Source organism: Falco rusticolus, chromosome 14 (assembly GCF_015220075.1).
Source record: "Falco rusticolus isolate bFalRus1 chromosome 14, bFalRus1.pri, whole genome shotgun sequence".
Taxonomy (NCBI): domain Eukaryota; kingdom Metazoa; phylum Chordata; class Aves; order Falconiformes; family Falconidae; genus Falco; species Falco rusticolus.
Window position 1 is genome coordinate 3,708,533 of NC_051200.1, and position 242,737 is coordinate 3,951,269.

General features: G+C 45.0%; 3 protein-coding genes and 3 long non-coding RNA genes across 9 annotated transcripts in view; 2 read left to right on the forward strand and 4 right to left on the reverse strand.

Moving 5' to 3' along the window:
• Nucleotides 1-26,319: 26,319 nt before the first annotated feature.
• LOC119157546 lies at nt 26,320-30,722 on the reverse strand. Its single transcript, XR_005107562.1, has 3 exons — nt 28,346-30,722; nt 26,906-27,841; nt 26,320-26,649 (listed from the first exon to the last, which is right to left on the reverse strand). It is a non-coding gene; the product is annotated as an uncharacterized LOC119157546 (long non-coding RNA).
• A 77,090-nt stretch (nt 30,723-107,812) lies between these two features.
• Nucleotides 107,813-174,550, forward strand: TRPC5 (transient receptor potential cation channel subfamily C member 5). The gene is made up of 10 exons (XM_037408323.1): nt 107,813-108,201; nt 124,731-125,252; nt 141,361-141,697; nt 144,940-145,079; nt 149,095-149,417; nt 153,878-154,073; nt 170,086-170,292; nt 170,473-170,514; nt 172,212-172,301; nt 172,963-174,550. The coding sequence occupies exons 1-10, from the start codon at nt 107,824-107,826 to the stop codon at nt 173,695-173,697; spliced, it is 2,970 nt and encodes a 989-aa protein (XP_037264220.1). The 5' UTR covers nt 107,813-107,823; the 3' UTR covers nt 173,698-174,550.
• Nucleotides 173,831-181,008, reverse strand: LOC119157409. Of its 4 annotated transcripts, none has more exons than XR_005107529.1 (3): nt 178,447-180,998; nt 175,029-178,298; nt 173,831-174,124 (listed from the first exon to the last, which is right to left on the reverse strand). It is a non-coding gene; the product is annotated as an uncharacterized LOC119157409 (long non-coding RNA). The 4 variants fall into 4 exon arrangements; XR_005107530.1 differs by having other exon boundaries at nt 173,831-174,695; XR_005107528.1 differs by lacking the exon at nt 173,831-174,124 and having other exon boundaries at nt 174,947-177,729; nt 178,188-178,298; nt 178,447-181,008.
• Nucleotides 181,009-188,283: 7,275 nt separating this feature from the next.
• On the reverse strand, nt 188,284-218,993 carry ALG13 (ALG13 UDP-N-acetylglucosaminyltransferase subunit). The gene is made up of 28 exons (XM_037408389.1): nt 218,770-218,993; nt 218,252-218,411; nt 217,879-218,017; nt 215,987-216,096; nt 214,219-214,460; nt 213,781-213,864; nt 212,854-212,904; nt 212,046-212,092; nt 211,046-211,118; nt 209,178-209,259; nt 208,644-208,824; nt 207,655-207,730; nt 206,835-206,943; nt 205,555-205,619; nt 204,551-204,651; nt 203,670-203,797; nt 202,725-202,962; nt 202,456-202,560; nt 202,087-202,243; nt 199,942-200,074; nt 199,433-199,468; nt 199,235-199,290; nt 198,547-198,609; nt 198,026-198,197; nt 196,658-196,780; nt 191,421-191,461; nt 190,384-190,567; nt 188,284-189,234 (listed from the first exon to the last, which is right to left on the reverse strand). Exons 1-28 carry the CDS (start codon nt 218,848-218,850, stop codon nt 188,969-188,971), a joined length of 3,303 nt encoding a protein of 1,100 aa, XP_037264286.1. The 5' UTR covers nt 218,851-218,993; the 3' UTR covers nt 188,284-188,968.
• Nucleotides 218,994-219,070: 77 nt separating this feature from the next.
• On the forward strand, nt 219,071-229,152 carry LOC119157380. Its single transcript, XR_005107509.1, has 2 exons — nt 219,071-221,141; nt 225,104-229,152. It is a non-coding gene; the product is annotated as an uncharacterized LOC119157380 (long non-coding RNA).
• Nucleotides 229,153-238,100: 8,948 nt separating this feature from the next.
• SERTM2 (serine rich and transmembrane domain containing 2) overlaps nt 238,101-242,737 on the reverse strand; it is a 4,852-nt gene continuing 215 nt past the window's right edge. The window contains exons 1-2 of the mRNA XM_037408371.1: nt 242,585-242,737; nt 238,101-239,268 (exon numbers count right to left, since the gene is read on the reverse strand). The exon at nt 242,585-242,737 is cut by the window's right edge and continues 215 nt beyond it. Coding sequence (XP_037264268.1) covers nt 238,411-238,689 — 279 coding nt within the window. The 5' untranslated portion in view covers nt 238,690-239,268; nt 242,585-242,737 and the 3' untranslated portion in view covers nt 238,101-238,410. The remainder of the gene's footprint in view (nt 239,269-242,584) is intronic.

The window sequence follows — 242,737 nt, forward strand, 5'->3', positions numbered from 1 at the left end:
CCAAAATATCAAAGCAGAAATTAAAATACTGAAAGTTTGCCGTTTCACAACCTTAGAAAATGTGTCAAGAGAATGATCTTTCCTATATAAATCTATATTGAAGTCAATTGTGGGTTATTTTTTCCCTCCTTATTTAAACCATCAAGTTTATTTTGTAATTTGTGACTGAGCTGTTTTGTAATTCAGCTGTTGAAACAGCCCTAAAGTCTTTGAAGATTCTGGCAGCTTTAATTCTAGGAAAGAAAACAAAAAAGTAAGTGTAAATATGCACCAAGATCTTGTAAATGTTCTATGGTTATGTTTGTAGTTAGCTATAAAAATATTTTGTGTGTTTTTAAAGAACAGATCCTGTGTTTTCAGGTTTTTTCCACCAATTTGCTTGTTTTGCAGTAAATTTTCTTAGTATGAAAGCCTTATTAATTACGAAGCGAAACGAATCTTTACCTTATCTAGTCCTTGCTGCTGCTTGACCTTCGTCTTTTAAGATTTCAACCCTGAAGCGGAGATTTTGCAGGATAAAACAATTGTCATTCAGTCTTTTCCTTTCAGCTTCACTTTTTATTTTCCCCTCTGCTGAGTCTGGCAGCTGCACCGAGCGCTGCACGCTTTCAACCTTGGGAATAATCAGACGAACAACACTCGCTTACCGTGACTGAGCTGCAGTGACGGTGCCCATCGTCTCGCCTGTGATGCCTGCACCGTTTTTCAGATGTCTAAGGGTGCCGGCACCTGGGTAACCTGCAGTCACGGGAGTGTTTTCTACAGCACAGTCTTCAACAGACCAACGTGCTTTTTGTTCATGTATTTTTGGAGCGGTTTGTTGCCTCCGGTTTATCTTTCCTCCCTCGTCGTGCTGCTGGAGGGAAGGAGCAGGGATTATTTGGAAGCTGGTGGAAAGTGGTCAGCCTTAATACGTTCCCACTGTTGGCTTTTGAATTTGACCTTAACGTAGTTGTCGCCTCCCCTGATCGCCAACGCTGTAATAAATACCAGTTTGACAAACCCAGGGGCCAGTGGGCAGTTGAGCACCTACATCCCCTGTGCTTTTGGGCCTTCTGATGTTGTTTCTGTAAATCTCTCTGGCATGCCAGAGTAGAAACAAGGAAAAAAACCAAACAAAACAAAACGCCCAGCCAGACAACAACAACAAAACAAAACAAAACCAAAAAAAAACCCCAAAAAAACAAAAAAACCCCAGAAGGTTGCTAATAGGAGCGGTGCAGCAATGCCTTGGGTTTTCATGGCCCCTTCCCTTTCCTGGAAGCATGTTGAGCAGCCCCGGTGGATGTAACCCCCTGGCCGAGGCTGTCCCGGGGGGCTGGACCCAGCCCTGCTGTGTTGGATGCATCTGTTGGATGCCTGCACGGTAAAGACGCCTTCAGTCCCATCTTCTGCTGCTCAGCGTGGCAAGGTTTGGGGCTTAAAACGGGAGAAAAAAAATGAAAAGGTTTTTTGGGGTGGGTGGCTTGGTTGGTTGGTTGGGTTTTTCTTTTTTCCCTCCTCTCAACTGGCTCAGCTTTTAAATGAAAAAGCCCCTTTGTGCCAAATCCTTCCCAAGTGCAAGTTAGGTAGCGGTGGGTTGTTCCCCCACCAGTCCCGTTGCTCCCGGAGGTGCTGGAAGGGAACTGGAAGGTAACAGGGTGCGCTGGGAATGCAGCACAGTCCCAAGCATTGCACCACCAGTTGCATTATTTTATTTATTATAAAGCATTACCTAACATTGCTTTTAAATAGCTATGAAAAGCAAAATTCCGTAACAACACGGGACCTTTCCAGAGATGGTTCTCTGCTTCCCCTTCCTGCTTCCCCAGACCAACAAAAGTTGAGCATTTTCTATATTCTGGAACATTTCTTTGAATTTTCGAAGAAAGCGTAATACAAAATGGCAGCAAAAGACTGGCCTCGTAAAGGTGCCTTTAAAATGATATTTACATATAGCGACACGTTTGAATGAGATAATCTTCACTTTGTGTTTTGGAGGTAAACTTCAGAGAAAAATGACGTTGATCCCTTGCCAAGAGGGGTACTAACCTTTTAAATATAAGACCTTATGTATATATACACACACACAAATCGATATAATATATGAAAGCTGGTAATTTTGAGAACCTCATTGCACAAGAGGAAGTTTACTTTTCATCCCTAGTCCTTTTTTAAATGATCGGTTTGGGAATGTCAGTATTTCTCTGCCTTCTGGTTTCCGTTGCTGCGTTTGAGAACTAAAAAAAAATAATTAAAAAAAAAAATATATATATGTAAGGCAGAAACCCTCCTGCCTGCAGCATTTCTGTGCTTTGTCTCAGCGTTCTGGGGGGGTCCTGGCTGCTTCTCCCTCGCTGATGGGCCGAAGCACAGGGGGACGGGACGGGGGTTTGCCTCCTGCTGAAGGGGCACGCGGAGACCGGGCTGTTGTGGCTCTTCACCCGCTGAGCTTCATCCTCGCTGGGCTGCGGTGCGCGGAGCAGGGCGCTTAGCACGCGCAGCCTTTCTCCTCAGTAGGTTTCGGTGTTAACAGCGCTCACCTAGGCTGCTTTTTTGCTCTGCTTCAGGCCTCCCGCAGCATCCTTGCAAGCGCCCAGCGCAGACTGGGCCTGGCCTCCTTCCATTTGGTTCTCGTTTTGAAAGGCATATAGCATTCAGATCACGAGAGCTAGCATCAATTTTTATTAAATTCCCGTTTTCGGAGGTTGGCAGGAAGATGCCACATGCTGGGGCTGCCCGGGGCCGAGCCAGAGCCCTGCCAGCCAGCAGTGATGCTACACAGCAGCCACCCCAAAGGCACCCGGCCCTTGCCTCACCTCCAAACACCCTGGGCTCTTCTGTTCCCTTTGCTTGGAAGGGTTTGGGTTTTCTGTGAGCATCCCTCAGGGAGAGGCTGTTCCCTCTTTGGGAAGAGGAACATCTTTGCCTGTTTCCCTGCTTGCACAAGCTCCCAGCATGAGTCCCGGCAGCTCCTGAGCTGCGTTTCTGCTCGCTGCCTGTCCAGCCGTCCCAGCCCTGCCGCTGTCTGCAGCAGAAGCAAGAAGAAACCACAAGTGTTTTCTTCCTGGAGCCAGCCAGCATCAAAGGGGCAACCTCTGGCGAGAGCTGCACCAGCACTGCGGCTGGCACCCTGCGTGCTCGGGGAATGCATCCCTCCAGCCCCTCCTGCTCTGGGAAAGCCCGTGGAAATGTGGTAGGTCAATCAACTGTTTTTTTTCCAGATAAACTTTCATCTTCATTCAACTCATTCCCATCCTTTGCCTTCCCCACACAAAGCTGAGAGCAGTCCAGACCCTTTTACAATCCTTGAGAGCTCTCCTAGAGGGAAATACCCTTTTGATTCAGCTCCGTGATTAAATCCTGAGTTGGTGGAAAGACCCCAGTGCCGAGCAAGCGCGAGGGAGCTGCTGCTTTCCCACCTGCAGCCACGCATCCCGGGGCAGCTGCTGGGGCTCTGGGGGGTTTCACCAAGCAGTGAAACAGGCTTCCACCAGCAGTCCCCTGTAGCGCAGCGTTAGGGTTCGCACGGGCTTTGGTGTTTTTTAAAAGCTGAATGTCATTTCTGGAGCAGGGGCTGGGGGGAAGAAGTTTCTGCCCCGCTGCCCATCCCGCCTCCCCAGCCAGGCAAGTCCCACGCCGGGACAGCCCAGAGGGCACCAGAGGCTTGGGAAAAGGGAAACCAGAAGGATTGGGAATTGCCTAATTAGAAACAGTTTTCTCCTTTAACGTTCTGCAATTACTTTGAGGTCAGTGGAATTATTAGTAGTATTAATCACTGAATTTCCAGAGAACTAAAGTGAATAGTACCATAATTGGGGCATACCCTGCAGCAGTAATTGCTAAGTGCCAGCAGGCAACTAATTAAGTCTTCCAGCCTTGCTCTTTAGGCAGATCTTGTTTCTTCTAAGTCTGCATCATGGATAACTCGGCTGCAGAGGGTTAAAAGTTGGGGTGAGTGCACGGGCAGCCACTTGCAGGGGCTCTGCCCACCTTGCCAGCCCTGCCGCTGGCATCGCAGCCCTTGGGTGGGCATCCCAAGGTGGGCAAGGAAAGGCACTTTCTGCAGGAGGTCCTCCAGCTGGAGCCCGGCCAAGGTGACGATGTTTTGCTCCCGAACAGGCTGGGAGAAAGCCTTCCCGTCCAGGTTTGTTGCTTAATGATGTTATTGCTCTACCTGCAGTGAGTGAAAAGGGATTGAGACAATGCAGGATTGCCGTGCTCTAGCGAGGAGGGTAAAAGGCACCTTTCAGTGATAAGGAGTGAAGCGTGGGGGGGTGCAGGGAGCTGAGTGAGAGATCTCCTAGTCCTTCGTTTGAAGGAGGAGTTCCTTGGGGATCTGATAACCCTCAGCAAGTCTCTTAGCGGTGGAGGGGAACTTTAGCTGCAGCCCCGTATCGTCACCCCCCCAGATGCTGCAGCCCTGCCTGCCATGGCACTGGGATTGGAGATCTCTTGAGGGGCTTCAGAGCCAAGAACCAGAAGAAAAGACAAAGGAGAACAGAAGCAAACAGGTGTATTTGCTAGTCCCACTCTGACACCGGTGACGCGGTGGGCTCAAGGTAAGGGCGAAGGGTGTGCAGGACAGGTGAAAGGCTGGCAGCAGCAGGAGCTCAGGAAGGCACACCACCATTTCAAGACCCTCCAGGGTAGCTTGTCTGATTCTAATCTACTCAATCACACCTGAGACACCCCCTTCTCCTATAGCCTGCTTCACAGACCCCCAAACACCGCCCCCTCGCACCGTGCCTGCCCCCAAGCACCCACCCCTCCTGCCGCATGCCCAAACCCCCGGCTCCGGGGCCAGTTTATAAACCCACGGTGCCACCCTCTCACCAGCAGCAGGGAATCAGCCCTTCCCGGCAGGTCCAGCCCTTGCTGCCCTTGGAGGAGGGATCCTGTCGCCGCTGACCCTGCAGCCCTGCTCCAGCAGCATCGCCCAGCCCTGGGCTCTCCCCAGACCCCGCGGGCTCTCGCTGGCCGACGCAAACAGCATCTGCCTTCGCTCCGTGGTAGAAACTTCCACACGTTGATGCCAAAGTGTTTCCAGAAATTTGAGAACACAGGAAAATCTTTGCATTCTAACTCTAGAAGGAAATAATAATTGCAACATAATTGTGTTAGTGCCAACTGCAAATTACCCGCGAGTGGAAAATGAGGAGGTTAAAAGCTGACTAAGTAAACAATGCAAATTAAAGACACAACAGCCGGCAGAGCTGTGCCTTACAAACAAAACTCAGGTTTAACCTGGAGAGGGAAAACAGTTTTAGGTCACTTGTGGATGCTGTGGGTGGCGTCGGCTCTCCCCCACGTACAGCCCCTAACGACCGCTGCTGGGTGACACCCTGCGGTTGCAAACCTGAAATCCAAATTTAGCCCACCCCACAGCCTACCAAGATCACAAACCCCAAATTTCTGGTTTATTGGAAATGCCCTGTGTGGTGAGGATGAGCAGCTGTGCCATGCCACCTCTGCGCCTGCGCGCCCTTGGGTCATTTAACCCTCTGCTGCGGCTGCTGCTGCTGCCGCGCCTGCAGGGAAGGCACCGCAGGGCTGGGGGAGGGCGGCACTTCACGGAGGGGCCAAGCAAATTGGGCTTGAACCGGCTGCGCTTCACGTGTAGGGGAAGGCTTCGACGCTGACATATGTATTCTTTATGATTATAACCCAGGGTTCCGCTGCTGCCTGAGCAAGGTGCTGCCGTGCTCCTCGCGGCACCGGCACCCAGTGCTGCTCACCCCCCGCCCTCCTTCGCGGGACAGGGGTGCCACGGGCATTAGCCAGCTTTCAGGCATCACACCAGTCAAAAGGCACGTTTCCCAGTGTGCAGCCTGTCGGGGAGACCAGCCTGAGCTGGGACAGATCACCCTGAAGCCCCCCGGCCACAGTGCTGTGGCAGCTGTGCTGGAGGCATCGGTGGAGATGCCCAGCTGTGCCTGCGGTGCCCTTTTCTCTTTTTTTTTTTTTTTTTTTTTTTGATGTGAAGGAAGGGAGGAATGAAGCCATATGTTTGGGGAGGTTGGGGATGGATTCCAGGAAAGTTTTGTTCCGGGTTAATGTTAAACATTTCACTGGCACTTTGTCTCCATGTGTGTGTATGTTGTGCGCGCATTGTGGGTCTTTGTTTCAAGTGGGCCGCTATAGTTACCTCACAACGCTGAAAGTAAATAAACCTCCAACAAAGCATTTGAGCAGCTTTCATGGCTAAATTCACCCTCCCATCTATTCCTCCCCCCCCCCCCCCTTTGCATAAGGGCCATTGGGGAAAGAAAGCAATGTTTATCTTTGAAGTGCAGAGCTGTGCTGAAATTCTCTGTATTGTTTTAATTACGGTGGGTTTTAAGCCGAATCCCAGACTTTCCTGGAGAGCTGAAGTTCCTCTTGTAAAATTCCCTGAGGCCTCTAAGGTAGGGCCCATCCAGGAGCGATGTCCCTGGAAGGACACGTTGTGTGTCGGCCGGGCTGCAGCCCCGGTTGGTGTGTTTGAACCGTCCGGGGGGGAGGGGAGGGCGGCGCAGCCGGGGGGCACCTGCCCAGCGCCTTTTGCAGGGAAAATTCCCTCCTCGGTTCCCCTCCTCATTTTCATAGAAAAACGTCGTTTAGAAGGAAGTCTCCAGCCTGGTGAGAGATGACATAACAAGTGGCCATGCTTCCCAAGCACGGGGCTTCTGGCTAATTCTGAGCATCGTCACCAGGGGCCATCTGACCCGTTACTATTTATCTCCTACTTGGGTATTCTCTGGCTTCACACCATTTCTGCTCCTCCTCTGAACCTCTACCTACCCTTTCCTCCAGCCTTGCTCACTTCTTAAAAATGCCAAAGTTTCCAATTTTTCAGGTTTCTGTTTTGGGTTTCCTCTGCAAGCCATGGGCTCCTCTCCTGCCCCTGCTTTCTCCCGGCACCTCTGCTTCTCCCACCCAGTGATGGGCCCCCACATCCCTCCGGACAGAGGCGGCAGCGACATGAACCTTATCTCAACTTGTAAGCATTCCTGCTTGGCTGGGTGAGCACCTCCAAAGCGAGTGCTTCGCTGCTCTGATGCGGAGCATCTGCTGGAGCTGGCATTCGGGATTTAGGAAAGCAGCATTTATTCCAAAGAGGTTCGGGCAAACCAAAGTTTAGCAGCAGCATTTGGCCTTGCAAGGGCATTTCCACCTGCAGTTCAGCACACCTGCTAATGACCTACCGCAAGAAACATAAAGGACCGACTGCTGGCTTTCCTAGACACTAGTGCTGTAAAAAATGAGTATTTCATCCCTCATAAACATGCTGAGTGAGAGGCGTGTCTCATGTATCACCTAAATAGTGCTGTGAGTGTCCGCTCCGCGCTGGGCTGGATTCTGGCACCAGTGATGGATGGTGCTCTGATAAACAGATCAATAAGAAAATGCAGCCTGGGGGGCTGGAGGTGCGACAAAGCAACTGTGGTTTCTGAAATTTGCTGAGACCCTTATTAAATTCATTTGTGCTTCTGAAAACAATTGATGCCTTGTTGGCTTACACATAGCTGCGAAATATGGTCTGAAGAGGGCACGAAACGCAGCGCTGCCCCAGGAGAACAGCCTGTGGCTCTGTTGGGAAACCAAGAAGCAGGGAAATATAAAATGTAATTAGCTTTAAAAAAATAATAATCAAAGCAACCCACACCCTTCTGCCACCGAGCACATCAAAACCTGAGGCCGGGAGGCAAGCCAGGCTCCAGGAGGGCAGGCGTGGGTTTGTCCCAGTATCACAAAAGTAACTTTCCAAGCGATGTGATACTGAAACGGTGCGTGTTTGGGGCTGGCGTCTTTGCAGCCTGATCTTATTTGGAACATCTTTGCGCTTGGCCATCTCAGGAAGTGGAGCCCACAAACCATCCCCGGGCAGAGACGTTAAGCTACACCGGCTGTGCGCGGCTTGGGAACAAGCCCCAAAGCATCCCTGCTACAGGGACACAGGCTGTGGCCATGGCACCCAGGGCTGAGACTGGTTTGTCCCGTCTCTCTGCAGCCTCTCGGGCCAAATCCAGCCCTGATCTGTCTTCCCTTTCCCCGGCTGCCAGCGCAGCCCCCTCGCCCTGGTGCAGCCGGCGTGGTGCTGGGCTGGAGCACACAGCTGGGGTGGGCGTCGTGGGGCACCATGGCCACCCCAGCCCTGGTGGGAGCCGTTCCCTGTCACCCTGCCCGGGTGCTGCCAGCTCGGGCTGTGCTTGCGGGGCTGAGGCCACTGGTTTCTCAGAAGCCTCTAGATGGCAATGGCTTCCAGCACTGCTGAGGCATCTTTTCCCCAGCTGCCAGCAACGCAGCTCACTGGGAAAACCGTGGTTTGTAGAGCCACCGGCTTTATTACCAGCATCACTTGCTTTTGCATCCTGCCTGGGAAGAAATGATGCTTTGAGCCTGATGTTATTTTTCAGCATCCTTTTAGTGTTGCTGCCTGCCAGTTCGCTATGCAGGAGGGACCTGGCTCCCGGCGTGCTGCTTTGGGAGCAAGGGGCAGGAGAGCATGTCCCAGGCCTGCCAGCAGCCCCGGAACCAGCAGGGGCCCAGCGTACCTAGAGAAAAAAATATTTAAATCACCTAATTTATTCCTAGCTGGCTAAAAAAGCCTTTTCCCTTTGCATCTGAATTTAAAAGCCTGTTTAAGTGCAGAAAGCGGCCACATAAGGAAGGTCTCACAGGTGGGTGCTGAGGTGGGCTGAGTTTGGGGAACTCCCAGTTTGGCCACCCTGGCCAGGAGCCGCTCACCGGGCGCTCGGTGCTGGGCAGGGGCCAGCTGGGTCCTGTGCAATGAGTGAGACCAGAGCAGCTCCAAGCCAGCAAACAGCAAATACCGGCCTCCCTCGGGGCTGGGCAGAGCATTTATCACGGCACAGCTTTGTCAGAGCAGCGACACAACCAGAGTGCTTCCACGCACGCACGGCACCGCAGCACCCCTGGCAGTGCCCGGCGATGGGCGCAGTAAATTGTATTTGTTGTGTTAAGAAAGGAGAGTGCTTCCAGCCCAGGGGACTGCTCACAGCAGCTGCCATGCAGATAATATGGCAAATATTGCCAGTTTTCTCTGATAAAATATAATAATCACAGCTTATTTCAGCCTCAGTGATGGGAGATAGAGCAAAGCAAGAGTCACCTTCCAGCTTTGTTTCCACATGCTCACACCTGTACACAGGCACTCTTTTTACTCTCTAATTTCCATCTCTACTTTCTGCAGGTCACTGAGCTGCTGCAGGAGCTGGCAGCAATACAGTGGGTTTTCACATGAGGACCCTCGATTTGCTGTAACTACTGCATCCTACCTCCAGCTAAGGACAAGGTTTGGCTCATCCCACAGCCCCGGCTCATCCCGCAGCCCCAGCTCATCCCGCAGCCCCGGCTCATCCCGCAGCCCCGGCTCATCCCGCAGCCCCCGTTTGTCCCGCTACGCTGCCTTGTCCCGCTGCCCTGGCTCATCTCACTGTCCCCACTTGTTCCTCTGCCCTGGCTTGTCCTGCTGCCCTGGCTCATCCCGCAGCCCCTGCTTGTCCCACTGCCCTGGCTCGTCCCACTGCCCACCCTCTGCCTTCAGTTTCCCAGGTAATGACTTTTCTGCAAATATGGGTTCAGATTTTTCCAGGAGGGTGCCTGGGCTCTCTCTGCCCCCAGGTACACCCACTCTTTTCACCCCCATGAGAAGCTGGCGGGTGAAGGCGCAGCCCGTGAGTCAGGGTGGGAAGCAGGGGAGCCCCACAGAGCAGCCCCGTGCCCGTCACCCAGCCCGGCTGGGGCAGTCACCAGTTCCCCCCATAAATGGGGCTGCTTCTTCGCCCCAGGTCAGAAGCAGGGTGACCTGCTGGCATGCTGGGCACCAAAGAGCTTTCCCAGCATCTTGGGAGGACTGGTTTTCCCTGGTGAGATGTTTGCCAGGGCTCGAAGTTCACATGGCATCAAGGACAAAGAGCTGCAGAAGGGAGCAAGTAGAAAATTAGGAACTGTTACAGAAAATGACAAATCACTAATAATAAATAATGCAGTAAGAGGTAATTAATTATCTCTATTTATGCTGTGCTGCCTGGTTATTGATTTAGATGTGTTTTCAGCCTAGGCAGCCCTGACTCCTCATCTGTGGTTTTCCACCCTCCCGCTGTTAAATCCCACTGCGCTGCAGGTCTGTGCAGGACTCGCAGCCTCCTGGGCCGGGGACTAGTCCTGCATTTCGCCAGCACAGACCATCCTGCACCAGTGCCGGGCACTTCTGTGTCTTTCAGCACAGATGTGGCCACGTGTGTTCAGGTCAGCTTGCAGGGACAGGAAGATAACCCACAGCTGATCCCGATCCCGGAGGGTAGCAGCACGGACGTGGTCGATCCCCCCTTGCCGGTGCAGTGATGTCAGAGACGCCAGATGCCTCTGTTGCTGCCTGATTGAACGGCGCCTAATGAGGTCACTTCCATAAAAGAGGCAATTATGTCCTGGGAGCCATTTGCTAACGTAATTACTCTGCTCTTCTGCCTGATTTTAGGGACTGGCTGAGAGCAAGGCTTGTGTGGAAAGCAGAGCAAGGAAGGCCCGTTCCAGCACTCACACTGCAGCGCCTCAGTCCATCCGGAAGCTTTTCGGTTTCTCCTTCCCAGAAATGGGTCAGCTCAACTCCGGCTGTTCCGACCGGCAGCCTCTGCACCAAGAGCTGAGTTTCCCCAGCAGCTGCTGGTTTGGGCTGGGGTGGTGGGGGTGGGGGTCCCCGCCAGGGACGGGCTCAGCTGTCCCCAGGTGCATGGGATGCAGGGATGCGGAGCATCCTCACCTGCAGTACCCACGCAGCTCGGCCGCCGCTGCACTGCCAGGGGCAGGACTTAGGGCAGCCAAACGATTCACCACTCAGATGTGCTAACACATGTTCATCTCCGACTGCAGCTGCTGCTGTGTCCTGGGCAGGTTTTTCATCCTACTTCCCCACAGAAGTGATAGAAAGGCCGTTCCAGGGACACACCATGTGCAATGTCATTTGTAAGTGTAAAAGATGGGTTTTAATGACTTGTATCTCGTATCTTGGAGGCAATGGAGCCTGGAGGAGTTTCTTCACTTCTTTTTTCTTAGAAAATCAGCTTAGTACAGATGGCACTCTGAGCATTTTTACTAAAATGAATAGGAAAGGGCTGTGCCCCTGGAGGCTGTCCTGCTCCTTTGCCCAAACCCGACGGGTGAAACACAACCACGAGCATCTGCCAGGGCAGACCAGCCATCGAAACAACAGCTCCAGCCATTCCTGCTCGAGCACAGCTTTAATTAAAAAATAAACTGTCAGACACCACAAAAAATTAAAACTTAAATGCCTTTAACATCCATCTGCAAGTCTTGTGTGCAAGCCTGATGAGTCAGAGTGGCTGCCGCTCCCCGCCTGTCCTCAAAAGGCTCCATGTCCCCACGCGGGAGCCTGGGTCCCACTGCTGGCACCCATGCTGTCTCCCTGCGGGGTGCAGTGCAGGGAGCATGCCCACCTCCTGATGCTGCTGGCAGCAAGAAGCAAGGGAGCCTGAGCCCCTCCTGCAAGCTCCCAGCGGTGCTTTAAGTGCTTTCATTTCATTTTACAAGGATTTTTCCACTCCCCTGTGGACGAGGCAGATGTCACCCAGGTGACAATGCAGAAAAGCCAGTGCAAGGGGAGCTGCCACCATGCTGGCGAGCAAATGGGACAACAGGTAAAGGGTGCCAGGACTGGCCCTCTTCTGTTTTGGGGGTCACAGTGATGGGCACAGCCAGTGATCCCACAGGGGAACTTCTCATCTACCTTATCTTGCTCTTAGTGCTTTAATCCTTTCCCCACGTGAGTCACTGGGGCAGTTTATCACTGCTCTGCAAGGGGGAGGATTTAGGAAATTATAGTGCTGCTTCCCTGCCAGGCCACCACTAAATTATTTCATCTCTTCTGAAAAATCATCCTGGTGTCTGTTGTGGAGGGAAACTACCCAGGCTCTGCCTGGAGCCTCGGTCTCTCCTTTTACAGAGATTTTTTGCATTCATGTGCTTTTTGCTATTTTTGCTCCTGACGAGGGCAGGTGTGCCTGTCCAGCACACTGGGGTTGGTAAAGCTTGCTCGACTCCCAAGTGCCTGCTGCTCTTCTGTGATTATTCCTGTTAATTACTTCCTTTGTAGCAGAAACCAGATGCAAATCCACCAGCTCTGAGTGCTGCTTGGCTTTTGCCCTTGCATCTGCAGCCGCTGGCATTTGAGACTCCTCTTGGAGCAGCAGCTCGGTGCCGTTGGTAGGCAGGATGAACAGCAGCACTGCAAGGCACTTTGCCGCCGGTGCTCTGAGCCATGGCCACATTCCCACTGCCCTCACCCACCGATGCCCTGAAGCCTCTCACACAGCCGCTTCCAAAACGTTGTTCCGATATATTTCCCTTCCCAGTGATTTTCTGGATATTTGGATGCGTGGGGATGTGTTGGTCAGAGCAGAGGATGCAGGAGCGGAGGCCATGGCTGGGTACCAAACTCCATTGCATCTGCCCCAAGGATCTGCCCAAGGTGGGGTGCTCTGTCCCCAGGGTGCCCTGGGACACATGCCCAACGCCTGCGGTTCCTGGCCACTCATTGCACGCGCTGCACACACCTGGGTGAGGAGGGGGTTTGCAGCGGGAGGGGGGGTGTGCAGCAGGTACGTGGTTGAGGCGGAGGGGCTGCGGGGGGAGCAATCACTCCGGGGTCAGAGCAGTCTCCGTGTGGCTGAGAAAATAGGGCCATGAAAGCCCAAACTTTACAAGTTTCCTCTCCCTCTGGACCGATTCACCGAGTGTTTATCGACCAGCAGGTGTGACAGGCTGTCCCGGGCTCATTGGCTGTTTCTGCTTCTCCTTCCTTCATCCCAGGCTCACTGGGCTCATGCTGATTGTTTTGCCCCAGTTTCCACATAGGAAACACCCATCTCATGATGATGGACAGGGAAAAGAATGCTCAGCAGGAGCATCACCAAGTCATTTACTCCCTCCTCGCCCATAGGAGCACGTGTGCCGCGGCCCACAGGCTGTACCACAGATCTATTCCAGGAGAAAGCAGAGTAATCAGCTTCCTGGCAGGGCTGTGAATTGAAAGAGGATTTTACGCCACAGGCTGCAGCTTGCCCTGCGCTGAGCTCCCGCTGTAAAGCAGCAGAACCCACCAGGGATTTGCTCTCAAGAGGCAGGATGGTCCTTAGAGGGGCCGAAGGCAGCGGTGCCCTCGGTGCCCCACAGGGGACAGCGCATGTGCCAGCCCGTGCGTGCAAAGAGCTCGTGTGAGCTGGCCCTGAAGGAGCATGGGTTATTCGCAGGCGCTTTTGAGCAACGATTTGGGGAAATTTGCAGTCCTCTGTGAGCCGAGGAGCCCTGCCAGGTGGTGGGACAGCTCTGTCACCTGCCTGCCATTCCCCACCTCCGTGGCCGGTGGACAGGAGGCATCGCTTGTCTCAGAGGGCAGGAGGTGTTTAGAGCAGCTTTGCGTCAGAGCCAGTGGGAGGGCTGCCACCCACTCAACGTCTTGGATGGGCTGGAAAATCATGGGCTTGTCCTTGTCCCCAGCTGGTTGTGTTGATGTTCTGCCCAAAGCATGGTACCTCGGCAGCCGAGGTGGAAGGAGAAGGAGATGGCAGGGCTTGCCCAAAGCCCCACCGCATGACTCCCTGCGCTGCGACGGTGTGAACACCCCAACCTGAACCGCAAACAGAACAGCAGGGCAGGGTCTGGGAACCTGAACCAGAGGTGATTTTTTTTCTTCCTGGCTGACACCTTGCCATGGGGAGCTGATGAGTGCCAGCTTCGCTGCCGCGGTGGCTATCCCAGGCAGGACCTGCCCAGAGCCTGCCACCTTCTGCTGGTGTCTGGGGATATGGGGGCTTTTGAACATTCAGCTGAACCTCCTCTGAGGTCTTGATGCCCACCGTGATCCTCTTGGACACTGAACATGCCTTAAGTCAGAGATCTTCCTTTAAAACATCAACTTTTCTTCTGAGCTTTACTTCTTCCTGCCATGGGCCTCTTGTCAATAATTTCCTCGGGGAAAGGAGAAAGCTGGGTGCTTGCTGGGAGGTTTATGAGTTTGCACAAACTCCCTGCAATTAAGCATCTCTGCCTTCAGCGCCGCAGCTCAGCCCTGGGAGCCCCCTGATGCCGTCACACCCGGCTTTGGGTGCAAGGACTAGCAGTGGTACCATGGGCTTGGGGCAGGCAGCCGGGTCCGTGCGGAGCCCACGCCACCGCCGCTGGCTCGATGCCTCCTCTGACAAAAAAGCTGAGGAAAGAAAACCTGTCTCGGTAGGATGAAAACAGGGGCAGAGCAAGGGATACCCGCTGCCGTCACCACTGCAGCCCAGTGGGAGCCCTGGCCCTGCTTCATTAGCATGAGGTTAATTACACAGCGAGCAATGGTCTGATCAGCAGTGACATGGTGGGCTGGCAGGAGGGAGCGCTGCCTGCATCCCGTTATCCCACCAGCCCACCACCAGCGAACACAGCTGCTGCAAAACCCCCTTGGCCCCGGTCACTGGTGAGCTTTAGTTTTTGGTGGAAAAAAAACCCCACCCAGTGAAAATGACCTCCCCAAAACTAAACATTTCAGCCCTTGCAGGGTGGGGTGGATGGAGATGGGGCGGATGCACCCCGGTGCAGGACTGGGGACTTGCTAGTGGGATGTCCCCAGTCCTTTGGGGGAGGCTTATGCTGGCTGATGCTTAGCCCAAGGATGCTACAGAAAGAGCTCTCAGCTGACCTTTTTGGCTGTTTTAACAGAATTTTTTTGTTTCAGTTCTTTTCTGGAGAAAAAACATTTTTTTGGGGGAAAAAAGCCACAGTCTCACGTGGCAAGGGCAAGCATGGGGCACTGCAGGGCATCAGCCTCTGGGCACCTGGGGCTCTTCCATGTACTGCAAGACCTGCTCCCGAAACACACAGCCTTCGACAAAGCCATCAAGTTTTTGGTTTGGTCTTTTCCAAGACAAAAAAGGAAAACGTGGCTGTTCCTCAGCAGGGCTGGCTGGAGGAGAGGAGGGGAGACCCCGCGGGGTGTCTGGGTGGGACCCATCGAACCTTGGCATGGCTGGGAGGCATCCCTGGGGCCGGCTGGAAGCTGGGGCGCATCCCGAGAGGAGACCTGTGGAACACTCCAGCACCGGGGAAGAAACCCCTTCTGGGATGTGAGCTCTCACTGCCGGAGCCTGGCTGAGTGCAGGAACTGGGGGCTTGGGGAAAAAATAGCGATGGTGAGTAAATAGGTGAAGGCAGAGGAAAAGGGGGGGCAGCAGCACAGCTTCCCCGGTGCAAGCTGGTATAAAAACCATCGACTGAAATGTCAGACCCAGTGCTGAGCGATGATTTAATAACTTTTATGGGCAAACCCATCGCAGCCAGTCTCGCCGCACCAGCAGTGACTCACCAAGAGCCTGCCAGCTCTGATCCGCCACCGAGACAGGAGCGTATTTCACCCCTTCCCAACGGCTCGGGAAAGGCAGCTCCTGGGGGAAATTCTCTTTTTCCCCCCTGCCAGGGACACAAGACCCAAGCACGGCAGCAAGGCTCCCCGGGCAAGTGGCCAGCATTTTGGGGCAGAAAGGGAAATCCCACTTCCAAAGGGCTGATTCTCAGGGCAGGGGGGGAAGAGATGCTTTTCCTTTTTTTTCCCCCCATGGTTGGAGGATGCACCTAAACGGCCACGATGAGGCCTTCTTGCTTTCCATCCATAGTCAGCTCCACACAACCCTTTCCCGATGGTTTACAGGGGGGATATTTGTGATTATGGAGTGAAAAATGTGAATACTCCGCAGTATTTTCTGAAAAGTTGCCATCTCTGCGTACAGCCCTGCCAAAACGCTCACAGAACTGCTCGTGGGAAGTGAGGATGCCGGGGGAGCAGATCCACCTCCCAGCATGGGGAGAAGGGGCTTTGTCACCAGCGGGGAGGGTGGCACTGGGGCTGCTCACCCCAGCGGGCAGAGGAGCGAGGGACACCCCGGTTTGCGCAGGGGACTTGGGTGCCCTTGGTGCCTGGGTCCTCCCCTCAGGTGCTCAGTCAGGGCAGGGCGCCCAGCGCTGGGCACCAGGGATGCTCCACCGGCCGGATCAGCACGTCAAAGCCCCCATCTCCACCCAGCTCCAGCGATGGTGAAACACACCGGGTGTTTCTGGGCTGGCTTCTGCCCATCACAGGGTTGGGCATCACACAGCAATGGCTCCTCAGGGGTCCCCAGTCTCCAGCACAGACACCAGCACTGGGTCCAGCAGCACGAGTCACCCAGTCACCCCCGTGTCCCAGGGAGGTGGCCTAGGTGGGCTCCAGGGACGGCGTCTGCTGGCAGGCAGTGTCTGGAGGGCTCTCTGCCCTTTTTTCATTACAGAGCTTTGCACTCCATTTTATAATGTGATTTCTGGAAGCAGTAATGAAGAGCATCTGCCAACAAACACCTCGCACGGCCACCAGCACTGTTGAGCTGCGTGAGCCCAGGGCAGCAGCTGAGCAGAGACGCTCCATGGGGCCGGGCACCTTTGGGTGCCTCATCCTTCCTGACTCAGCCCTCGCTGAGCAGGGGAAGGGCAGGGGGAGAGGGGGCGGCTGTGTCTGCAAATCCTGCTCCATCACAGAGTGACATAAATCACCACCAGCCAGGGTCCCCGAGAGCCTGCCGCTGAATTCCCTGTCTTTGCAGTGCCAGAAAGAATTTAAAATATGAATTTCGCTGCTGGTGTTTGGCACAGCCTTCTAGTGCTGCTTAATGCTCATCTCTCACCGCAGAATGAGCGTTAAGCATTTCAGGAGGCCTCCCCAAGCTGTCACGTTGCCCGAAGGGAGTAGTAATCCCCCTAACTCGTTACAGTGACCTTTAGGAGGAGCACAAGTACCCCAGATGAGATGTCAAGGACACAGAGTCCATGCAGCCACCGGGTACAGCAGAAACTGGGTGCCAGCATGGTACTGATGAGCTCCAGGAGCCACGATGGACCACGAGAGCCATGATGGACCAGGCTGAGGAGCGAGCGCTGTTCAGGCAGGTGAAGATGCTCACGCTTCTGCTCCTCAGTCCAACGCCGCATCCCAGGGCCTGTTACGCCAAGGCAGACTCCCAGCCAGATGGACTCGACTGATCTGCACTGATATCAGCAGCGACACCTGAGTGTTTACAGCACTGCCAAAGGGTAATAATCCTTTACATGCATAAAAAATCCAATTTTTCTTGGAGGGTGAATGACTGTCAAAGGGTTCTTGGCAATTGCTCTGGATACAGGTGGTGCCAGAAGGGGAAAAAAAAAAAGCAAACCCTGGCTATTCCCCAGCCGTCTGCCCTGAGCAATGGAGACTGTCCGTGTCGCCCGAGCTCCCTATGCAGAAGGTTGTCCCATGGGCTCCTTCCACGCCCATGTCCTACCGTATGGCTGCTGGCCACCTTAGTGCCCCGTGCAGACCTCTAGCAGGATCCAGAGCAGCTCCTGTACTATAGTGGAGAGTGTAAGTACGGGAAGATTTATCAAAGGGACCTGGCACCAGGGTACCTCCAGCACATGACTAATTTTTTGCTTTCTCATATGTGCTTTTGCCCCAGGGCTGAAATGCTCAGCTCTGGTCCAGCAGCAGGAACCAGGGCTCAGGCTCCCAGTGCACCCGACCGCATCCATCCTGTCCCAGGGTAACTGGCAGCAGCAGCCCACGGCTGGGGCGGCAGGGGAGGCTCCTGCACAGTCGGGGCACAGGGGGACCTACCACCATCACAGGGGCCATGCCCTCCCCTGGTCACCCTGCCAGCCCGCACAGTGCCAGCTGTCTCAGCACAGACACCTTTTTTGTCCTTTTTTTCTCTCCCCTGCAGGATCCTGCTGCCAAGGCTGGCAAAGCCCCCGTGCCAGAGAGGCTCAGGATGGTTGTAAGCAGCTGGTGCTGCTGGAGGGCAGGGATGGGCACACACTGAGCCACTCACAGACCCCTACTCTTTCCCAAACTGGGCCAGATCCCACCACCTCTCGGAACAGCTATTTGTGTAAATGCATTTTGGGTGGAGGCTTCAGCTCTGCTCTCCTCATGGCAGCAGTGCTGCTGGGTACAGTGGTGTAAGATGTGGCTTTTGCTATTGAGCAAATTTTTTTGGGGTTTTTTTGTTTGTTTTTTTTTTGTTTGTTTGTTTCCTAGTACAACTTTATTTTGCATGGAAAACCCTGGAGTATCTCCCTGGCTTCCCATTTTCTGGGAGGGTGTTGCGAACACCTTGCCCTTTTACACTTGCCCCAGCACAGCTCAGGTGAAGGTCTCTTGTGCCAGCTCTGGCCACCAAACTGCCTGCAGAGGCTTTTTTCTTAGCTCATGTAGACTCAAAGCTGTTTGCAGGACCTCCAGTCATCCTGCTCACAGGTCTCCTGCCTGAGCTGCTCTGAGGGGTTCTGCATGAGGCTACAGCCCCAGGGAGACCTGGTGCTCATCCTCAGCCACCTTATGGCAGTTCCAGACAGACCTGGCTCTCCGCATCCTGATTTCACCTTGGACAGATGTGGGTAGTGATGGTGGTGAACCCCCTCAGCTGTTTTGATGCCTGAGCCACCATCTTCATGCTCCTGCCCAGCTGGTCCGTCCATGCCAGAGGCTGGCAGCAGCGTTTGGTCCTTTTGCTTGGGACCTGCTGGTTCCAACAGCTCCGCAATGCCCAGGCGAGATGTAGAGAGGAGAAATGGCCTGGCAGGAGCTGGGGGTGAACATGGAGCTGTAAATCCCATCAACATGAGAGAAAAGCAGTGGTTTGGAAGTTGAATTCTAAAATCCTTGCTATTTCCCCATAAAGTACATGGGCAAACACACCAGCAGCCCACCAGAGTGCCAGCCCGTGCGGGCAGGCTTGGTGGGATGCAGCATCATCATCTCACCCCACATCCATCTCTGCAGTCCATACTGTTCCCAGGTGCATCCCTTGTGGATGCTCCCTCTGCAGTGTTGCTCCCAAGCGAATTGCCATGGAAACAGAGAGCCAAGGCAAACAAAATCTGCCTTTGAGCAGCCACTGAGTGCATCTCGGCAGGGGACTGGCTGTGTTCATCCCTGCTGCCTTCAGCCTCAGGCCCAGGGGCTTACAGCTCCAGCAACAGGAGGGACAGGGCAAGGAAACCCTGTCCCAGAGCTCCCTGGACATATTGTAACCTTCCCCGGGACATGGAGGGTTAATAATTCCCTATTTCTGTGACACGGTAGGAGTTTGCAGGGATTTTGGAGTGCACCAGGGATTTGGGCACGCAGGTCAGACTGATGCTGTGCCTCGCTGCTGTGCTGCTGGGGCCAGCTGCGGGATGGAGCTGGGTGGTGAAAGCTCATTGAACCGTGGGGTCTTCACTGCTTGTGCATCCTCCAAAAAAAAAATCAGTCCCTGCTAATTTGCTCAAACTGTTGCACAGGCATAGGCGTGACTGTATTTAGAGCTGAGATCTGGTATCATTTTCCTTTCCAAGTGGCACAGGGGGCTGCTGAAGCCCCCTGCCCCACGTGCTGCTCTACCCCACCTTGCTGGGGGCTGCTGGAAGCCGGTGGATGGACCAGCCTTTGCCTCGCTTGCTCCAGACTTGCCACCTGGCGACTGGGCTACCTGTCAGGAAAAGTGGCTACCGGATGGGAAGCAAGGTCCCTAAATTGTTCTTTATAAAATCTCAGTGTCCTATTGCCCAAAACCTCAGCAGGGTCAAGGGACCCACCCGCAGGGCATAGGCAGCCCCTGCCCCGCAGGGGTGATGGGGTGGGAGCAGAGCAAAGCTCTGCAGGGGCCGAGTGGGGACCAGCCAGGCACCTCCCCAGTTCTCTCCAGCAACACTTTCCCTCCACTTTGAGATGCCCAGAAGAGGAGACTTCCCAAAACATCAGTCTGTTCAATCAGGAATTTCCTCTGAAATCCACCTCCCCCCTCATCGCCACTGCGGAGTTAACTTTGCCTTCTAGGCACTTAGGTATAAATAATCTTTTACTATATTAATTACTTTGCACAGAAGGATAAGACATAATTTCTAACCCAATGGGTTATAATTGCATGTTCTTAACATGTGTGCCTCCTTACTAATTATCCCCATTCTCCCAAACAGCTTAACAAGCAGAAGCATTGAGTCGTGGCTTCCAGGGAATAAAGCTGCTGAGGCAGGAGAGCAAGCCCCTTCTTGCCACCAAAGAGGGGGTGCGATACTACTGCAAAAATAGCCGCCTCCTCCCAAATTAAATTTGTTGGAGGTTGGTGCCCGTAGCTCTCCTGTGGTATAGTGATGCCCACAGCAGCCCCGAGACCTTCCTCCCACCCCCTGGGGCTTTGCTCCTTCCTCTTTCCACTGGCAAAGCAGCCGCTTTTGGATTTATACCACAAAAAACCATATATTATTATTATATTTTTTATACTGAAAGCTTTTGGACTTACATCTTCTAGGACTGTGGCTTTCCAGCAAGTACCCTTTGGGATGGGGTGGGTGATCTCTGGTTCTGCAGAGCCTGCAGTGAAGGAAGAGGCAAAACCCGTCCTTGTCGTGGTTATGAAGTGACCCATGAGACCACCTGCCACCTACACTTGGTTGATGCCGGGAATTAGCTAATAAAATACTGTGCTTCCCCTCCACAGGCTGGGCAATAGCACCGGGCATCGCCGCAGGCTTCGTGCTCGCCGTAGCCCAGGTAGCACCGGCAGGCCGGGTACCAGCAGGGATGGCCCCGGGATTCCAAAGGTAAAGTCAACTCCAGACGTCAAAGCTGAAGAGCTTTCAAGTCCAGACTGTTGTTTCTGCTTATAGAAAGTGTCTTCTCTCTCAGACTACGCAGAGGTGGGCATGTCACAAGAGGACCAGTTCGTACCTGCTGTGAGCAGCATGTCCTGGGCTACTGGGACCCAGGGTGCTGCTGTAGAGCTTGGGGAAGCCACGTTGCGTTTACTCAGCTGCAAAATAAATCAGGATCTTGTCCTTAGGACAGCTTCTCCTAGCCTTCCTCAGCTATCTTCCACACAGGCTCCTCCTGCTCCTGAAAGCATTTATTCTCTACCAGGAAAGCCCGTAGCCAGCACACCAAACCCCCCCCACCCCAGCCCCCCAGCTTGCTGCAGAGCCCCATGGCTCCAGCCCCCTGTTTTGAAGCTGGCTCTCTTGCAGGACAAATAACATCTAGAAGGACTTTTTGGCTGTATTTCCAACCTCAGGACACTGGAAGTCACAGATGGCTCTATTCTAGTGATGCCATTGTGAGGGCGCAGCTGGGTGCGAGGACCATGTCGAGCCCTGGATTTACAACGCCGAGTAAGGCAGTGCCTAAGGGTTAGGCTGTGACCAAAGGTTTGCAGAGAAGGGGAGTAGCAGAGCCCAGACTCCCTGTCACCCATGTACCCATCCACGTTGCTCTGCAGCTCTCCAGGGCTCCGGGTGGATCAGGGGGACGAAAAGTGGGAGAAACCTGCGGGGTCAGGGCGATGGGCATCTGACGCCGCAGTAACGTCTGAGCCTCTATCCGCGGGCTTCCAAACACCCAGCCCAGATCCCACTATAAAAATAGTTGCAAGTGTTAATTGTAGGCAGCAACAGTTCAGCAAGCTCCTAACAAAACCTCAGCTGAACCTGGGAATGAGCAGATAAAACACGATCCTTGCACAGCTTGTGGGAAACCGTGGATTTGTTGGAAGGGGACGGATAGGCGAGGGAGCAGGGAGCGCGTTGTTCCTGGCAGCAGGAATACAGCATATCTGCCAGGTTACCTCTCTCTGAATGGCAGATATCCCCTCCCCTCACAGCTTCTTTATTACTAACAGCTTCGTTGTACAGCTCTCCTTTACAGTGTTTATTTTTAAGTACGTATTTCATCAGTTACCCAACGCATCACAGAGATATTTCAACTTCCCCTATGCGGTGCGAGGAGCCTCACCAGCCTCGCCAAGAAACTGCCGCTGCCCAGGGTGGGTGCGTATCCCTCCTCGCTACAGTCCCTGCTCGTTAGCAGCACAGCTCTAACGAGCCTGCAGGAATTAGCTTTTGTTGTTAGGCGATCGGAGAAAACCTTGGAAGAAATCAGAAGACACCTCCCTGTGTTAATGGCGCATCCCCGCTTTTGCTGAGCCTGGTTATAGGAAGCTGGGGATTTCTTTTTTCCCCCTTTTATATGAATTTCTGCAGGGACGAGGAGCAGGGTGAGCTGCCCCAGCCCCAGCGCTCTGCCCTACGTGTGCAGCAATGTTGTTCCAAGCGACCTTAAAAAGGATGATATTTTATGTTGCAGGTTTTAAGACGTGAGTAAAACATGCCCAAGTTCATAAGGATTTTTTTATGGTACCACAGTGATTTCACAGGCAAAATGTTGCAGATGGAGCTGGGGAGCAGATGGGGCGTTCCTCCATCCCTGGTGCAGCTTCCCAGAAGTGGCTGCATCCCTTGGGACAAAGGTAAGCAAGGCCAAGCTCAAACCCGACAGGGGTGTTTGTCCTCCTCCAGCTGCAAAGGGACTAACCCCCCGTGGCCGTTGGGGTGGCCGTGGGATGCCCGGGCCTATGACCCCCCCGAGCTCAGCAGCCTCCCCCTTCCAACGGGACTTTGGAGACATCTCCGGCTGAGCCTCGCACAGCACATCACTGCCGTTTCAAATAATTACACCTTGAATTAAAATAGCTCCTGAGCAGCCTGCGAAGCATTTCCCCTCCAGTGCTTCAATGCCGCAGCAGGGATGAGCCGCGCCGGTGGGAGCTGACATGGGGCCGGGAGGCGAATGTCCCCTCAGAGCTGGTGGGGGTGGGCTGCGCGCCTCCCCGCCCGCCCGCTGCTGGGGCCGGTGCTATCGCAGATATAAATGGGGGGTTGTTGCCAGCTTGGGGAACTTCTGAGTTTTCTGGGGGTTTCTGAGTTCCCCAACACAGTTTGGTTCTGCGAGCCCGTTCACGCCCAGCGAGCGCCCGCTGTGGCAGCCGCGACCCTCCCTCCCCACCACGCTGCTGCTCAGTCCCTGCGCGCTGCGGGGGGCCGTATCCAGCATCCTGTCCCCTTTGCATGGTACTTGGAAGAGCATCACCCCATGCGTGATTTGCTGCTTTGAATGTGCATCAAAAAATGGCATCGTTTGCCATGGCTGATAACATTTTTTTCCATTCTGTGGTTTTACTTTTTTATTGGTTTACTGATATTTGAGGAGAAAAAAAGGGTAAATGGTGAGTGATGTCCTGTACCGATGGCAAACAGCTTCCAGGCAGTAAAGCCACTGTGCTGCTTTGGTCCCTTAAAAAAAAAAAAAAAAAAAAGACATTAGCATACCTGGGTTCATTACAACCTCAGTAAAAACCTTCAGGATGAGGGGAAGCTTTGTCATCTAACTTGCAGAATTGCCTGGGAAGAGAGCTTAACTAACCAACCTACGAGTCATTTACACTCGCCGAAGGTGTCTTCTCAAAATGAGCCCAAATTTTATGTGACTGTCTCCTCTCAAGAGGAATATGATACACATTTTTCACAGACTGGTGATTTAATAAAGCAACTTTTTCTTCCGGAAAGCGCAGACACGGTGATTTTTGCTGGCCTCCAGGCTGGCAGAATTGCCGCCGCCACCAGCCGTGGCTCGAGGCTGTGATCTCCTGCTGCACCGCACAACCCAGGCCTGTTAAATGTCCCTCAGCTGGCCTTGGGCTGTCCGTGCTGGAAACTGGCACCGGGAGGGACACTGGTGTCCTTGCCCGGGACAGCTCAGGGCTCCATATGCACCGGTGCGGAATATTTCACCTCTGCCAGCCCCGTGCCTCCGGCCCCGTCCTTCCCTCCCTTCTGCACGTGGCACCGGCTCTCATGCTTGCCCAGCTCCGGTGGCTGCTTGCCCTTGGAGGCTGCCAGTATGGGGTCCTGCACCAGTGCCGTGGGTGGGGGCACGTCCTGTGCCTGGGGGGACTGACCCCCACGGGGGCCGGCAGGGAGCTGGGCTGGCATCCCTGCTCCTACCTGCAGCAAGCTTCCCTGCCACCTCTGTTTGCTTTGGGGCTTTGAGGATACCAAGTAATTATTCCCCATTACTCCCGCTTAACACATATCTTCATTTGCTCTACTTGCATGACCATTCTGATTTATTTTTTATTTTTTTTTAACTGCAACAGCAGCAAGCAAGGAGCGACAGGCTCCTCGTTGGTCCCCCCTGCTCCCATTGGAGCCCTAGGCACGCGAGGTGGTGTTCCACATCATTTTCCTCATCACGCCACGTGACTGAGATGCTTTGCTACAACTACAAGGGCTGGGTGCCAGGTGGCTCCTCCAACAGCTTCTCCCCCGGCCCCTCATGGCAATTATCGCCACTGGCAAGGTTGGATGCTGTCAGCATGGACATCCCAGCTGGGTGCCGGGGTGAGCATCAGCAGGGAGGTCTGGGCATTTGGTAGTCCCTTCAGTAATAAAGATCAGATAAATAAATGCCTTTTAAGCCCAAGGCATGTAGCTGCTGTGGCAGGGTACCCTGAGCATCACTCGATGGGGTGCCGTGCCTGGGGGGGCTCGATGCCCAGCACCCACTGTGCCCCAGGGATGCACCAGCCACTCCTCTGGGTGCGAGCCCTTCTCCTGCTGGTGCAGCCTGCCACTGTACCGGGCCAGCCCCGGGCCTGCCCTGCCCATGGAAATGCCACTGAACAGGCAGCCCCTCCACGTTAGGGATGGTGATTTGGAGTGAACTCATTATTGAAATGAAAAGACGCTTCCCATCTTGCAGCGTCACTTTGACACCAGGAAAGCACCTGAGAGCAGCAGGTGTCCCCGCACCCCAGCGCTGGGCTACGAGCACTCTTGGCTTGGGGGTGCCCAGCTCCACACATCCCCAGGGGCTTCCTGGCCTGAGATGTGACTGATTTTCCTTGATCACTTTTCATAGACCTGGGAAGCAGCGAAGAGCACCGCAGAGCACCGTCAGGCAGGTCGCTTGCTAAAGGTGAGTATTTAAAAATCACTGTTTATGCACAAGCACACGGGAATAGCTCGGAAAACATTTGAGGAAGCCGTGTGTGCATGGTTGGCTCCCAAGCAGGGAAAAAGGTGGTCAAAGCCACCAAAGAAAACATTCCCTGGGGATCTTTCATTGTTTAAAGCTTTGCAGGGGCTTTGCAAATCCCTCCCCCAGCTCCTCTGCAGCAGAAGATCCATGTCTCCTATTTCATACATTTACTTGGGGCAAGCTGCACAATTAGCCTCAACTTAAGCCCCTGCCCTTCCAATGCCCCTGTTTCCAGCAAACACTTTCATAATTTTATTCGACTTCAGTTCCCAGAATTGCTCCACTGAGTTGATTTGATTAAGTTCAATATTTTTCTAGCGCCCAGCAGGATTCAAGGCAGCCCACCTCCCCCCTGCCCAGCATCCCTGCTGGATGCAGTGCTGGTGGGGGCTCCACCACAGCCCTCTCCCAGGTCTGCGGCCATCCCCTGGGAAGCAAAGTCCCACAGCCAGATGGTGATGGTGGCACTTTTAGGTCCCAGGCCATGGGATCCGCTCCGCCAGGACTTATCAGCCTCGGCAATGCTGCCATCGCCCTGCATCCCTGGGAACAGACATATGAAACCATGCAGCCGAGCAGCCCAGGCGGGAAAAAAGGCACATTTTGCTGCAGGGAAAAAGGCTTCTTTTTAGTGACCATGACCATTTCCCCAGGCCTGTCTCACTGCTCATCCCCAAATTTTCCACCTCCCACCCATCCGGCTCATGCTGACCGGCAGCTCCATCCCTTCTCCCACCCAAGCAGGTATTTATTTATCTTTTATTCTTTCCCGCACATGAAGTGCCTGCCAGGCTGCCAAGGCTGTCACTGGTTTCTGCACAGCCTTGGCTTTGTTCAGTGTCTGGCTGTTTGAAGGATACAGCAGGAGCGTCGCCTGAGCTGACACTGCCTTTGGGGACATTGTCCAGGAGAAATCCAGGCTCCAAAAATCATTGCTATGAAAGAAATGGCTGGAGAGTAGACTGGTGTGAGCCCCGTGCCATAGCATTTGATTCGGTGGCTCTGCAAACTACAACATTTTTTTTATTGTGGTTTCTTCATTCCAAATCACTTTTTTTTTTAAGAATTCTTTGGAGTTGTGGAAGCAGGGAAGTGACACCAGGGCTTTGGTGGCTTGCAGCAAAGCAGAAGCTCCTGCAAAGCCCCGGGCATGCAGGGAGCCCCTGGTAAAGCTGAGCGGGGTCTGTCCCTCTTGCTGTTGCCCATGGACACACCAGCATGGGGCGAGAGGTCCCAGTCACCTCCTCTCCCAGTTGCCCCCCAGCCCCGGGTGCTGCCCCAGCAGGTCCCAGCCTGCTCCCAGAGTGCAGGGCCAGGAGGGGACCCATGGGGTGCTGGTGGCCCTGGCTGGAACTGGAGCTTTCCTTGCTTGGGGTGCTCGGGATGGTCCTTGCATCAAGAAAACTTCTGTTCTTTGTCTCTTCCGAGGAAAAAATGATTTATTAGGCTATGCTAAGGTGTGCTCTGGTGAGATTATAGCTATTGATTCCTAGAAATATACATGTAGGACAAAGCAAGTAATCACATCCGCGCTCAGCCGATGCGGGGCTGTGTTGGTGCGGACACCAGTGGTTTCAGCAGCGCTGCTGATGTCTCGGCCAGAGTCAGCTCATCCCCGGCACTGCGCGCCGGGTGCCGGCACCGCAAGGTGGCACGGAGCTGGCAGCAGCCTTTGCCTGGGGTTTTCCATCGCTCCACCTGGCTTCCGAAAGCCCTGATCGGCTCACGTTCCCGGAGGTACCCGGGCATGCCTGGAAGCGGGCAGATTTGCTGTGTTAGTGGGAGATCAGAGGACTCGGTTTAGGAGCAGATGACCCCAGGTGTGGTGTGCCAATGGGGGGGGAGCGGGCGCCCGGTGAGGCTCGGCAGCACCGGCTGGTAGGGCTCTGCCGCCTCCCCCATTTGTTTATTTTGCTGGTGAGACGTAAAATATTCACATTGGGGTTTAATGACTGAAGGGCTGATCATCACTTCCTTGGGTGAGATGTGATGGGAAATCTTGCTGACCTGCCTCTCCATCGAAGGGAGCTTTAGCGAAGGGTCCTGGTGATGCGAGGTGGTCCTCGCAGCTGTGCTCCAAATTACAAACTGCCGTGAAGACTTCCAGCGGGTAGAAACATCTCCCTTGAAAGCAGACAGGAAAAAAAAGCCCAGCCGCCCACAGGCAGTGGTGCCCAGGGTGATGGCCGGGCTTGCTGGAGGCATGGGGAGAGGCGTGGGGAGGACAAGCCCGGCCACCACTGGCACTGGGACAGGTCCCCGCGCTTCCCGGCAGCTGCGGGGGGAAACCAGCTCCACCATCCCCCCACTGCTGCTTCTTATTTACCCCAGGGAATTGCTCTTGATCAAAAAAATCTGTGGGTTAACAAGTTTCTATCCTTTTTTTAAAAATCATTATTAATTTCTCCTTTTTTCTGAGCAATGAAGAGCTGGGGAGAATGTGCCGAAGTGGGGAGTTCAGCTTCCTGCAAACACCAGCAGTGAGTTTTACGGAAAATAGGAACTTTTGCCCTGTGAAGCTGCTGGTGGGGAATGCCAGGGGCAGGCAGCTGCCAGGGCTTTCTTCATCAACATCACAACCAAGCAATAGGAGACCCCTGAGAACCACAGCTTCCCCCCACCAGGCTTCCACCCCCCAAGTGTTGGATGGGCTGGCCTCAGATCATAGAATCACAGAACAGTTGGGGTGGGAAGGGGCCCCTGGAGACCACCCAGACCAGTAAAGGGTCACCTAGAGCAGGTCGCACAGGGTCACATCTCTGGAGAAGGAGACCCCACAGCCTGTCTGGGCAGCCTGTCCCAGGGCTCCAGCACCATCAACGTGAAGAAGCTTTTCCTCCTATTCAGACGGAAGTTCCCGTGCTGCAGTTTGTGCCCGTTGTTCCTTGTCGTGTCGCTGGGCACCACTGAAAAGAGCCTGGCCCCGTCCTTCTGACACTCACCCTGAAGATATTTGTAGGCCTTGGTAAGACCCCTCTCAGTCTTCTCCAGGCTGCACGAGCCCCACGCGCTCAGCCCTTCCCCACCTGGGAGGTGCCCCATCCCCTCAGCACCTTCGCAGCCTGCTCAGCTTTCCTGTGACTTTCTGGCACGACCCGTGCGCTAGCTGCAGGTGCGGGCAGCATCGTGCCGTGTGCTTCAGCAGCGATGGGGCGAGGGTGCAGCCGGGGAGAAGCCCCCTGCCCACAGCCTCCTCACCAGCCCCCAGCCCCCGTGCCCCCTGCCTCCTGGCGCCGGCAGGCTCTCGCCCTGACCCCTGCCCAGGTTAACTCCCCCTGCCCAGGATAACTCCCCACAGCACCATCAGGATGCCGGTCCCTTTCCAGCGCCTTTAGCAGCTCTCTGGTTAGACTGGGGCACTGAGAGGCACGGTCATTATTCCAGCGGTTGCTGCAGCAGCAGCTCAGGGTATAAAGCCAGAGGCTTTCCAAGGGCGCTATTACTCACCGCTCTCGCAGAGACCCTTATAATTCATCTATTGTGCGGGCAGGATTTCTCAGGAGTGAGTTCCATTAAGCTGCGTGTGAGGGTTAATTAATTTTTAATGTTAACAACCTTTTCTTTGTATCACATGGCGGTTCATCAAGTTCTGGATGGGAGAAAAAGCCCACCTTCCCACAGCAGCGGCTCAGCTCTTTGCTGAACGTCTTTCAGCAATTATATATGTGAACATAATTTTCTCTGCTTTATAGCTCTACCCTGTAATCTAGGGAAAGTGACATTTTCCACTGCACAATATGGGTTAGGCTTTCACTCTGATGATGTTGCCTTTGCCAATAGATTTTCTCCCAGTGGCATATGGCACGCAATGTTACATCTGCTCCCATTTCCAAGAGATCCTCTACCCTTTGTTGAATTTTTACAAATGCTATCAGTCTAAATAATCCAGAAGGCTGCTATGGCAACAAAACGAGAACTCAGTTTCTCTCCCTTCCCTTTTTTTTTTTTTCTTCTTTTAACCCTGGAGTACAAGGAAGAAGGACGCTGGCTGTGCCTTCCAGCAGCTGGCAGTGATGATGATGATGCCTTGGGATGGGGTTTGGGGCCTGATCAACCCCCACCGCCCTCCCACATCTGTCAGCATTGTCCTGCATGTGGGAAACAGCAGAGGAAAGCACTCAGACCATCTCTTTATGCGGGCTGTGTCACTCAGGTTTTGGAGCCGGGTGCAACATTTTTAGTACTGAACATGCCCGAGTGAGTAAATGAAAAGCTGCTCGTCGCTGGCTGCAGGAAAACCCCTTCATCCCACCTGAGCACCCCACCCTGTCCCACTGCAGGGGGGGGCAGGGAGCACCTGTGCCAGCAGAGGAGCAGCTTCCACCTCTTTGGGAAAAATTCAAATTTCTTCGGATATAACAACTTCTCTGAAAGAGTCCACCAGGAATCTCTGAGACTGAAACCCCTTTGGACAGCTTTCTCTCTCCTGCTCCCCTAGATGCTCTAATTGCTGTGTTAATCAAAGCATGCTCTGTTCACAGCATCCCCTCGCAGCCCTGCTATCTGTTTCAATCGCTTTTATCCCTGTTTCCATGCTGCTTCCATAGGAAGCCAACTGGGTGCCTTTTTCTATCAACAGTAATGGGAGCGTGGTCCCTCCTCGAACACTCCAGGACCAAAGGTGTGGATGTCGGGTGAAAATTGTTCTGGCAGTTTGGATGGGGAGCAGTTCCGTGTCACCTGGAGATAAGAACTGGAAAACAAAACAAAGCCACAATTCTGGCTTGAATTAGCCAGCAGCTCGTGTGGGAAATTAAAATCAGTGAGGCGCAGAGCAGGTAAGGTCTGACCTTGCAGCTAAGGTCTGCAAGGGACTTTTCAAGACTGTCTCCATTCGTTAAAAGCTACTTCCAGGTCATGGCCTCCTAAGATCTCAGAGACACAAATTCTCTTTAATTTCTGCTAGGACAGGCAGCCAGAGCTGCGGTGCCCCGTTAGCCAGCCCTGGGTTTGGTGACTCCTAACGCTGTGTCCCCAACACAGCCCTCCCCTGCAGGGGGCTGAACCTTCGCCAGAAAACCCCGCCGTAACCCCCCCACACACAGTGCCCACCAGTGGGCCAGGGCCAGCTCAGGCAGTGAACAGCTGAAGCAGGGGGGAAATAACTCGGGTAGGAAGATGCTTTGATAAAAGGACCAAAGTGATCTATCAAGACCTGCATAATCTGCACTTTCTCCTGCCAGCTCACCTCCACTGTGCACATCCCCCGGGAGACAGAGGGAGGAGAAAGTACAAGGTTGCTGGGTTAAATATTTACCACTGAAGCTGTTAATGACTATTTTAAAATCCATATTTGCATTTCTTGTGAAGACAGAAAAATGAGCCTGGGAGAATGAGTTAGGAATAAGACTCACCTTTGCTGGGAGCTGTTTGTAGCGGTGGCACTACACACCTGAAGCAGCCTTACTGTTTTGTTAAAGAAGCTCCAGAAGATGCTACAATCCCTCGGTTAAACCCGGTGGACCTCATACTGACCCTGTGCCCTATCCTCCCCAGCATCGGGATGAAGGCTCTCTGAGTAAAACAACGCAAACCCCGTGGCCATTGCTTGTGGGAGGTCCCCGAGGCCATCTCCCCCCATCCCATGGCCACAGCCACAGCAGAGGGTGCAGGGTCTTAGAGGAGATTGTCCTGCAGCTTCTGAATCAGCACCGCAAAATTCACCCGCTAAAGCAACTCATTTAACGAGCGAGGCAAAAATAGGCAGCGGTTCGCTCACAAAGGGGAGTTGGGCCGAGTCCGAGAGAAGATGCAAATCATTTGGATAATAATTAGTAGCAGATAAACACATCTGCGCACAAAGTGTGACTAGGATGGCCACCACGTTGCCATCTCTCGCTCTCCCCTGGACTTTGTTCCTTGGTAGGAGGAACTGGGATGGCAGCGCAGGCACAGCCGCTGCCAGGGGTGTCCCCGAGGGGTTCGCACCCACAGCATGGCCGGGGGGCTGCCATGGTCTCAGCCCACAGCCACGCACCCCCACGCATTCTCCAGCGAGGAAATCCCTCTCTGCCACAGCTACAATGCACAGCCCAGGATGTATTTCCTTCTTTTTCAATCATATTCTTTGACGTGAGGTGCTCAGCCCCAGGCAGAGGGATGCTCGGGATGGATACTCGCCTACTGCTGATTATGGCTTGGAATGAAATTTGTTAGCAAACCATTTCTAATTACCGGCACTCTCAGGCGCCAGCTGTCCCCACGCACGGTGCCAGGCTGCGCCGGCAGCCGGCTGGCGGCCAGGGATGGCGAGCAGCGCTGCCCTGCCACGGCCCCTCTCCCTGCAGCCCCAGCCTCTGGGAAAAGGTGGGTTTGCCAAGGGTTTGTGATCTCCACGGCCGGGCACTATGTGGTTCTGATCCTCTTCGGAACACACACGCTTGCTCAGGAGAGCCCTCAGCCATAAGAAACCTGTCAGACCTTTCTGGTACAAAGGTACTAAGTTAATAAAAATTATCTGTAAAATCAGATGCAAGGCACTGCAGTTTGACTGAGATCTAAACTGCGCAGGCTGTTTTATTACTGCCCTTTATAAATTATCCACCCAAACCTCTTGGTTAGGTCTACAACTAAGGACAGCCTGCAACCAAATTTATTGCATTTCAAAGGCAGGGAATTACCTGATCTGCTGAAGGGAATGGCTCAAAGTTAAAACCTTGATCAAGCCGAGCACCTCCCAGGGGAGCAGCGACATTGCCCAGCAGCTGCAAAATTTTGCCCAGCAGCTGCCCCGGACATGGGGCAAAATAGAGTCAGGGGGTGTCTGGCACCTGCACATCTCCAATTGCTGCTTATTTTGCAGGAAGAAAAATGTGTCGGCTTACGGAGAGGAGCATGGGGACAGTGCTCTTGGGGTCATACCAGGTGGACTGCAAGAGATGCTCAAGGCCACCACCATGATGGTGACACGGGGGCGATGGAGCTGCCGGTGTACCTGTGATGGGGGTGCAGTGCAGGCAAATCCCCCCGCCAGGGTGGCCCTGGTGTCAGTGTCACCCACAGCGAAGCTGGGCCAACCACCCCAGTCACTTGGAGTTCCAGACACTCAGTATAGACTGAATACGTAGGATTCCCTTACTACAGTGCCAGTGGGTTCTAGTGAGGGAAACGAGCCCTTGGCCACGTCTGGGAGAAAGGCTGGTGGAAATGGGGCAGGGGCTGGTGGTTCAGGCCAGCACCCACCCTTGTGCTGGCTGTGGGGCACGTCCTATGACGGTAGGACTGCCTCCTGATGGGCCAGAGGCGGTCAAAGCCAGCAAGGGTGCTTTTGAAATACCATCAGAAGAGTGGCAATTTCTAGTATATTCTCTATGCACGTACACCCACCTGCCCTATATACATGCATAGATGTCTGTAGGTCCTGGGTGAGCGCAAGGCTACCGTGAGCACCCCTATGAAAGCAAACCCGGGCATGATGAGAGAGAACAGAAAACCCTTTGCAGGGTGAGAGATGCTTTCAGGTATGAAAGCAAAGGCCATGCAAGCTGCCTCCTGCCCCGTGGTGCCAGGCACGGTGGGCCCCAGGCAGCTCCCTGTACAACACAGGGCCAGCGCGGGATGCGGGGCTGAGCCATCCTCGCAAGCGCTAAAGAAATCACCGGGAATATCTCACACTTGAAAACTGTTGCACAGTGCGTTTCTGAATACGTTGGCGAATGAATTATTCACAGCTAAATCATCAGCGTGAGAACTAGTGTTTATTAGTCATATATAAATAATAATTGCATTAGCTAGGAGAAAATGATTAATATTAATGGTTTCGTGGCTGTGGCCAACATTTGCATATTGTGTGCGAGAGGGATTGATGTATCGTGGAAAACCAGAGTCTGTGTTGATGCTGGAAGTGGCAGCTTCACTTTGTGGGGCTCAGCCCTGCTGCTCCCCATCACCGTGCACCACCTTCACCCATCCAGGTGGGCCCTGCAGCTTCCCGGGGGGCTCTTTCTAAACGTTTCAAAGGGATTATTCAGTGAAGGATGCACCTTGCTGAGTGCGGGCTGCAGCGTGCCCTTAGCCCACTGCTCGGGCTGCGGTGCCGCCGGGAGATGCTCCTGGCCACTTCTGTCAGAGGGATCAATGTCACGGCTTAGAAACAAACCACCACCTCCAGACAATATTTAAGGCTCTTATAAAGATACGGAGAAACCTGAGGCTCAGCAACGCTTGCCTGAAAGCACCTCGCCCCGACAGCAGACCTCAGCAGGCTCTGAAGTTTTTAAACGCTGATTTCTTCCTCAATTTGGGAAAAAGAAATGTCCGTGTCATGACAGATCCCAGTCTTGCATGGCTTGCTGGTGCTAGAAGTATTTTACAACCTCTTATAGTGCTGCGGGAGGAGATTTTTGCATATCCCGACCCCTTCCCACACGGCAACCTGCCTGGGCAACATATAGACTAAGTGGCCAGAGCATCTCCTGTAGCAACCAGCCAAATGCCACCATAAACGAGGAGCAGCACTAAAACCTGCTGAGGCTTCAGCAGCTGTTAGTGCAGCACCTTCTGTTCCCAGGCCAAACCACTCCGCAGGGGAGCAGCTACATGTTGCCGAGGCAGAGGAGGAGCGAACTCTCCTGCAGCCCACCCAACATGCCTTCAAAAGAGTTTTCAGCTCGTGGCTCGAGAAAAAGGGTCACCTTGGGAACTGCAGTGGAACACGCGGCTGCTAACGGGTTGGCACTTGCTGCTCTGTGAAGCCTTTGACCACAGCGCTGGCCAGGGAAAGGGCTGCATGTTTGAAACCTGCTTTCACCCGGCCGCAGATGGGAGAAAATCTGTCACTGAACTGCCACAGACAGTTTGTTAATGAAACCTCATTATCTGGGGCATCATTAGCTTCCCACATCATCCACACAGTGTCCGGTCCTGCACGCACCAAATGCAAACGAAGGCACGAGCAGGGGTGTGTGACATCCCAGGGTATTCTGCAGAGCCTCATCGCATGGCAAACTGGTGATCTTGGGGCAGCAGAGAACAGGTTTCAGGCTTGAGATACCTATGTATCTCTCTATATATGTAAGTGTGTACATACATATATATATATATAAAAGAGGTTTTTCCTCCCTCAGATGACTAGCAGGCTCCACTCTACTGATTCATCCCCCTCAGCCGCAGAATACCGAATGGCTCTGACTGCCGGCCCTGCCATGGATGGATATGATCTGCCTAGAAGGGATGGCAATTAATCATTTTTGTCATCGAAAAACAGTTTTTCGTGAAGGTTACAGTGCAATCTAATCACAGGCCTTTTCCCCTCCAACCAGGTACATGTGATGGCTACGGACGTGGCAGCAGAGCTCCTGTTGGACCCAGGTTTTGCAGTCATCTCCCCACAGAGGTATTTTTTTGGTGGGATGGGGGAGGGACAGGGTAGGGATTCTCCCTCCCCAGTGACACCCAGAGGGGTGTTAAGGGGATTTCAGGAAGAAACGTGGCTCTCCCAAAGGCTTCCTAAGTGTTTTTTTTTATCAGTGCCATCCATGGGACATCAGTCACCGACCTCCACTCTGTGCAGAGGAAAAAGGTATCAATGCTCAAATCCCAAAGTCCCATAAATAGGGAGACATGGGGTGCAGCCCCGCCTGATTTCCTCCATCCAAATTCTGCCTCCCCCTACCAAATCTTCACTGATTGTGAGATCCAAAAATATAACTGTCCTACTGTGAACTTTTGCATGAAATGTTTGAAAAACTGCTTGTCATGTGCAAAAGCCAGGCTGATAACTCCTATTCCCTACAAGGACAAAATCAATTGGGTTCTCACAGCCCGGTGCAAACACTGAGTCACCCTCCAGCCTCTGGAGCTGCTCGGGATTCCAGTTAACCACTTGCTTGTTCCCACAGCAGCAGCAAGGGGAGAAATTCCTGAGTAGCACCTCCGGCACTCATGTAAACAGGGATCTGAGATGCCACACCATCTCAGTGACACCATCTCAGTGACACCATCTCAGTGACACCATCTCAGTGACGTGGGATGTCCTCTTGTGTCTTTGCCAATAACCAATGTGGGAGCAGGAGATCATGGGATCACAGAATCACAGACCGGTTTGGGTTGGAAGGGACCTTAAACCCATCTAGATCTAACCCCCCTGCCACGGTCAGGGACACCTTCCCCTGGACCAGGTCACTCAGAGCCCCGTCCAGCCTGGCCTTGGGCACTGCCAGGGATGGGGCACCCACAGCTGCTCTGGGCAGCCTGGGCCGGTGTCTCACCACCCTCACGGTGAGGAATTTCTTCCTTCTATCTCATCTAAATCTCCCCTCTTTCAGTTTAAAGCCATCGCCCCTTGTCCTATCACTACATGCCCTTGTGAAAGCTCCCTCCAGCTTTCCTGCAGCCCCCGTCAGGCACTGGCAGGCTGTGCAGGGTCTCCCTGGAGCCTTCTCCTCTCCAGGCTGAACCACCCCAACTCTCCCAGCCTGTCTGCACAGCAGAGCTGCTCCAGCCTCTGAGCATCTTTGTGGTCCTCCTCTGACCTCCCTCGGTGTCCTTTCTGTGCTGGGGCCCCAGAGCTGCATGCAGCACTGCAGGGGGGTCTTGGCAGAGCAGAGCAAAGGGGGAGAATCGCCTGCCTTGCCCTGCTGGTCACACTGCTTGTGATGCAGCCCAGGGTTTGGGTGGCTTTCTGGGCAGATGGAGCATGAGAAAGGTCTGTGCTGAGCAGGTGGGAACCCTCCTCATGTTAAACAACAGCCTCATCTTGCACTGCAACACTCAAACCGTCCTGTTGCCACAAACTGATCTCCCTCCCGCCTGCCTCTGCCCAGCTCTCCATGCTGCTTGTCCTTCCCTGGAGAAATCCAGTTTTGGTTTGCAAGGACTAGTTGCCTCTGCTGGCCTGAAGAGCTCATCCTCAACCCTCCTGTATGGAGCAAAAGTTGGATTTGCTGCAACTTCATTGTGGCATTGTGGGGTGCTGCCTTTGGGGCTCTGGCTGATGTGTGGGTTAACTGCAGTCTTTTATCTTGACAGAGACACCATTTTTAAGGACTGATACCAAAAAAAAGAAAAAAAAAAAAAGAAAAAAAAAGGAAAGAAGAGCCATCATGAGCTTGGGGATGGATGCCAGTGTGAAGGGAGTTTATTCTGTGCCTGCGACGCTGAAGCATGAGGGGGAAAGCAGCAACTGCTGCCTTGGCTCAGCTACACACCAGCTGTGCGCGGGTACCAGGGCTGCAAAGATTGTTCTGCAGCTGCGGAGACAGCCGGGCAGATGCTCTCTGCAAGAGAACATGGTAAAAAGAAAAGGTTTAAAATTGAGAAGTGATCGTACAGTGCCTATCTGGTCTCTGAATGCGAGAGCAAGCCTCCCACTTGCTCTTGGGCTGATCGTGTCGGTGCAGCTGGGGGGTGCTGGGTTCGCCCCAGCACCAGGGCTGACCCCCTGCGTCATGGTCCCAACTGCAGTGCCCAGCATCTCGCTGACATCTTCCTTGTATGAAAACGGCCCACCATGTCACGTTTGGGGAGTGTATAGAAGATAAGGATGCATCGGGTCTGTACCTGCTGAGCGTGCTCAGGTTATCACTTAGTTTATCACTTCACTTTGCTTGAGTCGTGGCTGAATACCCAGTGTTTCGCCTGCAGGCTTGCTTTTTGACATAGCTTCTGAAATGCCAGAGACACTTTCCATTCCGCACTCCCTGAAAAGGCCGGATTTCTGCCCAAGACTGATCTTTAAAGCTCCCTCATGATAAAAATAGATAGAAAAGAAAAATAACCCGCACTGGCTCTTGCACCTCCTACCCCGTGGGCTCCCACTGTGTCCTTCAGGGGCGGCTGGCAGAGCTGGTTCATGACTGTTGCATGAGAAAAGGCAGCTGCTCTAATATTAGATGACCATCAGCAATTCTGAGAAAAAAAAACCCCAGAATCCTTAATTGTGCAACGTTTGCTCAGAACGACTCCTTTGATGCTTGGTTGCCACTTGCCGAGGTGCTCTCGGGTCCCTGCCCGAGCTGTGGTCCCCTCCCCTTGGTGGAGCCCTGCCTGTGCCCGCAGCAGCACGGCTCCTGCCGCCTCCTCTCTGGGCCATTGCGCTGCCCTTCACTCTTGAACCCCATTGGCTTCGACTCCTATTTCTCCCTTTGTTTTTCCTGGAACAAACTTTAGATGGTCTCCTTGGCTTGGTCTGGAAAACGGTTGCCATGTGATAACACATCTGGTTACACTTTTGCCCATTTTAGCTTTTTTCCCCCTTACATACTCCTAGATTTTCCTTTTGGCATGTTTTCCAGTGCTGCGGTCATGCAGGTATCATCACGGATAACACCCTCGGGGCTCAGCCTGTACATGAGCTGGGGGAGGGAGCTGGACTCTGTCAAGGTGGGGACACTCGGCCAGGGGACTGCCCGGTCCATCGTGTTTGTTCTGCTGAAATTAGAGGCAACTTCAAATACAAAAGCACCGGCAAGGGAGCTCATGAGCATCCAGCCCCCCCAGCACCACCACAGTCAGAAACCGCCCTTCACATAGCTACTCCAACAGCTCCAAGCTCTAAATCCATCCCCCATCTTCCCCCCTGGATATAGGGTTGGGAAGTACCGATGTCGTTCCCAGGTATGGCAGTGCCTATATGAGTAGAAGCCATAAACTCCATCCCAGAGATTCATCACCAGCTCAGGAGACATGGCTGAAAAATGGAAACAAATCAGGAAAATAATGATAACTATAAATATTCTTTTCCTGAACCATCATATTTCCATCAATGTGACTCACATGTTATTCATTGTCTCCGATTTTCCTGTTTCTTAAAAAGCAGAAAGGTCAGAGAAGTGATTTCTGTCACAGCAGTTCAGAGGAGGAAATTTGTTGAAGGAATTTTTCAAAGACGAAAATACAAAAGGATTGCTTTTCTTTGAAAAAAAAAAAAAAGATGCCTGGCAATAAAAAAATTGCTGTAAAGCAAGCAACTTTCTAAAAAGATTATTTTAACAATATTTGACAACAGTAACGGTGAGTTATTCTGAAAAAGCACGTGTGCGTTCTTGCAGCAGCATGAGGATGAGGGGATGGGACAGAGGGGAGCCTGGCTTGGGAATTTTGAGAAACAGGAAAACTTCGCATCACTCAGACAGCGGGGATGAAAGGTGATAGATACATTTCTTGGTGAAACGCTAATAAGAGCAAAGAGGTTTATCAATGTTACGTTCTCTGTGTCTTGAGGACCTTCCCATTTTTCAGCCCAAATTTCTGAGCCTGTGCAGAACCCACCCGAGGAGGAGAGCAAAAGTAAGGGCTCCGTGGGTTGACGTTGTCAAACTGGGAAGATGGTGGGAGTGGGCTCCAGGCCAGGTGGCACGGGCTGGAGGAAGCTTTGCCGGCTTTTGCACTGGGTGATTTCTGACCTGAGAAACATGAGCCACGGATATCTGAAAAGCAAATTTCTGGCTTGTCTAATCACCGAGCGATGTTGAAAGGCTGTCTGAAGGGCCCGCAGGGGAAGGTCAGCCTTTGCCCTGCCCCTGGGGATAAAGCCAGCCGGGGTTGGATGGAGCCCCCCTGTCATGGGCTGGCTGGCTGGAGCAGAGGAGCTTCCCCATGGGGGAGAGATGCTCACGCTGTGGCCAAGCCGGTGATCTCTCCCTGCAGGCATCCCATCTTTGGGAGGTGGCTGACTGCAGGGCATTTTTAAAGTGTCATTTGTTTAAATTTTGCTCTTTGATCTAACACCCCTGCTGCAGGGCTGACATGGCTGTAGCAGTGAAAATGCGATTCTGGCCTAAAAATAACATCCCCTTGGAAGCCTTCATTTTAGGTCCATTTTTCACAAAACTTATGGAAAAGGTCTTGTTTAATCCATTTCTAGATGGAAATGGGGTTGGATCTTTGTAAACGGCGATGTGGTACAATTAATAATAGCTTGTAACTTGCTGTGCCTACATGCATAGGCTTCTTGACAGAGTAAAAGATCTGCTTGCAGATAAGATGGAGAGTTTATAAAGCAGCATAATTAATAACCCACTACATTACTGCCTACCCATCCTTCCAGCCAGCCCGCAACAGGTCCAAATAAATGACAATTACCAGAGAAAATGACACAGAAATATGGCTCTAGCATTGCTCCAGGAAGCGCTAACGTCTTTTTAGGAGTTCTTCAGCCATTTGGGGCGATGGGGAAGGGTTCTGCTCCCGACGGAACAGTGCTGCTGGTCCTCCGAGCCTGCCTTGCCGTGATGCCGCTGTTAAAGCCGGAGCAGGGCTGACGTGTGCCTGCTGTGCTTCCCGTGTCAGGAAGGGACAACAGAGATGGATTATCCCTAATTTTGAGTCTGGTTCAGCAGATGATTTCAGTCAATTCCCCTCGAGTTTCTAGCAGGCAACCAAAATGGTTTTGCTTTGAGTTTTCCTTAAGTAATACTTTAATTTTGGGCTACTGTTAATCAATAGAAGTGAGTCAGATTTTGAGGTAATTAAGCCCCTTAATTAGCACCTGTGCACCTCTGCAGTCCATCCCAGGATGTGCAGAGGGGCTGGTTGCAAAGCCCATGCGTGCAGCAGGCAGAGCTTGGACGGGGGGTGGGTGGGGTGGAAACTGTGACACCAAAGAACAGCGGTCTTCTGGGAAGGAAAACAAACCCCTACAACTTTTTCTGGCTGTATTAATGATTCAAGAATGAAGAGAGAATCTGGGAATATATAAACCTGGTCGGCAAGAGGAAAGATTGATGGTTTAAGAGGAAGGTGGCAAAGGGCTGCATCGTACCCTGGACTCCCTGAGCTGCATTCCTGGGACGGGAGCAGGCTGAGCCAGCGGCGAGCGCAGCAAAGTCAGCATCTCCCACCTCTTAGGGGAGATGAAATCCATCTTTAAAACAAATGATGGGGGATGGATTTTGTTTTGCCACATCAATCACTTGGCATCACCTTCCCCTGTAGGGTGGATCCCTGGGGGGAGACCCCACGCTACCCCCAGTGCCTTACCTGGGCTGGATCTGTCCCTGCTGGTCAGTGCTTGGGACTGTCATTGGTTTTTCTTTTGAGAGAGGGCTGCAAAGAACCATTCACCTAAATAAACCCACGGGCCATGGGGCTGCTGACTTTGCAGTGAGGTTTGCACTGCTGGGGGGGATGCTTTCTCCTAAGGCATGGTGGCTTCCTCTGCTCAACAAGCAGACATGGTCATTTCACACATCTGTGGAGAATATTTAAGCTTTTAAACACCCTAAAACTTGTTTTCAGAGAAAAGAGTCCATGAAGCCCAAAAATGTGCTTCTTCCCTGAGAGCTTTCCCATCCTCCAAATTCAATGGGCACAGTAACTCGCCCGACCCCGACGCAAGCAGCAAGTTTAGCCTCATCGTTAGCACTTTCCCCATTGCATATTTACAGCTGCATGAGGCTGGGCTTACAATCTCCTCCTCATTTTCCCCCGCGCCTGCTGGGGATGGCAAAATCTTTTCCAGGGCTATAATTTGGAAATAATGTTTCTCAAGAGACTAAAGAACAGCGGGATCAAATTGGTTCCGTTCTCCCAACAGGCTGCGAGAGAGCAGAGAGTGGCAGTCGGCGGGGGCTGCTTGAAAGGCTGGATGAGGGGTGAGACATGCCAGCCGCTCCTGTGACAGCTAAAACTGAAATATTGCAAATTGCAACTGTTTGCTATGGGGTGGTTTGTAATATCTCTGTCGCAGTGCACCCCGCAGCCCACCTGGTGGGAGGGAGAGGCTGGAGGCTTTGGCTGCGGTGCTTGTGTGCTCCATCACACCTTTTCCTGACCCAAAATCATGCCTAGGAATATTTTCACAACCTGAAGGACAGTTGAGCCTCCTCTGTCATGTTGATTTCCAGGCAGCTTAGCCCCAGCTCATATTTAACAGCCTGATATCTCAGCTAGAAAATTCCCGCTGGAATAAGTGTTTGTGCTGCATTTCTCTTGCAACTGCCAGAAAAACCAGTCAAAGAGCTTTTCTCCCCCGTAGATCGAGCCCTGAGACCAAGAAAGGCGTTTTCCAGTCGTGCTAGCTGAGGGCACGCTCCCCAGCCAAAGCCAAAGCGCCCAGCAAGGGCTGAGAGCATCGGGGAGCTGCTGCTACCCGCAGCGCTGCCAGGGAGTACGTCCCTATCGACGGTTTCTATCGTAGGTGCAATTGCCAGCTCTATACAAAGCGTTTTCTTTACAAAGGAGCATCATATTTTAGCTGCAGGTATGAGTAAGAGCATTGATGTGATTGCCCGCAAGGCAGGACACCAGAGAAGGAAGATGCAGTGAGCGTCATGAGACCTTGTGCGAGGAACAAAATTTGATTTTGAAGGATGAGGCTCCAGGGTAGGCTGGGTTTTCTGATATAAAACACTCGCCTATGCCTGGAAGTAAAGCCTGAATCTACACAGCCCAGCCTGCTGGGGAAGAGAGGAGGAAATGAAGGCAAAAACTTCCTCTGATTTCATTAGGGGGGAAAGGAGAGGGGAGCACGGCTCCGCACGCCGCCCCACCACCCTAGGCAGGGAGCGCTGGGCAGAGGCGCTGGGCGTTCAGCCCAAGAACCAGCAAAGACACATTTTGCTGATACCCACAGGTATCCAACCCACTCCTAGGGTGCAGGCGAGACTGTTGACAGGTTTTTTCCCTGAAGACCTCATTTTCATGGTTTGAATTTTGGTAGAAGCACTGAACTTGATATACGTCACCCTAGGGACTGCAACAGTCCCCGACTGGCAGCACCACACCGCGCCGAGCGCGTTGGAGGCACTGGCAGACACAAACCCTACAGTCCGACGCTGGTGCTGTGCAGTGTGGGAGGAGCGGGGTGCCCGGGAAGGTGGGCACCATGCCACAGCCCACCCGCTCCAAGGGCCACCAGGGACCAGCCCGCCGCTGCTGAGCCAGGATCACGGGGGATCAGCTGCCTCGCGGTGGAAAAGGAACCTCCCGGGCTGGCAAACCGCAGCGGTGTGCAAAGCAAAAGGCTACCCTGACCGCCGCAGGGATAGTGGAGTTGTGCTAATGAATTCTGCCCCAGCTGGGATGATTTTTTTCCATTCCTGTGAGCAGAAACAAGTTGAATTCCATGTACCACATGGCATTTTGGCACTCGGCAGCAAATGATGGATTTCTTTCAGGCACCTCCCCCCTCTCCTCCCTAATGAGCTTGAAGCAGTCGGTGAACAGCGCTGGATCTTTAATTTGATAAGCAGCGTGTGAGAAGAACAGATATTTGTTCTTGGCAAGCTGCTTCAATCAGTTCAGCATCTAAAGCAGTCAGCTTCAGCGCAGTTACCAGTTTGCCAGAGCACTCTTTGCAGCCCCTGCGATGTTGCACTGAGCCCATCCAAATGCCTCACCTGGGTTTCTGCGTTTTCCCCCTATTAGAGCCTTGTCTCGGTATCCCACATTGCTGCTCTCTCCCCTTGGCCAGGTTTTCTCCAGCCCCGTGTTTGTACCTCTTGAGTCCAGCTGGGACCCGAGCCCATGCTCAGGTCTTCTTAGAGACACTGCATCTATCTATCTGTCTACCTACCTGCCTACCTATCTACACCATCTCTCTCTCTCTCTCTCTCTCTCTCTCTCTCTCTGTCTATATCTATCTATCTACCTATCTATATCTATCTTCTATATATAAAGGCCTTGCAGGTGTCTATATGCAAGGGCTGAGGGCAGCAGAACAGCAGTCCTCTGTCCTCACTCAGCTCATTTGCCTTGGAGAGGGGATGCCCCATCACGCCAGGGGAGCAGAGCCACTAAAATAGTTCCCTTTCGGGGGAAGTTGACCAACCTTTCTTTGTTTTAGAGGAGATTCCTTATTTCTTTAGTTTGTCACATGAATCAAACATTTGCAGAGCGATGCTGAAACATGTACCATTGATTAAACCTTATTTTCAGTGTGGAACTAACTCATCCTGAAGACATATTGGCACTATCCAGAGCCATTCATATGTGAAAAAAGATTTAAAATGTGCTCGCTTCCAAGGTTTATCTGCAACTTAAGTAATACATCTTGGTAGAACTAGAATTTTATGTACTGCTAACGATAATTCCTCTTTCGGTTGAGAAAACAGTTAAACGATTAGGTTGGCAAGGGCATATATATTTCCTTTCTGGCCACCATCTCAAATTGTGAACATATCCCTGTTCCTGATATGGTTTTGAACTGCCTTGAAATCTGAGCAGAAAATGCTGTGCTTGCCTTTGTGCAACCTTTAATGCATGCTTTAATGTACATTTTTTGGCATGCTTTAGTGCATATTTTTGTGCACACTTCTGTGCATGCTTCAGTGCGTGTTTTTGTTCACACTTCTGTGCATGTTTTTGTGTGCACTTTAGTGCACACTCTCGTCAAAGGGGATGCTGGGCTGGTGGGGTGGCACTGGGGCTCATCTCAGAGCAACCAAATCCCAGTGCTAAGCCACAGCATCCTTTAACCTGGTAGAAACCTGGCTGGGAAGAGAGGGTCGGGTGTCCACTTCCTTTGACAGGACTAGACAAGAGTCACAGCTCTGCTCCTCAGTGCAGAGAAACGGAGAGTGAAAAGTGCTAGTCTTATACTTAAGTACAGGGGAGGGGGAGAAGGAGACAGCCAGGAGGAGATGACACTTAACACACTTGTCACTCAGCAGTTATTGACAAGACTAATTTGTTCCTAAATGTTGCGATAAAAGGATTCCCAGAATAGTGCAGCTGTATGATTACAGGGAAAGTAATAATTAAATCTTATTTATTGGCTTTCATATACCTGTGCGTGGATGTGTGTGTAATGTTAAACATAGTTAAAGGAGGAAGGTGAAGCACCTAGAAATCTTGAAAGCTATCTGCAGGCTGCAGCTTTCCTGCTGCCCTCACCAGGAACAGCTCTAAAGAACGCAGCGAGACGTCCAAGTGCTCTGTGAACACCAGCACAGCTGGCCCTAGGAACAGCTCATGGGGCAAGGTGGGTATTTTCTGTTGCCACACCATGGGCAGGGGAGGCATTACCTTATACAAGCCCCTGGTCGAATTTTCTATGACTTGTCAAGTAACTGTGGGATTCAAGTCTCCATAGAAACATCTGTCGTTTGATAAATGTTTACCCATAAAAAAATAAATTGATGATAGATGCCTTGTGGTCCTCATTTCTCCTGCCAAACTGATTAGAACAGTACTGGGGGGAGAAAAAAAGACAAGGAAAAGCTTTTGTTGTTCTTCTCCGAACAATTTAATCTTACCAGCTGTCACACAGTGAGAACCATGCCCCAGGCTGCTTTTGGCTACCCGAGTTCTTCTGCTTCCCTTCTGACCTCTTCTTTTTGATAGCATCTCCTTAGAGATCCCTCTTGCTTGGGTAGTGCTGCTTTAGAGGGAAGTGATGTGCCAGCTATTCATACCAAATCACTGTTCATTCCAGAAAAAATACATCTCCTCCATCAAGACAACAGATCCATGGGCTATTGAGGAACTAGAAGCCTGAACTGGAGCCTGATCTGGTTGAGTGTGCTGACAGCTTAGTTTTAGCTTTGATCCCTTCAAAGCAGAGGGCAGCTGGGTGGCTGGACACCAAAGCCAGCTAAGCAACTTTGCCGTGGAAGGCAGTAATGCCATCAAAGGCTACAGGGATCCTGGTCCGTGCTTAGAGCTCAGGGTTCATTTCAGTGTTATGCCTCATAAACTATTTTAATTCAGTGATATTTGCATTTTATCCCGTCGTCTTCTGTCTCCCAAGAAATTCCCATCATTAACCAGGCACAGAGCCCTGGCCTTGGGAGAGCATGGCTCTCCTTTCCGCCTCTGCTGAGCCAGAGGGACGGTGCCTTGGGGCAGCCTGTCTGCTCCTACCTCTCTCCTGACCAGCATCTCCAGATCTCCACTGATCAGCAAGGGGTACCTTCCTGCTGGTTTTGTAGATACAAAACCAAATGAAAAGCCATGGGGAGAAATTTCCTTCCCGGTGAGGTTTCCTGGCAGCATAGCTCCTGCCTCGCCTGGCCCCAGCACAGACCCGATTCCTCAGCCGGCAGCTTTGGTCTCCAACATGGCCAGATCTTATGCTTCAGAGAATATAATTGTATATAAGGAAACAGATAATTCACTAAGAAAAAAAAACTTTTAATTATGGCAGTCTCATGGTGAGAGACTAAGTCATTTGACCAGCATTTTCAGACTAAATTTCATTTCAGGACTGAACCATTAAAACAAAAGAAAGAAACCCAAATGTAATAAAGAGCTGGGTTTCTTCCTCTTAACCCACAATAAACGATACCTCAAAATAATTGATATAACACTTCATGACTTATTGTTCTTTAAAAAATCATTAAGTCAACAACAGTTAGTGCTGCCTCCTGGGAGCAAACTTGGGAATGCCATTAATACTGAACTCTGGGACATCTGTCTGTGTAAATGCTGTCTCTTTCCAGCTCTTTATTTGCAGGTTGATAATAATTTCTGCCATCAATATATATTTGAGTCACACTTGTAGAAGAGTGAAAAACATCTTCTGGTTTATGGGTGTCACATTCTCTGCTGAAGAAATAAAGAATATTTAACGCCGGAGAAAAATTAAATTCTATTCACTGTGCCCCTCAGGCACTCACTTTTAAAGAATTTAGGGTACCAGTAGTTGTAATTTGGAGTCTCTTACATGCCTAACACAAAGCAATGAAAAATAAGACATGCTGAAGTCTGCCTAATGCCTTGAAGATGTATTTTCAATTATTCAGAGGCAGCTGGTCTCACAGGCGGCTCGCACCAAGCCCCTGCATTACTCCCCAGCTCTCAGGTGGAGGAGGGCAGCTGCAGGAGGAGGAGAGCTGTGAGCATCCCTTGGCCACTGCTGGCAGGGTGCTTTGGCTCTGCCTTGTCATGGCATGGGGCAAACTCCCCTGCCCTCCCAGGGATGCTGCACTGGGATTCCCCCTGGAATGGAATTCCGTCTCCTGGAGCCTGCTTTTGGAAGAGCAGCTTCTTTGGTAACAGCCAAGCGTGAGTAGCTTAGAGCTTAGAGCATATGTAGTGGTAAAAATCCTTCTCTTTTTCCTTTTTTTCCTGGAAAATTGCAGCCTGTAGCCTGGAGGGCAATACTGCATGCCAGCCTGTGGGGGTCTGACGTGAGACCATCATCCTCCTCACCAGCATGTCCCAGCTGGAGCTGTGTTTACTTTCCTTTCCTGATGAGGAAGCATTTGCTCCACAGATAGTGCTGGCCACAGAGAAAGTTCTGGAAGTGTTGGCAAAAGGCCCTGGGGTATGAAGCCTGGGAGCTTCGATGGAGGAGTGCAAGCAAAGGAGGAAAAAATGCAGCTCCAGAGCAAGCTGTGGGCACAGCGTGGCTCAGCACAGCGCTCAGCACCTACAAATGCCAACAAGGCTTTTACCTTTATTTTTAATATGTTCAAGCCCAGGCCCATTACGAAGCGTTTTCATTACAAGGTTTGGTTCCGAATTTGCCCTGGCAGCTCTTTAACAGGATGCTTCCAGCCCATGGCATGCTAAAAGAAACAACAAGAAGAAACAATCACAACGATTGATGGAAATACAGAAATATTTGGAAACATTAAGAGCAGTGGCAGACCAGAATGGAAACTCAGCAGAGCGGAGGTCTAGCTCGGTAATTTCAGGGGAACCAGCTTATCAGGAGGTCCTAAAATAGAGCTGGGTTGGTAACACTGCCCTGAGCCTCCACTTTTCAGCATAAGAATAAGGTTTTTCACTAGGATTTCTGGCAGAGTGTCTGTTCTGTGAGTCAGGCAAAGCCTTGCAGAGGTCTCTCTGGGGCTGGCAGTGCCTGGGCTCCTGCCGCAGCGTGACATCAGGACCAGGGCTTGGCCAAAGGACTCCAGTGTGGCCCTGGCCTCCTCCTCATTGTGACCCTAAAGAGGTCTTTGAGGAATGGAAGCATTCCAGTGCCCTTCTGCTTCTCTCCTGTCCCACCTGAGCAAAAAAACTCATCTTTCAGGCGGGCAGTAGGAGCTTGACATAACCTAGTACATACAGGCAGGTAAACCTGCCTTTTCCACAGGGTAGAGGATAACGTTGCAGCCTGCGACGGCTTACGGACAGGGCAAAATCTCTCATGTGGCTGAGGAAGATAGACCCTCACTAATTCCCTCCAGGAGCCAGTTTATCGTACACCAATTGGCATGAAATAAAACCCAGCAAAAAGAAAAGTAGGGGCTATGAAGACTGAACAAAGCACAAGAGCTGAGCTCTGCTGTCCTGCTGCTGTGTTCAGCCCTGCTTGCATCTGGGAGGAAGGGAACAAGAAGTCTAAAAATTGGACCTATTATTAATATTAGGCGTAATATTTTCAAAGGTGAAAGGAAAATGGTTCAGCTTAAACCTGGGGGGAGCGGGGGCGTCAGTTCTCATTCAGTGCATTGTTTCGCCCAAGCAGAGCTCATGGGAGCAGCAGAGCTGCCCTTCACAGCGGGGACAAACTATCCATCACCTCTCGGATCCGAGCTGGATGCCTGGATGAAGGCATAAGTGATGGCCGCAAGCAGCATCCCATCATGGCTTTTCAAGGACGCAGCCTCCGGCAGCCCCTGAGGCTGTCCCCATGCAGGGACACAGGCCACGCTGTCCTAGAAGGAGGGCACGTGTGTGGCATCCCAAGCAAAGTGGTTGCCTAAAGCTGATGATTAGTATGTGCCTTTTAGTTGTAGAAATGACCAAAAACATCCAGAAAAAATGATTTAAATTAAAAAAAAAATAACCATATGTCTGATTTTATTTTAAAAAGGTTGAAGTTCTTTGATATTTTCCAGGTAGCTTAATAGCAGCTGGGTTTGGGCTGGCTTTCAGTATTTATTTTTCCCATTTTTACTTTATGAAGATGCCTCTGAGATGAGAGCTGGGGCCGTCTGCACTAGTGACCCAGCCTTTTCCACTAAGTTTGAAGATGCAGATGCAACAAAAGTTCATTTTATAAAGAAGGTGGTCTCTAAAAAAGAGGTTGAGTGTAAAGATGGGGCAGGGAATATTTTGACATTTTATGCAAAAAGTGCTACAAATTAAAATCTCACTCTTGCAGGGGAATACAGCAACTACTCAGCATCACCAGGGATGGCAGGATGCCTCACTGCTGGACCCCTGTATCACAGACACGGACCCTAAATAACTGGTTATTTAGAGGCTGAGAAGACATTAAAAATATTCTCCTCCTGATGAAAACAACCTAATTGGCTTGACTTGGATAGGAGTAACAATATACTCCATCTCCTCTCTGGGCATTTTTCAGACTATGTACTGTAGCTGTAAAATCAGGTTTTATGATCTTCCTTCAGTGAAATAATGAAATTAAATCCCCGACGTCCGATGTACCAGGCACTATAATTCATGGGTGAAACAAGAATATGTGTTTGGGGGACAGCTCAGGAGAGAAGGCAGGTTTTATTTATTGGGCTTGGGGTTTTTTTGCTACTGCACTTTATTTCATTATGTAACCTCTCATACTATATTCAGCATTAATTCATGGGACATTATTTGAAGCTTATAATGTAAAACCAGTGAAGTGTGTACTGGACGAGTGGTTTATGTGTGCACACAATTACGATCTGTTTTATTCGCTTTCAAGTGTCTCTTTTTCATATAACCAAATGTTTTAAATAGAATTTTTATTAGAGCGTTTAGGGTTTAAGTAGGTAAACTTGCCTGAATTATGCTTTCTGGGGATCTCTGGCATTTAAAAAATTAAAGCGGTATAGCTGAGGCTGGCTTCACTCTCTGAGCTCTTTAGTGTGTGTTACGTGACTCGGGTGCCAAGTTTGGGGCTCTCTATGTCCTCTTCGGTCCTACGACCAAAGTGGCCAGAAGAATTTGGATGAATTGTAGGAGCTATAGATCAGAGATCCTGGGATCTCTCAAACTGGCTAAGGCCAGCATCGCCCCATGGCAGAGCTGTGCGGCTGAGGGGAGATGGTGCAACAGAGACAGTACAAAAGCAATTGGCGCCAAGCTAATATTTCAAGCAATGGAAATTAAGTTGCTGTGGTTCTAAAGGCAGCAAATTACCTGTCTAGGTTGCTGCATGTGAGAGTCAGCACCTGTAACACTATCACACAGTGGGATTTGTGGCTACTGCCTCTTTTTCCATGTCACTTGTTCTTTGTATATATATTAAATATATGTGTATATATATATCACTTGTTATTTGTATATATATTATATATATATATAATTCAGCCAATTGTACATTCTTCTTTTTTAAGATTTTTTTCCTGGTGTGGTCATCACTGAGTATTCGTGTTTACACAGACACTTATAAACCTGCCCTGGTCAGAGCAGAGGTGGGACCTGCAAAAGCCATAAACCCGCTAACCCCTCCTGTGCAGGCAGAGATGGAGACCCACATGCGTGAGCTCTGAGCTCGTTGGTGCCTTTGGGGAGCAAAAAGGGGCCGAAGATGGGCGAAAGAGAGCAGTGAGGGGGGAAGGATGGGTTTAGGTTTTAGGTTTTAGGAGCCTGGTTTGGGCATTGACTCACCAGCCTAACCCTCGGTACCATTCCAACCCCTTTTTGCTATCCAGTGCTTGTCCCTGCTCCCCTCGCCTGCCTGAGGAACTGGGCGCAACCCCAGATCTCTGGGATGCACCGAGCACTAAGACTGACTCCAACACAGGCATGCACACATGCAGTCCAACATGCACGTCGGCTTTCCCTGCTGTGACCTGCCCGCCTGGCCCGCAGCAGCGAGCACAGAGCCTCCTTGCACGCTTGCCTTCGGTTTTGCACGTCCAAAGCAAGTAGCTTCTCTGCAGAGAGCTCGCTGCAACACACACTGCAGCAAAACCGGCACCGGCACAATTCACAGCAGTGCTGGGGGAGAAAGGTTTGTTCCCATCACTCGTGGATGCAATGTCTGGCTCCTGTTCCTTTTTCTATTTTTTTGCCATATTTTGCTTCCTCTGTGCTGCAGGGCCTCGTAGCAGGCTGCCTCTGCGCATTCCACCTGGGGCTGCCATGGCTAGGGCTCTGTGCGACCCAGAGCAAAACACCCTCCTGATGAATGAAGGTAAATGGTGGTCTGATGGTGATGGGGTTATTACAATAACCCTTAAAACCACTTCAGCCCCTATCGATCAGTAGGGCGCGGACAGCCTCTCCCTTCTCCCAGCCAGCCAGCCACAGCTGGGGGACAAGCGCGACCGAAGAGCCCTGCTCGCTCCATTAAACACTAAACTGCCGTAATGAAGTGTGATGGCAGGATAAATCCCACTGTTAGCTCCTGCCTTTGGGACATGAGCGTTGGCTGGACCGTAGAGAAGGGCTGGGACCCCCTCACAGCCCCATTGCCAGAGAGAGGGACATGCAGAGCAAACCTCCCCAGAGCCCCCATCCCCAGTTTCTGCCATAGCATGTGTCCGCTCTTAATGCTTTGGAAATTACTGTGTATTAATAATATGTTCTGGATTCCCTGCATCTTCATCTGTATGAATTAGAGATGCTGCTGTTCAGTGGTGACAGAGTAATTTTAAAGACACACACACACACACACAAAAACCGATATGGGAAATATTACAAATGCATAAGCTTAAAACTCAGATATTTTTTTATGGTGTGTATTATTTTATTTCCATGAGATAGATAAACACAGAAAACCACACTTTCTAATGGGAGTAGTCAAACAGATTGTGTGCTTGGACAGAGACACAGCCAGAGCCTGGGAAAGGTGGCTGTGTTTTAGGCGTCTGCCTAATGATCACAGGGGTGGGATTTGGGTGGCAATCATGGTATGAGGCAGGTATCAGCCGGTTCAGTCAGATGGGGATAAATGTGACTTTTGGAAACAGTGAGGTGACAGTGGGGTTGGGTATTCAGCCTCCCCTACACCTTGCAGGGTGGGGGCTTTGCCTCTCCTGGGGGGAACACAAACACAAATGTCTTGAAAGCTACAAAATCTGTTTAAAGACCCACTTTGGCAAAGACTGGAAGCTTATGAGATGCTTCTTTGAGTACTTAAGCCACTTTGGAGATGTATTTATCTATAAGCACAGTTGCAAATCCTGCAGAGTGTAGGAGATGGGATTCCTGCTCACACAGCTAAGCACATGTTTGGGTGCTGTGCTGGAGGAGGTACTCAGAAGCTTGACTAGATTGTGTGTCTCTGATGCTGAGAGCAGGATCAGGCCCTCCGTTTGTATTGATTAATCTAACTTTAAATCGTGGTAAAACTACTGCTTGTATTATACCTAGAAGCCCTCCTACTTCCATCAGATTTTTCAGCTGTGACAACAAATCCAAAGGGATAACTGGAATTTGTAGACTGAATGTTTGCCTATTAAAAATACATGTGTACAAGAAAAGCACATTTGTGAGTTTTGTGGCTCAAGGCAGGAGGAACGAGCACCCGTTCCCAGGATTTTGAGTGATGGAGCCCAGCCCTCTGCCCCGGGCACGGCCGGGAGCCCCTGCCTTGGGGACACAGCCGAGGGGACTTGAGCTCAGACCCCACCGGAGATATACCTCAATGGGTGCTACACAGGGTACATGAAAATGCAAGGCAGAATCTGGTCTGCTATGTAAACAGGGGATTTTCTTTCTTTCCATATAAATCATTTGAATTTCCATGGTTTCTCCCCATCCACGATACAACGCTTTGAAGACAGGAGAAGAAAAAGTGATGGATGCAGGTGGCTGCAGAGGACAGATGTTGGACTGGAAGTTTTGATAGATACTGAAAGCCCACTGAGGTTTTCAGCCAACTATAAATTCATTTTGTGGCAGACAGATCATTAGAGGATGAGAAAAGAATAAAAAAGCCCAAACCTCTTTTCTGGCACGGATGGGGACATTTTTCACATCACTTGGAAACTCCTGGGTATGGTACAGGATGTTTCACATGGTGACTGAGATTTCCAATGTATGTGCTGTGGGGAGTATGGGTTTCCCATAGCAAACACATACAGCATGGCAGCTAAGCCCTGTTAATTATTATTTAACCTGCTAACCACATTGTCAGATCTTACTCCAATACTAATAACTGTTAATGCTCTGCGTTACATTGAGCCCTTCCTGCACGTTGGGGTTGGTGGGGCCACATTTCTCACTGTACCTGCTCAGCTGAGGGGAAAGCTGTGTTCTGGCAGTGCCAAGGAGCTGCTGAAGGATGCTCTATGTTTGGGGGTTCACCACTTCACACGTTCTGAACACGGGCTGGATGCCAGAGGAAGGCAGAGGTGATAGTCAAGGCCATGAACTTTGGTTCAGCTCCTTATTCTCTCACAGACTTTGTGGCCATTGGCAGGTCACACACCCCTCTGAAGCAGGAATAACCGTTCAGATCCACAGATCCCATTGCCCTCTTCCCCTAGCCAGGGGCCGTCGCTGCGCCCCGGTGCACTGACCAAAGAGCTCAGCCATGTTCTTCCAGCAGCACACCTTGATCTTCCTGCATTCGGGCACCAGTGACACCATTAAATAACTCACTGTCAGTCCATTAACAAATGTACTACCCCAAGCCAGACATAGCGCTAAGTCTACTTCGAATCCATAGTGTCTCAATCGAAAGGCAATGATACAGCATTTACCCCCTCCTTACTCATTGTTTCTGAGTTGTCTTCAACCATATATCTCATTTAGGGCAAACCAAGTCACAGCTAGATTAGATTACAGCAAAGAAATAGGATTATTTTAAGTAGATAATATAAAACATGTCTATGGAAACTCCATGCTAATTGCATTATCTTTGGTACATTGTGAGAGAATTATCTGTATTGTATTAGGTGGTGGAAACACGCCAAAATGCTATTTAAAATGTGAGTGGGTTATAATGACAAGTCAGTCATTGGTCACAAATAAATTAAAATTAAAAGGCAGGAGCCTTTCCTGTTCATCATTTCTGGTTTCCATTTTGTCTCCCCCCTCCCAAGGCCGTGGCTGTGGAGAGCAACCACACGCCGATGGCTTAAACACAGAGGTAAAGCTCTTGTGATCATATCTGCCATCAGACAGCCCTTTTACCTCCAGTCCTTGCTGCTCGGAAAACGTCAGCGACAGCTCTAAAGAGCACACAGAGCAAGTGCCAGCAAAGGCCACTTGTAGTCAAAGGTTCTGTTTTCATGAAACATTAAAGTTTCCATCATAATTTGTCCAATCTGGACCAAATGACTGTGACAAAATTTGTAGTGATTTTGTTTCTCCTGCTGACAACTGGCTAGGAATAACACAGACGGCTGTCAGCAGCATCGCGGTGTCCTTGAAGCTGGAGCCCAACCAAATGTCATCAGCGGGATTGGAGATAATTTATTTGACAGGGTACTAATGAACCTAAATATGACAACAAAAATGACTTCCTAATCTAAAAGAGAATTTAGAAACTGAAAAAAAACGATTAGACTCTTGGTCTGGGGGTCACACTGCCCTTAGTCTTGCAGCTCGCAATCGCTGAAGATTCAGAAGAAAATGAAAAAAAAATGACTGAATCACCCGCAATTTGGCTGGGACAGGGGGAGTCAGGCTGGGGACCTGGCAGCCCAGGTCCCTCATCCGTTGCCGTCTCTGCCAAGTCTCACCGTGCAGCCCTGGACACTGACCTCCATTTTCTCCTGGAGGTGGATAGTGACTATTTCCTCCTTTAAAAAGCTCTGTCTGAACACTGAATCATATTGTTGTTACAGCAGGAGACTGTACGTTGCAGGGGCGGTGGGGGAGTGAAGGTCCCACCTGGTCTTGCAGGTAACGATGTCTCGCTCAAAGAACACGTTTTTTTCCTCTCTCCTGTCATTTCCCTCACTATCATAATTGCCCAGTTCTTCAGAAACGGAGCCTCAATTATTCAGCCTTTCTCTGGGTTTTGATGACTCTCTGAAGCAGGACACCCACCAAATGGCTAGAGGATGTTGGGAAAAACTGGTGCCGTCTGTTGGGAAAAATTGGTGCCATCAAGGAATTTTTGTACCGGTCATTTATTGGCTTCAGGCAGCACAGATGCTCCCAAGGGACTTGCAGTGGTGTCCCCAGACTAACCACTCCACCATTGAATAGTCTTTCCTCTCTGGATGATCTGCCTTCAGGTTGCCACCACAGCTGGTGCCCCCATGCCTTGGTCTTCCCCCCCCAGGTTGAGTTTTTCTCTGGCCCTGCTTGGCTTGGAGCCTGCAGCCAAGTGTCAGCACCATGCCAACCTGGCCGATGGGAATGCCTTGACTGGCACGTCCACCGTGCCAATTCTTCTAACGTTTCCAAAAGAGGCAGCAAGCGGTGGTGGGACTCGTGCAGCTGGGAGGACCCAACACTGGAAGCCGAATGTTAACACTGCCCTGTGCTGCTGGAGGGTTTCCACAATGAAACTACTCATTACCCAGGCATTAATTAAAGACCTGGGGGGAGCTCCCTGCTGATGCCAGCAATGCTATGGCATTGCACCGACCAAGAAGCCCAAGGGAGCAGAGGGACAGACCGCTCCCGCAGTGCGTGCCGCCAGCAGCTCACACAGCCGCAGAGCCGCGGCTGTACTTCACACACTCTGCTCGTGCCCAGCCGCTGCTCCAGCCCCCAGCAAAAGCTAAAACCCAGCACTATGCACTTAAAAGCTGTTTTGTTATCGGTAAATTTTGCTGCCTGCCAGAAACATGTTTGGGACCATTTACTCTTAAAATATCTTTTGGGAGGTGATTTCTGTTCCGGTGTGGCTGCAGAGAGTTTATGAAACACAAGGATTGAAGGCTGAGCAAAGAGCCTTCTGCTGCATCCAAAGAAACACATGCAAAGAAACACAATATTCTCTGTACAGCACAACACGCTCCCAGCCTCCTTCTCCCCTTTCAGGATTTAAGTGCTCCAGAGACTTAGGGCATTTGCAGGGCAAACACAGCATGGGCAGGGCAGCGGGACATCCCTTCCCAGCGGCTCCAACAATGTGGCTGGGGGGACTGCTGTGTCAGGTGAAGGGCAGTCTTTAGTTTTCACTAAAGTAGTTTCAATAAAGTAGTTATTTTAATATGTCGTGTCAGTGATGGTGGAACTATCAGAAGACATTGATTTCTGCCCCTTTGGTTTCTTCCTGTGGCCTCACCTAGAGCCAGGAGAGTTTTGAAGGTGCATTTATTCATCAAAAAACACGGACCAGAGGACTGATGTTGGTGAATCTCATTTGAGCATGTCTAATAACTTTGGCTTGGAGGAAGGGAGATGGGGAATTCTATTTTTTTGAAGGAGTTCAAAACCTTCAAGATTTTTATTAACAAAATCACATTGTTCTACAGAAAAACAACCCTGTTTAGTTTTCAAAAGAGACCAAAGAAAGCAACATCAGTTTTTTCTTTCAGCCTGTGGAAATACTTTGGGTCATTATTTTCTTCATGCTTTAAAGCTTTGTGCCCTTCTGGGTTCATGCCACATAGATGCCTCTGCCTCACCCCAGTTCTCAGCTCAGCCCTCTGGGGCTCCCCAGAAGAGAGAAATCCACCGAATGGTCTTCAGGGCAGCCTGAAAAAGCCCAGAACATCAAAGCGATTCAGGAAGCTGTCCCCTTTTTCCTCCAAAGTGCTCGGTGCGGCAGCAATTTCCTGGAAGACAGCTAGCAGGCACAATTAAACCTACCTTTCAATGAAATTTTTGCAGTTTCTACCCATATTGCTCTCAGGCCTCATGTATTAATGATTCCTCTTTCCAGGCTCTTCAGCGGGCTTGTTACAAAAAGAAAAAAGGGAAAATTAAAAGCACATTCCCCTGATTAAATCCCCTCTCTGGTCCTTCTGGCTGCAATCACCTCCCTGTGGCTGCAACCCCCCCATTTTACCGAATTCTGCTGCTGAGCCACTAACACCTGCCTCAGGTGGGAAGGAAAGGATGGGCATTGGGTGCTGGGGCTTGCCTGGACCCACATCAGCCCTGTGAAGCAGCCACTTGAGCAGTGGTCCCAGCACCCAGCAAGCCAGGACAGTCAAGCAAGAGAAAATCTGAGAGAGACACTTTAACAGAGCAGTATTTCCTGGTGGGGTTTGGCCTGGGAATGTATTTTTAGCAAAGAAATAGAACGTCTTTGCAATTTTCTACTACTTTCCCATTTTGCTCACATGGCAGTTCACCTGTCTCTGCTTTCACCGAAAGGAACACAAGCTGTTGTGGTTGGATTGAGAGCTCAGACGGTTTTTCTTGCCTTGGTTTCCAGGCGCACTTCTGCAGGGCACAGAAGCCAGCGGGGACGTGCGGGAGTCGCATGTAGGTTGCTCCAGTGTGTGCCAATAAAATGTTCGCAGCACATGAGGCGCTTGCCGGGAGGATACGGGAAATCTGTTGCGGAGAAAAGATCTGAGAAATGTTTGTGCCAGTTTACAAACTTTCTTGGCAAGCGAGGGTTTTGTGCTCTGCCACCTATAAAACAGGCATCTCGGGGAACAGTGAGCCGCCAGTGATGGGCTCTGTGGGAGAGATAAATCACAGCTAAGCTACTTGTATTCTCAGATCCTATATTGTTATTTATGTAGTCAATTATAGAGCCATGTGCTAAATTGTACATCTAATGCTCCTCCGACAACCAGGCCAGCACATAGCTCAGGAGCCCAACGCTCCCAGCATCTTCTCCAGCTTCCTCACCTCTGGCAATTTTGGAAGACACTTTTCACAGAAACATGCCTTTCTGCCCACTTAGAAGTAAAATTTTGTATCAAAATTACATGTTCATATCCAGCTTGGGCAATACTCTGCCCATAGCCATTGGCAGGTTTCAGGTCTCATTTTGTAGCTCACTGGATTTGGGAGTAGGAACCTCCACCACTTGATACAGAAATATTGTCATTGAAGCCTATAAAGATTTCTTCTAGTTTTGGATGACAATGAAATATGAGATTTGATAGTAATGACATTCCATGACAGCTGCTTGTAGAAGTTTTCTGGTTTTTCATGTTAATCTGCGTCTCTTGTCAAAGCTTTATTCAGCAGAATTTGCTGCGATGCCCTTGCCTTCTAGAAGTGATGAAAGAAATAGCCCTTAACTCAGCAAAACATTTCTAGGTAAGAGGTTTTTGATAGGATAACTGGCTGCAAATTAACTAATTTTTTATTATTATTATTAAAAGAGTGTTTTGAAGATAGACTTTCAAAGAAAATTATTCATTAGAAAAGCTGCATGAAAGAATGTCTCTATCTTTTATGTCATTATTAATAACACTGCTCTATGAACAGTGGAATTAAGATATTAATCAAATACCTTAGTATCTATATATCAAATACCCAGTTCCACATCTGATGTAGAAATTATTTTTCTAAAACTTTGTTTTTCAATAAGATGTCATTCTTGGCAAATGAGGATAAAGTTCATTATTTTCCTTTAGCTGTACATGTGGCGTAAAACATTAAAAGCATTTTGAAAATGTTATTGATTTTCCCATAAAGGTGACAATTCCAACAAATGATACCTTCAGAATATATGATGTATCATTACAGGCATTCCAGGTAGTGACCCTGTTAAAAATATCTGCTGTCAGCATGCATAGAAAGCATTATCCAGCCCATATTCCCCCCACCATTTTATGGGCCAGTGATATGCATTCGCTGAGCCAGAAAGCCTCTGGCCTTCTTCCACTGAACTCAGCGGAGCTGGATGATGACGATTTTGGCTCGACAAACTGCAGTATCAGCCACCTGGATAAACAGCATGTTTTGCAGGCGCAGAGCGGTGGCCTGGGCACTGCCCACAGCTCCATCCCTGCCAAAGCATCCACCCCCTGACCTTGCCAGGCTTTCCCTGTCCCTCCTCCACATCCCAAATCATATCTCTGTTTCCAGTCCCCTGTCCCTGGCTGTCAGTAGCATCGCAGGGGGCTGTGCCCATGCACAGGGAGCCATCCCTGCATCCCTGGCTGCTGTGTGTGCAGAACCGGCTTCTTTCTCTCCGAGCTTACCCGCAGGGTCTACGAGGGCTCACCGGGTGTTCTGCAAATTTCCAAAAATATCAGGATTGAGGGCAAAGAGGAGGCAAGTTTGACTATCTTGAGTGAGAGAAAGGAATCTCTGTATTTAGCAAGATCTCTCAGCTTTTTAGCGAGGAGGTGTGCTCCTGACCCGCGGGACCCCAGTCTCTTCTGGAGCCCGTTGTCTGCTGCTCCGAAAATGGGCTCTGAAATACAAAGCCGAAGATAAAGTGGCTGCACTAGATGAAGGGAGGAGGGCAGGGATGGCAGGACGGGCGGGCCTGGGGGAGGTTTCCCATGGGGAGTTTGCTCCCCGTCACCCCTGCTTCACCCAGACACCCACTCACGGCACCCACCAGCAGCTTGGAAGGGATGGACAAACCCAAGGGACCATTACCAGAGCATCACCTGCTTTGGGTGCAGTTGGCCTCCAACTAAATCCTTCCCGTGATGCCAGGCATGGTGATTAGATGCGACCTTGCCTCTTTTAACACATGACCTATGTGCAAAGTTGTAGTAATACCCAAGACGTCATATGCTGCTTCAAATGCTGGTCTGCAGCACCCAGAAGCCCTGGGCACCTACTAACACCCTCATCCCAGCACCGCCCACTGCTCCCTGAGGCAAACTGGTGCCTATTAAACCACAAGCAAATTAAAAATTGCAGCATGGCTGCAGCAAGCCATTTGCAGACATCTTCCAGTTGTCTGCACCAGCTCTTTGCCTTCGTCTGCCTCAAAAGCAGGCAAATCTTCCAGTCACCCGCAGGATTTCTGCTGATGATTAATGCACAGCAGGAGTATCTGGAAAGCCTCACATGAAACAAACTGTGGTAAATGGATCGCTTTTGTAAGTGATAATGAAAATGCTGTTTTGTCCATCATGCACACCCCAGCTGGCTCTGAACCCACCCTGGCATGGGCAGAAGTGGGGCCGCTTTTGTCTGAGGACCACTTTTGCTAGAGATATTTGGGGCTTTCAGAGGACACAGCTGCACCCAACAGCCGGGGTATCCCATGACTGATTCCTTATATTGTGCTGGGAGATCCTTGGACGTAGGACAGTGGAGTCATCCTCTTTTCTCCCCCTTATTCCACTTGCAATGCTTTATTGCAATTCCTTGGACTGCAGCTGGAATCATCTACGGAGAGCAGGTGGGCTGGGAGAGTAAAGATAAAAGAATGTGCTTTTTACTCAGCTTTTAAGTGAGAGCGATAACTCTATGCATTTCAAAGGATGTGTATCAAGAAGTGGGGCTGTGGTATGTGTTTAATTAACTGAAAAGTGGGCTTTTGCTTTTCTGTGTTATTATTCTTTTAATACCATTCTGCCTTTTCCCTGTTAAATATATGTCAAGAGCTGCAGCTATTTTGCTTGGGGCAAAAAACTCTCTTTCTTTCCCCATTTCTGTTGTTGTTCTTTATATAATACTGAGAACATAAGACAGCACAAAGGTACGGTTCTGTAACAGCATTTACTCTCTACATAGTAATAGGCCCAAGTAAATATAAATGTGTGTATACACATACATATGTGTGTAAATATATACATACGTGTGTATATATATATGTACACACACACACTTATACCGCTATGACATTAGAATTGGGTGGGTTTTGCCACAGACACCCCGGAGACCCTCTGGGGTCCCAGGCTCTTTAGAGGGATGCTTCCCAATTCCTGTCCATGGAAAATAGTGGTCTCCAGGCAGACGGAGGTAATAAGCCAGGAAGAACTAATAATACCATTTACCTCCTCTAGAACCTACTTTTTCAAACTGTGTGCAGGGGATAGGATTCACACTAGGCAGAAAAGTGTACAACTACCAGTCCTGGGCCGGGTTCTAGCTGTTATAAGCCTCACTCCCCTTCTGCTAAGAACCTCTGGGCTCAGGAGCGCACGTCCTCTCCTGATCTCTCACAATACCGCGCGCCTCGGTTACACTGAGAGCCCTGGCTGCCGTCTGTGCCTTCTCATTCTTGTAACAAGATCATGGTGATTTCTTGCTGCAGTTAGGGAGCTGCTCTCACCTGGAAGGGTGAGAAAGTCTGATCTGGGGGAACTTTGCTGGTCTTCCTGGTACCTTTTACATTTTGCCTTCATTGACATTGCCCACAATGTAATACAAATGAAATTGGAAATAAATCCTCCTTTCTTTTTACCAGTAAATCAACTTTTTCCTTCCTTCACTTTACACCTCTACAGCCTTGATGCTTGTCATTCCATCGAGTACTCTCACTTGTAGTTTGCATTACATGTGCTGTGCAAACGAGGGCCCAGCTGTAGCAGAAGATTTCTAAAGGCACAAACTCTGCTTCGGTGACTATGCCAGGGATGACAACGACTGCCAGGATAAAAACCAGGGTGTTTTGCTCTATAAATCTGGACTAGAGGCACATTGTGCTCTCATCTCATAGTAGGGGTGAGCAACAATTACCAAATGAATGAATATACATATATATATATATATATGTATATATACACATACATGTGTACAGAACCACTGAGAATTTTTTTATCATGCAGTATGTCTGAAAAGCAATTGCAGATAAGAGATCCTATACTTTGGAGATGCATGTAACATCAACACCCTCTGCTCTGCCAAGCCCTAAGCCTTGGAGGTATATCAGATCTGGTGACATTCAGAGATGGGATCTAAATTTGGATTTTTTCCTGCTTCTTTCTGTTATGAGTTTACTACAAAGGAGAAAGTTTTCCAGATCTCAGCAAAAATCACCAGTTTGACTTTGTCAAAATGTCTATCACCATCTTATCGCTGGAGCCTAGGAACGGCACTAATATGATAATGATTCCTTTACCTCCCCGGCTGATTAGGAGTGAACAATGACTGATGACTCCTGTATCATTAGGGATTTCCTTTCCCTCCCCTCTCTTCTCCCCATTTGGGAACATCAGAAGAAATGTTTGCTAAACAAAAAGTAGCACCCTGCCTTTTCCTTGATAAAAATTCCCCCCCCCCCCCCCCCAAAACAAAGAGGATCTAAATTTGGAATTGATATATAAAGAGCTGGTGCCACATGAGTCGTACCATAACTCTCCACCCCACAACACAAGGAGCTTGCCAGTGGGGAACGTGCCAGTGCCGAACACCCACCACTTGTCACTCTCCTGCTGCACACAAAGCTCTGCAACCAAGGCGCTTCTCTCCCATTACCGCCGGGGGTTACATTGACATATTTTATGTCCTTTAATAGCACCTGCTGTTAAATACAAAATGACAGCAATATATTGTAGAGTTTATAAAAAATTATTGAGGGCTCTCATACCAGGAGGCAGCTTTAAAGCTGGCTGTGGGTTTTACACATGCATGGGAAATGCATATGAAGACAACCCGCTTTATTTTTTTTAACTGAACTTTGTTATGAAGAGACACTCAAAAGAGAGAAGCTGGGAACGTCTTGAATTCCAACAGCTAAGGCAGAATCAAAGATGTGATGAACAATCACATCATTATATGTCAAAAGTGAAGTTAATTTCAAAGGGATGAAACTCCTCATTAAAAGCTAAAAAAATATACAGATGGCATTCATTTAAAGTGCACTCATGAAAAAAATTGAGGTCTATGTATCTGCTTGTCTTCTGACTTGACACCACCACATCCCAAGCTGAAATATTTGCTCAGACTGATCTCTGAGACTTTTTTAAATAATGTATGCTCATTACGGATGATTTTCCAGTGTGTTGTAAAGTCAATGGGCATACTCTTTTGAGGGTTTGGGGACTTTTATGTGCCACTTTGGAAGAAGGGGTACACCTCAGAAATTCAAATAGAACTTGATTTGTGGGTAAGAGACAACACTTCTTTGCAGGGATCATTCAGGTTACGGATGTCTCGTCTGCTGCTGCACCATACCTCCCAAGCAGCGCAGAAACCTCTGGACCGGTCCGAGACAGCCTATGCTGAATGAAGGAGTTGATAAGCTGAGAACATGCACATCAGAAACATTTCCAAAATTAAGAGTAGGCAGGTTTAGAAAGGAATAATACCGACACGTGCATTTTGGGACTATTCTTATTTTCATATCCAATTTTACAAAGTGCTCCTCAGCATATTTGATGACAAGGGACACTGCAGGCTCACTGTGCACCAGACACTTTCCCACTGGCTTCTTGGCTACGAACCAGGTCCAGAGAATACTGCGCGTAGAAGCCAAATGATACTCCAAGAGGAGAAGCAGTCTGCCACAGCTGCCCAGTGCATCAGCTCAATGCTTCAAATTAAGGTGTCTAACAAGGACTTTTGACCAGCGAGGAGCTGACAAGGCAAATAAGTTCATCATTTGCATAGCTCAGAAGCAAAGAGGTGACTGAACAGCATAGCGATTTTTATCAGTTATTCAGGGTAATTTCCCCGGTTAGGTGGCAAAACTTACACTTGTGAAGGATAATATTTATGGGGGGAGTGGAGATGTCATAAGCACTATTTGAGTCTTAAATTAAGGCCACAAACTTTCACTGCCATGGTATGCCAGGGTGGGAGGGGGTCACACTGGACGCTGAAGCTCCCCTTCTTCCCCAGCATCCTACCAGGGTTACCACCAGCCTGGAAAGGGACTTGGAGAGCTTCCAGATCAGTATGACTTACAGGAATGAAAGCAGACATAAAAAATGCTGAAAAACTAGATTTTATGTGGTTCTCCTTCACCAGTGCATTCCTAGCTACGTTCGAAGTGGCTCTGCAGCAGGGGAGAGAGACATCAGGAGAGTAAATGCTCCTGGCAAAGCTCGGCAGGACCCTGCAGTTTGCCCAGGATTATCCCAGGACAGAGACCACTTTGGCATCAGCAAATATTTCACTGAGATGCCAGGGTCCAAAAGAAGCATTAAAAACAAACATTCAACTCGTCCCTGGCTGCAGGGAGCAGAACCTTGCTGTGGCAGAGCAGCAGCTGCTCCTCACACTGTTCCCAAGGACCAGGTAACATGAGCATTACAATTAGTGAACAGAATTAATTCATTCTTGATTCGGTCTTTAATTTCAATGTTCTCCAAAGGGAATCTTTCTGAGACTTAGGACTTAAAAGCAGAGCACAATGCAAGAAAACGAGAACATGTTCAATATAACTAACGATGCAGACAACTTCCTCCCACAGAAATTATATTATATGCGGGAGCTTATTTCATCTTTCCCTCTGGGGGAACATATTATAAATTCTGTTTACTAGAGCAGCCTGAGACAAAATGCTTGTATTTCCTAACATGGAGGAGCCTGGCAGATTCCTTCGCATTGTTCACAGCTCTTGGTTGTACCAACTCACCTTTCTCCTTTCCTATGTGTTTCTAGTAGTACCACAGTGACAGCAGTGCCTTCAAAGGACTAAAATGTGCTGGACTTTAAGATGACCCAATATAAACTTGCCTTAGTGGGAAGAAAATTATTATATCTCTTTTTTTTTGTTTCATGTACAGAACTAAATGAATCAGATAATAGAAATTACAGGCTGAAGAAGGCAATGATTTGCAGAAAGATTTGATTCCACTGCTTTTGAGCAGCATAAGCATGGAAGACACAGATCAGATCAGAGACACTAGCCCAGAAAGGATCAAGATGCATTTGCTTTTTTTAGGATTAATTTTATTTTAAGCTGCCTATTGTAAGAAATGTGGTTGTGTAAAGGACAACATAGTTACATATAAGGAATGATGGGCTGATGAAAAAGCAAAGCTGATAGCTCAAACAGATTGTTAATTATCTTTGAAAACCACTTTTCTGGAGCACATCGTGTCTTTCCAAAATGATGCTAACCTTTGGTCACAGCTCCCTGCTTGTACTGGAAAGTACCATCTAATGCATGCTAAGGAAATCAGGCTGTGTAGAAGTGGGGGAAAAAAAAAAAAAAAAAAGTAGCGTAGGGGTATGTGTGTGTGCGTATGTCTCTGCTCCCCTCCCCAAATTCTGCTCCCATCAATGCACCAGCTTAGCTGCTTTTGTGTAGAGAGGATGAGTGAGAGAAATTGTCCCTGGATGTTAACCTTGATTTGAGCTGACGGAAGTCTTGAAAAGATAGAAGGTTTTTGCTTTCGCTTGCTGTTCCAGGCACAGCAGATTGACAGCACTGGAGCTTTGTGTTAAAAGTCTGAGCTACAAGTTCAGTGTTGCTCAAGGATTAAGGCAAGAGCACCTCCCTTAAAGCTCTCCCCTACATCTCACACCATTACTGAAAATGCTTCTCAAGAAGCAGTTATAGTCCAGGTTAGCTGTGGGAGGTCTAAAGGTCATCAAGCCCTTTTGGTATTCTGGGAGAGAGAAGGTTTGATCTGCCCCAGGTACAGATGGTTAAAATTTGTCTTTTCCTTCTTCACCAGTAATTGGCTCCAGAAAACAACAAAAATAGCAAAAACATCCCAGTCAGACTAATTACTTTGTTTGCTGCAGGCAAACTGGCTGAAGCTGCAGGTGTCTGGGATGTGGTGGGAGCCCCATGCACAATACCCACCTTGGGCAGGAATAACTACCCAGAATTTCCCAAAGGGGGATCTGGGGAGCCTATTCCCACTTAACCTTTGGGAACCATCCACTTGGATGCTACATTGAGTATCTCCCTGGTTACAGAGGTGTCTGGAAGGTATTTAAAGCACTGGCATTGCACACTTGCTGCTTATCATTGTATTTTCAACTTAAATTGGCTTTATACCACATGAGGTATGAGAGTCTGTGCTGGCAGGGAAAGCTTCCTGCTAATCTGCAGGAAGACTCTCATCTCTATATATTCCTCATGCTCATCTTTCAGTCAAGTGACTACAGAGTAAGACCCCACGGAGAATACATCTGCAGAGAAAATGGTTACAGCAGCATCTTTATGAAAGCTGCCTGCGTGGATTGAGGCAAATGGAGAGAAATAAGTCACAGGGAGAAGGGAGATGGGGAGGTGCGGTCTCCCCAGGGCTCATGAGCAGCAGAATTCTGACCCCTCCCTGCACAACCCATTTTTATAACACTATTTTCAGTTGGGTGGATGGAACTGGTTGTGCTGCACATGAGTTGTATTTGCTGTGGTGAGTGTCTCTGCTGGTCCTACAGCAGAGTGTGTTCTGTGCTTACCAGTACTGCGGGACACTCTCCATCCTGAGCTCAGGACCACAGCCTGCCTGGGGCTGCAGAAAACAGACCTTAGCTACTACGTGCATATAAACATAATATAATTTCTAAATACACACCACTGGAGAAATATACATCTGATCCCCTAGAAATGGGCAGGGGGACAAGCGAAACGTGGTGCCTTCACCCTGCAAAGGTCTGGCTTACTCAGTCTCATCCTGTCTCTGCTATCCCAAAGTCCTTTAGATATCAGAAGGCACTGTGAGAATAGGGAAAAGCTGATAATGTCTGTTAGGCCCAATCTATCTAGATATATATAATTTATTTATTATTTTATTTTTTTTAGAGGCTTTAAGGATTTAGATTTCAGAGCACAGATACCCAAGGCATTTGAAAGAGGCACTGTGTTGTTTGCTCGTCAGCCTCACTGCTGCATGGTCTGCCTTGCTGGGTTTGCTCCTTGGGGAGCTCTCCTGCAGACATGCAGGGTCACACCATCTTCTGGGTTATTAGAGTGGCTGTGTCAATACTGGCCAAACTATACTAAACTGTATCCTTGTTTCCATAGTGACATTTCTGCCCATATGAGAAATTTTGGGCTTTTTGTTGTCGCACTCAAAACCATGAAGCAATAAGGAGATATAACCCGCAATGTAACTACTATGCATCAAGCGGGTGTCCCAGCTGGGACCAACGGAGCCACATCCATAGGGGACAGCACCATACAGACATTCCTTCCCAGGGCAGTGCGACTGCACAGATTTCTGTCTCTGTTTGCTGGTGTACAAATACCCCAGGGAGCAAACTGCCTTCAGCTTTGTTTCCCAGCTTGCTAATGGTATCTGCCCAAAGGACAGGCAGTGTCCTATTTTGAAAGCATCGAATATTCAGAATAACCTCAGAGGACAGTGCCTGACAGCTTGGATGTGGACCAGCATGAGAGCAGTGGTGGTGCTGTGGAGCCCATCCAGATGTGACTCTGAACCCTGGTGATTCCCAACGCTTCAAATGGGAAAAATCTTTTCAAAGAAAAACACTGTGACTCTTCTGACCTCTAATCTCTCTGCTCTTAGAGTCCGGTCCTTGCTACTTAGCTCAAGTTTGGGTTTACCAGGAGAGGTGGTTTGGTCTCCAGCACTAGTGTGCGTGGTGTCTTGTATCTACAGTGTGGTCAATGCTGTGCTCCTCTGCTCTCCCCAGTTCAATGACAGCTGTAGCTACATCATTACTCTAACCTTGTGCAAGTTAGTGAAAAAAACAGCAACTTGTGGTTACATGTGTTGTACCAAACTCACGTTGTCTAATTGCAAAAGACTCCACAGTCCAAAGAACAAAAGACCAGGGTCTGGTGATCAACATGATAAATTTGGCTATGTGTGCTGTTTGTTCAGTGGAGTACAGTTGTCAAATAATATGCTTCCAGGCTCAGTGAAGCAAATTAATTTTGTATCCTTTAATCAAAAAACCCTTATATTTTTCAAAACAATACCCTCTTTTCCTTCCCTGAGGGCCCTGCAGAGCATAAAGCAATGCACAGAAAGGAGAGAAATAGATGGAGAAAATAAACATAGTGACAACATGACGAATCTTTATAATCTGGGAGAAAATTCTTTCTTTTTTTATTGCTGCATGAATCTGAGCCTGGAGTTCTGTTATCTGCCGTGGTAAATAAGGATGAATTAATGTGGAAAAAAAGTGTATTTATAGCATGAGTATACTGCTGAGTAATATAGTGCTGTTTGCTGCTTAGGAACACAGAGACCAAGTCTTATTCCAGTGAAGCACTTTTGTAACCTGGCCAAGTGCGTCCACCTGAATCCATGAACAACCAGGGCTATAGGATTGCCTGCGCAGGACTCAACCAGGAGTCCACGAACGGAACATAGCAAGTAGATAATCTGCTAAAAAAATCTTTTTTTTTAAAGAGAACATGTGAATTAGCAGTGGAACTCTGTGCCACATGATGCTGTGGGTACTATAAGATTACAAAGTAAGCAGGAAAAATTAAAGAAAGAAATACATCATTGTGGTTTTTCAATACAAAGACAACACCTCTGGACTGGGAAGCCCCAGGGCTGCAAGCTGTGGGAGTTTGGGAGCATTTGCTAGGAAAATGCTGCTACTTGCTTGCCCCTTTTGTATTCTCTCCTGTCTGCTAGTCAGGTCTCCAGCATGATCCAGCATGGCCATTGCTATCCTCTGACTGAAGGGTGTATCAACAGGCTGTCACTTGTGCTGCACGTAGCTGATATGTACCTAAAATGGCATGAAATTATGGGATTTCCAGACCCTAAGTGTTTAGGCCCTTCTGATTCAGGGGCAAAGAGAAAAAGGAGGACTTTGGGTTAAATTGTTAAGAGCCCTAATGTAGACAAGGCACTAATATCTTTAGCATCATGCCATGGGCATCAGATGTGAGCAGGATTAGACTACATGGTGTCTAAAGCACTGACGTCTTGGAGGTGCCCTCTCTTAAGTAATGACTTAAAAAGTGACCTTAGAGAAAGCATGGACCCAGTATTTCAGTGTTTCTTAACACAGGATGAGCCCAATTTTTAACAAGCTCATCTTCCCTCAGAACAGTTTTTCACACAAACCATACTGTAAGTGTTTTTGTATTTATTCTCTGTGATGAAGCTTTCCTAGGGCTCAGCCAGGTACAATTTCTGTACTCAATAGCCTTGCTCTCTCAGAAATCTCATCTGGATGACTAAGAAAACCAAACACATCTCTCCTTTTAGCTTATCCTGGAGTGTCAGAAAAGAATGAAAATGGGTTGAATTGCCTCTCTACCTGTACCAAAGAGATTTCTGTTTTCTCATGTGAGTGTGGTTGAAAGGAATATCTTGTTCAGGCTAGTGTCTACCCCAAAGAACTAGCTGACAGGTGGGACAAGAGGAGCCAAAATGGTTACAAGCTATCATTTTCAGATTATTAGTTTTGTGTATCACAAATTCATAAATAAGGCTGGGAAATCTCCCTATTACCCCAGCGGAAGCAGACTCACTGCTGGGTTACATTGCATTCTGTGTCATCGGTCTTCCCAAGCACTCTTATCTCATGGCTAAACAAATAGAGTTCATGTCTTCAAGGGAGAATCACAGCAACATTTTGGCTTCCCTTTTCCCTCAGACCTTAATTCTGATCCAAATTAGGGGATGCACTTCAGTAAATATCTGATCTTCAGCAAGCACAATAGTTACAGTGGGACTTTTCATGTGCTGAGAATCAGGCACGCACCTAAGCCAGTGATTCAAGATCTGCAGTCTTCTCTTTGTGAAGTGAACATGCACACAGAGATGAAACACGTTCAGTTAACAGCGGTACGGCATTACACATACAACAGAATCGGTGATCAGCATTTTATCAGGAATGACAGCTATCTCTGCATATGACCTGAAAGGAATACATTTAGCAGCAGAATTCATAAGCCTAGATTTCAAGCACTGTGTGAATATGCAAGGTACTTCAGGGCTGTTGAACACCTCATCTGTTGTCACCAAGGAGCACTTAATAAAAAGCAGCTGTAATAATCCTTGCAGAAACACCGGCATTGATTGCGAATGTTTGAAGACACACCTCTAGACCTTTGCCAAAGGCCTCTCAACCAGGCACCTGCAAGGTCAGATGGCTGCTGGCTGAGATCCCTCTGCCCCATAGGCATCGGATCAGGTCTGCCATCAACAAATGGTATGGGGAGAAGGACTGGGAGCGCCAGCTGATGCAAAATCACCTTAGCATGGAGAAAGTTTCATTTTGAGAGCAGGGAGGAAGGCCTTGCTACTAGGGAGCAAGGAAGATGACAGAGCATCAAGTTATTACTCATTGCAATTACATTTATGCATAAAATTATGGATTAAAACCTACCCACGAGGTCTACAAAGAATAACAGATAAATTCAGTCTATGCTCTGCTTTAATTTTTTCAGATGAATGTTTCTTTTTATACCAAGCATATGGTGCACTAGATTTCAAGTCCCATTGATAAAGACTCTAATCTCCGTAGTCTCTTTATTATATTTTTCCATTTTCTGCTGAGTTGGAAAAAGGCATTGCATACCATCTGTCAGCGTGATCATAGTGCAATTTGCAGAAGTTTCAGACCGGTACAGTGTTAGTAGCAGCTCACTGTTCTCCTCCAGACTTGGGTTCTTTTAGAAGCAATATAGCTCCATTAAAGAGTTACTTCACAAACATAAACTCATTTGTGCAGTATGCTAATGACAATAATGCAAATGAATCTGTCATGTTCATACCTACTATCCCTAACCACCCTATTCATGAATATATGGTAATTAAGCTATTACTGCAAATGTAACTGTGTCAGCACTACTAAATTAAGAGCTGTACTGTAAATAAAAATGGGGTCATAAAAAGGAAAGAAGGCAGTAAAAGATAATGGATAGAAATAATAAGGGTGAGGTAGAAAAGGCTTTGCACAAGCAAATGAATTTATTTTAAAAGCTCCTACTAAAGGATCTATTTTGATGCCATGGTTTGAAATAGCAGATAGATGCCGATACATAAAAAAATAGTTCTTTTTGTCCTCAAATGCAATACAAAATCCCATGACACTGGCAGGTTTGCGATAAAAATGATAAGTGACCATCAACATATTAGCCCTCCACTGTGGCTCCATCTCTGAGCTTATTAATAACTGCAAGGTATAGAAATATGGCTTAACAGACCCCTTCTGTAAAAGTTTGCAACAGAAAAGTCAGAGGTTCCTATTCCCAAAGAATAATTTGTAGTCTGAACTATGCAAAGTCAAGGTTTTTCTTATTTGGTAAACTCAATGGCACTATACACTTCTAGCTCTCTTGCGTTGTCCCCAGTGCAGCCAGTTTTAAAAATGTAAAACAAAATTATTCCCACATGAAGAATCCTATTCCCATTAAACAGCAGTTGGATATTTGCAGCAGAAATAATTCTGTTGCACAAATGTAAATTTTGAGAAACATCACTGAGATCAATATTTTCCTTAGCCTCAACCTACATATAAATGAAATCAGAGTCTGGCTGTAGGTGACCAATCTTGCTGGTGAGATCTGCACAACTACCATCCTGTTCCAGTTTGAAAGACTTGAGGTTTGAAAAGGTGGAAAGAAAAAGTCCTGAATTAAAATACATGTCCTTGCTGAAGGAGAGAGAGAAAAGATGGGAAAAATTCAGTTTGAGGAGGTGATACACAGATGCACAGAAAGAATCATGAGCCATATATTCCATATTCTGCATTTGCAGATTTTCCTGATCTCACTATTTTCATGGAAGGTAAAACTGAGGAGCATAGTGGTCAAAACTGTAAGACACTGCACACAAAGAAAGCCACTGTCTGCAATTAGTCTGAGATGTGTAGTGGATAAATAGCACTGAAGATGGCACATGGTGAGATTTATCTGTAAAGTGAGAGTTTTCTCCACTGTATCAGATAGAGGAGGTTTGTCTTTTTCGAAGGCACATAATCCCTCCCGCTTCAGCACAGAAGCCGATTGCCATCAGAGATTGGAAGATGCCTTTTCTCCAAACTGCTTATTCCACTTGCGTTCACAATGTGGTTTCCTGCCTTTTCCTTCTAACTCAGCTAGAACAGAGCCCTGATGAGGACAGGGCATTGGATTTGATGTCCCCAATATGTAAATCCTAATTAAACACAGACAAGGATATGCTGCATCGATTTGCTGATAAGCTCCCTAGAGACTGATTTATATAGGGATAGGCAAAGTATATAGCTCAGTGGTTCAACAGCATGTTGAGATATTGTCTGGGAAGAAGGAAGCTGGCTGAACTCTCAAATCTGGGTGAGCTGGCAGCCACCACCTGTAGTCAACCCCCTTCAAAACATCTTTGCTTTGACAGGGCTGAGGGTCTCAACTAGAGCCAACTGTGGATTTTGCAAAGGGCCCCTCCATTTCTAAAGCTCAGGGCACAAACCATCCCGCTCAGAAGTGATCACCTTTCAACCTGGCATCTCAGGCAGTCTGCCCCCCACACCTTCTCTCCTTTTGTGCCTCTGAGGTCTCTCCTGGGGCTCACCCTGAGGCTGCGGGTGGGAATATGATGCTGGCGAAACCGCTGCATCTGCCACAGGTAGGGCTGACAGTAAGCCCTTCCCACTGCCCCCTCAAGCAAGAATTTGACAATGCTTGCTTTTGCACAGCTGGCGTGGGATGCAAGAAATTACTTTGCCAGTAAGTTTCCAGTTCTAGCTAGAGATTCAGTGGCTTTCTTGAAATGCAGGGTGGCTCGGGGTCTGTGGGGAAAGGACACTTGTGGACCAAGGGCAAAATGTAACAATAATGTGAGGCAGTGATGGAATGTAAAATAGTTCAGTCACTTAATACAAAGTAAGCCATGACTAGCTCAGGAATAATTATTTATTTCTGAAACTCCCTTTTTTAAAGAATTAAACAATATTAAGGAAAAGACCATGTTTGAAGTCAGATATCCAAATCAGAGCAGGAGAGCATAAAGGCAAAGTTTCAAAGGTGTTCATCCCAGGAGCTATAATTAGAGGTGAATTGCAGGAAGATGGAAATAAAACTCCTTTGGTCTCGTACAAGTGCCTGCAAATAGTAGTACACGCTCGAGTGCTCCTGGCTGCCGAGCCCTCTGCTGTTCCCCAGGGCTGTGTGCGGTTACACCACACTCTTCCCATGATATTTATTGCCAAGTCAAGGCTTTTGCTTCCATTCTGACAATTCAAGTATGTACTAAAACCCACATCTGTGTCTTCAGGGGGAATTGCCAGGGCATTTCTGAGAGCAGACTACCAGGTGCGTGAGCTCTGCCAGTGGGTGCAGGGAAGCAGTGCTGGGGCCAGCATGCCCTGCAGAACTGCACGCACAAGCCACGTGCACGGGGAGTGCAAGAAGGGCTCAGCAAATACATTACAACCTGTGTTTGCAGGGAGCAAGAGGCACATGCACAGAAGGATCAAACAGCATTACATTAATGAGCAGCGATATATTAAACAGCGGTGTGACTGCTGCTCGTGGTCATCTATCTCCTCCCAGCTCCTGCAGGTAGCAGCACTCATGAAATGATGTGCTCATGTAACAAGACTAAAAGCTGACTTGCCTCATGCTGGAGTAAAGTTGAAGAAGGGAATAACTTGTTTTAAGGCTGTCTTTGTAAGGCATAATTTTGGTGACTTTGTCTGCCATGCAGCTCAGTGTCAGCCTCGCCAGAAAATATCCATCCTGATGTGAGCAGCCAAACAGACTGGTCGTGTGTCTGTCTGCAAGCAGGAAACAAAAATGTAAATTCTGCATAGCAAAAGGGAAAAAGGACCGTGAGCTTCACAACAAAACTGAGACAAACTGCCCTTGGGCTAACACATCCATTGTAGGATGGAAGGGATATTGTGACAACAGGAATTAAACTCATTTTTCTGTACAGTTTAGTGGGAGCAGCAGGTATAAGTCCTGGGGCCTGATCTTCCCATGCCGTGAACCCGGTGCTTTGCCACTAACATGAACCAAGCTGTCCTGACTGCGCAGCAGCAAAGCAGCTGGCCTGGAGTGTTTGCTCAGTATGTGCTCACTGGAGCAAAAAAGATGGAATCCAAAATAATGATAATAAAGGTAAACCAGAGAAAAATTAAAACTGCTGAAGAGGAGGCATAGAAATCTCTGCTCGTGGCTGCATCACCAGCTGTAGCCCCGTACATCTTGTCAAGCTATATTTCATCAAGCTGCACCAATTCTTGCAAATCCAAGTCAAATGGCAGCCTCACGGGGATTACCTGCTGCCCAGTTAACAGTGAAAAGATTTTGAAGTGCAGGAAGTTTAATTTCCATGTTCTGATGACCTGAAGTCATCTAAGGCAGCAATAAAAAAGAAAACCAAAACCCCAAAACACCCCCCCCCCGGCATTTTCTTAAGGGATGAATTATTTTTAGCTGTGGAGGTTTAAAGCTCTCTCCAAGTTCCTGAACTTTCAGAACATTTCTTCACTAAAGAGCTTGACAGCAAAGCAGGTTCTCTTTTTCCCAACTTTTCAACTGATCTAATTAAATTATGAAAAATCTCCCTTTCTGCATGGTGAAGGAATATACATTTTTCCAGTGAGATAAAAGGCATTTTCTAGCGGCTTTATTTTTAAGAATAATTGCTCCCCTTTCTGTTTTTAGGGCTCAGCTACCTTCCTACTTCACTTTATGGTGGAGAGGTGGGAAATAAACAATCTTGCCCATTCTACTGGGTTTTGTTCTCAAGATTACTGACACCAGACAGCTTTTGTGAGACAAAATTGGTTGTCAATGCGTCATTGGTCCTGATTCTGATTGACACTGGTACCACTGCACACTGCCAGCTGGAAATCTGCTCCTTTATGCTTTAATTTAGTTCAGATGGCTCAAGAAGAATGACTTCCCAAATGGGAGATATATATATATATATACTTTTTTAATGGAGTTTGGGTTAGTATCACTTTTCTGAAATGACACTGCTTTTTAATCACCTACATTTATGGGATTTTGGGGGGGCATTTTGCATTGCTTTTTGAGCAAGGCTCCCCTCTGCCCAGCACCCTGACAGCTGGGGGCCAGAGGCAGAGCCAACTGCCAGCTTGCCCTGTTTCCCTGCTTGCAGGGCAGCCATGCCACTGACATCGGCTGCCCACATCTCCAACGTGCAGAGCTTCAACAGCTTTTCCTGTCATCCCCTGGGACAATATTGAACCTTTTTTATAGGTGCAAAAATTAACCCTTTGCTCCTCCAGACTGTAGCCACCTTGTAAGAGGCCCTGGCTGAGAGGAACTCAGGGCCAGGATCTGCAGTAAAATGCTGGACAATAAAATTCCTATAGAGAACATACAGAAACAAATTAATTAAACCAGTTAGAAGGAATTGCTACAGAAGCCCTGACCTCTGTTGTCACTACAGGCTTTTGCTTCATGGTTGCAAAAATTATTTTTTTTCTTTCTCACTGAAACTATTTTCTGTCCGTAATCTGAACCTAATCTTGGCCGCTAAAGGGACTCTCTCCTTGGACTCAGGGCCATTCTTTGGCAGTAAATTCAGATCATCCCACTGGAACAGGGACAAAAGGATGTCATTTACAAAGCCAACTGCACCCACTCAGCACATAAACTTATATACGGTACAGCAAAAACCCTGCAGCAAAGTGTCACGTGTCCCAGTACTTGGATTTAAAACCCAGACAAACTCTAAAGCATGGGTTGACTGAATCTGAGCAGGAAGAAAATCATTTTGTGTTCTTGGACTGACACAAAATGCAGGCAGAAGTTTTGAATAAATGATTTGCTCTGAATCATTTACTCAGCGCTACTCAGTACCTCGGAGGACAAGGAGGGCTCCTAAACATTTGCAGTAATAAAATATTGAGTCGACTCTAGTACTGCTTTGCAGGGGAAGAAGTGTGTCCTGGCTGCTGGCAGGCGCCGGCACTTTGAGCTGTGGAGCCTGTTGTTGTCTGCATAATGGTTTTGTGCCCCGTTAAAGCTGTTGTTGCATTTTACCTTATAGGTGGGTGCATCTCTGTGACAGATAAAGTGGTTCCTGTGCACAGACTGTAGCTAGTAAAGTGTTTTCTTATGAAAGTTCTAGCGAAGTGAAGCAAGTTCAGACTATGTTATGTATTATTCATCTTTTAGTAATATCACAGCAGAATTTAGGGGAGTACGGCAAAAATTTTGATCGTCAAAGAGGGCAGGACACAGGTTTGACGTTTATAAGGCCAATAACAAACTCCTCTTGAGTGTCAAGCCTCTGTTTCAAGCATAAAGCGGTGAGAAAAGCTCATTGTAGCAATTTCGGTGCTTACAGAGGAAAAACAATGTCATGCCAAGATTTTGTGCCCAGTGCAGAACCACAGAGGATCAGCATGGGGGAGCAGAGTGAGGAACCCAGGTGCTCCCGCTCGGGAACTGCCAGGGTGCTGTGACCCTCCCCGTAACGCCTGGCGTGGGCAGCATCCCAGTGTGACGGTGAAGGCAGGGTCGGTGCAGATGCCTCTCTCGGAGCTACACTCAGCTTAAAAGTGCAAAAAGAGCGTGGAGTGAACCCCAGTATAATCTGTGATGCCTGGGGGTGGTTGGTGGGAAAGCGAAGGAGGGAAACACAGAAAAAGGCCCTCCTGGATGACCAGAGGGAAGCTTTCCTGCCCAGGGAAAAGGTAAAAACGGGCTTTCACTGAATTCAGTCTGTCAGTAAGCGAGTTATGAGGTTTTCTTGGTTATCTGATAGATTTAGACACTCGTGTGCCAAAGTGTCTGGGAAATGAAGAGATTTGAACTCAGAGGCCCAAAATGGCTGGAATGTGGAGTGCAGGCCACTGGGCTGGGTGCCGCTCGACGGCGTGCTGGTGGGCACCGACAGGCTGGGTGCCGTGGAGGCAGGCCCTCAGGGCTGTCCCGGCAGGTGGAGCGTGGGTCATGCCTGCCTGCCCCTCTGGCAGCTGCCCCCAGCCCAGGAGCAGTTGGGATGGAAGGCCGGCGCCCCTCAGCCTCCCCGCTACGGGCCCAGCCCAGGCCAGGCCCTGCGGGTGTGAGGGAGTGTGTGTGGGGGGTGTGTGTGGGGTGTGTGTGCTGTGCCTGTGTGTGAGGGGAAGCTCTGTGTGTGTGTGTGTGCTGTACCTGTGTGAGTGTGAGGGGAGGTTGTGTGTGTGAGTGCGTGTGTGAGGGGAGGCTGTGAGTGTGAGTGTGAGTGAGTGTGTGTGAATCCGTGTGTGCGAGGACAGGCTCTATGTGCGGGGCGGCTATGCATGTGTGTGTGAGGGGAGGCTGTGTGTATAAAGCATGTGTGTGAGGGGAGGCTGCATGTGTGAGGGGAGGCTCTGTGTGTCAGGGGACGCTGTGAGTGTGAGTGTGTGAAGGGAGGCTGTGTGTGTGAGTATGAGGGGAGGCTCTGTGACTGTGAGTGTGTGTGTGAGGGGAGGCTCTGTGACTGTGAGTGTGTGTGTGTGTGTGAGGGGAGGCTCTGTGTGAGGGGAGGTTGTGTGTGTGAGTGTGTGTGAGTGTGTGTGAGGGGAGGGTGCATGTGTGTGAGGGGAGGCTGTATCTGTATGAGAGAGGGAGGGAGGGAGGGAGAGAGGAAGGGAAGGAGGGAGGGAGAGGGGCGGCTGTATCCGTGCGGGTGTGTGTGTGAGGGGCGGCTGTATCCGTGTGTGAGGGGAGGGTGTATCCGTGCGTGTGAGGGGCGGCGTGTGCCTGTGAGGGAGTGCGAGGGGCGCTGCGCGTGCCTGGGCGCGACGCTCCGCTTCGGCTCGGGCCCGGCTGCCGCCGCGGGGCGGTCGGAGGCGGCGGGGGAAGCAGCGCGGCCACCCGGCTCGCTCGGACGCGGGTCGCAGCCCTGCCCGGCGCCTGCCCGCTGCCGGGGCGAGGAGCGCGATGCCGCGCCCGCCCTGCCCTGTCCGCCGGCGGCGCGGAGCCGCGGGGCCGCCGGCAGCGGCGTAGCGCGCCCGCCTCGGGCGCACCGGCTGGGCAGCGCGGGCGGGGCGGCATGGGGGCTCCCGCCCCCGCGGCGCTGGGCGCGCAGCGGATTACAAATGAGCGGCGCGGCCCGGCGGCCCGGGCCCGCGGGCACCCCGGCATGTAGAGCCTGACGGAGCGGCGCGGAGGTGAGCGGGGACGGGGCGGGCGGGAGCGGGGACGGGGCGGCGGGCAGGCGCGCACCTGGCGCGGGGCGCGGCCCCTGGGCGGCGGGGCCAGGCGGGGGTCGGGGCTGGGAGCCCCCTCGCTCCCCCTTTGGCGCTGCCCGAACTTGGAGGCGCCGCGGCTCGGCGCTCCCCTCGCCCCGTGTGCTCGGGCACCCGCCGTCCGGCCCCCCCCCGCCGGCACCGGCGGCCGCTTGCCCCGGGTCGGGGGGTTTCTCCCGCCGAAGTTGCCGGGACGCGCAGCCGAGGGGACGGCGCTGGATTTTGGCTGCCCTTGCGCTAAATGACAGCGCGCACGGCGCGTAGCCTGTCAGCCACCCGCATCCTCCCACGTACGGAATAAATACCGGGGTAAATTGGCATTAATTAGGGTACCTTTGGACCTGGTTGTCAGTCGTCTGGCTGACCCGCGAGCCCTCAGAATGGAAAAGGTAACAGTGGTACGGGTGGGGGTGTTCTCTGCTGTGATGCTCGCAGAAGAAATCCCTCATTTATGGTCCCCTCGGTCCACAGGCTACCGGGCATCTTGCAGTTTATAGTTTATCAATTCCGCAGCCCGAAAAAAAAAAAATAAATCAGGGCTTATTTTCAAGACTCTTGATAAGTTCATTTGTTTACTATGGAGCCGTGACTTCAGTGGTCTCTTTGGCATAAAAACATTCTGCTTGTGTGATATTTTTGGTGGCATTGACAACAGATTTGTTAGTCATGGTTATGAATATGGTAATGTGCAAGTCTTCCATTAAATCCTACATGCTCTAGGTAACATGGTTGAATGGTCATGTATGAAGTCTTGCATTCTCGCTGCTCCTGCAAGGCAGCAACATCGCTTTGAACTTCCAGTGGGTTTGATCACTTCCTCTTAACTTTTCCTCTATATTATAAAAAATATTTCATCTTCCTGCTGGTCAAATGCAAACCCAAAGTTTTGTGTCAGGTGCACCTCCTTGCAAGCAAGCTTATGTAATGCGGCACCCTGTGCGGAATGCCAGAGGAGCTGGAAGGAAAGATTTTTGGAAAGAGGGTGGTCATGTGGTTACAGTGCATCTGTGTGTGTGTGTATGTCCTCGTGGGAGAGCTGAGGAGGGTTATTTATTGGGGACATCCTGCCTGATTCTGGGCAAGTCTCTCAGCCTTCTTCGGTGCTGCTTGCCTCCTCTGTAAAATATGGCTTAGTCTGTGTTACAGCTTCCCAGGGCTTTGTGAAGCTACTCAGAAGCCCTTGAAAATACTTTTCAGCCAGGGAGGTACTGTGTAAATGCAAATTACTATATTGCTGTTTTAAAAATGGTCTTCAGAAGTTAACGCAGTATCTTTAGGCAGTTTACTGAAACTGTAGACAAATGCCTTTTCGGACAGCTCCAAGGGAGACTAAAGGAAATTTTTCTTGAGTAATTCTCCCCTGTAAAGAAATCTATTGTCATTTCTCAAGAAAAGAAAAACAAAAATCACATTTGGGTGTTACCAGATGCGTTACTCTGTTCTGTGCGTGAATATTTACCCGTATTTACCCCCAGTTTCTCTGCATGTAACTTGGCAGTAATTATCAGCTGAAGAAACACTTCAGTCCTAGACCGTTTAAGCTGTAAGCGGTAGATGAAGACATGAAAGAGCTTAGCCTGACCTAGACATCAAACCGGCCTACTGTGAGTCTGCTGCTCTCTGTGGCGTGGCTTTGCTGTTCCATCTGGTTGTACTTTTATGCTGAGATAAATCAATGATCAATATGTTATCAGCCAGGAGCAAGTCTTCCTAGGCAAGAGCTATGTCTGAGATAGTGCTACAGGGCCCATTTCTAGCAATAAAAGCAAAGAAAAAGGTCCAAGTGCTGGCTTGCTTCCCCCCGCCACACCGTTGAAAAGAAAAAAAAACTAGATGGAAAAGTACTTGAGTTTGAGACTAATCGTAACCTCTGATCAGCTTTAATTTATCTTGCAAGTACAGAGAACATTAACAGAATTCTTTATTTTTATTAGTGGGATTCTGTGAAAATTCCTTTTATTTTGATGTACATTGCTTTCATTCTAGTATATTGAAATCTCAATGTTTTGTAATATATTTTTTAAAAGGCATTGTTATTTTTCTTAACCACCTGCTTTGGTAGACTCTGAATAGCTTCTACTCAGAATTGCATTTAAGGTAATGCAAGACAACAAAATTCTTTGATTAGCCTGCTTTTTTTCAAAGATTTCTTTTCAGACAACCTAAAAAGAATTCTTAGAATGTAAATTCTGAGGCCTTTTCTTGTTGTGGATTTAACAGGCAAGGTACTGTCAGCTGAGTTGTGAGTCTTGCTAATAATATGATTACGTTGTTTTTTGAGAGCTATAGTTCTTGAAAACATACCTCAGAGGAGAAAATTCACAAAAGCTGTGTGCGAATAATTTTTTTTCCTCAACAGATGGAAGAGCTCGATAATCACCACTCAAGGGTGGCTAAAATTAGTTTGAAACAGAAAAGATTATTTCTACAAGTACAGTAGTATAAGCTATACAAAATGAGCCAAATCCTACTAATTGTTACACTGGTGTAAATATAGAGTAATTCCTTTGCCTAGAGTTTCTCCGTCTCTATGAAGTAATGTAGAGCACGGGGGATTGTGATGCTGTTGAATTTTGACACGTTTGTAGCAAAGGTCAACTTGTCTTGCAACCCAGTGACAGAATATGGCCCAGAATTTAGCCCGCTGTTAACATGTTCACAACAGCATAATAGTCGCTCACTGAGACTCCAATTCAAAATTTGCTGTAATATGATTGTGGGTAGAGGGTTGCTGAATGACTCAGATGAATGTAGCTCAGAGTAAACAAACATGTAAATCATTTCTGGCTAGAGAGAGAGAAAGGAAAACATGAGAGAGCAGAGAAAAGGCAACCTATCAAGGATGAGACATTTATAATGACATGATCAGCAAGGATCACCGAGTTCAGCAGGATTCAACCATCAAAAACTCAGGGCTGGATTTGCCACAGTCTTTTACCTTTGTTAATGAGAGGAACCTGTATGAAATGAGTGCCTAAGTGCAAGTATGACAAGCAAGCAGTTTTCTAGTTGCTTGGGCTGATAGCCTGCTTATGTCAGAAGCTGCATTTGGGCACATTTAAATGGCCCACTGTGAGAGCTGGGACCCAGGTGTGCTGCCTCTCAGAGAGGCAGGATGCTGCCAGTGACTGATGGGTAGTCTCTACGATGTCCAGTTTGGGGAAAAATACAAACTAGTAAGTGATTCCTGGAAGTTTCTGAACCCCAAATCCTGGATAGCTGTTGGTATGAGTAACTGCAGAAGGATCCAGACCCGGCTCGTGGTTCGGATTAAGAAGTACCAGAGCAAGTCAGTGGCTTTGAAACAACTGTAGGTTTCTTGTTAGCTAGGTCTGTAGCACAAAATCAGAGCAAGGCAAAGGCTATTCTGATTTGTTTTTCCTGCCAAGGGAGATGACCAGTAAGCACAAATCACTGCAACAGAGCACCTTGCCAGTCAGGTCTTGTTTTGAATGCCCAGGCCCAGTGCAGTTAAAAGGCATGGGAAGATGGAGCTGTCTCTGTGTGTGGGAGACTGCAGTCGCTGGAAAGCTGGGGCAGGATTTTTATCCCCTTCAGCTGTCTGAGCTATTACGCTTCACTGTGTTTTCAGGGTAAGTTAGATTAAGTTCCCTCTTGGGGAAGCAAGAAATGTGCTGGCATCCAGAGTTGAAATGAGGAGAGCTGTGGCTGGTCCCCTTCTGCTGCACATGGATCAGTTCCTCAGAGCTCTGCCTCACTGCTGGCTAACCTGCCTCCTGTTTTGGCCACTTCGACCATCATGGTAAAGAGAGGATGCTGCGTTGTGGTGTAGAGAGTAGTTCAATGTAAAATCTCTTCTTGAGATTTCCTGTCCTGGAAAGCAATGAGGAGTACTTAAGAGTGAAGTGTGGCTGTAGGTATGGCATCCCTGTGGTGTTTTCTATGACATGATGGCTGTGAAGAGGAGAAACTGGCGAGATAAGGTATATTTCTCTGTGTATATGAGTAGCAGGTAGACCTCATTTCTCCATTTCTTATTTTCTTTAGAGTACATCAGGTTTTATGTAGTGTTGGTTGCACTGGGCATATGCCATGGTCACTAGTTGCTGGCTGGGATAGGAGACTTAATTTAGGCAGCAGGATAATTTTTGCTAATAGGAATTATGTGTGTTTCTGTTAGATTGTTAGACATGTATGTTTATTCTTAGTTCAATCTCTGAATTCAAGCCAGGAAGCTACTTTGTCCTTATTCCCTTCTCCCTTCTCTCAGTCTCTTTCCCTCTTCATGAACATGTTCCAGTGAGAGATGAAGCGATTTCCTGGCCTTTCTCCCATATCCTGCATTCCTTTTGCATCCTTAGAGAGGAATCTGATTCACTGTTTGGGAAAGACTGACTTAAGCACCTGAATAGAGTCAGATATGTTTCCTATCATGTCTACTAATTAAATTGTAATGTTCATTACCACAGGATGCTGTGGAGGGCAAAAGCATAACAGGTTGAAAAAGATGAGAGGAGTTCACAATCAACAGAGAGTGGGTAAGAAACACGATGGTCTGGATGTAACCTCTGGCTCTCGGCACTATGAATTGCCAGATGCAGGGGGAGTGCAGAAGAGAACAGTCGCTGCAAATGCAGTGGACACAGACTGCTGCCCATCACCAGAGATAACATCCTGGGGTAGAAGGACCATGGGTCTAATCTATTCTTGTGTTCTTCCAGCACTGACACACATAGCTGCTAAGACAGCAATTCACTTTCTTCTCAGTAAAATAAAGAAGAAAGAACAGAGCTTATGGAATAGTGTTTATTGGGCATTGTGGTTCCAGCATAATAATCAAAGTAGAGATTTCATCCTGCTTACACAGGTATTAATAGGGTAACATAGGAAGCTGCAAGAATTCCCTTATGTGAAGCCTTACTGGCAAAGCAGTGTGAGAGGATGAAGCCATTTGGGGCTCAGGGTTCTGACTGGAACAAGAAGATGAAGTAATTCCACTCTCTCATTCAGTCTTTGTGTCCTGTTCATTCTGGTTTGTGCTGCCTTATGAAATGGAGGTGCTGATCTCTTACTTAGCCCGGAGCTGCAGTTAATGGAAATATCTGTGTTATGTGTATTGGGGTATTTGAAAGTTTCCAGGTGGAAAGACCTCCAGGTTTATAAAATTGCCCTAATGCCCTAAAATTGTTCCTAATGGGAACAAGAGGAATAAAGATTCCTAGGATGTCAGTGCCTTGTCACTGTCTCTTCACCCATTTCTCTTGGGATGTCAAGTTAGATGGAGGGCCACTGTCACTGAATGGACAGGGGGCTGTGAGGTGGGTCCCCAAGGTACAGCTAGAAAGGCTGTTTCAAAGAGGAGCGTCTGCTGCAAGAGAGGGATTTTTTTAACAGTAGAGGAGAGGTTACACTGGCGAAGGAAGTAAAGACTGATGTAGGGAAGACGAAGCGGGCAGGAGAGTACAGAAAACGTTTGAACAAAAGATGTGAAGTCCCTGCAGTGTATTTAAGGCTATAGTGAAAATCCTTTACCCAGATCTTTCTTTCCCACCATCAGGGGATCCTTGTTTGGGAAGAGCAGACTGAGTCTCTGAAGAATACTAGAAGTTTTCCTAAATTTGCTTCTCCTGTAATATCTTCAGCAAGAAAACAAAGACTAACCCTCTTGGGAAAGTCCCTGAGGGCCCTGTCTGGCGCTGACTGTGCCCAGTGGCTCCACAGGGGCTGCTGGAGAGAACAGGGCTGCCCAGGCAGTAGCCGTGTTCTCCACCAGCCTCCTGGTTCCTTGGCAGGGAAAGCAGCTCCCAGGAGGTCCTGGCTGACACCCTGTTGCCAGCTCCCGCTGTCAGGGGGGGTGCACAACAAGAGATGGGTACAACATGGCCACATCACTGTTCCTGGCAGACGAGTCCCTTCTCTGTGTCATAGATATAACGGGCAAAAGCTGAACCCAGACCAGGGGTTGGATTGCTGTATAGCTGGGAAAAGGGCTTCAGGCTTCTCAGACTCAAGGTCTGAAACAAGTGTATGCCTTAAAATGCACATCTTTGTTTAAGCCTGAAGCTCTGTGTTTATGGAGTGCTAGGGCAAATGTTCTGACATTCATCTGTGGGTTTCTATTGATCTTGAAATCATGCCAAATTTTAAATGATACCTTTCCAGCTTTCCTCACTCCTTCACCATATGCAGGGATTGATGCTGGTGTGCACACATGTACACTACAAAGGTTATATGAAGAGTTGGTGCCGAGGAGTGATACGTTATGGTCCTGCAAACACACGCGCCTGCGCACACACACGCAAAATGGCTTCACTTCCACATTATCTCCTGCAGTTTTCCCTGCACCCTGTCTGTAACCTAATCAAACAGGCTGAGCAGCTGGTGAGTGGGCGCCTTGCCTGTCAAAGACATGTGAATGAGTATCAGCAGTCAACAAGCCATCACATTAGCTATTGGCACAAAATGTAATTGGTGAGGGTAGACACCCCTCCCAAAAATAAACTCATTGCTGTCCACAGAAGCCACATGAACCCCTGGTTGACTGAAATATTTGGGAAAAGAAAGAAGTTGAAGAGTGCCTTGACTAAAAGTGATATATGCAGGATGCTGCAATCGATGAAAGGAAGGAGTGTTTTAGAAGTATTCTAGCTCTTCATGCGAGGGTTTCCAACCAATCTCCAGTCAAAAATAGTTCATCTGCACTGGCCATACAGCTATTGAGTGGATCAGGTAGCATGAATAGTAGCAGATCTTTCTGGGTTATCTTCTGATTTTCCCAAAGATTTGAAGGTACTCATGAATGGAAGAAGGCAGAAAACAGGGGTTTCTTCCTACAAAAAATCTTAGAGATTCCCAAAATGTCTCTCCTGCCTACAAAGACAACAGTTACCAAACCCTGAAAGTTTGTAATTATTTATGCAAAATGACGTATCTAGAGAAGCCAAGAGCCTGGTACTTAATTACTCAGCAGATGTCTGGGGAAAGAAAAGGAAAGGCTGGGATTCAGGCCATCAACACAAGGGTGGGCCTGGCCCAAAGTCTGGTCTTTCTTGTACGGAAGAAAGATCAGATTTGTCAGAGCTATTAGCTCTGTTTGGTCCCTGTTCAGATACGTTTCCAGTCCAAGGCTAAGCTCAATTCTCAGAATTCCTTGTTCTTGCCTGGCTGAAGGGGAATGTGGCTTTAATCATCATGTTGTCTTTCACCAGTCTGTGGACTGGCCACAGGTTGAATTGCTGGTGAAATCTGAAGGATCCCTCTGGACCTATGAGGTGAGCACAGGAACAACAGTGGGAAGTGGAAAAATGCCCATCAGCTTTGCTGAGCTTTGGATCTGGGCTTGAAGAACAATGCTGTATTTCAGGTGCTCTCACTGTCCTCTGAATGGCTTGTTTTCATTCTTTTTTAAGGCCCAGTAGCTGATGGCACCAAAATTCAGGGTGAAGTATTCAGAGTGTAATGAAGGAGCAGGGTTGCTGCCGTGACCTTCCCATATACGTTTGAATTTATCTGTCTTACAAAAATCAGTTGGAAACAAAGCTCCCTCCTCTGTGGCACAGACCTGTGCAGAGCAGGCCAGTTTGAGGCTGGTTTTTGTGTTCACTTTTTTTAGGATCAGAGCCTTTCTTTTTTTTCCTGCTTCTGCATGCAGAGCTTCCCCTCAGTGACTGGAGGAGCGTATGTGGAGCAGGGGCGCCTGCCTTCACCGACATGGCAGGAGACCTGTGAAGGTGACCTCTTCAGAAGCATCTTTCTGTCCTTCCCAGAATAGAGGCTGACTCAGCCCAGGAGTTTGGACTTGTGTTCAGGCTCAGCCCTCAGTGGTCATGGAGTTAAAAATGGCTGGGTAAAAGCAGAGCGTGCTGTTGTGGACTGTGACAGGCTGAGGTGAAGGGATCTGAGGAGCTGCTCCAGACAGAGTCGCAGAGGTGTGATTCCTGCAGTCCTGCTACATAGCCCCTTTCATGGCAGTGCTAGTTTAGAGTCCTTTGGTCTGGTTATTCTGCTTGGCTGAAGTCCTTTAGCAGCCAAACTTACGGCGCTGAAGCTGTGGTGCTGCGAGTGGATCCTGTGCCTGATTGTTCCTACATTTGAACTGGGGTAAGACCACAAACATCTGTCAAATCTCCACTACTGTCGGATTATTCACAGCAACTACATTGTTAGATTGATTTTGTTGTTGGTTATGGATATTTCAGAACCTGATCCAGGTTCTACCAATGGTTTTGGTATTCCTGGATGTTTGGCCAAACATGTTTTCACCGGCAATGGCTTGTAGACTGGTCTCTCACTTTTTGTGATGCCTGTAGGAAAATTGGGGCAGCCACAGGTTGTGGCTCTGCCTGATCCAGACACTGATGCCTGCGCCTGAGAGCCTGCTCTGTTCAGATGGCTTCTGGTAGTACTGGCAATCTGAGTGCTGTTGCACACATGACAGCATGGGGTTTCTTTCCTTTTCAAATGATAACCATGCATGAGTGGGTACATGCTGGGGCATACAGCAGCGTGCAGTCTCAGAGCAGTGAGGCCTGGTCTGCAGCGTGTTCCTGTGCTTAAATGTCAAAGCATTATGAAGAGGATGCAGAGTTCAAAAGAAATCGAATTAGGCTTTTAGCTCTTGTTCATTTCTGGAAAATCTGAAACATGTTAAATGGTATTAATACTGTGCCCATATTGCAGTTGCTGTTTAATTCGGCTTTATGGATTGAGCCTCTTAACGTGGAGTTAGGATAGATTAGCAGCATTGTCACCCATTTTACAGACAAGGAAAGAGAAACGCAGCAGCATACCTATGATTATGCAAGACTGAGAAGTCAGAGCCAGGTCTTTTGCTTCCTTGATGCCATGCCACACAAAACTGTCACTGAGTTTAGTTTATTAATTCAGAAGCAAAGGAACAGTGTGCTACTGAAAACGTGGTTACGCAAGGGATGCCAACATGCTGTGTAGATGTTGTGATGGATGGATTCCTGTTTTAATCATCTTTTATCGCCCTAACATATACAATACACTTCTGTGAGTACTAAATGGGGAATCAGATGATAAAGAACTGAGACTTCAGACAGGGGGGCACAAAGCCCAGCCCACTGTCCACAAAGAGATCATTTGCAGTGGTGCAATTGCACATGCACACCTTGTGTTGTTATGACCAGCTTAAACTCAATATTGAACATGTCCAGTGCTAAACTGGAACCAGCAGTTGGGAAGAAAGGAGCATAAAGTAGGATATTTATGAAATAATTATGAAGCACTCTTAGGTGGAGGATCCAATCAAGAGAGTTTGTAGAAGAAGCTCCTGTGGAAGTTTGTAGAAGAAGCATGCAGGTTAATTCTTTGCCTCTGTCTTGCTGGATGATGGGGATTGGATCGAGCTGTGGGGCAGTCTTTTTTTCTCCATTACATAGGTATCAACCTTACTGCTGCTAAGGTCAGCTGAAAGCAGGGGTAAATGACTGAATTCTAATCTGCAAATATGAAAAGTGAAGAATATGGGCAGGTCCTCTCTTCAGTGGAAGTAAAGTATTTTATAGGAAAGATCATTTATAAATATCATGGATAACTCATGCTATTCAAAAGTACTGGTTTGTTTCCAAATTAACCTACTCTCTTCTCATTTAAATTATTTTTTTTTTATCTTGGTTTGGATCCAGAAGCCTGACCTACTGTTTTTTATCCAACACTCCTGTTGAATCCATATGGATCAATTATCATTATCAAGAGCATCAGGCTGGTCCTAAAGAGAACCTCTTGCACCTGAAAAATGAACCCTGGAAACAGCCTCCTCAGACTGCAGAATTTTTCTAGCCTAGATGGGCCACCTCTGTGCAGTAGAGATGCTGGAGGCAGGGGTGTTTGAACACCAAAAGGTTTTTTAGTTTAACCATCTCTGTTTTCATAGATGTTTGGAGAATAACTGCACTTTGTACGGGTGCCTGAGTCCATGGGAGCTGGTGAATACTACAAGGTAATGGACTGTTCCTGGTGGAAACCCATTCATCTGTTTGCGTTAGACCAGCCTAGTGTGTGTGTTTGTAGCACTGCTGATGGTGCCTTTCAAGTCTGGGCAGCTGCGGAGACCTTATGAAGCAGAACATAGGTTTAGCCCATAGAAAGTACTGGAACCCACCTGCATGTGATTGTTTCAGTGAAGAATCCTATTTGTATTTGTTACAGTCCAGAAACATACCATGACCTGAACATCATCTTTACCCTCCTGGGTAACATCACACAGTCTTTGCAGAGCACCTTCCAATGTTTCCTGCTATCAAGACACCCTATTTCTGCATACAGGTATATAAGGTGCCAGGAGATGATCCTGCAAATCTGTGCTTTATTTGGCCCTACATCTCCCCTGCTGCATACGTCCAAGCCCATATATCCTCAGCATACATCCACTGGTGACATGTGGATAGAGCCATACTCCTAAATTGGCACTTGTTCTTTCCTCTTGCCTTTTTTGGGGGTGCTGAGTAGGGAAGATGGAGCGGAAAAGTGAGAGTGACAGTAAACTAACTCAAAATGTAGCAGGCTTTGGGGCTGAGAACTGAAGAAGTTCAATAACAGCATGTGATAGACTACACCAGTACATGAAACGAGAAGCAAAGCATGGAGCTACTTTGATGTGCTACCAAAGCTTTGCAATACTTGCCCTGCTGAGTTAGAGGAGAGTTTTAATTTGGTGAGTCTAGTCAATGGCAGCAGCCCAGTAACGGAGCAGGAAGGAGTCCAGAATAGTGGCTTCTCTTTTCAGTTTTACCCATGCAATTAGGAATTTTGTCACTGAAGTCAGCAAGACAGGTGAATCTGCGTAAGCAGAATGAAATTCAGAGTGCGTAAGATGCATTTGAAACGATTTGACTCTGCTTTGGCTGAAGTAATGTGAAGGAAGAGCATAATAAATTCATAACTATCACTAGAAAGGAAAATAGAAAAGGAAGTTAAAAGAAAGGAGAGCTCTAAGTATTTTCTTACGTTAAGATGACATATAAATATATATAGACTCAATTAGGAGAAGGTTACTTGAAATCTCAAAACCAGCTATCAGCTTCTCATTTTCTCACAATATTTTGTTACAGCCTACTATAAAAAAGCCATGTAATTAAAACAGATTTATTCATCCAATCATGCAGGCGTTACAATGAAACGTTGTTTCCAGAACTTGGGTCTTTTTGTTCAGCTTAATGGAAAGTAATAATATCATGGAAAAGGTCTGTCCCATGTTAATAGGCAATATTCATCCCTCATACCTCAGCACTGGTTTGTTCTGTGTCTTTGTCCTGAGCCGAGCAGACTGCAAACACACTATGAGATTTTGTCCCACATTTTATGTGTATAAAGGGAGGATTTTCCCTGAGACGTTTTCAGTTGCAGTGCTGTAGTTGCTTATATTGCTTACTTAGACTTCCCTGTGTGCCCTAAGGATTTCAGTCCTATGCTAATGTAATACATAAAGTAGAGTCACCTTGACTTCACATTTATCAGCTTATGCAAGTGCTAACCTTTTACTGCACTGCAACAGAAATGTCACTCCTGTTCAAGCCTTGAGATGACAAACAAACAGCTTCATTGTCAATAACAGATTTAGGAGGCTGGCTGGCTCAGTGGCTGGTGTCATGGCTTTGGGACCATTGTTCTTGTCAAATGCTGCACAAACTGGAGTGGGCAATCTTGTTTTTCTCCCCAGGGAGGGATGGTGTATGTTTGTTTGTTTGTTTGAGTGGTTTCACCTTTTTCAGGCCTTAAGGAGGGCATACTTGAGGTGTGCTGAACATTTCATGCCAGCTTTCCACTCATTATGTGTTGCATTATCTGATGCAGAGTTTGCGCTTGTTTGGGGGCAGCTTGAACTGTAGGATCCTTGGCAGGGATGCAGAATCCCTGGAGCTATCACTGCCCCTCATTTTCTTTTATAGAAGGTTGAAGTCCAGAATGAAATTTGGGAAACATATGGATAGCATTTGCCTTTTTCAACCTGAAATGTCAGCCAAATAACTTTTGTGGAACCAGGATAGCCAGACACCAGGCGGCAGTCACTGTGTAACAGCCTGGACCACCCTGCTGAGGATTTACAAGGAAAGTCAGTAGCTTGCGTGAAATAAGGGGAATTCTGGGAAGAGTCCAACTTCATTTCCCCAGACCCCTCATTCCTGTAGCTCCCCTTGAAGGCGATGCATGATAATTTGGCTAAGCAGAGGTTTGAGAGTGGTATTAGTATTAGCATGATACGTTGAACAGGTTTGTTGGCTTCAGAGGGCGTCTCACTAGCTGAGCAGGACACTGTTTGCTTTACCTGACCTAGCACATTCAGAGCGAGCTTCAGTGCTGCTGTCATTAAAAGCACCACAGAAAACTCAAAGCACAAGTAAAGGGAAACTGGGCAATAATCCTCACAGGAAAAAAACCTATTTCAAGGCTCAGAATATATGCTTAGCAAAACATTTTGATTTTGCCAAGGAAAATAAGTCATCCATGACTGAGCTAGGGTGGACTGTTCTGTGACACCACAGGGATGAAAGAAAATCCAGAGTACTAGGAAGAAGGAAGACTTCAGGTAGAAAAGCATCTGCAACTTGGAATTCCTCCAAATTGCATACTCTGAATACATGCCACTTGGAGTCTCAATGCCTGGCCTTGGGAAAATGTGCAAGGACTGTAGTGCCTTGCATTGCAAGAGCATGTGGGCAGGAGGCAAGCAGGCATCCTGGGGTCAAAGAGAACAACGGTGACATGGCCAGCACAGGGTGTGATGCACAATGGTGTGCCAGGGTCAGTCAGGTCAGCAGCAAGCAGTACCTTTAATTATTTTAAAGTAGAGCTTGGAGCAAAAGCAGGGCAATAAGCAAAAGCAGTTGTAGTCACTATTATAATATGGGTAGAGCCCAGGGCTTACAGCCTTCTTCCACTTTGTCGTTCATCCTCCCCATGGAAATATAGAGGCAACCAGTGGGGGAAAAACTAATCTGTGTGGTCAAGTAACTAATTTCTAACAAACACAAATGTGCTTGGATTCATCCAGAGGGGACATGTACTAAGCTGACATGGAATGAATTAATTGCAGAAGACTTTGTGTCTTTTAGGAGATGGCAAAAATTCCTGGGTCCATAGAATTGAACTGAGACATTTAACAGATGCAGCAATTCTCATTCAGCTGAAACACCCCTCTTGCAAGGAGAAAGGCTAACAAAGGAGCAGCTGAGTTCCTTGCCCTGGGAGCTGTAGGATGAACAGCAGCATCCCTTGCTCATTGCGGGGAGAAAGGTAGTACTTGTGCTCACATAGATAGAGCCAAACAGGTGAACAGCTAACTTTGCTGCTACCTAAAACCAGGGAACCCTTCGTGGGTATGACTGATGCCCTGTAGTTTTCCATGCTTGCATATGCCTGTATGAAAACTGGAGAATATGTATGTATGTGGCCGTTGGGCTCAGCTTCTGCAGGCTGCTGTTCTGGCTGGAGGTGCTGCACAGGAGAACAGTGTTTGTGGTTGTCAGAGGTGCTTGCTGGTAGTATAGTCTACGCTATTGTGTTTAGATCAGAAATCAATAAAGGTGGACCCAAACTGCAGCTCTGAAGATAGCTCTGGAAGGAAGGAGCCAGAGCTGCTGGGCCAAAGGTATGCAAGCAAGAAAGCAAGTAGTGAGCAGCTGGCCTAATGCATTTTAGACAAAATTGAAAAGAGGTCTTCACTGACAGCAAAATCCAGCTAAAAAAGGGAATGCAAGGGCTCCTCAGAGTGCCAGAGGGCACAGGAAAGTTGGTGCTGAATCTAGCTTCCCACTTGAGAGCTGTGCTGTGGAAAGGTAAATTTGATGGGCAGGGGATGAAAATGTCTGAAAAACAGGAACTGAGGAAGCTGAGAAATGGTAGCTAGGCTGCAAGTGCTGTAACATTAAACAAAAAGATACTTCTGGTCCATCATGGCACTTCAGAACCCAAGGCCTAGGAAATCTAACCTCAGTATGTTCAGAAGAATTTGACCCTAGTTTACCAGTGTAAAACATTTATTATTTATTTCTTCATGCATGTGTTAGTTGAAACTAGCTAATAAATACAAACCCATTCTTTTGTTAATAGTTACAGAAAGGGACCTGAAAAATGAGAAGTTGTCCTGGTTTCAGCTGGGATAGTTAACTTTCTTCTTAGTAGTTGGTGCCGTGCTGTGTTTTGGATTCGGTGTGAGAATAATGTCGATAGCACACGGATGTTTTTAGTTGTTGTTAGGTAATTTTATACCAAGTCAAGGGCTTTTCAGTTTCTCAGACCCTGCCAGCCAGAAGGCTGGAGGGGCACAGGAAATTGGGAAGGGGACACAGCCAGGGACAGCTGGCCCGACGTAGCCAAATTCCATACCATGGGATGTCACGTTGAGTGTGTAAACTGGGGTGGGTGGGTGGGTGGGTGTTGGCTGGGGCTGGCTGATCGCTGCTCAGGGACTGGCTGGGCATCAGTCAGTGAGTGGTGAGCAATTGTATTGTGTATCACTTGGGTTTTTTCCTTCCTTCCCTTTGGATTTTATTCCTCTCCCATTCTCCATCCTTTTCATTACAATTATTATAATTTTTTATTATTATTATTGGTTTTATTTTATTTCAGTTATTAAATTGTTCTTATCTCAGCCCTCGAGTTTTCCCAATTCTGCTCCCCAACCCTGGGGTAGGGGAGTAAGTGACTGGCTGGGTGTTACGTAGTTGTCAGCTGGGGTTAAACCACGACAGAAGGTCTTCAGAAAATTGTGGACCTGAATAATTTCAGTGAAACCAAATTAAGTCCTGTATGTAATTAAGCCAGTAGGGATGCAGGGTTATTCTAAAGAGTCAAAGAATTAATTTTAGATTTGTGACAATGTACCCCCAAGTAAAATGAGGCTCAGAATTCTAATCAATCATGCAGTCCATCTAGGAACAGCTCAGAATTTGAGGAAAGTCCCAATTTTCCCTTGCAATGATGCATGTAACATATGTCTTCCATGGATATTCTTTTTGAAGTAATTTTTGCTATTCTGTTATGAAAACTTGACTGTGGGTAATGAAATTTAATGGACAGTGTTCAAGAATGCTAACAGCTAATTAGATGAACAAAAAATATATAAATTAACTGTAGAGCTTGAAATTGTAGAACTGTACATGGTCATTATGCGCATACGCATTGAACGTGCAAGTGAAAAAAATCCCCAAGTCTTTTAATATCTTTGCCATTTGTTTGTTGTAAAAGCTGGATTCAGCCTTTTGGATCTGTTTTTTAATCAGACACTTTATCTGCTTTATGTGTCTGGAAAGAACAGTGCTGACAGTATCTTGAAAATGAGAGCTGTGCAGTGAGAGAAAGTTATAAAAGCTGGGAGGAAGGCAAAAAATGTGTTCTAGAAACAGAATACATTCCTGTTACAGCAGCCAAGACCAGGGCTTCTTAGTGTCCTTACTTGTAGCCACCGGTGATGCCATATACTCTAAAACCAAATGAGAGAAGCAAAGAGAAGGGCAGATCTGAAAAATGACTTGCCCAAAGGTGCACCAGAAAGGCAGTGGAAAAATCCCCAGTTTGCTGCGTCGCTGGGATGTGGCTGTCAGGTAGATCAAATACTGCTGCTAAAACCCATAGCTAGAATCCTGATTTCTTTTCAACACCAGAGAAGCTCTCAGGCACCTTGGGGGTTTTGCCACACATAATGGAGTATGTAACAGACAGACCTGATTCTGGTGGGAACCACCAGGCCCATCACACAACTGACATGAGAAGCCAAAGCCAGAGCAGAGCTGGGGACTAATCTCATTTCCCACACATTCATTCTGCTTGTTTTGCCGTAGACCTGATGACCTGTGAGAAGTGTGGCTGATGTGGTTATGCTGTTTTTGCAGTCATCCCAGTGGCTGTCCCTAGCCATCCTGACAGCTTTGAAGGTTTGTGGAAAGTTATTCCTCAGGTAGCTAGACTGTGAGTATCTTAGCTTGATACTTATTTCTCCAGTTAACGTCAAAAGCCCTGCTCCACTGGAAATAACTTTCAGAAGGGAGGATTACATTTTGAACACTGTGTTCACAGTAGGAGGTAGTTCAGAGTCCAGGACTGGGGTCAGACTGAGCAAGCAAGAGGTGGAAGTGCCTTTCCAGTCTCTACTTGTTAAAGTAACATATTCTAGGTGAAATGGCATCTGAATGACATCTGACATCTGCAGTGGTCCCTCCAGCAGTTTGCATAGTTATTTAAATTCTCTGTGTGTTTCCTGTGTTTCAATGAACACTTTGAGCATAGTTCCTGTTCTGTTCACTTCTTGTACAAATTTTGTTCATGCAGCCCCTTTTAGGTGGGGCAAAATAGGTGAGTGTGTCTTCAAGCGTCACCCAAGGCAGTAGGAAGGGTAAGTAATGCAAACCAGTAACTTTCCATCTCCTCTCCTGTGAAAGGACTGGAATTACAATCAGCACTGATACTTTGATGATCTAGCCCCAGAATTAACCCCTCACTGAGACGGATGGGACTGTCCGAACCTCTCTGAGCCTTTTGTTCCTTTCCCAGGCTCTCTGCTAACTGCTGTAGCTGTCTAAGCATGATACCTACATTTTCAGAGTTTCCTCACAGCCATCGTAGATGGAAGCTTTCAGATAAGAAAGCAAGAGGGGAAAAAAGCAAGAGGAAGTCAAATGAAAATAAGAATTTGAGAGAACAGTGCCTGTCAGAAGAAACTAGGAGTGCATCATCATCTGCTGCTCCAGTGCCTTGTAGTGAGAATGTCAGCAGGGAAAACAGCTGTGCTACCCTGAAGCCCTACTCTCCTCTACAGTCTCCCACATGTAGTTCTGCCGTCAGTCAGTGGTTAAGGTGGGAGCCTGGAGTGGAATAAGATTCTTTGCTGGCCCTAGACTTCCTGTCGAAAGTTGGTAGTGTCTCCTGCTTTTCTTTCCTTAGAAAATGGAGGTGATGATACTTTTATTGTGCAGGGAGCCCTAACCAGATGTGCTTGTAAGCAAGGATTTGTGGAAGGAGAGCCCATAGGCACAGAGCTTTAAAGAAAAAGGGAAGAAATTTGAAAATAGTGCCTGTCTGGTATTATACACGCTGTTTGCATTTCTGTCTATAGCCACAGTTATGCCTGTGCTTACATAAAGTTGTCTACTGTGTGACATATTTTCTCAGCTGATATTACTGCATGGCAGTAATAGAGGTGTCTTGCAGTGGAGAAGCTTCGGCAGGCCTTGGCTGTAAGTAGGCATGTATAGAAACGCGCTTCTTCCCTGCCAAGAGTGGTGTTAAATTGGTGGCTGTTTTATCTGATCGAGTCAAAGGGATCCTCTCACGCTACATGTGAACAAGGGTTTATGATATCTCGCTGGCATGATTTAATGGACTTGCAAAACTGTCCTCATGGAGAATTACCCAGTGATGTTTCTGCACTGTGTTCCTGCTAACACCCTTTTAGTTTTATAAATAGCAGAGCAGGCAATCCTTGAAGTGTGTCGGTGTGAGTCACTGTACAAAATGCCACCACTGCCCTGACCTGCCTGGTACCAGAGCAGAGCACAAAGACATCCCTTGCTGCATGGGCCGCGCTGGTTTTTTTTCCAGCCAGGAAAGGGCTTACAGAGAAGGTGGTGCTGGGGCCTGCCAAGAAGGTCTGGCATGCCCCAATCAAGCAGCTGTAGTATTGCCGAGTCCATGGGCTCCAAAGCCCCATTTCTCCCCTCTCTGCCCCATACCTCAGATCTGCAAACTTTGTCTTAAAGTTAATGAGGTTTTTAAATCTAGGGAATTTGGGACACTTTCTGTCTGGTTTCTGCATCAATGAAGTTCACTCAGTGACTCACACTCTTTACTTCACACCCTAGAGGCTAGAAACTTTTTTTTTTTTTCCAGAAGAACACATTCTCATGTAATTATTGAACTCCCAAAACTTGGGGCTGAAAATAAACCCCAGCAAATGTGGCTAGACTCCCAAGGAAGTGACAAGCATGGCATGACTGTAATCTAGTCTAGTCGTGCAGACTGCGAACAGTTATGGAGAGCACATAACCCTGGGGAAAACTCTCCTGGGGTGAAACGACTCCTTGATGGCTGCTAAGAGTGATACTGCTTACATGGCCTTCTCCAGGCCTGCTCAGCCCTGACTGCTTGGTGTGGTTTATCCTGAATCTCCACCTTAATGCCAAAACAGTTCCTTTCAGAGTCACTTTACAGATAGTGCATTGCTGCTCCATTGGCAGAGAGCAGTATCTTGTGAGCCATCTGTACTGTAAGAAACAATGGTGTCTTGTCAGGGAGATGGTGAGAACGATATCCTAAGTGTTGTATAGCTGTGATTTAGCAGCTCAGTGTAGACATCCAGGAAAGACAGGCACATACATAAAAAGCACAGTTAAAGGTGCATCAGGAATGCATATACAGGAAGAAACCCCAAGAAGCCAAGAACAAAGACATTCTGCTGGTAAATATTGCTTGGGTAAACTAAGCAATTAGTCACCTTTCTTCTTTGCAGGTTCATTGCTCCGCTGTTCCTTTCATATGCAGTAAATCATAATTTTGATGTATGTCTACCATGATCTGACCTACATTTTATGCAGAAGCCAGGAAAACCTAAAGCAATTCTGCAAAGCAATGCTCAGGTAAAGCAGAAGAGCAGTGAGTTAAAATTGTAGGTGCATGGGAAGGGAGGGGCCACAGCTACTGCCTTCCAGGGACCATACGTTGTCTCATGCCTCATTCCTTTGCCAGAAGTATAACTCTCCTGCCTGGCACAGATAACTGAGAGATGCCCAAAGGATGGGAGGGGGACAGAGGTCTGTGGCATGCCAGTAACTCCCAGCAGGTTCTAGACACCAGGTATGAGGGCTAGCTGGAAGGAGCAGAAGCGGAGTCTTTGAAGAGTCTTGGAGGGGAGAGGAGATCAGTATCAAGAGAGGAAAAGAAAACTAGTAGAGACAGCTGTGGTAATTACCACTTCAAGGGTGATTTTCATTAACCTGCAAGATCTTCCTCCCAGCAGAGATCAGACAGAAAAGGCAAAGTGAATCTGTGTCAGAAGAGACCTGAGAGGGAGGAGGAGGGAGAAAGGGAGGACAGGGCAATCCGCTCAGGAGAACCTGGGAGAGAAAAAGTAATGTCCTGGTCCAGTCTGTGAGTCCAACAGTGAAGACAGACCTGGGGCAAGGTATTTGTTAACTGTTTTCTTTTTAAGGTTTGCAAAACATTAATATTTTAAATAGTTTATTCTTCATTAGCATAATTAAGAATACACATGTCTGAACTCACTGAAAACAGAATTAAAAAAATTAGCAGGTGCAGGAATTTGGAAGCAAGAGGTCTGCGAAAACAGAGCTTGCAAATGTCGGCATTAAGTAGAGCAGTGAAATTGTGCCAAGCCTTATTTATGGTTTTGTGCATTTCCTTTGCATAGGCCCACTGCTGCAACTGGACGAATACAGCTCAATTTAAACATGAACCCCCTGCAGTTATAATGTAGCTGAGCCTAAAACTAAGAGCATACAAAATAAATATTTTCTGAAGAAAAACTGATGAACCTCACCTCAGATTTCTCTTGAAAGCCAAGATTGCTTGAATGAACACAATTGAACATCAAAACGAACTGCAAAATTACATCCAAAAGAAAATGGGAGAAAATTTTAGAGTAGTATCTTGAAGAAGGAAAATACTAAAAAAAAAAAGCAGCGACGTTAAGTTATATTGAAGACATAAACTTGGGGAGGAAGAAAAAAACATCCCGTACCTGTGTGAGAAGCTCCCCTTAGAAAGACCAGGGACTGATTTTGAAGATAATGTCCTGCAGGATTTTTCAGCATGTGACAGTGTAGCCCTGTGGAATATTTAAAATAAGTTTCCCTAATGAGGTGGAACATTTCTGGTTTTTATCATCACTTCATGTGCAGCCTTACATGGGACAGAACCACCGCTCCCCATCAGGGCATGGAGCCTAGGAGAGGGTAGTCACTGCCGTGAGATTGGAAAGGGTTGCCAAAAGGCTTCCACTGCAACATCATAGGGCAGAACGTCTGCAAACTTCAGATGTGAGCCCAAGGAAGAGGGACTGCAGTGTTCCTGTTAACCACAGTGGCTGCCGGTAAGGTGAGGAGCAGGTGTGGGCAGAAGCAAAGCTCCTGCGTGGTTCTCTCTATACAGAAAGTGACAATAGGGCAAGGGAAGAGCATTTCATATCCCTCTAAAGGGGCTCAGTGATCAGCTCTGCTGGAGGCATTCTGACTCCAATTGTTCTGGCATTGTGATTGTCTCAGTAGACAAAAAGGATCTGTTACACATGTTAAGCTATACATACAGATGTATATGTCGGGACATTTCTGGACAGTTATCACTTGTGGTCACGAAAGGATGAAGCAAATCATTTCCCTTCTCTTTACTGCGGATTCCCTGTCCATGCAATGAGAGGATGAATGCTGTCTGTCTTTTAAAAGTACTTTTAGATCTATGGCTGAAAAGCCATGCCAGAGATGGGTGTTACTATTGTTGCTAGCCAAAGGGCATGAAGATTAAGAACTAACACGGTTACTCCCACAAATCTCTGACCCAAATCTCTGACTTTGTAAGAATGATTTGGTAGTTGAATAGGCAAGTTTTATATTGGAGATATTGTTCAGGAACCTTATTAGGGCATTAACAGAAGCAAAGATCTGTGTCCTATGCGTTTCTTTACTTAAAAGCCGTGTTAACAGTGTTACTCCTCTTCCATGCTGCTTTATGTCTGTGCAGAATTTTTTAGTGCCTTTTAGATTCACATGCTTAATTCTCTAGAGAACCGTGTTTTTCCATTTTAAATGAATGTTTTTATCTCCTCCAGCCTTTCTCTGGGTCTTGAAAAACTGTCCAGTTTGCAGTTCTAGGCTCTTTCTAAGCTATCTTAATGAAATAGGATTTGGCTTTGTGCTTTATTTTATCTGCAGGCTGCTCTGTTTATTATCATTGTCAGGGGAAGCTCCCTCCCACTTTCTCTCTATGAAAATTTTGCTTTTCTTTTTTCTGTATGACATTTCCACCTCCCCATAAAATGCCCTGCTTTACTGCACAGCCGAGGCAGTTGCTCTGTCAAGGGACTGTCTCAACAGAAGTGGCAGTGAGGGATGCTAGGACCAGGCCTGACTTGTGCAAAAACATGACTGAGATCAACTGATTGCACTGCCATCGCGATCTGTAATGCTTAGTCTCCATCATTTTAAAATGGTACATTCAGCAAGAAATCTTTCTTGTTCTCAGCTCTACAACTGTTCAGGTGGCTCAGGCTACAGGACTTGCTGGCGAGGTGTGCCCGAACCAGCCAGGGTCCAGTGTGGCAGGGAAGCTGGGCAGCCACCACTGGCTGCAGCCAGAGGAGAGAGCACTGTGCCCTGGATCGGCTGGTGCTAGTGAAGGAGAGATCCCCCCACCGCCCCACTCCCTGCCAAGCTTGTGCTGCATTCACATCAGTCACCTGCTCTAAGTACTTCAAATACTTCGATTTTTCAGAATTTTATTCCTCTGTCTCGAAGCCCTTAAGAAATCTTTCTTTTCTGAAGGTTTTAGAAAGGAGAAAAGTAGGAAAGCTTGTTCCCTTTCTGCAGAGTGTAGGCACACAAGCATCACTACCAGGCACTAGCACCCTCATGGGGGCAGGGCAGCTGCTCCTTGCCCATCATGAACTCTCTTTTTGGTCCCATTTGTGCAAATGACAGAAATGCAAGTGGCGTGCTTGCTGTCCTTGGGGTACAGATTCCTTGTATTTCTGTCCCCAGTGTTCTGTAGCTGCAGGAATTTGGCTTTTAATCCCTCCATATTTACATAGTTTGGAAATTAACTCAGGGTAACAGTATTCGTGGGTCTTGCACTTTTTCATCTCCAGAAGGTGCTGCAGGTGAACATAGTATTGTCTAAAACAGCCTTTCTTTGCAACTGGGAAATAGTTAGGTGAGAATTGAGCACATGGTTTTTGCTTTTCCTTCTGAGAACCTCTAGTCTGGTTTGAATGACAAAATTAGGAACAAAACTAAAATGGAGCCAAGAGCTAGAGTTACTACGGCATAGTAACACTGGAGACTGTCAGTCCAGGGGGCTGCAGGTGATGGCTGCTGCATACACTGGGTCTTGACTATTTTTTTACATGGGTGCCAATGAAAATAGTTCCAGCAGAGCTCGTTCAGAAACGGTAGCTGATCACCACTAATAAATCCACCCATTACTGAGACAAGAAGCAGAGCCTAATCAATGGTCACTGTTCGTTTGTAGCTTGCTGCAGCTGCCCTTTCCTCATCCTGGAAACTGCCATAATCTTGTATTTTCCTTTTCCAGCTAGGTGGTTTACTTGTACTTTCAGCCAGGCTGAGGCAGGTCTAACAGCCCATACTGCCGTCAGCTTTCCTACAGATGATGTTCACAGATTATCTTGTTGGTGGAAGAAATGATTACAACACTCGTTGAGCGAGAGTGGGAACAGGCAAAAAAAATCTCTTCTTCAATAGCTACAGCAGCTAAGAGACTACAAGCAGCAGGCGCAGAAACAGTGGACATAGAGCACAGAGATGATAATGATGCCATGCCACATTAGTGCTGCATTAGCAGATAAGGCAATGGGGCAGCTTGCTTAACGGTATTTCTCAGTTCACTTGACATCTCTTTTTTGTTATTAGATGGTGGAAAATGAATAGATAGCCTATCTCAAAAGACATAGGGACAAGAGCAGTGACATCAGGCAGCCAAAATAAGCTTTCTGTTCTGTCTGCATTTGCAAAGATACATACTATGAATATATTCCAGGACTTTTTTTTTTACTTTTTTTTTTTTTAGGCGACACACAGTGGTGCATTTTTATTTATTCACACCTGTGTGATAGCTGTGTGGAAAGAAGTGGGAGAATTATAGACTGTAAATCCTTCATTGTAATAGTAGCTAAAAGCATGTGCTGCCGCCATTCCGTCACCAGGAAGTAAATTTAGTAGCCCAGACTGATTTTTGTTGAGGCAAAACTGAAATATTCCAGGATGGGTCAGTACTCCCCTCTCCCTCTGCCTCCCAAATTATTTTGCAAAAAGAGTTTTGCAATTGGCTCTACACCAGAGGTTTTTTCTGTCATGTTTTCCATTAAGACATGCTGGAGGCTGTGTGTTGCTTTCAGGACAGATGAAACCAAATCTGGGCTAACTCTAGTTGCCCTCTCTGCAAAGACCGCACTGACAGAGCTGGAGATAGACAAGGTTGTTGCTTGTCCTGAACCCAGGGATGAGTATTGGCCCATGTTCTGCTTGGCTGCTTAGGCTGCGTGTGAATCACAATGGCAAGGAGTAGATGTCCCGTTTATTATTGTCCAGAGACCAGAGAAAGCACTTTGAAATCAAACATATTCACTGAAAGGGTTGTCAAGCACGGGAACAGGCTGCTCAGGGAAGTGATGGAGTCATTGTCCCTGGAGGTTTTTAAAAGACCTGTAGATATGGCTCTTAGGGACGTGGTTTAGCAGTGGACTTGGCAGTGCTGGGTTAAGGGTTGGACTCAGTGATCCTAAAGGTCTTTTGCAACCAAAACAACTCTATGATTCTATATTAGCAATTTTTCTGGAATGCAAACACTCTATATGTGTGCATAGAATGAATCTACTGTTTGACAAATTTAGGCAAGCTTGATATTAGCTTTTGCTGTCATTTCCCCACAAAGGGTACTGTTTGTTGTGTGAGTTCACTTGCACAGTACAAGGCTGAGCAGCCTCATACCAGCTTGCTTACAGGCTGTAATAAATGGATTCTGCTTTAAGCCCGTGTATCTAGGGCTTGTCCGGGTTAATATGAAATGCTGCAACTTCTGTGCAACTAAACTGAAACTAATGAAGCTAATGAACGTTATAACATAAACTAGGGGTTTCCCAATGCTGTTTTCTTGGTGACTTTCACCCTTAAATAATGCCAGTACAACCTGTTCAGGCAAGAGGCCTTAAAAGTCATGTATGATGGAGGAGTAGGTCACACAAATATGCTGAGCTGAGCCAGGTGAGTACAAATCTTTTTCCTCCACAGCAAAGTAGAGTCTCCCCGAGAAGTGTTTTTCCATACACTGTTAAAACTCAGGGCATCACTCATTTGGATGAATTAAGCAGCCTGCCCACAAAATGCAGTGGCTGTGTATCTCCTGAAATGTTGTTACACTGTGTATTTCTAAATTACAGCTAAAATACACATTTAAGAAGTTTCACATTGAGGAAAAACTATCTTATTTAAGCCACAGATGTACAAAACTTAAATGTCCGGACAGCATCTTTTTGAAATAAAGCTCTGCTGAAGAGAACATCAAGCTCAGCAGGTGATGATGGAGGACAGAGAACTATTGGGGGCAAAGGATAGAAGAAGAACTTTTCTGGGTTGCTGCAGCTGATTATTGTTAGCAGTGGTAGCCCACCTCTGCAGCTCCATGGAAAAAAGCATTTTGAGAACATCCTGGTCATGTGAAGGTCTGCTCATGTCCTCCAGTGTTATGAAGGACTCAAATGCTGAAGCAGTCAGTTCAATAGAGAAACCTAGTAAGAACAGAACAAAAGTCATAGTTGGCTTGAGGAGAAAAGCAAGAAGTATCAAATGCCTCATCTTTTTAAATGGTTAGGCTTGTGGTGTGAGTTCTTCTCTATGGTCAGGTCAATCCAGATGTGAAGAAGGGCTTGTGTGCTGGCAAAGTCTTCAGTTTTGTTTCCCGCTACAGCAGTTAGGTATGACAAATGCAAAAAATTTCCTGCAGATTTTCCTTAATTAGATCTGCAGATGAGTATAATAGAACTTTCTACCTCTCCAAAATTAAATCTTCCTTTTCTGTCCTGAATACCAGCCTTGCTTACCCGCTAGCTGACTTTTTGATTCTGCAGAGATACAGCGAGGTGAAGCCTTGCATCTACAAAACCCCATGCAAAACCCATGGGATGTTTCAGGCCTGTAGAGCTCAGTCTGACACTGAGGCCAGTTTCATGTGGTGTTCTCTCTAGGTAGGTTCTTCTGCTGCAGTCATCACTAGAGCATGGGAGAGCCCCTCAGCTCTTCCCCAAGACAACACGATTCACATCTGTTACATGCTGGCTTTTAGACTCTTCCCCGTGGTTTTGAGCATATGTGGTGGAGTGTCAAGATTTGTTTTCCTTTGAAATACATATGTAGCTGTGCCCCTCTGCTTGAGAAGGCAAGGGCAAACCAAGCGCTTTGCGTGTCTAATGAAAAGCAGTAAATTTTGCAGTGCTCCTTACTTCCTGGGCAAGTTTGTTCTACAGAGTCATTCTGGCTCTCAGTAAGGCTCTGTCCAGCAGAGAGAGCTTATTCATCTAGCAGAGAGTTCAGTCGTGCCAAGATTTCCATCTTCCAGCATTAGGCAGCCTTGTAGATGTCCTAGATGGACATGATGGAGCACCCTAAAGCCAGAAGACTGCGAACTGAGTTTGATTCCTAGGTTTTAGTTAGGACCACTGATAGCTCAGAGAGGAAGAGGTACTTTCTTAAGCCCAACAGAATCTCGAAGTGTACTCCATATGTGATATCTTTTGTAATGGTATATATATGTTTATATATACGTACATATATACACCCATATGGGGTTGGTCATGACTCATCAATTGAACATGCAGCGGAAGAGAATTACACCAAAGAGCTGGCCTTTTGAAATCAAACATATATATCTTTGATAATTGTCACCCTCTCCAGGAAGTTAAGAATTGCAGCTGGGACTTGAGTCAAATTATGACATTTTGAGTTACTGGCAAAGAATTTTCTTTTGGCTTCTGTAAATTTTGTAATCTGAAGTTTGAGGTTGTGTTCTTCTACAAACACTTCTCAGATTAGAAGGTTACATGCAGTACCCCAGTGACTATATGTATTCTTAACTGTGCCTGGAGTGACGAGTGAAAAACATTCTAAGAAGAATTTTTCTCTGCATCTTTTAAGTACATATTCTCCAGTGTGAATCATGAACAACTGCAGCCTTGCATTTTTATCGCATATTGTATTAGTGCTCTCCCTTTCACTCATCTTGGGCAGTGAAACTAGATTACTCATCTCCTATTTTATTAGCTGTCAGTTTCTCATTTTTGTGTTGTGCTGCAACTCTGCAAGTTTTGGAAAGCACTTATTCCAGGGGAGTGATATATCTTATATAACTTATGAGCTGAATATAAACTTCCTGAGATCATGGGGCTGTTGCTAAAGGGAATTTATGCAGCCATATACAGCAGAAGGTCATTACAGTTTTATACTTTTAAAATACTTCTGAGGTGGTATGTTTATTCAGTAGTGGCTTTTTTTGCATTTAAAAGCATCAGGAAAAATTTCTCCTTTTAACCAAAAAGGTGGTGAGTGTGATGCAGAGACATCGTGAGAAGCAGTGAGACTTAGGGTTACAATCTGGTTCCCACTGAACTCCATGGAAGAGGAATTTTCTGGAACAAGAGAGTATCTTTGCAGAAGAAAAGGATTTGCAGGATGTTACAAAATCGGTTTTATTTTCTCAAACTATGGGAGGTATAAGCTCAGTCAGGCATTGTTAGTAAATAAGATCTAGAGCACTTAGAAGAAGGATCCAATCACAAATTCAATTGGTCCATTAACTACATGTAATATTATTTACCTAAGTGGCCCTTCTGGACTATTTCGTAACTCAAGTTTATAATCTTTTTAAAAAAGATCAATATAACTGAGCACACAGCCTTTGAGCATGATGGAAGAGACAGGCCATTTTAGTAGTATGGTCCATGATTGCCAGACCTGAAGTCCAGATTAGAAATGCAAAATGAGGAAAATACTCTCCCTAAAATACTAAAAAGAAAAAATAGCATTGGAGAGAAGGATGGAGGGAAGCAGTGAAGTAAGATGTGTTGCAAGATATCAGTTCTTTTATTGGGCTGATACAACTAGAAAATACAGGCAGGCTTTCCAGTACATAAACCCTTCTGCAGATCTGAGAGAGAAGATGTAGTGACATTTAAAGCCACACACACGGTTTTGCCAACATGTGTCAGAGTGAATCTCCAGGAGGAGGGAACAACCAACCACTCTATTTGCAGCTTGGCAGATGGGGTGTTTTGTTGTCTGCTCTAATGTGTGATATGAGTTGGCTGCTCGTACTGAGTCCCATCAAGTGGGAAAGGTAGCTCTTGTCTGTTGATCTTGTGTTCAAGATCCAGTATTTGATTTGTTCCCCAGGTAGTCAGATGCTGTCTGTCATCAGCTGGGAGCGATGAGCTCTGGTATCTAAATTCAGTACCCCTACAAGTCTCCACTGCTTCCATTAAACAGGGAACTCAGCAATCAGGAGCAATGGTGCCTTTCCACCTCTTAATCAGCATCATGAAAAGTCAAATGATGATAAAAGCAAATAAAAGCCAGGAAGGTCCTATTTTATAATGGGCCTGGTGACTACATGGATGTAAACTGGCACTGGCTCCCACTCTTTCAGTTATACTCATCATACAGGTCATTCTGATACCCATGAGACAGTGGCATGTGGGAGTGTGTTGTGTGTGTGAAGTGGGAAATGAGGGATTGTTCAACTGCTAACAGATCCTAAAGAAATTTGTAGTGAAAACTCATGAAATTTTTAGTGGTAAAAGGCAGTGCTGTGCTGCTGAGTGACCTTTGCCTGCCTGTCTTAATTAACCACATCTCTAACTAATAGCTACAGATCAGTGCTGCTCCCCTGCCATTCTTTCTCCTTGCTCTCTCCTCACTGCTTCTTACATATCCCTTGGGCTGACCCCTTGCTTTTTCCCGTACTACCACACATTGCTCTAAACTTTGTGCAATTTTCGTGACATTTTCTCTCTACATTTTCTCTCTGACAAGAAACATTAGAAAGGAAAGCTGATTTTCATTCTTCCTGTTGTCTCTTCCCCCTTAGTGCGGAAGCAATCTCTGGTTCACATGGGCATCAGTGATGAACTGATCATTCCAGGGTGGGAACACACAAGGGCATTGTGGACAGCACAGTGTCTGTAGAGAGTGCCGACTGTAGATTTCATACAGATGGTGACATGTATAAAGCCACTTCTTAGTTTTCAGCAAAAGCCATTGTTTTCAGCCCTTGACTGAAGTAGTACCATTGTGACTGGACATGTCCATCCCAAGAGTCCAGTCCAAAAGCAGGCAGCAGGAGATCCCCACAAGCCCACCTGTGGCAGCTGTGATGCCATTTCACTCTTTAGATTGAAAAAAATAGCCTTGTTGATGTAGGAAATAGATACATCTGAACTGAGTGTTGGAAGATGCAGAGAAATTTTGGCAGGGATAGAAAAACCATTTTGTGTTATTGGACAAAGTAATGTGGCTGGAAACCTTCCTTTCCCAAGCCAGACAAGCTGTTTCTGCCAGGTACGGCTGCTTTTCAGGGGCCAAAGCTCTCATTTCTGTGCCAGGCAACATAGAAGTGGTGTCAGGCTGAAATGGCTTGAAGATTCGGACTAATAGTTCAGGGAGAAAACTGGCACCACTGGAGAGAGGTGACAGAGTCCAAGTGGAGTGGCAAGTTTCTTTGCCTTATATGGTGTAGTTTTTTATGTGATTCTCTTAATTTTTCTACACCTGTTTGTGCTGGAGGTATCACCGTGGCATTAATCACTCATTGGATATTGTCTGGAGCATCTGCAACCAGGCATAGACTGGAAAAAAATTTCCTTGCCCCAAATATTAACTCAAGTAGCAGAAAAATGCCTCTCTCTGAAAAGAATTCATATGGAAAATGCGCATTTTCAGGCTCTGCAAAGATTCCAAAATTTTAGTGGGACTGTGTTTCTATTTTCGCTACTTTCAAGTATGTCATCGTTTCTAGGCACCTATGAACTGCCTACCCCTTTTCTTACCTGGATTTCGTGAATATTTTTGTCATTTTTTAACTGTTAAGCAAGAGACATACTACTCTGGGACAAACACGTGGTCTAGGGTCTACCAACATTGTTTCTTTAACCAAAAGGTGCTGCCTCCAGGAGACTGGTGGTATTGGGAGACAACAGCTAGAGAGCAGTGATCCTTGGGCTCATTTGTTCCATCCACGTTTGACTGATGCTCTGTTAGGCAGTTTTGGAAGAGTAGGACATCAGGTTTGGAAGGTCCATCTGTAATTGTGCTGGATCTTTGGCTGAGGGGAGGCTCAACAGCTAAAGGTTTTGCTGAAATCCTCCGTGTAATCTGGGCAGACATATTTTTTTTATTTTTATAATGCAGGCTATCATTTCCAAATCCAGTTAGCAGTGTGCGTTTGTTAGGCTATGCAGATGATGGTGTGAGAAGAATTCAGGGCAAATTATTCTTTTTGTGAGTTTTTCCTGTTTAGTTTTATCACAGCTTCTTATGTTCCTGAAGTATTAACAAAATACTTTCTTGGACTGGGCTTGTACTGGGAGATGAGATCTCACTAAGAAGTTAAGATAGCTGAAGCTTTCTTTTCTTTCTACAAAATTGTTGGAAAGGGATCCAATTCTGGCATGATGTTTCATAACGTGGCATTTGTTATAACTCATTGCAAATGTTACTCACCATCTACAAAACATTCAATTAAACTGAAGAGCAGTGAAAAATATCCAGTTCCACTTCAGCAGCTGCCCTTGTCACCGTAATCCCTTGGGTTTTTTGGAGCCAACAGATTCCCCCTCAGAGACCTCCCCACAGTGGCTACTGTTCTCTGCCACCAGTCCCACCACTGGTGTTCCCTGCTCCTGTGAGCTGGACTGTCACATGATGACAAAATTTCCCTTCCTATTTGGGCTTATCCTTACTTCCCCAAAGATCTCTTTGGTCCTTACTTGCTGTCAGACCTGTTCTGCATCCTTTTCTGTCTTGTCAGTATTTCAGTGGGAATTGGCTGGACCCTGCAGGGATAACATTTTCAAAAACAAGATTCGAAAAATGACCTGTGATATTTAGTCCTAGTAGTTGGTTATACGTGTAGTCTACTAAAACTTCAAGCTCCTAAGAGATTGTTCCCTAGTTCTAAAAGCTTTAGTGTCCTAACATTTCAGTAGAAAATAAGCCAATGTATTTACAATGGCTTCTTTTTGGATCGTTTTGCCTCTTAACACCTTTGTGTGTGTCTTCAGGTTGAAGGATATGTGCAGAGAGCTGTAACTCTGGGAATGTAACAAACAAAAACTTCTCGTACTTGTAGGAAATCGGGATACTAAGAGAGCACATTTTTTGAGATGCCAAACTCGTTACAGATCTCTGGCTCCCCAGGAAACACGCAGATGTAACTTTGCTATATGCTACAACCACCCACCGTTTTGCAGTGTCAGCTGGGCTGGAGCTCAGATCCACCCACTCCTACCGCACCAGGCCCGTTACACTGGAGCTGAAGGCAAAATGCAAATCGGCTCTGCTGAACACAGTTGCCTTATGGTGTGCAGTGGGATGGTAAGAACAGAACCCATGGTGTCTCCCGGTTCGGCACCTGAACGATAAGATCCTCCTTCTCATTATCTCTTTCATCAAAACCTCATCTTTCCCCTGGATAGGGCACTAAAAGGGAACAAAACTCTGGCTAATTTGCTGCAGGAAACCATTAAGCTTTAGGCAAGGAGATGAAATGTCATCTAATTAGTTACAGCTGCTGGTGTCCCCTGGTTCTGATTTGGTGTGGTTTAGCGATGCTAAACGGAGGTAGATAAGCATAGCTCCTTTTTCCTTACGTGTGAATACCTGTCCAGCCCATGTTTCCTACGACTTCAGTCACCTGCTAGGTCCTCTGAGCCGTGGGAAGGAACAGTAATTCATTCAGTTTTCTACATTTGGTCCAGGGCAGGATTTACTTTGCATTTTTCTAGGCCATAAGCAACATCACTGTCTCTGGAGAGCAAGGGTGGTGGCTTTCTACATCAGCCGGTCTTTAGGTCCTATTTGTAAATGAGGTGAGTGAGAAAATATGATTAAAAACACGCAAGCTTTAAAAATAAAATTGTGACTTAGTCAAAGAGTAAACATCAGGGAAAAATAAAAACCTGCTTTAAGAGATGGAAGCAGAGAACAAGCAACAAAAACAATCAAAATAAATCTTATTATTGTAAATAGGAGGGTGTAAATCAGCAGCTCACATCGCTGACAGTTCAGAGATGCTGAGGACCTGGCTCAGCAGTGAAAAAGGAGGGAAGTTAAAAAAAAACATTGTGCGGGAAATAAAGCAAAGATGATAAATCCGCCTATTTGCACATATGATAGATTATCCATAAACAAGAAAATCATGCTTCTGACCAGATAAAAGAAATCAACGGCATAGTGTTTAAACCAGATTTTAAAATATAGTGAGTGTATGTCCTTCTGCATACCTCTCTGAGCAGTGGTGTAACCTTTATTTTTTCAGGTAGCCTTTTAATTTGGGGCTGCTCAGGATGTGTTACAGTCACGGTGCTGAGAGCAAAACAGTTTAAAAAGGGATCAGAAGCTTTTACCGTGATGGACCTTTGGAAATTTGTCCCCTGTGAGGAACAGATAGGGGTTGCTCATCTGTTTTGTCACTTACACGTGCTTCTTGTTCCCCCGTAGGTTGCCCGGTCACTATGAACAATGGCCCAGCTATACTACAAAAAGGTAAACTATTCACCGTACAGAGATCGGATCCCATTACAGATCGTGCGAGCGGAGGCAGAGCTCTCGGCAGAGGAGAAGGCCTACCTCAGCGCTGTGGAGAAGGGGGACTATGCCAGTGTGAAACATGCCTTGCAAGAGGCAGAGATCTACTACAACATCAACATTAACTGTATGGATCCTCTTGGTCGCAGTGCCCTTTTAATAGCCATAGAGAATGAAAATCTGGAGATCATGGAGTTGCTTTTGAACCACAGCGTGTATGTGGGAGATGCTCTGCTGTATGCAATACGGAAAGAAGTGGTGGGAGCTGTGGAGCTGCTGCTGAATTACAGGAAGCCAAGTGGTGAAAAACAGGTTAGTTGAGTGTTCCAGTTCAATTTTAAGCTATTATATTGCATTAGGAAAGTGGTACTGCACAGAGAGGTGCTGTGCAGGTGTCATAAAGTCCTTAATGTAGGTCCATTGCTATAAATGCCCAGAGTAGGTGTGGGCAGTTCTGTTTGGATGATAACTTTCCAGTCTGAGCAAACTTGTTCTGCCTGACTTAAATACTCAGCATTTTCAATTTCACTCTGTGTTCTTTTCAGTCTTGCAGTGTTTGTGAATATAGTGATTTATAGGTTGATTTATAGACACGCACTTTGCAATGGAATTTGGGGCTGTCTGAAATTATCCTACAGTCTGTAAATATGAACTATTGCTATGGTGTTGTACTGATATTAAGTGGAATAGCTTTTCATAAGTAAATCCTGAAAGCACACAAGCTTGTAAATAACTGTAAGCAAGCAAACAGTTTGCTAGGTTTCAGTACTTAGCCATAGTACAGACATATCACCTTGGTCTCTATCTCTAGAGAGCTCTAGTTCAGAAATGCTGAGACAGTACATAACGTTACAGCATGAGCTGAGCTGGTATATAGCTGAGCAGAGAAGAACTATGACTTGTAGGAAGGATCCTTAGCTACAAAGCCATCAGTAAGTTAAATTAAGAATCTTTGTGAAAAATCATGAAGTCTGAATTCTGTCACTTGGAAGTGTCAGATATCACACCACCTCTAATTTTTCCTTTTTTTGTTTTTTGTTTGTTTGGTTTTGCTTCTTTTCATCTGGAAGTACTACTGCCAATAACTAGAATAGTTTATATACATAACTGACCACTGACAATTTTTGCATGCTCACTGCTTAGAGGGGAACATTCAAGACTTGGGTAACCCTTATATATCAAGCCTTGTTTTGAAGTCTATTTGAACCCATCCTTCTGTGTGTGAAAGTAGAAAATTATTAATTCCAGTCAATCATAGAAGAAAATGTTTTCAATGGATAGGCTCCTTAGTACATAGTTTTTCCATAGTAATTGTATGTAGCCAGAGTAAACAATAAGGATCAACTCTGACAACATTCGAGAGTGCTCAGTTTAATACTTCGAAATGGCAGCATTCTGCATGCTGTAGCAATGTGATTCTAATGTGTGGTTTAAGCATTAGAAAGCTGAAGAATCTTTTGTCAGACCTAAACATTGAATTCTTATTATATAGGTTTTAGTCTGACAAAATGTAAGTAGCCAAATACATACCGTACATGGAGAATGAGTAATTTTTTTCTTGGTCTTCTAGAAAATTTGACCATCCTATAGACCAACAGGACAGAAAGTAGAATAGAAGAAAAGTTATTTTCAGTAGCATGGGGAACTGCCAGTAATTGTTGCAGGTTAATGACAAGTTTCTCCTTAAATGTCAGGGAAAACAAGAGATGGATTCATGTGGATTTCTCTAAGATCTCTTGAATACCAAGACTTCTGTCCACTTAAATTCACAGCCTAGCTGGCTTAACTGGACAGAGAGAGAGGTCCATGAAATAAGGTTGATTATTGCAGCTGAAATTCAGCTATAACATCTCCAGTTCAGTGATACATTTTATAGTAGGTCTGTTTCATTTTTCTTTAACTCTATGCCAGTGTGCAGCTATCCTTCTGTAGCTGGGTTTGTATCTGCTGCAAGGTTTACAACTTGAAGGAGAACATGTGTATGGGAGAAGACATGCAGTGCCAGTTTCAGCATTGTTTACAAGGTTTGTTACAAGACCAGATTTCATCAGTACGTTTTAGACTAGTACAGGCTTGATGCAAGAGACTGTACAAATCAGGATTAACTTCCCTGGCTGTGGTTCAGGCTCTTCTGTAGACTGCAGGAAGGGCAGTCGGTACAGGACTGCAGGACTGGACTTCCGTTTCAGCAGTTTCACTGATTGTTCGTGCAGTGATGGTAATTAACATTTATTTCATGTATAGTATCGTGATATAACAAATGGAAAGAAGTGCTCAGTTAAGCAAAACTGGGACAAAGTTGGTTAGCTTGTCAAATTACAAAGCTAATACAGGAAAGGTTTCTGAACACAAGTTCCTGATGCTAATTCCACAGCAGTATCACTATACATTCAGTAATGATCTTTGCTGGACCCTTGCTCAGAAAGTCCTTTGGGAATCCCATGCCTAATTACTTTCACAAAAGCAACTGATAAATCAGTTTAGCATAGCTTTGTCCTAATCAGCTACTTACGTGTTCTAAAACATGTAGAAAACTTGCTTTTTTGGTTGAGTAGTAAGAAAAATTCACACTTCATGGAACAGTTTCTGTCTGGCTGAGAAGCTGGTAAGATAGTGTCACAGCACATCTTATATAAAAGGTTTAGTATAATCTATTCATTAAATGTACACAAGGTTCAGTTTGCCCGAACAAACCTGTGTGAAGGCAGCTCCTTGACTTGTGTAGCAGCCTGTTTCCAATGAGGGGCTGTCTGTCTTTGCTGCAAAGGTGCAGAAGCATCATCTTCTGATTGTGCTCTCTTAAACGTTCAGTACATTGCCTTCTTTCATCTGGGTCTGGGGTCTGTGAAAACCTGTTGGTTGCCGTTTTCCTGCTGCCTGCCTCTGAGAGATTATTATTTGAGTCTATACCAAAGTCTTGTTTCTCTAACTGCCAGGCATGAAGAGCTGTTCCTATTTGCGTCTGTTCACGTCAGCTCAGTTAATTGTTGTGTTTGCATCTCAAAAGCAGCTGAGTAGCATCATTCAGCATAATCCATTTTATGGGCATGTATCTTCACTCATTCCCACAACCTTATCATCACACTACAATCCTGACCAAAAAAATTACAGTTAGGGGTTACTGTTAGCAAAAGATACAGCCAAAATAAAGTAGAAACCAATGGCCCCTTACAGACTTGACCTGCAAAGCAGTTTCACTCACCAGCCCACAGGGTCTCTAAAAGGTGATGTGGCCTGGGTCCTCCTTACCTGTCTCTGGAGAGCTGCCTAAGCGGGGGAGCTCTGCTTTTCCTCTGTATGATGACCTTTCCAGGGAATAGAAATAAAAAAAACTTTCAAATATAGGAAGTGACCTTTGTTGTATTCCTCATGTAAGAGAATCAAGGTCTCATTCATGATGTAAGAGACTCAGAGAAATGGATGAAGAGATGGGGCAGCAGAGACACTTGTGTCCTGTTATTAAGTGAACGTCGGCAGTCATTATTCTAAAAACTTTTGCTAGACTGCTGTTTAAGTGCCATTTATGGAAAATACCATGGCAATGGCAGGGGTAAGTTGTAGCCAGTAACTATTAACTATTAAGAACATGCTTCTCCTGCACTGCAGCCATGCGTGTAAGGGGTGTCTCGGGAGAGAAAGAAATTACTCTGTTTACGTGTGGAGTGTGTGAGATCCAGGAGTATGAACCACCTCTTTCTAAAGGCTGCTGCAAAGCACGTGATAGATGAGTGTGCTGAACAGTGATGTCTTCGAGTAGATGTATTTCCTTTTAGGTTTACCTCCAAGTGAGGTTCACAGGCTATTTTAAGAACTTAACATTTCTCCTGAAATCTGTTCTGCCTGGTCCTGACAACTTACAGCCACGGTTTTGTGTACTGCTCTGTGAGCCTCTTGATAAAGCTGGGGAGAAGACTTCACCAGTTACACCCAGAAAAAGTCGGTGGCTAGTAAAGTTACAGCTTTACTTGAAAGATGCTGTCACTTATGGGAGGTTTTGGGTTCAGTGAGAGAGTTGTCATGATGTGAGTGTCTTGTCTTTTCCACCATGGGAAGACCATAGAGATGTGCTGGTGTGCTTCACTCCCAGCAAAGAGTAAAGCCCAGGCTTTAAAGGAACCATTCTCTTCTTCAGATCAGAGTTAACCTCTCCTCAAATATGTCACACCGTGCTCTGAGGTATGTTCTCACGTTTCTTTTTACTGTCAGTGTGCAAGGGTGGTCCAGAGTGCAATGGAAGATGCCTGTGTGCAGAGCATGTGGTGCTGCAGGCGGTGACAGCCCTGCCTACCCACTGCAGCATAGTTAGGGGCTTTGCTGATCTCAGCAGGACATGGTTTGGACCTGGCACAGCATTAAGAGCGGAATTCTCAGGGAAATAAAGGAAAATTCAATTAAGTATCAAAAGAGCTTTTCTAGTTCTTCGATTTTTACAAGTTCACTTGTTATTTCCAAATGTTACATAAATTACATCAATTAATTCTACGAGCTTTTTTTTTTTAAAACCATAGTTTGCTTTGGCCAGTCACTTTCTATTGCTGATTGGTCACTTAAATCGTAGGATAGTTTCCCCAAATAGATGACAGATACTTGGAAAGCAAGCAGTCTGTCTATTCATGAATATTGGGAGGAACAACAAAAGAAACTAATATTTATGGAACCTGGAGGTTATGAAATGTTGGTTGCATAAGTAGTCAGTGATTGTGTATTCTCCAGGAAATAAAAGGGAGCCTAATCTGGTACTTCGATAGTTATTGTTTGGTTTTCAGGACAGTGGAGAGGCTGATCTTGTACTGCATAGTGGCCGAAGAGTAGTGTATGTGTACTGCAGACTGCTTGGCCTGGCAATCCATGCTCAGGTCTTCCACAAAATGAGTGTCATGTTCTTTAAATAAGATGACAAACCACTGAATAATCTTCAGAAAGGGTGGAGCTAGGTTAGAAATAGTAAAAATCAGCACACACAGATGCAGCGTTGACTTTGGCCCAGGTTTATTGAATTGGGTGGCTCTTTTTGGGGGTAGGAATGTTAAACTGCAAAGTTGTCTGTGCACAGGACATATGCAATACATACAATGGGACAACAAGACTTTTTGTACTATTCTATAGGTACATGTCAAAAATAGAGATCTGGGTGGTGTCCTGTGGGGCTGGAATTAACAGGGAACTTGTTACTTCTTTGATTTTTTTGATTCAGTACTAATGTAGGAGAAAGGGAATGTATATATGAAGCCTGTTAAACAAATTCTCTTTTCCAGAAAATCTTCTGTCTCCCAACCTATTTGAACTTTGAGTTTTGGTGCCTTTTTCCTGAAAGTTGTATCAGAAATTTTTTTACTACACAAATATCAATACAGTGGGTTATGTTTTCAGCCAGACTAGAGTCTGCACTTAAACTGCATCAGCAAAGAGCAGGAAACATATGTCTGAAAGTTCACATTTTCCTACATATTTGATTCGCTTTCAATTTATCATTAGTAGTAGTTGTATTTGCAGACATTCTGAAGCCCACTGAAATCAGTACTAATTTTCTCTTTGACTCCAGATGAGGTCTGCAGGGGTATTTTCTTAATAGACGCTTGTATGAATTCCGTGAAGTGGTCCCGGTTCTCCACTAAACATGCATCACAGCTCCCAGGGTAGTGCTCTCAGTTTGCACAGATCTTGCATCCTTTTTTGCCTTGCTGCAGTGGATGTGTTCGCAGTGCACCAGACACGGCCTGTGCTGACTGCTGAGCCCTCCTTCCATTCTTGAAGAAGGTATAATCAATCATCTGAATTACCACACGTTCGTGGTGTGGCCATAAGCACCTTTACGGGTAGCCGTTCTCCTCACAACAATCAGACCTGACATCAAATGTTTACATAAGGATGATACTAGCATGTCTCTGGTATCTGCCAAAATTAGCAATTTGCTCATGGCAGATGGCTCCAAATTAATCTGGTTCACAGATGGGACTACAAATGCAATTCTTCAATAATGAGAATATAAAGAAAAGGGATCTTAGTATTTATGACTGTGGTTCAGTTTGTTTCAATGGTCCAGAGGCCTTCTGAATCAATGAGATCTCAACAGATATCTATCCATATGCCTTCCAAAAGAAGGAACTTTACAGAAATAAACTCTAGAAAAATATGGTAGAAGAGGAAACTATAGAGAATAAAAGGCAAGTTTTCAGTCTTAGTTGCTAATTCTCAGATACCTGCTGGTGGAAAGTTGCTGTACTTGATAGTATTAGTGAACTTTAAATTTGACCTAAAAAATCCTCTTTCAGGTGAGCTGATGAGTGAAAATCTGCCTTAACTTGTGTAAGTGTCATAGATCAACAACCTAGAGACAATCTTTTGTGAACCAGAAATTTTATGTTGCATTAAACCATTTTATCCTTGCCCCAAACCAGTAATTTTCTTGATACAATGTGGTTTAGCTTAGCTTCTCTACTCACATAGGGTTCTTTGTCCTGTTGGCAGAGTCCAGTGCAAAGTTCAGTTCTCCCCACCAATAGCCCTTCCTTTCTGCAGACAGGCTGATACTTGCTGTACAAGCTCACTGCTAGCATCGTCAGCCCTGTGCTATCACTGACAGGACTTTTTAAGTCAAATGAAGCAGATCAGTTGTCAGATATCCCATGACATAAAAGCTAGATTCTTCAGGCAATTAGAGAAGAATTTTAGAAGCAGCTGATGTTCCTCATACCCTGGCTGAAGTGGTTACTGTGGATCTGTCTCACCTGCAGGCAAAGTGCACAGAGGTACCCTGCAGCAGGACCAGAGGATCTGGCATTTGTAGCTGTGAGGAATGTTATCCTATCTCCTTCAGTAAAAGGTTTATGTTTCCTTCAGAGGCGAAGGAGAGACTTGTGAACTTCCTGGCTAAAATTGCTAAGCGTTGCAGCACTAACCCCTAACCTATAAGCTGAGGATGGATGTGGGGAGATTGCTTACATACAGGCTGAACAAAGGAATCTTGCTTATGTCATGGTAATAGATAATTTGGGTGCATACATTGGTTTTTTCGGGAGCATCACAGACAAGGCCAGTACCAGCAAGCATGAAGCATTACAAAGGTATGAAGTACAACAAAGTGATCAAAGCCCAAAGTGCAAGCTGATTTGTGTAGCCCTTCAGCAGCGTTAACCATTGCATATCAGGAGTATTTGCATTCTTCCTTCAGTTTACAAAGTTCAGCTAATTCAGGAAGGTGTTGCTGAAACCTGGGCATCTGTATCAAGGAAGTCTGTAGGCATGGCCTGTTCTCACTGAGTTCTTACAGTGCTTTTAAGCACAGTAATGGAGAGAGTAGCAGGCTGATTGGTATGATTCAGTACAGATACTGTGCCCTTTGGTATGACTCAAACCAGCCATTTCCATGTTAATATGAGAAGTACACAGTGAAAAGGGAAGGCTGAACCTGGTTAGATACGCTGTGAGCAAGAGCAGATTCTGAAGAATAGAAGCAGTTGAGAAAAACTGGCCACAAGTTCTCAGCATGAAAATATTTGAAAGGCACAATAAGGAAGAAAGATTGTGTCTGAAAACAGAAAACTAGCTGTTACTGCTCCAAAGCCTAATGGCTCTGCTAGCATCCAAGCTTTTCATTATTTTTATTGATGCAGTAATAATTCACAGCTATAGTTAACATGCCTTTGACATTGGCGGCTGCCTTCGAAATGAATTCTATCTAATTAAACTAAACAACAGAGAAATCAAAGACCACTTCACTTAATGATTACATTTAACTCAGAATTTCTTGCTTTCCTCCCCACTGCCTTCCTCCCCAAATAATCTTATATCTATGAGAAGGAGGTATGAGGCAAAACAAAGAACCTGGGTGAGATATCGCGTAGACCTATTGAGTAGCACTGGGGCTGGGGCTTGCAGGCTGCGGTGCCAGCTACCCCACAGCTGACAGTGGCAAATAAGTCACTGGCTCCTTCTCCTGGGTCAACGTAAAATCTGTTACTAGTGCCTAGCAGAGCTAGTGGGGTCAGGCCAAGCACTGCATCACAGCGTTTAGAAACATTGTGCTTGTAATTTAACGTATAGACAGGTGGAGAAGTTGGCAATGCACTGTTATATGAAATGCTTCCCAGGGAATTATCTTTATTAATTTGTAGGAGTGATCTTAGCACTTGCCTGTGTTTGGCACAGTGTACAGTCTGTTTTCAGTCAGGAGTGATGGGTGCATGGGATTCAGCTGAGTGGACTGCCTGTAACAAACCTATTTGTAGGGGAAGAAAATCCTGTTTGTGTTCCTATGCAATTAAATTTTGGTCTCTTTGTAGATCTGTTGATTAAGGTGTTAAGAGTTGCAAAAACCCCGTATTTCATTACCTACCTGGCTTCCATGCATATGCCTGGTTTACTCGCCACCCTTTGCTCATAAGCCCCAATTACAGCACTAGCTGCTGCCTTACATCAGCCCCCTGACATCACACAACATGTTCTTGCCTCTGGTCTCTATGACCTCTGAAACTCATAAGGGGCTTTTTGACACAGCTGTCGAGATGCACTGATACAATTATGCAGGAAAGTCAGCCTAGTGCAACGGTTGCAACATTATTTTCCAAGGGAAGCTTCTTTGTGTGGGGACATGCACCATCCGTGCAGCATTCAAGGCCAGGCTGGATGGGGCTTTGGGCAGCCTGGTCCAGGGGAAGGTGTCCTGGCCCGTGGCAGGGGGGATGGAACTAGATGATCTTTAAGGTTCCTTCAAACCCAAACCATTCTTATGATTCTGTGATACCAAATGCAACAAATTACAGGCTCCTCTGAAACAAAGCTCTGGGATCTATAAAGAACTACAGGGTGGTTTAGCAGGAGTCCCCTAGTCCTTTTCTGACTGTTGAATGAGAGCTGTGCTTGGGTTTGCAAAGTAGAATGGCACCTTTATGCCTTGTTTATCCCTGCGATGGGCAGTCTTGTGGTGACAAGGGGGGTGGATCAAAAAGGCATTGACTGAGAACAACATTCTCCCCACCTGTCTCCACATTGTTACAGCAAGGGAACACTGTAATCCAAGGTCTGTGCTCTATCATTGCCTTGGGAGAACAGGTTGGAAAACCTCTTCAAGCCCGCAAGAAGCTCAGGGTCACATGCAGCATTGGTACTTAATTCATGACAGTGAGAGAGGGCTCGTGTGCTCCACTTAAATACTCTTCAGGCAGACAGATGATGAGTTAGAACTGGTCTCTGAAGCATGAGGGGCATATCATTAGCTAGATGTTCTGAACTACCAAGCATTAGAAATAACAAAGGAAGTCAGTGCCTAAGTGGTAATAAAAATAACAACCACACAGATTCTACACTGATGTGAGACCATGCCACCTGTCTAGATTGTCATTTCTCTGCTTTCACAAACTGGGGTCTTTTTGGAAGCCACAGTGTCTTCTTGGTTAGTATAATAGCAATGTGAAAAGCACAGCTTAACAGTCAAAATGGGGAAAAAATGCAGCCTCCTGGTTTGTGAGCCTCAAGATTTGTTTTGTGCAACATCAGACAGTGCTGAACTAGCACCAGATGCAGTTACTTACTCCTCTCTTTGATCTTGTCTTATGTCCTAATCTCATTTTTTTTAAAAAAAAAAGGAATGTGATTGAATAGGAACACAACCCCACCTCTCTCAAGCAAAAAGCCCTCCCTTTTCAAGCACTGTTAGCAACATATTACCTCATCGAAACTTAATGAAACATCTCTCATCCACGCACAGCAATATATTAGAGAAAAGAAAATAGGGACATTTTATGTACAAAGATGACATAAAAGGCTATAGATAGCATGATTATTAGCCTATATTAGCACATCTTGTCCTTGTTACCACTAAGAACAGAAAATACAGAGCTGAGAGAAAATGAATTAAAAAGCTGACCAACTCTTCCCTCCCTGAATAAATCCTGGACAATATTAGAAAAAGAGTAGCTATAATAAAACGAAGATTACCTTGAAGACAGAGCTTGTAAATTTCCACCATGGGCTGTCTTTGTTTCAGTATACTTGGGGTCAGGGGAAAGCTTATCCATAAAATGAAAAAATATTTAAGGTGCAGCAACATTCCAATGCCTTTATTGTAGTTAAGAAATGTACAGGGCTGGATTAAGTAAGCTTTTTAACAAAATTCATTGTGAAACTTAAAAACAACATTAGAAATTGGTAGGGTTTAGTCTTTATTCAAAACAGCTGCTCGTATCACAGAGTAACTCTTAAAATAGTAATGAAAGGTGAAAAAAATGAACAAAGAGCATTTTATGTTTCCAAATGGGGGAAAAATCCAGGTTCAGGCATACCAGAACTAGTCTAGTCTGCCTGTCCAGACTTTAGGAGACAATTTAATTTACTCTCATGTCAGCAATAGTAGGCTTACACCTGAGTTGGTATAAGATGATCTCAGGAAACAGATCTAGCAAGCAGCCAGGGGACCTCTGCATTTTAACAAGTCTTTGGGAGATCCATAACATGCCAAGCGCCAGGTTCGTATGTTATTTATACCACTTTTTTCTCTAGCAGCTTCGTTAACGTCTGGCTTTGGAAAGTCCCAAACTTTTGTCCCTTGTTTGTTTTAACTGGACAGGTGTCATTATTCAGCTAGCCCCAGGCAAACCTGAGTGTATGATAAAACCAAGATTCATTTGATCATTGGTCATATCATAGAGATAACGTGACATAACGTGTAAGTTGTGAGTACAATGAACTTCTCAACCATTCTTACACAGACGAGAAGTCATAACCAGGAGAGGGTGCAATTGCTTATGGCACAACACTGCTCTTACTGCTCTACACAACGGTAGGCACTCGCTAGCCGCTTGCTCCTCCTGCTGCGTTCAGTAGTTCTTAGCTCGAGCAAGACACAGGAATTCAGGACAAAGCAGACCTCAAGACTGCACTTCATTTAAATACAAGAGGTTCAAACACAAGCTAACTCTTTAATAGCGTTCCTCTGTGACTTGGAGAATGAAGTCCACACTGACTGCACTCACATCATCAAGTGCCTCATCTTATTTCTTTCACCCGCATCAGAAAGGGAGAGTGGCTTAGAGGAGAGAGTGCTGTATCTGGAATAAGTTGCCATAGGCCATTTAAATGCATATTTGCAAAATCCTTTCCTTCTGAAGGCTTCTCTCTGGATTCGTCTTTTTTAATCCCCAACAAAAGCGAAGTTATTATGTGGTATCAACCACAAATGGTGACATCTTTTGACAATCTTTCTGGCTGTGCCGCATTTCCTAAACACATGGCTGAACAGAACAAGCTCTGATGCAGTTCTGCCACTGTCAAATGCACTGGGTTTCAGTTCAGCTCTGAAAACTAATCCCTTGTGTCTACCTTCATTTTTTTAAACACGTGGATAAAAAGTCAAATTGAAACTTGAAGAATCTTGAGCAGATACCTGTATTTTGCTTTTGTTTATTGGTTATAGAGAAAGAAGTTTGGTTATACGGGTATCACAAATTTTCCCCACACACACATTATTTCAGTAGTAATGCATTCTAGCAGCATTTGGCTTGCTACAAGGCACTAAAAAATACTAATTTTCTCTGTTTTGCAGTATCAGTCTGAGGGGCAGAGATTTTATTTGGCTTTACTGGCATGTAGGACACAGAGCAGATTTTAGACTAGAAGGAGCCTTTTCTTCTGGATATTCTGGGACAGCTGTATTGATTGAAATCACTGGCAGAGCTTACCCAAAAGTACATCTACAGCCACGTGTGCTTTATACCAGTTATGAACTTGTTCCTAACCAGTACAGAAGCCCTTAAAGTACGTTATTTTTTGTTACCAGTTTGTGTTGTTCATTATATTTCATTAACCAAATTATATCATTTCAGCCAGTGAATTGGTCTTTACAGAAGAACCCTCCTCCCTATTAATACAGATACTGTCATCACACTGATACGAGATGTCTCTTAAGGCATCTCTGATTAAGATATTCAGTTATTGAAGCCTGTACCACTGCATCACCTAAAATGAATGCTTGAATTTATAGAAGCTCGTAATGTTTTTCCAGAGTCTTAACGTAAGGAAACAAATGCTTATGGGGTTCTGTCAGTGAGGGAATTTGTTTGTGGGTTTAGGCAAGGGGCGGGATTCAATTGGTCATGCCAGTCACAATATGTGGGCTTTTTTCAAGACCCTTTTGCTGGTAACATGGCTGACCTGCAGTCTTAGCAACACTAACTCCGTCTCTCACGCTCTATTTATAGAGCTGCAGCTAGAAGTATCACAGGACTGTGATTCTGAACAAGATCACAGTCACTGCTAAAGCTCCTTCTGACCACTGAGCCTTGTGCTAAATTGATGTAGTACAAAATCTTCTCTTTAGAATGATAGAAATTGGCTGTGCCTGTTACCACACTTGTGGATGGCATGTGCACTTCCCCCATAGAGCTGCGCGCATATAAAGAAACTAGAAATAAGAAATACTTGCTCAGTAAGCTATCCAAGCTTCCATTTCTATGTGTTAGATTTTAAGTTTTTCAGGGAGGTTGCGCAAGGTTGTTTTGTTTAGTAAATCATTGTTTTGGCAATCAGAAAATCATTTATAACATACAATTGTATCAAAAAGTTATGCAAGCTGAAAATAATGCAGATTAATATATTTATGCCTGTCATGGTTATAGTTACAGTTTATTACCCTAGTACAGGTGAGATGCTAGTTTATGGAACGGAGATGCCTTGAAAATAGGGCAATTCCAGCTGTAACAGGTGAAAGTATTATTGGTTATTTTCAAGCAAAAGGAGTGGCATTCTCAATGCCAGACAGGATGTATATTTAGACTGCCTCCGACTCAAGCATCTTACAGTTAAGAGATTAACAAAACTAAGAAAGTAAAGAATTTTGTGGTTAGGCTTTTCTTTACTTTCTAGATATTCTCTTTTCAGTTCAGGTTTGAAGCACTATAGGGTTATCTGGGGAGACTGCAGCTCTGAGCACCAGGAAGAAGGAGACACCTGAACATGAAGGCAGACTAGTGTCTGGTAGGGTTGGCAGACCATAATCAGGAGGACTCTCAGTATAGAGGGGCAGAAAAGCATAAGACACAGAAACAGAAAACCACCCCCAAACAGAGCCAGACTTTTTCCTCAGAGTTCAAGATTTTGCACTTGATTGGCAAGTTCCTTTGCTGCAAAACAGCTTTTTTTTTTTGTTTCAACCTAGTTGTCCTTTTTTTATATGCATAGATAGATGACAGATGCTATGGAAACACTATAGCTTGCTTAGAAATCTTCCAGTGTTTCAACCTGGATATTATTTTAACATGGTTTGTAAAAGGCAAAAGACGCATTCATATTGGTCTTTTTGTTTGGCTGAGGAATGTTCTTTTGAGCTGTATCTCCCATTTTTACTGCACTTTGATTCACATTGCTGAGCAGTCCCAGAGCGCTTGAGCTGGATGGCTTTCACCTGACACTAAACCACAGGACGTTCTCCAGGGGCACTCGGGTACCAGACTAGATTAAGGCAAATGTAAAACTCCTAAAAGAACTACAAGACTATCCGGTCTTTGGTGCCAGTTTTGGGGGTTTTTTTGCTCTGTTGTTCTGCTCCTCTTAGACTGTACTGCTCTTCCTATCCAGAGCTTCTTTCCAGCAGTGCACTATTTACTGGAAAATTTGTTTCTCCATTCAGAGGAGAGCTTAGCTTTACTGAACAGTGCTTTTATGTGAGCTAATCCTCCATTTTCTTCTCTAATGAATTAAGCTTGTTTCTCCCTCGACCCCCCCCTTTTTAAATAAAGGAGATTTTTCGCTCACTGCAGTATCGTTCAGAGAAGCAGCGGTACAGCAGTAAGCAGCCTAGCTTTATGAAGATTAAGTCTAGAAAGATGGTAATAAGCATTCAGTCACTTTTGTTAATGGTAGCGTTAATTTCTTAAGCGAGCATTACCAAGATGAAATACAGACAAGGCACATGCTTCTGTGCAAGTAGTGACAATAAGGTTCTGAAGGACTCAGCTTAACAGTTTGTGTCAGGTGATGAGGTTAATGGAAAAGAATTTGTTATTCAGGTCACTTAATGAAAATAACCTTGGAAGAGCTTAGCAGAGCCCTTGGGGTAGAATAATTTATTCCTCTTCTGCTTCCATCACTGTAAGTTAACCCAAGACATACAAGAAGCTGATCTAAACATGAGCTCAACCTGTCAGAGTAGTGCAGGAGGAACATCAGCAATTACAATGCATTGGTGTAATCTCTGCTGCCCCTCTAGTGATGACAGGTAGAACACAGCCTTCAGAGCAAAGGCTTGCTTTGCATAGCCCCATCTTTGAAACAAGACAGTTTATTAAGATGCAGGTTATCAAAACACTGTGCAAGACAAAAATATTTACCACAAGGCATAATTGTTAGCCAGTGCACGGTCTTTGGGTCAAGCAGGCATAGAAAACAGAGGGGCTGCATCAGCCATCATTCACACTATTCCTGCGCTGTGTTTTGGTGGTTTGGTTTGCTGCTCAGCTATAATCAGAAATAAGCTTCAGCTCCTGTGATTTGAGGCGTTACAGTGATCTGCTCCCAGACCCCAGGGAGCCTCTCTGTCTCTGCATCACCGTTGCCCTTCTTATCCCTTAATTAGAAGTGCTGCAAGCTGCCCAGGAAAAACATGCCTTCCACACAGCAGCTGCTCGAGTCCTAACAAAGTAGTGCTCCATTTTTGGAGTGAGGGCTTGTGATATGAGCTGGAAAAAAGGTTGAAAGATCACTTGACAGATAACCCCTGATTTGATCCCAAACCTTGGGACAACTGTTTTAAGAGCCCTAGATCCAGATTTAGAAAGCCTCAGGAGCAGAGAGGAGCATACATGAGTAGCGCTATCCCCACCTGTAACATAACTACCTTCTCGGCAAGTGCCCATTTCATATTCTGAGCAACATGAATACCTCATCCGTGTAAAACTGAAAATCCTTTTCACAGCCCTGGGTACAGTAACTTCCATGTAGAACAACAAGATTAAACTTGACAGTAATAGGAGTGATAGAGGAGGAAAGTGTTCTTCCTTTGAGGCAGAGGCTTTGAATACAGCAGCCAGTTACTGACTGAAAAAGAAGGGGAAGAAACATAAATGCAGTTATTCAAGCATCAGGGCTTAAAAAACAATGTTTCTGAGAGAGGGGAAAAAAAAAAAAAAGGAAAACTCGCACCTTTCTCTTGACATTTAACAAACTACTTGAACAAGCTAAGCAAAGGAAAAGAAAAAAGTCAAAGACCTTAAAAAGGGAGCTGCTTTCAGCTGTTTGTTACTAGAGGTCTGAAAATACATTTATCCAACCTCACTAAGAGACACCAAGCTCTCCACAACCCACAAGGAATCCTCATGGCCATTCCCTCTTCTTCCCCATGAGCATATTTATAGGCTCCCTCCTGGCTGCCTCTGTAGGGACCAGCCTTGTTAGCAAAGCCTCCTTGCACCTGTGTGTCTGTAGGCTGCCAGAGATTTAATTCCTCACGTGCTGCATCCAGGGTAACAGACTTGGATTATTCCTAAAAGTACCTCTAGCCACTCAGTGAGCTCAGCTCCAGTGAGTGACCCTGCATCTCAGTGAGGTGCTGACCTTTGGGGGAGTGTTGTGCATTGTGAGCAGGCTCTGTCCTGCTGCTGTGTTGTATAGAGGTTCATCAATCAACTACAGCCCAGGAGTCTTTAACTCTTCAGTGCTGTAGAGGCATTTAACTCCCCGGGGAACTCAGATTCAGTGGTTACAGGTTCACCTGTAACCAACCTTAGGTATATCCTGCAGAAGGATTTCTAACCAGTTACTTAGTGCTACTTTATCGCTGCTTTACTTTTGGATTTTTACAGACTGAGTAATGTTCCTGTCATTAGACTCTTTGACAATGGTTTCTCTGAAACGCCTTTGACATTTGCAAGGGGAAACAGGCCTACTGTTCACCAAAACCAGCAATCACCCCTTGAGCAGCAGGATGCCAACTGCCAGGGCAAGAGTGGTGGGCACATGAAGTACAGTATGCTTGAGTAATGATTAACACGCAACAAAGAGAGCTGCCTGTGCTGCAAATGGAAACACACTGCGTGCTTGGGAAGTAAGAGCATTTTGGTCTAATTTTGCACTCTGCATATAGTAATAAGACACAACAGGGTGTGCATTAAGCTCATCTTTTGAGAAGTGCAACAGTAGCTGAATAATGCACACCCCGTAGTGTCTTATTTGTAGTGGACTATGGCTCATTAATTTTACATTTAAATTTTTTCAAATCCATTTGAAAAAAAGCCACCACAAATCTATTCTGAGGGCAGTTATGTAATGTATCCTTCCACAAAAAAGTATTTTCAAATAAAAACAGTAGGGAAAAGGTGAGGAAGAGCTTTGCTCAGCTGCAGACCAGTGTTTGGTTTGGTTTGTGTAGGGCCCGCTACAAGCAGGTTCTTGGCCTGCTAATGCACGTATATAATACAAATAATGCTAGTTATGGAAATCTATTCAGTGCTTACTCTTTTCTAGACTTTCCTTTTTTTTTGTGTAATTACCTGGGCTTTTTGTCTTCCTTTTTTCCTACAAAAGTCCACATTTTGGTATATGAACCAATACCCATACCAGAACAGGTTCACATATAAAGCAATCAGATGGGAATGTGACTGACTTTTACACCAAACCAGGAACTGAATGGTCACAGGTTCCTGCTTGGGAGGCAGACAGGCATGATTTGGGGGAAGGTGGTTTTGCCAGAATAGCAGTGTGTGTGCCTGTGCGTGTATGCAATAGAATTTAAAAAACAGATGGTGTTAAAATACTTCTGTTTTGTTATGACATCACTTCAAAAGTATGGAGGAGGGACATCCGATTTCTGCTGTTCCACATGAAATATGACGGTGGTTTATCCTTTTATATAGGTTCCAACCTTGATGATGGACACTCAGTTTTCAGAATTCACTCCAGATATCACCCCAATAATGCTGGCGGCTCACACCAACAACTATGAAATCATCAAACTGCTTGTCCAAAGACGGGTAACAATTCCACGCCCACACCAGATCAGATGCAACTGTGTGGAATGTGTCTCCAGTTCAGAGGTGGACAGCCTGAGGCATTCCAGGTCAAGGCTGAACATCTATAAAGCCTTAGCCAGCCCTTCATTGATTGCCTTATCAAGTGAGGACCCCATCTTGACGGCCTTCCGACTGGGCTGGGAGCTGAAGGAGCTCAGCAAAGTGGAAAATGAGTTCAAGGCTGAATATGAAGAGCTTTCACAGCAGTGCAAACGTTTTGCTAAGGACCTTTTGGATCAAGCACGGAGTTCCCGAGAATTGGAGATCATTCTCAATCACAGAGATGATCAAAGTGAAGAGCTGGATCCCCAAAAATGTCATGATCTGGCAAAGCTAAAGGTAGCAATAAAGTATCACCAGAAAGAGGTAAGAATTATCTACATGTGAAAGTGTGTGAAGGCTTCATGTACTGGGTAAAATGATTCATTTCTCTAGTCTCCATGGGTTTATTCAGGGTTGCAAGCTGAGAGCCATTAGGGGTGAGTTTGGGTTGAGTGAAGAACCATGTACAAATATGTTAGTCACAAACCAGGAGATTCAGTGCATCTTGGTGACAGTGTGAATCCGATGACAATTGAGGGCAACAGGGCCAGGACTTGCAGCAGTGGGTTATGGCTTCTACAGCACTGACACTTCCTGTTTCAAAGATACTTAAATTCCATTTCATTGTAACCCATCCCCCTGCAAAGAACAACCTTCAGAGATTTCCAGGTTTGTTATCTCCAAAAGCTTTTGGCAGTAGCTGCTTTTATACAGCAACGAAAAGCTAGAAGGGGTTGCCTGGCTCATGAAGGTCTTGACTGCAGGAAATAATATAGACAATTCACTTCCTCCAGCCACCAAACACTTCCTAGCACCCATTCAACACTAGCTTATAAGGGCCAGAGAAACGACAGCAGCAAAAAAGAGCAGGAGAGATCAAGGGCACTCTCACTGTCCCAGGCCTCCATGTTACCAGCAATTTTGTTAGGTGAAAATGCTCTTGTGATGCAAGGAAGTGGATCATGTCATGCAAATACTTCTTCACACCTGAGACACCTCAGATTGATTCTTGTTCCTTGATTCAGCCATGTTTTAGGAACTCAGCAATTCCCAGAAGTTCAGACTCCTGCCCACAGCACCAGAAAGGAATGACATACTCCAGCTAAAGGGCACAGAGCCTTTCAGAAGCCCTGCAAATCCAGAGATTTATAAGTTGATTCAATAAAGGCCATGAACCCAAAGAGAATGCTGACAACAGTTTCATTAGTTGGCTCTGGATTTTCTTTCTCTTTCCAAATCTGGACAGAATTTATTAGATGATACATTACTGTTAGCCAGTGATGTTCCAGGTTATTTGAAGGAGGAATTTAGCTTGCGTGGTTGGGGAACTGAATTGTAATGTCTATTACATTCTTTTGTGTCCAGAGGGGACAGGAGTGGTGGAAAAGCCTGCCACATGACTCTTCACTGTCTTCCCCACATTTGATGCTTTGTTTTTTGCATTGACCCAGATGAGAACAGCCTGATATGATACATTCTGCCTCCCTTAGTGGCTGCTCATGTCATCCGAAGTACAATAGTCAAGAAGTGAAAGAGGCAGATTTTCCTTTCTTCCCGTTGATCTGTTACACCTCCTGAGTAGCAGCCCATTGATGCAACAAGCTGGAGCCGAAGACTCAAGCTTTCTGGGTTCTAGCACGTGGTCACTTACTGCTATTGCTGGCCTGATAGCCACAGATGCTGCACCCACATACATCCTTCAGCAGCCAGGATACCACTGGCCCTGCTGTGTGTAGGTCACTGCTGACTTTGATGTCACAGTTCAGGCTCACTCTTCACATCCAAGCATAAATCTGTGGCTACCCTTATCTTGTGTTCACATTCAGAAACTGCAAGTCTGAAGGAGTTCACTATAGTTGAAATGCAGTGCTGAACAGTCCTGAAGCTGTTTTTATTTTAAAGTAACAAATTTTTAATCTTCGCTTGCTTGCCTGGCAGTTTTTTTCTCTTTTTTTTTTTTTTTTAGGCATATTTGACTTAATTCCAAGCATATGGATGAATTCCATGTTTTGTGACATACTCATGACAGTTCCAGCATAGAAGTGATAGCAAATATGGTCTGTGTTGCCAGCTGAAGTCAGAGCTGTTTCCAGGTAGAATACTGGTGGGCAGGGACAGAATGAATGAGTTTGGGAAACGCGCACTAGTGAACCTGCTCATCCTACCTGGTTATTCACAAATACCTGATGCATCCTGCAGGATGGTGTTTGTATGCCACAAATATTGCAGGGGTTTTCTTACCATGATAATTAGTCCAATACAAAACACCAAGCAAGATACAAATGTCATTGCTGGCGTCTGAAAAAAACGAGTAGGAACATTTGTCAGGGAAGCATAGAGAAATGCCTTTTAATCGTGATTGAAGAGTATCAGACTGAGAGAATTTTTGTGGGGACAGGAAGGGAATAGGAACAAGTTTGATTTCATGAAAGACAGTTCTGCAGAGAGAAACAGCAGACTTCTTAAAAGTAGATCATCTCACTCTGCTGAAGCTTTTTATGTCTTAACATTAAATAGGATTGGATTGGATGGAGAAGCTTTTTTTTAATCTTAATCTTAGACAAAGTTACAAGTCAAAACGCTGGTAGTCTAAGACAAAAATGCAAAGTGGACCTCAGTTATTTTCTGGGGCTGTAAATTATTGCCACAGTTGTTAGTTTTTTATATTCAGCATAAAGAATGCATAGTCTCACATTGATTTTTGACAAATTGCTAGAAAAATTGCTTGCAGCTTTTTTCTTTTTGAGTGAAATACACCTCAGAATTTCCCCCCAAATATGAAGTGATTCCATTTCAGCTTAATCTGGCAGATAGGTTCAACTTCAAGATTCTTTCCAGCAAAGTTATGAAGAGGGAATTGGTAGAGATCATTGCCTTTGGATGGAGGGGCAGTACTGTGTGTTTTGCGTAGGGAGTAGATCTTAAAGTTACTTTTTCTTTGCACCAGTGTAAGTGATCTGGGAATCCAAGAATACTCTTCACCAGACACGTTATTCAGTGTTCTTCTCTTGAAAGCATTTCAGATTAACCCACTGTGCCTTTTTTCTTTCCCCCATTGCACTCCTATACTGAAGAGTAGGTGCTGGTTTGTTCCAGGTACAGAAAGTAACAGCATTATTCAAATTCTTAGTGCGGGTTGGTGATCTCTGGCAGTGAACATACAGGACTGAAAAAAATCCTGATGGTAAAAGCTAGACATCTATGGGCAGTTTTCACTCCCAACTGGGCCCTTGGAGGAAAGCTTTTTAAAGCTAGTTAGGCTACTAAATATGCAGGTAAATAGGCAGTAAGTCTTTAAACAGAGTATAATCTGGTTAAGTGCCTAAATCCTGTCGGAGATTAGACACTTATCTTCCTGAGGCATTTTGAAATTCCACTGCTGAATTAGCAGCATCTTTTGGCACTTAGCTACTGGAGAAAAATCTGGTCTTGTACTTTAAGTTTTAACAAACAGTTATCAATCAGCCCTGCCACGGACACAAATCCTGTCCTCTGCACTGAATCCGGTAAACATAATCGTGATATACACAACTTCATCTTCTGATCTGGCCTGAGTGCCTCAGTCTTCACAGTGAGTAACTTGGACGAGGGCTGGATTTGCAAGGGGAGCCACTTCGGTTCAGTCCTACCTCCATAGGAATACCCGCCTCATCACACAGGCTCCACCTCGGTCTCTATCCCCAGGTCAATCCCACTGCCAGTGCATTTCTGCCTCATGATGCAGGTATGGGTTTTGTCTTTACAATGGTAGAAAAAAACTCACAATCTTTTTTTTTTTCCCCCAACAAAAAAGCCTGGGAGGTACAAGTTTTGATTACTCCAAATATTACATGTGTTAAGTATTTTATAAACTGACAAATGTATTGCTCATGAGGAAGAAGACCTTTGTCCTTTGGAGTAGGGCCAAAACAGTGGAGAAGAAATGTCATGCTTTTTGTGTTTGTTTTTAATAAACCCATATATCCTAGAAGGTAAATTACTGTTTACACAGAAGAAAAAATATCAGTTATACAGGAAAGATGAAAATGTGCTCTAAGGTAGCTTAGTAGTGTATTTTATGGTAGTAAATGTTAAAACCATGCTGTACAAATTGACAAGCTCCCTCTCCATCTCATCTTAAGTCTAGAATGGTTGTGTCTTCAGTTTCAAATTACAGAAGGGCACTGATCATTTCTTCAGAAGATAGGAAGGACTTAATAGTTGTGATCGCTGTTTGCATGGCAGTCACAAAATATTAGAAAAAAATGAGGACAGCTCTAATGCACTGTGAAACATGACAAATTTGATCCAGCAGACACGTCAGTTTTCTCAGTCCACATTTGAAAGAAATTATTTTTGTAGGATCACAGCAATTGGTGGTCTAAGAGACAAGTAGCCTTTTCATAAATGTTCTGTAGTATATGGCATTTGCCTTCGTATTATTACTTTTCAAAGTATGTTATTCATGATGAATTCTGGAAGGAGAAAGGTGCTGAAGACTTAATATTTTCATATTAATGAAATTTTTTCAGGCATGGCTCAGCTGTTGAAGATCAATCTTCACTATGCTGTTCTGGCACCAAATTAGCTCTGCATTTGTTAATTTGTTTGCATTTCTAAGAAAAGACGGGAAAAAGTCATCTCTTAGGATCTTGCCAGTCACATAAAGTACAGTTGTATGTACAGTGTACCATTGGTGTATTAGAGGATCAGAGCATAGGCAGAATGCAAATATAATCTTTATGTCCTTTAAGTTTTTTTTACGTTGTCAAAATAATGTAAAGCAACCATCGTGTGGCAGTGAGCCAGGTCTAAAAGGGCAGATTTCTGCTTGTATATACCATTCTGCTGAGCCACAAGAATAGCAGTATACAATCAGCCTGTCACTGCTTCCCTGCTCTCCATCACAGGTCATTCACAACTTCAAAACGAAGTGAAACATCACAGTAGTGGGTTTTTAGTGCTTTGCATTTTTCTGGTACTGGTAGCAAATGGCTGTGCAGGTTTAGTTTATATGTCTGTAAGAAACACACACAATGCAGGGCGCTCAGAAAAAAATGTATTTTACCTCTGACCATATTGCTTAGCGCTTTCACTGAATTAGATCAAAGGAGCGCATAAAATTGCCTCTCAGAAACCTTAACCTTTGACTCTCTTACTCACTGTACTCATAATCAATGACAGGAAAGGAGAGAAGTAGAATTGCTTGCTTTTCTAATTTAAAAACTGTGCTCTATGCTGTTTTCTCTTCAGGACGAAGCTTCAAAAGTTTTAGTTCTTTTTTTCCAAGACATTTACATTGACAAGTACCTCCTGAGGTACAGTACTGGAGTGAATGAATAATCATTCCTGCCATGCCACATATTTTTCAGCTGTGTCTTGACTCTTGTCAACTGTGTGGCTGCAGTTAGAAGTACAGCATCATTCTCCAGGGAGTATGCATAAACTTGGCAAATTTCTAAGGGCACCTCAGTAAGTGTATAAAAAGAGCTTTAAAAAATATCAGAGATGCATGAAAAATGAAGTGTAAGGTCTTCAAAAATCAAAGCTCATCTACTGAACCTTGTTTACCTGTTTTGAAAGCCATTCAGGTATCTTGATGGATAGCCACAGAGCTTTCTTTGCTTGCAGGCAGTGCTCAGTTATTCTCCCATGGTTTTGTCTGGTTTCTTGCCATACTGCCTGGAGGTATAATGATACAGGGCTGAATATTTGTGTTGTGCTCTTTAAAGGCACAATAAAAAGCTAGCTTCTGGGTGAGCCTGCACACCTCAGAAGATTAATAAACAGGCTTTTACTTTCAGGTTTCTAGAATGAAATCATACCATGTCATGAAAAGATCTTTGTTAGGACTAGATGGGGGAAGCAGAGCTGCTCTTTGTAGAAGCTTTTTTCCTTTCTAGTGATGTGGAACATCCATATTAGATGGTGAGGATGGTGTGGTTACACTATGTCCAGATCTGTTCTACACCACACACATGAATGTAAGTTTAGGGATTTCAAAAGCGCTGAATGCCCAGATACCATCTTTCATTTTCCAACAGCATTCATTCATTCATTGTATACAGCAAAGTTACCATATGATGTGTTGAACAGTGACCTATGCTAAATGAGGCTGTTTTTTTCTCAGACTCAATCCCAGCAGGCAGGTGACCATGTTACAAAATCGTCCATGCATGTAGTACTGAGTTGTTATCAACAGTCTCAGCAGCAGGACTCTGGGGTGGCAGCTGGGGAGACTTATCTGCATTTGCACCCTTAAAACAGTCTTTCCAGCTGATCACTGGTGGGGCAGCAGGGTGAGTGGTGCGTATCTTGGAGCCCCTACTCTTATGACTTTGTGCAGTTGCCAGATCTAGTTGTTCAGTTCTGGAAATTAGCATGGAAATTTAACCGCTACAGCTGCATTGTGTTACAAAAGTTAGGACAAGCAGCATTGAAGTGTAACCTCTCCAAACTTGGAAGAAGAAGAAATATTCAGAGAACTGATGGTTCATTGGCTTGACAAAGTGGACTTGAATGTTTATTTGAGGAGACAGTATTATTTGGCATGTTATTCACGTAACACCAAAATGTTCTAACTTGATGTAGGTTAGCCACATATTGCAGCTGTCACAGAACAGAACTGCAGAAGACTAGCTTTTGACAGCAAAATCATCTCTGACTAATCTTGCCATGCACAAATTTGAAGAAACAACATAAGATCGGTATGTCAGTCAAGGACAAGGAATCTGTTTGTGTTAGTGTAATGTATAGCAGGCAGTAAATGCCTGGATCATTTGTTAGGTCATTTTTGGTGCCTCATGCCTCTGACTTGAATGATCTCTTGGACAAAGACTGGAAATATGTTGAAAGTTAAAGGGATTGTCACTGTTTTAAGAACATTCAAGAATGATTTAGTGAGTTTGTCAGTTCCCTTAACTTTATGTATCCCATCAGTCTTCTTGCCAGTAAGAAAAGAGGCTTGGGAAGCCAAAGTTGAAGTGCAGGACATGACTGATTGACTTTCTACAGACAACAGAAACCGGAAAGGTGAAGTGACACCTTTTATATTGTATAAGCCCAGTGTTCAGTCTTACCGCATCTGAAGGACTTGAATGCCTTTCGGAGTCAGCATTACGTCAATAGTGAAGAGTGTATCATGTTATTTCATACTTCACTTGGAATGATACCCTAAAGTAATAAACTCTGTGGAACAAACAGTGACTGCTATGGATTCTCCCTTTTGGATACAGAAGTGGTCATTGTTATTTACCTGATTTCTGTGAATTTCAGCTTTACTTCTGTGGCTTAGTGAAGTGTTAGGATATTCTACAGAGAAAAGAACTGAGGCTGCACTCCCCTTATACCTCTCATGTATACATCAGATCCATCATCATCCAGATGAGCCATTTAGATGTCTCATGACTGAGAACACAGTTACCTCATAGTTCTTCCACTCCAAGAAAAGTGAGGTGGATGGATGGATTAATCATAACCCCCATACTGAGATCTTGTGCAGAATGGCATTTAAAAGCTGTGACTGCAGTTTTTCTGTTCTTATTCTTTCTCTACAAACCCCAGCTGGCTGAGTAAACATCCTTCAGCAAAGCATATATCCTCCTCACCCTACACAGGTGATGTTACTCAGAAGCAGAGGTAGCCTTTAGGGAGAAGTGTTTATAGTATGTGTGTCTGTTCTTTCCTGGATATTGGAGTAAATTTACTCATTCAAGAAAAGGTAAGGTAGAAAGAAAAAAGAAACCAAAATTAAATAGATTCAGCATAGATATTTCTCAGGTCAGAAAGGAAGCAAATGAAAAATATTTTTAGAACTTTTTATTAACACTAACAGGGTAAAGTAGGTATGTATTCAAAAATATCTGTGAATTACTTTTAAAATGCTCATATTTGCTTTACTTATCACTTATTTAATGTAAATGTTAGAAATCCACTAGGGAGAATAAACCCAGCCTTTCACTTAAAAGTCAATACCTTCTCCACTTAAGCTAAAGTCTGTGAGAGCTCCTCTTATTCATTTGCAAGATCTGTAACTCTTGAAGTGCTGCCTGCAAGAGGACTTGGGAAACTCTGCAAGATTTGTCTCTAAACAGTTTTTAGCCTGAGTGTTTTTTCAGTGCTTCTGTAGGGTGTGTCCAATAACCCCTGGTCAGCTCTTGGAAACAGTTAGTGTGTTGTTAATCAGCTGACTTTCTCAGGTATGTTGGTCATACTCAGCACTTGCTTGTACTGCAGCACTCTGCCTTTGGAAACCCAGTCTTATACCTACTTAATCTTTGTAACTGAACTGTATCCTGGAGTGTCTGCTGAAATACATCCCACAGGAATTTTTGTATCAACTGTAGTCTGCTGTCTGCTAAAATAAATGCTGAAAAGTTTTGCTTATGTCTGGACTCTTGCTCAGGGCCTGACCCAGGCGAACTGTGCTCTGGTGGGGTGTTTGCTCGCAGAGGATGGCCTCCAGAAGCACCGTTCAGCAGCTTGCCTTTATTCAGTGCAGAATTTATGCCAGCACTTAAATCCTGCTGACACAGGCCATAAATACAAACCTATAGCCAAACACATGTTTAAGCCCTCTGAGTAGGATTTAATTTCAAGCTTAAATACTTTCTTAATTGCTTCCTTCATGGGTAGGTACCCAGGATTTGCAAGCCCTCTACCTTTGCCCTAGAATATGTGGGACCTCTTTTATTTAAATATTTAAGCCAATCCAGCATGAATTTGTGAAAACTATGAATTTTGATGGAATTGTAGCATGCTTTTAGGCATTACTCAGGCTTTCCTTTTGCTAGCGTTCATATCACTGGTGAATTTCCAATTGCTACTGCTGACGCTGAGTTCATGTCTGCTACTATCAAGGGATGTCTTACGGATAGGAGACCTTTAGTTAAGACTCATATGCCATCATCACTTAAAATATTTTAAGAACAGATAAGACAAAATTCTGTGTGATTTGAAGCCATATATTCATCTGTAGAGGATCAGGAGTTTGTTTTATTCACCAGCAGAGGGACTGAGCGATTTGGATAGCACCTGGTTTCCTCGAAGGACTTTTCCAGCTCAGCTAGTGATCTTTTTGAATCAGGAATGACCGCAGTTGGGTTTTGCATCAGTGCTTCGCTGTTCGTAGTAATCGGCACGTGAGTAGCAGCTGTGGTTTTGATAGGATATTCATCCTGTATTTTCCTGAGAAAAAACTATTATCTTTTGGGAGTGCCTGATGAGGGATGTTGAGTTGTAAGTCCTTTCTCACTGAGTTATGCGGCCTTCCAGAAGGCCTTATTTCTTCCTTTTTTTCCTGTTGCAGAAAGTACTTAATTAACAGGATGAACAACCATTAGGTGTTTACCCTCTGCAGCTCACACTTCAGCAGCAGAATGTAAATAACTTCGCAGTCATTAACAAGGTTGAACTTTAAAAAGAAGTATGCTACAAAAGAGGATTTTCTTATTCATCTCACTGTTTGCAACACTGCAAACTTGAGGAGGCTGGTATTCTTATGTAGCATATCTGGTCTCGTAGGGCTTACTGGCTCTCCGCAGCAGACATCAAATTAGGCCACAGATAGTTTCTCTCTTCAGTCATAGGCTCATTTAGAAATGTAGCTCTTTGAGTATTGCCCACTGGAATTTCCTTTAAGAGCAATCAAACCGATACAACAACCGCATTTCCGTTCCTCCTCAGAAGATCCTGTCCTTGGTACCAAATGGAGGGAGAGTGGTTTGTCTGTGTCACTGGGAGTGTGTTGGGCTACTTGGTTCTTAGCAGGAGCATCTGCAGGAAGAAAATGGATTTTAAAAGTTCATTTCTTTGCGTGCCATTTCATGTTCCTGAAGCCAAAGTTAAGAGAAAAGAGGATCACTTCATTGCAGAGTGTGACCCATGTGCCTGTTGACGTTGTGCCAAGTGTTAAAGTATGTTTGGACCATTGGACGGTGTATATTAAGCTTTGTGAGTTAAGACATTAAGATTTGGCATTGATTGATAAACGCTAGCCTGTGGTAGGACTGACACTGTAGGAGTTTCCTGCATCTTCATAGAAGGAAAGAAATTCTAGCCAATTCATTCTGAAAATTCAAGTGTGAGAGACTGCTCTCCCCAGTCCATCTGCAGTTGTGTTGATGTGGGGGGGTGGGTACTTCTGTGCCTGGGTAGGTCACCCCTGCTATCGCTCCTGGATGAAGAGGGGAGTAGACCTGCTGCTCCCAGTCCTGCCTGGCCACACTGTACTTGCCAGAACTGGGGGGAGACGTGTGTCTTCAGAGATATCTCCCTTCAGCCTGCCAGAGAGAGGGTGCAAAGCAGTACCTCCACAGGATGGGACCGGGCTTTCTTCTGAGTGGAGAATGGCATTTATCCTTTTTGTGATAGAATTGGATTCATGGGAAATCTACATTCTTTACAGATGTAGCTGAAATATATACTTACGCTACTATATCAGACACTGCAGTTGTCCGATTGTCACACAGACTGCAAAATCTAGCTCGGGTCACGTGAAAATCTTCCTTCCCAAAGCCAAAATATCTTTAATTGTAGAGGGCAGCAGTATATAATAATACCCCCAAACACAGTAGCCTTGCAGGTATTCAGCTGCGATGTTTTAGATGCAGTGGGGTACAGTGCTGCTGGTGAGATCTAACCTATTGAAATGAGTGTCAGGCTGGGGAACTAAAGTTAATTTCATGGCTCCCGTGCCACGTTTGGCTCTCAGTGGTAACCTCCTTGGGAGCTGATGTAGCTGACTGATAGAAGAACTCAGTCCTGCTTATTAACACAGGGCTCTGCAGTTACAAATTAGTGTTTATTCATCTATGAAGAGCGTTCACTATCACTATCCACAGCAAGAGTACAGAAAAGAACTCCAACAAACTCCAAACAGAAGAGCCTGTTGGCAGCCATCACAATAATCAGAATAAATGCCGAGAGATACTGTGCTCAGCCCCTGTGATGTCTATCAGGGAGCTATTTCAGTTGCTCCCTGAGGCATTCACATCTCAGCCCATCTGTGTCTGATCCTAAATTACTTATGACTGTGAGAGATAAGGGATTTCCCCATAGATAAGGGGAGGTGGGGTGGAACATAATTTCTGTGTTTGATATTTATATTAATGGCACAGCATGCAGAAAGCATTTAATTCCTGAGAAGTAGAATTTAAGTGACATAAAAGTATCAGTAAAGATTAGATATTAAGAAAAAGACACTCCATCCAGCAGCTGCTTTTTTCCCTTAAAAATTTTCCCCTTGGTAGAGGAGCAGGTGACAATGAGTATGATGAACACTGAAAATGAAATTCTCTAATAGCACAATCCAGCTGCAAGCCAAATGTTACACAAAGACCCTGGCAAGACTGAAAGAAGAAAGAAAGAACATAAAAGACTTTGTATTGCAGTAGTCTCTACCCTCAGAGTGCTTCCCAACCATGACTGAAGTTGCTAATCTCACTTCTTGGAAAGGCAAAGATGCAAAGATACTTATCCCCATTTTCAGAAGCCAAGAGACTGAGCATCTTGTCTACTGGTAGGTAACACAGTGGCATTATCCTCACCAGAAGGTACTCTGAGTTGCATCTTATCTCCTAGTCATTATGTGAACTGTATCTTCAGCTAGGGACAGGTTCTGCTCAACAGGTGATGGAGAAGGAGCTTGCTCTTTGGATTACCTCCCCCAGAAATGCATCTACAAGCTTTGCATACAGGAAGGGGCAATCCTGGACAATGTTATGCTAGCACTACCACAGGCTTCATAGCACTGAATGTTTAGTTCAAGCATTAGCTGAATTGAGTATAAATGACACTTTTTGGAAGCATTTCTTCTCATTAATGCAGCTGTCAGAACATTCTCCATTATGTCTGTGGGATGATGTCTTGTGCTGTCAATTGTAATAGAGATTGGAGGCTCCTATAGTGTCGCAGTCCTCAAAAAAAAAGCTCAATACTATGCTTGTTATGTATTGGAGAAATACATTGTTTGCAAGTCATATGCTCATCTTAACCACATAGAGAGCTTCTGGTACCGTATGTCTGCCTCTGATTCTAGATCATCTACAAAAGTGGGACAATACGCAGTTTTTTAAATTATCGCAATCTGTCCTTTTTATTGTGCAGAAACTTTTAACTGATCCAAATCCTGTCACATACAGTGTGTTCATATGACATGGTAAAAGATTATGATATATACATGCGCTATTTCTGTCCATGGCAAATGAAAGGCTTTGCAAAAGGTGAAAAAAACATAGTTGAGACTCTACTGTCCTTTGGGACCCTACTGTCATGGTTTCAGCTGGGATAGAGTTAATTTTCTTCTCAGTAGTTGGTGCCGTGCTGTGTTTTGGATTCGGTGTGAGAATAATGTTGATAGCACACGGATGTTTTTAGTTGTTGTTAGGTAATTTTATACCAAGTCAAGGGCTTTTCAGTTTCTCAGACCCTGCCAGCCAGAAGGCTGGAGGGGCACAAGAAATTGGGAAGGGGACACGGCCAGGGACAGCTGGCCCGACGTAGCCAAAGGGATAGTCCATACTATGGGATGTCATGTTGAGTGTGTAAACTGGGGGAGCTGGCCAGGGCCGGGCGATCGCTGCTTGGGGACTGGCTAGGCATCGGTCAGCAGGTGGTGAGCAATTGTATCGTGCATCACTTGTTTGTTTTTTTCCTTTTGGATTTTATTCCTCTCTCTCCCTCTCATTCCTTTTTATTACAGTTGTTATCGTATTTTACTTCAATTATTAAATTGTTCTTCTTAACTCACGAGTTTTACCTTTTCTCAGTTCTCCTCCCCATCCCGCTGGGGGGAAGGGGAGTGAGCGTGCAGCTGCCTGGTACGTGATTGCCAGGTGGGGTTAAATCGCAACATCTACCTGGGTGGAAATTGAGCTTGTGCTCAGGAAGGGCCTTGGCATAAGCAGTGTTGGAGAAGCCAGCTTGCTTTTCCAGATCTCAGTTCTGTCTATTTGCAAAGTAGAAATAAGATCATTTCCTTAACCTTCTGAAGAAATTTGAAATTATGGATGATAACAAAAGTGCCACGGTATTATTACAGTTTCAGGCTACTTTGCACCTAAAAGGGCTGAGCTTTTTCATGTTTTTTGTGTTTTATGTGCATTGATTTAGCAGTATGTATCCTAGACAATCTTCAATGAGTTGAGCATTCAATGGCTTAGTCTCATCAATTAATTTGATGGTTTAGTTTAGGTAACAACACCTAGAAGCAAAGCTGAGGCCAGCATTCACAGGACTACTTAGGGAAATAGCTGATTTCTGATTCTTTCAAGTTAACACAAAGTTACTGAAAAGCAATTGGTTCTTTAGGCAGCACATCAAGGGCTTATTAGTTGACTTCTTCAGTATAATTCAAAATTGCAGTGTTTCGGCACACTGGAAATCTTGTTTTTCAGCCAGCTGTAGTCCTTGCACTACTTGAGATCTAAACTGCAGTATTTACTGATTTTAAATCTGTGATTAGTAAGTTGGACTACTACAAGTCAGTAAAAGCCTACATTCTAAAGCGCTTAGCCTTACCTTTAACAAAGACAGCATTTGATGTTTGTGACATTAGGGAGTTTCTTTCTGTGGTATGCTTAAATTTCCCTTAGGCCATTTTCAGTGAGGTTGGGATGGGCTTGATTGGAAAATTTAATGGCTTTTTCCCATTTCCATTCCCTTTTGCCAAGCTTGTCTTTAAAGTTGCTCTTTCATGATGTGTGAATTTCTCTCCATTTGAAGAACTAACATCAGATACAACACAGAAAGCAGATTTTAGAAATGAGCTATTAGGCAGAGAAGAGGCACTTTTAAGATGCTTGCAAGTTGCACAGCAACCAGCGGAACATACAGTCATTTGATTTCTCAAATGACTCTGACTTTGACTCAAGGGGAAAATGGTTTTATTCTCCCCGTAGAGGTTTCTATCATGTATGATAAAGAGAAAATGTGTTTATATATTTTCCCCCTTAAAAAAAAAAAAGTTGCACCTCATCTCAGAGAAAAAGCAGCATCTATTACCATGTAAATTACCACAGAACACATCTAGTCACAGCTCCCGTTTGTGATCTTAAGTGAGAAAATATAGAGGGTAACCTTCTGTTTCTTCTAGCTTTCAGACATAACATGCTGACCCTTCTGAAATCATAGATTAAAACCCAACCAACCAAAGGACAATCGAGGCTTGATGTTTCTTCAGTTTCTGTAGAATTTTTTCTTTCATCACTGTCCCCAGACATAATTTTACAATAACGTTTTCTGATCATTACAGGCAACAGGTCTTTCGTTTTTCTGGAGATAATCACTGTATCAACTACTGTCCAGTTTCTGCTGCATGCATGTGTAGGTTGATTCCAAATCACATGTGTTTCTGATCTTCTTTTCAGATGCCCTCTGGAGCACAGCGTCACTTGTATGCTAGATGCAGTAGTTGTGTTTATTATAGTAATAACACATAAACATCCAGGTTTGTAAATGCCAGATATCTCCTCTTCGACATCCTATTTTCTATACCAGTTTTGTTCAGTCCATATATTTGAACTACCCAATTCAAAAAATGGTCTGATTCTGATATTAACAGCTTGTTATAGCATATAAAATATCACAATATCTAAAAATACCTACAGAAATTGCTTCATCAGTCTGAGCAACTAATTTCTCTTTTTGCTTGACCTTGATTTAGTAATTTTGAACAGGGCAGCGATAGAGCTCTGCTTGCATAGAGCGCTCTGAGAACTGCACATAAAAAGTCCTCCCAATACTGGGCAGTTTTGGCAGGGAACAAATATTTAAAGTTATGGGGGTGTGCTAAAGCTGTTATTAATAAATTGTCTCTTTCACACCTAATCTGATCTCCTGGTGACTAAGACCTGCAGGAAGGCCTAGGTATCTTTAGATGTGATGAGGAGAGCCTTGTAACAGTCTCATAAATGCACATGTGATGGCTGATTTAGTATTAGCTTAGGCCACGTCTACACTGAGTGCAGTTGTCTGCATAGGGGCTTCTGCCAGGGTTGAAAAATCATACCAATTTGGGGTGGCAAAACAGAAGCTGGTCCCTTTGCTATCATGGTGTAGTCTTTCCAAGAGCTGGTTTAAATTACAGTGGTGAAAGAGTGCTTTGCCTGATCACATCTTCCCTAAGGGGGAGGAAGACTGTGGTCGCACTACATCCCTCCCAGAGATCCCTTTTAAATATAGATGAGCCCGGTGTAATAAACAGTAGTCATCTTCAAGTTACTCACCACTTTGAGTCACCTTTATAAGAGGTCTCTTCTTGATAAATGCTGCTAGTACTACTGTGTCCATTGGAAGTGTGATTCTTTCTGATATGCTCTGTCCTATCATAGACCTAGTTATATTGCTACGGGAGTATGTTTATCAGCAACGGTATCCATGCTAAGACAGTTTTTCTGGTTTAATTACAGAGAACTAAGTGTAATAAGCATCCTCAGAACAGTGGTTGAGATTTTCTTTTGAACTTACAGAGCCCAGTGAGAAATCTGAATTTAGTAGAAGTACAACTTCATTAAGATGGATAACAAATCAAATACATAAAGAAAAACACAGTTGTCTTGGTCTTGCAGATATCTCTAATTAGCTATGGGTCTGAAAAGTTTTGAAAACCATGGGGCTGAAATAGCATGGCCTGAGTTTGGAATTCCAAAGGCTGTTAGGTATTAGAACAGTCTGAAGTATTTGCAACCTGAGCATGTCTGGTGTGGAGTCACTGAGGTGCAATAGATCACCAACATAATGCTTTTTTTTACAGAGTGTAAATAAACTTTCAAGTGTCACTTTTGGTACTATGATCAAAGATTTCGCCTCTGCTTAATCTCTTATATTTTCCAACTGCTTTCTTCCTTAATAGTGAGGCATGTTTACAAATGTGCTGTCCTGCTTCCCAACAGATGTCACCTGGCTGAACTTTACATTACTGCGTGCTGTCTCATGCCCAGCCCAGCCCACACGCACATATGCTGGCCTCCTTGCACAAAACCACGTGCAACACCCCACACACTTCTAGAGACATTCTCTCTCCCTTTCCCTCTCTCTCACACACTCTCTCTCAGAGCTTTACACCTTTTCCCTCCTGTCTCATCTTCCAGTCACTTCTTAAAGATGCTGACAGTGATTTGTTTGAGGTGGTTGAAACCTGAAACGTTCTGAAAAGAAACATGCCGAAAGAGAAACACATGGGAAGAGAAAAAGCTTGTAGTAATTTTCGTTGTATCACTTTTGCACAAGGCTTCATGTGTGGTGAGTGACTGATCTACATAAGGGTGCTTCAGATAAATAAATCCTCACTGAAGATATCTTAAATCCTATGTAGAAAAATAAGAGTGAAATATTCCTCCTTTCTTCCCTCCGTCTTCAAAATGTGAGGGTCCATGTGGACTCTTAACACATATGTGAGGGGGAGTGCACATGAAGTACCAGTCAGTAATAATCTTTTTTTTTTTTCCCTCCTCAGTTTGTTGCTCAGCCAAACTGCCAGCAGCTACTAGCAACACTTTGGTATGACGGTTTTCCAGGATGGAGGCGGAAACACTGGGCAGTAAAACTCTTGACCTGTGTCACCATCGGACTGCTATTTCCTGTGCTATCCGTGGCATATCTGATTGCACCGAAGAGCAGGCTGGGACTGTTCATTAAAAAGCCATTTATAAAGTTTATCTGCCACACCGGCTCTTACCTAACCTTCCTCTTCATGCTCCTGCTGGCGTCACAGCACATCGTCAGGACTGACCTTCACATGCAGGGACCACCTCCCACCATCGTGGAGTGGATGATCCTGCCCTGGGTTCTAGGTAAATCGAAAACACAAAAATGCCTGAGCCACAGTCACCTGACTCGCACCCATGGCAACTGTGTGGAGACTCAGTCCTGATCTCAGCATCAGCAGCATGTAAAGAGATTTGGCAGCCAGCTTCAGTAACTGCACGAAACAGCTGGGCTCCTTCTGGAACAACAGATCTGTTGGCCTAGGGTTCTTCTGCTGTTCACATTGCCATCTGACATGCCTTTAGACATGACCCTGAGTAAACCGCAGCAGGCACAGCTCTCTCCCTGCTTCCCCCATGCAAGGAACGGGTTAGGAATTAGCTTCTGGGTCACGCTAGTAACAAATAGTGTCACTTCTCCTGCTGGCTTAGTTCTGCTGGCTGGTACGTGGCAGAAGGCAGCACTGAGAGCCTGTCTCTGCTTTTGCCTTCACACTGATCTGCTCCCAGAGCCAGCAGGCAGGTACCAAACCTGTATATTCCTGGCTCCCAGACTCCCAAATAGCCTACAGGAAGGCAAGAAAGAGAAGATAAGTCTTACCCTGCCATATGCCCCTGTTCTGATAAACACTGACCAAACCAGTATCGAGCAATCTTATATAAGCAGCAGGAGAAGAGAGTATTTATCATCAGAAGCTTAAACATGAGGCTCTTGTTCCTGTCTGGCTTGGGCAACCACAACTGTGAAGAAAAGGAGGTGTCCGTGTTCCTGAGGGCAGGGTGTATCGGTGAGCTGGTAAGATGGGATGGGAGAAAGCGGGTAGAGCCGCTGAGGGAGAAGAGCAGAGAAGCATAGCTGGATTTAGTTTTGTTGGCAGAGGAGTATTTACCCTTTCAAACGGCTCCAACACAACAGCAAGTGAAAACGTGGGGACTCCATTAGAAACACGATCTCTCCTCTAATTAAGCTGCCACCTCCCTTGCTGTGCCATTAACATGTAGCACTGCTGTGAGCGGTGGTTTCCACACCTTTATAGCTCCTGTCCAGCCTCTCTCCGCACAGCCCAGGGCAGTTCAGTGCAAAACCCAGGAGGTCAGGTAACAGTGAATGCGACTGTCCAGTACACATCAGTGGCCTGGAAAGCCACGCTGATGCTTTCTGAGGACACCTCTCACAAACTTCCATCTCTGGAGCTCTCCATACAGCTCCCCAACCCTCCTCATGGGTCCACCTCCACTTTCCTGTGTCTGCTGGCTCTTCTCTCCTCGTAACACTGGGCGCCAGCTCCTCGTTTCTGTGGTGGCTCTGGGATCAGGCTGGTTCTGTGCTAAGCAAAACTAGCTGTTCCCTGTGCCAAACCTAAAACTGCTGATGGAAAACAAGGAAAGAAAGTAAGAGTTGCATACATGTTCACAAACCACTTTTGATCATGACCCAGGGCACTTTGCTCCTTGTGTAGCTCTACCACAACTTACAAATGGTAACTGAACCCTCATTTTCTTATTGAACTGATTTATGGCATTGAATTGCATATGTTGGTAGAAGCTTCAGAATAAGCTGAGAAGGTTAAATGTCTTTTCTGAGCTTAGGTGATCTCTTCACTTTATCCTTAACTTCATGGTTAAAATTGAGGGAAATGGTAGGCAAATCAGCAAAATTGATTTGCAGATGAAAGAAGAATAATCCATTAAAAAAACCCTTTCAAAATCACCTCTTACAGCTGTCTGCTCTTCTTTTTGAGTTCCTTTGTTTCAGATAAATAGGAATATTGTGGGACTGTTTATTAAATGGAGAAATTAGAACAGTTTCATGAGATTAAAGGTTATTATTTAAGAAATATTTTCCACTATAAAAGGAGAGAGAGAACAGGCACACACAGCATTGCTGTAACTATAGTAACCAGCAATGATAACTCACTATAAATACAGCGTACGAGTTCTTCAGCAGGCTCCTCTCCATTGATTTATTTTATTTTATTTTTTTGTGTGCATGCAAAGATTTGGAGACAGCTGTAATAAAATTACCTTTTTGGCCTTGACATAGTGCTTGCCTGACCATTGACCTGCTGCTGGCAGCTGAAGGGCTAAGATTGATATTTGGATGTTTGCAGCAGTTCATTTCAAACATTATCTGCTCTTCAGATTGAACTTTCACATCCTACGACTTGAGTTGCAAGTGGCATTTCAGTGACCACTGCAGTGTCCTGTGGTTAGGGATGGCTAGCCATTTGGGTAACTGTGTTGGTAGTGCACCTGGAGGGGTATTTTGTTGGGGTTTTCTCTTTTCACACATTTCAGGTCTTCATTAAAGGATAATGTTGTAAACTGGGTAATTCAAACTATGTGGGGGCTCAGAAGCATGTAGGTGACGAAGGAGCCCAGCTGCCACTTTTTAATGGGACTTAGCCTCTCAAAAATGCTTCAGCAATTGTACAGTAAAGGACATATAAGTTACTTAAAATTAGAGTTGTATGCCAGGTGAGTTTTGCAGTCTGGTAATGAACTTCAGAAGCTGCCCCTCACCTCTCTGGCTGCAAGGAGGTATAGTGAAGTTTAGCAAGTGCCAAAAATTATTACCAGAAGGCATTTCAGAGTTGAGATGATGGGCTCTGGCCGTAGCCTCAGGAACAAATATTCACCTCACAAAACCCATAGCCGTATTTGATGGTAGGTGAGTCATTGCAGAGATGCGATGCCAGGCCGCAGTGCCCTTTTTCGTGCTGAGTCTTACCTTTTTTTCACAGATAGTCCCTATGGGCTTTTTGTGCAGTAAGATGCATAAATACAGTGACTGAGCATGGAGAATGAATTAACTTCTTCCTTCTTTGGCGTGATATTTCCAGGTCAGGGAGGAAATGTGCTGGCATGCAGAAGCTGGTACTGGTGTTGCATGTTCTGCAGAGAAAGTCAGGAAAAATCAGTATTTTCCAACTGAGCAATTAATTACTTCTAGTTTCTATGAGAGCAGAAAATCTATTCGAAACTATACCAAATACAGTTGCTTAAATAATTAATTCATGTATAACAAATTTCATCTGAGCCAGTCCACTCATACTAGTAATAATTAACATATGTTTCAAGCAGTCTCCTTGTGTGTGTATCTGAAGCCCTGGATAGGAAACCAAGGTCTTTTTCATCTCTCTCTAGACTATATTCCCCACAGAATTGTAAAATTTCTCATAATCAGCAGTATTATACTTGTAGAAGACAGGAGGGATGAGACTTTTTTCTAAACTGTTAATTTAAAAATGTCTTTTATTACATCAGATATACACAGTGCTTTAATGGCAAGTTATACTTCATCATGACAACAAACTCTCTTTCCACAGGTTTTATCTGGGGAGAAATCAAGGAAATGTGGGATGGTGGATTCAATGAGTATGTACATGACTGGTGGAATCTGATGGATTTTGCAATGAACTCCCTCTATCTTGCAACCATCTCCCTTAAAATTGTTGCCTACGTCAAGGTACAGTAACTTGGGAGTGAGAATTTGTAACTTGCTTGTGAGAACTGTAGTACGCAGGGTAGAAATTGTCAAAATCAAAATAACAGATGGAAAAGAGTAGCTGCTTTTTAAGCAGTCCAGGTTTTAATATCACCTGGAAAGCTTATTAATTTGTTTGGAGGATGATCATCCTTCTGATCCTGACTCTTTAATGAAGTAGATTGTTTGGGCACTGGGTAGAAGTTTCCTCACTTGTCCATTTTGTAGCTACTCAGTGGCTAAAGATACATTTTGTTTTCCACACTGACACTGGACCTCTTTCAACAATGCTAGACATAGTGAAAACACAATTTTAAAATGAAATTGTAAAGAAAAAACAAGAATAGGTTATCTGAAAACATCTACAGCCAAGATCTATGGTCTGTAGTCCTACAGATATGCAGATTACTAATCAGAAGTTTGTGAAAAACCTAAGAAAAGCAAGCCTGCTGGAGGAGGCTTCCATCTGATACAAAGGAGTCAATGTATTCTTTTTAATACATAGTTTTAAACCACAGGGAAGGAAATGACAAAGGAGTATAAAGGAGCATGCTGGAGCTTTAACACCGTGTAGGTTCTTCACTGTCATGTTCCATTTGTGGCGAGAATGAACATCAGAGCTCATCCTCAAAAGCACCTTCCACATTTATAGACTTCCGATGCTCCAAGTCAGCTTATGCATATGTTTTGAAGCCAGAGGATAGCCTGAAGCACTTTCCTTCTGTCTCTTTTTCAAAGACTCAGACAAGACACAAGTGGCCTCCTGCAAACCTCCTTATGCAATGGCTCTCTGACTTCACTTGGAGCCGTGTGCTTGGCCTGATTCTTTTCTTGGTATGAATCAGCAGTAGCTTCACTGCAGTTAGTGTAATTACACAAGTGTAAATCAAGTAACTGGAGTCTGCTCCTCGGCCGCTTACGCGCTTTCTAGTTTTGCTGTGCTACTGTCTTGGTCTTGCCCTGCTAAAAGAGTACTAGTTCTTTTAACCCAGCCTCTAATAACCAGGACAAGTGCTTCCCCAAAGCAACCTGGTTTTGTCCTGCCCAAGCATGTATGCAGGCAGAGAGGAAAAGAGGAGAAAATTTCACAAAGCTCATTGACTCCAAAATGGCAAGGCTTTTATAAATAACTCCTTAGCAAGCAGTCCTGCTATGGGGCCTTTTTAAAATCCAGAAGGCTGCATAGTGGTGACTTAGTTTTTCAAACGGAAAAGCTTTGAGATAGTTGCTGCTCCCTGAAGAGGTAGCTCTGTAACAGCATCAAAGCAGGAAAAGATTACATCTTTTTTCTCCCAGCATTCAGAACCAGTGAATTCAGAAACCAGAAGCAATTCATTACAGACTTGAAAGGTTGGTCTTTAAATGAGAGCAATACAGAAAAAGGCTGGAACTTGTAAGATTCATGAACAACTCTTAAAATGTTAACAATCTCGCTCTTTCTCTTTCTCACACACAAATGACTAGAAGAGCTGTGCATCCACAGAAATTTACTGTCACATACTGGGCTTTAAACTCAGCCAAACCACGCATATGAAGGAAGTACAGCTTTGTTTATATACTCTGTAAGAACTACAGAAATGTACAGGCTAACTACAAAGACCTATATGCCAGCACACGAAAGAATGCTTACAGGAATATGTCTCTTTGAGTACAGATCAGACAGACTTGGATTAAACGTGGCTGATCTAAGGTCTGCTCCTGACGGGGACCAATGTCAGACAATTCTGAAAGGTGCATAAAATCTTATATAGGAGTAGTTCTGAATCAGCATGCTCACAGAAGTTCCCTTCTGACCTGTGTCACTCAGAGGTTGCAGTGTGCTCTGAAACTTGAGGATTTGTAATGTTGATAATGGCTTCAAAACCTTTTGCAACATGACTTGTAAAGGTTTTTTTTTTTATTTATAGAACAGCCTCGAGCTGGAATAGGCTGGGATATATGCCAATATACCATATTCTAACACTTCTTAGAACTTCAAAGGATTACATGGACATTTAGCTTTCTGCCAAATATCAAAAAAATAAATTGCATACTGACACTAATGTTTTCCATCCTTGTTTTTACGTGGAGGCTTTTTTTTTTCTTGATTTGACTGGTTCTAAGACCTGGCCCTAATATTGTCCAATACCAGTGAAATCTTCAGGGTAATTGTAGGGTAAAAATACTTTCTTAATCAGTTTTAATTTGCTGCATTGAATTACCACATAATGAGGAAGGCTAAATGTGACTGCCTGCGATAACTTAGTTGTACTGTTCTGTATACATCTCTGCTGTGTTTCATCTTCTGATGCCTAACCCAAACAACTCCAACCTTCCCCGATACCCAGCTTCATCAGATACCTCTGAACTCTTCTGTTTCTCTATTGCCTATGATGCTAGGCTGCTCCACAGACACTAGTTTTCCAAGCAAGGACATACCATCCATTTATAAAGGGCCAAAATATGCCCCTAACAAGTTGTTTTACAAGTAGATGTGAGATGAAGACTTTTTCATGTACGTTCACATGCGGTCTGTGCTAAACCCTAGCAGAACACCCCTGGGCTGCTGTGTCCAGTCAGCGTGCAGATGTGAATTGCGAGCAACCGTGAGGCTTTCTGATCGCAACCGTCCGCCCCCACTGCTGGATACTGGCAAAAAGTTAACGTCTGCTTGTTTGTAAACATTTTAAGACCTATCTTCAAATCAAGTTAACAGGCTCTGGCCATGATGTTCATGTAATAAAGAACAGTTTGGAAATGTCAGAAGCAATCAGAGGTCATGCTGAAATGCCTTTGTATCATGTCTCAACTCCTTCATACAGAGGAACAGTTTGAAATATCAACTTGCTTTTAGCTGTGTCCTTGAAAAAATTGTGAGCTCGTGTATTGGGCCTTCAGATTTAAATAGAAAGTCCCTGCAAACTCATCCGTCAGTATGATACTGATACTGTTTCCTTTTAAAAGGTATAAAAATTATTTTAGGAGTTCTAAACACGCTGGCTACGCTATTAGCTGTATTATTCTAAGTACATTTTTGCCTTTTTATACACGTTAAATGAGCAGAGACAAATGTTAAAAGGACAATTATTCCTTGATGTTAAAATGTCTTTGGCTCCGTTGTACTGTGCCTGTGTAGTTAAGCCAGAGTAGTTACATTTATGCGACCAGCTCTTTTGTGCTACCTATTTGCATCTGGCTGCATGTTGCTCAGAAAATGTTTCTGCTTTTACAGTTACATTGTGAACCAAGTTAAGGTTATAATTGATGCACTCAAATGTATCCAGTGTTTCAGCTGTGATTATGACCTCTGCTTTAGCAACTCTCCTAAAATTGCCGTGACAAATTAGCTAATAAGAAAATTAATATGAAGAAAGCATTTTGGTTCTGGGCTGTTGACACTTTGAGATTACTAGGGAAAGAAAGCATCCACTTCTTATGCTTAATAGTTCATTGCTTTCCTTCTTCCCTCCCTCACATTCTTCCTGGAATGTGCAGTGTTTTGAATGCGCAGTTGATATTTAGGAGGAATAAGAAAAAAAGAAGTAATCGGAAATTTCCAACCTGAACCTGCTTAAAAGGGTTCGTTCAGGCAGTCTGAGCCCCTTTAAATATTGAAAGAGAAGGAGATTGTGAAGCCACGGACCTGAAGAACCCACCGACAGTGAACTCAAAAATCAAAAGGCCTGTTTTCTAAATATAGGCTAAGAAGAGCCAAAATATCAGAAGCCTCTAAAGAAAAGCTAGTCCCACAGCTATCCATATCGGGGGTCATGATTTAGTAGGGAGAGTTCATGAGAAGGCATTATTAAACCTGAGTCTCTACCCTGATCAAGTCAGCTTAAATCCTGAATCCCGAATGTTAGTCTGACAGTAGCTGAGATTTAGAAGTACTTCTTGTGTCGCCAGCACCTGGTTAGTATTTACATGTGAAGCATTAGTATTAGTAGGTGTGACTTTTTGAGTAATCTCAGAGTAATTACAACATAATTTACTTTTATACCCTTGTCATTTCTTTCAGTACAACGGTTCTCGTCCGAGGGAGGAATGGGAAATGTGGCACCCGACTCTCATTGCAGAAGCCCTCTTTGCAATATCCAACATTTTAAGTTCCCTGCGTCTCATATCCCTGTTTACAGCAAATTCACACCTGGGACCCTTGCAGATTTCTCTGGGACGCATGCTGCTAGACATCCTTAAATTCCTTTTTATCTACTGTCTGGTGCTTCTGGCTTTTGCCAATGGACTGAACCAGCTTTATTTTTATTATGAGACCAGTGCCTCGGAGGAACCCAACAACTGCAAGGGGATCCGATGTGAGAAACAGAACAATGCCTTCTCCACGTAAGACATCCTTTCCTTTCTGTTTTTAAGGTTGACTTCCACTGTCCCCTGTCTTACCTGCCTTTGCAAGTTTTCTGTCACTGCACTGAAAGCGCCTTTATTTATTCATTTGCAAATATCAGGTGAGCTCGTTGACTATGCAGGAAATGTGTGAGTTAACTGGGGCAGACATTCTGCTGAGCTTTGCTGTCAGAAAGACTTTTAGTTAGGTCTGGCAGCGGGAGACAATTGTTTTAGTTCTGGACCAAGGAGGCTCCCTACATGATCCTGCAACTTAAATTTTATTATGGCTACATGCAATTACAGTACATTTGAGAAAGCAAATATCCTTTTGCCGTAATTGTTTTGTCTGATTCTGGAGAGAGGAGGGGAAGCCAAACAAAATGTAGGAAACTGGATAAACCTATGAAAAAAAGGTATTAATAAATAATGTGATACAGCAACAACAACAATCTCATGTAGGACATTTTTATGCATACATGATGTTGCAGACTTCTCTGATTTTTTTTCATCCGGGTGAAGCTAAAATCCCAGCAAAACACTTTTTGGTGGAAATGCTGTTACTTTACTGAGATGTTGGCATGGCAATTGCTGTGATGACAGCTGGCAGGGCTGAAAGAGATAGCACATGCTGAAAAATAACATGAATTGTCTTTCTGATGTATTTGTTTTAATTACTAATAGTGGAAATAATTATAATAATCAGCCCCCCCCGATTGTTCTTGCTGCTTGCACAGTACTTAAAACACAATGGGAAGAGAAATAAATAAAGCACGGTCTAGAAAAAGGCCTACGCCCTGCAAACAAGCAAAACAAAACTGTTGTCCACCACTTTATGCTAAATTAAATAAAACTTGTCATAATGCCCAATAATTCCCCACCCTTCCTCAGCTGAAGGCTTGAGGTTAAGAAGGGATCTGTGACGTATTTGCAGCGTTATCAAAAGCAGATGATGGCTGAGGCCACATGACTGGGTTGGAAGAGTCTCTAGCATTGTCCTTTGGGCTTCCTCCCTAAAAGAAGTGGCCAGCCTTAGCAGAGCAGCATGACCTGTTAGACCAGACGAGCTGCTGTTTTCCAGGACGGGGCAGGAACACCATAGGCTTGATTAATTTTCTCATGAAACCTGTCTGTATCTGGAGGAAGTGAATGGAACTGCACTGTGCTAATAAAAAACAGAATTATAGACTTCAGTCTTTTTTCTATTTTTAATTGTTTCGCCTGCCCCAGAAACGTGTTGTGCTGCCCTTGCAAAGGAATTAAATAACAAACACTATTTCTTGATCTATGTCCATATTGATGCAGCAGCCAGAGGGAGAAATGTCTGGCAAGCACAATGTTTCTTAAGTGGCAGCTTCTAGCTCACAAAACGGCCAAACCCACGAAGTTCGGGACTAGAGCCTGCCTTTCCCTGGAGCTAGGTGAACAGATGTGTTCAGTTCTGCATGCTGGTTTGGACCTGTCTCCATTGTAAACCAGTTGTTTTATGGATTTCACTGTCGGCAGGTTAGTGGAAAAAACAACAGCAGGATTTGACTAAAGAAAAAGAGTGTTGGGTCAGGAGGAAGAAAAAAAAAGATCCTCAGGTCTGTAAGAACATGTAATATCTTGGGAACTAGAAATGATACCACTTAAGAAACGCCACTTAACAGAAAGTGTGCAGAACCGCTTAAATACAGACCACAATTTCTCCCACCCTAACATTCAGTTTAAACCCCCTGCCAAGGAGAATGTAGCACAGAAAGGAAATTGAGGGGGCTCAGCCTTTATGGCAGAGGTTTGTTTAAAACAAAATCGCAGTGGGAGGGTATCCATTAGGACTGAGGTCTCCTGGCAGGGGATGGAATGCTCTGCAGTTACTTTTTGTTTGAGACTTGCTTAAGAAATTTATTTAACATGTTCTTAAAAGTTTAAATAGTCGTTATTAACACCCCCAGTACAAGCTGACATTTGGCCCTCGAGCAGATGCACAGCATGGGTGACTGGCTAAGTGCGAGCAACCTGCAAAACAGAAAATTATGTTGTTGGGCTAAGGAGAGCAAACATGGCTGGAGTGAATTCAAGTCAGAGCTGGTGTAACCTCCAAGTTTGCTCATAGTTCATCCCTAATGAAAGAATAAATGTAAAAAGCTTTCAGTCAATACCCTCTGATTTCTACCAGCATTTCTAGGCAGTCACACAATAGGATCTAATTTTATAAGGGAAGGAAAAGCAGGATGCCACTTGTGTTTGTACAGCTTGTTTAAAATGTGACACCTATTTACTGGTGCATTGTTTCCTATTACTCCCAAAGGATGGGTTTAATATTTTCTTGGTGAGGAAATTTTCTGCTTCGCAAACACAGATCATGGAAAAGTAATATTCTGTTGTGACAGCAAGGAGGTGAAGTCATGAATAATTTAAGGTTTTATGCTTTGGCCTCACCATCCCTTAGAAAGCAAAGTGTCTACTGCTCAGGCAGACAATTTGGAAATATGTTTATTGCTGTGATTCTGACAACCGAAGAAGAGGGAGAGGAAGAGGAGGAAGGGGTTGAGGAAGTCACACCTGACTGCCTGCTGTGTCATCCTCGCTGGAGGGTCATGCTGGTTGCTGGGGCCATTTCTCCAGGGACTGCAGGAGGTCGGGAGGGTTCCTGTGGCAGAAGGCAGCACCTGCTGTCTCTAAGTCCCTGGAGAGTGGTGGAGCTTTGAGATGATTCTCCTATTTGCTTAAGATCCAAAATATACTCGGCAGGAGGGGATAGTCGATAGTCTCTCACTCACAATTTCCAAATTTTTTTTTTTCTAAAGCTGCTTCTCTGAAGCAGTGTGAGACTCACCTGAAACACATTGAGAAGAGACTGTGGTTCTGATCTGTCATTAAACACCAAGAAAAGAGTAACCAAGCCTTAGGTCTGTGCAAAGTTGCAGAACCCAGTTGCTGTCTTTTTCAAGAGGAGCTACGTGTCCATGTGTGGATATGTTTGCCTTAGTATGGGCCCAAATTACATTCCTGGTGAATACTGTGAATTCAGAGCATGCACTGATTGCTGCTAAGACTGATTTCAGTTTTGTGACAGGAACCTCTGTCTCCCTGAGCCTACAGCCTAATCAGTACTTCTGCTGCTAATAGTTAAAGTAAGTTAAAAGATAGCTAGCACCCCATCATTTTTGATAGATAAATTTTTAGCATTCTTTGGTTAATCCTTACTTTACCACCTCACTTATTTAATAAATCTAACAAAGAGCTTGAGTTCTGGGAGAAAGGATTTTTGCTTTGAAAAGTCTTTATAATTTTGGCCAATGAAAAACTTAAGATATGTCCAGAAAATATAAAGAAACTAAATCCCCATATAAAGCACGAGGGTGCAAGTGGAACACATGCCCAGAGAAGCTGGGAGAACAGATTCCTGGTATGTCAAATAAAGTATCTGAATTATTTGTGTTGATTTTTCTAGTAGTAGTATTTGAAAATACCTACTAACCTCAGGCCAAAATGGAAACTCTTAAACAGGCATATAAATGTCATTTTTTGATGATATAAATGCCATATTTTGGAAAGCCAAACTAAAGATGCCCAAATAGAGCAATTATTTAGATTGCTGATTATGTATTTGACGTGATTGCGAAAGGTCAGTTGTCTGTGGCTGAAGCAAATAGAGACCTGGGATGATCTCATCAGCTGTAAAGCACAGTGAGGTCAGGTCTAGTTCATCTATGGAAGGAAGATTTCAAAAGAAGAAAACCTCTTGAGCTGGATTAATGTGATGACTCTCTTCCATCTGAGTCATTACTGATCAATTGTTGCAGCATGCTACCGAGGGCACTGCGCTGTGGTGCGTGGGAGCTGCTGCACAAGCAAGCCGGAGCGACCAGCATTTTGGGCCACGTGCAGGGCCTGGTGCGCTTGCAGCTGAAGTAATTGCAAGCTCTCAGCCTGCTTTAGAGCAAAAAGGTGCAAGTGGGCATGCTTACTCACATTTCCTACCTTGTGGTGCCTTGTTGTGCACTGTGCGCTGGTTAACTGCCATGGTCATGCTGTACTTGTTCACTCAACATTTACTCTGCAGACATGTTAACGATGCAGTCACTGATTAGACAGGTGAGTTTGTATCTATAGGTAAGAACAATATCCCAGCACGGCAATTTAATTAGAGAGAATATATTGTGGCTGTTCTTTGCATGTGTGTAGAGCCAACTTTGGGTTCCTTCAGGGCAGTTGGGCTCATTGCATCTCACAAGGATGTAGACAGGGCTCTCAGGTGGGTAGCAAATGTTGATGTGACACAGCTGTCACATGCATTGGCCCATGGGTCACTGTGGTTGGAGTGCAGACTGCCTCCCAGGGAGGATAAATGGCTGCACTGAGCAGCCGCTCTGTGGTGTCCCAGGCTCCCTTGTGTCTAGCTGTTCCCCACCTGCATTGTTTTCCATTCCCCAGAGTCAAGTAGCCAAGTAAATATCTGGTTTTATTTGCAGACTTTTCGAGACCCTCCAGTCACTCTTCTGGTCTGTGTTCGGTCTGCTGAATCTCTACGTCACCAACGTGAAAGCCAGACATGAATTCACGGAATTTGTTGGGGCCACTATGTTTGGGACCTACAATGTCATCTCCCTTGTTGTGCTGCTGAACATGCTCATAGCCATGATGAACAACTCCTACCAGCTCATTGCTGTAAGTTACCTCATTCTCTCTCTTTTTGCTTTTGTTGTTCTCCGTGTGCCTCATCTGTTTGGCTTCTAGCAAGTGTGTATCTTCTGGGATGCTTGGAGACGGCTGCCCCCAGTTTTTGACAGCATATAGTTGGGATTTCTGCTCGGTAGCCTGAATCATGCTAGCGGAGGAGGTTTTGCTCTGTTTGTAATGCTTCTTAGCTGGAAAAGGCTTCTCTGCTGTGATCTGCCCTTGTCTTCTCCTGTAGAGTAACCTCACTGATCACCTTATCCTTAGCAGCTGATACACTTTGTAGCAGAGAGGGTATATAAAGGGAAACCCTCCCACTGCTTCCTGATGTTTGGTTTTAACTTGGGGTGGTGGGTGGTGTATTTTTTTTCTTTCTCTCTTCTGTTACTGTTTTTCTGTTGTTGTTTGAAAACTTGGTGTCAGGAGCCCGGTCCTGTAATTTCTTATTCCAGTCTTCCCACTGAAAATTAATCATTTCCATCTATAGCACCAGCCAGTCCCATGGCAGCTGACTCTGTAGACCCATAGTCTCATATTCCTGGGTAACCTCAGTGAGTGCAGCACGGATCTGAGCTGAGGCAGCGCAGGGCTGCCACTTGGCTCTAGAGACAGTTTCAAGCTTAACTTTATCTTCCTCTGAATGTTCAGAACTGGTGTCTCCGCTGTAATCTCATTCTGTGTACCTAAAAGCCAATGTGTACACTGAGGATTAAATTTGTCAATAGATTGAAAACTAAAGCAGCATTTTAAGGCTCTTCAGGTAAGCTACACAGAAACGGTATGGAAGGAAGATAAATAGTGTGTGCACAGTGCTTAAGGTAAACCAGTGGGCACTTACTTTCCACACCTGACACCTACACATGATAGGTTCAGAGATAGTGAGGTGATGGAGTGTTACCTCATCCGTGAACAGTTACAGGAGTTAGGAAAGTCATTAGTGTCCTCAGCTGGTCACTCAGAAGTACAGGCAGAGTAGAGACATCTCTGCTTTGGGTGACTCTTGCATTTACTTTAGAAGACAGAAGACAAAACAAGAGGGAGAAGAAGAATGAGCACCAGCTCTCCTACTATTTCCATTCACAACTTCCTGGACAAATCTCTGGGGAAGTACATGGGTGAGATCCTTTCCTGGCTAAAGCACACAGAGGAGGATAGCATCGGGTTTTCTGCTTGAACAGGTTCCACAACTGCTGTTGATCATCTGCTGATTCAAGTGGCTCCTGAATTTAGTTATCTAGTCAAACTGAGCACAGACCCAGTCAAATCGGTGATGCTTTTGGACACCTGATCTTTATCATGTTAAAAAGTATGAGAAAAACTGGACCATTGACCTTCCAAATGAGCTGAAAAGCAGCTTGTCACAAAGGCATCACTGCTTTATCAGTCTGTTTCAATGCTTTAAGTGCTTTCTCTTTGTTCGGTGCTACTCCTCACATTCCAGGGAGACTGGAATGAGGGACAGAAAACAAAGATACTCTCCTTGGCCATTTTCTCCCATTCCCCTTCCTTTATTGTCATCACACAGGCTTGTCACTGACACAAAGCCCAAACCTAAGATTGGCGTAAGAATAGCAGTATTTGCTATTCACTGGGATGCAAACCACTCATCATTCTTTTCCCTGAATAATTTGAGTGATGCAATGACACATTACAAACAATCTCACATGACTTAGAGAGACCCATCATAACAATTAACTGAAGTGAATGGTCCAGAGCGGACTGTTACATCAATGTTTTTGTGTATGGAGCCGTTGGGAACAGTGAATTGCTCCATCAGGAAGTGGGCTTGGGAGAGACCCGAGGGTGAAGGACTGAACTCACCAGATAACCGAGGCATAACATGCAGTTCAGCGTGAGCCCCCTACTCAGAATGACAGTGAAAATGCTACAGGACACTTCTTTGTCACTTAAGCTGTCATATTGCAATTGCTGCTGAGAGCAGTGACATTTCTTGGGAAGGCAAGAGGCAGTCACTTCCAGCCTCTTCTTGAGCAGTGCATGCAGCTTGGTTTTGGAAGCCAGTATTTCTGCATGCTCACAGCATTCTCCCGGGGACAAGTTTTCTTCATGTGTCTTCTAAGGGCAAACATAAATTAATCTCTTCCCTGAAGAAAACAATTAATTAATAAGTGTTGAGCTTTACATCTGTGGGTCATTTGTTAACCTCCTGTAATCAGGTCTACCCCTTTCTGAATCACAGTAGACTGATTGCTAGACTGGGCATTTCTTCCTCCTGGTATTTATATCACATCGAATACCCATGGAATGACAGCATTCCAGGGAGGGAGGAGGGGAAAGCAGCCCTTGGAGCTGGGTGGAGGTCTTCCTTCTTAAATACATCAGTAGAAAATCTTGTGCCGTGTGCAGGACTCTGCAGAGAAATAAAATGAGCTAGATAGCAGGGATGAGAGTGCATCTCTGCTAGTTGATTTCCCTGCAGTAGAATGGTTAGGACATCTTAATTAATTCCACTTGTTAATGAGCCAGTGGCACTGCAGCATTGTAAACAGTCTCTCTCCCCTACTTTCTTCCAGGGACAAATATGTTAATACTTTTGTAGCAGTTACTCTTCAGGTTAGCTTTTCCCCCGTTGTCTCATACATACATGAATTTCTGCTGAGAGGTTAGAGAAAGGAGAATCTTAGCTGCTCCTTCGTTGCTCTTCGTTGTGCCTCCCCAGTATGGGGGTTAGGGCTGGGAAAGTTAATTAAGCGCTGTCTGCACACAGCATGAAACCGCAGGGTGTCTGTGGAAGACAGAGCAAGGCAAGCAAAGAGTAAAACCTCCACAAGGCTTTGAGTGATTTCTGATTCAGAAGGAAGAATTTTTCTGCCATAATGTTGTTGGGGTTTTTACTAAGCTATTTCAGACTTGAATGAATATATTTTTCTAGGGGTACCCTGAAGCAGTTTCAATATTGGGCTTTTTCATACAGCCCATTTTTCTCTTTTGCCAAACCATTGTCAAGAGCTGGTTGGTTTCACTGACAAAGCAAACAAAATCCAAATGCACACCAGAATTTCCATACACTTTGCGCTGTTTCAATATGTGAAGATCAGAATGTTCTATACAAGCAGCACAGAATGCAACTGGATGTTACGCGCTGCCAGGTCTCTCATTTCAATACCTTCCCAGACGTGACAGAAATACCATCACCTGATGAATAGAAGAGGAATACGTCATGATGACAAGAGGAAGGACAATGCAACTTATCTGAGAGTAGCCAGGTGGCTCCATCATTCGTAAAATGACAGAAAGTAACGGAGTGGGTAATGAGGACACTTTATGTGATAGGCTATTTCTCATAGGATTGCCACTTGGCTGCATCTGAAGTTACACAATCCTTCTGCTAGTTTGTAATTTTTTTCAAAACAATGTAATAGTGGATGTTACAGGGGGTCCTGGGGTGCAGGTGCGTTTTGGCCTTTCTGGTGCCCTAGGTGCAGGTTTATTTTGCAGGGAATTAGCCATCTATGCATATTTTCTGAAAGCATGTTCCTTATGGACACATCCATGATATTCTGGGAAGCCATGCAGGAATTAGTCACTGGAACTGTACCAACAGTTCTGACTCCGCAGCCGAAGGAACAATGGGAATCAAGATCGATGGAAGAACGGCAACTAAGACCCATCTTCAGGAGCAAAACCATAGGGCTGTGAACTCGTAATCGGAGTTCCAGGTGAGTTAGAGCAATAAGTGGTGCACAACAGCACTGCAGCACTAGGCATCCCACTGACAGGTTAAGGAGAGAGCTTTCAGATGTTTTAGGAAAGTACAATGATGCTTAATATACCTTAGGGACAGCGTCACACCAAAGTAGGTCTGAGAAAAATCACCTCTTAACTGCTGTGCATGAAAGGGATGGTGTTACAGCTTCAAGTGTGTAATATGTGGTGTAGGTGTGATGCTGGAATAATGACTTCATCCTAGCGGTATGTATTAAGTTATGAAGTTGTTTTGTATATTGTATTTTGTATCCTGCTGTTGGTTTGTGTGTGTCTGTTATTTCAAGCTGATTCATCTGGACAGCTGTTACTGCAGAGGACAGCTGCATGCTTAATTTTGTTAAGCCTATGTCTGGAGCAGAGCATATGACCGAATCGAAACGTAGTTGTCAGTGTTCAGATTGGGAAATATGGGCACTGGACACCAAACTAGGGGTGCAGTTTGAAATGATGGAATGAAATAGCGTGGATTAGCATGTGTTCTGGAGGACAGGAGTGAAAATGATAAATATTTTGCATAGCAAAACAAAAGCTGTACAGTAAATAGAAACGGTGTGTGCAGCTAAGAAGAAGTGATCACTTTCAGGAAATCTTGATTCGAAGTGTAGGGATGTTGTACATGGAACTTGCTCAATTTTTGCAGAGTAAAGAGCTTAAAAATTAAAGCACAGGGGAATGTAAAGATTTTTCAGCTCCCTATTACATTGTTTCCAAGATAACTTTGGATTTCCCCAGGAAGTCATGTCAAAATTTTCTTGGTCTACAAAACACAAGAATTCTTCTAGTTTTCTGCGCCAATTGAACTCCCGCAGCACCGTGACAGTAATTGTTACCCAGTTTAATTCACAACAGCAGTAGAAATTCTCTTCCCCACTCTGATCTATGATCCTCAGGACTGTCAAAAAAATGTGCCTCCTCTGCTTTCATGACCTGCATAGTTCTTGGTGGTTTTGCTAAGGAAGAATTTTATGAATCAATAAACTTAGTTCAAGATACAGAGCTGGACAGTCCCCACCTGTGGCAGGTTTTGGGGTAGGAGATTGTCCCCCATATAACCCAGATAGAGTTAAGGCCAGCTCCAAAGCCTGGACTGAAATCGAAGCTGTTGTAAAGCATCAGGAAACATTTATGTCACAAACCCCATTTCAGAACCATTAATTCGAATTTCTTAGGAGTAATTAAGATATGTTTGTTTTTTAACTCCGTCATACTGCAGGAAATGAAATTATGCTCTTGCTGTACTCTTGTTGCCAATATGAGCTGGAATTAATGTCTCTTGAAGCTTTTTATGGTGTAACAAAACAACTAGGCTCTAGAAAGGGGCTTAAATGCCTCTTTTTTTTTTGTTTGCTGGCTGTTTGGCCCGTGGTTTTATGGCCCTCAGGGGCTCCAGCTGACCAACACACACATCCTGCTGGTCACTGTCCATGTGCAGACCCTGTGTTCTAGGTGCAAGTAATACCCTCAAGTCTTTTTTTTTTTTGTTCTACAGTGCAACTGTAATTCCCCAGATTTCAATTACTGCACTCCCAAAACTCATCTGTGTCATCAGTAACATTTAATTGAAATGGCAAATTCTCCTGAACTTACTTGGTGCCTTTTGTGACATTTGGGCAGGCAGATTGCTGTTCCATTTCCCCACAGAGTGCAATACGTGTGAAGAAATGCTGGACCCCTGCTCTCTAGTTCCCTCCTGAGTAGTGTAGCACATCTCTGGAGGAGTGGGATTGATTCCCAAGGCTGGGCGCTCTCCCTGAAGCTTGTGGCTGGATGTGGGGGCCTCCCAGCAGATTTTTATTTGAAAGTGAAGGGAAATACGTTGCAGCAGTTGCGTGCTGTGATGCTAGCATACAGCGAGAGGCCTGCGAAATTAGCCCTGGAGCCTCACTCTAGACTGGCAGGCAGCTTAATTGCTTTTTGTTAGCAAGCTGAAGTATTCATTTGAAGGTGTAGAACTGTTTGTCTTTTTGCTGGCTTTGGCCTAATTACATATAACCCATGGACTTGAATCAAGTTGTTAATATTCATCTGGTGTTCGCAGAGCCTCTAAATGGAAGCACTGGATGTGCTCTGACTTCACATGCTGCATCTTTCTTCTGTTGTTAGACAAAGCTAATTCTCCATCCTAGGGCCCAATCCTGCAAATCCTCTTCATATGAGCATTATCAGCAGGATCAGAAGGTTAATCCCTTCTGTTGTTTTTGATCTTTGAAAACCCAGATATTTATCTGACCCTGTGTACCACCATGGCAAAAGCACTCCGGGGCTTATTTAGAGGAGCAGAAACATTACATTTAAGTAAAAAAGAAGATGAGCTTGCAATCTGTAGATGACCCCTGGCTGATTTGAGATGTTACAGGGAATTTGCTGGCACTGATACGGGTGGGTTGTGTTTTCTTTGGTGTAGTTAACACACCAGTGCCCCACATGACAGGTCAATAATTCTCTGCCCATTACGTGCGAAGCAGCACAGCAAGTTTTGCTCTTGCTACATGATAGAAGTTGAAGTATCCAGATGGAACCACATAGGTTGCAGCCCCCTGCATTATCCCATCTTTTATTTAGGCCTGACAAACTCAGTCAGCATTATCTTGTGCTTTTGGATCAAGGGGACTTTTGTTAAAAAGACAGAAGAGGAAAAGTGAAAGATAAAGGGAAAATGTCACTGGGGAAAAAGCAGTGGAAAACTGAAAGGGATGTATCTGGGAAGAGCTTTCACCTGGTACTGAGCAATGGAAACAGCTATATTAAGCATCCTCTGAAATGTGACTTTTTAGATGCCAGTTCTTCACAGACTTCCTTTTCAACACGCTGCAATCTAGCAAATAAGTGGATGCTGATTATATAGGTGAAATAGGATACGTACATCTCCATCCAATTAAACAGGAAGATCTCTAATAAGCTGGATGCTGTGGCTCCTTGTCTGCATTTCTGTGCTCTGGTCCAGTCCCCCGCAGCTCCCCAGCTGCAGACCCTGCTTTCAGAATCTGGGGAGGAAAGAGGGGCTTCACCTCCTGAACCAGTGCTGTCTGCACGCTCGGGATTCACTTAGAGGCTGGAGTGATCTCATCCATTTATAAGGGTTCCCTTTCTTTTGGCTCAAGGATATATTTAAATGATTGGGATGTTTAGCTAGGATTTTTCATTTTTGAGCAATTTTTGGCAGCTAAGCTCATGCACTGCACTTAAGTGACTGCGCAACTTCCAGGGGTGTCGGGCACCTGCTTCTCCCACTGGTGCCGTGACCTTTACAGGCTCAATAAAAGACATAGTCCATCTCCACTCCTTTGCTGAGAAAAGGCAGTTTATGACTGGTCATAAAAGAGCAAAATACTAAAGCATTTGGTACCTGAATATACATACATGGTTTCATTACTTAACTATGGAAGTTTGGGAATAATAATTTTATTCTTTTGTTTACTTCAGGAAGGGATATAAAGGCTGTGTATATATGAGCATTAAAAGGTTGTAAAGCATAAGGAGGTACAGTGAGGCTTAGAGCTCTGATTCAGGGAAAATCCAGCAACACATGAAGCCAGCTCCCAGCATCAGACCAGTCATGAATCCACTGTGTTACTATCTTTCTGGTCAGCTCCATGTGAGCAGATATTCTGGTAAACATTTTTGTAGCAGAAGAGTCAGTGGCAAAGACCGTCAAATGTGCCTTGTGACATTCCTAATCAGGGCTCAGATCTAAAAGTTACAAATGGCCCTAAATAACACGCTAACTAAACTGTTAGAACTTTAAATACCTTTGTTGCAGCTGACATCAGATTTCCTAGCTGAAATCACATCCTTATAATGTACAGACTGGACCCTGGGATCTGAAATTCACATGTGGATCCAAACTGGGATTGTTTTCTTCTTGGGGCTAATTTCTTTTGGCGGGGGGGGGGGGGGGGGAACCAAAACAAAACCAAGAAATAAAGAAAGAGGGGTATAGAGAAGTACTGGATTCTCCCTCATGTCTGATTCCCACCAGTCCAGCAATAAATTTCAAGACATTTCTTCTTCCTTGGAAGAGTCAAATCCCAGGCTGACTGGCTATGCAGAAAAAGATCAGAGATAATATTCTGGAAATCGTGCAAGCAGAAATGAGGCAAAGTTCTTTTTTTTTTTTTTTGCCGCGGTACTAATAGAGTCATCAACATTCAAGCACTTTGAGCTAGACATACCTTTTCAGCCCACCATTCTGCTACAGGCATGTGTGAATTACTTGATTTTGACCTGGCTGGAGGTAGTTAACATTATCAGCATAGATGCACCTTATCTCTCTGACTTTCAGCATGAAAAGAGGCTCTTATCAGGCAGTGATAAAGGGGAGAGAATGGATGGCAGGAAGAACAAAGCCTTAGTGATATCTTTCTTATTGTTTCTTCCTGCTGAGACTTTTTTAGAGAACTATTTTTCTGCCTGACCTTCCTACTGCTCTGATTTATTTGACTATTAAAATAAAAACTGAACTTTGCTGGGAATATGACTGTAGGAAAAAAAAAGGTGTCAGTTCAAATAATTTAACTGCACTAAAACCAGCACAATCCACAGTTTGCTGTGTTTTCTCAAATATAATATTCCCTGGCCTTCTCATTAGCTATCGTTGTTTCCATCCAGTATGCTGGTGGGAGATGGAAGGTAATTGATACATACATACAACCTAAATACGTTGTGGAACGTAGTGCATTGCAAGCTGTAATAAAAATTTTAATTATGAATATATTCTGCACATGCGAGATATAAATAGCAGCGATGGCAGAGATGCTAAAGCATGCATTTTCCAAGTACAAACTGATTCCCCAGAGCTGGGAAAATCAGCCAGCTCACGGTGTGCAGGTCCACTCTGGGGAAGCAATGGCCAGTGGAACAGCTCATGCAATGGGCCTGTTGCGGTGTCACTCGGGCGGGAGAGCTCTGCTCTTCACCTGACCTTCTGTATTCACAAGCCAGTGGTTTTCTTTGCCATTACAACCAGTGACCTACCCCATTTCCATAATTCCCAAGCCTCTTTGCCTATGCTTACAGGAGGGAGTCCTTTATTCATCTTATAAATGCAGTCGCTGTGCTGTGTGTTGTTGACACTGAACTGGCCATTCCCTTGATGTGTTTGAAGTGATGGACCTCGGGCACGGCAAAATTAAGGAAGCTTTTCCTGACTTCCTCTGTTACAGTGAGTCCTTTTATGGGCTCTACCATGACTGGGATCTTCATCCAGCTTTCAAGTTTTTAAGGCTCACAATCCCATTGATGGCTTATCTGAAGTGTCTGCTATGTAAAAATTCATATTTTGAGTTTTTTCTCCCTTGTGCTGTTCAATTTCCTCACTTCAGGGCCTCGCTGCCTTCTGCCTTTTACCAGATAAGGATAGCTCTTTTCCAAAATCAAGTCTTTACCTGTATCCTGGCCCAAGAATTTAATTTTCTTGTATCCCAGTGCTGGTATTAATTTATGGGTATTTCTTCAGGACCTGCCTACGCTTCACGAATGCCCTTCTCCTTTTGGGTGCCAGAGCCAGAACGCCCTGCGCCCCCGGCTGAGCTGCTGCCCGGGGAGCCGCGCTCCCTTCCCGTGCCGCGTGCCCTGCCCTTGCCCGTTCTCCTGCAACATGCTCGTGCACGGGGTTTGCTTTGCGGCTCTCCAGGCATGTTTTCCCTCACTCTGGGTGCTCCTGCACTTCGTATGTGGTGGTTTGCATCTGCCGTGGGCTTGGTGTCCCCAGAGCGTTGCCACATGCTCCTCTTCAAAGCTGTGTGTTGCCGTGGGGCCACCCCAGCTTCCCTGGCGTGAACGTCTGGTCAGGACTCGGTCTGCTCTGCCCACTGCAGCGTGGGATTCTGCTCCAGCCAGTACTTTCATCTCTTCTCTGGCTGTCTCATTCCCTAACTGTTCTAATTGCTTTTTCTAATGCTAGATTGTCCTCCTTTAGTAATTTTTCTTGTATTATTTTTGAAATTGATCCTATTAAGTTCTTATCCTTCAGTATGTCATCCCCAGCTTTGAAAGCAAAGTCATTTGTTGTCAGCTGCAGCTGAATTACCTATGCATTAATTGCCTTTGTAGGTCCCTGATTTTTCTCATAGACTTTTTTTTTTTCTTTCTATGACATATTTTTCTTTGAAAAATATCAATCATCATTTACCTCAAATAGCCTGCTTGGATTTTTGCTGCTTGCTTCTCTGAGCTTGTCATTAAACCCCCAAGCTCTGCTGATGTTATTACCAGTTTGCCCAACACCTATTACAAAATCAACAGCTTTGAAAGTGCACAAGAGTTGTCTGTGTCAGGTTCTGTAAAGATTAACTTTCTCCCAGCCCTCCTTCTACAATGCTTTCTGTTCAGGACACACAAGGGTATATATTTTGTTATGCTAGCCTGCTTGAAAGCCATCACCGATATATTTTCTGTGCTGTTTCCTGCTCTGGGTTTAGCAAAGAGCAAGAAAGAGGCACGTGAGAGAGAAATATACTAAATAGAGTTTAATGATTTCTCCTACAGTTTGCAGCGCAGCTAATTACACAGCAAAAAAGCACTTTTGAAGTTCCTGTGCCTCTAAGGCAACGAGCCTCCCTTACTCGATATGCTGCAAACAAGGGATGTCAGCAAGCACCTTTTAAAGGTGAATACTGCATCTCCTGCTTCCGTCCTAGAGGAAGGTACTACAGCTTGGGCACTTCCTAATCTTGGGGGGCTGCTGCTGGCACCTCCTGGGACAGCAGCAGAAAGCAGTCCCACTACTGATGCAGAAATCACGCTGGCTTCTGCCAGCCTTCTTGGCACAACTGGAAAGCTTCTGGTGACTCCTTCGGAGGCACTCAGCCACAGCCAGCCAGCCTGGTCCTGAGGGCATTGTCACAGCCATCTGTATCTGCGGCTGACAGGCAGCAGCCTGATTTCCAGCTTAGCCCACTGACTGTTGTATAATAAAGCACAAGAAAGGCACACGCAGCCCTTCCTGTGCCGGCTGGAAAGATGCGAGGTGTCGTGACACACCATCCTTCCCAAGGGGGCGCGGGGAGGATTTGCATCCCAGGAACGGACTGAGGGGAAGGGGCAGAAGCCCTTGTGCACCTACCTCTGTGTAGCGGAGAGGAGCTTAAGTAACTGATTATCTTGTGATTGTTTACCAGTGGAAAGATGGAGATGCCAGAGTGCCTGGCTGCCCAGTTACGTCATCTCAGCGTTAGGTTTCAGCTGCGTGTTAGTGCCACGGCTGTACACCTGCCTAATCCAGAGCCAACCGAAGAGTGCGGGGAGCTGCCATGCTCCATTCCAGCTGAGCTAAAGGAAACTCAGGACTATCCCAGTGCTTTCAGGGATGCTAATTCAAGAGTCCACGAGATGGTGGCCAATTTGCCACAGGCTTCCCACAGGGCAGCCCTGTACTTCACCTCCTGGGTGCCAAGTTAAAAGGAACAGTGTTTTCCTCCCTCAGCTTTTCAGCCGCAAGGGAGCTGAAATACTAAACCCATGAAGAGGCTGAGGAATCCAGTGGCTGCGGCAGTGGTGGCCACCTCGCGCAGAGAACTGGAACAGTCCTCCCTTGCTGGGTCTGTGCTGGCTGGGTCAGCACCAGCTGAGAAGCTGGCGGTTACTTGGCAAAGTAGGATCGAAACCATATGGCTCAGCAAGGAGATGGTGATGGAAATCTTTATAGAAAACATTTCACAAAATATAAACAACAGATTTTCTACACAGAGATGAAGATGGAGATTAATGCTTGAATTATCCTGGATAATTAGTGTAGCAGGTAATTATTTAAAATCTGGCACATCTGTGAATACATCACTTTGACTGAATTAGAAAATCCTCACACTGCTACAGTAAGATGGCTTCAGCAATCCCACGGGGAAATCTTTATGGGAGATTAATTCTCACTTCAAATGGCAGAGATTTGCAAGAGGATTATGTGGCCGGTATGACACATTCGCATTGTGATAGTGATACAGGTTTTTTTTCTCACAGAGAAGCCGAGCGCTTGTTTCTTTGAGTTCATGTGTTCTTTGAGCTTGAGGACTCAGCCCTCTTAAGAAGTAGTGTTTTATAGCTGAAATGAGGAGCAGCGCTTGAAAGAAAATGGTGACAGGAACAAGGGCAAGAGCAAAAGAAGCTCAGAGAGAGGACAGTGAAATCCAAGCTTGGATTTAAATTCCTAAAACAACGATGTCACACTTGCCAAGCTAGTGGGTATGTTTCTTTAGCTTATTATAAATGTTACCAAAAACACGTCATTTAAGAACATTGCATGAGACAGCACGGGTCTGTGAGCATCCTGTCCTCGCTGCGCAGTGCGTCTGCCCAAAGCCCCTCGCCACGGCGGAGCGCCGCACGGCACATCTTGCACCGCTGAGCTCCCCTTGGTGCATGCGTGCCCTCTGCCAGCGCTCCCCGTGCAGGGGCAGAGCACCTGCGCTTCCTTCTGGCCTCTCCCTTCCGAAACCCACCTCCCCTGAAGCCTGCCAGGGTTACGTCCTTGCTGGCCGTCCCTGGGAGCGGGCTCCCACACACCGTCTGCGTGCGGACTCTGGCTGTACTGCTGCTCAGGAGCTTGCTCTGAGGGTTCACCTAGGTGCAGTCTTTGCAACAGCTTTGATGCAAAGCAGGCTCAGACTCGGGCAGTTCTCAAAAATGTGGATCTTGCCCGGTTGCCTGCAGTTACTGGGGAGAGGCACAAAAAGCCTGGAGCACGTCTGGTGGTCCACTGGGCTGCGCTCACAGCCCACGCACTGACTGATGCGCTGGCTGTAGCTCCGGAGGGCCTCAGGTTTGAATTGGGTATCGAACGATGGCCGAAGCATGGTCCTCTTGGTACTCGACAGAGGGTGGAGAGCTACGGAAGCTGTTGTTTTGTGTGGAGATTTCACTGCTTACAGCACTAAAGAGAGCTCTAACCAAGAAAACGGTGGTTTCCTGGCACGCAAAGACATCCTCAGTAAAATTGAAATGTCTCTCTGCTATATATTTCCAACACAAAACTGCTGCCAGGAGCTCTCATCTGATTTACTCAGGTTCTCAAAACATCAAGGTGAGTAACTGAGACAGCCTGAGTTTGTAAACCCTGGGGGATTCACAGCAGCAGCAAAGGGGGAGAAGGAGCAAGAGGGGATACTTTGAGCTTTGTGCAGAGGGTCTGTCTTTTAAGAGAGGTTATATTGCACTTGTTGACTGAGACTGCACAGGAAGAAATACAGGTGGGGGCTGAGGCCAGCATCCACCAGCCTCAGCCACAGGCACATTCAGATCAACAGGGATTTGTTCAGACCAGCCACAACACTTCCCAATGGGAAGCTCCCACTAAGTTTCACAGCGCTGCCCAGCATCTGCATTCAAGTCCTGGCCAAGCCCATGCGGTCCCCTCAGGCTACGTTAAATGAAAGAACAGAAAGAAAACACTCTGTGAAGAAAAACTCTTTTAGCCCTTTTCTTCCTTCCTTCCTTTCCCAGAAACTAATTTGCAATCCCCAAACTACAGTTTTGCCTTATCCTCTACAAACAGCATCCACCATCACTGCTCAACGGCCTCTGCCCAGGACATGCCCTTTCTATAACGTGCTGAAGGGAACGGCTGCCGAGTCGCTGCACCTGATCCCACCCCGCCACCAGCCCTGGACCTTTCTAGAAGGGAAGGGTGGATTTATAACTTTCTCCTTTCTGACTTCTCAATAGGACATTTACACCTACTTCTGTGTTAACAAAGAACATAAAATATGTCTATGTCTATCCAAAGGGACAGTCTTTGCACTCTCCTTCAGCTACTTACCTACCTACCTACCTACTTGCCCTAAACTCTCCAGCTGCCCCAGATAGTGCTATCAGTGTTGCCAGGTGTCCGTAGTTCCTGCACACCCTGAGAAAGGCTTACTCACAGCAGGGCTGAGTAGCTCGGTGCTGGTGTCAGGCAGCTATTCCCCTGCAGAATGCTTTAGGTGCTTGAACCAGCGCTGCCCCTCCTGTCCGCAGCCTTTCAAGATGCTGCCACCGCTGGGTTTTCCCTGGTAGCGGGTGCATCCAGGTGGAGCGCAGAAAGCTGCCGCTCGGGCCCCTTCTCTGCAAGCCAGGTTTGATCTCCTGCCTCCCCTGCAGGCAGGGTGCCCTCCCCAGAGACACTGTGGCTGTTAAAAATTCAACCCCTTGGCTCGCCTGGCGTGTGGTGCTGGGCATCCTTCTGCTGACGACTGTTCCAGCTGAAGTTGCCCGGACCAGGAAACTTCCAGGTAGAATGATGGGCATGAGCAAGCCATTGGGACTGAGCAGGGAGCAGCCAGCCCTGCTTCTGGAAGAGGCTGGGACAGCTCTGCCTTTAACTCTGGGCAGTCATTAGGCAGGAGTCGTCCTGTGGGCTGGTTGTGGAGCTCGGAGCACTAACCCCGGGTCTGGGAAGGAGGAACAGCTTGCCCTGCTCCCCTCGAGCTCTGCTGAGCGTGCTGCAGCCTGCAGGTAGACAAATGAAGAAAAACTGAGCAGGACTTTTTTTTTTTCCTCTTTTTTTTTTCCTCTTTATTTTTATTATTTTTTTTTTGGTGGCAATTATTCCTACTGCTGCAAACTACGTTTTTACTACCTAGAACTTCATTTCCACCAGCATCGGATTCTAATACTTCACAGTGGTGCTGCAATTTTCCGGCTTACAGGGTCTGATAATGTATGAGGTAAAAAGAAGGCATGGCAGGCTGCTTCTCTGGTCTACCCATGGCGTGAAACCAGCCCTTTCGGTAAGATGGCAGGGGATAATAGTATTCTGGGCTGATTCAGACCATCTGCAGAGACTAATGTGCTCCTGGGCCGCTGAGGGAGTCATTTTAAATTGAGAGCTGTGCATAATTTGAATACGCTACTAAAATGGAGTTCAGCTGCCCCTCACGGTCAAAATGCAAGCATATTTTACCCATGTCAGAGTACTGGAGCGTAGCCAGAAGCCAGTGTAGTAATTTTTTGGGCATGATGTTCAGCCATATTTTATTAAATTCCCTGTCCTACACTTTACTGCTTGTTTCTGAGAGCTGCTGCCCTGCAGCCCAGCATCCCTCACTCAAGAGGGCTGCTAGTTCCAACCTGGCTGAGATCTCCTCAGAAACTTAAAGGCCCGCGTTGTCCTTTTCTCCTGCCTGGTGCTGTTACTTAGCCTAGATCATCACGGCTTTGGCTTAATCTCATGTCAGATACTGTTAACGTAAATGCTGAACAGCCAAAATGTCATGCACCATACTCTGCAGTGATAACAATACACAGATTTACCACTTAAATTCAGTGTACTGTTGTAAGCTGTGTTCAGCACTGCTTGGCTTGAAGGCTTCAAACTATTTCTTCTCTGTCTAATGTCAGAATTTCTGCAGAACATGCAAAACAGCGGCATCTTTTAACTTAAAACTAGTGCAAACCAGCATGACATCCATTTTGAAAGCTGCAGTCTGTCGCTGAACGGAGGCTGTAGGTAGATCTCTCTGCCCTGATGCTGAAGGGAATATGCAGTCTGTTACTGGGCAGATCAGCCTGTTGGCTCCACAGATTACACTGCAAATAACTTGATTTGGAGATCACCGTTTTGCAGTCTGTAAGATCAGTGTCTTGCATAGACTCAGTATTCATGTCCTGATGACTGGAGGGACTGTATGCTTATCTGTGCAGCTGTAAAATGATGCTACTGATTTTCTACCTTTACGTTGTTGGGATGAAAAACACTAGAGCACAGCAAGCTAGCATGGTGATAATATAAATGAAACAAAACCAAAACCACCACAAAACCTGTGCAGTAAGATGTCTTCTGTTTTGTGTAAGGATAATGCAGAGGCAAGATTTAAAATGTGTCACTTTCATCAAGAGCTGACTTAATGGATGCTATAAAAACGAAACAAATCAAAAAAAATTACAGAAGATCTTATTCCAGGGAGGAATGTGAGAATTCGTTGGATTTGGACATGAGAAACAACAGTTTGTGATAATAAAAGTGCTAGAAAAAGCAAAATAAGAAATGTGTTTTCTTGCTTATTGTATTGGCAATTAACAAGCACAACCTCTAAAGGACAAAGTTGGGCTTTAGCTTGTGAAATTCATTTTGCTGAATGTTGCTGTCATCTCATTTCTCAGTGGTTGGTATTTTTGCACTCTAGCCACGTTTCACATTGATTTTTTTAAGTACACCCCCAGCGAGGGAGATGGAAGAAGCGATACTGCTTTGCCTGCAGCTGGAGAAATCCTTTATTGCTCACGTGTCACCTCCTCAGCTGTGGACATTTGCTCCAGGAAAGCTTGCCTGAAGCTACTGATAGTCTCTTTCCTTCTGTCACAGGACCATGCGGATATTGAGTGGAAGTTTGCACGGACGAAGCTCTGGATGAGTTACTTTGATGAAGGCGCCACCCTGCCCCCTCCTTTTAACATCGTCCCGAGTCCCAAGTCAGTCTGGTACCTTTGCAAGTGGATTCACAATCAGCTGTGCCCAGGCAACGACTCCGACAATGAACAGAAGAGGCATGAGAACCTCAAAACATTCACAGTAAGGAGCTGCGTGATTTTATACTTCATTTTTCGAGGGTGCTCATGCATGTTCAGGATTGCATGGGCCACCACGCTGCTGGTGTGGAGGAAGGTTGCTGGATCGTAATGTGCTAAGAGCCTTCGGAAGCTCTAAAGACAGGACTGAACAGGTAACATATCTGTGCCTTTCTCTTTCCAGGAACGGCACGCTGACAACCTGATTCAGAATCAACATTACCAGGTACGCTTTTGAGCACATAAAGTTATTACTTGCTGGTTTTTCTTCCTGCTCATTTTCTAATACTTCCATTCTTGCTTGCTTCTAGAATGTATTTTGATAAGTATAGGTCCGCTAAGAAGATTTTGCTTATCGTGAATTAAAACATTTCCTAAATAATTACTGAACCGTTTCCCAATGGCTCAGTAAATCACTCCTAGCCTTTCACCCCCTCTGAAGTAGTGGAAAACTTGCCAGGTATCAGTCTGGCTGCTGAAGTCAAAGTGACATCCCCAGTGCCATCGGGGGACCAGGCTGACACACTGTCCCGATTAGAACTGTTCCTGCAGCATTTGTACGCGCTCCCGAGTTGTTCCTCTCCTGCTCTTTTTGTAAGGCATCCCTAACTCAGACTGGTTGGGATTTTCCTTTGGGCAGCTCAGGAAGGAGGAATGGTCCCTTTGTGAATCTCGCTGGTTTTGTTTGTTCTCCGCCTGCCTGACATCAAGTGCTCATTAAAGCCAACCTACAAAAGGATGAAACGGTATTAAAACCAGCAGCTTCAGTACTTGAATTCAGTGTGATGTATTATGCCAGCGTGCTGGAAGGAAAAAAAACTTTCCAGAATGTTAGGTGGTACGTCAGGCTATGCTGTCAAAAGCCATTAGTAATTTGTCTTACTTAAGACACCTCCTGCTTTTTGAAGAGTATTTTTATCTGAAGTTGATGTTTAACATAATTAATCGCCTTTGACAACAGACATTCGGTACTACCTGACTTCACAGCACGGCTTACGGGCACCAACAGTGGGATCTCTTAAAAAACCTCCCAGGAAAACCTTGGTGCGGAGCCCATCTTCATGCTTGGTGCTGCTCAGGCTCGTTATCCCTTCTTATGAGAAGGGGGGGAATGAAGGGAAGGTTTGGAGTATTTTCTGTATGTGGAGCTCAACCTCCGTGTATGTTGGCTGGCACAGATAAACGGACAAGCTCAAAGTACCAGTTTGCATCTGTAAAGCCAGCACGGAGGTGCACGAACACAGAGGACGGATCTCATCCTGCCCCAAAGCTGTACCGTAACAACAGCCCAGGTACCGCAGAGGAACGAGAGCCCTCGGAGGAGGCCCTGGGGGTGTGACTTGGTCCTTCCAGCGCTGTCCACAGACACGGCAGCAGCCTTGAAGGAGTTTCTAACCTGCCGTTAGGGAACACCCAGGCAGCTGGCAGATGTGGTTTAACATGAATGTGTGTTGCCCCGTGGGGTCCTGGCTGTTCTTCAGGTTATTTGTTGTCAGCGTACCCTCCCTGGCTTTCACATACCTGATAAACAACTTTCAAATGGCGAGTTTAGCCTGTCAGGATACACAGCATATACACATGAGAACGGTAACCTGAAAAACTCTCAGCAGCTGAGGTTAAATGGCTTGAGGACAGTTAAGAACATCAAGAAATTTTTCTCAGCGACTTTTACATATACAAAACGAGTACAAAATACCTGCTCACTGTAGTTAACAACTGAGCATTCGAGAAGGAAGGTGTATTACCCTTTCCAAAGGTCTGTTCTGTTTAAAAGAAAGTGTTTTGGTCTGAATGGTAAGTGATTTTCTTTTTAGACAGCAGCGTCGGGACAGCCACTGTCGGTCAGAACTCGGTGAAATGCCGTTAAGAACAGAGTCTGCTCTGAGGCAGCAGCTGAGTCACTCGTATTATTTCCTATTCCAGGAAGTGATAAGAAATCTTGTAAAAAGATATGTCGCGGCAATGATAAGAACTTCCAAAACCAATGAAGGTTTAACAGAAGAAAATTTCAAGGTAATTTATTATTCCTTAATAATAATTTATTATATTAATACAAGAAGTCATTTGCAGACTTCACACTGACTGTGAAGATGATTTGTAACCTGCTGTGGAAATCGGGCTATTACTGGAGCTGAGAATATATAGGATGTGCGCGGGGTGGGGGGGGCGTTGAGCAGAGAATATTATTGTCTTCTCATATGATTGCCTCCCAGCTTTTAATATACAACATGTTACATAGACAGAAGCACTGGAAAACGGTAGGAATGAAGTATCTGATTTGAGTCAACGTCACATTCCTACTCCTAACCCAGAGAGAGACAAGGAACGAGTCTGGGTTAGTGCACACAGGGAACACTTGCCAATGAAGTTAAAGTTGGGGCTATCAGCTAAACAGGGTTCCTGCCCTATTTCTACATTTCAGCAGTGTTGCCCCTCTTCTCTAACTGCCTTATTTGACTTTTTTGGGGGGGAGGGTGGGCAGAGGGGGTTGGCCAAAAGGGCTGGTTGTGAAGCCTTTGGAGAGAAAGATCTCGCGAGGTCTCCCATTCCCAGGATTACCAATATGTGTTGTGTGTGTGTGTCACTGAATAATGAAGGTGGGGTATTCCTGTAAGTGCGACTTCGTGTCACAGGTAAAGCCGCTGAGCATAACTCGTTTCTCCTCTTGCCCTAGGAATTAAAACAGGACATCTCAAGTTTTCGCTATGAAGTTCTTGACCTCTTAGGAAACAGGAAGCCCCAGAGGAGAAGTTACTCTACCAGCAGCACAGAGGTGTCCCAAAAGGATGAAACAAATGAGGATGGTGCTGGGGAAAAATCCAAAGCCAAGAGCGTGTCTTTCAGTGTAGCCAACAAAAAAAAGGACTTCAACGTATCTGCTCTAATTAAAACTATGTCTGGGATCGATATGGTGGAAGAGAAGCCCAAAAGCAATGGGATCAGTAAGCGCTCCTTTGTCCGAAACGGGAACAGAGTTCAGAGACTTTCCAGCTCCAAGAAGGAGTCCTTCAAGAGACTGGGCCTGCTTTTCTCCAAGATGAACGGACACGTACCAGAACCAAACTCAGAACCCATGTACACTATTTCAGACGGAATTATTCAGCCACACTACATGTGGAAAGACATTAAATATTCTCAGATTGATAAAGAGAAAGAAGAGAATTGTTCCAAAAGTGAAATTAACCTCAGTGAGGTGGACTACAGTGGGAACACAAGACTTACAGGACAGAGCAAGGAGTGCCCTGTGGTTTGTACCAGCTCCCTTCACTGTGCTTCCAGTATTTGTTCCTCTAATTCCAAACTTATAGACTCATCAGAGGATGTGTTTGATTCATGGGGACAGGCCTGTGACTTGTTTATAAACCAGTGGAAAGACGGGCAGGATGATCACGTTACAACTCGGCTATAAGTAAAGCTATCTTAACACTCGCTGGAAAACTTAGCCAATTATTTGTAATTGTTTGCTGTCATCCAATCCAGCATTACTATTTCCTTTCTGTCCACAGCTGAAAAAAAAGTGTAAAACTACTCATGTTAGCCTATTTTATAGCCTTCCACACCTTTTTTAATTTACTTTTTTTTTTTTTTTTTACACTCACAAATACTAAAGGTTTCACCATTTATAAGGTCACTGTACCCCACAGCAGTCCCTTCAGATGCAGTCTTAGTCTTCGCCCCACACAGACTTCAGACGCACTGGTGGCCCAGTAAAGGATTTCTCCAGCGCTGTCAGCATCGTCCCACCACTGCTGGGTCATCGCTGCTGCTGTCCAACATGATCGGCTCCGCGTCCTGCTCGATTTTCCTCGCCAACACAACCAGCTGGTGAGCAGTGGCTTAGCAGAAGGCCGAGAATCATATTTAAAATGGTTTTAGAAATGGTTTCAAAACAAAACTGGCTTTTTGTTTTCTTTAAGCAATATGACCTCTGATTCTTTCAGTTGTGTGTGTTTTTTCAGGTGGTTTATTATATGAATATTGTAAATCGTTACTGAATAAGAGACCCATTTGATCATCCAGCTAGAACATGTTAGATTTGCTTATTTAACTAATTCCCATAAGAAATTCCCTCTGTAGTGAGCAGCTTGACCTTCCAGTTAGGCTGATGGTGGAACCCAGCACCCAGCCTTGCTCCCAACTTCTGCACAGACGAATTGACCCCAGACAAGCTGTGGCTGCTTCGAACACAAACCTCAGTCTGGTTTTCACATTTCTAATGAGCTGAACCAACCCCCGGCCCTCAAGCTGTATCTGGATTTTTTGTAAAAATTCCTATCTTAATTCCACTGCTGCATTTGCTTTTTGCTGCCTCTCTGATGGCTGTCAGGCTTTCGGAAGCAAACCATCCTCCTGGTGTATGGCAAGTGCTAAGAGACAGCATCTTCCCTGCGCCGGTGAGCAGCATTTCTGAAAAGAAACCGAAGCAAGAGCAGCTCGGGCTGCACCTGGCAGCCTGGAAGGTCTCTGCAGTTCCTTTTCTAAGGTGCAACAAAAAGCAGTGGGGCAGTAAATATTCTCTTTGATTTCCCCGGCTGTGGTAGTGTCTGGACAGGGCCTAGCACTGTCACTGCTTTTGTCCGGAGAAGACAACCCCATCAAGGGCAAAATGGTTGAATTTTTTAATAGTGATTTTTTGGGGTTTGTTGGGGTTTTTTGTGTTTTTTTTTTTTTAAACAATGTGATACTTGAACTTTCTTCTGCAGTGTTGCTAAGAAACACAGATGATTGGCACGTACTTACCACCACTTCAGAGCTGTTATTAGTCAGCCGCTTTCTTGGAAGAAGCAAGTCCTGATCGGGAGCTCAGGAACGGCCTTGCGGTACGACAGAGCCTCGTTACTGCTTGTGCGGTCACCCTCACGGCCCTGCTCCCCAGGGAGGTGACGTGAGCGCGTATCCCAAGGGTGGGTGCCAAAAATCACCTCTTCTGTGAACTGCATTTGTAAAAGCATGATGCTGGAAAACCTACACCTACCGTTGGCACTGGTCAGATGTTACCAGCCAGGGGTGCGAGCGGTGCGCAGGGTCGGGAGAGGGATTTCTCCCTGCAGCAGTCCCCCGCAGAAGAGATGCTGGGATGCCTGCCGCTGGATACTCTGCCTGCGTTTTAAACCTGGCTCCCTCCTCTTGGTTAAGAACCTTGTTAGGTTCTCCCTTGGGCACCTACACAGCATTACCTGAAAGTCTGCAGCAGGGAGAGGAACGTGAAGGATGCCCCCAGCTCCTGGAGCGGAGCTGCAGGTACCAAGCCCGGCCTCCCGGCGAGGGCTCAGTACCGACCTCGAGGCGGAGACTGTGGCTCCAGGCCAGCTCTGGTGTCAAAAGAAAGCAGCAGCAGGAGCAGAGACTCAAAAATGTTTCTGTGCTCCTTGCTTACAAACACCACCAGTCTTGTTACCGGCACGCAGTATAAAGCCTCAAAGATTTAAGCGTCGAGGTGTGTTAGTTAAGGCGGAGTGAAAAGCATTTTTGTATCAACAGATTTTAGGCTTTCATGCTAATTGCAGGGTTAGAGTTGTCTTTGACAACTGCATCTCCTCTTGCTTTACAAAAGGCTGAGCTGACTGACATTGGTGTTACACAAGGAGACTTGCAAAACACGAGGGTCAGCAGCAGCGCGCCGGTCACTCATGAAGAAATCCAGCACCCCGGTCTTTTAGGAGGCAAATCCGTCAGTACGTGAGAGCTGCAGTCAGAACCAGCTGAAAGCAATTCTCAAAGCGGCTCAACAATAAAAGCCCTACAGTTTAATAAACTAAACTGAGCACATTTCTGGAAAAAGAAACATTAGCAAGAGCTACTACAGGGGGGAAGAAGGAAAGGGGAGAAGGAAAGGGTTTGAGTAATTTTCTGCCTCACCTAACCACACCGCAGCTTACAAACTCTACTTGACATGGGGCCAGCAGACCTTTATGGTATTTCCTGCGTAACAAGAATTAAAACAATGCCGGTATGGTTATGCAGATTACATCAACCGCGGCTGGGGCTGGGACAGAAGCAGGGTTTGTATCCCTGGCCAGCAGAAAGGCTTTTAGGCAAGCACACTGCTGCTGGTGATGATTATATCGTGTCCTCCAAACGCAGCACTGCATTAACGGGTACAAATAACAAAAAGGAACGCAATTAACTCTGCAGTGGTGCCTCCCAAAAATGTAAAAGTGACACCGGGCAGCGCAAATCTATTCTGTGCAAACGGCGTGAGTCACGTTCCCCTGCTGCGTCCTGAAAGGGCAGGGGTAGGAGCTGCCACACTTGAATGGCATGAGGGATAATGCAGCCTGCAAAAAAAATCTCTCACTAACGTGATGTTAAAGGCAAGAGGTACGTCACAGGGCTGCTTGGCTGGGGCTCCCCTGGGGTTTGTTTCATGACTCAGATACCTCCTAGCTCCCAGCTAGGAGCCAGTCTGAGCTGACTTTGGAATTTAACACAAATATTTGATTTGGCTGCGATTAATACATGTGTCCAGGAGTTTACAAAACTGTCAAATTCGTCCCCCAAAAGGCAAAGTTCTGTTTGGTGGCATCTATGCATCCCCTTTGGTGTAGCAATAGACTTTACAGCAGCTGGTGAATTATAATTACTCTAAAACAGAAGCTTCAGGGGAGGGAAATTAAAATACCTTGTGAAAAACACATTTGCTAAGCAAACCCTGGGGTGTTTTTTTAATTCACTTGTAGTCCCAGTATTTGGGATTTCACTAGCATTTTTCCATTTTCAACTGCTTCAAAAGGAAATGTGTTTTAGTGAAAGTTACTCTTTCCTTCAGAGGACTCGGTGCGCTACCCCTGTGCTGTCTGTGCAGGCGATCAGGGCCGGAGCTGGTGGGGCACTTGGAGCTTCTCCTGTCAGGAGTTAAACTTTTCTTTGGCCTCAGTTCAAGATGCACAGCTGTGCTCTAACTGGTATAGCCTGGCCTTTATCCTGTGGACTTCAATAATAAACCTTATGCATATGCAAGGAATTTGGAATTAGGAACAACAGAGATCTCAACCATTTGCCCTTTCTTTAGGTTTGTAGCTCTTGAAGTTGCTTCATTTCCCACCTCCCATCCCCGGTGTCATTTTCACCTGGCTTTTTTAAGCAGCACACCTACAAATGATCACCAATTAAAAAGTTAATAACATCCAGGGCTAAGAATCTCAAGTAGAGCTAGGAGGTGTTTGTACTCAGGTCAGAGATTAAATCAATTGTTTCAGAAACAAGAAATTAACTGACATATCTCTGCAGATTATTTGGATAACTGTACATTATTCACTTGCTGGTATATATGTAAATACTCAAGTATTTGTACATGTGGTCCCTCCCGAGGAAGCATGCACAGCGGGCAGAGCACAGGGTTAGAGGCCAGGACTCCCGAGGTCCAGTCCCAGCTCTGCCCCTGCCTCACCTGTGACCTTGGGCAAGTCACTCAGCCTCTCTAATGCCCCAGTTTCCCCATCTGTAAAATAGGGATAATAATATTTACCTACCTCGCAGGGGGGGTTAGTTCATTATTTATAAGCACTTTCAGATCTTCAAATTAAAGGCGCTATATACATAAGTAGTTAATATTCGTAGCAGTAGTATGTACTTTTATTTTCTTACAACTAATTCAGGTTAGGATTTAACTGTATGTCCGTTACGATAGTTTTCCACATAGAAAACTAGCATGGTTTCCCATGACGGGAATTTAGGGGCCTTCTGCAGTAGACAGAGAGCAGGAGCAGCATACCCTGGAAGCCTAAACTCTTCAACACCCTTGCTTTCGTGATTTATGTTTCACCCTTAATGTCACCTTTACTGTATTTGTGTTTCATCCTTTTTTCTGATGGTACATGTAACATAATTTTTAGCAGAAACAGCCACTGTAAATATTAAGAGTATTTAAATAAATATATTCATGTATAAATACCTTACCTTTTAAAGAGGTTAAAATTGGTTGATGCAACAGATTTCTAAGCACGGGGAGGTTCCGCAGGCAGCCCAGCACCGATGCACACGCACACAGCAGGATACTGGAGTAGGGCTCTAGGAAAATTTCCCCATGTCATCACCTCCTCCGTTGTCACTTTCCCGCCCATCACCGGCGAGGGCAGCAAGTGACACAGGTGACAAAGTGTCACAGGAGGGTGCACAGCACGCTGGGTAGGGGGCTGGAGCAAAACTGCCCTGCTACCTGTTTTGCCCCGAGGAGCAGGGTAAGGCAGCTCCCGGACACGCACCTCGGGCAGCGGCGCGTTCCCAGCGTGACGGTCCTGGAGAAACCTTTCCTGGGCAGCGGAGTGTCCCTGCCGGGGAGCTCCTTGCCCAGCCCTCTCTGTAGGTGGAATTTGTTTTTCATTAGCGCTTACTCAGGATAAAGGTCTTTAGTTTGAGTGACGGGAGCTGTAAGTTGACTTGCCCAGGAAGGGCACAATGAGCACTCTGAGCTCCCTTCCAGGAACACGAGCAGTTGCAGGGTGTTTGCACTGGGTATTTGGACAGTTACTAACAGCATAAGCAAGGATCTGACTTACTGCTGGGTTTTGTAGCGGTTAGAAAACTCCATGAGCACCTGCTGCTCTCACACCATTACGTGTATGTCCCACTTCCCTTGGGACTTCTCAGCTTTGCTTTGCTATTTCTGCTTTCCTTTTCAAAAGGCCAATATCCCAAAGACAAGCAAGTTTCCAATCAACCAGGACAAGTTTCAGTTTTGGTTTAACTTCTGCAAGTTCTCCTTTAAGCAGGTAACTTGTCCTGCAGTGTGCTAACACTGTCCCACAGACACATCCATGAGAAAGATCCGTGCAGCTTCAAAGGCGGATTTCCAAAAAACCAGGATCACCCTCCCACCTCCGCTGCAATTCCACAGTCAAACAAAACGGCAAAAAACAGCCAAAACCATCCAAACCGCTAGGGCTGCCTCGAATTAATGAAAGTTGTTACTTAACTTAAAACCCTCTGGAGCTGTTTTTTGCGGGGGGCGGCGCTGTAAGGACCTCAGCCTCACACGAGGGACTCGCCAGGCCATCGGCACGGTGGCCACGGTGGCCCCGGCCAGGCAGACGGCACAGCTGGTTGCAGCCTGCCCAGGTGTGCTGGGAGCACTGGTGACTCTCATTCACATCATGGTAAGATTAAATGGAATCAGTGAGACCACAGTGAATAATAAATCAGCTCACTGGAGGAGCATCTAAAATAAACTGTTACTAAAATAATCCACAGATTTCAGCGAATGTGCAACGTGAAAGCTAACAACTATAAAGTCAGTCTCTTGCTGGTTTATTTATTTTTTTGGAGGAGGAGGTGGGGAGCTCTCTGTGCTAGCCATGTTACCATATTTTCTAAACATTTCTAGTTTGATTCTATTTCATTTCCACACTACTTCTTTCCCCATTTCAGGCCATTACACTTTTACAAACAAATAATTTATATACTATACACCTAACTGCCTCCACTCGGAACAACTACTGCTCTGGAGTAAATTCATGACCAAGACCGACTGTTTGAAAAAGAGAACAATGCTTTATCTAAAAAAGTATATTTAAAAGGCAGAAGTGTTTGATCCTTATCTTCCGAATGTTTGACAGTATTTTATCCTTCAGGGAAACACTTTTACCTGCGCTGGTTTTTTAAGGTGTGCAAAACAAAACAACCGTAACAGCAATAGAGACCCCCTCGCCCAGCTCCAACCACCCACAATTTTAAAAGCCAAACGGATCTTGCGGTTCTTTCTTTACATCCCGACCCTTCTCAACCAGTGGCTCACCAGCTACGGAAAACAGTGTGGCCCATTCCTCCTGGCTAGCACGTCCTCCTTTAGCACGGATTATTTTGTTTATTTGGGGGATTTTTTCCCCCCTCCTCTCCCATTTAAAGCATTTCCATATCAGCAGTAACCCCTAAGCCAGAAGAAACGATGCGCTTAGGACAAAACGTGATCAACCAAGGCGCTGGCCTTTTAGCACATTAGCTAACAGAACACTGTGATACCTTTACCCAACAGAGCGAAATGCCTTTTGACTATAAATAGTTGTTTTTGAGCAAGGGGGCACTTTTTGGTCTAGCTATTTTTTGGGTATTGTACAGTCTTATTTAAAAAACTACTGAATGTGTTTTTAAGGCGGGTCTGGGAACTAGAGGGCTAGGGTTCTTTGGGAAGCAAAGGATAGTAGCAGATGCTTAAGTACTCTATTTTCTATATGGCAAGCCCCAGAGACCCGGGCTCACTCTGCAAGCAGTTTTTTTAAGCGATCGAGTTTTAATATCAAATTAAATCTTCATTTAAAAAAAGCTATCACAGAAACAGCTTCACACCTGAGCATATTTTCAAATGCCATTTTACTTCATGGGATAAAAAAAGGTGAGGCTTTTTTTTCCTCCTCCTCTACTTCAGTTTTGGTCAAAAACTTGATGGCCTTTTCCAGGCAAAAGAGCTTTTAGATGTTTTAAGAATTTTGCATATGTGAAGACAGAGTGGGGACCTCAGCATTTGCCAGTTGGGTAGTAACAGCCACCCCTAGAGAAAGGGGGGGAAAGAAAAGGGGAAGAGCAAAAAGCAAAAACAAACGCTTAGTTTTATGTACTTTTCTACTTGCATCTCCTCTGTCCGTAGTGCAGACTCCATGTCATACCCTCGTATAACATGTAAAAATGAAATTATGTACATAATAAATAAAATTATTTATTTTATGTGTATTTTTAGCTTAACTATAAACTGAAAAAATAAAAAGCATTTAATTTTTTTCCCAAAAATGTAAGCCTATTGAAATTCAAGGTGTTTCTACCTTTTCAGATGTAACATTTCCAGCTGCCTATTGATAATAAATATTTATGAACAGCAACAAATCTGATGTTTTATAGTTTTTTAAAATCATGTTCAGCACAGACTTCTCAAGGGCTGTCAGTGGTCAGAGGAGCACTTAAGGGCTCCGATTCTACAGAGACTTACATTGGTCTTTACATAAAAAAGCCATGGTCCGGTCCTGCGTACCCACAGTGACGCCGACCGCCCAAATTTAAGCAGAGGTTCATGAGCAAGGGCTGAACACCACCCGGCTGCAAAAAAAAAACCACCCCAAAACATTCATTATAGCCTGTCTACAACAGAAAATAGCAAACCACTGGAAGTGTTGGTAAATAAAATGCGCTGCATGAATGCAATTACTCCTCTACAAAGAAGTCTAAGTAAGTGTAATACCATTTTAATTTGCTCCCCAAAGATATCCTTAGACCAGCGGAGCTACATCAGCCGCACTGGAATATAGCAATATAGCTAATGGTGTAAAAGAGTCATTAAGCAACAACATATAACTGTATTAACATAATTTGCTCATGTAAAGCTGTCCTCCAAGCAAATCGCATTAAAAGTACTGCAGGCGTGCAGATACATTTCAACAGGTTTCCATTAAGTACCAGAGGCTCTTGGTCAAGCCTCCAGTAAAACAAGAGTTTCCTCAAGTTAAACAACAATATCCCTTCCCTTGAAATGCAGGAGATCCTCGCAGCACAAGGGGTTCAACACAGACACCCACAGAAACACACACAGTCCACGCCAAAAGCTGTAGCAAAGCCCAGGGCCACCGTGATCCACAGCTACAGAATTGTAAAAGACCCACATACAGACAGGCAGTGACCTTTGGTTTTGTTTTAATAGAAAAGGACGTTTCAAAGTTGGATGTGCACATTCCCACGCAGGTCAGAAAGCCCAGAAGTTCAAAGTCAAGGCACTCCGAGTCCCCAGTTCTGCTTCTTATTCTAGAAACAGGAACCAAACTGCACCTCCAAATTGCTTCCATCCCCCCAGCGGCACCTGCAGAGGCGGATGGGCTGCAGCAGAAAGTACCGGATTGGCCCAGGGAGGGAGGCGGCAGGTAGTGGAAGAAGTTTTGCAGTGTATTTTATCTCCTTTTACTTGTGCTTCCTGACAAGTAACACAAATCACGCATTCACCTGATCACCACAAACATTAAAACAAACGTTTTTTGCTTTCAACTATGACAAGTATTAAAAAAGGTACTGATTTAAAGAGTCAGAAACCAAAGTTTTCGATTGGATTGGAAAATGCAAACAGGCAGAGTAGGGAACAGGAAAAATACATAAAGGAGAGGATAAAGGGAGTTAGATGGGCCACTAATTTCATCATTCGAGGATATTTCACTTCCTCTTAAAAGCCAGTTTTCTCTAACACAACGAAACCAAGCAGTCGTCACAGCTATGAGGACAGAACGACGCTTTATCTTGGGGTAGCCCCCAGCACCCTGAAGCTGGCAGCAAAACGGTCACCTGCTCCAGGGAAGGCAAGACTCAGCATCTGGAATAAAAGTATTGCCATAAACTGAGCCTAACGCCTAAGAACACCCTGCCAGGACTCAGGCACGTGCTCCTGTCACTGCAGACTGCCCCACTTGCAGAGATGACTGAACAGCAGTAGCTGCCTGCGTACATGCTCTTAGCCTGTGGCTCGCACCTGCTGAACTCTCACACTTGCCACAACTCAGCTGACTGGGAAATCTGGGAAGCAGCAACGACTTGATCACACGTAGGAGCTTCTAGATACAGGCCTGCCCTGCAACATTTAAACTCTGATCTTATTTCAAAGCTATAAAGTCCTGGTCCAAAGGTTTTATCTTCCTCTCTTATAAAAAAAGCAGTTACTTAGAAGTCTGGGTCTGGATTTATATGTTGAATATCTTCCACATATAATGCAGTCTCTGACAGTGTAATTTTATAAAAGAGAAAGGCATCCAGCAGCACTGCAGAGAGAACTGGAAGCTGAGTGAGCAAAACTGAGCTAGAAAAACAACTTGCCGTAGGAAGGGGTTCGGTGTTCTTATGTGGCCAAGGGGCAAGCAGAGCACAGGAGCGATAGCCAGCGATAGCCCAGCAGGCTAATGCTGCTGGCAGGCGGAATCGGCGCGCGTTTTCTCTACAGTATTTATAATAATTATCTTCAACAACAGATGGATTTTACAATTCAAAAGACTTCAGAATCATGCCTCTGGCGAGCAGCAGTAACGCAGTGGATGTTAATGCACGCAGAGTAGAGCAGGACTAGCAGTACGCCGGCCACGGAGGAGGGCTGCATGGTGCGGGACTGGGGAGGGGGCGCAGGGCACACGCCGGGAGGGTGACACTCGCCACCTGACTGCAACAGGGCACAGGCTGGGCACAGAGTTTGGAGAACAGAGGTGCACTCTGGTGCCTGGCAGCCTGCAGGGAAACGCAGGCAGACCGAAACCCGCTCCTTCTGAGGGCAGAAAGATTTGCAGCAGCTTAGAAAAGACCGACATACTTTAAAACACCAGCAGCTCGCACCCAAGCACACAAGAACTACGGCTGATCACTGCTGCTTTCATCCTGCAGTTTCAGAAGAGAAGAGGTTTGACTCTGTGGCTGTTCGGAAGGGCTCCGAGCTCCGAAGCGCTCCCATCTCACGGAGCACTCGGTGGTGCTGCCAGCTCGTGCATTCTTCCCGCACAGCCTTCAGGTGTTAATTTGAGCCCCTGCCTTTCATATATAAAAAACACGGTGTGGAAAAGGAGGTGGCAAGCATGGCTAGCGCAGACTTGGCTGCATGACTCTTCTGTTTTCCCTTTTAAAGGCTGAATGGCCATCCATAAAAAAAGAAGAAAAATTAAAGCCATATTTCAGGATCAAATTCTTGCTTTAAAAATTCATTATTATGCAACATACTTCAAAAAACCCTAAAGAAAGGGGGTGGGGGGTGGGGGAGGAGGGAAATCAATCTGGAGAAAAATAATTGTTCCCAATAGAAATCAATACTCATGGATTTTTCTGCGCTTCTGTTTAAAGATAAAATATGCTTATGGCTGCAAGCTATATCCTGCTACCCCTGTTCACAGCAGATCTGCGATTCTGCCGGGCAGGAAAGACCCAGAGCATTGCTCTGGTACCAAATTGTAACAGAGCAATCATCAACGCTGTGCAAAGGTAAACAAGTCTGGATGATCACCTGGCTGACACTGGCTTCCCCACGAAAAAAATAATAAAAAAAATAAAAGACCCTGAGCCCACACCTTGGCACCCACAGACCACACATACACACACTCCCCCCAACAAAAAAACCCCTCTCCAACAAACCCCCGGAATTCTGAGTAATTTTGATGTGAATTATCTCATAGCTTCTGAGAAGGCAACTGTTCTGTAGCAATTAGCCACTAGAACACTTAAGCACAAAACTAGGAATATTCATTAGTAGAGGGATCCTGCAGCCAGAGCTAGTAACCTCTGGATGAGGAAATGGCTGAGGTATGGCGCAGGGCAGCCGTGGTGTAGGCAGAGCTGGGGGGGGTGGCAGCACCCGTAGAGTTACTATAGTGCAACTCAACTCTGGAAAGCAGAATTGGAAGTAAGAGACTCCAGCATTGCTGTCCACGAAACGGCTGCGTTTCCCAGCCTGCGGAGAGCGTTCCCAGGCAGCAGCAGGAACGCTCCGACCGCGTCCCACGGCCCCTGCCTGCCAGTCCCAAAGGTTCACTCTATGCCTAACCAGTCCTGGCAAAAGTACACCTATCAAGTCACAGACGTACCTCAGGACATCAAAACCGTAAGTGAACCGGCCACATATTACATATGTTATTATATCAATTAATGTAATTTTCATGTATCTCAAAGTGGCCAACGTGGCCACAATAGCCATGGCTAATACTGAATGATCCAGCTACTAGAAGGGTAAGCAAAACCATGCAAAACACTTCACTCGGTACCCAAATTATCAGTCAGTGTTTCTAATTAAAAAAAAAAAAAAAAAAAATACTTTAGGAGTCAAACTAATACCAGAAGATAAACCCCCAACACTTCGCTATGATAACCATTTGTGCAGAAAAAAGCGCAAGGCCGTCTCAGTGACAGCAGAAGAAAAGAGGCATTATTCATAGCTAAAGGCTGAAAGTGGAAGATACTCACTTCTGTGCTTGACAGCAACCGTTTAGTATATGACTGATGGCACTCGTGACTGAGACGGAAACACTTTATGACTCCATCATGGAGACCGTACTTGGGAGTCTGTTCCATTTTAAAGTTCATAAAAGAAGTCACGTGCTTTACTAGTTCCTTCAGAGATTAGTCCAGTGGATACTTTTTCAGAGAAAGGATGCAAATAATCCTGTGGTACCTTCTCCCTTTCTAGACAAAGGTCTGTGCAAGTTGAGTGCTCCTCTAGAGGCAGAAATACAAAGGCCAGGGTCCTACCCACCACCAATTACATTGTAAAATAATTTTGCTTGCCTGTCTTTTTATTGTTTTAAAACCAGCAAAGCAGCTTATAATAAAATTAGTTTGTCAGGGGTCATTCTCATCATGCTTTAACTTTTCACCTGGCTCTTCCATCTTGAAAAGCCGTGATTAAATTGCCAAGTTATATGTACAGCAATTAAAAGATTTAAGGAGACAAACCAAAAGCCAAGCTTGCAACCCTCCCAACACAGGATTATATTAACATCTTCTCTTAAGGAAGGAAAAAAAGTCTCAAGAGTTTTAAGGAAATAAAAGTGCTGCGCCAATTTAAGATAAACCTATAAGGAGTCATGTATTCCTACTATGTTTTTCCTTTCATGGTTACTTAAAAGGGATACCAAAGGAAGCACACATTTTCCCCTCCCAAATCTGCAGTCAATCCCACTTTCACCAGCACTTAAGTGATGAACAAAGAAAAAAAGTAAAAAAAAATAAATCACTAAACAGTAGCATGGGCCCATAGACTTGATCTCAGCTTTGGGAAATGGCACTGTCTGAAGCTACTGACTTCACCTCCTTATCTAAAGCAGGCTGGTGGCATTTCGAGGACTCAAAGTCCCTACAAGATCTGGCAGCCATGGCTTTCAGAATCCAGCTCAGAGACCGAAACACTGAAGTCACATGAAAGACAAAATTACTTGTTAAATAAGTGTCCTTGTTGGTTCTTGGGACCTCCAGCACTGAGCCCCCATAACACAAAACACTGCTGCTGTGTATTTAGGTTAAGAAGTGCTGCGCATTTGTACAGCTTTCCCCCCACATCACCCACCCCCCGAGATTTTCACACACCACATTTTCATAACTTACTGGTAAAGCAGGAAAAGCAGCGCTGTCTTCTCGTTCAATTTCATAGAAAGTTATCGTTTCTTCGGGTCCCTGAGGCTCCTCTCCATTCCCTGGGACAAACCCATACTGACACTCCTTATTCACACACTGCAGCTGGCGGCGGCTACGGCTGTAGGAGCTTTAGAAACACGAGAGGAGGTCAAGAATCACCACCAGCTGCAGTCCCACCTTGCTTTCATTGCTCAGTTTGAACTCAGCTCTTTTTGGAGAGGCCCAATAAATCTGCTGCTTCATGCTGTGCCACTGACAGCCGACTCAGCCCTCCGCACACCACCATCCTCCCCAACTCGTTTAGAGCAAGGTTTCGTAAAGAGGTTTGTAGTCACTTACCAGGACCTGCAGGAGAAATTCTCATAGCATCTCTTTCCTGGACTGGGGTAGAATGCTATTTGAGGGCCAACCATGTTGTGCCTGTTTATAAATCGGGCAGATCCCCTAAGTTTAAAGGGCAAAAGGTGCAATTACCAGGAAGTGCCTCTCAGATGGAACTCACTGTAGTTTTACCTATTCAATAGCACAAAGTCTCTCCTGACTAGTCTGCAGCAAGAATGAACAGAAAACAAGCAGTGATCTCAAGACAGGTTTTCAAGGCTTCGTACCTTGGCATCCCAAATCCACGGTTACGTCTTTGAGGAGGATTCTGAGGACGGTAGGGTTTGTGAGGTGCCACGCAGCGAACAGGGGATTGCCTCTCACTACTGCCAAAAATTGCTTCCCCTCCATGCTCCCTACCAAAGAAGGCAGAAATAGCTGAAGCTGTTGTACATGACGCAGTGGCAACTCCTACCCAGAGGACTTCTGCTCCAGTCTGAGTGCTACACGTAGGGACAAGGCTGAATAACCAAGTTTTCTTTTACTGCCTTAACCAATAACTCAACTCAGGAGAAAAATTAACTGTAGGAAACAGGGGGAGAAAGGAGCTTCTGTCTTCTGAAAAGAACTTTCTAGCAAAACACTTGGCTTTGATGGCTAGAGATGACAAGGAGAAAACACAAAGCACAGACTTTTTCCCATGCAAGTTCCCATTGCAATTGCCATGCCAATTCAGGGACAGCTGTCCCCTTCAAAACATGAAGGCAAGAAGTCAGCACTGAAGTTACAACTAAGTCATTTTAAGCCAAAGCAAGTGACGTGTTTTTTTTTTTTAAAAAAAGACTTTTAATATTTCTCTTTGAGACGTAGGAAAAAAATGGGGAGTGAAGATGTAACCAAAACCAGAAGACACCCAAGTCCACAGCTGCAGTGTGCGCACTCTACCTGGCCTCCCTGCAGAAAGGGGAGATACTGTGACTGGCTGAACTGCTGTTTGTGGGGGAATTGCTGTTGTGGCACTGGCTCGAGTGGAGGCAGCAGAACTGGAGGAGAAGCCTGTAGCTGGAGCAGTATAAACACCTGTGGAGGTTGAGATTGCTGCAGAGTTCACCACCACCTGGAAGAGAGTCACAGTAGTCAGACTGCCTCTACAAAGTAGTAAATGTGTTAAGTGTCTTTGATGGTTTTCAGGGCCTCCGGCACTGAGCCGGCATAACCCACACTTGTGCCCTTGTTTGTTACCCCAGGACAGGGCCGTGCCACCACAATGTCCCCCGGGCTGCGGCAGGGCCCAACCTGCACCTGCTTCTTGTTGATTTTGCATGTGCAGTGCACATTTCTATCAAGGACAGAGCCTGTGCAGACAGGCATTTGAAAGAATTGCAGTTCGCACGCAGACTATTCAATGTTTTCTTCCTAACCTTATCAACAAAAGCACAGCCAGAGCTTTCCACTGCACTTCATTCTCATGCTGAAAGCTCTCGCTACTTTCTCACAGAAGGCTGGAGCAGCTTTATCCCGCACAAGTACCCTTCTTCAGTCCAGCCCGCTGATGACTAATTGTCAGGAATGTAACCTGCCAGTGACAAATGACCACTCCTTTTCATGTGTTCAATGCTTTTATTTTGTGCTATCAGTGCAAATTAAACACCAAGACTACCACCATTTGTGCAACAGCTTTCAAAAAACAAGTCTCACAAACATACAGCAATGTACAACAGATGAAAACAGTATTCTTACACTTTCAAGAGTCACGAAACTACACAGAATGAAAAGGAACAGAAGAAATACAGCCATTACACATACGTGACCACTAGTGGCAAAGAGGTTTTGTTTTGTGACATCCGAAAATCCAACCCATTTCAAAAGTTTTCACCCTCTAACGACCCTGTGCCCAATTTTTATCCATAGTTGTAATGACAACCTATTTCAGTGCTTCAACAAGAACCATGCGTCCAAGTGTTATAGTGCAACCCCTCAGAGGTACATGATGCCACATTCCTTTAGTTATAGCATATATATTTTTACACCCTTTACGTAGTCAAATTCAAACTGTGTTCCTTGCACTATAGTCTGTGTATACTCTTTTCTTATGCTTTCCTACATAACTGACTAGAACAACATCCTGCCACATCATTGCTAGCATAATCTTAAAGAGAAACATGTCATTTGAATGCAGTTTAATCAACTGACCCAGCTCACTGAGACAGGTTAACCTTTATGAAACAGTATTAACACATAGTTGACAAACAAAACACAAGAGGAATCAAGGCCAAGAAGCGATCGTATAGCTTCCATATTTACATTCCTGGAGACACATCATGATGTGAAGGGTTAGGGGAGGCAACATAGCTGACTTGGTGCAGCGGTCCAGAATTTACGACATTAGCGATTTGTGGAGCATTTCCATATGGTGGATTTACTGGATGCCAGGTACTAATATAGCGATAGGCAGGCACTAAAGAATCAAACCCAGGAGGAGACTGCTGACTGAAGGGGTCCGACACGATGGGGTAATATACTGGCCCATAGGAGAGGGGTGGAGGCTCTGCATTTTGAAAGTTACCTTAAAAAAAAAACACACACACACACCAAATTTTACCATATCTATGGCCTTTCAATGCAGACCTTCATTACCATAAACACATCATTATTTTGGTGGCCAAAAGGGAAAGTTCATTTAGATGACAGTTTTATGCCCGTATCTGTCCCTCCTAATGGAGAGGTCAAAATCATTTTGGGTCTTAAGTTAGACTAGAAGACAACTTGCTCATCTTCTCACTAAAATGTTTAAGAATTACTTAGCAACATACTGCTTTTTCAAGTGGCAGCTTTTTCAAACGGGACTCAAGTAGAGCGCTAGTGTATTCTTCCATTTGATCTCTGGCGATATGACACTGATCTATGCCAAAGAACCGCCCCAGCTCAACAGGCTGAAGCATCATCAGAGCTATAAGCTGCCATGCCTCCAAGCAATAGTTACGTTATGATGCTCTCCAATACTGACTGTTTGCTGTGTTCCATAGATTTTAATGAACTAGGCATCTGACTTTTGACATCTTTTTCCTCATTTAATACAATCCTCCTATTCACTGCCAGGCACACCTACAAGCTTGTTACAAAGCTGTTAGGTGAAACTAAGTTTTGCTGTAAACTTTACACACAGTAAGAGATGCGGCTAGCAGGACGGGACGGCTACTCAGGAGGTAACAGCTCAGCATGCCGAGCCTAAACCCGAGGTTTGCAACATACTCCTTTTAAAAATTCCCATGGAGCTGAAGTACCGATGCTCAGTGCTTGACAAAACTCAGCTGTCTCCTTTACTTCAAATACAAGCATTCTGTTTTGATACCATGACTATCTGCTTATGAGCAAAGATATTCCTTCACGGTTTTAAAAAAAAAAATAATCTCCCAAGTTAGAGTACCTAGCACAGGCCTAGGAAGGATTCACTTCTTCCTTTGTATGGCTTTAGAAAGCCCTTGACACATGGGTGGCTACACCAGTGACTCTGACATACTTTAAGTAGTACCACAAATGGCAGAGGAGCTTGTGATAACCCCTTACAAGGTTTATTCTCTGTCCTCCCAACCTCACACTTCCTACAGGACAGCAAATCTGCAGGCAAGTAGCTCCTACGGAGCAGTCACACCCTGAAAACCTACTCCCTCACTTCTCATTAGTTGTGTACATGGTCCTATACCCAAATACTAACCATTTGCAGGTGCTTCTAAGGGAACCTGGTGGAATTCAGGTCGCCCAGCATCCGTGTAGAGCTGAGGGACTGACTGATCTAGGACAGGAGCTGGCTCAGCATACGCTGGATAAACTTCTACAGGTGATGGTGGCAGCACAGGCTGTATGTACATCATGGAAGGCCAACAGCTCTGATGGTAATACTTTAAGAAAAGGAAAAAAAAACATACAACGTCACACATACAACCACATAATCTCCAGCCCTCCTCCAAATGACTAGTAGTTTCAGATCTAAAGTAAGGAAGAAGTGCTTTTTTCCATTCCTAGCCCCTTAAGATACTGCACACACCAAAAAAAACCAATACAGCCTACCAGAAAAGATACTTTAACACTTGCAGCAATAGCCACCTTGGTTCCACACTGCTGTCATGTCGGAAATCTTTACAGAGAAAGAAATTCTCAACTATTGACTGTCATACTCAAAGAGATTTTTCCTATTTCTTCAGCTGAAGAAGCTGACATTACTTCTTTTACTTCCCTGAGCAGCAGCACTGACACTGCATATGACTGCTTGTGCAGAGAATACTCTTCAGCAGAGCAAGAGCTCCCAGAACACAGAGAAATGGTGCTAACCAGTCTGAACACAGCTGTACAAGTCCTAGAAGACTCAAACCACACATCACTAAAAGGTCTTTGATGTCGTGTGTAAGTACACAAATTTTCTTAAGAATGGCTCAGGTTCTTCCCCTTATCTTCATGGAAAGAACAATATTTATCCACAATCCTGTGCAAAACCAAAAGCAAAACCAAGAAACCCACCACCACAACCCAAAGTAAAACAGCTAAAAATCATACTAGCATGCTTCACATTTTGAGTTAGAACTTTACTTCCCGAGCTGACTTTAATCTTCACCAAGCAAGCCTATACATATTAATAGTCAAGTGCACAGGATGCACATTTATCACACTTGGAAGTCTTAAATACATCAGTACATTTGGCAAGAAAACCAGCAATTTCTACAAGCAATTTACTATACTCATTTTAAAAGCACTTACTTGCAATCCCAGATTAAAATAATACCGCAAGACCTTTGTATCTGAAATTAAAGGACATGATATTAGAATAGAAGACTATGAACAGAGAAGCAAAAGAGATTTACACCCATTAAGAGCATTTTATTTTCAGTTACTCCATGAATAACAGTATTTTAGCACTACTTTAAAGTTTCGAGGATAAAGAATATATCTTGAACATAAATAGTTGTTAAAACTAGTTTATCTTTTTAAGTTAATCCAGTTAGATATTTGTGTAATAGAGCATTCGTCTGACCAACTTAATAAACTTCAACAATTACATTAGCTTTAATTTTGGTTTATTCATCTTGATTACTCAAGTGATAATTGTCAGTGTTGTTACAAGCCTCTACTCTCTAAGCAACTAGGACGTAAGCAATTCTGGCTTCCTACTAAGGCTGGGGTTTTAGAGGAAAAAGATTTTTTCAAATAAAAATTTGATTATGAGCCCCTAAATTAAGTTGACCTCTACATGCACTCCCTCCCTTCCTCACTACAGAAATGAGAAAGGGTTTGGAAGCACGCAGACAGGCAGAGGGGCAGACTTCTTATACACCAGTGACAATTCACCCACACATCATATGCACACACTGCATACATACTGCAAACCACCGTTCTGGGCTGGTATGAGGGACAAGAGGCCAGCTCCACAGAGACTCCAGCTTCACACTGCCCGTTGTTAAGTCTGACTCCACCACTGTCCCCACCTTCACAGCTTTGCTGAGCAATGACCACAGAGACGTGCCAATGGGGAGAACACACACGGCAATCCTAAGACCTCCTGACCTAGTTTTGGGAGTCCCCCCAAATCGTTGTATCGAGTCAGAAAACAGGGGTAGGGGGAAGTATACAAGGAATATGTTCCTTCCTTCTCCCTCCTCACAAGGGTAGTCAGTTCCTTGCTTTCTTGCAAGTAGTCTTTTACTTCTGTCTTCCACGTACCAAATAATTTGCCCCCAGGCAAATACATGATAGGCTGAGAAGCAATCCCAGATGTGTGGAAGAACTTTAAAAGCTCTCTCCAAGAACAACAGTGTTTTGAACTTAGAAATGTGTTTCCAAATGTCCAAAAACAGCAAAGCAGTTTTAAACCTTTAAAGTTGATTGTTGAAAGGTAAAAACAGAGACAATGCATGTTTTAAGGCTATAATGCAGTTCTGGAACTGTGCATGAGAAAAATTGATGATTGCTGCTCAGATTCCAATACAGATTTGTTTTGAAGGCTTGGGAAGAGCAAGTCACCTGTTCCACAACAGCAGTGGGTTTGCATGTGTGTGCATGCACACAGGCTTTGCTTTAGTGCTGCTGGAGCTGACAGGGAAAGCTGGGAAATGACACAAAAGGAGCAAGCCACTAAGGACTTCAACTTAGCAATGCCTCCAGAGTTACCACACACACCATACAGACCAGGGCCTTGGCTCCACATTGCTTCCCTGTCCACCCCCCTACACACACACTTTCCCAGCCCTGCTCTTTTTCAGTGTCTCGTATCATATTTTGCTACAGACAGGCACAGCATCAAAAGTGCAGCCCCCAGTCTTGAAATACACAAGGATTCGTTCCTCTGCTGCTGTTGCCAATTCTCAACACTCTCACTGTTCAGCATATTTGATCAGGGCAAAAATCCACGCAGCTATTTTAGGAAGCGCACACAGATCTTTCCTTACATCTAACAGCTGTAAGCTCGCTCCTCAAAGTGCTGGGTGATTTGGCTGTGACATTGACCACAGTCAGTAGAAATATTAAAAATAACCCAAAGGCTCACATAAATGCTAACTTTTTAGTATCTAGCTGAAACCGCATCTACATTTGGAACCTTTTTTTTTTTTTAAATCAGATTTTGTTCTTCAATTGTTTATGCAAGTCTATGCAAAACAAGTGTAAGAGCTGAATGAAACAGCTGCTTCATAGCAGCGATAACAGTACAAAGGAAGAGCTGGGAGGCTGAAGTGACGAACTGATACTGGAAATACTGACATCTGTGGAATGCTGGAACAGAAGCCAGTACAGTAGGAGACAGTTTTTGTTTATATTCCTCTAAGATGTCTAGAAGTCAGCTCAATCTTCAGTAAAACATGACTACCTTATGAAGCAATAGCTAAGCCAAAAAATAGTAAACTACCCTGACGTGAAAACATAAAGACCACGTGAACTACTGATAAAAATCTCATCTCACAATGCATCAGAACAAAAATAATGATAAAATTTTTACTGTGCTGATGGGAAGCTCTGGTCAATCCTGACCACTACTGCAGGCTCCGGAACACAGCAATATCAAGTGGCCTTTTTTCAACAGCTCCTTCAAATGCAAGGGAGCAGGCAAGGGTAGAATAAACACTTCACAAGTCCCAAGCTCCGTCAAAGAAAGATCCAAGAGACTCTGAAAACTGCAACAGATACAAATGTACCAAGTAACAGTAAGGCACGTAGCAGGTTCTCCTCCTTCATGCTGTTGACAAGCCACGCTCCCAATCTATACCAGGCCGGCAAGTATCTTGAGCCAAGTGCACAGAACTCTAGGTCAAGTATACCTCATACTTTACCCTGCACTACTCCAAAGCTTCTGGATTTCTTAACTTAAAGGCCATTTAGATTATACTACAGCAGTGTGACAATACAAACGGTACATGCAATTCCTTATTAGCTACCAACATTAAATACTTAAAAAAAATTTCTGGAGTCTATGCCAAGAAGGACATGGCCAATATTATGTGGAGTGACTCAGCTGAAGAGCTACATGCAGGGTCTGAAGAGGTTATTAATCCATATCCACTCCAGATTCTTGTCAGTACACTTAACACCCAATTCTCCCAAGTGCTGAAAGCCTCAGTTAAGGGCATTCAACTAAAGCTGAAAACCATTAACTCTGATGTGTGCATAGTATCATCTAAAGTGATAATACTGCAGCAGGAAAGTGGAAAACAGAATATTTAAGATAAACAAAACCAGGAAGCAAGAGCATTTGCAAGAGAGCACAGTTACTGCAGAGCACATTAGCAGCATCTGTGAAAGCAGCAGAGCTTTGAGCAGCCATGCCATAGGGTTTTGGAAACTGCCTTTTTCCAGATCAACTTCCGGTAGGACAAGCATGTTACATGGTAAATTCAACTGAAAGAATCCATACCATTTCAGCCCAAAGCTGTTCTGCACCTCCAGATGTAGCTAGCTGAACTGTAGATACCAAAAGTTGCTGTTTATCTTACCAAAAATTAGACCTCCAGGACTAGCACACTGAGGACTCTCCCACACAGGGACCACAGAGCTACTTTAGATGGCAATAGATTGAATCAAGCATGAAAACAACTTGCACTACTAAAATATTTTAAGTATTTTATTAGAATAAAAGCCAAAAGCTTTACATTCTGATGCAATAGAAGCTCCTACTGCCATATACCTGAAATAAAGTATACAAGGATGGGGTTTTCTGGGGGGGGCAAGGCGGGGAGGAGATCAACTCGGTTATCGTGAAACCACTTTTCAAATAGCACAAAAGGGAACACCTGGGATTTCACAGACTCTACATATATGCAGTTGGATCTTCCCCTCGCTCACCCCAAAATAAAAAGCTATACTCTACGCCAACAGGGAACATGGGAGATTCAGAAATTTGAACTAAAGGCTGTAAGTCTGACAAAATCATGTCATTTGCTGTGTCTACACACAGCTATTACAGTAAGCCAGCTACGATGCACAGACTTGCAATATATCCAGTGTATGGGAGTATATTTAAAAAGGCTGCGTACTTAAAACCAGTGTGCAGAGATAGACCCACTACTTGAACAATAAAAACGTAAACAGCCTGCCAGTTTTGCACTGCTGCTCTTCAAAGTAGGCTACAGCTTTACCTCTAGCTTGGCCTCACTACTGCCAAAAACAGCTTCCCCCCATGCTCCCTGCCAGAGAACACAGCAATAGCTGAAGTTGTTGTACATGATGCAGTGGCAACACAGGTAACCACAAATGAACTCACTCCTACCCAGAGGACTTCTGCTCCAGTCTGAGTGCTACACATAGGGACAAGCTGCATCTTGCCATCAAGAGGACAAGGAGGCTGAATAACTAAGTTTTCTTTTTCAGCCCTTCTAAGTTCTTAACCCTTAGTGCAGTTTGAACCAATATGCTGCCAAAAGACTGAGCAAGGGGATGTGCAGAGTGGAGCATTTTCTACAACTGTCCAAAACTACGCACAACCAGCCACCCTTATCAGCTAAGGCGAGACAGTGCACCACAGAACAGTTTTATCTGCCTCTTAGGATGTGTGCAGTGATGCAATGGTGGCACGCTTGGGCCTCACAGCATTCCCCACCTAGTGAAAAACAAATTATGTAGCGTAACAGCAAGCAGTACTGTTACTCCTGTAGATAAGAGGCACTTCATGAAAAGGACAGCAGACAGCTTGATCTTCGGGTTATTAAACAAATCTCTGAATTACAAACTCAGTTTATGCTTTGTGAACCATAAACATGACAGAATGAGGGGATAAATTAATAACAAAAAAAATAATCAAATATGAATATGCCTGTTGTACTGCTTAGCAAGCTTGGCTGTCTGATGCAACCTTGCATGGTATGCCCATACTTTTAAATTCTAAGAGCAAGGTGACTGAAGACTACCACTTTCAAAATGAAGTCCATGTTAAACTGATAAAACTGAAAGCCATTTCTGAGCTCTTTGCTAGTGGGTTCTATGTTTGTCGCTTAATAGCTGAAATATACCTTAAACACTGTTAAAATTAATGACAGTATATGAAAATGCTATGCCCCTGCAGATGGCCCTACACTTTATCCCCGGTTTGTGATACCACAGAACAACATCTTGGAGCCATACAGGAAAGCCACACAATGTACCGCTGAACTGTGCAACAGCACCATTTTATGAATACAAAGATTTGCGTGTATTTCAATCAGCTACCGGAAAAATGCTCCACCAAGAACAAGCATGACATAGACCAAGCACCCTCTGCCTTGGTATTCATTTCTTTGGGACACTGTCTAAAGCTGCAGTAATCCCATTTTTGAGTCAGATACGAACTTGCTATTCAGAACTGGGAATTAAAAACATTTTTAGTGTAAGCATCCATATTATTTCTCACTCCCTGCAAGCTGCAAAGAGCCCTTTTTTCTCACTATAGGTATTCTGTTAAGTTTCCATGGAGAACACAAATCAGAAGTGTGCCGAAGAGCAACAGCAGTGGTAAAAGCACAAAATACCATCATTACCTCGAGGCAGATCACTGCCACTGGGATCACAAGAATAAGGTGGAAGAATGGCACCAGCTTCTCCCACCTCACTAACTGGAGGAAGAGGAGCTGAATAAACTGGGAACGGCACCGAAGAAACTGCTACAATCAGAAGGAAACTAAAGTCAAGTCAAATTTGCAATGGCATGTCAAATGAGCAAGATGCTGAATTACACAATTAAGCACGCACTTATTATCTTACTGCCCCTAAATTCAAGCTTTAACAAAGTTCTCTTTAGTAATCACTTTAGAAGATGTCCAGAAGAAACCTTAAAACCAGATGGGAAGGTTCTAATTGCACAAGCCTTAACCATATGTCTATCTGCAAGCTTCATAACGCAGTTCAGATAGATGTCTTTTTCAATCGCTTCTTCATACTAGAAGGCAGGCCAGACTCTCCTTACATAACTGTCTGTCCTAGAACAACAGGGAACAGACTAATCACTTCAGGTAACCAGAAGTGTGACAAAAACCCCACAAATATAGGGGAAGGTTCAAGATATTCAAGGATAAAAATAATTTGGACAGACTACTGTTAAATATTCATTAGGTGGCCCACAACTCTAACACACCAGCAGGTTATTTGTAATGGCATCAGCGAGTAGACAGCTAGAGAACTCTGCTGACTAAACTCTCATGCAGAATGGGAAGAAACAAAACAAGGAAAAAAATAACGCAAAGGGAGACTGAATTGATCAGAATTGACGGGCGATAGTTTTTTGGGTGCTAAATGAAGTATTAAAGAAAACATGAAAAGTCCTCTCTATAATAAGGGAAAAAAATTTTCTTAACATTTCACAAGAACAAAGTAGATACAGGTAAGTGCACCACTTGACAAATCACAATTTTGATCTCCTTGCACAGAAATAACTAAGCGCAGAACCTAAGGGCCACAAAAATGCATCAGACATTTGTGTGGATCCTGAACCATTGCAGCCAGTTAGTCTTTTGGAGGGGACAGTAAAGTCTCAGGACCAGTATCTCAACTCAAGAGGAAATTTTTAACTGTAGGAAGTAGAGGGTGAAGGGAGCTTCTGCCTTCTGAAAAGAACTTTTTAGCAGAATACTTGGCGTTGATGGCTAAAGACGACAAGGAGAGAACACAAAGCACAGAACTCTGATTCCCATGCAAATTCAGGGGCAGCTGTCCCCTTCAAAACATGAAGGCAAGAAGTCAGCACTGAAGTTACAACTAAGTCATTTTAAGCCAAAGCAAGTGACGTGTTTTTTTTTTTTAAAAAAAGACTTTTAATATTTCTCTTTGAGACGTAGGAAAAAAATGGGGAGTGAAGATGTAACCAAAACCAGAAGACACCCAAGTCCACAGCTGCAGTGTGCGCACTCTACCTGGCCTCCCTGCAGAAAGGGGAGATACTGTGACTGGCTGAACTGCTGTTTGTGGGGGAATTGCTGTTGTGGCACTGGCTGGAGTGGAGGCAGCAGAACTGGAGGAGAAGCCTGTAGCTGGAGCAGTATAAACACCTGTGGAGGTTGAGATTGCTGCAGAGTTCACCATCACCTGGAAGAGAGTCACAGTAGTCAGACTGCCTCCAAAATTGGTTTTGACAACACCTACGGAAATACCACATAGTTCAACAAATCTCATGTCACAAATGCATTTTGGAAGTCCTAGCTGTAACAGCAGCTAACTAGCCACATTCTCTAAAAATTGGCTGGAAAATACCAGTTTAGAGTTGTGGACATCTGCAAGGCATCTTCTCACCCTTCTGCTTTGCTTAGATTTATAGGGAATCGTATTCTTTGCTACAAGATGCTGTAAGGGGCAGGTAGAGAGACCCCACAAACTGACACTAAGCAGGCCGAGCGGCCATCCCCCCGTGGGTTTACCACAAAGTACTAGATACTACCTTCTGGTGATAGCTGTAGGAAGCCACTCCATTCTGAGGCGACGCAGAAACAGTCCCTTCATCCTGAAGGGATTCCAAAGCAAAACATGAACCATTTAAAAGGCAAAGTAGTCACAAGGCACACATGCCACACCCCTAATTTTTTTTATTTATGAACTAAACACACACACAGAGGATTGTTTGTAACTCAAGTAAAAGCAGTTTTATTCCAACATGCACAGGACTGGCTTTCATACCCACTGCAGACCACTAGGTAACTAAAGATTTAGTTTCAGATTACAAAAAGACAATACTCCAAAGTCAGTTCTATCAGAGGTGAGACCTCTCTAATCCCACAGTGGAGGAAGAATAAGACTAACTGGAATAGGACTTGAAGGGTAAAAACAAGTGCTTTATGGAGCAGCAAGAGTAGTAAACAGCACTCATACACACTTTCCCTTTGCAGGGAGGAAGCTGGAAAATCATTAATATAGCTAGTACAATTTAGACTGTACTTGCAGACTCAGATAAAACCCTTACCATTCAGGGAGGAAAAGGGGGGATGAATATATAAATGAAACTATCATTCCTTTCTTCCAAAAGAAGTCTCTGACCTCCTATGTTAAGCATGCATCCAAGGACAGTTTCTATGAAGAATGCCACACACTTCAAGGGTTCCTAATCTGAACAGACAGCAACTAAAGCTTACCAAGTTTGCTGTAGATTCTGCTGAACTAAATACTGCTGCAGTTTCACAGTCAGGATCTGGAGAGTACAGGCAAAATTAATAAAAAAACCCCCAACCAAACAAGTAGAATTCTAATCCTTCAGAAACTTATAAAAAGGTCATAATGAGTGCATTACATTCACTGAGTGTTCTCGCAGTAAAGACTAAAGTTTTACTTACCTGGAGGTGCATAGATATATTCCTCATGAAATTTCCCTACAAGGGAGAGACCAGGAAACGGATTCAGAAAAAAACCAAACAAACCACAAACAAAAAAGCCTAAAGCTGAAGTTACCACCACTACATTTCAGTGCATGCATTAATGTGCTGTTTTCAGTATCATCTTGTTTTGTGCAGAAGAGGTACTGTATCTTGAGTGTTTCTCTCATTTTGTTATTCCACCAAGTATCAATGTTGCCATTTCCAAATTTACAGCATGCATTTTTTTAAGGAGCAACTTGGTTTTTTACAGATCTACACAATCACAAGGGTGATGACGTAGCAAGTTAAACAGAAGTAACACATTTCTATCAGACAACAAAGAAAAACAACGTGCTTACACACATATTCAAACTTGCACTAAACAGGTATTAAGGAGATGTAAGGAACCTACTTTGACAATCAAAAGCATATGGAGGATCTTCTAAACTTGTCTTTTCTTTTCACCCACTAATCCTTTAAGAACTCACCATTTTCGGTTGTTTCCTCTTCCTCCTCTGAGGAATTCAGGGTCTGCTTGTTAGGTGGAGCAGAGCTTGGGCTTCTTCCTGCTAACCAAAATCCTGGTCGACCATGAACAACAGGAGCAGGGCTACCTTCGCTCTAAAAAGCAAAGTCAAAAGTGTATATTTAGAAATAGTTTAAACTCTTTCCATACTCTACATACAGACACGCACAGTAGAAACAGGCTGGCAGACCAATCTTGCTGCAACCAAAACTTAATAGAATTACCACGTGTGTCCATTCCTATGTGCCTCGACTGTGGCAACACAGTTGTGGACACACTTCACCTTTTGCTCTGCCTAGCATGCTTAAAGTAATTTTTGAAGACCTGCTACTGTACTATGCCATACAGTCAAGCTGCTCCCTCCCAAAACTTAGCCAGCTTTATCTCAAGCTCAAACAAAGCTTTAAAGGAAGGAGCAGACCCCAGACAACAGCTAAGACTGCTATCCCCAAAATGCTCCTGTGTTCCTCATCCTGGAGCACTCCCACTGCATCACCAGCCAATCAGTTCACCCAAATACTTTAATTATCATGAAAAAACCTGTTATCTTTAGTCACAACTAGTGAAACCCATGGGCAGCTGCTGGCATAGACACCACTGCCTGCACTAACTTCACCCACACATGCAAGCCTGACTCTTTTGGAAAGCAGCACCCATCAAGGTTTCCCATAGGACTCTTAACACTTCACATGCCCTTTGTCTTTGCACTGAAGTCAGTCCTTGGCTGCACCACAATTTAAAATATAGAGTTCTCTGAAGCAGGACTATAGGATTGAGATGCTTGAGTAAAAGAAGTTGATTCACTCTTTAGTGATGGCTAAGGTGAGACTCAAAATTCTCCTCAGAAGACATGGTGAGTATGAGATCGATAAAGTGCTCAGAGAGGCTTGTAAGATTTCCAAGGTTGAAGCAGAGGTGGTCAGAAGATTCTCCCACCAGGCCTCTAGTAGGATGGCAGAGTTTTCTGCGAGATGCATCTTTCCCCAGGAAATGTTATATTCCTTTACTAAACAAGACAAGGAACAGACAGAGAAAAGGCTTTGGCATTGACAATAACAAAGTCACTGAATGAAAATGAAAAAATACTCATTAGGAGCTGCAGGTGTATAGTTTAGCAATGGGGAGGAGGAAAAGCTAGTAAACTACATTGGTTTCATGTCAGGAAAAAAAATTGCAGGACAATCTGTCCTTACTTCTTTACACTCTTGGGAGGAAAATCAGAGCAAAGATTACAGAGCTAGCAAAAGGACAAATTAAAAAATGGCTGCTGCTGAAACAGCCCTGAGCAGGTTCCCCCTCTCATTTAAATATAACATTTGTTAAAGTTAACTGCCTCAACACAGTAAAAAGAAATTCACACCTACGAGGGTTTTCTTTAAAAAAAATAAAGATCTGCTTTCCCATTGAGAAACCTAGGTATCGATTGACTTTTTTGTAGTATTCCCAGCTTTGTACTAGGCTTAGAATACAAATAAAAGGAAAATATTTATTACTTATTACTTTTTTATTTTATTAAGAACACACTGTGCCACGAACTACAACCCAACACAAAAACTGTTTTAAGAGAAGTATACATTTGGAATTTTCTCCTGTTTCTGTAGCAGAAGAAACTGCTTCAGGAACAACATGCTAGCCCAAAACGTCACAAGTATAAATTCATAGCAACAATCCAGGCTATCACTATACAATAGTTTCTGAATCTAGTTAAATAAATGATAAATTACAGTGTGGCAAACAAGTGAAAAGCTTTCTCCCACAGTATTTAGCGCTAGACAAACATCCACAGTAGGAAAGGATATTTTTTGTTTTCAAACTGCAACAGAAAGAAGGAATGTTACCCTACTTTCATGAAAATATACTAAAGCAAAAGCAAGTGCTGTGGTGAGAGGAGGGACAAAAAAAGGGGAACATTTAGAAAAACTGAAGTTTTAAGCAGGTTTTACTGGACCTAGACTCATTTGAGCCTTCCCTTCTCAAAAACACATTCACTGCTAGAAAGCAACAAGCTGCTGTGTATTTAGGTTAAGAAGTGCTGCACATTTGTACAGCTTTCCCCCCACATCACCCACCCCCCGAGATTTTCACACACCACATTTTCATAACTTACTGGTAAAGCAGGAAAAGCAGCGCTGTCTTCTCGTTCAATTTCATAGAAAGTTATCGTTTCTTCGGGTCCCTGAGGCTCCTCTCCATTCCCTGGGACAAACCCATACTGACACTCCTTATTCACACACTGCAGCTGGCGGCGGCTACGGCTGTAGGAGCTTTAGAAACACGAGAGGAGGTCAAGAATCACCACCAGCTGCAGTCCCACCTTGCTTTCATTGCTCAGTTTGAACTCAGTTCTTTTTGGAGAGGCCCAATAAATCTGCTGCTTCATGCTGTGCCACTGACAGCCGACTCAGCCCTCCGCACACCACCATCCTCCCCAACTCGTTTAGAGCAAGGTTTCGTAAAGAGGTTTGTAGTCACTTACCAGGACCTGCAGGAGAAATTCTCATAGCATCTCTTTCCTGGACTGGGGTAGAATGCTATTTGAGGGCCAACCATGTTGTGCCTGTTTATAAATCGGGCAGATCCCCTAAGTTTAAAGGGCAAAAGGTGCAATTACCAGGAAGTGCCTCTCAGATGGAACTCACTGTAGTTTTACCTATTCAATAGCACAAAGTCTCTCCTGACTAGTCTGCAGCAAGAATGAACAGAAAACAAGCAGTGATCTCAAGACAGGTTTTCAAGGCTTCGTACCTTGGCATCCCAAATCCACGGTTATGTCTTTGAGGAGGATTCTGAGGATGGTAGGGTTCGTAAGGCACCATGTTTCCACCACCCTGTGAGCAGTGAACTGGAGGAGAGCGCCCCGAAGAAACATGGTGCTGGAGCCGGGGTGGAAGAACTGGCTGACCCCTACTATAAGTCACAGTCATAAAGACTTCCTTTCCACGAACTTTCTTAAGCATTCTCTTCCGTGTTTTCATATCCATTTCTGTAGTTTCAGTTGAGGACAGAAAAGATAGATTTACACCTTAAAAGCTGACTCCAGAGCTACGTTCTCCTTACCATTTGAGAAGAGTCAGTATTTGGACACACAGAAAAGAATGAGGCAATGACCTATCCCAGGACAAGTACATTTTAAGTATGTAAATTTCAGACCCTTATTTTGAAGGCCCAAGTGGGCATTCTAAATTACAAGCAGAATACAAGCATCTCACATGGGAACACCTTCCCAACTTCAGCTGATCAAACCAGTACTCTGTGTTAAAAACTATTTATGAAGGCTGCATTTATTTATTTTAAAAATATTCCCTAAATTAAACAAATACAATCCGTATTTAATTGGCTGGGGAAGCCCTAACGTGTCCATGCATCTCTGCTAAGGCCAAATCATACAAGGTTTTTGGTTCACAGACCCAGTCTCTATGCATGGTTCTTGGGTGCCAACTTTCTTTTTGACAATTTTGAGCAATACCAGATTTGCAATGTATTTTCAATGGATTTGCTCTTTTGCAAGGGCAAATTCATCCCTCTGAAGAATCACTTGACATCAAATCCCTGCAGCGACCAAGTTTTATATCACAGGCTGAATTAAGTCACTTCCAATATCCAGACTGCTACTGTTAAAACTGTCATGAGTGTCCCCCCCACTACGCCCAGCTCCAAAGGAAGGAATGTTTGTGGAAACCTTGTACAAACCTATTCCTGAGAAGTATCCACCTGTTATTTTCTGATAGGTTCCTCCTTTTCGGCTGGGAACCATATTCCAAGCAAAGACGGGCGCCACCTGTGTCACTGGTTTTAAGTTTGTGAAAGGGATTGTATGCCTACATGAAGAACACTGATGTTAGCAGCGCCACAAGGATACACTAAACATAACTGCACAACAACATAAGCTAAAGCAACACTAAAAAGAAAATAGAAAACCCCACAAACTTAAGAGTGTAGGGAGCTTGTGGAAATAAAAAAAATATTTGTTTCTCTGACACCAAGCACACATTCCTGTTAGTTGTTTATTAATAAAGCTAGATTTAGTCTCAACACTATTGACTTCCTGGTTCATTCTTCCCTGCATTTGTATGCCTTCAGCAGTACACCTGAAAGCATTTTAACAACATAGAATTTCTGCAGTATGTCATCAAGCTGAATTCTAGGTTTGGAGGAGAGCAAATGCTTTGAACAGCAAGGTGGAGAAAGTAATTAGACTCACCAGAACTACCAATTACTTAGTTGTTTGGGTACAACATAAAAACTCTATAGAGAAACCAACAGCAGAGGGTAATGTGATATCCATGAATTAAGCCCAAACTGCAAAGATAACTTTCACATTCCAGAGAAGAAAGAGCAGCAAGATTTCACAGAAAGCATTACAATAATGGGTTTGGTCATTAGAAATCCAAGAGGAAAAATCTCCTGCAACATTCTATTTGAAGAGCAACAACCAAGTAGGAAGCAAAGCCTCACTTTAAAAGCCTAGGTTCTTTTTTCTTTCTGAAGTATCTTAATCCTATTTTAAGCATCTGTGAATATACAAACTCAAACAGAAAGTTCAAACATGAAGTCATCACCAAACTGCTTACTTTTCTGCCAGCTCCTCAACGAATACAGTCAATGTGTTGCCATCCTGTCCAACTTCCTGGATGTGAGCATTGTAGTACTTACCTCCTGGCTCCAGACGTACCTGGAGAGAGAGCAAGGGAAGCTCTAAAAAAGCCAAAGTGTATCACCAGCGCATTCAAAATACTGTCTACAAACCACTAACAACAAAGGCTGCTCCTATGGCACCGAGTTGGCCCCGGAATCTCAAATAAGACTTCAAAATAACAAGCAAAATAAAAAGCACTGTACTAACTTCAGGGAAGAAGGGCCCGGGGGGGTGGGGGAAGTCACTCTTGTGAGTGACTGAGAGCTAAGAAGATACCTGCTTTCTAACTTATTTTTATATACTGTGCCAAGCAGGTAAGTACCAAGGAAGACTGCTATTTAAGAACTTGAGGAGAACAGAAGATAAAACAGGAAATTGGGAAGTAAAGCTCTGCTCAGCCAGAAATAAGTCAGAGTGAATCATCAGCACTACCTCAAACAGCAATAAAAAAAAAAAAGCCCTCACTACATACAACATTGGAATACAAACAAAGCTGCCCTTCCTTTCAGCATCCTGACCAGATCATGTTATTCCTCCCTTTTTAGCTCTTACCTTTCTATTTTATAAAAATATTTGCTACGTTACTGTTAAGCAGAAGACTGTCCAGACTTGTTGCTGACCCCCACTGAAAATCTAATAGAAAACTACCTCAAATGCATACCCTCTGCATTTTGAGCTCTTGGTCTGGAAGTTCCACACTCACAGAACATATGTCACTGGTTCACAATGTCTTTCCAAGCAGCTTTTCCTTCATGCTACCCAATGCTTAAAGGTAGATTTTAGAAATAAATTAAATTAAAAAGAAAGTCAGATTAATAGCTACAAGAGAATGAGAAAAGCCTTGGAAAAATCTATGAAGTCAGATGATTTTATGGCTTACCACACTCCATTTGAAACAGTTTTAATAGTTTCACAACTGAGTCTCCTTTGAGTACTAACCTGACACTTGTCTCCTAAATAGTACTGTCTCCCAGCAAACACCATGTAGTCAGCTTTTTGAAGCTCTAAAAATAAATGAATAAATAAATAAAAAGGAAAAAGCCTTTGAACTACTGTTCTTTCTTCAAGTATCCTACAAGTACTTCATGACAACATCCAACTACAAATTATAGGCCAACTGAGTTACGCATTTTCTATGCATCAAACATTCCCCATAATAATGGCAAAGTAACTGTAGATGTTCCTGTAACAGACCATAACCAGGCTAAGTCACAGGAGATCAATAACATCCAGATAATGCAGTTACAGCACTACTGCTTCAATACTACAATGTCCTTTGTGATAGTAGCAAGTTAATCCTGCATGTAATACCAATCCTGGTATTAAGAATGTTGGACATGACTTGTCTTGCCAGAGTACTGGTGGCACTTGGCAAAACCGAGATGTTATCCAGGAAAAACTAACATTGCCTAAAGTCTCCTGGCTGCTAGATTTCAGTAGGCTTTTCTCTCCATTCCTTGCCTGGATTCTCTGTATGTCAGTACTCTACATAGATAATTAGTTACTATACACTGTTCCAAGAATTTTAATGACCCTCATTACTGCTTATGCAGTTGTAAAATGCTGGTGTTCTTTAGTATGCAAAGCACTTTGGGTCAGATATCAAACACCACTTTAGAACTTTTCTTTCTTGGTAACTTCTTGCTTTACAGATCAGCCATAGTGTATGCCAAGAAGCAGCAACCTATCCCAAGCCACAGAGACCATGAAATCTCTCCAGAATGTTCAAGCCCAGGAGAGCTGGGAAGCAAGAAAAAACTCATCTCATTTGACAGATCTCAATGCTAAATTTGAGATCTCAATTATTATACAAATCTGAAGCCAAAATCGTGCTTTAAAAAGCATTAGTCCTTGCACATATGCTGCAACAAAACACTCTCAAATCTGAATGATGTCCAAGACAACAGAATGGTAACACAGAGCTCTGTACTCTGCTTTGAGTTCGTATTACCTATACTATAGTCATTAAGTAGCAGAGGTCAATTTTTTAGCAAACTTCTCACCATTATACAGTGTCAGAAGCAGTGTATCTCGTACTCTGAAATAAAGCCAAGAAGCCAGCTACTAGCAAGATGTATGAGCTACAAGTATCTGCTGGTATCCATTATCCTTCACGCATTTCAGCTGTGACAGAACAGGTGACATAGACCTCAGATTCATAAATTGAACATTGAGCCTTGTACAGAAAGAGTGGTTTGTTTTCCCCTTTTTAAAGATACCTTTTCTGCTGTCCAGCCAAACATCAAACTCCACATTTCGATAGATCTCAGGGTCCAGTGCCTTTAGCACTTTATAAGGAACAGGCATCTTTGATGGATTTTCTGGAGGCTAAAAACAAAAGTCAAAATCGAGCATTAACAAGTGCATTTAACGTGTTCAGCACAGTCTCTATCCTTGCCAGCATCTGTGGACCATTTTAAGATGTACACACACTATTTTCCAGAAACTTTCACTTCAGCTATATTTGCCTAAAAACTAAAGCTCAAGAATATCAAAACATGTTTAGGCATTCAGAAGCTGAGCAGGCTTTGGAAAGGTTAGAAACACACTGGCTCCAGAGTAACATTTGGGATGTTCTTTACTCAAAAAGAATCAAAGGAAGCTAACCAGACCAACGAAGCCCCAGCTTCAAAAGTTGATGGGAATTTTAGTCATTATATCTGAAACCAGGTTTCTAAAGTTTCTAAAAGTATTTCAAAGTGATTTATACTGTGTTCAAAACAAAACTGACTGATTCAAACCATTTCTGGGAAAAACAAACAGTGGACCAGGAAACATCTGCTAAGCTTCATCTTTGAGGAGGTGGGAAAAAAAATTAGCTAGAGAAGAACAAGAGGATCTCAGAAAGGAAAAAGCCTTATCCGATTTAATAGAAACTCATGGGCAATACCAAAAGGCAAGCAGATGGAAGAAATAAGACACCCACTTTACAGAAACTGATTTTTAAAGGAAGTGGAAAAGAGGGTTTTAGCCCTAACAAGGGTAACATCATAGAACAACAAAAAGCCACCATAAGGAATTCTTCCCTAACTGACAAACCTTTTCTTCTTCAATGCCTTGTTTGAACTTATCTTCCTGTGGATTGTCAGTATCATTGCCTTCCCAGTCGTCCACTCTAAGTAATTGAAAATAAGGTTACAAAAGATACAATGCATAATTTCTAGCTAGGATTAAAATCAACCAACTGTTCGTAAGATCTGAAAAGGCACCATGGTGCCATCAAGTGGCAATTTTTTTCTTAAACACTGGCTGTGGCCACGATGCAGCACAGGACAACCCTTTTCCTAGTTTCAAGAACATGATGACCTTTACCTGTTCCAACACCCACCCCTAATGAGGGCTACTGCTTGCATTAAGGAAAGGATGAAGATGATCCCACTGGCTGATTAAACTCTTGCACTGTCAAGTACAACAAGACACCCTGTTCTAAGTCCTGTGAAACCAATGTCATCTGCAAAAGCATTTTGTAATGGTCAGAGGCATTCCTCAAGCCTTTCAGCCTTTCTAGTAACTGGGACAACATGGGATATGAGGGTTTCTGGAGGTACGTTCTGCCTGTTCCTCTTATCCCCAGTGATCCGGGCTTGAATAATGCCACCATTTAATTGTCTGCTTGAGGTCAGATTCCTTTAAAAAGGACAAACAAGAAAATAAAGCAGAGCTCATTTTTTCAATGCACTTGCCTCTGCAGAGCTATAAAGGCTTAGAAAAGTAGTAACAGTTTCTCACTAAAAAAGATATTCTGATTATATAAGTAACAATTTTATTTACAAGCAAGCTGTCATTTTATAGAATAACATGCAACTACAACATAGCCAGCAGCAGAGAATGTTCAATTACATGACACTTCCCAGCTCAAGGGAAAGCACACTCTTCTGCAATATACTTCAACTTTGTTTGTATGATGAGATAGGAAAAAAGAGATAATATCGCACAAACATTCAAAGAACCTTAGAAAAGTTGCCCTTTGCAAGGTTTTTAATTATTTTTGCTTCCCTTTTTAGCACATGCCCTTCCCAAAATACTACCTCTTTTCTGATGGATTTCGGGATACTTTTTCATGAAGACAATCAAAGTTTGAATCCTCATTTCCTACAGAGCCACTGTTTCTGTTCTTCTTGGATCCACTTCGAAACACCTCCACTGCAGACCTCAATTCTTCCTCATCCATGCCAAACACATCTTTGTATAGGATCTCATATAATACAGCTAAACAAATCAACACAAAGCTCAAACCAAATTAAGATAATACCAGATCCATAAGAACTGCTGCAGTTTTCAAGGTAAGCATTTTTTCAGATATTAACTACTGTTAACAAGGCCCTAGCTGTATTAAATTCAGTTAAGGAGAGGATCACAGAATGATTCAGGTGGGAAGAAGAGACTTCTGGAAGTCATTTAGTTCAGTACATCTCTTAACAGCTAGATTTATGTGTGTATATTATTATACAATAAATGAGCTACCTTCTCTCCTCCCCGCCCCTGAAAACCAAAACGAACATTGCCTATAAACATATGAAAATACGTATTTCTCTTCCATAGAAAAATGATTTCAAGTTTACCCTGGCAAATAGCAGCATTTTCCTGGAATTGTTTTGTGTACACAGAGTCATAATGGCCATTGCCGGAACAACACAGTAAAATCTGGGAAAATAATAAAAAAAGGCTTTAAGGCTGTAACGATGTAAAACCTTTCTACTTGATACCCTAGCTCAAGACTACATTAGTCTTCCATTCTAGAGTTGACACCAAATCATCAAGAAAACAATAAATATTCTCAACATAAATATGAAAAATCTGTAGAACCACCTTTAAACTGCATCTTAGGTAAAGTCTCTAAATGATAGTTTTTCTTTGTATAGCAGACAAACTTAATTCGTACACCATGCTGTATTAAACATGAAATAATAGTCTGTTTCCAGCTTACCTCTGAAACCACAAGTTAAAATAAATACAAGCCATCGAATGCAGTACTCCTGAGATACACTGTCCGAGTATCAAAGGCACATCACCTTCCCTACCTGAGGGACTAGAAGAGCATCTACTTCTCTAACCCTCAATAAAGCCTTGCTTTTAATAAGCAATATCATGCTGCCTTTTGAAAAGATGCATGCTTTTTGCAGCATATGCATTGACACACCAAGTAAACATATTACCATCGAACCGCATCTTGGCATGTGACCACAGCCAACCGTAACTGGCTGACGCCCTTAGGCAGCTGTCAGCACACTGCCAGCAAAGATGCTTCCAGTGAGGCAGAAGGAACTGGGATGCCAGGGCTCTTAATTCAGCATGTGCTATGCCTTCTGCCAACACAAGCTCTCATCTCACGATGAGAATGAGCAACACCAGAAAGAGCTGCTGCCTGTACAGCAGTCTAATAACAGACAGCTGCCAACAGTTAATGAGACCTCTGGTGGTAAAGCCTTTGAGGACAAGCACACATTTAGAGCCCACTGCCTGATCTTTAAAGTTAATTCATTTTGGAATTAGATTAAGCTATGCAGGAAACTACATGGAAAAAGAAAGAAGCACATATAAACAAAGACAGTAATACCAACCAACAGAGAAGCAAGCTGCAGTAGCACAGATTTCAGAGCAGACTAGCCATTATGGCAAATATAATAGCCCATACTGAAATCCACACTGCAGCAACTTCACTGGCATCATGCCTGAGCCAGCCACATAATTGTGTGGGCACATCTACACGACTGCAGAAAAAACCAAGAGGGATCAGAGAGGAGGTAATACAGAGTACTTCTTATGTTCCTTCTTTTTGCCCCCAGCAGTAATTCTTTTGTAGATAAGCTGTACCATTAACTCCCATTCTTAACTGGGCTCCATCTGTATGTCATAGAAATGAATCTGTTTGTTAGATTAATCCATTCCCATTAACCTCCCCTTTTCAGGAAGAAAAGCTGCACACCTCATCTGACTTCAGAAAGAGAGGCAGCGGGGGTGGGGGGAGAACATATTCTCTAGTATGATAAATGTATCTTGTTCTGCTCTTCAACTCAACCCAGATACTTCATTCTACCCTGTCATGTCAGATCAGTCAAATGCCCACTGGGAATTTACCCAAATATTTATTTATTTTTTTTACCCAAAAGAGGTTTCAGAAACATAAAAGAATATTCCGGAATTGTGATGTCACCTCTTCCTGCCAAAATTAAGTATCTTTCGAATAATGAGCTGAAGTGCAGAAAAGATTAGCAGGAGAACAGCAGACAATCCATCCCTCAGATGGGAAGCAATGCTACTACAACTGAGTTAACTATTGTGCAAACATGGTGTTTTTTCCATGAGCTGAAGTCAGTTTTGGGGTTTTGTTCAGCTATGCAAGAGCACTGGAGTTACAAGATCTCAATTCCAGTTTACAACTAATTGGGACTGGAGGTATTCAGGGGTAGGAAATTGCCTTACTTCTCACCTTGTCTTCAAACCCATTGTCTGTAGCATAAGTGGGTGGCTTTGCAGGGTACCGGTACAGAATAAAGTCTCGCCTAGGTAAGCAGAAGCAAAACATGACTTAAAAGAGCATACTTTTAGTAGAACCAGGTTACGAAGAAGTTTGTAGGGAGCTGTTTAGAGAATCTGCTGTTGAAAAATCAACTAAAATACTTTTCCTGATAAATTAACGCTATCATACAGCAATAGCTAGATGAGCTACTACCACCCATCTTGGGGGGGGGGGGGGGCGGGGCGGGGGCGGGAAATTACCTGGGAAAACCCATTATATTTAGTCATAGATTAGGTCAAGTACTTATGCTTACGGCAGGGTGCTCAGACACTGTGGCAATTAAGTCCCAGAGATTTAGTCATCTGCAAAAGGATTAGAGCCTCCGGACAGGAAACTAGTAACTTTTGCAAAACTTCAGTTTGTTCCTTCAGTACTTGAACAGAAAGAGCCTGCAAAGGGAGTGTTCTTCCTTCTACCACTGGAAAGCCAGACCACTTGTTACAGGACAGCAGCACCTGTGCAGACTTGTTACCTTTGAAATAAATATCAGGGTTTACACACAAAGTAGGGTAAGTACCCCTAACTACTGGAGTTCTCAGGAACACCTACATGAGTTTTAGTCAGGCTTATAACTACCACACAGTGTTCCTACTACACACAGTTCCTTGTTTTTTCCTGTTTTCCATCCTTCAGCCACTAGAAGGAAACGTTTGACTTCACAGTTTAACATTAGCAAAAAGATAACAAATAAACATCACTGGAAACTGACGCTTCTCTTCATTCACACTATAAGAACAAGGGCTGCGATGGCACCCATTTACATATTAGCTCAAGTAACTTCATTAGGGTAGCATTTGTCACCATGTTTAGCGCATTAATATCTCAACAAAAAATAAAAGGTTTTGAGGCCAGAATCCAAATACCATTAAGTCCAAAACACTGTGAAACTTAAAACCAACACAACACTTACTTGTACATCACTGATAAAGCCTTCATTTCCAGATGGCCAGCAGTTTCCTATGCAAGATTATGAGATTATGACATAGCAGAGCTGTCTTCAACACAGAGAATTGTGTTCTAGCTGTCTGTAGCAGTAACTTTAGTAGAATACTTTTCTAGTACTTCAGCTTTGTTAGAACAAATGATCAATGCATTGAGAGTTGAGATACTAGGATTTTGGGGTGGGTGGTGGCGGAATCTGCAACATGGGATGGCCATGATTACCAAAGAAGATGGAGCTAGTTCTGGCAGTGACTCTTACAAAATACCCTTTTTTTTAAAATTTAAAAACATTAAATGTGTTTCAGAGACTGCTGCGTTCACCATACTTATTGGTTAAAGTCTAAAGAAATGGGAGTTTGAACTCCAGTATTTGAATCTGGGGGTAAAGAAGCAAAGGATTGCAAAGCCTGGTAAACATTTGATGTAAGCAACACTCCACATACACCACTTTTCCCTTCTTAAGAATTGCAATTATGAATAAGGCCCACAAGAGGCCTCAGCTTTACTGTCCAGTGTACACAGATTGCTCCTTTGCACCAGCACAAACTCCCCACTAAAACTGATATTGTTTATACATATGAATATTCAATACAACCCCCATAGTATCACCAATTCAAATAAGACCCCAGGATTGAGGTCTATCTGAAAAAAAAAACAAAACACACACTAACAAACCCTAAACCTAAACCACCACATTTTAAACCATCACCTAATTACTTGCCTGTTCTAGTCTCCTGAACTTGTAATCTCTTTGCCAAGTATTAGATCAGTCTTACCTTTGGATCTCCCAGTCGCTCAAGGTATTTCTCAAATGCTCCTTCCACATACTTTCAACAAAACAAATACAAAAACTTAGCCAGTTGTAAAGCAAAGTTAAATGTTGGGGAGGTGGGGTGAGTGAGGCATGACAGGGTGCACAGACACCAGATTTGGGACTAGTCTGCCAATTCCTATCATTTTTGGGTTCTGAAGGGCTATGGTCTGATTAGGGGTATGACTTCAGCTGTTGTCTGCCTTAGAGCATGGGAATGATTTGGGGTACCAATGTGGACATACCAAGGTATCTTAAAAAAATTAAGAGCATGAGTCTGAGTAATACTCCAAGTAATTGATCTCCCACCTAGATTAGATTAAGCACTTAACTGCAATTACAGGGGGAGAAAAACAAAACAGACACCAAAAAACACTCAAAATCACCCCAACAGCACAGAGAACCACACTGCACACACACCCCTGCACGAACTGTCTCATGCAAAACCAACCAAACAAAAAAAACCCCAAAACCTCATAACTCTATGCAACAATTAAAAACACTCTAGTGTCTTCTATCATCTTTTGATGCTTATTTCTTACTCCAAAATACCACATATTTCCTACCTACTAAATTCCGTGATGGTTGCTCCACAGAGAAAACACTACATAAATAATTGTCACCCTACTGGTTACTCCAGCATTAGTAACTCACCCAATTTCAGGAACTTCAGATGCACAGTCAAATAAAACTTGCACGACTGCAACTCAAATAAGGTAAGCAAGCTATCACCGTGCCATTTCTCTGGTCTTACATGCATCAAGCCTAGCAAAGCATGGCATGTTTTCAGTGCATATGTTTTTGAGGGTATGTTTACGGCTAAACCACTCGCCTCCTCCCACATTACTTCCTAACTACACGTGCAAAACTGCCTAACACACACACTACTTACAGACTGAAACTTGTGCTGGTGTTGCCTCATAAACAAAACACAAGCTTTCCTGACTTCCACGTGGTAAATTTGAGATGAAAACACCTGAAAAAAAAAAAGGTTGTGAAACAATTAAGGAGAAAACTGCAGAGTTTAGTTTATGCTTAACACGACGCTTGTTTTACTCTCGAGGGGTACCCCCGCCACAAAGCGCCTCAGAGTAGCAGGAGAGGAGACGCCGCCCCACAGGCGCCCGGGGGAAGAGGCTGAGGGGAGCGCGGGCGGCCCGGGCGCCTGCCGGCCCCACACACCTCCCCACCCGCCACACCTCCCCTCGGGCACCCAGAGGAGCCTCCCGCAGCACCCACTGCCCGCCCCGGGCCGCGCCAGCCCCGCCGGGGGCCTGAGGCGCCCCGGCTCCCCCCGGGACCGCTACCGGCGCCCGCCCCGCCGCCCAACCTGCTCGGAAACGGCTCGGAAAAGTGAAGAGGTGTCCCTGGCCGTCATCTTGCGGTACAGCCCCAGGCTGCCCAGGTACTCGTCCATGGCCACCTCGCTGAAGGACTTCTGCCCGAAGTACTTCTTCCAGCCCTTCTGCATCTTCCCCGAGCGGCTGCGGCTGAAGCGGCGACGGCGGAGGCGGGAGACGGGGGCTCCGCGCGGGGCTGCGCGGCGCGTGGCAGCTGGGCGCGCGGCGGCTGCTAATGAGGGGCCACGCCCCGGGCGCTCACCTGCGCCAGGGCCCCCGCTGCCCTCGGCCGGCCGGTGCGCGCCGCTCGGGGGGCCGCCCGCAGCCACCTCGGGGTGCCCGCCGGGAGCCCCCGCACCGCCCCGCGCCCCGGCTGTGGGGGCTGCCCGCGCCGCGCCGGAGCGCAGTCAGCCCCGGCAGGCGTCGCCCCCCTCCGGGCCTGCCTCGGGCAGCCAGGGGAGCCGTGGCTCATTAACCCCTTCCAGCTCCCTTGCGGGAGGTGCCGTGTCTGCCAGTAGCTGCGGAAAACCCCAACGGTTACTCAGAATTGGCTGTGGCGTTCCTGCGTGCCCTCGGACTGGAGGTGAGCTGCTAGCGGCACTCCCGAAGTAACGGCTCTGTAACATTTCTTACGGAAGTGAAAAATCTCGGTGGATCCTAACTCATCCACTATCTCAGGGATCAGCAAAAGTCACTTTTGCACAACTGTGCAGCATGACTTATTCCATGTATAGCCCTTATGCCTGGTTTGATGGGGAGAATGTCCCCATGTACGTATAACCTGCTAGTAAAAACTGCACGTGGACATCAGATGCACCAATTTGGGAGTTTTCATTGTTTTAAGCAATAGCAATTAAAAAACCCAAATGGTGTACTTGCAGGAAGGGCAGGAACACCAACTATACACATACAGACTCTACATAGTCCGAAGTATAACGGAACAAATAGCCTGCATGAATGTTTTTGAGTCTAAACTTCCTTTGTTTTTAAAAATATTTACTGAAACAAATTGATGTTTGTTTGACATCAACAGTTGACAATTCCAACACTTTAAATAGGGAGCTCCAATCAGCATCAAATCGGACGCCCTGTGCTTCACAGAAGTCCCAGCTAAGTAATGTGGCTTGATTGTATTGTCAACCCCATTCCTCTCCTATAGGTCATGTTTTACTTTGGGAGTAAATCACCCAAAACTACGAGAGTCGGTGGACCATCTGGCAGCAGGTTTGCAGCTCTTGCCTTTTTCCACCCAGATTCACCACGTGCCCCTTTCCCTCTAAAGAGGCTTAAATCTCTCACTTCTAAAATTCTCTTTTTGGTGCTTCTGTTAAGCACACGGAATGAGAGCTGAAGGCATTTGCTTATTTGCAGAACATAACAGGAACATCAGCAAGGACAACTTATTTCCACTAGTACTAGGCAAATACGGTCAAGAAACCACTACATGTATGTCATGCTTATTAAGTAATTTAGCTTCTCCTCCTCACTGGAATTACCAACTCAGTGCAGATTTTGTGATGTAAATATCTCTCTATCCCAGAAACTAGACAGTTCATACTCCCTGCCTTGTGGGCACTGTGCTCTTTTAAGCATAAAGCTGGATGACTTTAAACTGGCACTAAATAGGAAACCATTTTATGTCAGTTAATATTAACAGGCATTTTCTTTTGCCCCAGTTGGTGGACTCTTAAGTATGGAAGGCCTTTCTAGGAGAGGAGAAAGGTTTTATTCTGACATCTTTATTCCTCTGTATTGTTTATTGAAATCCAACAACTTTATCCAAGAACAAAGCAAACTTTTCTGGCTGTCCAGGAGGAAAAGGTTTCAAAGTTGACAAGTCCATTGACTGTAGTGTCTCCACAAGAGTGCTGTAAAAACAGATCAAAACCAATAATTAAAAAAAAAAAAAAATCCATCCCAAAGGGAAATCTTTTCTTCACACAGTTTTCTTTCTATTCATACATAAATAATCCTTTAGCACAGAAACAGTATTAAAAGACACATACTGAAAGGAAGAAGAGATCCCACAAACCAGTGGGCCCAGACCATCACTGGCAGGCAGCATTGCTGAGAACACACTTCGATCGATACCGCAGCTTTCACAGACAACCTCAGCTCTTAGCTTTTTAATCTGTGGTTGCCATGTTGGGAGACTGAACAAGATCTGAGGATCTTCATCATAAACTGTATCAGGAAATTAATCCTATTTGAACACATGGCATAGTTCTCCACTTAACACTCTGCCAGAAAGAACAGCTAAATCAATCTGTTAGCTTGCTATTATCAGGCTGCAAATAAGGCTCAAATGCTAGGCACTGTTCAACAAAAGGAAATAAAAATTCCTTCATCTCTGAAGCTGTCAGAAGTACTGAGATAATGAGAAACTTGTCCAATATAAATGAATGAGAGGCCTAGTCTTTTCAGAAGGCTCTTCTGAAACATACAAAACCCTATTTGCAAGGCAAAGGAAAAGATGCAGACTAAATAATGGGAGTTGGATTTCCTCTGCCTTCAATTTAGAGGTCATCTGTTACTTACAGAGTGCAATCAATCATAAAAACAGTAAGATACAGTCAAAACATGAGAGCAAATGAAACTAACAGGAGCCAGGATGAACAAAAACAGAAGGAGCTGGGTTTTTTTTGTTGTTATTTTTTCAGGTTTGTTGATTTCATTTTTGGCATTTTTTCCCCCCTGAAGTGACAGGCAGTAGATTTGTGAAACTCCTTGTCAGAGGATGTGGTGCATTCAAGAAGTATGGTTAAAAAGGCAGCCTGAATAAGTATTTCTGAACACTTATATATTCATGTATGAATGTACCAAATAAGTACATAAGACAGAGGTATTGAAAGTTATGAACCAGACAGCATCTGATTTAGGAATCCCCCTGAATCAAAGTACTTATGAGCATCAGAGGGAAAGTAATACAGAGAAGTACCATGTGTTCTTCCCCTGTTTCTGTTTCAGCTGGGCATCTGCATATGGCCACTGCAAATAGGATACTGAGGTACGTGGACTCCTGATCCATATCAGTAAGGCCATTTGTATGTTTTGTTCTAAATACTCCAGATACTTTCAATTTTTATTACGTCAGCGCATCTACAGAGTCAGCTTCAGTGCCTTCCACAAGGAAAGTTCACACAGCAAAATAATGAAACAGAGCTCTAAGCCTACAGGAAGCAATTTATTCCTTATGGCTCATGGTTATAAACTGATAGTTCAGGTTGTATTATTTTTAGACTTCAAAAAATAATCCAACAACTAGTGAGGAAAAGCAGAGAAAGAGAGAAGCTGTTAGGTGCCTCTATGATGCCACCTGACTGTTCAGAATTCAGCCACTTCTATTTGGTTTAAATTGCTCTTCTTTCAATCCGAATACATGTGTCCTCAAAAACAAAAATAAAAAAAAAATCATTAAAAGGAGTCATGGTAAAAAGGCTTAATAAGTTTGGTAAATTAGCTCCTAATGTTATCTATCCATAAATTAGCTCCTAATGTTAATCTAGCCACTGTGGGAAATCTACTTTGCAAACAAATGGTCGTTACAAAGAAAAATGTACATTTCCTTGTTACAGTCTCAATACTGTAGTAACAGAACGATGGTCCTGAACACGGCTTGTTCAGTCAGGACAGCCGCAGCACCCGCATACCTGCAATTACAGCAGAAGACGTGCCCATCTCTGTGGAGCTGTTTTGCCAGTTCAAGCTGATGGTTGTTCATCAGCTTTTCGTTTATTACTACTACGAGTGGTTTTTCTTTTCCTAGAGCCTCCAGACAGCTACCTGCACCTACAGGAAAAACGGAAAACACCCTGAGTTTTTGTCCTGAAAGAGGAAGTTATCATTGCGCTTGCTCTTGAAACACGGGAGGCTCCTGAAGGTGAGCACTTAACCACTCACCTATAGCTGCGGACCTGAACATTCACTGCCAGCCCACCCCCGAGCTAGAGAGAAACAGACTTCAGGCAACCGACCGCCGCTCCTGCTCCCAGGGAACGGGCTCGGCCGACAGACGGGCTCTACCTGCGTGGCTGACGACCAGGTCGGCCCTCCCCAGGTCCTCAGCCAGCGACTCCTTGTAGCGGAAGGCTTCCACTGCCAGGGCCGTGCCGCTCAGCGCCGGCGGCAGCGCGCCGCGCCCGACCTGCAGCACCAGCTTCTCGTAGCCGCGGCTCTGCAGCACCTGCGGCGGAGGGAGGGCGGCTGTCGGCGTGTCCCCAGGCCGGGCACCGGCGCGCCGGGCCCTGCTCCCGGGCACCCCGGCCCGGCGGCCGCCGCCACCCTCCGCCGCTTCGCGCCACGGACCGTCCCTCCCGCTCCGCCGCCGCTTCGCGCCGCTCACCCGGGCCCCGTCCCGGCCCCCGCCCCGTACCCCGCCTCAGGCAGCCCCGTACCCCGCCTCAGGCAGCCCCGGCACCCCCGCAGTCACTAACGGGATCCGGGAGGGCGGCGCAGCTCCCACCGCGCAGGCGCCCGGTTGAGGCGCTGCGGGCAGGCCGTGAAGGGGAGGCCCGGGACAGCCGGGCGCTCCGCCGCCTCACCTGCAGGGCCGCCGGGGAGCAGATGGTGGCGATCAGGTCGTCGAAGCTGGTAGTGCCCACCGTGACGAAAACGCACTTCATGGCCGGCCGGCGCCCGCGCGGGCCGATCTGCGGGCGGGGAGCCGCCAGAGGGCGCCGCGCGCCGCCCGCGCGCTGCAGCGCTCCTCAAAATGGCTGCCGGCCTGAGGGGGCGGTTCGGCGCGTGGCGGGGGGGACACGCCCCCTTCACCTCATGGCTCCCGGGGCGCGCTCGTCAGCGGCGTTCAGCGACCTTTGACTGGTAGCCACGGGTGTCTTACTTTTTTAGACTTTCGGGGGTGGGGTGTGGGGGGAGTAACCCAAATTATTCAGAAAGCTTTTCCTTTCACGTTATTGTAGCACTTGGGGCACAGATCACTGTAACCGACAGCCCAAGTGGGGCCTGGTGTGGGGGGGGTTCACAGGCGGCCGTTGCCACAGCTGCCTTCGTAACTGACTAGGGCTAGGGTTGGGATTGCTCGGCCTGGCCCAGCCCTCTCATGGCACTTACTGTGTAGGTAATACCTATCACAAAAGGATGGTAGAAAAGCAGTTAGGCATGCTTTGGAGGCGAGACTGGTGCCTGGGACAACTGTTCCCTGAAGCAGTGCTGTGGTGGGTCCTGTGAGGGCAGCCATGGGCCTGGCCAGAGGACGCACCGCGGGCCTGAGCAGTGTCACCTGGGCACGGTTGTGGTGACAGGGCAGATGGGTGGGCTGCCAGCCTTTGGGTGAAGGAAGGCAGGAGGAGATGCATACATTTCTCTCAGTGGGTGAGGTTGGGTCACTTTGCCGTGTGGATATCCTTCCGCTGATACCACAGGGATTAGCGAATATCGGAGACAGAAGGAAAAGAGGCAAATTCAGTTTGAACTCTGCTGTTGTGTGCTTTGTTTAGGTACTTTAATTCTGGCTATGTATGTGCGCTCTGTCAACTCCCCCCCAAAATCCTGGAAATGCTGCAATCTGACAACAGGAACTGTTGGCTCTTAGTTGATCCCAGAAAGTCAGACATAAAAATTATTTGGCATAAATAGATGAACCTGCCACAGGAGCTGAGATTGCAACTCCAGGAAAACCCCGAAAGAGACTGAAATCAAGGCTAGGAGTTGTACCCTCCTGGTTTCTTTTTGTCACTTTGCCACTGACCAGTGTTAGCACCTTGGGGAGGTGTTTATTTTTAGTTTCTCTACCTCTAAGGCAGTGTTTAGCATTTTAGCTCCTCTAAAGCTTTCTGTGGAGGTGATTATATTAATGTGCAGAGTAAAAATCTTCACTGTAGTAAATATTAAAGATATTGAAAAGGGTTTTTTTGTCTACCCTGGGCCTTTTGAAAGATACATTCTCAGTATCATTGAATACAGCTATGTTTCCTTTCCTCCCTATTGCCCTTTCTCTTAAGTATACATCTTTCTGATGCTGTTTCAGGCTGATCTTACTATCTCCTTACGGGGACTGAGGAAAAGTACTCCCTTTAGCAAAGACATGTCAGCTCCCTGTGGAATGTGATCCGAAGAGCCAAGGGATAGTAAATCGGGCAGGAGCTGAGGCTGGAGATGAAAAATAAAAATGCTGTTCAGTGCTAAGCCATGTTAAATCAATTGCAAAGATGAAGTCACCAGTAAATCTATTATTTCAGGTACATTTCCCCTTTGTGGTGAAAACTGGGGTGGGGGGTAGAGGTGGGGATAACATTTCCATTTCCAAAAATATCCAAATATTAAATCTGTTAACACAGTCTTTTCCACTGAAGGCTAACAATAACCCCTTAGCAGTTGAACAAAGTGAACTGTTTGCTTTCTTAATTGCAAGTGCAACACAATGTACAATTCTACAAAAAGAAACTATTCAAGTTAGACACCTAAATCTATCTATTCCCTGAATTAAATTTAATAGATGAGGTCATATCTGTATAAGCTATTGGGTGTTCCAAGCAAGATGCAGAAAAGATGTAGCTATCTTGAGGATAAGTCTGATTGCCATGTTAATGGCTCATTCACAATGCTCATTAGCCCCCTGTTGCTTTCATTTAGCATAATGAGCCACATTGAAATGTATTTATTTTTTGATTAAAGCAAGTAGTGCTGACAGCAGACATGGCAAGGGGGAGGGTGGCACTTGGGAAACATGCTGTAGAGCAAAGCAGTATCAGAGTCCTGGGTGCACAGGGCCTTAGTGGCCCTGACCAGCCTTCACCCAACTCTCACCGCTCTCCCTCAGGACAAAGAAGCCAGGAGCCGAGGGTGACACACAATGCAAGCCAGGCAAAGACCTCACTGACCGGGCACAACCTGACCACACTAGAGAAAAACAAGCAGCACAGTGGCAGCAACAAATTCATCAGGCAAAGGCAAGGTAACAAGCCGTTTCCAAGGTCAGTCCAGGCAACCCAAACAGCAATTCAGGAGCAGAACTAGCAGCAAGGACACCTACAACTCACTTCTGTTCTCCCAGTGTAAGAAGGACATGGACCTGCTTGAGCAGGTCTAGAGCGGGGGCCACAAAGATGATCTGGGGCTGGAGCAGCTCCGCTGTAAGGACAGACTGAGAGAATTTGGGTTTTTTAGGCTAGAGAAGAGAAGACTTCAGGGAGACCTCATAGCAGTCTTCCGGGGGAGTGTACAGAAAAGATAGGGAAGAACTCTTTATCAGGGAGCATTGTGACAGGACAAGGGGTAATGCTTTTAAACTGAAAGAGGGTGGATTTAAATCAGATATGAGGAAGAAGCTCTTTACTGTGAGGGTGGTGAGATGCTGGAACAGGTTGCCCAGAGAACTTGTGCATGGCCCATCCCTGGAAGCATTCAAGGCCAGGTTGGATGGGGCTTTGAACAACCCAGTCTAGTGGAAGGTGTTCCTACCCATAGAATTAGATGATCTTTAAGGTCCCTTCCAACCCAAACCACTTTATGATTCTGTACTATGATTCTAAAGACCAAGTTTAAAAATTAAATCCTCATCAGAGAGTGTGGTTGGAAGCCCCAGCTGAGGCTGGTCCAGGCAATTAAGACCTGCAGTCAAGGCCCTGACAACTGATGGATAGGAAGTGAGACTTTGGGATTAAAGGAAGGATGCTAAATTATTCAGGTGTCAGTGATGAGGGTCAGCACATGTGTAAATCTTTGTGAGAAAAGGTAAGGACAGGATAATAAAATTATTGTAGATTTATTTTTTTTCTAATGAGGAGGATAGAATTTAAATGTATTGCAGTGTTTTCCTGTTTATATCATTATTTTATATTAGGTTAATTACAGGAGTTTAGGAAATTACTGTTCATTTGTACTAAAGCAGTGTAACTCACTGCATGCATGCTCTTACTCTGCCAAAACTGAAAAATAAACTAAGTCCACACATTCATTCTGCAGTTAGAAAAGGTTTACAGTGGTTGCCATTGTACCTCAGCTTTGACCTTGCTTTCAGCTATCCACTTGTAACTTATAGTTCCTATAATGTAAGGCACTCTCAAGAAAATATTCCATGCATGAGCAGCAACTTGTTCATACCTCACTGCTTGCTGCCTCAAATTTCAGCAGAGTAAAATGTGTATTTAGAAAAATGAATAGAGTTTGAATAATATTAGTCTTCATAACCCTCAAGTGAGAGAGAAACTGAAGTACAGTCTGCATAGTATTGTGAAATAAATTCCTATATCTAGGTTTGCTCTTATGATTAATGTTTGCGTACAGTAAAACTTCTTATTCTTCCAGTCAATGGGTGCCTATTTGGTGGTATTTTCTAAGCTCTGCTCAGTGATTCTTGTCAGTGCTTTAGGGTATTCACAAGTTAAATTAAACATTGGGCATTTTAGGAGAATGACACGTTAGGTAACAATAAACCCATGCAGCTCAAGAAAAAAAAAAAAAGATTTGGTGACCCCTTCTTACTCTTAAGAAGAGGTTTGGACTAATTTCTGTGTGATCAAAGGACTGCTCAAAGGGAGAAAAGCATACTGCTCTTCCAAAGTTTAGGAGGCCTGATTGCAACAAGAGCATGGTACTTCAAGTTTCAGGGACAGCTGACCATACTTAGCAGTTTGCAAAAACAGACCTAATTTTACTAGCGTGTCAAATGGAATCTTTCAGTTTTCTTAATTAAAAATGTCCAGGAGTGAGTGAGCACCTGTCAACAGGGAGCTCTTACACTGAATCTCTTTTAATAGTCCTTGTGGAAGGTGTTTATGGAGAGAGAGTTTTGTTGGAAATAAGGGTTACAACAGCTATTCTTAAAATACAGTATGTTCAGGATCATGGCCCATCAGGTTTTGCATTTTATTCTTTTGCTTTTTATTATGAGTGCTGAATTTCACTTCTACAGGATCCTGTTTTGCTCATTTGCTTTCTAGAATGAAGAGAATTCAGAAATCACTGGAATGATTTCTGAGTATGGAGCAGGTCTGTGTGATTCCAGCTTGCTATTTTCCATGTGGCACTGAAAGTCAGTGTCCTCTGCAGCTTGTACTTCACCAGTAACATTGCAGTGACTTAAATTTGTATTGGAGTTTTCACTGGAGGGTACATTCCACTTGCACATTGAATTAGGCTTGTTAGGATGATTTTAAACTAAAAAGAGGGAAAGCTATCCATTCTAGGACTCAATCTCATTCGAATTTGTACCTGCTATTTTAATTAGAAGTTGTGTAAAGCATAAGTGGAATTTTGTCCACGAGTGCTTATGCTGTGGTCCATGAGAACTACAGATCATTTCAGAATGAGATGCTTGGAGCTGATCCCTTGCAGTTTTGAGGCAGTTAAAGATCATGTAATCCAGACTTGGTGCTAGGTCTTGTTTCTGGCCATTTGTTCCTTCCTGTGCTCTGCATTTCTACAGGTACTCATACAACGTCACAGTGATCCAACTCAGAGAACTGATCTGACAGGAAAGTGATCTGTTTGCAGTTAGATCAGTTTCCTGAGTTGCACAAGCAGCACTAGTAGCACAAGGAAGGATGCTTAAGTGTGGCATCTTGGACTGAGATTGATTTCAATGCTGGAGAATGGCACCTACATCTACCCCTTCACTGCCATTAGTAGCTGCAGTCACATGCTCTGAGCCCGGTGGCTCAGGGTGTTGAGTGCCCATTGCCTTTGGGGCAAACCTTGTGTGAACCTGTACCTGCTTGGGCTGGAGAGTCTCTCTTTTCAGTGCCAAATGTTTCTGTCCAAGTGATATGTGTGGGATATTGATAGAGATATTCAAGAAATATGGGCTCAATCTGACATAATGTAGTCCAAGACCCCAGGGAGAGGCTAGGAAAGGGCTAAAATGGAAGATACGTTCCTGTGAGAGCTTGCTCCCATCTGTGCTTTTTATGGCATAATTTATATTATGATATTTTCTTCCCATGACAACATCTGGGCAAGAAACTGAAGATGGCATGAGTGAAAGCTATTTTTTTGTTAAGTGAGAAAAGATGCATGCCTCCTCCTTTCTCCTTAGCCTTTATTTGAAATGTTTCTCGATGTGCCTTCAAAGCACTGTTGCTTTGTATTCAGCTCAGTTTCCCACACTTTGCCCTGAAAGCTCCATAATTATGTTTTTCAGGAGTAAGAAAATACATGTGAATAAACTGGTCGGTTCACATCTTGGTTTCTGAAAATTACATACTGCCCTCAGTTTGCTCTTGAAGTCTAAAGACTAACTCACAACTGTTGTGATAAAACTCGACCACTCCTGAAATGCATGGGCTGCAGACAACGTATCAAATAATCATTTAAAAATAGACACCAACAGAAAGGCAGATAAACCTCCAAGATTTTCTTTGAAAGGCAAAACAAGCTGATGACTAGCTAGTTAAAAATGCAACCCTGTCTTTCTTTTACCTTGTATTTTGTGCACAGATTGATTCTTCATTTGGCTTGTGATATAATGGTGCAGTGGATGACATGAGGCACAAGAGAGCAATTAGACTTCTCCACACTAAATTTACATTATGTTTCATTATTTTTTACATGTTATGAATGTGCAAAATGAGTACAGATAGTCTTACTCCTATTTCTAGTTGGCATTATATAAATTTGAACTGAAAAATGTTCGCTTCCTTTTCCTCTCATTTAGACGTAGTGCTGTACCTGTGAGGGATGATATTGTTGTTACCGTAGGGAACTGTGAAAATTAGATGGAGAATATTTTGGGGAATGATTCCTTCTTATTAGTATGATTCAGAGATGCTTCATCTGGGAAAATAACAGAGGAACATTTGTCAGCCAAATTTAAATAGTATACTTTGAAATATTCCATCACAACATTTCTACATCCTTTGAATTGTCTCTTTGTTGGCTTGTTATTTGGCAGTGGGGATATTGTCAGATATCTTACAGATACACAAAGGATTAAACTGCCTGGAGACAGTCAAGGGGATCACTTCTTCCTCAGGGCTGGCTAGCAGAAGACAGGCGCTGAAGCAGCACGGAGGAACTGTGTCCACTGACTAAATATTTCACATTTGAAGTCAGAGGAGAGGCTGTGGCTTAGCTGGAATGAGTGTCCATGGCCTAACAACTTACGTTTTTTTCTGAATTTTGCAATATTTGATGGCATGGCTTGAAGCCCCAGGTTCTGGAATTACACAATTATGATTGTTAAGGCCTTATTCTTCTGAAGGGGAGACCAAGGAAACAACTGAACCTTAAGGCCCTAAAGACTAACACAGAAATAATATGTATTACATATCTGTAACAATGTATCTTTTTATTATTCCTGTTTTGCTTTGTATTTACACAATGTCATGATTTTTTGAGACCTGACTTCTGGAAGCTCAGAGCTTAGTGGTTTATGAAAGTAACGTGCTGCTGGTCTTTGCCGTGCCCATGAAGCAGCAAGTCATCTCTGCGCTGGGATATAGCACATCCTGTGTTTCAATCCTTGTTACAAGGAGTGTGGCTCAACTGATTTGTACCAGCTGTTGAACTGGATCTTTAGTGATGCTTGATGCCTCTGCTAGGTTTCTATCAAGGGTAAAATGCTTGCATTGAAGAACCAGAAAATGGGCTTCGTATCAAATAAAATTTCTCAAAGCTGGTAATTTCCATTAGGTGTTGGGGATATTTGGGAGATTGTAAAGGAAATAATCTGAAGAATGATTGCAAAACAGACCGGTATGCAGACATAGGATGGAGTCTGAAGTCTGTCACAAGGAACATTATTCTGGCTGTGAAGGCTCGATATGGTGATGTCTCCTGGCAACTTGTCCCTTCAGCTCCCCAGGGAACCTCTGCCTGTGACAGCCTGGCACTACTTGCTGTCTGTAGAAAGCCTACGCCACTATTCCTGCCTACTAGCCACCAGCAAACACCTCCACAGCAATCCACTGTGTGAATGGCCTGTGATTTCATATTCCTGCGTAATCCCTCTGACAGCCAACCCTATTAAAAATTCATTTCCATCCAGGCAAATCAGACTCCCTGAAATCAATTGAGCTTTGTTCTCTGAAGGCAGCTTGTGCTGGTGCACATGTAATCAAATCCTGAGGTACCTTGCATGCATTTTTACGAGCACTGAGATAGACTTCATGTTTCAATTATTCTTTTTGATGTGCATTTTTGAAGGAAATTAGAATATTATGCTCAAGTAAACCAACTGGTTTAGATCTTTCAAAAGAAGTTCCAAGTGAGCAAGCAGAGTTCCTGCCTTTTCTCAGCCAGTACTGACTATGCAAGTACACACAAATATCTCTCTTTGCCATGCAGCATAAAAATAGGTAAGGAGTTGACCTATGAACTCAGTCTAAATTTCACCTCTGTCCATTTGCCTATTATTTTCCAATAGCTGGCTCTTGGCAGCAGTATTTTTGGTAGGCATTTTGAATTGCTCTTCAGAAGTCTTCGGGGACACCTAAATCAGTCCACTGATTAAGTAAATGGATTTTAGAAGTATGTAGACCTGCAATTAATGAAAAGCTACTCTAATTCTACCTGAAAAGAAAACAGAAGAGCATGGGTGTTGGGCAAACACAATAAGTGGTGTTCATAGCAGCAGAGGACTGCCCAAATACACTGCATTGAGGAGATCAAAAGGCATCAAGCGTGCAGGCTCCTTTTAGATCAGTCTTTTCAGCATAGTATTAGCATCTCTACAGTTGCAATGCCTCTTTTTTTCTTCCCAAGCTGGCTCTCAAACCCAAAGTGAAATAGTGAAAGCATAAGAGTTTAACTTCCCAGCTGATCAGCGGAGACAGCCAACACAGATCTGCACGATACCTGAAAGATCGAATGTTTCACACACTGAGCTTGCCTGTTTCCAGCAGGTTTTCAGAGGAACTGTACCCTCTGCATCGTTCCCAAGCCTTTGCAACAGCAGGAGGGGTGCTAATAGCAGTGATAGTCATGATTCATTTGTCTTTCCTTTTTGTTTATACTAATAAGAGGATAGTCAGCTTATTATTTATAACCAGTCTAATTTCCATTAGACATTAGGGATCAAAGTAGCCACTAGATACTTGCCAAAACCACTGAGCTCAAATTGGAGATTCTTTAACAGCTCTGTCTGGGCCACCATGTTTTTTGATTGCATGTTTATATAGCAATGAATCATACTGTGAAGATCAATACCAGAAATATCTTTGTTTGCATGCATTTCCTGTTTATGGCCGCCTTTTTACTGCCAAAAATGCTAGAAATATTTTATGCAGAGGCAGACCAGAAATTTAATATTATGCAGTGATTTTCACAAAGATAGAAGATAAAAAATTGTGGCTTTTATTTTTTCATGTCCTAATGATATATGCAGAGACATTTAAGAGAGGTATATAGTCATATTTACAACTGGAAAACTGTTTTGAGAGTGTGTTCCTATGCACTTTACAAATACATGCTCTTATTTAGGTTATCAACATAAAATAGTGAATCTTCTTTCAAGATTTCTTGCATCATAATTCCAGGACAGCTGTTTAAAATAAATAATCTTGCTAGAACTCACTCAGAAAGACTAGACCAGATTCATCCCAGGTGTAATTTAACTAACTTAGGTCTAAAACAGAACTCAGTGTTACATTTCGAGAGTCATTACTGCTGCATGCACTAATGTCAAAACAAGACTGTTTTACATTATCTTGTCCCTAGAGAAAACTTTGCTGAACTCACGATTGTCCTGTTTGCTTCACCCTGTAGCATACTTGTGCATGGCCACCTGTACTTCCATGTACAGTAACACTGCCTTTCCCTTTCCCTGATGAAACCAAGAGATGTGCAGATACTAACTGTGATGTGACTGTTCATTTAAATAAGGTTTTGTGTTCCAGTGTTTCCTGTTAGTGGCACACTACAAAGCACTGTTCTTGTCACGGTGCCATACTAAAATGGTGATTCATGGTTAAGTCAGTCCAAATGAAGGGTCTCGTTTTGGTTTGTCTGATTTTTAAGTGTATCACAGATTAGGCTGACAGCTGAGGGTAGACTGAGATCTTTAATCAATCCAAAAGTGAGGTGAAACGTACTTGGCAGATGTACAGACAGGTCAGCTTTCCTTTGCCTTCCTTAGGAGATGGAACCGTGAAGGCTAAGAAGATTCTTCATGCTTCACAGCATGGTCCATTTCTAATCCTCTTGGTGTAATAGCTCTGAGCTTTCAGTGGTGATAGGGGCAGCTGGCCATCAGAAATTGGGCTGAGGACACTTGCAGGCTGCTTGGCAGCCATTGTATAGAACAGCTACCAGGTTGCTATCAGGCAGTGTTGAACTTGACCTAATGTCTTTGCCATGAAGCAAATAATGTTCCTTTTCTGTCTCTTATCAAAGGGATATAATTGGCTGGCAGCACCCACAGTTGATACAATGACACTTCTGGCATAAGTAGTAAAATAAGTTAATTTTTCTGGATGTAATGAGCTTTGATATTGAAGTGATTCATGTCTAAGATCAAAAGGAAGCATCTTCTGAAGCAGACGCGGTCCTATTTCCCTCCAGCGCCTTAACTTTCTGTTACAGTAGGCAATATCGTTCCCTTTGGTTCCTCTAAACCTGGAATTTTATTTTTTATTTTGTGAGGCAATGACTTGGTGAGGATTCAAGTGAAATCTTCATTGATTCTGAGACTGGTATTACAGAAGGTGCTGCTGGGATATATTGCAGGTCCCTTACTGTTTTCTGTTTATGAACAACCTACCCCAAGGTGCTAATTAGCTAGGAGAACTGCATATACACAGAGTACTGTTTTGTTCGTCCATAAAAATACATTTGTGGCTGAGGCAAATTTAACTGCTTGGCTTAACTGTGAGCATCCTGCATTTCTGAAATCAGCAAGGTAATAGCAAAAATTTGTGAGACTGGTATTTTTCATCTAAAAACTAATTACAAATATTTGGTTAATTCTTAATAACACCTACCCTCATTAATGATATGTTACATGCAATAAACCCATTTAAATATTTTTATTCATTTTCCACAAAGTCTGGCGATGTATTGCTTGTACTGAATAAGATCTGTCTTTGGTGGTTGGTACCTCTGTTCTATGATTGTAATCAGCTATATTCTTGGCCTATGTACTGTGAAGGCTGGAAGAAATTGTATCTCTTACTTTGACATACAGGTATGATTTGTGCCGTGCCAAGTGTTTCTTTTCTGACTTGAGTTCAAGGATGCCTGAACAAGGAACATGAAGCAAAGCACGGCTGGCTGTAATCTGTTGCTTCTGAGGCTAGGCAATGCAAATGTCGCTGATCTTCAGTGTTCTTTGGGGCATTTTATTTTTCTTAGAGGAAGAAGGTTCACATCAGACTTCTTAGATGGATGAAGTCTTGAGGATACTTGTGGGTACTACATAATAATGATACATCAGTTTGAAACTGAACCCTGTGCTTCAGAAGTGGCTGCAATAGGAGGAATCAGCATGATCTCCATGGGTTTATGTTACAAAAATGAACACCAATTACAGTGCCTTTTTTCCACTGGGAGTTACCCCATCATTTTGTCTAATTATGGTACAAATCCCACAATGGCGAAAACCCTTCTTCTGTAAAGAACTAATTCCCTCTAGAAATGCTAAAAATCTTAAAGAACTCTAATTATAATACATTTTGCAATAGATAAAGAGAGCCAGAGAAAGACTGTGCCAGCCACTTACCACAGGAAAAAAAAACAAACCACAACAAACAACAGAAAAAGATGAAGGACTATCCTGGCAGACAAAGAGGGAATGTGAAGTAGTTTGTATAAACTCCTCTCATCCTTCATCTAGGCTCAAACCAAATATAATGACTCATGTATGCTTAAAAGCATTACTGTCAGTTGAGAGTTGATAGATTTATTAACATGTACTGAAGGAGTAATGTTGGACCAGAGAGACTTGGGAAGAAAATGTCTGAAAAGAAGTTCTACTATACTCCTAAGTTTTGAGACACTCCAAACTAGTGTGGGTACCCAGACTACTCAGGCATGCAGTTAGCTTTGTGTATTGTAGTTTCTGTTACCAGGCTTGTTATATCATTAAATGGGTTGCCTGTGGTTGAAAAGGGGAAAACCTGTGATTTCCTCACTCCCAGTTCTATTTTTCAGACCAAGTTCCAACAACAGATTTGATTGGATTTCTGCAAACCTGAGTTAGTTCATTAAGCTGCAAAGCTCTACTGAGGGTTGCTCAAAGGAATGCTGAATGGCAAAAAGGTCAGCAGAGAAGAGCTGCAAGGCTTCTTCAGCACAACAGAGGGTGGTTGTGGAAGAGGATGACAAAGAATAGGCTACAGTCACTCAAAGATGAGGTTACCACATGTACACATACCACTAGGCATTAGTTTGTTGTGCCTGATGTTCTGTTACGAGTTTTAAACCTGCAGTGTTTAATAACGAGGCAGTGTTTAACACTGAAATTGCCTAAAGCACGTCTTCCCCAGCTGTCTAGTAAAACTTGAGTCCAAACTCTTATTTTCATTCAATGGAATGATCTGGCATACTTTATAACACTGAATGAAAGATCTTTCAGGCTCACTCACCAGAAAGAATAAACAGCCTTCCCAAGAGGAAGGCTGCATATTACATTTATTTACAGATTGGTCTACTAAAAAACCCAAAAGCAAATGATGATTACTGCTGGAAGATGATAGTTTGGGAAGTGAAAATCTGGTATAGCTGGATCTAATCACCTGAGAGACAGACAACAGCCCTTACTGCTTCCTGGCCATGGAGATGTTTGTTTGCCGTGTTTGTCTTCCCCTGAAAGAAACAACTGAAATAATTTATACACCCACAAAAATAATATCTCCAGAAAACAGACGAAACAGCAGGAGAAAGCTACAGTCACACATCTACCCATAACAGACCTTCCCTTGCCTTGCATGCCTATTGTACAGATTATTATTCTCCATGTCATGGATACTTGTGTGCCTGCATAAACTGGACAGTCATACTCTCTCCACTGCTCTTGAGGTATAATTCCCATAATCTCCAGTTTCCTCAGCAGAAGAAAAAAAGAGGCAATGATGCTGAACTAATCAGTATTCGTAAAATGTAAAGACTTATTTGAGCCTTTAAGTGGCAGGAGTGATACCAAATTGTGTAGTGTTGACTACAGGTATTATGTCTGAATTGTGACTTGGTCATGGATGTGGAAGGCAGCTTTTCAGAGAAGGGCCTTCAAGATGTCATCTGGTCCATCCCACTACCTCAAAGCATAATAAACTCTTCCTAATCTCTTTGTTATTGCTGTTGTACAGCATAAGCACTGAAGACACAGAATTTCCACTAAAGCAGTATCCATTTGGAGGTGTTTTAAGAATTCTAAGCTAGACAAAATTCACTGGAAAAGTAGAAAATAGAGCAAAATCTCACCTGGGCTAACTGTATATTCAGTCTGTCAGCATATTTTTCCCAAATTGCTGTGCAGCAAATTATTACTCAGCCTCATGCCAGCTAAGCTGGTGCCAGCCAGTCTGAGTGTGGAGGTAAGGACAGCAGAGCAATGTGTCTGGCAGTGAATTGTTGGATGGTTACAAGTGAAAGTCAAACAAAGGAAAAGCAGCCTCAGAATCCTGATGCCAGTGTTTTCTTTCTTCCCAAGTGGTCTGCCGATGTGCATATGGAGAATGTGGCTGTGCTGTAGTTCGTTGGTTAACTGTCCCTTTCAGTGTTGGTTATGCTCTATAACAATCAACAGCTTTCAAATTCAGCACATTAGCCAAAACCAGGTGCATTCAGAATGCTTTGCTCTTTCCTCACTCTGTTTTGTTAGATGCAGTCAACACATCACATTTCTTCCCCACTAGATGCCACCATGAAGTAAATGCAAACTGCTGTGGTGTTATCACCTGACTCCACATCCTGAGAGTCAGTGCTGAAAGAGCTGTTCAGAGCTTTTCGAAGCTGTGGAAGCATAAAAAAGTTGTGAACAACAGCAAATTCACATCAGTTTCATTCTGCTGTGACAAGCTGTAAGATTTACCAGTGAGTCTATTGCAACAACCTCACACTGGCCCATATGTAAACTTCCTGGGGTGTTACGGGCTAGTCATGCCACAGCTATTTGGACAGGTTCCTAGTAAGCTAAAGATTATGGGGTAACATTATAACATTGTTACACATTTGCTGCACATTAACTACTATAAACATGGATTAGTTTAAGTTAGGATTGCTAAGGCATAGGGAGTGAAGGAGAGATCTTCCTTGCAAATTTTGCTTCATCAGATGGCATCCAGGTTTGTGTCTTTCCAGGTGATAATACAGGCTTACAGAGCCTTAAAAAAATCCACCCTCAGCTGCTCTGTGCACCACAGCACTGGAAACACCCGCTTGTGAGTTCTGGGCCAAAGACAGGATTCTGATGTGGGAAGATGTTTAAGGGATGTTGGAAAAATAGTGGAAAGGTGCTGGAGGATGCCAAAGCCTGTGATACACTCAGATCCAGTTCATGGGTCTGTGTTGTCCTGTGAAGAGTGCCCCAATTCAGCACAAGCTTGCCCACACAGTGCAAAGGGTAGCTCAAGCCCAGTTTGCTTCTGAATCTCCCCCGCATTTTGAGGAAGAGCTTGTCTGCCTAATGCTTGCTGGCATGTGTGGGATACATAGAAGTATCCCAGGTAAGTGCTACTTGATCCTTCAGTATTGCTGGTAGGTATGTATTTTTTCATAAACTTACATGACTAAACGTCAGCCAGTAGCTATTGTGCAAGTGTTTCAGGACTTAAAGAGGAACTGGTTTTAGCACAGCAGCCCAGATCAAATAGATCAATTTCTTGGTTGCAGAGGACAGATTTCAAGTATCAAAGAATGTTGCTGAGCTCTCATTTGACTTGCAGGTGCCTGTTGTTGTATCTTAATCGACTGCTATTAAATGGGACTGTAAGAGCAGGGCTATGACCATGAAGACAGAATTAATGCAGAGAGAGTCGGTTTAGGAAGTCTGTGGCTTGATTAGCTTGATCAAATTATACTTTGAAAATGGGTTAATAAATCTAGAGGAGGAGGAAGGGAGAGGAAGCTCTTCTGAATTATTCATCATTTGTTTCCCAGTTGACAAGTTTACATAGACATGAAATTCAGGTGGGAGTACAGGGAGTGGGTTATTTATTAATTACATATGAATTGGACAGGCCTTTCCCCCTTGTATCCAGATTGACTTTCACAACTTAGCATTGCTTACAGCTGGACGACTTCTTTTTGCATTCAGATGAAGAAATTGTAGAGCACCTCTGAAAAATCCAATCCATCAAAATTAAAATTCAGTTTAGGATTATTTTTCACACATAACATCAACTGTCCTAGATGATACTTCAACTCTTACGAAAGGACTGAGGAAGAAATTTTCATACACCGCGTTCTAGAAAGCAAGTGTGCAAGGAACCAACTTATCATTGTGATATTTTAGGCTTTGTTTTGATATCTGTGCCCACAGAATGAACATCAGGAATTGAAGACTGCTCTTAAGTGTGCTGGAACTTCACAACCTTCTGTAAAAGTCTGAGGATGGTGAAGATCTCAGAGGGGCTTCATAGGTTTAGGCTTCTGGTAGATGGAATGCATAACATGCAGTTCGTTTTTGTGAACAAATGTGAAATCTGTGTCAGGAACGGTAACTGAAAATAATGGTTTTCCCAGTTAGCAAGGATGTAGTCTTAAATCTTGTAGCTTTAGCATTTCTTTAGAGAATTACGTATTTGGATGCTTTTTACTTAACATTTCCTGCAGTCTTTTTTTAAACCTACTGCATATATCAGGCAGACTTTGCCATCGCTAGGTTTATTTTTCTATCAATATTGCAACCACTGAGTTGACAGCTCATGTACCAAGAAAATATCATTTGGGATTTCCCCCCTTTTCAGATATATCTGCATCTGAATTTTTAGTTATGCATGTTGTTGTAAGACTGCATATTTTTTTTGCAGGGCACATGAATAAACAGGACTGTGAACAAACCTTCTGCCCATACCAGAATTAAGCTGAAGTATAGACACAGCACAAAAACATATCTTCTTTGAAAAAAAAAAACCACAATCATTCCACAATCCCGCCTAACTTGCTACCTGATCTGTAGCAAGTAAATTGACTTGTAGCATTTACTGTCAGCAGAGGGTAAGTAGCAGGAGGAGTTGTCTGCATCTTTCCTGTTACGCTTACCTGCTTTGAAGCTATAGCTCTCTATCTGCACTAGGATGTTACCTCATAAGTAGTTACCACATTAGTGACTGCAGGGTAAGGACATACTTCTTTTCCTAGTGAAGGCAAGGCATACAAATAAGGTTTCATTAATGCTGACAGTTAACGGGATGCGTGACTTCACATAAATTTTGGGTTTCAAACGTTTTTTGTTTCTTTTCCAAGTAAAATTGAAAAAGGTCCTTTGGGGAGCTCAAGGTTGATCCTCTGCTGAGTTATTATGCTGTTTGCAAAATTATGTTCTCCTCTGCAGCCCTGTGAGGATATGAAAATAAAAGTTTATTTTTATATATTCTGACACAGAGAGGGAATATATTCTACATACCAACCTTTTCTGCTCAATGCTTAAGGGTTTGTTAATGCAGAAAATTCATGGATGTGGCTGGAAATCGTGGATGAGATTACTCAAGCCGAAATCCTGTAGAATATATATATGGTTTGGGGAGTTACACTATACTCAGGTCCTGGCATCTCCTAGACTAAATACCCTGGGAGATTTGGGAGCGATGGTGGTGTTCTGATAACTGTAGGCTTACTCTGACCTCACAGTCCCACCTACAGGGAACAACGGCAATGCATAGTTATTTTGCTGCTCCTTCAGAACGACAAACAGGTGGCTGTCTTCCTCTGCAGGCAGGGAGCGGAGGAGGTGATGAATTTACTAAATAGTCATATTTTTTTCCAATGTCAAAGATGGGGGCAAACTGTCCTGGTTCAAGTGATACTTACACAGACTGGTAGGGGGTCTTCTTACACAGATGTCCCCTGAGGCCAGCAATTAATTTGAAATGAGTGGCAGCACTTGAGCCTGTTTCTGCATATAAGCCAGTATCTTAGATCCACCATGGGAATAGTACAGAGCAGTCACTGACTCACCATTGATAGTAGAATGTTTCTTTATTTTTGTAAAAAAAACCAGTTTTCATAACAGATGGACAAGTGGGAGGGAAACAGACTGCTGGATGGGGAAGGGTGTGGATGTGACACCTGCAGTTCTCCAAGATCCAGCAAATCCATGCAAAATTTCCAATAACTCTCCTTATAACCAAAGAATGCCCAAGTCCACTAAAGCCCACTCAACAAGCACAGGTCAATGCATCCCAGCAGTCTCTTTTCTCAGAGACATCAGGTCTTGGACATCAGAAATGAGAATGACAAGGAGGAAAAGGCATTTTTATATTTCTCAACAGGAAAGACTTTAAAATTTGCTGGCATTGTACAGATAAATGAGGTACTGTAAGTGCTCTGGGACTGTAGATGTATCAAGTGGGACAGATCCTTTGTGTGAAATGAAGCTTTAGAAAGGAAAACTTGGCATTTTTATGTTAGAAGATGGGGCTGCCCTCCTTAGCAGTATTATATAGAATACGCAGTCTTCCCAAAGATATAATGTGAGAATATATAAAGTGATTACTCTCTTATTTACAGTATTTACTGAATAAGTTCTAAAGGGTTGTGAGACTCTTCTGAATTAACAATCTTTAGTGCAAAAGAAAGAAGCACAGTTTTGACACCTACCTCTGGGAGGCTTGTCAGCTGAGATCAGAGGAATCAGAATTTGGGTCTCAACTCAGATTCTGATGCTGTCATTTTCTGTTAGTAGGTCTGGTATTTTATGTCAACATTTGAATCTGTCCTGCAGCATCTTGGAAATAAGGCTTTTTCACAGATAGTTGTGCTGGAAGGCTAGTGTGGTTAGTTGCTGATTTAGTATGTTAGAACATTTACAGTCTAAGTAAGTTGTAGCTTTCAAATGGCACATCAGGAAAATTGAGAGGTTGTACAGGGTAAGCCAGATGTCGAGACTGGGCTAGTCTGCCTCATGAATGAATGAGGCTGAATGAAAGACACACACCAAGCCACCTTGATCTGCATAGATTTTTGTTAAATTTAAATGTCATTGACTAACTCAGTAGCTGTCTGTCTTAGCTGGATTAATATCCAAATCATCACACAGAATTTGGGCTCTTGTGCAGTACTGGGAGTAGCACTCCTTGAGAGGCCAATCTTTAGATGGGCTGCGAAGCCACCATCCTGCCTGGTGGTATCTGTGTGTTGTCCCCATGGCAGAAAGCTTGAGGGTAACCCTCCTGCTGCCTTCTTTTCCAGGTAAACACAGCCAAGTGTGGCATGGGAAGATACTGCTGAGAGTGTATGGTTTGCTGTATTCCCTTACACAGTCACCATGCTATTTCACAAATTAAACCTGCTTATGTGGGGGTTAATGGAGTATGAAAGGTGCTATTCAATATAAGGAAGTGATTTTAAAGTAGTTTCGTACTAAATACATTGGTGAGAAAAACACTAGTCCTGTCCATGGACCAACTGCATCCAGTATGGAACATTACTTATCATTTTGCTCCCCCTCACAACAATCAGCTGTAAAAGCCATATTCCTATTCCAAACAGCTCACCCATATGCAGGCCTTTAAGGGTAAATATACAACCTGCTGTACAGAAAGCATTGGAGAAACAATTTCGTGTTACTATCACAAGTTCTTGGAGTCAGTGTCTTCCCTAACTTTCACGCTGGTTTTGTGTGGGGAGTTTACACTTTCCAAGTTGTTGGAGAGAAGAGAATTGGCAAAGTGTATACAAATGTGGAAAACACCTGGAGTGTTTATCGCTAAGCTAGAATTAGACTGTAATAAAGAAGATACGCTGGGTAAAATTCATGCCGATTAGAGATGTAGGCTGAAACAGTCTCACTCAAGGTTTTTCTGTAAGAGGCAGTGGCTCTCCCAGAAGTGATAGGCCACATTTGATTCCATCTTTCCCATCCACAGAAGCAAAGTCTATCTCTGTACATCACTCATAGGTAAAAGGATTGGGTCAGATTGTTGTTTCATAAATTTAAGTAAAAATTTTTTCCTCACTGTTCCAAATGATCACCAGGATATTTGAACCCAGGCTTTCCTTTAGTGCTCACTGAGTTTACTTTCCATCCACATGTTCCCTACTGGTCTGTATACAAAGCTGTTCACGCGATTCATTATTGCAGTGCCAGGCCCTGGCATTTCTTCAACTTTCTTTGGAGGAAAACAAATGAAAAAGCTTTGGAAGAACTAGTCTGTGTTTTGAGAAAGAAAACCCAACATGGGTATGAAAGGAAATGTTATTATGAATCTGAGTCTGTTAGGAGAACAATGTCCATTTGACTCCCAAACTTCACACTGCATTTTAATGACTGAGTGATACTGGGAAGGCTGAAAGGCACGAACATGTTTTCATTCAGCTTAGTTAATGGAATGGAGGACAAAGGAAGAGAGTTATAGTGTCTTTTAACATTTTTTCTCCCCTGCTGCTCATTTCCTGCTGATGGTTTCTTTTATTTAAAACCTTTGTTAAATTTTATCTTTATTTGCTTTCCTATTTTGAAAGTTCTGTCTCTTTCTGATGTCTGGAATGCAACTATTCACTGTACGGTTTTTAATGTCAGAAACCAATAGTTCCAGCAGGTGATGAAACATTTATATACTTCTGAAACTCTATTGTGTAAATCTGTCACTCAAGTGGAAAAAAGGCAGTTTAAGGTTTTCCCTCTTGAATGGGAGAAATGCCTGAGAATTTCCAAACCACTGATAATTTCTGTATGTGCCCTGTGGGCTCTTCCCGCTTATGCCACTTAACTTTGTTGATTCAACTCTTTTTACAAGCAAGGAATTTAAGGGCAGAGAGATAGGTCAGTAAATACAGGCTCCAGGACACATTCTGGTATGTGTCTGTTTTGCGTTTTTGGCTGTCATTATTGTGGCTTTTACCATTTTCTGCAAGGGCTTTTAGAGGGATATGAGTCTTTCCTGACAGCAGAAAGTTTCTGTAATATAAATTTTATTGAGAGTGTTGTACACGTTGCCTGTAGTGTCAACAGCCAGTGGGTCCCAGCCAGCCTGTCAAAGTTGCCCAACACTCTCCAGATACTCAGTGCTGCTGTTGATGGTTATGCGGTAAGTTGTAGGGCTCAATAGGCAGGCAGAGATTCTTTCCACCACCATTTTGCTGAGCAAAACGTGTTTCACAAGCACAGAGCCCTCTTTGCTTTGGCATCTCTAGGTAGTAGGAATCCTACTGTGCATTTCTACATCAGTGAACTGCTGGGTGTTCTCAGTGCCCTCTGGAGATGTGGTGATTGGGGAAATAACATGCTTGAGGCGCAAGAGCATGGAAAAAAGCAATATGAGGAGGATAGCCAGAAGTGTTAGGAACAATCCCACATACACATAGAGGCTGGAATATTTATCTGCTGTTGTGTCTACTTCTGTAGCCAGGGTTGGAAAGTGGACTCGGCCAGTCAGGTTTCCACGGAATTTGAAATAAATCTCAGTCATTGCTCTCTGTCAGCTTTCGTCCATTTTCCCTATTTACCTTCAGATTTCCTGTCTTCCTCACCAGACTCACAAAGGAGGTCAAGAGAGGAAACTTAGGACAGATGGCATGATGGCTTCAGCAATAAATATGCTCCATCCTCTTGGTCTCAGGGCTGCTGGTTCACACAGTTAAGCACACTGCATGAGACAGGCCTTTGCAAATCATTTTGCAAGTTGCTATTACAATGACAAGCATTGAACTTGTGTTTTACACTGCCTTTTATTTTGTACTGAAAATGCTTTGGTCCTTCTATTGGTAGATCGCCTCCTTTGGCAGGTGGAAAGCTTTGGTCTTTCTCTCAAATTGAGCTGCAAAGGTTTGCACTGCTTTGGTCTTTGCAAGTGTTGTTTTCCAAACAGAGCTTTCTGCCAGCTTTTCCCACAGCAGGTGGTTTATCCTTGTATGAGCTGGGGATGGGTTTTTTCTGCTTTGCCAGGCTGCTGGGGGATCTCTTCACTCCTAATCCAGGGCTATTGATATTTGCTTAAAGAGTATGGAGTTTTGAGTTTCTCATTAGGAACAGCCAAAAAGTCAGCTTTCTAAAAGGAAAAAAAGGAGAGAGGGATAAAAAAATGAAATCAGGTACCAAAATAGCCTAGTCTATATGTGCTATCTTTAGAACAGAGAAGAAAACACTTGTCATGCTCCTGTGAGACACCTTGAGATTAGAAGCACTGAGTATTTAGAGAAAGCCCATGCAAATCTAATTGTTAGGACCTCCTCTGGTAACACTCACTGCTTACTTATGGGTAAGAGAAAGCCCCACGGTCTATGGAATTAGATGCCATGGAGGAAGGGAAGATATGAATCCAGGCACTGTCTTCCACCATGTGTCTCATCGATTGTTTATCAGGACCCTCTGTTTCTGAGGTAGGGTGTGCCTGACAGGCATCCAGAGCCCTGCCAGTCCCACTGGGGCAACTCTGCCGCAGGATATGGCACTTCACCACCTCCTGGGAGCAGAACTTACTAGAAAAGGGGGGCACCTTAATGTTTTAGCATTGTCAATTCTTCCAGCTGGAAACAGAAAACATAAATGCTGAAATTTCACTGTAAATGGTACGCCCAAAAGCATCATGTTCTGCTGTGATAAGACCAAAATTTTGGGTTTAGCTGAAGCAAAAATGATAGCACTGATACAAAGTGATGATGTTCATTACAAATACACCTACATAAGATGTAAATAGAGTAATATTAATATGGTAATATACTATGGTAGTCAGAGTAAAATGAAATGTTAAGTAAAAATTGTAACAGCTCTGATGCTTTTAGATAAGATTTCACCTAAAAGGCACTGCTGCAAAAATTTTTTACTTTCATGTGCCTTCAGATTGTAAAATCTAGCTTGTTTATTGGCAGCATTTGGTTATGTTCTCAGCCACGTACCAATAGGAACAACACCTTGCTGTTTTTCAGATAGGGGTGGTTGAAATCTGGAGGCCTGAGTCATCAAAGCACTGATACTCAGGCTTGCTTTACAGACAAGACAGACCTACTTTGGCTCGCGTGATGGAGAAACATCTGATGTGCTGAGATTTTGGAGGAGAGACGCTGGGGATTGTCTACACTTTACCTCCCAGCTCCTACAATACCTTCTTCAGTATCAAAGCATTTGAGATAACAGTGATCCAGTTTAGGGATTATTGGGCTGGGTCCTGCTTAGTAATAGTCTGGCTAAGCTGGGCCAAATTGCTGATTGAAAAAATTGCCTGGGGAATTTGACTTCTGCAGTCCCTGTGCGGGTAGTGGATTCTGTACTCTGCTTTGTGCAGGAGGGTATGGGCAAGCATGGTAGAAAAGGCCTGCTCAGTATTTTTCCAGGGGCTGACACAATCCCTTTGGAGCCAGTTATTCTGGCAGCAGGTTTGGTGCTGATGCAAAAACATAGGACATGAAAGTGAAGGTTGTGTTACAGCCAGGCACTTTTGCTCTCAATTATAGGGCAATAACTGTGATTTTCACACTTCAAACATATAAATGGACATTCTCCCCCCATGAAGAATATTCTTATGTTACACAGCAGGTGGGAAATAGAGGGTGTGAAGGTTACTGGCCATATTAAACCTCTGTTTTAACAACGTGATTTCTCAGTTGACAATGAAATGTAATCAGTCTGGAATCTGACACTTGTTTGAGTTGAAGTACAGAGCAATAACTTTGCCCATCTCATCTGCTGTCTTACTGAGAGCAAAAGCCAGAGCTGCTCTCCTTAAGCAGAGAGCCTAATGGTTTTACATACTTCATAAAATTAGACTGCAGAATGCTAAGGACATTAGCCTGAAGTTCAATAATTAACTACAAACCAAGACATTGAATTAACAAAGCTCAGCTGGGCATTTATTGATAAAAGGAGCAGATTAATAGTGAAAAAGTATTAGCACTGGGGAGTTGGCACAGCTTGCCTTTTTTTTTTTTTTTCCCCTCAACTATAGAATTGTTGGAGCAATTTACTACTCAGAAAGCTGTGAAATTAACTACATCTTTTCCAGAAATGAGCCAGAAATAATTCAGTAGCTCCAGGCAATCCCGAAGATTTTTGCTTTTCAATCTACCAATTACCTCATTGGGCACAGCTTTTTGGGTATTTGTAGATTTAGCTTTGCATACTCCCTGTTAAGGAACAGAGGCTTGAAGACTGTAGAGACCGAGGTCATGTGAAAATAAGTGGTACACAAAGATTCTGAATAAACTGTGTATAGAACAGATCAGCACTGTAACTTTGTATGACTCAGATTACAAAAGGCAAAACCTCACTGGTTACCGTGAGAAGCCCTCAAGTCCATGGATAGAGATAGTAAGTAAAAGTTTGTTACAGAGCAGAGCAGCATAACTGGAGCCCACATTCCTGTGATCTAAGTTGTTGATCAAGGTTTAGTTATTCTCTTCTGGCTGGGCCATGCTCCTGTTTCTGAAAGGTGCCAAGCACCATTAGTGTTCGCTGATGCTCAGTGGGTACAGATTGATTCCAAGCAGACACTTCTTTTTTTATCAGTTAGTGGTTGTTTTTAACCAAAGATTAAAAAGACCCAAACCCAATATATTTCATTTAATAAAAATCAGTAATGAAAATAGAAGGCTCATACGAAACAACAGAAAGGTTTTTTCTCAGAGTGTGTCACTGAGACAGGAAATTCATGATCCAAAATTACCATCCTCCCACTGCAGCTATCAGGGTTTGGGGACCTTCAGGTTTGGGGAGTTTTTATGAAGACTGCGTGGCCCTACTCCGCACTTTTGTAGGTCACACAGTAGCGGAGAGAAAGATTTTCCCCAAAACAGTGCAGACAGACAGTACAAATTGATCTTGCAGCTGCAGTGAATGTCTCGTCTTGCCTACTTGCTTCCCATACTTTACTCCCGTATTTGGTGTAAGTGCTTGCTTGCACTTGCCAGCAAGGCATCTCTGAAAGTGCAAGTAAATTCTCTGAGTTCTATTTTGCTTTTCCACTCAATACTCCAGCTACTACAAAGAGGTAAGTGGGACAAAATAGTCACACAATTACTTGTGTAGCTTCTCCAGGGCTGTTAAACTGCACTGAACTGGCTGGCAAGCACAGAAAGGTTTGGTTTTGAACACATACAGTACCAGGTGTGTTCTGTCTAGGTGACCTTTAGAGAAAAAAAATCATTATTGTAGAAACGTAAACAAAGCATCAAAGTATCAATTCTGTCCATGGCTTGCATTTTCTCCAGGGAGGATCTGAGGAAGAGGAAGCGGGGTGAGTGTGTGTGTGTGTGTGTGTCTTCTTTCAGTGGTGGACGCTATTTTTTGTTCTCATGCTGAAGTGCAAGATAGCATGTCAGTGTCTCAGCTGTGGCAGTGCATAGGAAGAGAACAGAATAAAGCATAGTTACCTTTCAGAGCAGGCAGGGGTGTTGGGACTAGGCACTAGAGCAGCTGGTTCAGACCATGAGCTTGCTGGTGATTTATCTAGGAACATCTCCTCCCAGGTAGTGGGATTTGAGCCGAAAAGATTTGCTGTCTTATTGCTGGAGTCAGGATATTGT

What these genes read in the sequence shown, in the direction of transcription:
- TRPC5 (XM_037408323.1), top strand. Translation starts at nt 107,824, where the DNA reads ATGGCCCAGCTATACTACAAAAAGGTAAACTATTCACCGTACAGAGAT. An exon ending in AGCCAAGTGGTGAAAAACAG is followed by an intron (nt 108,202 to 124,730) that starts GTTAGTTGAGTG and finishes CCTTTTATATAG; the next exon opens with GTTCCAACCTTGATGATGGA. An exon ending in GATCCTGCCCTGGGTTCTAG is followed by an intron (nt 141,698 to 144,939) that starts GTAAATCGAAAA and finishes CTCTTTCCACAG; the next exon opens with GTTTTATCTGGGGAGAAATC.
- ALG13 (XM_037408389.1), bottom strand. Translation starts at nt 218,850, where the DNA reads ATGAAGTGCGTTTTCGTCACGGTGGGCACTACCAGCTTCGACGACCTG. An exon ending in GTCTTCTGCTGTAATTGCAG is followed by an intron (nt 216,097 to 217,878) that starts GTATGCGGGTGC and finishes CTGTTTTTACAG; the next exon opens with CACTCTTGTGGAGACACTAC. An exon ending in TGGCAGTGATCTGCCTCGAG is followed by an intron (nt 191,462 to 196,657) that starts GTAATGATGGTA and finishes CTTTAATTTCAG; the next exon opens with ATACAAAGGTCTTGCGGTAT.